This window comes from Drosophila melanogaster, chromosome 3L (assembly GCF_000001215.4).
Source record: "Drosophila melanogaster chromosome 3L".
Lineage (NCBI taxonomy): Eukaryota > Metazoa > Arthropoda > Insecta > Diptera > Drosophilidae > Drosophila > Drosophila melanogaster.
Window position 1 is genome coordinate 5,611,172 of NT_037436.4, and position 277,462 is coordinate 5,888,633.

Sequence of the window (277,462 nt, forward strand, 5' to 3'; positions counted from 1 at the left end):
TTGCAGCTAAAAAGTATAGTTTTATGCACTTAGGAAGAACTCGTTTATAAATAGTCTCGTAATTTATAAAATATTTTCATTCAAGGGAATACCATTTCTCCTCTGTTCGTCTTTGATGTCGTTTACCTCTTTAGCCTTTGAATGATTTTAATAACTTCCTTCAAAATTGTTTAATGGCTACTTGAGATTCTGTTTGTATTTCGCACCTTTTGGATATTGCCCTTGTCAAACTAATATTTTTTTTACCCATCTCTTAGGCTCACCGAACCCTTTTAGCTGTTGACCAACAAATAACGCATAAACGCAAACGTTTCGACGAAAAATAAAATAAAAACCGAAAAATGTGCAATCAAAGTTAGGTAAGAGAACTGACCTTTAACAATGCTGCACAGATCGACGACATCGTCATCGTCTCCAGCATCGTATCCCCTCACTCTCTTTTCTACCCAAAACCAAAAACACATTCACCCAATAACGTCGCCGCTGACAAACAACAAACATTCCTTTTTCAAGAGACAACACTGCAAGGCACACACCAAAAACTTTTTCAAGCTGCGCACCAATGGCAAATACAACAATGCCAACAAAACCGAAACGAAAGCCCAGCTCAGTAAAAAGAGCAAATCAGTCTAGCGACAGTCAAGACCACAAGTATATAATTTAATTGTGGCTACAAAAAGTTAAAAAAAAGTTGAAGTTCAATTTAGTGACAATAATTGAAATCTTACATACAAATTAAAATATCATAAAAGAAATTAAAGTGTAGTAATTAACCTATAAAATGCTCAACAGAAATAATCAAAGTTATAACTCCTATTATCTTGACCGCAACTGTGCGTTGGCCTCCAAGAGGCTGAGAATCAGTTAACAGAGAGCCAGACGGCTAAGAGAGAGTGGGCGGGGGAGAAAGAGAAAGAGACGGGGCGAATGGAGTGCACGAGGCGAATGAACTTTCGTGGCGCTCCGTTTTAATGCTGCCTGCGCGTTGGCATGAAAGTTATGCAACGCAACACACACACACACTCGCAAACAGAGCCACACAGAGTCTGAGCTCGGCTCTCGGCTTTTCACACGAAGCTGGACGAAGTAAGCTAACTGTTTTGCGGACAGAGGAAGCAGCAAGTGATGAAGGAGGCGACAGAGGAGGAGAGATAGAGAGACGAAAGCAGCGACGACGAGTCGTTGACTTTGCATAAGTGTGCCAATTTATAAAACAGTTCAAGATTAACGTGGCCTTCAACACCCGTTCAGAAGACAAACGCAACAACTGGCCATAATAAATACAACGAGCGAGTGAAATACATACATATATAGTGCAATATATTAGCGAACCTATAACTTTCTTATTAACTAAATAAATAGGATTAATGATTCCAAGTACCCATAAGAAAACGTTAAAAGATGTTTTTACTTTTAATAAATTCAGCAACAGTCATATCGAGCAGTTATCCTCTTTGATTATACTTAGTAAAGCATGTAAAGATTACTTTTTTTACGAAATCTATAATGCTAATGATTAGAAAAGTAGGTATGATTAAGACACCATGCAAATATTTTATTTTAAGAAATAAAGAACGATATTAAATGTTTTGAGCATCTCAAAATATAATGGATTGTTAGTATAAAATAATACCTTTCATGTTCAAACTTATTTTTGGTCATTGCGATTATCTTCTTGGGAGAATATTTTCCCCTGCGGCCCTAAATCATTTCCTTCTGTGGCCCTGTACCTTTTGGCTTTTTCCCTAGCCGCATTTGGCCCTGACAGAACATCACGAATTTGCCACGTTTTGTTGCTGTTCTTTGCTTGCAGCATTGCAATTGAGCATGCAGCAAACATTACTGTACATTCACCCACTTTTCAAAGTTCAAACACAGACACTCGAACACACACAAACACACACATTAGCGGAGAAAGAGAAGCGAAACAGAAAATTGCATTCTAACAGAGTTGCGCATGCGCAGCGTAAAATCCGATGGTCTATTGGTATTGGTGGCGCAGTTGCAGTTGCAGTCGTTGCAGAAAGAAAGAAGCGAAAAAAACTGCTTTCTCTTGCAGTCCAAAATCAAATTCGCTAAACTTTATGGCAAACTTCTAACGCAAAGAGCAAGCAAAAGAAGTTGCTGCTAGAAATTCAGGAGAATGTTTTCTATATTTCCAACATTTTCGCTATTTTGAAAACACCAATACATAGCTCATAATATATTCATATTTAAAAATAAAAATTTACACTTGTGTACCACGTTTTTACTCAATTTTTTTTAAACCTCAGCTTAAGAAATTTATTCATTATTATAAACCAAAGGTTCGAGAACCAGCACCTCGAATTTCCTAGACTCCTTTATTATCAACACAAAAACCGTTTTTAAATAGTATAGTAGTATTAGTATAATAGTAATATAAAGAATTAAAAATTATTTTAAGCGAGATACATTAGCGTCATTATTATATTGCTTAATCTAACCCTTGAATATTTTTATGAATATTTTAAAGTTAAAGCCATTTAAATTGAATTTCGAATTTTAAAAATTGAATCACCACCAAAACTACACTTAGTTTTCGTGTCGCAGCTCAAGGCAAATAGAATCCGTATTCCAGCCGCGTTAAGAGAAAAAAGTGGAAAATTGCATTACTCCCATGCAAGTGGGTATGTGTGTGCGTGTGTGTTTGTGTCTGTGTGCAAAATGTACGGTTATAATGCACTTCGCTGCAGCATTTCACTTAGCGATCGGTTCTCTGGCTTTTCCAGCCGTTCGTTCTGGCTTTTCTCGTTGTTGCAGCTTGCTTTCGTGGCTGCCTTTGCTTTGTGGCAATTGAAGTTGCACACTCTCTGGCGAAAATAAAGAAAAGCCCCGTTAGGCGAGTGTTTATTACGCTCCTGTTACAGCATACAAAGTGGGCAACAATTGACAGACGACAGTGAGGTTTTCAAAATCGAGGGGAAACCCAAAAGGAAGTTAGGGAGGAAGGGGAGAAAGGAAAAAAGGTTCGCATAGAAAAAGATGACTGAAATCTAAACCGTGCAAATTGTTCGCAACGGTAAACATCCTTTATTAAAAATAAACAACAAAAAAATGGAAAAGACGTGTAGTATCTGTTTTTATATATCATAGTAAAAATTCATTTTTGGGCAAAGCGTTTGTTATTTTGTGACAGATTGAAAATAAGTATACTATTTCTATGAGATTTCTATGGTACCAAATCAAAATTCATGCTAAAATTCAGATTTCCGCACATGACAACAATTCACATGACCATATCGAACTAATAATGTTTCCTTTTCCCATTGTGTAGTAAAAGGTAATTTTCCATATCTGGCCGCTGGCAAAGAAAATTTGCTGACATGGAAACTCAAACTCGAACAATTTCACGTTCTGCGGAAATTTTAGCATTGCCCAAAAGAGCCAATGGCCAAAACGTTCTTCGGAAACTTGGCCTCTTCCCGCCGATTCGATCGGTTCCTGTACTCTATAATTTTATTGCTGGCTGGCGTAAAAGTCGAAGTAGAAAAGTAGAATTGGCAGAGGCAGAGTGGGCATAATTTCAGTTATTTGCAAGCTGCAAGTTCCTCGGCCTCTCATGCGCATGGGCAAAGAACTTCCGGGCCGAGAACAAAAAAAAAAAAAACGAAAAATAGAAAAAATGGCAAACAGCTATGAGAGGCAATGGCCAACTAACGCCAACAGCGCCGACAACAACAACAACAACAACAAGTACAATGGCAACCGATAGCTACAACAACTGCATCTGAGTGCAAAATTAGGTCACTGGGAATTCTTTTTGTGCAACATTTTGCTGCCGTTGTTTTTGTGGTTAGAATGTTTTCTTCCTAACGTTTTTCCTCTTTTATTTTTCCCTTGCTGCTGTTGCTGTTTTGGGAAGCGTTCCCAGCTGCATTCTGTACTGAGTGTGATTATGGCCAAGAAATATCTTTTGCTTGCCAATTTTCAATTAGTTGCAATTTTTTTGTTGTCGTTTTTCTTTTCCTGCGGTTAACAAAATGCATTTTTGACATCAATTGCGGTCGTTGGAAGGTTATTTTTGGTGAGGATGAAGATGAGCGATTCTCGGAAGATAGTAGTGATATGTGGGTTGTGGTTGGGGTTTGATAAATCTAGGAGAGTTTGATTGAGACTCTTAAATTAAGGTTATTGTTGCAAGCTGATGAGAGGTAGTCAAATGTATACCACGAATAAAGCATATGTTATAGCAGATACAAAAATATTTCCAGACTTAATGAAATAATTATAGATTTTGGGGCAATATTGAGTCAGTGTGTGTTTTTCTGTTTTCAGCACATAAAAACTCTTTGTTAGGTAATTTTTTTAAATCTTGCCATTTACTTTTCGTAACACAATGTCCAGAAAACTTTTAAGACCGTCACTTTACGTTCTCTCCGACAATCTCACCTAATTTGGCAAGCTCAAAACATAATCTAAAGTATAAATAGCCCATTAGGTGTAATGTATTTCATAATTGCATTTCGGAGATTGCTTTCATCAGAGCGCCTAGGTGAATGCTTCCCCAAGAACTTTTGGTGCTGGAAAACTTTTCCGATGTTTGCCTAAAACTGGCGTTTTTTTCGCTCTGCGCCTTTCCCTCGATAATTTTCTTGGAAAATGCTTCTTGGCGACCGGTTTGCATCTTTGGGCAGCAAAAAGAATCGCGAAGCTACCGCGGAGTACTGTTATATTCTGCTGCATCTGTCTCTCTGCCTCTCTTTCTGCCACCGCCTTTCTCCCTCTTTCTTTAAAGTGCATCTGTATGCAAGTCTCCTTTCGCTGTGCTTTTTGCACACATTTTTCAAATGTAAGTTACTTGCGGTCATTGGCTTTAACTGCTTCTGCTTCTTCTTCCTCTGCTGACTTGGACTTCAGCTTCTTTTTCTTCGAGTACAACTGCATTCGCGGCCGACTGCTTCAACTTTTTTATGCTGCATTTCCCACTGCCGCGTCTTGGGCTTGCATTTTCGCAAATTTCTTTCTATTCTGAGCTGGTTTGTTGTTTGGTCAAAATTTACGTTAAAACTTCTGTACTGCTATACTACTTACTACTGCTATAATAAAACAATAGTTATTTACTTTCAATTGTAATCAAATGACTTAGGCGACGAACTTGACAAATTCTGCAGCTAACTTAAAAAATTATTTAATAATCAATTAATCTTCTATGTTTTCTATAAGTGAAAATATAAAGCTAAAAGTTGAGCGTAATATATTTTTGGAATACTTGACTTCAATTTAAATAACCCTAAATGGTAACATACATATTTACTTTGATTTTGTTTGCTATCGATTACCTTTAATTTTCCGCTCGAATCGCAGGCAAAATCGAAAGACTTAGGCAACGAACTTGGCCGAACTGGCGGCAGAGGAAGACAGGAAGAAGAAGAGCCGCAGACGCGAACTCGCCGAGCGAAGGCGCACGAAGCCAGAAGAGTCAGCAGCAGCCAGTTCAACGAACCTGCGCTCGAATCTAGGCTAAACATTCTCGGCTCTGCTGCTGCTGCTTCTTCTTCCACTGCCTCTGCGCTTCTTCCTCTTCTTCTGCTGCTGACGTGCAATGAAAACGAAAAGTACCGTAAGCTAACCGCTACGCATGAAGACGAGGCTTCCAGAACATTGAACGAGGCATTTGATTAGTGAGCACGGCCAGCTTGGGAGCTTGGCTACAAATATCATCGAAGGGGGTGGATCTTGACTTGGCTCGAACAGAACGTGACGTTCTATTTGTCTGCTAATCAAATGAAGGCAAAGCGCAACTCAAACGGAAGTTGCAAGCGCCTTTATTAGTTTTTAATGGGAAAGTTATCAAAGCCAAAGAACCAGTGGGGTGGGTGTGTATATAAATGAAATAAATAGAAATGTGAGACCACTAAGAAAAAAGTTGTAATAAACACAAAAATATTTCATTTAAACAATACAAAAAAAATATTATTTTGCATGTTATATCTTAATTATACAAAATAATCATTTATTGATAATACATTTTTGCCGTGCACAGACCTATGTGCCTATGTACATATCTATAATCCATGTAGAACTCTTTGGTGGGAGATGCCTTTCGCATTGGCCGACTGACAACTTGGCTCATTGACTTGGCCTGTCAATTGTTTGTCGTCGAAGTCTTTCGTTTGCTGTCGTCGTTGTCGACGTCTCCAGAACTGCGAAAGCAAAACAAATTGGTGAAAGTTGTTGGCCATCGTCGCCCGCTTTGTTTTGCGATATATTCGCGTTCTTATTCGCAACAACAGCAAACGGCAAACGTTGGAAAGAAAGAAGGTTCTCTGCGAACCATTCTTTTCGTTCGTGTTACAAAAACGGTCGTTGAACCTGCTGATGGAGACTTGAAAACTCCAACTCTCGAGCGGTGCCGTAGCTGCGGTTCTTCGCCTTTTGTTCATCTGTAATAATTTGGCGTGTAAACAGCCAAACGGAGGCCTCATGAAGTCAACGACTTCTGTGCTGATCAGCAACTTCATCATCGCCTTTTGCGATAACACAGCGACTGACTCATTTTGAGAGTTTCTTTTCATTGGAATCGGAATCGGGGAATATCGCGCATATGGAATTGGGCTAACGGCTTGACTCAGACTTGCAGCCAACTAACCGAAAGTGTACTGGCCAAAAAAAATAAGTCACAAACAAACCGGCAAACAAGAAACCCCCTTCTTCTTCGCTCGACATGTTAATTCTGACCATGGCACTAACAACTGTAACCACCATAACAACATCCATGTAAACAAGATCTCTGACTCATTTGTTTTGTTCCGTTTTGATTAGGGCCAAAAGTGAGTGAACTGCAGGCCGTCCAGAAGAAAACTTGATAGATTTCGTAAACATTCTGGGGAATTCTTTCGATGAGTGGGGGAATTTCCCCAGTTAAGTGGGCCACAACTATTCTATTATGGCTATTTTATGCCGTTTTGGAGTACGTTAGTATATTTAATGACTTCGAGGATGTTTGTTGTTAAAGTGTGACTTGAAGATACACATAAAAATCAATTAATATCTTGTGTCTGTGAGATATGTTTAGTACTATATTTAAAGATATTATTATGGATAAAACATAAAAGACAACCGCCTGAGATCCCTCCGAAGAAGAAACAATTATAATGGCTCCCCAAGACCCACAATTGTCCCAACTTGTGGCATTCGCTTAATATTCCTACTTTCCTTTGGATTTCATAGATTATCTCACTATAGTTCCAGCACAGTTTTGTTCTACTTCAAAACAATCATTCGAAGAATGTGCAAACCACGAAGAATGCTTGCCAGCTCTTATCCTCTAAGACATCAAGTTCAACCTGCCGTCGCTGTAGAAAGACTGCGGGAAAGGGACGGGGAGAGGAACCACATAGAGAGGCACACGAAACGCATTAGAATTCCCAGCGCGTGGTGCATTATCCACAATCATCATCGGATGCATCGGTTGCAATCGTAATAGCATTTTGATGATCTTACCGCCTTATCATTTAGCCGAAATCTTTAATGAAACCTGCTGGAGAGGAGCATTCTGCCATTTAATTATTTGTCATCTCTTTTGCTACTCCACTTCTGTGTCCGTGTGTAAGTGAATGGGTATGTGTGTGTGTGTGAAGAACCCAAGTTCAACGCACTCGGTTGAACTGCAGAGAAGAGTGAGATGGAGAGATGTAGTGGATAGAGAGGGAACATTTCCGCAAAAATCTAAGTAGAAGAATTTTTTCTGCCCAGATACTTTCATTGCCAATCTCCGTGTCTCTCCAGCCATCTCTCTTTTGCTCTCTCCTTCTCTGTCTTTCGCAGCAGCCAACCAGTTTTTCCATTGCAAAAAGAAAGGCTTTCTTTCTGTCTTTCTTCTTTGCATTTTTTTTTCTTTCTGCTGACTGCAAGCAGCGATTGCAGTTTTTTTCCCGGTCTTTATTGCAATTTGAAAGTATGACCGACTGAGTCGGGTTCTCTGTCTCCTTTTAACACTGCTGCCATCTCGCTTCCCGCTTCTAAGCAGTTGGGTAATTTTGGCTGGATTCTAGCTCCCAACTTCATCTTGAAACCTGGCTTTTGTGTTAAAGTTCATTTGGTTAGATTGCCATTCTTGGTTAGGGGCTGGCTTTGTCTATGGTCTTGTCTTGTCTTTCTTTTGTCTGCTGGTCAATGAACTGCCCAAATAAAAACAGAACTATATACATATACAACTCGAAAGCAAATCAAAAGTTCAGTCCCAGCAAACTTTGTTACGTTCCCGCTTAAATAAAGGAAAAGGCACGAAAGAAAAACACAGAAACAAATTTTTGAACGCACTTTTGCGGTGGGCCGAGGGGGCGGGGAAAGTTCTTTGGGGTCTTTGAAAACTCAGCGGCGTATTAATTTTTCTAATTTGTCTAACCGTGAGGCGAATGAACTTTTGTCGCTCTCTATGGGGTTTTAGTTCTTTTAGTCTTTAGTTTTTTCTGTTTTTTTTTTTTTTTTTTGGAAGTTTGCTTTTATGTCATGATGATGTTATTTCGTTTTCGTTTCCTCAGCTCAGCTCAAAGCCCTAGCTTAGCTTTTTGAACCTATGAAGACATAATCGTTATAGTCGCAGCCAAAGTTCAAAGAACTCTCTGACTTCGTGTGCGAGTCTATTGTGAGAATTCGTGCATAAATTTGGATAACACGCGTATCCAACTTAGAGCTGGAATAATGGTTTTGGGGTTTGGGAATCGGTCATTAGATATGGACGTTTTGATTTATGGTAATTTTAAGGCATAGAACGTATCATAAAAATCCTAGGAAATTAGCAAAGATCATATCATTAATCACATAACGTTTCGGCAACTTGCGCTGTATTTAATTTGCATTTTTTATCGTTCGGCGGGAAATGATCTTTGATTGCTCTGCGAGCAATTTCGATTTTCATCAAATCGCTAGTTTCGCATAAAATTAAGTTAGCAATTCCAGTTTTAGTGTCAATGACTATAAATTTTATTCCTCGCATAAAATGATTTGCACTTTTGATAAATGTATTTAAGTTTGCTTTATTCATTAATGAAGCAATTAAGTATTTACAGTTTTATTCTAAAATATGGGTTAAGGATAACTGGGAGTAAAGACTGAATAGAATAGTAGTTTCAAAGCCAGTGAATGAAATGCAAAGATTCTGAATTTGAATGGAAATTATGTACACAGATAATTTGTTATGGAAAATTTCCAAAACATTCCTTTTTGTGGAATATTCCTTTAAATTTAAGTTACCCTTTATAATAGCATTTTACAGTTAACTTTTTATCCTTAAGGGTAACATCATTGCTTATCAAACAGATGTCCTGGCATTTACATAGCTCCAACATAACAAATTACGCGTACACAGGATGGAGGTATCCATCCTTCCTGTTGCTCAACAAAGCTGAATAACAACCCTCTCGGATTCCATGATTACCAAAATAAAATCTAAGACGGAACCTAACGGTGCCTCCAAATGAATCCATTTCGCGTCAGCTGCTCCAACTACTCGTTTCCCGATCCTTGCAGCTCGGCGATATTCCATTCAACATGCTGTCATAATTGATATCCGGCGGAATCGGTTGCCCAACTTGTCATCCTCTTAGACAACTGTTAACCCACTCGCTTTGCATTTACAGTTATGCAATGGCAGCCGCGACAATGCATCCTTTTTTGACATAATGCCCACGTTCGAGACCCAGAAACGAGTTTCCTGTCTCTGTGAAATTTAAATAATGAACAGCGACGGTGGGAGAAAAGAGAGAAAAAAGTAAGAAAAACCCGCTATGTGGCTGAGGAGGCTGCTCCTTTCCATTTCTCGCAATTCTCACTTGTGAAATGAAACGAAATGAAGCAATCCAAGGAGCGACGTTCGGTTCCGCCTCTGACGCCTACAAACCAAAAGATATTCCGCATGGAATTCTCCTACTCCAAAACACCACGACTCTCCCCGTGTGTATTCTATGCTCCTGGGGAACAATAGAACAATAAACAGGCGCAGAATGGTTTGGAAAACAACATTTTTACCGTAATCCTTTCGTTTTGAGCCGCTTGAGAAGCAAACACACACATGCGCACATCCCCGAGCTACAATATTTTCATTCGGTCGAAAACGAGATTGAGGAAGGATTAAGGAATGTTGCGCTACCTGGTTCAGGACATGAGTCTGCTTTATTTGAATATCATCAGCGGAACACAGGGTACAGGTACCGCTAAAAACCCGCCAAGGGGAAAAAGGTTTAGCGGCGTCAGGTGCTGCTGTTTTCATCTTTCCATCAACTAATGAAAAGGTATGGGATATAGGATTGCGTGGATCCTCAATCAATTTGATTGCGTGAAATGGAGAAAAATGATATTTTACCCCCGAAAAGATAGCGGGCAAAGAAAGGATATAGAAATTGAGTGTTTATACAAACCCCAGACAATCGATTGTAACGCACATGTTGCGCACACAGGATGTGGAAGGATAACTCACTCTACTCCGTCTTTCTCAGCGGAAATAGCAGCAGTTCGGCTACTGTCCGAAAACAATTCCCTAATTATGGCAAGGACACGGCCATAAAGCCATAAAATCATCCGTCAAAGGGTTCGTTTCGATTCTTGGCCATTAACTGGCTTTCTCCTTTCAAGGAATTCCCTTCAACCCATTCTCGTCCTTGCACGGTAGGCAAATCAGTTTAGTTTCCTGCGAAATATTGAGGCCATCGGCGTGACGCGCCCACTTTCCGAAGTTCGTCGCTTAAGTCTTTCGTTTTGAAACGAAGATGCATACGAAAAACCATGAAAAACAAAAATAAAATGCTCAAAAAAAGATTGCTCAACTGCCGAAAAAAAAATATAAACGCCGCCGGAGTTCAACGAACGCACAAAATATATAATGAAAATAACAACAATGCATGCTCTGTTACCAACAGTCAGTCAGTCAGTGGTCTTCTTTCCCCCACCACCCCCAGTCCATTTTTAACGTGGCTCTCAGTTTGTTGACCTTCTCGATTTTATACGTTATTGTATCTTTTTTGTTGTTGTTGCTGGTTGGTTAAATACATTTTGGGCCAGAGCCGAAAATGAAATGGAAAAGAGCGAGCTGGCCCAAAATCCACCGAATTTTACACGAAACACTCTCGCCCCGAACACGCGCTTTTTTATGCCCCTCTGTCAAGATTTTCGGCTGCGAGAGAGTAAATATGTATACAACTCTTTTTCTGCCGTTCTTGAATCGGTTTTTGGGCATTTTGTTTTTGTTAAAAAGTGAAGTGAATCACTTCAATTCCCCAATTCTGCATGCACAGTAGCTGAAATGATGTGAAACGATGGGACCTTACAAGATTGGGATATAAGAAAGAGATTTTTAGCAAGCGAGATGAAATTTAGGGGGGTAAAAGAAATTGATTGCATAGAGAATGTATGGAAAAACAATTGCTTGTATAATATCAATATATAAACTAACGTAAATTTGAACCTAACTCATTAAATTTTTAGGGAGGCAGTCATCGATAGCGAAAAGAATTTCGGGAAGAAGAAAAGCGAAACGAGAAACCGAGCCAAACATTGATTAACAACCGACGATCGTCAGCAAAAACCCGCAGCAATGAGGCTACAAATTGTTTATTTTCGCATTCGTTAAATTATGTCGAACGAGTTGGGCAAACAGAGCTGGTGGTTCGAACAAAGCCCACATATTTTTCCAACCCGCGCCACTGCCACTGCCACTGCCCACCTGCGATTTTTGGGGGCCGAGAAGGTGTGTTCAAACGGGTATGAAATTCAAAGGTATTTTGTGTCCGAAGTTCTGAACTGCGTATTGCTCCCGGTGTTGCTTTCTTTTGTGCTTCAATTGGATTTAAAATCGTTTTTTTTTTTTAAATTTTCAATACGCAAGCGGAACTCGGGATAAAATGAGGGAGTGGGATTTGCTTTCTGACAACTTACTAAAATTGCGATTCCCAAGATGAGTAAGCCATGAACGTCACGAAAAATGGTTATTCATCATTTTTAAAATACATGATGAAAACTACCAGATGCCAGAAAGCCGCACACAATTAGCCATTATAATCTTGTTTATTTTTGAAGATTACATACGCATATTTTCGGTAAATTTGAGACCATTTTCCTCACAATGGAGACCCTTAAATGTTGGCTAATATTTTGAGCTGTTCGCCGAGTTTGTTACCTGAGATTGGCGAAAATTATGACCGCAACCTTCTTAAAAAAAAAGAAAACAGCGAAGAGGGAGAAAGTAATGGCAAGTCAAAGTCCTTGAACTGTGTTCTTTATGCGTTGTTTATTCCTGTCAAATTTGCGCGTGTCTGTCTCGCTCCTTTTGGACAATGGGTCAGAGTTTTTGTGTTTTTGGGACTGGTCAGGATTGTGTTACCTGAGACGGCGTGACGAGATGTTGCATCATTTGTGGCAAACTGCGATCCGTGGAAATTGTCCCTTCGCAGCTAAGTTAGACATCCATCAAATTTATGAGGCCAGCATAAAAAGTGTGTTCCTTATCGGGAATTCTTCGTTTTTGACAGGACAATAAAAAGATTTTCCGCACTCAAGGAAGTGAGCAAATAAAATGCAATAAAGCTAAAGGAAATTTTTAAGGATATGTGTTGTGCCCATTTTGTCGAGAAGTGGATCAGTAGTTCCGTTTCCCAACTAACTGGGTCAGCACATCCTTTTCCTTGTCCTGCGCTTTTCCAGGTCATCGTTTCCGTTCAAATGGCAATCGAAGTGATCTCTCAATGAAATGAGCACACACATCCAGGACTGACACTTCCTTATGCGCCTTTCGTATTTTCCTCTATTATCCCGAATCTAAAATTACATAATTATTGGGTACTGGAACACAAGCACATCAAAGGGAGGAACCCTTAAAAAAACGAAGACAGGGAAACTCATAAAAAACTCGAGAATTTTCGCGCGGAATGGGAAATTTTCCCATTCGACTATTGTTCCCAACCCCAGAAAGCGGTGAAAAAACACATCGAAATGAAAAACCTCGACAGATGCTGGGACTGATTCACTGATTATCATCATGGGATCTCGTCCTTATAACTGTGAACGCTTTTGATTTCGTCAGGTGTGATCCCGATGATCCCCCACCGAGGATGCCACTGCTGTTGCCGGTGGTAGGAATAAAGGAAATCCTTTTGTTGCATGTTTACAGTTACTGCACGCTGATGCCGTGGCAATTACGTTTAGGATCGGGAGTCCTGGATCAGGAGTCTTGGATCGTGAGTCCTGTATCGTGGGAGCGCTCCTTTTACAGGATACAGCCGCGCTATTAAGCACCGATCTAACGGTTCATAATTATGCAAGTACCTTGTCACGCCAAATCCAAAAAGACATATGCTTTTCCATCCAGTATATCCGATTTCGCATGTGTTCGATCATCAATCAGCATTAGTCCACAAACCGAAAACAAGAGCGACAACAGCTTAAGAGTTCATTGTTACAATTTATAAACTTTTTCGATGCCATCGCCGGCAGCAGAACGGAATTGGCCAGTAAACAACTTTGCGGAGATAGAAAGATACAAAGACGACAGACAATGGCCAGACAATGCAGAGCAAATTATACCCTACAACAATGGCCAACAATGCGATAGGTAAACAGATGAGGATCCTCTGTCAATGGGATATGAATAATTTTCAAACGTTTTGTGGGTCAGCTATGTGTGGACGCATTTGAAAGAGCAAACAGGATATTGGCCAATTTGGGAATTAACTTGATTTTCCGCAGGACAAAGACTGTTATCTTGATTTTCTTCAACTATTTTTCACAATATTAGAAGTATCTTTGCTTTGGGTTTTGGTACTATTCCAAAATATTGTATTTCTTTGCTAAATAAATGTCCCAAACACTCTTACCACGCATTATCGTTTACCGTTGGCCTGCCAAATCGCATTTAATTGGTATTAAGTAAAATGTAGAACATTTCCAGAATTGCCGTGCGGTTTTTCCAGATTTTTTTTTCCTGCAGCTTCGAGTGTTGGTGGGGTAATCATAAGCATAAAGTGCCGCTGCGGCAGAGGCGTTGGCAGCGGCGTAGGCAGCTGAGATTGACACAAACACTTGAAGTCGATTCGATGGGGCCAAAGGAGTGTGGTGGGGTGGTTTTTGGCCAATTCACGATTCTTACCACCTCTTTCTTCCCCAATCTTCAGTCTCTTTCACCTCGTCGCGATTTGCGAATATGCCGTACACACGTATTCGTGTTAACAGTTAGCTCTGCCTTTGTGTGCGCTCTGCTTGCACCGTTGTTGTTGTTGCTGCTGCTGCTGGCTCGGTTGTTTGTTGGCTCGATTGTTGCTGTTGCTGTTGTTGTTGCTGCTGTCGTACCGCTTCTGTCGGTCATTGGCTTAGCACACATTTTTCATTTCGTTGCGGAAAAAAGAGTGAATTCCTGCAGCGAGTTGGGATCGGCAGATCGCTTATTGATTCTCACAGTCTTCGGATGGCAAAGCGCACCTTGAGATGCTTTTTTTTGGTTTTTTATTTTTAGCAGGCGCTCGTAATTGTTGATTTGATTTAATCATTCATGGCGTTAATGAACAGGATTTTTTCATCATCCTTAATTAGCACTGCCTAAATATCATACTTCCAATTCCAGAAACCAATCCATTAAGTTTAAAAAGTTTTTATTTACTTTGGGTAACTACATATATCGTTCGATAATGTATCATTACACAATTTTGAAATAATATGTTTTTACTAAAAAATATTGAACATTGTGACCTGCTTAAATGCTTGGGTTAAATATGTCAAGCAATTCGAGATGTCTAAACTCTTCGAATCGATGTCTTATGATCACTTTAGTTTCTCATTTACCGCCAATTTGCTGTTGAACTTTAAATGGGTCTGTATGAAATGGCAGCTTCGGCTAAGTTCAAATAGTATTCACCTCCACTTCATCTGGAGCAGCCTTTCAATCCTGGGCACAGGCATTCACCGGCCGACCAATCAAAGTCCAGTCGAGTCCGTTCAGCGGAATGGTTCTTAGACAGCCGACCAATTTGACCTGTACAGGTGTCTATTACTAAGACAAACAGACGGACAGGCGAACGCAGACTGACAGGCAAACAGAGAAAAGCATTCACTTTGTCTCCCCGTCTTTCTCCGCCCGATTCTACAGGTCCTCCTCCGCCTCCAGTCTTCGGTCGCGATTCTGTTGCCATTCCAGCCTCTGACGAATGGCAAGTTCATTGCTCCTAACCTAATTTTTCAAACATAATCATGAAGTAAATCAGGTTTGGCACATAGATAACAACAACTGTTCAAGAACGAAGACTGGAGACTGAAGACTTGAGCTGAGACTCCGCCAAGTGGCGGGCTATCAATGAGTCTACGTCTCTCCATCTCTAATTCTATCTCCATTTCCATCTGTGTGTGTGGTGAGAGCTTTTACCGCAAAATTCGCGCGTGTGTTTAACACCTTTCCCGAAGCCAAGAACTGCACCGTAAAATTTGGATCACACATTGTATTTTAAAGGCAGAATGTTACAAAATTAAGAAGTATCGCAATAACATTATCTTTAAATTGTAGTATAGAATAAGAAATAGAATGGGCTCTACAGAATTGGTTGCAAATTCTTGATTTTAAGATTGCTTTCTCTCAGTGCACTTGTTGGCCACCATTCGGCTGCTGTGGAGACTGAGGAACAGTTAAGAAGGCGAGCTTTAGTTGGCGTATTCTGGTGTTCTATTGGCGTGGGCCCAGAGTCAAGTTCTCACATCAGCAACAGCAATAGCAGTTGAAATAGCAACAGAAGCAGCTGCAACATTACCAGCAGCAGTTGAACTACTTACCCACTGGGAAGGCCAAAAAAAGTGTTTTTTTTTTTTTTTTTTGCCAACAGAGCGGTAATTAATGGCAAGATCTGAGATTGTTGTTGTTAGTAGCAGCTGACAACAAGTGGCAAGCTGAGGCGAACTCCTTAATTTGTTGAGTGACCAAGCAAACAAAACGACCAAAAGACCGTACAAACAAACAATCGGAGGTCTTTATGAGATTTGGGTTAAGATTGATTGGGGACTTGAGTCCTTCTGGGACTCCTGATTGATTGTTGCATTTTTTGATTAAAGTTTCAAAAAAGTTAACTAAAGAGAATGCTGATATGATTCAAAAAACGGACTTATACTGATTCTTCTCTTAACAACTGTGTTTAATTCTTAGTATGCATTATCACATTAAGCGTTAAAAATAAATGACAGCCAATGACCTTCATTATTTCTACCCTGACTAAAGCATAATTACCAACAATTAGGAGGAATTAATTGCCAACAAAAATGCAAATCGAATTGAGTTGCGCAACCGCAGCTCAGTGTCCAATTATTCTTAACTACCTTAGCCTTTTTTCCACGATTTCTGCACCGCCATTGCGTGAAGATTGAATACAATAAATTAACTAGTTTTTGATGTTGTGTCATGCAAAATAATTTTCGAATTATTATGCCTTAATCCCGGTAATCAATCACAGCGCCCGAAAAAACAAAAGACTCAGGCGACAAACTCGAAACGGGCCGATGAGAAATATGCAAAACAAAATTCGGGAAAGGAGGCAAGTGGAAGAATTTCTTTTTCTTGCCAAAAAATAAAGCAAAACCGATAACCAATGTAATAAATAATGAATACATATATTTATGTACTTATGTATGTATGTATGTTGCTACCACTGGTAACTTTCCTGGGCCTTTTCATTTCAGCCATCATTTAGTTGTTGAAGTGCGGCCAGCACCTTCTTTGGCTTGGATGGTGCTGAAACTGATGGCCAATGAACTCCAGCAATGAAAACGAAATGTATAAAAAACGAAAACAACAAGAACACAATGCGGCCACGAAGAAGAACCAAAGAACGCGACAGAGTCCGAAACAGAAACCGAAAGATACAAAAATTGTTGTTCCTTTTCCCCCTTTTATTTTTTGGTAAGAAGTCAATGAACCTGGCCAACTGCGTGCGTGTGCGTGAGCTTGAAATAAACTTGGCTAACCAAAAAACGAAATGAAATGTAAAGAAAGAAATGATTGTTGCGCCCAAAAACTGAGAGGGAAGGGCGGGAACGGCCAGAAAGAGCCATCAAAAGCGGGCAAAACGATGATGAGTTGGCCAAGAAGCCGGGCCAACAAGCCAGCTGTAGATGCCGGCTTTTTGGGCCTACGCATATACCCGTATGTCTCTCACATTAACTTTGTGAGGGTAAACCCCGTACGTATTCGTGTTTTTTTTTTTCTTCTTTTGGGTGTTAAATAATACAACCGCCTAAAAGGCACTTGTTGTTGGCCAGAGGCTTTTGCTTTTAGCCCCAAACGAATTCATATTTATTTAAAAGAGAATGCTTCCTCTTCCATTTCTCAACTTTCAATTATGGGATACGCGGAATTTGTTGTCGATCGGGATTCCATTCCCTAAGACGCAATAGTTTTATGCTAACAATTTTCGAGAATCACTTTTGTTTATTCGTTTAGTTGAAAGTTCTTTCCTTTTCTGGACGTCTAAAAATTAATGATGCACGATTAAAAAGAAGAAGCTATTCCCATTAATAAATTGATATTCAAATTAGCTGAATGTGTTGAACTTGAAAGCGCGTTCCTTTCCCCAACTAAGCGTAGATTACACATTTAATTACCGCACCTATATATATATTCGTATTTATTTACACTTTCAGCCTAATGCCATGATGATGATGATTTATTATATATTTAAGCCGTCTGCCTAGAACACTTTTATTTTTTCGAGCGCTTAAAAAACTGTTTTCCTCCACGGCCAAATGAGTGATGATGTATTAACTATTAAAATTATGTTCATGCTCGTGTGGTGTTTAAGAATTTATTGACCCCATCGCGTCGGGTTTTTGCTTTCAGCCAAAAGAGTTCTAATGGCTAAACAAAAAAGGTTCTAATCCCAGTTGCCGCACAGAGTCTTTCGCTTTTTTCCAAGCCAACTTTGAATGCTTCAATTGTTATTTATAGAGAATGATGGCAGCGGCAGTCGAGTGTGGCAGAAACTAATGAGTTAGGCCTTTATTCCCGGCCACAAAACGGATGCGGATTTACCTTTTGATTCGCATCCTATCCTCCGTCTTTTGTCTTTTCATCGGGCGTTAAGTTCAAGGTTGGCTTGGCCAGCTAAAATATTGATTACACCACGTGGTCAATTACACTTAAATTATGTAAATGCTCGTTTTTCAATTTGTCTTGGCAGACTTTAATAGAATGGCAATACCCATTTACGGAATGTTAAGTGTTTTTTCCCACTAATTATATATTTATTAACCATCCAGGTTTTTGACGATATGCTCACCCATTTTTACGACTGCGGCTAGAGGCTTGATGGAGAGGAAGTTGGTATCTACTCAAAATGTGGTCTCTGAGTAAGTGATTTACACTTTATTTATAGCGCAATTTTATAGAGTTCGATTAGATCATTAATGGTTCAGAGATTGAGTCATGGAATGACTGGCGTTTATGCACAGATGTCCATTGATCTAAAGGAGCTTTCAAAGTTATACTTTTACTTTTAACTAAACTCATTTTTTGAATAATATTACGAATTGGGAAATACATGTAAAGAAATCTGTATGAAATCGAAGTTGTTTCACCATTCACTGGAGAGCTGCTTAGAAGTATTGCATAAAGTTAAGAACCGAAATTAAGTAATCCATCACAATGATAAATTACCTTGTAAAGTGATGCAAAAAAGCTCTCACTTCCCATTTTGCGAGCGCGACATTTGTTTGCCAATTGTTTGCATGCAATTATGGCATCATGAAATTTGATACCCAAAAAAAAAAAAACAGGAACAGAAATAAAACTGAAACAGAAACAAATCATGAACAAACCAATTACATGCCGTGCCAAACTTCTGGCCAAGAGAGAGAGAGCCCCCACCAAACGGGTTAAGAGCATTGAGAACAAGTGGCCCACGGACGGCATTTTGTTGCGCTTGGCTTGCGCCGATTCTAAACTTGTTAGAAGAGTGGTGTTGTAATTTTACGCTCGCATGCTCAATTTACGCTCGCTGGCCAGACTGCGGGTACACTGAAAATAAAATCATCGCAGTCTCTTATAAAAAGCTCAGCTCGACTTAAAGAAGTACGGATTAGGCTGGAAATATTTGTAATGGTTTCTTATTTTACTTAAAATTACAAGTAGGCGTATACTTCATTCATTCATTTCTTTTCAAAACAAGGTTAAACATTTTTACAACTTACATATCCGAAAATTAAAAAGCTTGAATACGAACTTTAGTTTCAAAAGTACGGTCTCTAATCCCGTCATTTAATTTAAATTCTAGTACTTTTTATAATATTGCTGCTTTTAAGATTACTATATGATCATCGATATTGCTTTAAAAATATTGTATAATTTTTTTATTTTTGTGTGTTAGAAGAGTTTAGAACTACATATTTTGTGCGAAAAAGAGTGGCGGTATTTGCCAGGGTATTGGTGCTGCCAAAGAGATACCTGCGCCCGCGCGCTCACCTTGAATGAAAGTTCTGGCCTGTTGCGCTCAGTGCGCGCGAGTGAAAGAGACGGATAGGGTGAAAGAGAAAGAGAGGGGCAGAGAGCTGAGAGAGCGCCGAGATGTGGTTGTGATCAGTGTAAATGGCACTGCGATCAAGAACCTGAGACACCTGAGCTGCGCCCTACCTGTGTGTTGGTGTGTGCTGCTATACGCTGGTGTGTTTGAAGAGAAAGAAGAGAGTGCTGGGCGTGCGAGTGTGTGCGTAAGGCCGTGTAATGAAATGCTGAAAAGTCTATCTGTCTGCGCAGTCGACGCGCTGCCGCTGCTCTGCCTTCAGAAGCCTCTAACGACATCGACATTGAAGTCGCACCGCGACTCATCCGTAGTTTCAGTTTCCCGTAAGCAACAAAACGATCGAGACATGATTTCGTAAGACGCACGCGTTACGCTTCTACTTGCTTCAAGACAGCAAAAAGACCACTGATCCACCAGACTTTGCAACATACACCCACCCACAAAAAGTTCTGAAACTAAGTGTATCTAGAAGCTACAATTCCCAATTCAAAGTGATTTGTGTCTATCAGCTAAACTGACAAAAAGTGACATACACATAAGACTGCCCCTAGTTATGCAAATGAAATTCCACTAGACCTAAGCCAATTAGTTCAATTCCCCAACCAGTGCACTTGTGTATCAAAAATATAGTTTGCTCAACTATATTCGAAAAGTTTAAGAATAACAAAGTGTCTATTATGATCGAAACTTAAATAGCCAGCAAGCACTTTTCGGCTTCGGATTGGATTTATTGCGTAATGGATTTAAATTTACCCGCAACATTAGCAGCAACCTCAACAACACGGAACGGATATGCATTTAAACACTGAACATGGTAAGTATTTCTAAATGATTTACCTTATATAAACTTCGTAACTTTTCCTAGCTGCCTTTTTATTGCTCCAAGTCAATTATATAGCTGACAAGCTAACGATTGAGCTTGCTAATAGAATTCGATGAAGGGTTTTTATGGGTCTAAGTTTACAGATTGAAATTGTCTAGTTTGAAGCAGTTCCCGAAAGTTCTGTAAAGAAAGCTTTCTTCAGAAGACTGTCTTCGTTGGAGAAGCTTCAGGAAATTTTAGAGCGGGTTTTTTTTTTGGAAGGCGGTCATAACAGAATGAGAATGAATACAAATTGTTCTTTTCCCATAAATTGCATAATAAATCATACTGGCCACTGGTAATTAAATCTTTTCTTTCAAATCAGTTCTTAGGTAATTTCTAATTTCCAGTTAGAACTTTTTTCAAAACTTCTCTTTTAATTTATTCTTAGATAATTTTTCTTTATTTCAACTTTTTTATTGACATCTTAATTGCTTGGGTTCTATTCCTGATTTTCAACTTTTTCTTCACTAAATCTCACATTAAAGCCATCATAATTTATGACTAGCGTTTAAAATTAACCATGATGTTACACAGCAGCAGCCAGCAACATCTTATTATTCTTAACACCACGACGAAGACTTTCACATACAATTTATGCTAATCATAAGTTTTCGATAGAAAGGTTATATAATAGTACGTCGCACTGGGCGAGAACAAGTTTTCAGCAAAATGCCCAAAAAAGCGGATAAAAAATGGTATGATGATTAATTACAGGCAGGATAGAAAAATGGCATAAGCAGCTAAAATTTCTTAGCCGCAAATGGGAGATGGCAGAATGATGGGGACTGACATTTCATTAGAAAAATCATGTATAAAGCTACGCCAATCTCCTGTCCCTATATAAACAAAAAAAATATATATATATATATATATAAAATATATATTTTAATAATCACATCAGCAAAAACAACAATATAGCACTCACAACACAAATAATTAGACAAAACCAGTTTGGGCTTAAACAAATCGCACAAACAACAAAATGGGGGTAAATATACGCCGACGGAGGGACAGAGAGCAAATTATAGGCTGGATAGCAGATGGAGCGAGATGGCGACAGATAATTGGCGACGTAAGGCAGAAAAACCTTGACTTTGACTTTAAATGACTCGACAACTGATCGCACGCTAACACGCTCCAACAGACGGCGATAAAAGCAACAACGCCAGCAGCAGTGGCAATAAAATATTGTATAAACAAATAAATTGAAATCGAAATCGAAATGAGAAGAGATGAATGAACAACACAACGACAAGCCGATCGAATGAAATCAAAACTTATTGCGAATTTGTAATGCGATTCAAAATCACACGATGATCATTTCAATATCAAGGTCATTAGCAGCTGCAGCTGTCCAAGTTCTGTCGTTGGCCACCTGCTCCCACAGAGCTGTCAGTCTTCCCTCCTGACTTGATTCCAAATGGCATTCGAAATGAGTTATATCTCTATCCGCCCATATATTGCTTATATAGCTTGGAAACAGCTTGCTTCATTTTGCAATTTAAATGAGCTCGCCGTCTAAGTTTGTGTATGAAAGCAATTCTTTTGATTCCTCTATGGCTTTTCCCTCTTCTTCATTTGTTGTTGTTGCTGTTTCTTTTTTTGGCACGCATGCCGAGAGTTCATTGACTGTCAGCCGCAAACATACACACATTCTATGCCCCCACCCCACATAACAAATGACTTAGGCAACAAACTTGCCTTCGTTCGGTTTTCGTTTTCATTTCGAGCAACAGAAGATGCTGTGCGCGTAAGCGAGACAGAGCGTTAGGGAGAGGCCAAGGACCTAGGCCAAGAATTAGAGAATCCCCTCCGCAAATCCCCCCCTCGAAAAGTGAATCTGCCGCTTCAGCTAGCAGCAGCAGCAGCCGCAGCAGCAGAAGAAGAAGCCAATGACCAGGAGGGGAAACAAGTTCAGATCGGCTCATCCTTGGGCCAGGGGCACGGTTTGAGTTTGGGGCAGGTTGCAACAGCCAGCTCCTCTATCTCAGCCACCTCCTCCTGATTCCCGGATCCCCGGATCACCCCCAATGGTACAGGCATCGCACATTGGGAATCATTTGCCGTGAAAAGGGCGTTCAACTGGCAAATGCTCATGGGCACATGGCGTGCTCAACTGAAGCAAGCCAAAGGTTCTTGCACTCAGCAAGTTCTTCTGCTTCTGCACTGGAAACAAGAGCTTAACAAGTGCTCCATTTAAAATAAATGAAGTTAAAAAATCAAATAGCATCGGAAATGGAGTTAGGATTCTTAAAAGCATATTCAGCTAAAAAAAATTCAATTATGGCTAGATTTCTAGTATATAACAAATCAAATATCAGTTATAAGTTTTTTCTCCGGTGTTCTTATGTCCGGTTCTCTGCCACTTCTAAGGCCTGATGAAAAGGGAATCAAATCACTCTTACTCTTGGCCAGCTTTTTTTATTTGCTTGAGCCAGGGTTATTGACTCGCTCGTGGTCTTACCTTGGGCGGTTCTTCCTGCCTTTTGCTTTCTGCTGGAGCTGCATCTTCGTTTGAAATTGTTGCTGCCTTGGCCACTTGCCACGCACAAGAGGATGAGGCTGAGGAAGAGGTGGAGCTGCCAAGTCATCCGCGGCAGCTTCCCAGGTAACATACAAAACTAATAAGAGGCTTAAGAGAGGCGGCAAAGAGAACGCCGACGCACAGGTGGGATATACAGGTAGAAAGAAAGAGCGAACCAGGAAGAAAGTGTGGCCAAGCAAAAGAATGGAGCGAAAGAAGTGGTAGCGCAGCAGCAGATGAAAAGAAAACAAGTTCAATGACCGACCTACTCAAGCGCGTTATAACCAAAGCGCGCACACACACACACACATGCATACACATACGCACTGCGGAGAGAGGAGAGAGCACATGCGCATGCGCACAGCTCGAAGCCGAAGCCGATGTCAAGCCGAAGTTGAATGCCGAAGCCGAGTTACGAACCTCACTTGACGTTGAACTTTGATGCGACAGGTTCTGTGTCAATGTTGTTGTTTTGTTGCCTTTGTCGCCTTTGTTGTTGCTGCCTTGACACTATCGTGTTTAGCTGTAAATGCCCACATTGTTGTTATTGTCTGCAGTGCATAGAGTGTGACATTGAGCACTCTGCGAAAAAGTATCAGCCAACTCTAAATTGATAATATTAGATAATATATACACACAGTAGTTCTCTGAATGTAACATAAGCATTAAATATCTGTTATTTACACAAATACGTTAAGAACCAATTTCTGTCAGTGCATTGATGATCATTGATCGAAAGATAAAAGAGTTGGCTGTTACAATAGGAAAGGGGGTGTTGGAGCTGTCAAACTATTTGTTTAGGCCCCTCTCTTTAGAACTGGAAATCAAATTATGCTCATTTACGCGCCATGAATACGTAATCCCCCAATTTGCCGGCCACTCGTAATTTGACTATGACAAAATGGCTTTTTATTAACCTAACGGTACATTCACCGGCTGTACTCCACCTATTACTTTTCGGTTTTACAGTTGTATGTCGCTGGCCATTAAAAAACGTGCTTGGCGTTCTTTATGACTATTTCGTTGGCGGTTAGATTCACAAAGACAACGCCGAAATGAACTCTGAAGAGGTCTAGCTCATTCGAATAGTTTTGCATAATGTCCCTGGCACCGAGACTTCCGGCTGCAGCTCTAGTTCATTGTCAACGGTCAATTTGCAATCGAATGGCAGCACAACCCCCACAAACAGAGCATGCGTTGCAAAAGAGAAGAGAGCAAAATTTGGGTTAAAAGAGAGACTGCAGCGAGAAATGCAGCGAGAGCTTTGCAACGTCTGCAATGCACTTTAAAAAACGGGAGCTGAGCTTATGAAAAATAACATGCAATCATGCTAAAAAAGATCAATCATGTTGATAAGCCTAATTACCCTAACAAGTGAATTTCTATGATTCAAGAAATAGAAGCATTAAAGAGATCTGATTCAAAATGCTAACTACCCTGAAAATCCTAATCAAATGCTGTCCTAGACCAATAAAGCCTTCGCCTGACCTAACCCAATATGTTTTGTGTTCCAAAATAAACCCTGGCTGTGCGATTTTCTCGGCCCAGAGCAGAACGAGCTGCCAGAGATCCACCCTCAATAGGTTTAGACTCCCGAACTTAAAAAAAAGCACGATGTTGGCCGAATCCGCAAAACGAAGCTCTGCTAAAAAAGGGCCGCCCTTGCTGCGCTGCTGCCGCTGCCGTGCTGGCCCTGTTGTTGTTATTGTTTCGCACTGGGCGAGTTCAGTTGATGCCAAGTGCAAGTGCCAATAGCATTGGCCTCCACCCCGCCGCCACGCACCGAACAGCCCTACCAGCCCTCTTAGCCCCCTGAGAGCCACCCAGAACCACCTTGTTTACTGTCTGCAGTCGGCGGGCAGAGAAGCCGGCGTTGCAGCCAACTTCGCTGCCGCATTTGGCTGAAATCGAAGGGAGCTGGCAGCTTTTGCAGCTGCTCGTTATTTCAGTCCTGACTCGGGATGTTAACGCGTTGGGCAGGTCATGTCTCATGGCACAGCCGCGTTGCGTGGACCAAAGAACGGCAAAGAAAACCAGCAGGACATCCCGTGCACTGAGTTCAATACATAAATAGTTATATATATATATATATATTAGCTACAAGCTAAGGCCGCCGCCACAAATGTGTTCAATTAGCAAACGAGAAGCGTTTAAAATAGCGTACATCGAGTGCTCCAGTGCTGTAGTGCGTTAGTTAAGTGTTAAGCTCGCCATAAGTCAATGTATCTAATCAAGTATCCCGAGATACCACCAATTGGTGCAATGTGTTCACACGTCGATCAGCGCAGACCATTATACTTCGATCGCATCTACTTTCGCGACACCTTCGCCAACATCAGCTTCTTCAAGTCGCGCTTAAAGAGCCATCAAAAACTGGCCAACACCTGAAACAGAGCCATTAAGACTGAGGCCGCAAAACAGTGAGACTGAGTTTGAATTGTGCAACAACCGAAATCAAAGAGGTAACTAATAGTCTAGAATGGTATAGAATGGGATTGTGCAATAGCCTCTGAGAAGTAAGCACCGGTTGGGGTAAGGGTTTTTGTTTTTTAGCATAAAATCTACTTTTGCTTTTGTGCTGACCATGTCCTAGCGCACTGACTCCCCCCGCTCCGTCTTTCGTTGTGAAAGTTCGCCGCTGCCGACGCAGTTCAACAACCTTTCTCTCTACACACAGTTCAGTTCAGTTCAGTTCAGTTCAGTCCAGCTCAGCTCGGCTTGGTTCGGTTCAGTTCAGTTCAGTAATGCACTCCGTTCCGAGGAGCAACCCAGCCCAGCCCAGCCCGAAAGCAACCGAAAGCCAACCCAGAAGCAACCCAGAAACAGCCCACAGCGAACCCAAACCATATATCCTTATATCCCAGACACAAACACCAGTCGTTGTCTCTTTCGCTCGCATGGCCTTGGTCGTGCGGCGCTTTTGCTGAATGGGTGGAAAAAATTAAAAGTGAAACTTAGCTGCGCCTGCCTGGGCAGACGATGACGTCGGCGCAGAAGCTCGGCTCAATTGCAGTCTGCAGTCTGGAGGTCCTTGCCCTCAGCAGCAGCGGCGCTGGCACGACCCACGGAGTTTTCCACGCCGGCAGAGGCAGAGACAGAAACAGAGGCAGAGCGGAGTTTTCCACGCTGCACACTGTCAAGTCCACGTTCACGAGAGGAGCGCAAAAAGGACACAGAAGGAGCTGCGAACCCAACCCAAAGTTTCGCAGGACCTTCGCGTCTGTCTGCTGCCTGCGCCGCTGCCACTGACGGCGTCGACTGCTCTGCATCCTTCGACGTCGTCGTCAACGTCATCGCATCGCCATCGCCATCGTCCTGTGTGTGTTTCGCTTTCCGTATTGGGTGTGTATCCGATTGCCCGGGTACGACGACCGTACGTGCCCGGCGGAGTTCATTGAACGCCAGCCGCAGCTCCAGCGATTTATGTATGGAAAGCGAAAAGGATAATGAGCCGAAGTCGACTGAGCTCGATGCCTGGGCCCTGCCCCAACATAACGGACTGCACTGTTAAAAAAAAAAATATTGGTCTATGATTTCTTAAGCATCATAAGAGTTGGAATGTGCCAGCAAAGGTTAGATAAATAGATAAGGTGTTATCAATCATATGAAATTTGATATCCCACAAGAGATTTAATCGATTACTTTGTATAAAACTACTTCGTTAGTCTGTTAGTTCTTTACATGAACCATACACAATGACATCGCAAAGGACATTTTCTTGCAGTGTACTCACATCCACACTGATGGCGTCGTCTGGCGTCTGAAAATGCCTGAAAAGGGTCGTTCGCCTTTTCTGTTGTCTGGCCCTTATTTTTGTTGTACTTGTTGTTGTTGTTGTTTTTTTTCACTTTGCCCTGTGCGAATATACGAGTATGTGTGCTTTTTTACATTGACTTTTTTGTTGTTGTCATGGTCTGGCAACGAATCTCTCTTTTGGCCCCGCCCCCTTTTCGCCAATGGGAGGCAGACAGTGGCTGCTCCTTTGTCGAATTTATGCGCATTTTCAATCGCTTTGTCGTAGGTCGTGTTTGTTGTTTGTTGTCGTTCCGTTTCGTTCCGTTCGAAATTGTCGTCAAGGTAATATGTCGCCCACAGGATTATGGATTTAAGCCGCTTCCTTGCGAAGTGTCCTGATCCGCCTGTCGGCGCAAAGGACACCAGTGAAGAGTTCTCAAAGAGCTAAATCGGTTGGGGTTTCTACTTAATAGTTCTGCACTTTTAATTGTTGCTCATTGATTTTCGCCATTTTCCATTTCATATTTTCTGGTAGCCATGACATCATCAGCCAAATCACTTGGCTGCAGTTGGATTTGCATTGCCTCATCGTTGCTGCGCCTCTGCCGGCGTCGACGTTCACGTCTACGTCTATGTCTGAGTCTGGGTAAAAAGCATTTGACCTTTGGGTTCGTTAACCCTTTTGTACGCTAGATGATGTAAGCCTGAAGGACCTGCAGCAGAAGCTCAGAATAAATATTTGCTTGACAGTGGGTAAACTGTATCCCATGAAGCACTTAAAGATAGAAACGCCCTTGCTCCATTGGCAATCTAAATTTCCAAGTATAATCATTACTAATTAAACGGCAAACAAATACATATAAGAACAGCAACAACAATACCATGCAAATGGAAAACTTTCACTGCGCAGTAGGGCGAAAATTTGCCAACTGATAAGAAAGCAAAATGCAAACGAAAAGCTTAGCAAAGCAACTCGAAATAAACACTTGAAGCGTAAACTGCATTGATAAGGAAAATGCTGGGCAAAAAAAGGGGGAAAAGGGTCGAAAAGGGGCCGGTGCCCCTTCGAAAATAGCACTTAATTTATGGTTATTTGACCTACGTCAAAGCTAAGTGGAGAATACATGCAATCAGCAAATGCTCAAGGGCAATGCCTAGGCACTCAGAAATAATAGGGAAACAATAAAAAAATCCTATTGATTTATTGCCATTAAAAGCAACAGCTGCTAAAGTTGGAAAAACAATTAGTCAAACGCCAAAAGATAATTCAGCAGAGCAGCAACTGACCAAGTTATACAACAACAATTCCCATTCGCTTTTTATTGTTCTTAACAAAATGCATGAGAAGGAATTTCAAAAAGTGTGTTATTTTAATTTGATTATCTGCGAATGTCATGTGTACTTAATTATGCAAATTTTAAAACGTATCAAAAACAAACACATTGCACATTTATTTCAATTACCTGCTTCAGCAATAAAATGAATGAACTTAATTCTTGGGAATTGTTTAATTGAATACTTTCGTTTTTGTTTTTAGAGAATTTGCATTGAATGTGGTACAAAAAATGTACGAATGTTTAAAAATTGCTTTTGAAATTTGCGTACTTAATCTACTTTCGCTTTTAGCTGTGTTGCTTTCTTTGTGTTCGAATTGAATTTTTAATTGATTTATAATTTACGATTATTAACTGACAAAATCCCCAACGACTTGACTGTACAGTGGGCATCGCCTAAGTGCTTTGCAGGAGTGTGAGCAGTTCAATCGCCTTTCCTCACTCTCGTTTGTGGGGTGGAGATTGCATTCATTGTGCACATGCGCATTTCGAAGTAATAGCAAAAGCAACAAAAACAAAAGAATGCACAACATTTTCAAGGTTAAAGTGCAACGAAACCGCAACACAATACCTAACCAACCTAAAGGGGGTGGATTATGGGTGGGTGGTGAATTGTGGGTGATGGTGGGTACTATGTATACAGAATCATCAGCATAAAAATAACTGGCATACCTTTTGTTCAGTGTCCTTGAAATGCTGATATTAATTTCACGACACTCTGATTAGATAATCACTTACACACACCCACTGTGCGGCCTGCATCCCCCCTCCACCCCCACCAACCCCTTCCTTATTGTTTTTTATCTTTTTTTGCAATGCGGATGAGTGAGACGAATGCGGCAATTTTTGTTGTTTTCGCATTCAATTCGCATGCACATTCTCGACTTGTGACTCAAGGTTATGATGATGATGATGATGCTCTAGCTGAACGCCCCACCCGCCCACGGCGCCCTCCTCGCCACCCCCTCCCCCCACTAGTACCCTTAACGCTGAAAAGCTCACACAAATTATTATTACACAGGCAGAGAGAGAGAGAGAGAGCGAGAGAATAAACAAATAGCTCGCAATTTTATTTTATCAGCTGCCCCACCTCACCAGCCCGCTCGTTTCGTTTTTCGCTTTTCGTTTCGTTTTGCATGCACATAAAACTAAATGCAAACTCCCCGCCATTCCCTCACCATTTTCCACCCCTTAACATTTTTACATTTCCGGGTTGTGCCCCCTCTCCATCGCACACACACACACACACACACCCTGTATTTGGGCACTGACTGACTGCAAATCATCTCGGCCGACAATGAAAAATATGGATTAACTGCGAGTAATATCGTGTGCTGCATCTGTAAGTGCGAAGCAAGTGCCAGGCTAAAATCACTGTATCCGACTCGAAAGTGTAGCGAATTCGATGTCATAATAGATCAGGCCTTGGGCAAAAAGACCTAAGAATGTGTAAACAAAAATTTGCAATTCCTGGTTCCGCCTTTGATAGGTATTATGGCTTAGATTATTTAAAATACATAGACACATTGACAAGAAATTCATTCTTCATTAGAGTAATCAAAAAAATACACACTTAATAAATTGACTATTTGATTAAAATTAAAAAAAAATGATTCGGAGATGTAGTAATGCTAATGAAATACGACAATCTCTACGAAAATTAATATGTAAACTTACTCAACAATCTTTTGAAATTGAGTTATTAGTTATACAATCCTTTTGCCAATACAGAAGCCTCTACTTTTGAAGCACTTCCATGGCTTGCATATGGCTAAATAATAAATATTTACATTACACTTGAAAAAACATCGTTAAATTTGTTTATTCATTGAAAGTACTTAGCTTCGCCGATTTCCTACTTAGATAGAGCGAGATGGCGAAAAATTTATGACTGCGGCGCTTTGGCAGAGTGCAGTTATCAGCTGAACGTGCGCACACACACATACAAAGTACCATATAGAAGTGCATACATTACATTCATACATATACATATATGTACATATATATTGGTATAGCGCTAATGCGGTTAGTACAGTTCACTTTGTCCTTGAGCGAGCGATTCCAAGCGGCATGAGACCCCATTTGGGGCTCTGTTCTGTTTGGCTCGGCTACAATCGCTTCCCGCAGTGCAATTTGATAAAGATCGATGCATGGCGAGAGCATAGGAGCTTCGCGGAAGTTTTTGTTCACTGGCGGCGGCATACGCGGCATACATGGCGTATGCGCAATGTGCTCTTATCACGGGTCGTCAGCGTTCAAGTTGAATGTTGAATGCCTCTGATCAATTGCCTCTTGCTATGTTCTGTTTATACCTTTTTTTTTGTTTTTTTTTTTTTTGTTTTTGTGTTGCTTTTTATGAGTTTGTCTTGGTCTGTGTACTTTATTTATTTTTAATTTCGCTCGCGTCGAGTGTGTGTCCTTCAAATGCAATTGTGCGATGATTAGAAACGCAAAGCGCCAAGCGATTTTTACTTTTTGTTTCTAATGTCTGTATGTGCAGCTGTTTATTTTCATTTTCGCAGCGATAGCGAAAAGCTTTTTTTGGCGCGCTATCTGCAGTTTCACGCTCACGAATGCAGTTTGTTGATTTAACTAGAATATTGTTGATATTTGTGCAGCAAGGCATACATGACTTCCTTGTGTGTCGAACGCATCTGTAAATTGCGCAAAGGGTTGCCGCCACCCCCCCTGAAAAACGAAAGTATCTCGTGAAACCCACCAGCTCGATTCTTCCTCATTTCGTCTGCATATTTTTGGCTGACGGCGCCAGCTGGCAAGAACCCACACACAAAAGTGGAAAGACATAGACAAGGGATGGGAAAATCACGAGCAGCCAGAAATCACTTTCTGCAGATCGTTTTCGCACATTTCCGCACTCGCTGAACAGAATCAAAATGCAATTCGCAAGTGCAAGTGCAAGTGCATTAGGCATCATTCAGCGCACACAAGCCGACATACCGACATTCAGATAGATTCACATAGTCGGTAGTGTTGCAATTTTGCATCCGTGTCGCATTTGATCGCCGGGGCTCGGGAAAATCGTATTTTGTACTTCGCATTCGCATTTTGCATTCTACGTGCGTGCAGTTCGACAAGCGGACGGAATCGGGATTCGAGCCATTTTGTAGCTCCTTTTGGCCACTTGAATGGTTTACCGGGGTAGTTGAATATAGAAGCGTATTTATTGTTCATATATCTGTATCGATTGGGTGAGTCCACAACCACAACCATTCCTCCCCACGAACGGCCTCCAAAGTGAACTTCCTGGTTATGGGATTGCACTCAACATGATTGGGGGGGCGCGATATCATTTTGTATTAATAGTTGAGATTGGGGTGGCGATAAGAAGAGTTCCTGGTATTTCCTGCTGCAAATAGACCAGGTTTCTAGTGAAGGAAATCCCTAGTTAAACTAATCTGCTTGCGGATGTTTGCAGCTAAATACGTTTTATTTATTCAAGTTGGGGTTTAATCATTTCCATAACCATGAATACCCACAAGAACTCTCCCTTAATTTATGTAATCAAAGTGAAGTGATCATGCAATTATATGTTTCCCAGCAAATTGTCCAAGGGACCCTCAAGGCGAAACCAATGCAACTTCCCCATTTCTAGGAAGGAACTGAATGGCCAGCCTTGCACAATAAATTCTTGATTGCGCAGCTGAAAATGTCTGAAAAGAGAGAAAAAAAACAGGGAAACTATCATTTTAAATAATCGACAAGCAACCACCAATAAACCACTGCTTCAACCACTAGCCGCACCACCGAGCCACCGAACGAGAAGCTTTTCGCCAGCGGAAAGCGCTTTCACAACCCTCTCTAGCGCAGAACTTTCCGAGCGAGAATTTGAGAATCTTTAACGGGATGCGTTCGTATGGCAGTGCAATGGGTATTGGTGCAATGCCGGTTGTTGTGTGTGTATGTGTATGCGACTTTCTATGTATGGGAAATTGCAATTTTGAGCTTTTTTGGGGTCTACGCCGGTTGGATGTGGGTCAGTAGTAGGAACTCTCGGTTGGCGGCGTCAACGTTTCCCTAGCTCTTCTTCACAAAAATACACATTGCAACCGAACGAAAAAAGTATAATAAATATTTCTACTTCAATCTTTGTTCGTATTTTCGTTGTCGTTTGCCGCAGATGCGTCTTAATTTTATTTCCGCCTGGCGAATTTCGACGGAAATCTTAAATGTCGCAGTGCAAATATTAGAATGCTGACTGAGCAGCAGGAGCTCTGTAGTCGTAGTTTGTCAAGCCAAGCTGGACGGCCACAGCCGGAAAATTATTCCGGGGCGGGCGGCAGGCCACACGGCGTATGCGTAACGAGTGAACGAAACGGAAAGTGATGCGTAATTTGCGGGCCCAACCAACAAAAATTCAAATAAAAGGAAAAATATCAGAATCAGTGCAAGGCGAAATACAAAACCCGCAATCAATTATCAGCTTCATACTAATTAAAAGCCCAGCAAAAAGTAAACGGGTATTATTTTAATAAAAAAATTGAAAGCAATGTGAGGGAAAAACCAGTGCAAATGCAAAACGAGAGTACAAAGCGCACCAAAACGGCAGCCAAATGAAGAAGAATAATTCAAGTGAGTTGTCTTCGAGGAATTTTCATTTCATTTTCTCAACCGGTGATGCGGTGGGTGGGCATTGGGTGGCCATGCCCCTGAACGTGAACGTGTAACCTCCACTAAGGCCGTAATCTTGAACTGCACCACCAACACCAGAGCCGCACCCCCTACTTTTGGCTGACCCCCTGCACTCGCTACTCGTTGCCGTTTTGCAGTTAGCTTTTAGCAGTGGCGATAACACGAATGCAACACTGTGAAAATTCTGAGGAGCTTTTCCAGGGCGAGGGAGTGCAGGGGTTCAGGTGTAGAGGATGATAGGCGCCTCTATTTATAGCGCCAAATTATGACTATTTTTAAAACGCATTTTCCCATCCTTTGTGCCATTCCAGATCAAGTAAAACTTCAACCACAAACAACTAGCAGAATAAGCAGCAACCACTGAACCCCCTATATATATATAAAATCAGCACATATATACACAGTGTTAGCTGAGCAACAATCTAGCTATAGTCGCCATGCATGGACATCACAACCACAACCATCTGCCGCAGCAGCAGCCACAAAATCCGCAGGAGCAGCAGTCGGGTGCCATCATGAAGGCAGCCAACCAGCCCCACCATCCCGCCCACAGCCATCCGCTCAATCACCCACATCCGCACCAGCATGCCCAGCCACATCCGCATCCACATCCCCATCCGCATCACAAGCTGTCGGCGAGAAGGGCGCGCAGTCGCAGTCGAAGTCGCAGTCCGACGCCGGATGGCAATCAGGACTACGATGTGACCAGGATGCGGGAGGAGGACTTCGAGCGGCTGGCCGTCTACCTGGTGCCGGATGTCCAGGCGGAGCGGGGACTGCCCAATCGGGCGGACAAGACGCTGCCGCGCAGCCTGACGCTCAAGTCATCCATGGTCTACTCAACGCCAAATGTTAAGGTAAGAAAGGATCTATACAAATGAAAAGCCCTAAGAGCTTAAAAGATTATACAGGAGAATGTGAAGCTAATCCTAGCATTTTGATTTTTTCCTAACTTGCAGACTGAAGGAGTTTGGAGCAGCGGGGTCATCCCACGTGGCACTCGCTTTGGCCCATTCGAAGGCATTCCAACCTCTAATTATCCCAATGATAAGAATAAGGCGCGCTATTTCTGGCGGGTAAGCATCCTCATCTCTTTTTAAACATTTAACGAAGGGTTAAGCATCTGTTGTGGGCTTTCAATTCATTTGCATATTTTTTATTTGCCTTTGTTTTTGGTCACAGCTCCTTCGCAAAAAAAAAAACGAAGGTTTTAGTGTTGCCTTAAATGAGTCATTATAAAAATCACCTAAAAACATGCTTCCCCCATCCAATCATCCAGCCGAAAAGAAAATCGAAATATGCAACTAACCAACTCGTTTCTCTTTAATTTTTATTTCATGTGATCTAATCTTAAACCATCCCACAATTACCCAACCAAAATGAACACAAATATGTATAAAACCAAAAAAAAAAAACAAAAAACCGATCATAAATTCAAAATTATACTTTTGCATTTTGGAACGAATTCGATTTGATTGTGGTTAAATCAGGTGCAGGGAACACGCCACATAACCTACGGGAATATTAAGGTACCACTCACGATTTATGCTTTCTTTGATTTCTATTTGTTGTCTTTGAATCCCAAAACTATACACCTGCTTTCCCAGCTAATCCCCGATCAGCACAAAGCCTCTTTCTAACTAACCTTGCACTGCTCTATCAATCTATATGTGTTGTGTATTTTAAAAAAATTTAGGAATATTAAAGAGTATTTAAAAAAAAATACTTTTAAATTATGCAAATTTTTCTAAAAACACATCCTTCAATCAATTTTCCTTGTAGAATGAGCTATGTTTTTTCTTCTTTGTTGTGCGTCTTGTGTCGTTATGCTTTCTTTCGTTTTTCTCCAGAATTTTTCTAAATCTCCCCATTTCCCCCCGCTCTTTTCTCTTTCTGTAGATCTTCAAGGACGATGACTACTATTACTTGGATGGTTCCGATCGCTCGCAGTCCAATTGGATGCGCTATGTGGCCTCCGCTTATAGTTTATCCGTAATGAACCTGGTGGCGTGCCAGCACCAGGAGAACATCTATTTCTACACCACCCGCGACATTCTGCCCAACGAGGAGCTAATGGTTTGGTACTGCAAGGACTTCGCCAGTCGCCTGGGCTACGATGTGGATCCTGAGACGACGATCTTCGGCGCATGCAAGCAGGCTGTGGAAGCGGAGGAGGAGGCGGACGAGGAGGAGGAAGAGGCGGAGGGAGAGGACGGAAAGCCGCGATACTCGATGCCAGCTCCGGAAATTCCACCCGATGTGGCCGTGAGTCACATAACCTACGTCATGGGTCTCCATCTGCCTGTGGGAGCGGGAAATGGTCCGGCGAATGGTTCGGTTGCGGGTTCCGTTTCCGGTGCCACACCTCCACCACCGACTGCCACGCCATGCTGCCGCCGCTCCAGTCCACCCGCCCACGTCAGCACCACCACCTCCACTTGCAACGCCCACCACCCGCACATCCAGCATGGTCGACATGCCTCCGTAATCATCGGCCAGGATCGATCGCCTATGGCCAGCAGTGACAAGGATACGGCGGGATCTCCCCTTTCCGGTCTGGACCATCAGATGACCCCGCAGGATGGCAGCGTGAGGTCTGTGAGATCGGACGAGGGCTACCACAGCAACGAGTGCCACGAGGATGGACTCACACCACCCGAGGATTCCAGCGACAGCGAGAGTGAACATAACTACGTGCTGGACTGCTCGAAGAAGGCAATTGCTCCCAAAGAGACAGTGATTGCCCAGGCCCAAAAGCCCAGCAGTTCTCCACCGGCAGTGGTAATGGCCAACACGACTACCAACTCGATGATTAGCCACAGTTCACCCACTGCGACGCCCATTTGCGAAACGGACAAGAATGAGTATAGAAAGTTCAAGGTGAAAATGCCGCTGAAGTACGAGTTCAAGAACAAGACCTGCGTAAAACAGGAGCCAAGCCTTAAGGAAGTGGACCAGGAGATGTCCTTGCCGCAGGAGGAGGAGGAGGATCAGGTGATGCATCCGGAACCCGATTCAATTTGCCCATCGACCACCACCCATCTGGGCGATGAGCACATGCTGATGATGGAGCGGGAACGGGAAAGGGAGCGCGAAAGGATCCAGGAGAGGGAACCATCCAACCAGCAGCCCGCCTCCTCCACGGTCATCGTACTGGAACACAACTCTGGCGGTCAAGCCCGCACCATTGTCCCACTGAGTAAACCCTACTACGAACCAGATCCTCCCGGCGAACGCTATATGCGATTTGGCCAGCCCTCTTCCAGCATCCTGGAGACTATCCTCACCAGCCAACATCGCTTGGAGGCGGCAGCTGCTGCGGCAAATGCCTGCCGACAGGCCAATGCCGCCACACCACCGCCCACATCGCCCACGGAGATGGCCTACAGCTACAAGAAATCCCAGCGGTACGGTAATGCCGTGAGTCCGGATAGTAGTTCCAATCTGGGACAGAATCCCGAGCAGCTTTCCTCGTCGGCAGTGGTGGTCGGCGAACAGGAAATGACCAGAGCCACCATGATCAAGGGAGAGTGCTCACCACCACCGCCTAGCCACCATCATCACAATGTCATCTTCTCGCCCTCGAGACATGCTGCTTATCTGGGAGCCGGCGAAGCGGGTGGCCACTCACCGAGTCCGGGTTATCCTGGCTATCCCCACTATGGAGCTGCAGCCACCTCGACCTTCCACTCACCACCACATAGTTCCCATTCCCCGTTCGATCGCCAGTCGAATGCATCCAGTGGTGCGGGTTCGGCCACAAATCTGCATTTATTGCAAACCAGCACCCAAATGCTGAACCATCCGCTGATGCAGCCCCTCACACCCCTGCAGCGTTTGTCCCCGCTGAGGATATCCCCACCCAGCAGCCTCAGTCCTGATGGCAACTCGTGTCCCCGCAGCGGCAGCCCCTTGAGTCCCAATTCCTTGGCCTCCAGAGGCTACCGATCGTTGCCTTATCCGCTCAAGAAGAAGGATGGCAAGATGCACTACGAGTGCAATGTGTGCTGCAAGACTTTTGGCCAATTGAGCAACCTCAAGGTGCACCTGAGAACCCATTCCGGCGAAAGGCCCTTCAAGTGCAATGTGTGCACGAAGAGCTTCACCCAGTTGGCGCACCTCCAGAAGCATCATCTGGTGCATACGGGCGAGAAACCGCATCAGTGCGACATCTGCAAGAAGCGTTTCTCGAGCACCTCCAACCTGAAGACCCATTTGAGGCTGCACAGTGGTCAGAAACCATATGCCTGTGATCTCTGCCCGCAGAAGTTCACACAGTTTGTGCATCTGAAGTTGCACAAGAGACTGCACACGAACGACAGGCCCTATGTGTGCCAGGGTTGCGACAAGAAGTACATCAGTGCATCCGGCTTGAGGACCCACTGGAAGACCACCAGCTGCAAGCCCAACAATCTGGAGGAGGAGCTGGCCATGGCAGCAGCGGCAACATCGGAGTGTTTGGGTAGGTTTCAATGGCTTACTGCTCTGGGTTAAACTTAACTAACATTAAATTTTTTAAACATTCAGATAAAGACCATCCCGAACCGGACTCCCGAGAAGCCTACGAGCAACTGACGCAGCACATGCATCCTGCTGTGCATCCGGGATTGAGGCACCTCTCGAGTGGGGGTCAATCGCCACCGCGCCTGATACCCCTGGGCAATCACATGGCGCCACAACAGCAGTCGCATCAGCAGCAGCAACAGCAGCATCAGCAGCAGGGAGTGCCACCGCCCCACTTACTGATGACCCAGCATTCGGTGGGTCCGGCACCCATGCTGCTGACCACCGCCAGCCAGTTGCCACCACCGCCGCCACATCATCAGCAGAACTCGCCCAGCCGTCTGCTGCAACATGGCCACGCACATCCGTTGCAGATGCAACAGCAACAGCAGCAGCAACAGCAGCACTCGCCCAAGGGACTCAAATCCCTGCCGGAATCGGGGGTGTATCTGCATGGACAGCATGTGCAGGCCCAGGAGAGCAGACCATCGGTCATTGAGTCCTCCAACCAGCCCATGATCATCGAATGCACGTAGAAGGTACATGGTACATGGTATATGGAGCAGCTGCAGACCAGACCAGGAAGTGATGTAATCCAAGTGCAATAAAGTTAAATAGAGTTAAGCGACAGACAGGCAGACAGACAGACGATACCCCTTAAAACAAAAAAAAAATCGAAAAGGATAACAAAAATGCAGCACAAGTAAACGTAACGGTATTATTATATAGTTGTATATAGTTAGAGATTCCCCTCGTAAATTTTTGGATCCTCCTCAAACCCTGAAATTGAAATTGAAAACTCATTTTCGCGCTATGAAAACTAGATCTCACCAATTGGCAATCCCATGAATTCTTCTTCTCATCATTATCAGCATGGCAGGAGAGCACTAAAGGCATATTATTTTTGATAAATATTTTATATATATACACCGAACATATATATCGGAAGTGAACAAAATTGGTTAACAGCAAGCGATTGTTAATGGGAAAATAAATGGAGCCGGGAGCAGATGAGAATTTTGCAAAAAACTGAGAACGAGAGAAAGAAAATGCATTTACACTTGACTTTCGATGATTTTCCAGTTTTGATTTGTTCTCTCACCCTCGCTGTTTGTTTGTTTGTTTGTTGAGGCGCGCACCTTTAGATGTAGATTACGTAGTAAAGAGTTAAAGGATAAATAAGGATACATTTACACATACAATACATAGATTCAAGTTGCCTTATTTGAATTTCGTTAGCACTGAGATCCGCGAAAAGAACATTTCGATCATCTCTGTTCAGTAAGAACAGAACTGCAAAGCTTATATACGTATTTTATATATGAATATATCATTATTATACATACGAATATATATATATATTTATATGTATTTTATTATATATACACAACCGGAAATGCAGCAACAAACAAATGATAGCAAAACTGTACATAGAAGGAAATCTTATTTCGGCATCTGTTGAACTAGTATCGCCTAGCTATATATAATTACGTAGACCTCTAGGGATTACCATTACCATTATCATTATTATGATTACTATGATTATTACGGAAAAAATGATATAAAAACTAAGCAACAAACAAAAGAAAAAAACGTAAAGAAAACTTAGCTGAAAAATCGGTGCTTTTGACTGTTTCCATTTGTCCACGTTTACATTTACGATTGTATTTGTATTTCGAAACATATGAATTATATTGTAAACCACACTAAATATATATAAAATATATACACGTTAGTATAACTCTCTAGGATATTTCCCCACAAACTACTTTGCGCCTTAATCATTCAACCTTTGTCCAGCTCCTTTAACTCCTTTCACCACAAACAAAAACAAAAAAAAGAAGAACGGAATCCAAAAAATTTGCTCGTATTGTACTTTACCAAAATTATGCTCTCAATTAGTCTTCGTTTTCGTCTGAATATTATATATATATATATAAAATCTTTAGCTAAACATAAGCTTATAATCTTAATGAGGCTGACTAGCTTTAAGTATCCACGTAAATCTATTAAGAGCATATTAATTAAATTAGACACTAAGGTCTGTATATTAAAGGCTGAGTCCAGCACTCGGCTTCGATCTGTAAGACACAACACCAATTCGTAATGATTAAGTATTTGTCTTGTAAAGTACGAGATACGGGGGTGGGGAGTTCGGGAAAAATTGTGTAGAATCCCGATAATTGAGACTAAGACTATGCAAAAGTTTTTGTATTTTTGTATTTGATACAAAGCCAGCAGGAGTTAGGAAACGAGTGACGATGAGATGTTTTAGCCACGTAAAGTCTAGTTTAAGCTAGCCCTAAGATTTCTAAGCATATGCAATATTTATACGCATAATATTTCTAAAAAGAAAAGCAAAACGCAGAAAAGATGAGACAAGCCTACATACATGGAAAATATAAAAGAAGATAATCAAAATTATACAAAAAAAAAAAAAACAAACACAAAATTGATTTTTTATTTCTCGTTTGGTTTTAAACTCACATTTGTTGGTTGTGCAATCATCTAATTATTATTTTTTTTTTTTTGTTTTTTGTGCAATAGTTCGCGAATTTATGTTTTTGTTTCTCTTCGCCATCATTTGATCGACTTGAAACTCTTTAGGAATCTACTAAAATAAGCGACACACATAATACTTTCCTATTTGTGAGACTGAATGAATTACTATATATACAATACTCGTACTCGTAACTCATAGAAAACAAATCCAAGCTCCATCAGCAGCCCCATCTTATAGAGGGTCTGCTGTGGACTCCACAGAAACCCAGACATTTCGATATATATTTTACCGAACCTTTTGTTTGAGCAAGCATTGTAATATATTACGATACGAATATGAATACTTCTAGGCATATAGATATATATTTATACAAAGCACACTTACATAAATACGTAGTCGTAGAGAGCTATAGCTATAGCTATTTATACATACGAACAACCAATGGCCTATGGTTAAAGCGCCCAACTTTGTACAGAAATTGAAATCTGTTTCAGGATTCAAGGAACGTGACGACACAACGTAAATTTAAATGGAGAATAAATGACTGCTTCTTAGTGTTATAAGTGACTCTGATTTAGGTCGAACATACATGCACACATTTACACTCGCTCACACACACACACAAACACACAGACACACACACACACAAATGATTCAAGGATCAATTCTAGAAATCAAATCCAAATATATATTCCATTATATATTCAATAAGTCTATCGTATACCTTTATTGCAATCAATATTTCAAATGTATGAATCTATATAATTACAATTATCTATAATTCAGCCCTATATAGATCATGTAGAGCCTTTGTTATATGTACGTATATGTATGTCCTATGAAATTGTTTCCCCACTCTCTCTCTCATATACACAAAATGTACAAAATTGGTTCTCATAAATAATTAAAAATTAGAAAAAGAAACAACAAAAACGCAGCGAATTTCATTTGCAATCAAAGCGAAGCCCAATTAATTAAAAAAAAATGCAATTAAATGTAATCATTTTAATATTCGAGATGGAGATTGAGTTTCTGTTTGAACCCTCTTGAACAAAATAAATGTTGATTTATACGAGCCTCAAGGTATATACACGCTTATATATCACTCACCTCTTATACCACAATAAACGAAATAATTGACTATATGCATATTTATACGCCAATTACATGCGAGACATCTTAAGAGAAAGCAAAACAAGAATTATCTAATTATTTGAATGCAACTTAAATTCCTATTAATTATATATGAAATATCTCTATAAAATATCTCTAAAGAATCACAATTAATAACAGTACGAAAAGAATGAATAAATACAAAAATATTTCATACTAAAATCATTTGATGCTTGAGTTAAACACAAAAAACGTGGCATACTTTTGGGGGAGTTTGCTCTTATCATATTTTTTAACGTGAACAGCTTAATTATAGATCGAACGATAACTATTTTAGGTGTAGTGTATTCCCACTCTTATTTAGTTTATACTGTAATTAATGCAACTACATTGCATACAATTTGATTAAATTCAATTGCTCCGTGCGAAGGCAGCTTATCGCGACTAAGAGCTCTTTGACGGTCTGTCACTGCAAATGGAAACATCAATCACATGTCAATCTACAATGAAAGTAGGGCACTTCAATGCTTGCGCTTACATGTTAACCCCCCTGGACATGCAAATTGTGTGCGTTTACGCATAAAAAGATGACAACAAAAAACGTATCCTGATTATCGACGAGAAAACCCCGAAGGGAGACGAGGTGCCATATCGGGTCAAACGCGTGCTGTGCGGAAATGCCACATGGATGGCTAAATGGAGCGAATGCCTGCATCCCATCGCCGTTTTTCTACACCCCAACGTGCCTCGAACCACCCCACGCGCTCTTTCATTTGCGATTTTGCATAGAATTTCGGTCTGGAATTTTCCTCATTTTCATGTCAGCCTTGATTTTATGTTTGGCAACGTTTTATAGTTAAAGCCGATTATTTTCATGGCCATTGTGTCTGCGCCCCCGTTCACAATGGCCCGTCTGGATGTGCCTCGAACCAAACTGAACCGATCCTCGGACCCTCGGACAATGCCCGGCTGCACTTCCCCAAACTTCAATTGCATTGCCTGTGTGAATGGCAGGACGCCTTGTTAATCCTGTTCCAATTACGCACATGTGAGTGCCTGCCATCCGTTGCATCCCTAATGGGCACTTTCGCTCTCGCCGCGTCCTTTGTCCCTTTGGCCGGCTTTGTCCATCGACCACTGGCCAGCGGATTGAGATTGGGAGCGGCTTAGGGCAGCCAAAATATTGATTACAGACTGTGCGACGGCTGGCTCACGATGCATTGTTTTGGGTTTTTTAGCATTTATTTACTATTGATAAAACATCAAACTGACCCTCAGTGACCCCTCAGGCATTAACAGCGCTCGCCCTTCGGAAATTTCTGATGATTTTCATCTTGTTTGGGCCTCGATTGGTTCATATTACCTTTTTATTTGCGTTACCAATTTTTTACATTGATACCAAAACAAGCTGTGAAACATAAAATATTACTTATAACAATCCTAGTTTTTAAAAACAAATCCTTTTCATAACAAGTCTTCCGTTTATCTAAATGTTGTCAGTAGCAGAAGTTGTTCATTAGATAAACTAAATATTCGAAAACATTTCTGCGACATAGTTATTTATAAATTAGGTCGAACAACTAATTTTAATTTGCCCTACTAATTTCTGGTAATTTTACAAAAATATTCTTCCAAATTTATCCTTCGAAAACATTTTTACTGCAAATCGATCCTGGTCTTGCCAAATTTACGAACCACAAAATGTTCATCTGATGCCTCCCCTGTGCATTTGATCCTCGATACAGTTTCCGCCCTCGGATCGACTGTCATCAATGGCATTGGTCATCGATTTGGCACGCCAGCGTGGCACGTGCCGAAATTAATTGCTACAATCCGGAGTCGCAGGACGAAAAGGGAGGAAGAGGCAGGACGAGCGTTCGCAAATATGTTGCACAATGCAGCTCGGGGGTGCATATTTCATATCAGCCGGCGAGGGGTTGAAATGCATCGAGAATTCACAGCTGCCCGGCACGCGACTTAAGCGAGGGTTGCAGAACGCCAGTTGTGGTGCAGTTTTTTAGTGCAATTTTTTTGGCAGTCACCAATGGGAATAGTTCGCTTTTTAGCGGCATCTTTTTTTTAGGGAAGTGATCAGCCTATCAGGATAAAGCAGGATTCGGGGTGATTAAGTATTTCATTTTATAAATTATTTCTATTTGCACTTTGAGTGAAAAATGGAGGTACAAAGATTTGTTCCTAGATTGGCTATAGTTTTAATAATTTCTCGAATGGTCATTTTAAAGATAGTTACAATTTGAATTTAAACATTTTGGAATTTAAACTATAAGTGCTTACCTATGAGGCTAACAATATAATTGTATAATTGCTAATATAGTCATAAAAAAGTTAATTAAAACCTATTCAGTCTAGTTTGTATAACAGTTTAGTTTCTCAAGTATCCTGAAGTGCGCTAGTCTCACGCACTTTTTTAGTGCCATACAGATGCAGATACATCCCAATCCGAATCCGAAAGTGTGCTCGGCATTTAGGTTCTGAGGTCTTTTTAGTCGACATAGATAAATTTGGCTCTCACTCTAGCGCTCTCTCTCTGCACGTTTTTCGGTGTTTCTCCCCGCGATCGTCATGTAGAGTATCTGTCAGATACATTTACGCGCTCAACTCAAATCGAAACCGAAACGGTGCGAATTCACTCAACTTTCGGCTCGGCGTTTTCCACGCTCACTCACCGACACACCAAGCACACACACACAAGCGCAGAGTCGAATATTGTTTTCAAGATACTGAGCTAAATATTTTTCGGGCCTGCTGCGACCTTCCTAGAAATAGTCAAACGCAACGCGGAGTCAGTGTGACGAAGTGCGTCGTGCGCAGCGGCAGCGTTTTCCTAATTTCCCCTTCGCTGAACCCAAAAATTCGAGAAAGTGCTGTAGCTGTGTTAGTGCGGGCAGTGAAAGATACAGATACAAATACAGATACGGATCTTTGGCCACATGTCTGTTCGTTGGCAGGAAAAACATGCATTTGCAGTGAAGTTTTAAGCAACATTGAATTTTGGAGCGAGTAATCAAACAATTGAAGTGGATTTTAAACTAAGAAAAATAAACTAAAAACCCAAGAAGTCAGCATGGAGAACGTACAGCTGGAAAATGGCTTGGAAAGGAGGACCACCAGCCAGAGTTCCACTTCATCAGGTTTGTTTAGAATATGGAGTAGAGTGAAACTAATTTCCAGCTAATGCATGAACGTCACACGAACGAACGTCTACATTCCCCGCTGCCCACAACAAACGTGTTTTGTGTTCCAAAAAAAGCGACAACAAATTCAATAGGAAATCTTATCAAACTGATTGCTGATTGGCTGTGCGATCGCCCTAATATTTGGTTTCTGTTTTTGTCTGGTTTTTTTTTTTTTTATACTGCGCAGTTCTTTTTTTGCTGGCGTATGTTTTTCTTGGTTTCTGTTGTGTTTTTGCCATTCGCTGATTTGATTTTTTATTGGTAAATTGGGGGGTTTCTATATACAGAGGTGTCATCAACCCCCGAACATTGACCGACTTACCATCACACTTCGATCAAGGACACAGGCAGTCCAGTTGAGGATTATCCTCGCCTCAATGCATTTGAGGCATTAGATCTGCGCAGACTTACAAACCTAATTGAACGGGGAAACCAGTTTGCGGCTTACCTATAAGAAAAGGAAAAGGACACCCAACCATCCCAAAAGGATAATCATGTAATGGTGGTGGTTTGAGTAAAGAATGAAAGATTTTCATTCAATTAGGTTTCTTATCAGACGCAAAAGAATTTCCAAGATCTTAAAAGTCCATTCACGTTCTCGCTGGAAATGAGTAAGAAAATGCTTGAGCAGCACAACGACCTAGAAATGCCAGCGCAACCCCCGAAAATGAAAATTTTAATTCCAGATAAGCCAGAGCACAGGCATGAGAATGCATTCCGAGTATCTGGGCATCTGGGCAATACTACGAGTACACTCAAGTACTAGGGCCCACTTCGACAAATATATAGATAAGCTGGCAGCGAAATGGGAGCGAGCGAAGTGAAAACAATTTATGAATGAATGAATGAATGAATGAATGAGCCAGCCCAAATGGATATGGGCTGGTGCGAGTGTGTGAGTGAGATGAGCCCCTGCTTAGATAATGGAATGAATCCACTCCGCCGCGCCGCTCGTTCAGTTATTTCCGAATATTTCTTATAATAACAACGAAACCTGTTTTCTGCCCTCAATGGGCGTTGAGTTGGGATGGGGACGTGGAGGGCTAGAGAAGAACCTAACCCAAGTTGAACTTGCCTCGCGGCAAATGGGGCAAGGACACGATGAATGTTGTTCAGCTGCCTATTTGCCGCTTGGTCATTTGAATAACAAAACCTTGAACAGAGGGATTCCCAGACAGGATATCGAATTGGGCACCGAACTCAAGTTTCATTTTCTATTCCCTCCAGCGAATCCGGCAAATCTTGCGAGTCCCACCGAGGAATGCGGTTGTGTGCGACTGGGCAAATGCAAATGGTTCAACGTGGCCAAGGGATGGGGCTTCCTTACACCCAACGACGGCGGCCAGGAGGTGTTCGTCCATCAGGTGGGTACTCTCTTTCTTGGATGAAACTGAGGTCTTTCCTTAATGCAAGGCCTTATGTACTATCCGATAGAATATGGAAAATCGGTATAATAATTTAATATTTAATGCATTAATTCAATATAATTCTCATTATAAACGTATGCATATAGAGCGTCATCCAGATGTCAGGTTTCCGATCACTGGGCGAGCAGGAGGAGGTGGAATTCGAGTGCCAGCGCACGTCGCGCGGATTGGAGGCCACCAGGGTGTCCAGCAGGCATGGCGGTAGCTGCCAAGGCAGCACCTACAGGCCGCGAATGTGAGCTCATACCCAATCGTTTAACTAATTTTCCCCATTTTCACCACCTACCCACCAACCACCCAACAGAAATCGCCGGACTCGCCGCATGCGCTGCTACAACTGCGGCGAATTCGCCAATCACATTGCCTCCGAATGCGCTTTGGGTCCTCAGCCGAAGCGCTGTCATCGCTGCCGTGGAGAAGACCATCTCCATGCCGACTGCCCGCACAAGAATGTGGTAAGTGCTCCTCTACGATTCCACAGCCCCATTTCGAGGACTAAGCCCACATCGTTTCGCAGACCCAAAGCCACAGTAATAGCAAAAGCATAAGCAACAATAGCAGCAGCAGTGCAGCCCAAGAGAAGAGCGAGGAGGCCACCTAGGAAGTCCTTGGATCTTGGACTGGTAGTTGGAAGTTAGAAACTTCCTTGACAAGTACAAAATGGAAATCTAAGAAAAAACACGCATCAAATCAAAGAAACCCACGTACAACAAAACTAGCTACTACACTTAGATATTAGCGGGAAGAGACGCGCCCCGAAAACCATCCTATCCTAAGTTTATTTTCTATTTTAACATTATTTTCTAGGAACCATAGTTGCTAAGGTTTTTCACTAGATCCCAAGTAAACGAATTAAGCTAGAGAGCATCCCTTGGTCTGTTTTTTGAAATCGGAGCTTTTGCACCCTGGGGCCGAACTAAAAGCTCTGTGCTGATAAGAAAGTCCTGGTCGCGAGTCACGTGGCCACTGACAACAATGGAGCTTTCCTTGGGGCAACAACAAACAGCTACAAATGGAATCACCATGAAAACGCAGAATCACTGTGTAAGCTTGGAAACCTGAAACCCGCCGCTCCCGGCGCTAAAGTCAGCACCCACCACCCCCTGAAAGTGAAACATAGTGAGCAGCAGCAACAACAAACGGATTGGGCGAGGACATGGCCAGGAGGAGCAGGGAAAGGGAAAGTCCTGCCTTTTTTTGGTCGCTCTCTTTTTCTCTCTCTCTTTTTCTCCAGCTGCCTCTCTGCCTCTTGGCTCTTGGCCCTTTTGGCTGTTTTTGTTGTGGTTTAGTTTGCAACATTTTGTTCGGGCTCGCTCTCTCGCGATTTTTGTCCTTCGCCAAGGAAGCAGGAGCAGGATACCCAAAAGGATGCAACTAAGGCCAGCGTCGAGCTCAGTCTCAGTTGATCTCTGCCAGAGAATTGTTGTGTGCAACGCGGCGGAATTTACATTTACACCATATTAACACAGAAAAATATGAAGACCCAAAAATAAAGGACCCTCAAGTCCAATTATCAAACTTAACCAAAAACAATAACTTAGACAACTAAAAGAATTTCAACAAAGTTAACAAAGCGTTTCAGCAACAAATTTTCAAAAACCCACAAACCCCAAAACCAAAAAAAAAACCATTAAAAAAATTAAAATTACACAAAGTAAACGGAAAAAGTTTGTACAATTTTTTTTTTTTGGCATAAAATGAAAACAGTTTTTCAACGCATAAGTTATACAAATATGGAAAGGAAAAATGCTGGCGAAAACTAAGAGTTCAAGGTTAAAAGAAAATGAGAAAATTACCTTTTTAACTGGGCAAACAATAATAAAGCATCAGCATCCACTGATAGAAAACAATAACAATAACAATAGCAACGTCAACGTCATCGCATATTCATTTGGGCCAAACCACAACCACTCGTACCCACACACAAGCACACACAAGAGCACAACAACACCAACACACCCAGAGGCACACAAACACACACACACACACACACTGGGAATTTACAACCAGATTTACATGGGGAGCGCCTGTTATGTAATATCCTCCTTCTGACGCTGTCTCCTGTCATGTTCCAAGTCCTTGTTCCTTGTTCCCTGTCCCCATTTCTCGATTTCGCGATTCTCGCGTACGTGTGAGTGTGTGTCTGTTTGCGTGTGTGTGTGTTTTGGGGGTGTGGCATGGCATGCACCTCGGATTTGCTGCCCCTACGGGTGCTAATTTGATTTAACTCGCTGCATGGGCACGGCATTGAGACACCACGACGAAGGACGAAGGACACTGGCCGCCCATCCCAGCTATTGGTAAATCATAAAAATAGGGACGCGCCAAGGTGTGTCTGCCTTTTTTTATGGCATGCAAATCGAGGCCGTAACACAAAAAAAGAAAAACACACGCATATTACGCATACGCCGCGCGCTCGGCGATTAGATGGCTGGGAAGAAAAGAAGTTATTGGGTTGGGCCTAATTAACGAATGTGTGTCATAATGCGACAGGCGTTAGTAGGTCAAGTAGATGCGATGCTGGGCGATTGGAGGTCGCCGCAGGTTCGGTGGGGGAAAAGCTCTGGCCAAAAGGGCAACCCGAGGACGAGGATGGGAACGAGGTGAGATGAGTCGCGTTTTTGGAGAGCAAACTGGGCGACAAGCCCGAGTACGAGTGCGAGTAAATAAATATATGGGCGTTTCTGGGCATTCAGGCATTATTGCACATTCGCCCCGTGGACGAGGGTTTAGCCTAATCCCCACTCGCATTTCAATTATATTGCATTTTTATAAATTCTCAATGTTTCCTTCACTCAATATCTTTCTCTCTGACTGTCGTTTGCACCACACTTTCACTTTTTTACTTTACCTCACCCACATTGCGATTTGTACTCGAATTAATGTTTTTCACTCCCTACTCTTGCACAGGCAAATGTAAGAATGAATCTGTACTCTGTATCTGGCATGATTCCAACTAAGGAAAACGAAAACTCTAACCTAAATCAATTAATCTAAATAGTTCTCAAACGGTTTAAAGTTCCAACAACACAATGTACAAAGTCTAAACATGTTTAAAACTTCTACTTAAAACTAAAAACTTAACCGAAATCAAGGACACTTCAGTTAAAGTGCTAAATCCATAAGGAAACATCACTCAATCTTCCAAATAAACTAAGAAAAGGTAAGTGCCTTGGAATTTCTTCCTAATATATAAATGTTTAGTTTATTTTTACTATTCTGAGTGTTACATTTAGCGTTTAATGCAAACTTTGAGCACCACTTTCCACTTGAATGAAGTAGTTCAATTAAATTAAATTATTGTACACAGTTCCATACGCAAAACTTTGCTTAGGGAGATCGACTCCACGACGAAATGAGCTATAAAGGCAGCTTTTCCACGGCCAAATTCCATGCGGGAAGTCCGCGGCACACGTAAATGCAGCAGTTGTAGATATTCGGCTCCACTTTTCCTTGCTGTACGAGAGATAGGATAGAGCACAGGCTGCCCAGATGGTAGTTGGGTTGATCGTTCATGGTGGGCGTGGTTTCATCTTTTCCTAAATTTAAAAGAATTCCTTAAATATGTAACTTAATAATATAAATAAGACATTACCTTTTATAATGCCATTTTTGAGCCAAGGCACCCGATCAATATGTGTCCACGGAATCACTTTGTTATCCCCCGGGGCCAACCAACGACTCAATATTGTCACCGAAACAGTATCCATATTACCATCCAAGGCGGGCATGAGAGTACCAACTATCGAAGGACACAGAGCTCCATGGTAATAATCATGGGCTCCATACAATGCGCTGTACAGGCCCGTGCCCAACATGCGTGTAGAATCGCAGCCGAATAGAAAAACAACGCTGCGTACCCGAGCCCGGCAAATTATGCGACCATTGACGTACTGCAGCCCAGAACCGTGACCTGCGTATCTAAAATTTAAGGCAAAAGTATTAGAATGCCATTGTTCGCTTGCAATCATATCTTACACAAAGCAATCCGCCTGTAGCGCCTGTTTCACCATCACCTCCTCATTGGGCACGGTTTCAAAAAGATGCTGCCACTGGGAGAGCCAGTACTCAAAAAAGCTACGCAGCCTGCGGCCGGAGTTGACCAAATCCGCATCTGGGTTTATTACACACATGCCACGTTTAATATTTGTTGTGTAGTAGCCATGCTTTATGTTTGATTTGTGATTCTGGAACAAGCGCCATAGGCAATGCAGTGATTTGACGCGGGAGAATTCCTGCACGGTGACTAGTTGTTCCCAATGGAGGTGGTCTAGACGCTACATAAATAATATAGTAGTATGTATTATAGTATAGAAATTCAGATGAACTACCTCATCGACTACCAGGATGATGGGAAATCTTCTGCTCGCCAGGGGCTGACGCTCCTCCACTTCCGCCCAGTCGCTGGCCAAACCCTTAAGCAATTCGTATGCCGACTGGATCTCATTTTCGTTGCTCGACAGCTCATAGCAGATGAGTTTGAGATCTGCGATTTCCAGTCGATTGGCATGCGAGGCCGCTTGGGAAAGTAAAACACGTTGGTGGGTACCCCATTGATTAAGCAGACAGAAATCGTCAACACGAGTATAGGTGGCTTTGATTTGTTTTTGAACAACAGTGCAGTCATATCTTTTGCCAAAGAACAGAAAGGAATATGGAGATATTATGTCCCGAAAGTCGGCAAGTAGTTTCTAGAAGAGGTAAAGTAATGCTAATAAGATACATTGATATTAATGTGTAGTACTTACTTGCTGAAAAGTGTCAAAACCATTCAGCTCCTCCCAATACTTCTGCTTAGCCTCTTTACCTTTCATGTTGAGTGGATCCACGGTTACCACTCGCCTAAATCTTTCCACCAGAGTGCTATACTCTCGAAAGAGATTTGCCGTATTTTCGTTGGAAATTTTCAGGCAAATCGGTCCCAGTTGGGAACTTCTACAGTGTCGGAGCAGAGTGAGATATATTGCTCCATCGCTGGCAATGATCTCATTGAAAACGGAGTAGGTGGTGGCGGGATTAAAGCTCTTGCAGAGCTGGAGGACACACCATTCTTGGGGCAGACTATTGCATTTCTCTGAAATGCGAGTTAGACCCTCTGTAGGATCCTGGACATCATCCAGGAAGTCTAGATACTCTGGTATTTCGTTGATTGGCTTCTTTGGCTGTTTCTCCTGCTCCATTTGCTGGAGGTACTTGATGATGTTCTGCAGAAATTTTTTGCTAAGAATAATGTTGGTAATGTTTGTTTGAGTTTTAAAAGAGTTTAGTTAGTTTATATATCACCTTTTGTAGTCCTTTTTCTCCAGTTTAGTGGCTGATTTGATCAGCTCCTCTGCGGTGGGACGCTGATTTTCCAGTTCCGCCGATTCGGTAAGGTAACGCAGATCGGTGGACTGGAACTGGGCTTTAACCTGGTAGTAAATTGAGTGCTCCACATTGCCATTGCGGTATTCCTCATCGGCGCGCAGTAAATTATATTCTGCAGAAGAAACATGAACATTAACATATTATTGCGAAGATGCAGTGGGAATTTCGAAGTTTCTGGGTCTGCTTATATAGTTACCCTTCGCCTCGGGGCCAACATCTGAACTGGTGAAACCGGCCAGCATCTCAGCCTCGTCACCGGTTTCCAGCATTTCCTATTATTTATTATTTACTTAATTGCTTATTTTCAAACTCGAGTCCGCAAATTGCTTCCTCCTCTTCGGACGATATCGATAGATGCCTTGTAGCCTTTACCAACACTGAGCTATCGATGGGCGATGTGCGATAGGAAACTAGCTCATTTTGTGGTATTTTCTAGTACTTTTTTTGAATTTCGCGGTTATTATTGTGAAAAGCATTGTACTTAATATTAGTCAAATTCGTAAGCTTTAACAAAAATGAAACTTAATTAAAAATATGAATATTAATATTTACTTTTCTGCAAGCAATTCGGGTACGCCATATTACTGTATTAATTACAGATAACTTGTAATTTTTACGATCATAGTTATGTAGTTTTAAAGTAATTAAGAATTTTATAACATCCTATGCCCAATAAACTATAATCGTACGATTTAAGGCATTATAGCTTTTAGTACACCCGTTTTTGTTGTTTTGCTGTCAGCAAAAAGCTTTCCCTCTTGTTGATGTTTGCGGCCGTTCATTCATAAAAACATGAATCGAGATGAAAAGGTGCAAGAGATTGCAGGTTGGCCGGAAAACAGATGTTAGGGTTGCCACGCCACCTAAATAAGGATGAGCAGCGGAAGCTGCGCAGCAACCACACCCTCTCAAAATGGAGCCTTAACATCAATTAAATATTTGTTCAAGTGTTTTAGTGTCTGATTAAAATATATTAGCGCTATTTTCCCATCAAATGCAGTTCATATTCATTTCCGAGGGTCAACCCTTAGCCTTTAAAGCCTTTTAGTTTTTGGCAACCCTAAACCACACCCTCTAGTTGCCCTAAAAACCTTACGCAACAACAAAAGCCAAGTACACACATATGTACATACCGTACATATAGGCGGCCAATTAATGCATATGCGAGCCGAGATACAATATTTTATTTTTTGACTTTTGGTTAACTTTTAAGCTGGCTTTTTTGTTGATTTTTAAATATGTACTTTTTCCAAGACTTTGTGACGTGCGTCTGGAGCTCTGCTGCCGCCTCTGCCGACGTCAGCTGCAAACTGCAGTTTTCTAATGACGTCTTTTGGAGGCAGCAAGAGATAACGGTATTTAACCGATGCGAGTGGGCGGCTCGAGCTTTGATGCCACGCCTATTTCTGAAATACAATTTTCAAGTATTTCTTGCTAATTAAAACGAGTTGTTAACAATATTCAAAATATGCAAAAACATTTGTTAAACCTTTAAAAACTTTGAAGTGCAAGCGGCTAGAGCGAATAATTACCGTTAGAGAAGCTGCAGCTGGTCGCTGTTTTAACTCAACGAAAGCTTCGATAAATATTGAATTGGCGCAGGGGTATAAGGACCTTTGCTCTCTTTGGTTTTGCCTCTGCCGCTACTGCGGCCGCTGCCACTGCCGACAGCGACAGCGACGCGAGCGTCAGCATCCTTTCTACTTATTAATTTTGATGTTGCTTTTCACTTTTACTTTGTCGGGAAACGTGCTGTTCAAGAACTTTTGCCTGGTGGGCCAGTGTTGGAAAAGAGAGGCTTGATCCTTTAATCGGAAATTTTTTAGCTTGATTGTCATGATGGAAAAGAAAAGACACCACCCCCTCACACCACTAAGCCAGCCCTATCACCAAGCCCCCCTTTAAATTCACTGGCCTTTATCCTTTATGTTTTTTGGCTGCATTATTAATGTCGCTAACTCGGCACGTTCGTTGTCCTTTCCGCCTAGCAAATTATAACATTAATATTACATTAACACACACGTACGCCAAATCACACACACATACACATATGCATTGGGGAGACATTAAAACTTTCGCACACAGCAGCACATGTAACGAAAGGCCAAAAACAACAAGAGCTAAGCCACCCCAAAAACAAAAAAAATACCGAGAGTATGTGTGTGTGTGTGTGGCACACATTCCAACAGTTGCAGCGATGTCGCGGTCGACTGCGCAGTCGGCGTCGCAGCATCCCTCTGCATTTGAGCGACTCAAAACGAATTTCGAAGTCGACGTCGACGGTTGTGTTTTGTCGCTTTTTCTTGCTTCCAAAAAATACTAATATAAACAAAATAAAGCTTTTAACTAGCTTCACAAAAAATAGAAAATAACTAAGTATAAAAACCAGCTGAAATAATAAGAAAAATCCTAAGAAAAGCCATTTGAAAAAGCGGAAAGAGCGTAGCATACTTTTCAGCCCCAGTGGATAAAACGCCCACGAGGCAGACGAAAATGAATTAATCAAGTAAAATTCAAGCAACAAACATTCCGCAACAAGAAAAGACATTTAAGTAAATTAAGGTGTGGTGATTTATGCAACTTTTTTGAGGCACACACGCAGCGAAAAGAGAGGGGTGAAGGGGGCGTTGAAGCCACTGCACATACCTCTAAGCTAAGCCAACACACACACACACACACACACACACACTCGCAGGGAGAGAAGCAGGAGCAGAGGCAGAAGAAGAAGCAGAGGCTGAGGGCATACAAAATAAAGGATAACGACGGAAAACCAAGAAAGAAATCGAAATTAAAATATAAGCCTGTGGGAGAAGAAAGAGGAGTGTCGGAGAGGGGGAGGGGCAGCAATTTTCGGCTGTCGCTGTAATTCGACGCTCATCTCCTGCTCTACTTTGCTCTCTTTCTACGCTCTTGCCCGCTTTCTCTTCTCGCCACCGCTTTGCTCTCCCGTTTCGTCAAGTGAAAACATTTCGTTTGGGCTTCGTCAAGTTTTGTAGGTATTTTGGCTACACGAAAATACACAGCGCCTTCATCCTTCTCGGTTTCGTGTCGAAAAACGGAATATCTCGTTATTTCCAGTCGAAAATCGAACTCAGACACACCGAAAATTCCTAAAAATAAAGTGAAAAGTGATCAGTTAATAATTAACGAAATTAGTTTCGAAAACATACGAAAAAAGCAGGCCAAAAACGAACATTTTTTCGGTGGGCCGCGAAAGGCGTTGCCAAATCAAAGGCCACAGGATAAAACAACAGATCCGTAACAAAATTTCAAATTATATCCTAATCGCAGGCACTAAAGCAAGAGGAAAATCCCTAACTACAAAAGATAAAATCAACTAAGCTATACAAAAGTTAATCATACGCACCGTTAATAAGCACCAAGTGAAAAACTGACTACAGGAAAACGCAGAGCAAAAATAAAGGACAAACAAAGGAGTAAAACTCTCTAGAGAAGCAGAAGAAAACAGCAGTATCAGCAAAGAACATTCTGCTGCATAAATAATACACTCGACATACGTATACGCCATATAGGCCAGGACATACCAGCAGGATATATCACACACACACACGCACGCACTCACACATACGGACGGGCAGGACGTGCTCCTGTTCTATTATTTAACTGCTTTCAACGTCAGCACCACGTTCAACCCGACGAAAGTCGATTGAAAGCCGCCTTCAACGGCCACAGCATCCCTCTCTCTCTCTCTCTCTCAGCAAACACAAAAAACAAAAAGGAAAACGAGAGAGCGAGTCCTTTGCTTGCGCCAGTGTGTGTGTGCGCGCGTGTGTTCGCGACAGCAGGAGCGACGTCAACGTCAATCCGCTCAATATTTATACATTGAACCGAGTCTCCAGGCCCACGAGTTTTGCGGCCCTCACAACGCAGACGCTCCTGGTCCTCCGCTGGGGCCCAAAATAAATAACATCTGACAGCTGCCCAGAGTCCTGAATTCGGAGTCCTGAAAGAGCACTCAGCGGTTAGGGGCTAACAAAAGAAGCATAGCCAAAGCGTGTGGCGATACAATTTCCCTGGGAAAACATCAACCAAACTGAACGCGATCCTAAAACGAAAACAAAACAATGGGCGCCAAGGAAAGTGTCGAGGCAGCCGCCAAAATGAACGCCGATGGTTGGGGCCATGTGGAGGTGTGTATTATTTATAAAAAGCAAAGCAAACAAACTAATATCACAGCCATAAATTCCCAAAGCACAAAACTCACAAGCAGTAGTAGTAGGGTTTTTTATGAGTAAAAGGTTTTATCTAAGTTGTCGTAGTATCTCAAACATATGGCTCTATATGGTTGAGGGGTTCTATACTTAAAAAATATGGATAATTTCTATTCTGTATCTTTTGTTGACTATCAACTTAATCTATCTATGAAGTTTGGTTTGATTTAAATTACCCAAACAAAGATCAAGAAAGATGTATATATTTTATCAAGAGTCTCTAGAGATCATCAACCCGAAACTACCAAAAGAAAAGCCCCTAAGATTGTCAACAACTTGGTGATCCCTTTCGATATGTCGATCATCGCCCCAAAGTGTGTCAGACCGACGATCCCGATTGCAACTTTAATGAGGGTGCCGAGTGGTGAGAGTAGATTGATTTAAAAATAAATTAGACAACAACACGTGCAGCAAGCACGCGAACTGCTCTCAGTCCGAGCAGACAGTTCCATTTTCCCATTTTCCTCTTTTCATTTTCATTTTCATTCCCATAACCACTCTGGATTCCCATTCATGTTCCCATGCCCATTGTCGTATGCTGGTCCATTTGATGATCGCATGTGCACATGTTGCTCGATCATATCTCTTCAAAGATCTGATCTCTCGAGCGGCCGGAGAGCTTGGAAGCAAACTTACATATATATGTGGGCGGTATGGGGCGCTCTCGAGACGCCAAGAGATTGGGAAAAAGAGTCTAAAAATCAGCAGAGATGAAAATTCGTTTGCATTTCGATTTTCAGTCAGTTGAGTTTGCGGCGTGCATTTGTGATGTTGTTTTGGCTTTTTCAAGATCTCGTCAGCCCCGATCCGTAAACCGCAATTCGAATCGCTTGGAAGCCGGCAACTGAATGGCCAAAACCGATTCATAAGAAACAACAAACAGGTGTCCGTGTGTGTCGCCCTCTGGGTCAACTGATGTAAACAAAAGTAGCTATATATAAAATCACCTAAATATATACATATATCGCTATCATGGTGATCGAAATGTGCTTCTGTGCCAGTGAACAGTGAATAACATGTCTGGCCGACATATGGGCCAGTCTGGGAATATTTATAAAAATTTAATCTACATAAAAATAAATTCTGCTCCAACTCACCTCGGATTTTGCATCCGCTGGGGAGTGCAATTTATCTGCGGCAGAGGTGGTCAGGAAAATCAAACGTGAAAACTTCAAAGCACATTTTCCGCTTTTCATCGTTCGGCTTGAGTTATGCATCGCTTTTGTTTTTGACACCTACACAACTTTTGTGGCAACGAAGGGGGAAATATTGCTGCACCAGCGTTCGCACCTCTTTGGCTGTCTTGATGATAATAAACTGTGGCGTGGGTTGCTTCAACGGTTTAATCTCACAGATACGCGCACCCAAAGACCTGAAACTTGCTGTGCGGCCCGCGTTGCAGATATGTTGAGTCTTTCTCAAGTTTATTGCAGCTTAAAGATGGTATTTGCCACACTTTTTTAACGTCCCACGAGGTTTATATCGATCGCCTAGGGGTAATATGCAATTCAAGAAAATCTAGAGCATTAAATTGTTGTTGAGATACTTTCTTTGTTTAGCTATATGGTTCGTAGAGTATATAGATTGCATTAATAGTGTACGTATTGAATGACCCTATGAGCACTGTTTAAATGGAGAAATTAATATATAATGTATCTGAAGATAGTTACCTAAAAACGAATAACCTCTTTCCATCTTTTGCAGCGATCGAGTCGCTACCACAACCATCGGCACAACCAGCGGTCACAGTCGCTGAATCGCGGACAGGCGCTCTCGCAGGCGGACGTGAGCGGCATGTGGTGACATCGGGGTGCCTCTGGTAAAGGTGAGCTCATGTTCCGTGCCCGAACCCGGACAGAAACTAATAACAAACTAATACATCCTGCAGGATCTGCGGCAAGCTGCGCCAACTGCGCCATGGGTAACAAACTGAGCTGCTCCTGTGCCCCGCTGATGCGCAAGGCCTATCGCTATGAGGATTCGCCCTGGCAAAGTTCCCGTCGTCGCGATGGCCATCTATTGAGGTGGGTTATGGTCCTAACTTTCGGAACAGAACCACTACTTTATGTTAACTGCTGACTGCCGAAAACGAGGGCTCCAACCACCAACGCCACTACCAACAACTGAACCACAATTGAATTCGCTCTTTCGATAGCTTGTTTCAAACCAACTAATTGTTTCTTCTTCTGGTTTTTCTTTCTTTCACAAAAAAAAAAAAAAAACAAAACAATTTACCAACTTACGACCAAATCAAAACAAATATACACCTGAAACCACAAAAAAAAAACACAAACTGATGCGGCCAAACCTCCAAACCACCACAACAACTACAAATGTATCCTGCTTCAACTTTTCCTTCCTACCTCCGACTGCAACTACAACTACAACAACTATAACAACAAAATGTGTTCCTTTGTTTGTTTTTACCAATATTCTCCCCTCCAACCCGAAAACTAAAATGTAACAATTGTGCACCAAATCCAAATCCAAATTCGTATCGGAATCGAATCTCGAAACGACCCAACTAAAAACCAACTACCATCCATTGCTGTAACTTAATTAACCAACAATAGTTCGTTCAGGTTGTGGGCAGAGGTCTTCCATGTATCAGCGAGCGGAGCCGGCACCGTCAAATGGCAACAAGTGTCCGAGGATTTGGTTCCTGTTAACATCACCTGCATTCAGGACTCGCCCGAGTGCATCTTTCACATCACCGCGTACAACAGTCAGGTGGACAAGATACTCGACGTGAGACTTGTGCAGCCAGGTGAGTGCACATTGATTGGGCGCCAATTCCGTGATTAACTTATTCGATCATCCCCAACCGAATACCACCCCTTTTCTAGGCACACGCATTGGCCAGGCATCGGAGTGTTTCGTTTACTGGAAGGATCCCATGACCAACGACACCTGGGGCCTCAACTTCACCTCGCCCATCGATGCCAAGCAATTCCGCGAGTGCTGTGTAAGTATTCTCTTACGGTCTGGCAAAGCAAACATTTTCGCATAGCGACGACAACAACAACCATGCCAAAACCCAAAAAAAAAATATATATTTGAAAAACAAAAAACAGCCAAAAGAAAAAAGAAAAAAAATATATATAAATATATACCTTTATATGAAAATTAATTCAAAACCAACCTCAACTGATACCGATACCGAAAAAATGAACCTCAGCCACCCCCACAACTAATACAGCAAACACACTAACAGAGTTCGGGCGGCGAGCTATAATCATGCCCGCCAGCTGGAGCACTTCAGCTGAGCCACCCACCCCGAACCACTGCCAAAGCCAGAACCACCAGAACCACCAGAACCACCAGTACCACCAGAACCACCAGTACCACCAGAACCACCGACCCAACCACCCACAAAACACTCATGACACTCACTCACACACACACAGAGACTAAGACTAGAAAACACTGAGAGAACCGAGGTGGTGACCAAGATGGTGACGATTAAAATGATAACGATTATGATTATGATGTTGCTGCTGCCGCTGACGACGATAATAATGATAATGATAATGATAATAATAATGATTATGATGGTTACGAGCCAGTTGATGTTTGCTTTGCATATAAAACCCATCTATCTAGCTGCTATGTACTCCAAATATTCATCACCAATCTCAAGGTTCAGTGCCGCAAACACTCGAACAATCTGAAGATGATATCATAATTAAGCTCTTCATTCGCTCACTATCACCGCCGAGTCACGGTCACTGTCATAGTCACAGTCACGAACTACATTTATGCCAATCACGAATTAAATATTTCGCAAATTTCAAATTGACCATGGCAGGTCAATAACATCCCAATGATTAGAAAGTGTTAGCAAAATAAGATTCAAATGCCTTTTACTTAAAAACCCTTTAAATTTGAATGATCTATGTTGAAAGAGAATTTTTAAAATATTCATTAAGTCTATCGACTTGTATATGAAAATCGGAAAATAAGTGTTTAATATTACGCAAACAACAAACAACATTAGTGATATCGGCTTTGCATAAACACAGTTACCATCGTCATCACACTGAATACCCCTGCATATCCAAAACTCTCGAAAACACTCACCGTTACATAACTCGTCGTCCTTGTACTCGTTAATTAGTTGAAAGCCCAGACGATTTGAAAAAATTGATTCACTGCAAATTTAAGACAAGTTTTGTGTTCCATTTCCAAATTTGTATTGAGTTGTATGTGAAAGTTTTGCGTTTTTCGTTTTCTAGTTTATGCCCATTGAGAAATTTGGCCAAGTAAAGTATAAACGTAGTATTTATATAGACACACTCACACACATAAAAACACAACACGCATACAGTGACATGTACCTGAAAAGAACATTGAAAATGTAGTCAGAAATTGAGAAAGAAAGCTAAAGAAATTAAAAAGCTCGTCCGTTACCAAAGCACCCGATCCAATAATGTATATAACCTATCATTCCTTATGGATTTATAAATTTCGTAGAATAACACAATGAAAAACTGATAATAAGCTATATTTTACCCTTCTGTGGTACTTAATTTCTGACCTACTCACTCATAAAGCTATCATCTGACAAATACATTTCAAACTGAAACTAAATAGAACCCATCGATGAACACACTTATCATACGCCTATTAATATATAGATTCTAGTATAATGTAGTCAGACATTAACTATCTGGACTAGCCAAGTCTAATAATTGTTTCGTTTTCTTTTCTTACTTTGCGCATCATTTGTTGCAGGTGTCTTACATTGTAAAAAAATACGTTAGTATCGCTTCATATTATTTCTTTTCCACTGTGTACAGTGTACATCCTAATACACAGCCAAACACCACTGAATAATTCTTGTTTCACCTAAGTGTCGTTTGATCGCCGAAAAAAGATAATAACTATAATAATGTTTAAAGTTTACATACCCTTTAAACGAATATCTCTGTTCAATCCGCAATGTCGGGCATGTATAAGATCCTTTCATAAGTGTTTCACACCACAACAACCACATACTGAGTGTCGTAATTGTTGTAAACTTTTCTGCTCTATGTGTCCACCCACCACAAAGACCACCCAACCAACGCCACCACCACCCACCAGCCCCAGTTTTCCACCCACTCTCGTTATCACTAACAGTGTTCAGAATTCTCACCTGAAGTTCCCGGTCACAGGACTCATTTGTAAATGTGATTCATCCAAGTGCGAAGATGAACAACGAAAACTATCCGATAACACTGAACGCAGACAGACACACGCCACATCCAAATACACCCACACACACACACACACTAAAATTTGTTAAATGTATTTATATTATATATTCTTTCATTTCTTTTTCTCTCTTCTAATCATTTTTCGAAATCATTGTCGAAACACGCCAAACCTCAAAAACTATAAATCCTTCGAAATATTTCATTTTAAATGCATTTCATTTCGTACTTCAATTCGAAACATTTTCAAAAACTAACGATACCAAAATGAAAAAAAAAACAAAACCGACGGATGTTTCTTTCGAAATTTATGAATGATAAACACTCAACTCCAACAAACAACAAACAAAACTCAACAACAACTCAACTACAATAACCAAACCCAAAAAAATGCCCCGAATAAAAACATTCTGAATGTACACCTCGATTCTATATGAAATCTATTCTATATATGAACCCCTCGTTTTTCCCCTACTTCGAAATGCTTTAATTATCTAACAATAATTTTATTTAACTACTCTCTAAATATATAATTATGTATGAATATATTTTCAAATCGATTCGTTTGCATTTTACGTGTGCCACAATACCAAAAAACTGAAAACCCAAACTAATTTTCCGATAATAACTGAATGAAAATGCCTGAAAAATGTCTGTAAATTCAAAAATTTCAATTCGACCGCAATGATGATCGATAAACAATGTATATAACTGTGGAATCGTACAAATGAAAATGCAAAAGAAAAACGCAAAACGCTTTAAAACAATCGCACGTATCCTCTACTACAATACCGTTACCTATCCCCTACAATCCGTTTCCGACGAGCCCTAATCCGATCCCCCCATCCCGAGAATCCTGATCCATCCTCCCCCAATCCAAGATCCCATGCAAGTGGGCGGTTTACGAATCGAAGCAATTTTCAAAAATCCAAATCAGCTTCACTCCAGTGAGAGTTAGATTTGATAGTTAGGATCAGCAATAGTTGAAGATATAGCGCATATATATATATATTCTTGGAGCATCATTTATCGCCTCGAAGGCGGCTTCCATGGAGGTTTCTGAAACCAAATCGAATCCATACGAATCGAAAATAGTTATATTCAAGCAAACGCACATGCTTACAATAAATTGTTCAAGTTAACCCCAATCAAAGTTGTATAATCAAAAGAAATGTTAACGTTAGGCTAAGTAAATGTTCAGCTTAAGACAAGCTATATCGCTTAACATAACTATCAAGTTATTAGTTACCAAACTGCGCTAAGCGCCCAAAAGGGATTGAGAGAAGATACCCAATGGCAAAACTGCTCTAAACTTCAAGAACCAATCAAAAGCTCGTTTGTGTCCCGCACACTCTACTACTACTACTTCCATAAACTGCTTTCACTATCTAGATATACTGTTGTACGCAAGTAGATCAAGGCTTTTAGCATCCAAAGTCAAGCTTCAAACTCTTCTATCTGCACCCTCTACTATTGCTACTCGTAGAAGTAGTTCTCTAAGATATTTCAGAACACTATCCTTTCGTTACTAAGCAAACAACACAGACACGCCTACTTCGCCGAGTTCTGGACTCGTGCCACAGATCTCCAAGGAGAATTAACCCCAGGTGATATATATACATACTGGGTGTTAAGCGAATAGTTAGACAGTGAGAGAGAGGAGACAGAGATTAGATTGAGAGTGAGGAGAAACCGCACACACAGAACCTTGTAATCCCAATCAACTAACCTAATGATAGTGCGACGTTTTACAGTCGCCTTCTTTCAAATTTTCACGAAAGGCCTCGTCGTCGTACTCGCTGAAATTGGATCCCCCCGGCAAGGGCAAGGTGAAGGCCAAGCGAAAGCCGCTCAGCACTCCGGCGTCGCCGTCGCGCGTCCGCCAGGAGCCCCAGTGCACCTGCATGTCCGCCGAGCAGTATGCGCGCCTGCGAACCGATCCCCGTGTTAGAGGTGAGATTACTACTCCATAAGACCCCGTGAAAAAAACACACACACTAAGATAAAGACAAAGAATGCAAGAGAGAGAGAGAGAGAGAGAGAGAGAGCCCCGATGAAAGTGCTCGCCAGCAGCGAGTTAGCCCGATTCTTGATTTGATTCCATTTTGAGTTTCCGACACCCAAGCCAATCCTCAGTTTGTAACTCGAACATTTGCGAACTCAGTGCTTAGCGACTAGGCGACAAGATCCACCGCATCCCCACCCATCAAAACTCACCGCCATCCTCATTGCAGGTTCATCCACTTTGCCGCGTAACGTTGGTTCGCACCGAATCACCGACGTCGACGGCCAGCAGCAGGTTGGCTCCGGAAAAGTGGTCAGTGCGGTGAGCAGCACCTCGCTGTACGACAACGTGGCCAGCGGTGGTCCCGGTACCAACCAGGGAGCAGGTGAGTCCACTCCCGTCATCTACATATGTTCGAAAACCCATCTAATTTGAATATTCATCCAATCATTAGATACCCTGCCGCGTCAGATGAAGGGCGGTCAGCAGGATAGACAGGATGTGGCCAATAGTGGAGTCAATACCAACACTCCTGGCGTAATTGTCACCGGCGTTGGCAACGTCGGCTCCGATATGTGCGGCCAAAATCACGTGGGCTCACAGGTGGGCAACGATGACCCGGCCGCGTGCCAAATGGACATGGATCTCTCGAAGAGCGAGGGCACACAGGCCGGCGGCGGACTGCATCAGAGCGTGGGCACATGCACCTCCTCCTCCAAGGGCACCGGCACCCGCAACAAGGACTTTGGCGATGATATGGTAAGTTTGTTGTTGCATACGAAACACGGAAGAAAAATAGGAGTCTAGAAAGTTAGAGGATACATAAATAAAAATTAAAAGCATCTTCGGAAAGCCATGAAATCTTTTTCCGGCGTGGCAAAAAACCATATAATCAAATTACATAATTCCAAAAAATATCACAGATAGTTTAGGACTGAATAGGGACCAATTTCTGCGGCACCAGCATCTGCTTTTAGGTCATATTTTCGCTGTGTGCAGCAAACAAGCTCTGCCACCCACTAACTAACCACCTGCCACACCCACTTTCCGCCAACAGACACGCGACGCGCACTCGCACGACATGCACCAGCATAATGTAATCAACAACAACACCCGGCGGAAGACCAAGAGCACCGAGGACATGAACGTGGACACCAGCACGCTGAAGCGCATGCTGAAACCGATGCCCAGCACCGAGTCGCCGGTGACCTCGCCGGAGATGGGGCGTCGTCGCTATAACTACTACAACGCGAATGCGGCCCAGACATTGGGCCACCCGCCGCACATGCACCAGCATGGAATGGCGATGGGAATGGGCGGTGGCGGAGGCGGCGGCCACCACATCATGAACAACAACACGATGGGCCGTGCCAGCAGTCAGTCGTCGCGATTCTCCGGCTCGAGGTCGGTGTAATTGTTTGTTTGTTTGGATTTCGCTTGCTTAACGTAGTTTGTTATTTCTGCCCATGCAGATCCTCGCATGAAATCGGACGCGGCTATCCGCCACGTAATCTGTACTTGGAACTGGAGCGGGAACGTAGCTGCATCGAGGGTTCGCCGCCCTCGGACAATGTTATGTTCGACAACCAGTGCTATGCGACCACGCCGAGCTCCAGCAATGGCAACTCGGATCAGGATCAATCCTACGGACAGCAGCAATCATCGGGTCAGCATCCCCAGCAGCAGCAGGGACCGCCGCAGCGATCCTCGCGACATCAGCACCATCATCAGCAGGCTCCCAATGTGACACCCACTCCGGGCTCACCCACTTCGCGGCTGCTACTCGAGTACGAGATGCATCTGAGGAACACTCTGGCCAAGGGCATGGATGCCGAATCCTACAGTCTGCACACTTTCGAAGCCCTGCTCTCGCAGAGCATGGAGAATTTGGGTGAGCCAACTCGAAAGTCACGAGACTTGACCACGTTTTCGTTACCATTTATTTTTGGTTAGCTCTTTATTCACCTATGTTCTCGTTGTTGTGGTAGCTGAGCATTTTGTTATTCCGTTTCTTTTGCTTCGCTTAATTGAATTTCTTTCTTAATTAGCTTTTGGGTAGCGAAATTCACTAGGAGACACAACAACCTGTCAGTTGGCCAATCGAACCCATGTCAGCGGTCTTTTAAAGTCAGGTTCTTTGTTTGGGGTTGGGTGAATTGCCGCGGGAATGGCTTGATAATCTGATTAAATGGCGGAGATGGAATGTTCACTGTTGTAATTGAGAAGGATTGGCAGAGGCTTGAAAAGGGAACAAAGAATTTCAAATGAGTAAAAGCGGCATCTGGTTCATTGTTTAAATCATAAAATCAATTCATTGAACTACTTAATTAAAGTATTGTCTAAAGTCTTTGAACTTCCAAAATGGGATCAGGAGGATTTTTTATCAGAATTAATATACTAATAAACTAGTGACCGATATATCTAGCTTATCTATTACATTTTACTTCAAACTTTTTTTCGTTTTCCTAAAATGTACGTAATTTTGTCTATATTTATTATCCCGTTCTTTAACAATATACCATAATTGCTATCCATGTCACTTCATGAAATGCTCATTCATTACCTCTCCTCGCATTGCCTAACGACACATGAACATCAACAACCAACAACACCACGAACAACTACAACTACAACTACAACTAACAACCACAACAACCCAACAACAATTCAACAAATCAACAATCATCAGAATTCGCTGAAAGCCTACCCGGATCGAACCAGCGCAGCCCATATCCACTACGTAGGCGTAAGTAGTCCATCCATTCCGGATCCGCACGATATCTTCCAGATTTAATGCTCTAGCTTGTACTCATACGATCTCAGTTCGATGCGAATTGAAGCCATAAGTCGATTGCATTTGCCTGACATAGATTTTGGAATGCTTTCAATTAGGATTGAATTTGGATTTGAAAATCGAACTGAACTAATTCCATTCCATGCAATGTATCTTTATCCACAGCCAATGCGAAATCTTCCACGCTGCCATTGCCGCCACATCGACCATTGTCTACCATTCGCGATAAGGAGAGGGATCGCGATCGTGATGGTTACTACAGTGATCGCAATGAGTTGATCAGGGAGCGGGAACGCGAACGCGATCGTGGCTATCTATCGGATCACAATTCCAGGTTAGTAAAATAGCAAAAACTAAGATAATGAGATTGCTAAACTAATTTCGGTTTTTATCTTGCAGTTTCTCCAACTCGCGATGCGCCTCTTGCATTGGCGAATCGGCTCGTGCCCAGTGGTTCCGTCACTCGGATGGCTGGCGTTCCGGAAGTTCCACTATTGGATCCGGATCGGGTCATGGCATGATGACCCAGCAGATTCCTGGCTCCGGTCACAAACGTTCGCCCTGGGATTCGCTGCCTTCATTGCGACAGGATAGCAGTCTCAACGATTCGGGTTACAAGAGTGCTCGTGCCGATTCCCTAGAACAACGGTAAGTGTTAACATATCTTTTTATACAATATCATAAATTATAATAATCATACATTACAGTGCCGAGTTTATACGTCAGGATAGTTTGCGATCAGAGTATTTGAGCGATCGCGAGTCACGCTACGGAATTGTTCAACAGGCTTCCATTGAGAGCACCGATTCAAGGATGTGCTATCTAACATCATCAGAGGTGAGTACTCTTCTTTGCTAACTCAAATAATGAAGTCATAAGTTGTGTGAATGTTAAGAAATCCTTTTAAGTCAGAATATAAAGAAAGCAGTCTTATATGAATCCGTAAACATTGGGGCTCTGAGAACATAGAAGTAATACATTTTCCGCTGAATTTCAATATGCAAAGGTCTCAAAGAAAAGTCAGAGAATTGAAAGGAAAATAATAACATCGTTATAGACTTCATAGCTTTCACAAGCATAGCTTTCACTAGCATCGTACATTATTAAATTTAACTCTGAATTTTACCTAGAGATTAAGAAAAAGTATCTCTACGAACCTGCTTCCTTGACCTCACCTACATAAATATTAGATTATTCACCTCAAGTAAAAGTCGCCAGCAAAGTCACTCCTCAATATTGCATTACCCACTCTCGATGGACTGCCTCGAAATGTAATTTCCCATTCCCAGAGAATGCAGTTTCCTAAGCGCTCCGCATTCGTCATAAGCCAGCATCCGACATCAATTGCTCAAATTCAAATTCTCGTTGGCGGCGGAGCCATGAACTCCCCGCCTTCCATCCCGTTACGCCCTTTGACCCCACGACCCGCCCCTTTGTGGGCTGTGCTATTTATAGAGAGCCAACTGGGTCAACAGTAGCAACAGAAGCTGTAACGCTAACAGCACCGACTCCTCTACCTTTCGAATGTTAAATCCGGCAGAGCTCAAGCCTCTGTTATATCCGTCATATATGATATATATATATATATAATATATATATATATTTGTATGTATAAATATGGCATAGGTATATATTTTATGTGTATTTGCTTATTCAAAGCCGAAAAACGTCGCGGCAAATGAGCGGGGGAAAGTCAAATGCAGCATAAATGATATTTTTAGTTGCAGCCCCAAAGCTGACCCAGTTAACGTTGATTAAAAACAAACTGCCATACTCACACACACACACACACACACTCTAACATACACAAAGTCGAACACCTAGAGAGCAGGACGACAGGCGCAGGACTCCCCAACCAACAACAGGATGTAAAGCCCCGAAATACTTTCTCTTGGTCTTCTGATTCCTTTTTTGCCCAACTTCCTGCGATGATAGATGGGTCTGTGTTGATGGTGATGATAATGATGATGACGATGATGAGTATATATATATATATATATATATAGGGGGATATATCCCCTTTCCGCCTACGCCCTCGTCTAGTGGGCGTGGCGCTTGCATATTAATTGGCCACTCAAGGCATTTGTCTAGTTAGTGCCAAATTTATATGTCGCCTTGACACTAATGAGGCCTGCAACTCTACTTGCATCTTGGTGGAGCACGGAGCAGCAGGGCCATTCCATTGTTACACTGACACACAAAACGGAGAACTCGATGTTCCTATTGCTTCTCTACAAGTTTTTCCCCCTTCGATTTCCCCCACAGACTTTTCCAGCCTTCCTGCTGCGGCGCATGCGCATTGGCCGTGCTCTCGTCGGCTCGGCTTTCTGGTCGTTTCGTTTTGGTTTTCCAGGCTTTTCAGTTTTCCAGCTGCGAAAGAGAAGCTTTCGGCTGCTTCTGCTGCTCTGCCGATTTTCCCGCTGCTGCGATTTTCCCAGTGCCGTTCGCGCTCCGCTCCGCTTGCCGCTGTCATTGCTGCTCTGCTGTTTTGCTGTTTTGCTGGCGATACGCTAACTTTTGCTCTGTCGTTTTATAATCAACCGAAATTCCGGGAAGCGTGTGTGGGTGTGTGCCTGCCTGCCTGCCTGCGTACGTATACGTACCGTACGTGTGTGTGCGTGCGCGTGCCAGATTTGCAACTTACGAAAATATTGCAATAAATAAAGTTTCCGGGTTAGCCAGAGCCACAGACTAAGCTGCGAAAAGAGTTTTTCTTCATCGAGCCACCGCCACACAATGGAAAATTGTGTATAAAAAATTGTTTTAAAATTCATCCATCGAGCGGCAGTAACTGCAATTTTCTCTCATGTACATGCATACAGCATGTGTGTGCTTGTGTGTGTGTGTGTGTGTGTGAGTGAGCGGCGCTCCAAAGTATGCAACGTGTGGAAAAATTCACTTTATTGCAATTTTGTTGAACGTGAACGATAGACAGCGAAATAGCAAGCAGCAGAAAGCAGAAATCAGCAACCAGCAGAAATCAACAGCAACAACAATCAAGCAGCCTCAGCTCAACCAGAACTCAACACGACAATAATAATAACAATAAAAGGAGAGCTACAAGCACGTTAAGCAAGTAAATGTCAATAAAAAAGGGCGAAAGCGGCCCAATAATGTCAGTCAGTGAGTGAGTGAGTGTTTTATGTGTTTTTGTGTGTCAAGCTGCGATTAAACGCTTGGTTAATCTCCCCCTTAAGACCCGCACAAGTTGCTCAGTTACTACCCAGTTATGCAGTTACTCAGTTACTCGGATACTCAGTTGCCCGAAAAGAAAACAGAAAGGGATGCCCCATTCACATGATAATAAAAGTAAAACTGCCACACAACACACAGTGCGTATGCGTAATGTTGATAGGAGTGGGGAAAGGGGGACATCGTGGCGTATGCGTGATGCGAGCACAAATCTCGGACTAATGCAGCTCAGGCCAGCTTTCAATTAGTTCCCGGCCGCAATCGACAAACTGCAAAAGTAAGCCCCAAGAAAAGGTTCTGTGCAAAATAGAGCAAAAACTTGGCCAAATGCGATTAGGAAGAAACCACGTTTTCCTCCATCACGTGTGTTTGTATGTGTGTAAGTGTGTGTACGAGTGTTTAAGAGTGTGTTTGTATGCGTAGATGTTGTGTTTTGATAAGACAGCCAAGTTTTCTTTCGCAAATGTGTTTGTGGCCGCCGGCGATGTGATGTCCCTTTCTATGGCTGCCCGAAAAACGGCAACCATTGATAAATAAGTATGGTGATAATGATAATGATGAAGCCATTAGATAAATTGAATGGAAATGAAGAGGACGAAAGACGATCTGAAAGGTTTACTATTCCCAATTGATTCGCAGGCTAAGCCTGGCCATTAGTGACTATAGCTCCCAGGCACGTTTCCGCCGTGTGCCTTCCTTGCTAGCTAATGACCACTGTACTCGTGAGCTGAGCAAACGCAAACACACAGCTGAAAGTGCTGGGCAATGTTTGAATAATGTAAATCGCCTGCTGCCAGACTTAACATGCCGCTGAAAGCTTCGTGAAAGCTTTTCTGTTAAGTAAGCAAGCGAATGTAACAGGAAAATGCGGGCTAGAAGGACCAAAAACAGGGGGGCCGCTGTCCTTTGAGGGAGATTTAAAAGCTTTGCGCTGTCCACAGGATGTGGCAATATGGAGAGCAGGGCATGGGTGTGGGGGAAAGTTGGTCCAAAGGATATGCCAAACCGGGCTGCTGTTAAGCTCCTTATGAGCCCCTGTAATGGGAGAGTCCTGTCCACTGGTGTGGGCAAGTGTTCCTGCCTTTTGATGAATTTTCAAGAGACGTTCTCCCTTTTAATTGTCAATTTTCGATACAATTCTCTTCGTGTGCCTGCCGCCCACTTCATCAGTTCTACGAACATCATTAGTAGCATTGTATGGTCGGCCGTTGTTGACATATTTTTGCCTGGCTGAAAATAGTTTTTGGTGCCCGAAAATTTCTGCTGATAATATAATTTGACTAAACTGTCAGGTCATTGTGTGCATTCAACATTTTTTCTCGCCAACAGCGCACGAAAGTTTTCATGACACTTTGGCAGGCCAAACTTTATTTCCTCAATTTTTTATAATTTTTTTACTATCCATTTTTTTATTTTTTTCGTACGGAAAATTGAATGATAAAGTTTTGCAAACCACTCGCTGCGTATTGATTACAACTTTTGCATTTGGCATTCAGCTCGATTGGCTTAATGAGCTTGCATAATTTAAAGTACTTAAATATTTACAATATTGACATTCGCTTTATTTGCATTCGCTCAGCCCACAGTAAAGAGATAAAAAAAAAGACCAAAAAGGACGAGTCCCCGGGCAGTTTGCGGCCATCGGAATGATCAATCAAATTGATTAATTACCCCCCATGAAGCAACATCGCAAACAACACCAAATTGAACACATTTTAAATGCGTGGCAAGACATTAATTTATGCGACTTTGTGGTTTTCCTGAGTGACACCAGAAAGGAGCTGCCCCAAAATAAAGAGGACGAAGAGGCAGAATCCTGGGAGGGAGGATGACATTCATTAGGCCAAGAGCAACGGCTATAGAGAAAAGGACCTGAAGGCGATTTTGAAAGAAGAAAAACCGTGTAAACGCATAAGCCACTTTGGACCAGTTTTAGGGATTCTTGTGGCATGGCCATGCTCATTAGCTTTATGTCCTTATCGGGGGAATTCCCTTTTTTTTTAATTTTGTTTAATTTTCATTTTCGCACCTTTTTTTCTGAGTCACTTCCCCGCTGCCGACGTTTCCACTCGCTGATATCATTAGAGCAAATTGATGAGCGCGCTGCCAAACAGCTGAGGCCACGCAAAAAACAAAAGCTGAAAACTTTGTAGCAGGTGTGTGTGTGTGTGTGGGCCAAATGGGGGGAATCCCCGTGCAACGCTAAATCATTTGGCACAGAGCATTTCAAGCAAATTGACGTAGAGCAGGCAGCACAAAAAAGAGGGAAAACCAAGGGAAAAAGCAAGGAATATATCTGCTCGGCGGATAAAAAGGGCACAGCTAAGAAAAAGAAATGTTCAGACGTGGAAATTACAATTTGGCTAGAGACGTTGCCCCTTTAACCACCCCACCACCGCCAACATCCCCCGCACGCTTGACATTCCATTGACATTTCAATAAGTGAAGAAACTAATTTTTGTATTACAAGCTTCTCGGGGAAAAAGTTTCTCATCTTCAAACTATTGCCAAGGCAGACGGAGGATGGCTAAGAAAAAAGTGCAATATTAATTTGCAGCGAGTGCATTAAGGCGGACGGGCAAGTGGGCGGGGCACCGGGCGGGTAGGGGTTATGTGGGTGAAAGGGGGAGAAAGTCTTCTGCTGCTGTCAGCGAAAGTTGGACGTGGACAGTTGGCCAAACTATTTGACACAAAAATAACAGTTTTCTTATTTGCCGCTGACCAACGAACTGAGTTTTTTGCCATTTATTTTTTCTAGTTTGATTCTTTTTTATATCAGTTTTTGCCACGTATTTCTGGCTCAAACTTTGGAACTAAGTTCCATCCTCCTTTATTTTTTTTGTTTTTGTATTCTTTCTTGCCATCGGTTAGTTAGACAGCAGCTTTGATACTCAGGCCAACGGCAAAAGAGAGCTGTCAGCAGAAGTTTGCGACACCCACACATGCATTGGTAACATATGGGGAATACCATATAGTCATCTAAATATATGTGCATCTCTAGAGAATTGGCTGTGAAACGAGGTAGGACCATTATCACCTTTTGCGGTTTAAAAACAGAATCAGTTTTAAAAATAGTTATATCTTGAGATTCTTGTCAATGCATATTAGTTAGCTTTTAAACCATTTCTTCGCCTTAAAGAACCATTTTGCACAAATGCATTGGGGATCCTTAGCTGGCCGTTATATGCCATATCTGTCATGAAGTGTGGAAATAAACTGCAGTCAGCTTGTGTTCAATTCCATTCCGTATTTTTTTGTCCTTTTGCAACCGCTGCTGCTGCTGCTGCTGCTGCTGCCATCTTCTTGCCAAATGACATTATGAAATGCTAAAAGCCTTGAGCCAAAAGTTGTCCAAGTACCAAAGCCGCTGCAGTGGATTCGTTCGGTTTAGCGCATAAAGCCCGAGTTCCAAAGGAGTGGGAGATGCCTGGAATTCATTTTCATTTCTCGATAATTCTTTTGGCTGCTGGCCGCATGTGGTATAAGTCCACTAGAGTGTGTGTGAGTGGGTGTATGTGTGAGTAGCACATGGCCAAGTGCCGTGGGAGTGGCCCCTTTTATTTGCCCCTTTGCGGTGGTCAAAAAAGCAGAAGCAGCTCTGGTATTTGGATGCCGCCATGTGGCTTATGAAATTTAAGCGCATTTGCCGGCCAACCAAAATAATTAAACGAATCGGTTCAAGTTGATGAACTCGGAAAACGGGTAGAGTGGCGGTAGTGGGAGTATCTCATTAATTGCCCCGGGTTACGAACAAACGAATAAGTGATATACGAGTTACGAGTTTACCTGAATGTCCTTGGCTACTTTGGCATAATTTAGGGGTCTTTCAACAACTCAATGAGATGCACTCGACGCTCGGGCGCCCCCTGAAAAGGGATTTAAAAACACTTACACAACTTTTCACTCACAGTCCTCGCCTTAAGTACGCCCGAGAAGTTTCAAGCCGGGCCGAATGAAAGAAAAAAAAAAAGTGGCCCGAGTGCAGAAAAAGAGTAAACTTTGCACATGCTTCACAATGAGAGTTGGAGTACAACTTTCCCTGCGCTTTCTCCATTCAGCGTGTCCATTTTGCAAATTTCACAGAAATATAACGCCGAGTAAAATATCGAAGGCTTGACTTGCAATGAAAGGCAAATGAAGGGCGGGCGGAGCGATGAAATCGAGAAGATTTTCATTTCAGCACTTTAACCGAGGAGTATAAAGTAAAAACTGGGAGGCAGTGAGCTGCAAACCACGTAAGATGATATCATACAGAAGAAGTTAAAAAGAAACATCAATGAACAATTGAGTGGGGTGGTGGCAGAGTTGGTTGCCAGGAGGAGCTCCTGAAATTGGGCTGAAGGAAATGGCACTTTAACACACGCACACACACGCGCTTTCGAGTGCAAATCAAGTTAACCGAATAAAAAGCCGCTTCCTGCCTGCCATTTGGCTTGTTTCGGGCTGGCTCCTTCCTCCAGTCGCCTCTTGATTTCTTCCTTCCTGTTGGGGAACAGGTCCTGAAATGGCAAACGATGTCGTTCCGTTCCGTTTCGTTTTCGTTTCGTTTGCCGTTGCCATACCGGCACTGCCGTCGTTGCTATTGCTATTGCCTTTACCTCCATGTCAAAAGATTATACTCGTGCAGTCATAAAAAATAATAAAATGTGCAAAAAACACACAACTACACGGCGGAGTGCAGGGGTATGGCTTGTGGGGTGTAAACTTGCCAAGGTTCACATGAGCGCACACATGGGTCCCTCCAGCTTCCCAACACCCAACCGCCACATACGCATTTCTTTGTGTGTAACATGTAAATGTCGTTTCGGCATTCGCGCATTTTAAGCTGCCATCCCACAACTGCTCAGCACCTTACAATTCACACACACACACGCACACCCACCCACCTGGGCAGGTGCAAAAAGAAGGGGTAAATACAAGGAGGATGGGCGGGGTTTTGGGAACACGACCTTCTTCACCTCGACAGTTTCTCAGGCCTCATTTTGGCACCTCGACAGTTTTGCTCCTTTTTTTTTGGCCGCCTGGCTGGCTGTTGCCCCGCGTAATTGGCATGTGTTCAGAGTTTCAGCATTTCAGCATTTTGTACATTTTTCGCACAGTTCGCAGAAATGCCACGCCCTCGGCCACGTCCCGCTCAGATTACCTGGTCGGCAATGGTGCTAAAGATATGAATATAATTAAATGTTACAACTACATATTTGCATCTCTTATAAAGCGATGTTTTCTCAAGTGAAACTCACTCACCAGCGGGGCACAAAATGTCCTTTGAGGTGTTTCTGTTTGTGCTGGGTAGGAGCAAAGACAGGATAAAGCCATCAACTAAATTGGTCGGGTCCCCTGCTAAAAATATATATAGTCGTACATAAAAAAGGTAGCAGAAAGACAGCGATGCCTAAAACTTGAATTCCATTTAGCTTGGCTCTTATTGTTGTTGGTCAACAATTAAGGACAATGACAGCGGCAGATTTGGTCCTTAAGTTAAGAAATTAAGTTGAAATTGAAATGCCCGAGATTGAGTTACCCCAAAAACTTTTAAATGACACAAGCGCGCGAAAAGCGGCAGATTGCAAGGGCCAATTAACGAAAACTCGAATGAAAACTTAGGAAAATGGTAAACGAGTGTCCTTATTAATTGCTAAATTGTGTAAAAACTAAAGAAAAAATATGACAAGTAAAAAGTTTTATATCTCTAACTATCAATGAATTTCTATAAAATACTCTTTATAATCTGTAACATTCTTTATAAACTATTACAAATAATATTAAAATATCACATCTATTGGTTTACAAAGAAATTTGTCACATGTGAAATTGATTTGATATGCGGACTACAGATTTTTTACTGACATTTCTGATTCATTGTAATTAAATCCATTATATTCCGCTGTCAGCGTCAGTAAATGCAATTTGATATCGCTATAAAGATCTGTCAATGATATATGCAAATTCGATTGACTACTTTTCTAGGGCAATTAATATTTTTCCCTCGTTGGCCGCTCTGTAAACAAGCTCTGAAAAATCCAATTTGCATAACTTTTTGGCCCACATCAAATGCCAATTTATCTGCACATGAGATTGTAAACTTTATGTGTATGTATGTGTGTCGGCTTTTACCTTTTCCTGTATGTATGTGTGTGTTTTGTGTATGTTTGTTTGACTGTGACACTTTAACTAAAATATTGATATCAGTAACCATTCTCAATTTCTTCTTTTGATTTTGCCATTGCAGGTAAGCTAAGCTAATATTCAGCATTTTTGCCTTGCGTGGCGGTGGTAAGTAAACGATAAATTTATAGAGCGAAGCTGGTATAAAAGAAAATTGCATACATTTTATGAGCGAACATGAAAATGTTGCTAATTTATAGTTGGCAATCACAGCAGCAGGAGGCAGGGTAAAAGCCAAGGGAAAACTCTGCCCGACACCTCAATGGGAGCCAATAACAAAGTTATATAAATGTGCCAGCTATATGTGTGCGTGTGCATGTGTCTGCCTATCTGTATTCTGCATTTGTATCTGTGTGTCCTGCGACTGACTGTGTGTTTGTGAGAGAAGCGGATATCCGCATGCAAGCCATAACTCAATAAACCATTGTCCACAGCCAAAGAGGAAGACGCAAAAAAAAAAAGAATATAAAACAAAGGCAAAACTAAAACCAAAGCTAGCTAAAATGGGCGTAGATCGTCGAGGGGCGGGTGGGGTTCTTTCTCGATGGGGGGTTTAGCAGTCAAAGATACAATCGAAATGCAGTAACTAGCAGTCAGTCAGTGGTGGAGAGGGGTTGCTTTAAGGGGGGTACTTCAACAGCCACTGGGCGGCGGGAGATTAGAAATGTAAACAAAGCCAAGGAGAACCGTCGACAATTCTCCACTTCAGTTAAGGGGGCTTCTCCCCCCCCGAAGCAGAGGGAGCAGAGAAAGGGGGGGGTCTTGGTTTTCCAAGGAGGCCAGTCTGCGGGGTGGCAAAAGAAATAAACATTAACTGTAATTTAGTGGGGCATTGTGCTTAAGCGTCCAGTCTCGGATTCAGATTCCAATTCGGTTTCGCATTCGGTTTGCTGCCCTGGCTCCCTTTCGCTGCCTCTCGCTCCACTCGCCAGCTGTCTCGCTCTGAAATTATGGCCCCATTGTGCAGTGGCCAGCAGTCACGCCTCTGTCTGCCCCCCTTTTCTACACACCCGACGCCCCTGCCCCTGCCCCTGCCCCTGCCCCTGCCCATCCCCCTGTCGCCATGCCAGTTTAGTTTCAAGTTGCACGAGGCATTTCGTGCTGGTCAAAACGCGCCAGGGAATCAGCCATGGGTGGGCCATCAGAAAAGTGGCGGGTAGCTGCGAAGTGGGGAGGTGGTGGTGGACGGTAAGGAAGGAAGGACGAATCCTGGCCAGAAGGCCTGTCAGTGGAGCAATTGTTATTTGCCTGCCAAGGGGCAGTGGAGCAAAAGGCGGGGAAGTAACAGCTTCCAGCTTTAGTTTCATAGACAAGTTCTCAGTTTTCGCATTGCCAACAATTAGGTGGCAGCAGTTGGAGAGCCGTAGGCCAACACTGAGAGAAATAGCCCATAGAATACAGCTGATTTGATTGCCTGGAGAGTGGAGTGATTAGATCCCTTTCAGCTTTTTGCCGCGTGTAAAATCCTTTTGTGGAGCTGGCCAGTAAAGAAGTGGAAAACTAACAGAGTCCTGGCATAGTTCAAATACGAAATACGCCCCAATCATAACAACAACTACAGCAGCAACAAAAGCATAGACAATGCTGGGCAAACTCAACAATAATCGACAACAATAAAAAGTGGAAAAATTGTTGGCCATGCCAGGGGGAAATGGAAATGGAAATGGAAACGGGATGCCAAGCTGGCCAGTTGAGCCCACCAAGAATTTATCGAAATGAAATTGCGACCTTTTTATGAATATTGCATGCGAAATGAAGAGCCAGCGCATGGCCCGCATTAAAAAGGTTAATCAAAAACGAGAAAAAGAGAGTAGGAAAAAAAAAGGAACTTTTAACCAAATTGTTGCCAGTCATATTTTGTGATTTCTGCTTTTGCACCATCATTAAGGCAATTTCTAGGCAATTAGCTTGGGTTTTGCCATGCCCAAAAGGCTAGAAAATCTGAGCCAACCGCTCGGCGCGACTGTTAAAACCGCCTTTGGCCATAACATGGCTTTATTTGGCTTACAAAATTGTTAGCAGTCCCGGGGTTCCCAGGCTCGTGAACTTTGCTCATAATTCAACACCTCCAGCAGACCGGGCCAAACAAAATTAATAAAAATAAAGAGGGGCAATGCGGTGGGCTTGGCGGGGGGAAAATAAAAAAAACAAAAGTACAACGAAAACGAGAAAACCTTTTTCAAATTAAACTTTTGCCAGCCCTCGTTCGAGTTTTCTCTCCGTTTCTCTCTCTCTTTCACTCGTGACCACTTGATGATGCCGCCCTCCGGTTGAGCCGGAAAAATACAAACTCGGCGGCACACTGATAGCCACCGCTTTTGCCAGCTTTTCCTCCGATTTTCCCCCGCACCTTACTAACTAAACTTCACCTCACCGCCCTTCTTCACAGTCAAAACCAGCTAGCGGACATAGCTTTATTGCAGCTAAACAATTTTCATAGGCTATCAGCGCGGTGTTGGCAACTTTTCCTCGAGTGCAGCAACAAATTAAATTTGCGCTGGTAATTGGATTTGAAAACACTTCGCCCTGTCCAGACTTCAGAATCTCTGTGTGTCGGCTGTATTTAATGCCGCCAACAGTCGCAAGGAAGCTTTTTTTTTTTTTGTGTCCAGCAGGAGGCTGGCGGCCTGGCAGGATATTCGGCAGAGCTTTGGCCTAGAAACAGAGAGTCCGAGAGTTTGAAAACAAAAAAAAAAAAAAAAAAAACAAGGCGAGGCGAGGCAAGGGCGGCGCTGCAAGTAAACAAAATGAACTGACATAAAACCAAATTGAAGCGGCAAGTCAACAGTTTGATAAATACGAAAGGTGTGGGAAATTGTAGACGAAAAAATCGGCAAGCATTTGTTTTGTGTATGTTCTAGGTGACGGAAATTAAGCAACAAACGCCAAGAACCCAAGACCGGAAATTATAAAAACGCTCAAATGCAGATTTCCGGGTCGCAGAAGGCAGCAAGTTCGATTGGCAGGCAAAGTTGCTTTCAATTTAATGGAAATTTATTTAGCTGGGTTATCATTTTCCAAATCGTTTGAGCTGCCGCCGCAAAACAAATTTCAATATTTTTTTGTTTTACCAGCCGTCAGACTTCAATTACATTTACAAGCGCTCGGTTTTCGTGAAATTCAATGCCAAATGCTTTGGATAAAATGGCAAAATCCATTAAATAATCTCACCTAAAGCGAGGGAAAACCAGAGAAAGAAAATTCATTTTTCAAATCCCAATCACAGTTATTAAATCTTTGCTATATGGTTATGGTTATTGTTGTGATTTGATTTTATGGTAATAGATGAAATGCGAGAGACAGACAGGATGGCAGAGAGCAAGGACGACGAACGAAGCTTTCAATGCCTGCGATTCTCTTTGAAACCTAAGAGAAGGACCTTCGTTCGCTCTGTTATTGTATGATGCTATCGCTGCTGTTGCTGTTGTTCTTGCCTGCCTGCCATTTGCGCGCGCTCTGAAACACAAGGAAAACCCGAAAAAGGATGAGCGGGGACAGAACGGAAAATCGTGAGGGGGAGGGGGGTTCTGCCACAAGCGGATGAACGAAAGAAAAACGGCCTAAAATGGTTTACTGACGTCATAAAAGTGACTTTTCTTATCTGGCAGCGTATCTGCTAGCGAAATGGAACAAGCAGGATGCAGTGGTCTAAATTTAAATGTCGCTGCCAGGGCGGCAATCCTTCACTCGCATAAAAGGAAAATAATTATATTTAAAGGCAATTTGGGTGGCACAGCCTCCACATCCGGACGCAGCCTCATCTGCATCTGCATCTACATCTACATCCACATCCACATCCACATCCTCATCGCCTCGAAGCCTCGAAATCCGTTTCAGCGCTTCAGCATCAGCTGCAGTGTCCTTGACCGAGTTTATGTAGATTTGCAAGGCTTTACACTGCGTGTGTTTGTGGGTTTCTTTCGCCCTGCATACCCTGTTCACTCCTCACCCCTCCCCACATCCATGCCAACTGGCACTATATATTTATATACATATATTTGAGTACACATATATGCAAGTATTTGTATAATATTTAGCAGTCAGCGCCCGCTCACATCTCATTATTAACATATTTCGAGCTATTTTCTTATGGCTACCATGGGACCGGGACTGGGCCAACGCTGCGTATGCGTTATATTTTACGATTCCTTCGTGTCTATGGCTGTTTCGGTGTTTGCGTGTGCGTGTACGTCTGTGCGAGTGTTTGTGTGTGGGCGTGGCCCACCATGTGACTTATTTGAGCGTGTTTAAGCATTTGTGCTGTTGTTGTGATTGCCTATGTTGTAAAGTAGGGGGAACTTTTACTGTTGTATATGTGTTTGCGTTTGTGTGTGTGTGTGTGTGTTTCTGGCTGCCTGGCGACATTTCAGTTTTGAGGTGTTGACTTTATGGGGCCATTTGAGGCGCAGATTTAACGCCTGTCTGGATTTATGACTCAAGCAACAGAGTTTCGCCCCCATGGACAAAAATGAGCAGGCAGTGGCAACTAGATCGCTTTATTGCACCCACAAGCCACATAATTATGTTTGTCGTATAATCAACATAATTAAGTTTGCACACGTAATAATCAAATATTTATATCCATTCAATCAAATGCGAAATGCACACACACACACAATCTCAGCCGCACATTCTCTCCGGATGTCGAGATGACAACGGAAAGCTGTTACAAATTAATCCAAAAACTTGCCTCTCTCTGCGGCCATTCCATTATCCATTATCCCCCAAACAAAATGTCTCCTTCTTGCCGCCGCGATGAGCCAAGTTGTAGCAAAATAAATTATGCTCACGATTTGTAAAAGCTTTAATACGCCCTAGAGCCAAATCCTGAGTGCACACAGCAGGAGCAACTATCCAGCCAGCTGGAGCGGCATCAGAAGCAAATGCACTCGGAAAAATAAGACAGTACTTGCTGACATATATGCAGAGTACGGACGAAGCAAGCAAGTCTTTCAATTAAATAGGATTTTTAAAACTTTTAAGCTCGATTACTTCTATAATCCACATAATACCCCAATTATCTAATTGTAATTACTGGCAGCTATAATGCTTATGAAGAAATGACATCAAGTGGCCACATTTTCTCGCTCTGTAGAGCATCTGCTGTGGTTTGACTTGCGTTTGCTTGGCTCCAAAGACAACAATGAATAAATTTAATTTTAGCTGCGGCCGACCTACCGCACATAACTCCAAGTTGTTGCCGTTGTCGTTGTTGCTGTCGTTGTTCATGTTGACTAAACACCTTTGAGTTGGTGCCTCGCCCTCTGGCAGCTGTCACACGGGTTGTATACGTTATATTTCCCCCAGCTCTACGACACTCGCTCTCTTTCTCTCTCTCTCCTCGCTTGCTCCGTCTCTCTCGCACCGAGTGCATTATAACTGCATTTTGGTTTTGATGACGTCGTCACCATCGTCGTCTGATTTGTAAATTATGCTTGGTTCACAGGGATTTCGCTGGGGATCTCTTAGCTTTCATTGTGCATATAACTCTTCGGGATATTCGAAGAGCGCAAGCTTTAGTCGTAGCTTTTCACCTTGCCCAACCATGTGACTGGCGAGAGAGCCGAAGAGAGCAAGGATGCTGGTCGGGAAGCTTTGCTGATTTTCGCTGATTACGTAAATAAAGGCGAAGCCTGGCAGCCGAGAGCGAAAAACACAACCACCAACGGAATGTGTGCGGCCAGAACTGTTATAAACAATTTCACTGGAACACCCGAAGGCTCACTCGTCGTCAGCCGATGGAGCCGAGCCGAAGCTTTTCGCGACCCGAATCCTAGTGTTTCGTTCGTGTGCGTGTGCCCGTGTGTGTCTACACGAAATGGGGCGAGCAGAGCAGTCGCTGCGCTGCTGGAAGCTCTCCAAAAGAGAGAGAGAGAGAGAGCGGGTGAGAGCGGGAGTACGGCAGAGTCCTGCTGCTCCGGCTGCCTGGCATATCCACATCCTTTGTGGTGAAAAGTCAGTCAGAACGGGAACGTCGTCGCGAGCTGTGCTTGGTAGCGCTCTCTGGCAGCTGTGTGTAACGCCATTTTGTAACGCGAACGCAATAGACCAGTCTATGGACTTGTGTCCTGTGTCGGTCCACAAGTCCTATCGTCCTTCGCCAAACGTCGTCGTCGCTAAACGCTAAAATAAATCATAAATTCCAGCGTGTGTGTGCCGCCGCCAATCGTATCGTATCGTATCGGTATTGAATCGAATCGCATCGCATCGAATCGCATAAAATCAAATCAAAACGGGTCAGGAAAGCTGGGAAAAGTCCGAGAAAAGTGCGTCAGCAGCCGTTGAAGCAGGCACATCGCATCATCAGCGCTGAAAGTAGAGGCAGTGAAACTGAAACTGAAGCTCAAGCTCAAGCTGAAGCTATATTCCTGATGCCTCAGCGGGAGGCGGGCGGCAAAAAAGAAATCAAATTACAAAACAGCAACACACACACATACACAAGGCACACACGTCGAATCAAGAGCACATAGATACACTAACACTTGTGTCGACAGAAGGACTAACACACGCAGCGCTGAAATTGACGCAAACCATAGACCATATAATTTAGCACACAAGTTAAACGCAATAACAAAATAAAAGGAAAAGCAAATACTCGTAATACAAAAAAATATACGGCAAATGAAAATAGGGAGCACTGTATTGGTGTGTGTGAGAGAGTGTGCTTGTGAGCGGGGGAAAATCAAACGAAAATTTCGATTGTCAGGCCAGGCATTAAAAGCAAATTAACAAGTTGCAAAACCTGGCGCACCAAATGAAAATCCCGCCCAACAACAATAACAGAAAAAAGTGTTGAAAAATGCCAGAGCAGCTGTGAAGGATTCGAGGGGCATGGGGGCGTTGTAGGGGCTACAAGGGTACAGGCAAATACCAACGCACTTAACACATATTTACCAACACAGCGGCAGCACCCAAACACACACCCACACACACACACGCACGCAGTCATTTGGGGGCACAACAAAAACAAGGCAGAAAAGGAAAAACTCGCTAAAAAAAAAAAGTATAAAAAAAAGTGGAAAACTTGAAACGCGCCAGAGATCCGAGTCGTGTCGAGATTCCATGTTATATTGCGGACTTGTTTTGCTTCTCTCTCGCCTTTGTCCCTTTGCATATATATGTAGATATATATGTACATTGCCCAGATATTTTTAGCACGCGGGCGAAAATTTAAATCGCCATCGAACGGCAAAAGAATAAAAACACAAATGCTGAGGCAAAAAAGAAAAACTTTTTTCCCAAACAGCTAGGAATTCTGTGCGTGTATGTGTGCTTTGTTTTTTGCGTGCTGTTTTGGCCCACAAAAGTCGGGCTAATAAAATATCAACAAGATGCCCACAAATACGAATGCAAAAATAAAAAAAAAAATAAACGAACAACAAGAATAATAATCGTGCTGGTGGCATATTGAAAAGGCTGCGCCTTCTGTTGCAAGGATAACCGAGAGCAAGAAGAAGCAGCAGCAGTAGCAACGTCATACATGTGCAAGGATATTATCAACGTCATGCCTGTCGAAGTTCACGCAAACAGACACACACACACGAATACAAGTGCAGTCTCAGATAAAAAGAGCAAGACAGAGACAGATAGCGCAAAGAGAGTGAGATAGGTAGCTGCTGCATTTGGTGTGTCACATTTTGTTGTTGCTTGTCCTTACCAACCATTAAACGTATTTATATTTATGGATACAGGACCCTCGTCCCTCGTGGGTGTCTCCTTGTGCTAAACGCATTTAAGCCTCAGTCGATGCGGATAAATCTATTAAAAATAATTTCAACTAAAAGTAAATTATTCTCCAAGAGAATGAGATCGAGATAGATTGATCCTGGGTAGAAAGGCCTGTGGCTGGCCAGGCATTAGGGGGAAATCTAATTTATCTGAGCTACATCCTGCCATAAAGTCCTCGAGTGGATTTGCTGCCACATTTTCTCATTCCTCATAAGCCCTAAGAGCAAGAGTAACTTTTTTAGCTAAAGACTTCAGCCGTTTAAGTTGAGAAAAGGAGCTTTGCTACCTGTTTGGATGGCCAAACTACTATCTCACTGATCCCATCTTAAGTTATTCAGGACTCCCTCGCGTGCTAGGGAAATTTTTGAGTTGGGACCTCGCTACTTGGCAATTTGGAAAAGTTTTTGGCCAAGGAACAACAATCGAAACGATATAAAAATGTCATTTAACACGCCAAACGAGTCGGAGAGTGTAGCGAAAAGTTTTCCTCTTTTGGGGTGGAAGGAAATTAACTTTATTGGCCGAATCAAGCGAAAATCGCTAAACAAATGCGCCCAAGCACCTTTTCAAGTGGTGGCTTAAGCCGAGACTTGGGCCAAAGCCCTGGCCATCCTTATTTTCTCATTTCCCAAGTTGCCAACTAGTTGAGCCTTGCCTTGCCCCCCCCCCCCCTCCATCCACACTCCATCGCACACTCACTCATGCAGTGTGGCATCTCCAGCACGCACACACTGTTGGCAACTAAACACATGGCAAATGTGGCAAACTTGAAACTTATCGACGGCTCTAATCTAAACGGGACAAGCTGGCCAAAAACTTTTGCCCCCGCCTGCCGAAGACACTAATTCGCAACTGGGAAGCCCCTATAGACCCCTCTTTTACCCCCATGGCTGTTTTTCGCATTGTTCATGCGGCCCAGAAAAGTAGGCTATAAAAACTATCAACACAACTCAAGTTTTGTGGCAAGTTGTTGTGTATGGGATTTCTTCTTAGGTGCAGCACAGCTCAAAACATAAAAATAGGAAAAGTTTTGTTGTTCTATTCGGCTGTGTATTTTTAAGTTTTTTTCTTTCTGCCCCTCGTGCCACTGGATCATATAATCCTTTCACTTAACAAGCAAACTTTTTGGCAGCAGCCAAAACGAAACGAAACGAGAGGAAAAAACTTTGGCAAACTCCTTTGCATAAACACAAACATGACCGTAGAGAGCGGAGCAGCAGTTGCCGAGTCATATCTCCGTGTAGATGTAGACATGAAATTTATGCATTTGCTGCCAGCCCGAAAAGTATTTATGTATGCGCTTATAAATATATATGTATGTATGTATGCCCCCCACTTCCACAGCGTGTCTGTGCAGATAGCCAACAAATTTATGCTAGCAATATAACAAACAAAATATTTGCGCACGAGTTGCAAAAACTTTCTCGCAGAGCAACTTTAAAATAACACCGAAGAAAAGCTCCGAGAATTTGGCCTAAAGTAAAAAAGCGGGCCGCATGCAACATTGTTTTTTTTTTAGCCTTTATATATGCTAATTAAAGCGCCTACGCCTAGGAAATACATACATATATGTGTATTGTATGTGTATGGGTGTATTTGTCGGGAATTATTTTCGTATGCAGCACGTTTTTGTAAAGTATGAGAAAGTCTAAAAAAAGATCTCACTCTCCCTGGGTAATCCTGTTAAATATACGGTATCTGTCAGGCAACTTAAATACGAAGGCTTTAGAATTGTTTTCGAATTCAGTAAATCCTTTTTGCATTTTCGACATAAATTAATTTTTGGTGTATTATTGGCGCTCCCTCTGTCCACTTTAAACTTTGCAGTAATGCTTAATTAATAATCAATTCAAAAGCTATTTCAATTGCATTGAAATTCAACAGATTAGTTTTGCTAATGGTGAGACAGCCATTTTAAATAAATAGCAGCACAAACTTTAAAGATTTTGCTGTAGTCGACTGTAGACTATAAATAAAACCACAACACTTTAAGCTAAATACAAATTAAATTCGGTCACTGCAGAATAATAAAACTCATTCACAAAACCCCGAACGAACAACAAAAACTTCGGGTACTTTGTGATTTATAGAGCAAAACAAATATAATTAAATAAATCCTTGAATAAATATGTACATGAACAGCACATACACACACTGACACAAGCCAAGTGATTTCTTTTTTGCCACTCGCTTTGCTGGCAACAAGTAAAAATAATTAATTATAGATAAATGTGTGCGACGCGTGTGAGATAAATTGGCAAAGCAACAGAGCCAACAACAGCAAAACCGAAAACGAAAACGAAAAACAACCCCTGCTGCCGATGTAATAAATGACTGTGCCGCAAAATGAGATTTTAGTTTAATTAATCAAATGAATAATAATCAGCACTAAATAGTTGAGGCCAGTGGAAAGTGAAAAAGTGGCAAGTGCAAAAGTGCACACACACACAAATGGCGGACTAGCGCCGGATGTACGGGATACTGAGGACAGGACATCGGCATCGTCAAGGACGAAAAGGACCTCGCCCCCGTTGCTGCCGCTGTGATTCAGATTCATTCTGGCCGCCCAACAAGGCAACAACAACAGCGAGCGCGGCGATCACAGCGGCGATCACAGCGGCAATAGTGGTGCGATCGGTGGTGCACCGCCATCTCTTAGTGGTGGTGTTAGTGTTGGTGTTGCGGCTGCAGGCGATCCAGCGGGTCCGGGAGGCGGCGGAGGAGGTGGCGGCGGTGGTGGTGGAGGTGGCGGTGCTGCAGGAGGAACCGGAAACGGAACCGGAGGCGGAAGCGGAAGCGGAAACGGAAGTGCTGGCGGGGCGGACTGCAGCAGCGACGGCGATCCCAAGAAGACCTTCTCGCTGCACTGCTGTTGCGTGATCGTCGACATCACACCAGTGGCGCATCCAGGAGGACGCCTGACATCGGCAACAACGGCCTCGGGAAGGGATGCGGGTGGAGCCGCCGCTGGCGGAGGTGGTGGTTCCGGTGGTGGCGGTGGCTTGGGCCTCGGCCTCGGCGAGAATGTCTCCCAGTTGGCCAGCCAACTCTTTCGCTTTGGCAGCAAAAAGCGTCCAGGCGTTTGCATCTGCAATGCCCAGTGCCGGCTGCAATCGCTGGGTGAGACCAAAGGCAGCCTGGGAGCCACCACACTTAAGACCCATCATGGCAGCCTGGACAGATTGCTGCAAAAGGGAGACGGAATTGGTACAGCAACCAGTGGTGAGCGCTCGATAAGCTGGGTGGTGGATGGTGGTGGGGCGGGCTCTGGTGCCCTGCTCAATGCCTCCTCCGACGAAAGTGATGACAAGAAGAAGAAACTGGACGAGGGCAACCAGCTGCCGCCACCGCCACGCCCACCCTCGCGGTCACATGCCAAGCCCACGGCGAAGGAGGAATTCGATCGGGGTGTCGAAGTGGAGAAGTTCTATCACCAGATCAACGGCGACATCTTCGAAATCACTCGACGGGTGAGAGCTCGCGATGAGGAGACAATGGAACAGAAATGCATCAGGCGGAAGGGATCGGTGAGGCTAACGGAACCCACGGGTCACGCACACGTGCGAATTGAGCAGAGACCTCAGTTGCCACCGAGACGGCAGAAAAGTGCCGAGGAAGTGGCCACCATGCCAAAGAGTGCCCTGCGCCAACCGCCCGAGCAACTGGAGTGGTTCGATCGCCGGGCTCAACAGCGTCACTCCGCCCGATCCGCTGAAGGTGGCCAGGTGCGGGAGGAGACTATGGAGTGGCTGAAGCTCCAAAAAACTGCCAGTCCCATCCAGCCAGTGCGCACCTCCTCGGGTCCCAGTGAGATCACAGTCCTAAAGGACGAACTGCCCGACTGGCTGCTCGATCATCTGCCGCGTAAGAAGGAGCGAGAACGCGATCGATTGCCTTCGGATGCGGACAAGGCTGTGGGTTCTGCGTATGCCAAGGCCTTGGCGGATCTTCTCAAGAAACCGCTGTCCCGACAAGGTTCCGGACCCTGTGAGTTCTCGCTGCTGAAAACTGATATTGTGGAGTGGCTCACCAAGATGCAGAGCAGCAGTGGAACGGATAGGGGCAAGTCCCGTCGGTCGCATCATCGCCGGAATGGCAGTGGTGGCGATGCCCAGCCCCGTTCCAATTCCCAGGAAGATGCCCAAGATCAGTCGAAGACCAGCCATCGGAAGAGACACTCCCTGGGACACAGTGGAGCAGTCAGCGAAGAGGAACAGCAACAGCTCACTGCCGATTGGATAGCCTATCCTCTCCACAAGCTGCAATCCCTCGGAAAGCAACCTCCTCCAGCTCAACCACCGGAGAGAATGAGCATTCCCAGTGGCTATGCGGTGCCCAGTGCCCTTTCACACACTCCCCTATGCCAGCGGAGGGAGGAGCGTTCACGGGAGAGAAGACTGCGGCACTCGGCCAGCGAAGTGGTGGGGAGTGGTGGGGCAGGAGCGGCATCCACATCAAACACCGCCCATCTGGAACGACTGTATGCCAAGCCGCACAAAGAACGCTATCAATATGTACCGAAAACCAAGGAGTCTAGTGGTCGGAAGGAGCGTTCCCGTCGCCATCAGACCCAAAGGTCCGCCACGGTCTCCGATATGTCCGCCCAGCGTTCCGGTGGCCACAAGCGTAAGTCTTCGAGTGCGGAGAGGGCTCCTCGTTCACCATCCCCGGGACCCTGTACGGATCCCGATTGTCCACTACTGCCCATCTGTACGGATCCGCACTGCCGGTACCAGGAGTGCCAGGCGAGGCAGTGCATCACGTCGTCGGTGAGTTCGGTAAATCTGGCCAGGCATCAGCAACTGGCGCAGGTGCAACTGCATGCAGTTCCAGCTCATCTGGTTGGAGCCATGGGCTCCGATGTGCCGACGACACCATCCACAACGGCAACGCCTCCGCCGCCAACAGGAGGTGGAACTATGGGAGTGGGAGCAACCGGAGCAGGAGCTGGAGCGACGAGCGAACGCCGTCTGGTCATCTGCCACGATTGTCGATCCTGTGCCCCGCTGCTCAGCTGCCGGAATCGCAAATGCCTCAATGCCGCCAAGTGCAACTCACTGCCTCGCTGTGCCGCCGACTTCAATCGCCTGCGCACCCAGCTGTCCCAGCCGCCCACCACATTGGATGACATTGAGCCGGCGCCACTGGACGACCTGGAGATGCAGCCACTGCCCTCGCCACCGCATCCACATCCGCACCATCACTATCGCAGCAATTCACAACCAAACACCCTCCAGAGAGGAGACTCCGCCAGTTCCGCAGGAATGGGTGCAGGAGTCGGAGGTGCTGGACATGGTGGATTAGGAGGACCGGGATCGGGCCTCGCTTGGCTGGAGCCAACAACCACGCTAGTGCAACCACTGCCCGCCTATGTGCACCACTCCAATGGCAAGCTGATGAAATCCGCCTCGGCTGCCTCACTGAATTCCCGTCGACGGCGTCACAAAACCGTGCACTTTGGCGAGAATCTTCTGCGGGAGGTGTGCCAAAACCGGAAGCTCATCAAGACGGAGGCCCAAGTGCCCTCCGGTTCGGCGCCCATGAAGGCCAACATCCAGATGCTGTACAACTTCGTGGAGGGCGTGTTGAGCGCCTGGGTGGACGACGACGAGGATCAGGTGCGCTCTGGTGCGGAATCGGAGCCGGAGCACGGTGTGGTGCCCATGCAGCCGATCCACAGATGCAACCGCCTGCGTTACCAGTGCATCCGGCGCGTTGTTGAGGAGGCTGCCGATCTCCAGGGCACCCTGAAACTGGGCAACTCCCGCTATCGCCATCGCCATTGGCGCAGCACCGCCAAGCAGTGCAACGAAATGTTCCTTCGCAAGGTAGGAGGAGCTGATCCTCTAGAGGATTCATTTTATTTTTTTAAGGATTTCTAATCTTTTAATGAATGATCTAGGGGTTACAGATCTTTACTTATTAGTTCATATTTAATTATGCTAAATGAAATGACAACATGTCCTCTAATCCAGGATACTCATTTTGAAAGTCTTACTTCTAAACTTCGCAACGCCTTATGCCAATCGCTTTCGTTGGATACATTTGTGAGACCTGCTTTGAACTTTTGCTCCCGTGGAAATGAATGAAAATCGCGTGAGAAAATGTCGCCTTGACAGAAAGAGCAGGGACCAATTTAGCCACGAACTCATACTAGTACTCACGCTCATCCCACCGCGAATTCCTTCAGTTAAGTGTATTGTCTGGTCTGGTACAAATTCATTTTGGGCTGCCTAACAAAACGTTGATCAAAGCCAAAGCATCCTTTTCACGCTCGAGCTGCTACTGGGCTCCTTTTCTGGCTCCACAAAGGAGCAATAAATTAGAGCATTAGCCACCCAACCACCACCCCCCCCCCCCCCTCGAGACAACAGCATTTGAGAAAAGCTCTTAACACACGAACAAATAGCATTCGTTTTTGGGGGGGCGGAGCGGTAGCGGGAGGTGTAAATGGGAATTGTGGGGTGGGAAAAACTGGTACTTGTATTTAGTTTTTCGGTAATGAATGGCATTGATTGCAATACGCATGAATCAAACGGCTTCAAAGTGATAAAAGGCCATTTGTCCGAAAAAGCTGATGGAAAATTGAGAGGGAGATAAAACTACGGTGTGAGTGGGCGTGGCACCGGATGGGAAATGGGAATATGCAGGAAAGTATCTAAAAATAGGTAGATAAAGAATGCCGTGCAGTGATAGTATAGTATAGATTCTAAATGTGAGTAACAACTTCAGAATTTATTGGAAACACGCACGCATGTTCACTGTGTGTGTGTGTGTGTGTTCACTTTGCATCCTTGTAGCAACGTTTGGTTAACTTAACAAGCAAATAGATACATTGGTCAAGGGTTTCACGTGCAATGCTTGAATCTGCACAAAGATACCGAGAATACACATATTCAAATGAGTGAGCTTCAATGGAGGGGCTTCAGTTGGCTTATCCACTGAATGGGTCTGCATATTAATTAATGGCCAGAGCTTCGCTGAAAGAGATTGTCCCGAATCAGAGGAGGGCATGGCGCGAATTGGATTTACCGGATTAAAGGTGGCATATCCGTGAGTTGCACCGTTTCCATGCCCCGTTGCTCTAATTAACGCTTGTTACCTGTCCACATGATCTGAATACCTAAATGTTTCATGTCCTGTGATTACTGCACACATACACACAACGACGAATCCCCTCCATCCCATTCCAATTCCAAGGTTGCCCAAGTCGCTTGTTAATTTTGATTGATTCAATGCTAAACAGTTTCACCTTCAGCCAATTAGGTGGCTCAGCTCAGCGCTGGCTGGAATATTTAATCAAATCGGAATGACACTGCAGGTTTACCACCTGCCTGACTGCCACCAACTCACCAGCCCAACAAGAGGAAACCCCCAAACGAAATGAGCTGTGGGATAATTCCAAATTGATTTTCGCATTGCAATGCAGCAATTTGACTGAGCGATGGAAAAAAAAATAGACAACGAAACTTTACAAGTCAGCAGCGAAGGGAGCGCTGATGGATCTTGTCTGTATCTTTCGATTTTGGCCCAAACCACCTACCATCTATATCTCACCCTTGCAGATTTCTTCGTGTTTGAATCAATTTCGTTTGGCTAACAACATTTGCGCCGGCAACGAAAACTTCTTTAATGCCTCACTTAATCGCAGCAATGCCAGAAACGTGCCACAGCCACCGAATAACTTTTTCCCAGCAGGGACGCCAGGGTAGCAGGATGGATACCAGGTTAACCTTGCCACATGCCCCCCCACCACAATACGATATATGTACATATATATATATGGCTATATGGGTTCCTGCGAGGTCGCAGCCCCTGCATAAACACTCTATCAAATATTGTAATTTTTGACAGCGACATATGAAAAGATTTTTGCCCCATCAAAACGAAGATGAAGTCTGGTGGTCTGGGAGTGTGGAAGTCTGGAAGTCTGGGAGTCTAGTGGTCTGGGGGTCTGGGAGAGGTGACAATGGCAATGGTAATGACATGGCATCCCCAGCTCATCTCGTCCACATTTGACATTCAAAAGTCATTGATAATTATGGCTGAAACGTGAACGACAGCCGCATCGAGGGATCACAATCAATTCTTGATTAGAAATCGTAACGAAAGCACCTGGCTCACCTTTGCGAATAAGTTTGGTGGGGGCATTTGTGGTGGTGGGATGTTTGGATGCTCGGATGGACTAAATGGAGGGATATATAGGGAAACCATCAGTGAGCCTAAGTGGGCGGGTTCGTCTGTGCGTAAATTGAATTTTGATTTTGCACCGATGCTGAGATATGGCGTATTAGGCCCCAAAGTAATCAGATGGCCAAAGTGATGGGGATGTGAATGGGGAGGGGTGAAGAATGGGTGGAACAAGGATACCTGGGGAATGCCCCGGACTGGCTGGCATTTAATCTTTTGTGTGATTGCTGCTTGGCCGTGTTCGCATTCGTGTTCGTGTTTTGGGTTGCCCATTTAGGCTTACCCATGTGAGTGTTTTTGGGCCAAATCGGAAAGTAGGAGCAGCAGGGGACTGTCCATAGGTAGGAACCATTGTCAGATTCAGGGATTCTGCTCGCCTGATGAAATTCAACGAACAAACCGGCCACCTGGCTGGCTAGCTGATGATGTACTACAACCTGCTGCCACTTTTGGGCCAATTAAAAATTCATGAATCATTTGACAAACTCCTTGGACTCGGGCCAATCCCTTCTGGGATGACCAGCCGGAATGCCAAATGCGTGGTAATCTGCTGTAAAAGGGTACCCAAAGTCCGGGCCACTTTAATTCGCCTAATTTGATTAAAGGAAAGGTGACCCGACCGAAGTATATTTATACTAGTGCTTCAACTAAGATGTATCCAAAGAATGCTTCCATAATATTCATATATTTTTCACTGGGTCACTCTTTAAGTTCAAGTGGCATATACATACTATAATAGATGTTCCACAACCCCACCCACATTTCAATTTCCCTGACCCATCCTGCAACAGTTCCACTCGACAGTTTCCGCTCAGCTTGATGATTTCATGGAAAACTTCATTGAGCAAGCGGAAACTATTTCGTTTTGGCGCGGAGTGCAGGTGCGGGAGTGTTTTTGAAGTTTCCTTTAAAATTTTCGCCCAACTCTTCGAGCCACTTAAAGAGTGACACGCACAGATATCGATTGGGTAGACATGCCCATTCCCTTCCGTTTCCCATTTCTCCCAGCTCCTCGCAGCAGCTTGTAACCGCTTTGATCTGAGTGGGAGGGAGTCCTTCGCTTCCTGGCCATCGTCAACATCATCGACAACCCCTCAGTCGCTAAGCAAGCCACGTCTCAGGTTGGGCTCCTTTGGTTATTTGCATGCCTTTGCACTGCTCTTCGATTAATATAAAATTTGATTAAACTTGGTCGCTCCGACCGATGCTGCTGTGGGTTAAGTACACATGACCCCGGCTGGCAAAAGACGGTGACTCTGCGCCACGGGTGGGACTTCCCAGCCCGTAAGCAAACATCAATCCCCCAACCCCAATTGAATCCAGCAAAAGTGGAGGCAGTCAAATAAATAACTTGTAAAACATGCATATGAGCAAAAATGTTTGAAAATTGCCAAAACGTAAGCATGGGTGGGTGGGCTGACAGGCTGGAGTATCGTAACCAGGAAACCGGGAAGGAAGAGTATGAGTAGGAGGAGGAGAAGGAGTACTCCAAGACCTGGTCGAAGGAACCCGGTCACAGGAAGCAGAGACGAAACGAATAAACACATTGTAAATTGATTTCCTTGGGAACTGAAATAAAAATGGCATGAAAAGCAAGTGAGCGACAGTTCGGGCGATGGGCGAAAATGGGCGTGGCCCCGGTCGCAACGCCCACCTCGATTGAAACGAATGAATGGGCAAACCAATTTTTATTGCCACGCGGGACACGTAGCCCGAGCGCACAGAGCCATCGACTTTGGTCTTGGCTTGAATTCCCACATGGACCGAAAGACTCCAGCTCGTCCTCATCCCTTTTTCGCCTCCTCCCATCGCCACGCAGAGAAGGCAAAAATGGCTGAGTGGCGAACGGAAGGAAGCTGGGAGATGGTAGATGGTAGATGGCCAGCCGGGCCAAAGGCAAACAGAATTCAGTCAGTCAGTCAGTCAGTCAGTGAGTCAGTAAGTGAGTCAGTTAGTGAGCCAGTCGGACGACCCGGCTTTTGATGAAATAACATTGCCAAGTAACAGTTTGCCTTTCGCCATTTATTTCCCTTCTCTGCCAACGATTCTCGCAGCCATTTTGTCAATTGTTGTCTGGGCCTGCCCTATCTCTATCTGTCGAGGTCCTTTTGCCCCGCCCTCTAGCCTCATCCTTTTCGTCCACTAAAAATGCAGGCGAGAAGAGAAGACAAATTGCTTTATCGACGACATACGTAACAAATGTTGCTGTCGGCACTGACAACAGCAACAGCAACATAGCAGCAACATCACAGCACGGCAGCAGCAAACCTGGCCATTATTGGTTTCAAATGGCTTCGTCCTGCTAGGCTTACCAGTGTATGCCATCCTGCCAAGCCGCTGCTGCTGCCAGCTAATTATGACTTAATTATTTCAATTATTTTCCCTTCGATTTATTGAATTTTATCGCCGGCAACCGAAACCTCGTACGTGTTGCTGTTGCCCAGGCGCCTTAATTAAATTGTCTGTCCACATTCTTGATTCACGATTCTTTATTCTTGATTGAGACTGAGGCCATCCCTTATTTCTTTTTTTTTGCAGATTTCGGACGATGATCGAATGAGCCTAACTACCGCCGTTTCGGATGAAGATGATGGGGAAAGTGTCATGGCGTCACCATATAAAGCAAAGGCAACTGGCACCGCTGCATCCTCCTTCAATTGCACGGGAGCTGTTCGCAAAGCCGGGTAAGAAATCTGCTCCTGGGAATCGGGGAATTTATGCCCCCGGTAGATGTAATCTGGCAGCTGGAGATATATATATATAGAGAATGGGGGAGGGGGGCTTGTGATGGGGTGTTCCTGGGCTGTGGCCAAACCTGCTCACGTCCAACAAGTCATCATAAATAACATATATGGTATAGGGTCCATGGGGAGGCTCCTTCGGGGAGCATAATTTCACAGTGATTAAGGGTTTGGTCAGAGGTGGAGAAAGCAGTGGCTGGGGATTAACGTTATTATGTCCGTATAGAGGGTATCAGAGTTGCGAAGGAACCTGCACTGGTGGTAAACACTGAAGCTAGATTAGGGTAAAAGCCCATAACTTTTATTTAATCATGATTCGTATTAGCAGCCAGCTCTGTATAACATTGTATCTTCGAACGTGACCGTCCTTTAGATAGCTTTTTCGATTTATTAATGGATCCCCAACCTTTCTATTGGTAAGAGAACAAATATATTAGCTGAAAGGATTAAAACGGATAATATTTTAGTTTCCATATTTTATAAAAAATATATTATTGATTGTATATTTTTCGGTAATTATTGTAACAGCAATACTTAGAATGATATAAAAAGAAATGTTAAGCCAGGGTATGCCCAAAGTCGACCCTTTTCTTATATACCTTCACCTAGGCTCTTATGATAAACTGCTTGAAGACTTATGTACGCAGGACATGCCCCCTCCCATATCGCCGTATCTTGATTAACTTGGAAGGTTAATGGGTTGATGGCGAAGCTGTTGAAGTTCTCCCAGGGATTACGAGTGGCAGTCTCCTGCCTGCTCCTTCTGCCCCACCAAACCACCCACTTGTAGCCCCCACTAACCAACGTGAACCACATCGAAATGTTTGCTTGCAGCTTCCTATCGGTAAAGAAATGGTTACTACGCAAGAAGCACCAGATCGAGCTGGCAAGAAAGCGGGGCTGGAAGGGCTACTGGGTGTGCCTGAAGGGCACCACGCTGCTCTTCTATCCGTGCGATTCCCGGGAGGGCCGGAGTGTGGAGGCGGCGCCCAAGCACTTGATTATCGTGGATGGTGCAATTATGCAACCGATACCGGAGCATCCCAAGCGCGACTACATCTTCTGTCTGAGTACGGCGTTCGGCGATGCCTATCTCTTCCAGGCGCCCTGTCAGGTGAGTATCTTTATTGCAATGCGAATGGGTGTGGGTGATGAATTGGGTCTGGGTTTGGGTTGAGTTGCGTTGTGTTGGGTGGATGCGATTGCCGCAGGATATGCTCGCTCTCATTTCGAGCAGTCAATATCCAAGGGAAGTCCTTCAAGGAAGCTTTGAAAGACTGGCCTTGCCGCGTCCGAAGTCGGAGCATAGAAAGATGGCAGCGCAAATTTGTTTGCACAAGGATATGCGAGAAGGCGGACGTAGGCGAGCTCAGGCCTCGCGGGTCCGAGTCGTCCTGCTCCCTCATAATCGCCAGCCTGACTGAAATGTATGCCATAAAGAAACCGCAAATGGAGATGCACTCTGAAAAATATATAGGCCTTTTGGACTTATTATTATGTTCCGATTATTATGGTTTGTTCACAAATAATATATATATATGATCTTATATGATCTTCCTAGATAAGCCTTCCATAATCTTGGGTTTCAAATTTTAACGTCGATAGCTCGTGGGATATTAAGGCAGGCATTTTTCATTAAAGTCATAACTGGGGCACCATTTACAGAAACGAGTCCAATGCATATTTCTGCGAGTGTGCATAGATGGAGATGCAGATACAGTACGAGGACGAGGACATGGACATGTACGAGGACGCTGGCAAGGCGCTGACTGACGCAACCCGCAAAAGTCTCTTAGAGAGAGAAAGAGTGAGAAATATACCAAGCGAAAGAGAGGGCAAGAGATAGAAGGGCCCGGGGCGGCTTAAAGTGTGAGCCATGATTGAGGTGGCGTTGACTGACTGCCAACTGGCAGATTGCCTTGAACAGCTGCAGTGGCAGCAGAAGCAGCATCCTTGTGGCAGCCCTAAACTGTTACATGTCTCAAAGGCATACGTTCGGCATGGCCCTCCTCCTCGTCCTTTTCGTCCTGCTGGGGTGCTGCCAACTCTCGCTACCATGGCCCAACGTGATTTGTCATTAAATTTGCATAACTGATAGCCAGCGATGAGCGGGGATGAAATGGGTTTTGCAAATGGGTGGCTCCAAATGGCTGGGATAGCTTGGATGGCTTAGATAGCCTGAATGCCATTCGGTTTGGGGGACAAGTTCGACGTTTGGCGCTGGGGAGCCATGTCAAATTGCTTGCGTTGCATTTGGTCTGCAATTTGTTACAATGTTTCCTCTTTAACATCCGCATTCTGTATCCATCCGCAGGTTGAGCTGGAGAACTGGGTGAATAGCATACACAGCGCCTGTGCCGCCGCCTTTGCCAGGCATCGCGGAAAAACTGGAACGCTACACCTGCTCCAGGAGGAGATCTTCCGGCTGGAGAAGGCCATTGAGTCGGTAAGTAAATATAAATATGTTGCCATCAGGTGCGGAATATATCATCTATATACGCACATACACATACACAAAGGCCGCAAAACCAATATACATTTCCCCACATACACATTCAATGTGGGCTTGCGAGCGTGCAAAAGTATTCGTTGCGGTTTTTCGGTGCACCGAGCACCACCTGGAGAATGCCAGGATGAAATCCAAGGAGCACAGGCTTGGATTGCGGTTGCATTTCGCATTTCACATTTTGCATTTTGCGTTTTGCATTTCGATGATGCAGACTCTGCTGCCGCTTTGTTGGCCCAGGAAATTGTTGCTGCTCGAGAGTTAAGTCAATTTTGCCAAGTGGCTGCAATGCAAAATGAATGGGCCCACACAGCCATTCGCATACAGAGGCATACAGTTATGTCAAAACGGATAACGCTGCGTTTCGTCGCCGTAAGGCCGACTAAGCCCCACTGAATGGCATATGCAACAAATAACCCATCAATTGGTATCGCTTACGAACGCATCATCAAGCATGGCATTTGTGCAAATAGCAAATGGGATTTGAACTATTATGAATCGCACTGTACGGAATGCAACACGCCATTGAATGGCAGATGAAAAGCGAATTAAATTAGGAAGCCCATCGAATGGGGATTAACTGCACATCAGTGCCAGCAATGTGCTTGCATTTTCTTCCCAGCAGGGAAAACATGTTGTTGCGCCTGGTAAATGTTGTGAATATTGATGAGTCCGTGACTTGACCCACAAAATTGAAGAGCTTCTTATCAATTTACTAGCCAAGTGGCTAACAATCGTCGACCTATATTTAAGGTTTAAGATTGCTCTGTCTAGCCAAATACATACTCTAATTCAATTTTAAGAAAGTTAAGAGTGAGGAAACTTGGTATACAGCTCCATAACTCTTTCGATACTCCATTACCTGACGCACTGACTAATGTAATCGACTTGGAAAAACAAATTCCCACAAATATATCCTCGGCAGGACAACAATTTCTCAATATCGCGGTGTCAACTCAGAAGTCAACTCGGCACAAAAGGCGACGGAACACAACAATCGCATTTTCCGCCCGCATTTTCAGCATTCCCAACCAATTCCTCAGTCTCAGGCGAATCCCCAAAGATTTATGCTATTGTCGAAACGAAAAGTGCGGGTTGGATGAGGGGGGGATGGTGGTCTGGGGGGTCTGGGGAAAGTGCTTCTACTTGCAACTATTTATGTATTTGCTTTCAAATCAATTCCCCATCAATTTCGCGGCAAACAGCGTAAAATTCCTTGCACTGCAATTTATTTTCCTCTCCAGCGAAAACTTTTGTAAAAAGGAAAGCGGAAAAGGGAAGGGAGCGGATTGGGTGGGTGGCTGGTTGAGTAGGTCTGCTGGAAAAACCAAATCAAAGTGAGGAAAATTTTTGCGCGGCGCAAGTCGCAAGACAAAGCGAAAGGAGGCAAAGATGGAAAAACGAATCGCAAGAACAAACAGAATTGAACTCGAGCTGAAACTACAAGAAATTGCACTTGGCCCACGATAAATGCTCTGGATAAACCAGGCAACTGGAAATCGAGGCAGAAAGATATGGAACCCATCCAGTGGCCCCGCCAAAGAAAGTAAACTTTATTTGTTTATTTATTTTTCATCATGTCATTTTCAGTTGCCCCCACTTCCCTACCAACACCGCCACCACCACCCACATTTCCGTTGTTGTTTTTCTTCGCTTTTGTTGTTTGTTAGTTAGAAGGACTCCGAAAGACAATTATGTTGTCTGTCCTATCCTCAACAACTTGATTCATTCGTCTCTGTCGCCGGCATAGCTGCTGTTTTTTCTATTTCCACTGCCTGCCTCAGTTGCTACAGTGTTTGCCGGAAAATTACAACTTCCGGTTATGGGAAATCCAACAAAAAGAAAGTTTCTCAAATTACTATAAGAAGTGACTCGCAGAAGTTTGCTCAGCGCTCATAATTAATAGCCGGCAAATAACTTTGAAGGATTTTCAAACTATTTCAGCGTATGTATATTTAAATTTATAACATATAAAACATAAAACAATTGTATCGATTCTAATACATTATAATTTGAAGATTCTTTGTGATATATTGTTATTCATTTTGTATATCCCTTATTTTTTCGGTGTGCCCCAGTTACTGCGATACTTTTTCTTGGCGCCCTTTTTTAATTTAGTTTTTTCCTCCGCAAACTTGTAGTTTGATGTAGTTTGATGACCAGGTCGAGAGAAGGCCTGCGTTTGCCGTGCTCCTTCATCCATCTTGCACTATCTGTCCCTTTGGATAAACCATAATTACTTCCTTGAACTGCAGCCTTTTTGCCCCGTTTTCCTATCTCTCTCGGCCTGTTTGTGTTTACTTCGTTTTTTTTTTTCGGAAAAGTAGGCAGCACCAGTGAAACAGCAGTGAAACAGCAGGGAAAGAAGAAAACAAAAACCGTTGGGCGGAAGTCCGAGATTGGCATAAGAGTGCTCCTGGGTCCTATTGCTTCCGCTTTTCCTCATTTCCCCATTTTCCAGCCACGGCACTTGGCCAAAAACCAAACTTGTTGGATGAATATTAATTAAATGAGCCTTAAGGACTGCCCGCCCATAAATGCATTTGCCGTTTGCTTTGCATTTAGCATTTAGTACTTAGCATTACTGCGCTCTTGCATTTGTTGTTAATTAATTTTCTAGAAAAATACCAGAAGGGTCGCAGGGCTGAATGAAATTATGAGAAAGATGATACACTAGGCAGTAACGCAAAAGGAAAAGGTGTCACACCAACGCATCATTCCAGGTGCTCCTTTTGTGAGCGGGTGTGTGTGTGAGTGCGAGTGTTTGCGTGTGGATGGGTCACCAAACGCCCACCGCCTCTTTTCTGTGAAAAGAGCAACAGTGTTGTCACTTTTTTTCTGCGCCTCTTTGTTGTTGTTGTTGCTGCTGTGGCGCCTTCTTCTACTTTTGTGTGACGCCTACGCTTCTAACTGCCAGCTGGTTGTTGTTGTTGCTGTTTTTTATAGGTGTCACCTTTCGGAAATAATCATATATGTGTCAGCGGGGAGGGGTTGGGTTGCTGTAAAGGGGGCGTGGCCGTGTGGGGCCGAGTGGGCGGTTTTGGCAGCACTTCGCTTCGTTTACTTTAGCTTTTCTAGTTTTTTGCCTTACACCTATATATGTATGCACATTTGGTATCCTCCAGCTGCTCCTTCTTTTTCTAGCTATCTATTTTTTTTCTCGCATAAAGCACTCACACGCACACACAGACACACACACACAGATACACAATGCAGGACCGTAAAAAAATAGTAGTAGCTGCCCGAGCGCGTTTGGTTTTTCGTACGCTCTGGTTTTTACGCTCTAATTACGACTCCTACGACAGCAGCCCCCCTCCACCTCCTTTACACCTGTAATCCACCCCTCCCCTCCACCTTTTTGCACCTGATGTGCAATTGCCATGGCGGTGCTGTCTAAACAAGGCTCACTTGCTACTCCTGCCTTTCAACCCACCGCCTCCCCTCGATGCTTTCAATTTGCAATGGCTGCTGTCATTTCAGCTCAATAGCAGCTCTCTGCAGTCCTCCCAAACCAGCCATGCCACGCCCACCAATCCCGGCCCCATTGCCCAGGTTTTAAATTGTTGTTTGCTGTTGCATTTTTTGAAAACATTTTTATGCCACAAAAAAACGCTCGTAACGAACGAACAATTGCTCAAAGGCTCAAAAATATATATCACCCTAAATCGCACAATCAAAAATAGTTGTTTTCACAAGCGGAGAATATGAAATAATTCCGAGGTATTCATATTCGGCACGTATGCACAAAAACATTACAAAGTCTCCTCAAATGCAAGGGATTTTTAAATGCAAAAGTGATTTATAAAAAAATTATTTAAAGTCCTTAAAACGTTTCAACTCTTTAATTACAACCACAAGCGCGTTGAATGGCCTTTTCTAATTGAAGTTAATTGAATCACCTGTAAATCTTTAGCATCATATCGTTTCAACCTCTTTGACACACATCAGTAATGAATGGCTTTATGCCTTTAAACTCACTTTTCACACAGTTATTCAGTTATCTCGTACATTTTTTAAATACCTTAACCGCAGTTTTTATTGCGGCCAAATGATTTTGTTGCGGCCGCCATCGATTTTAAATAATTGCACTAATTAAATGATGCAACAGTCGTGAATGGCGAGCGTAATGCGTTTTCTCTGCACTCGCGAGGTATGGCAGTAAAATATTTTAATTGCGCTTTATGAAAACATTTAGTAAATGGAAATTGTTTTTCTTGACCGCTCAGCCGGAAAGTCGGCAATCATTTCAGATGTTCCGCCAGCATTGAAGATTTAAATTCCTTTTGCGAAAATTACTCCGCCAGTTCGACAAGCAACCAAACACATTAAGATACAGATACAGATACACACTCGAGGGCAGCCCCAAAGTGTGCAATTAATTTTACAATAATTAAATTGAAACTCAACCGCACATCCAGGCATCTCGTATGTATATGTATAATTCCTTATATATACATATATCTTTTACTTGACTTTTTGCTGGCCAGCATGGTGTGGCATGTCCATAAACCGAAAATTTGTAAATCAAAATTATAATAAAATGCATATTTAGTTAATTTCAACTTACACCGAAAACTTTACTTAATTAGACCAACTTAAAGCCGCACAAAATGTGAAGAAACTTCGATGGGCAGCGGGTTGGAAAGGGGTAAACAATGTGGTCCCCCCCCTTTTTTTTCCGGCAGAAACCCCCATTTTCCACTCGTATTGTGATTATTTTTGGTGTTTTTTTTTACATTTTCCGGCTCTGTTCTCTCTTCAATATTTTTTAATGAAACCATAAAGTTTATAATTACCATAAAATTTACTTGTTCGGTTCGTTTTTGTCCTGAGGTGTGGACACACATGTGTGTGTGTGTGTATGCGAGTGTGTGTGTGTGGGTGGCGAGAGGGGTCATACGGTGCAGCTTTGTTTTTGGCCAAACGTGCGAATATTTTTGCAACTTTTGGTCCAAAGTTGCACAGGAAATGGGTCTGGCATATGGTTGCCACCGTGGCCAGAAGGACACGTGGACATTGGGACAGTGGAATAGGAGTGCCGGCCCTTAATCCCAGGACCCTATGCCCTCTCTCCCTCTCCCTCTTTTTGCCACAACTAACCCTGTGCAGAATGCGTTTGCCTTGGTTTTTGATTTGTTTTTGTTGTTGGTGGAGGAGCAGGAGCAGGAGAACAGAGGCGTCTGTTCGAACGAGCCTGCTGCATGCAGATGCGAAAATATGCTTTATGTAGGCGCTGACACAGTGGGCGTGGCTGTGGTCAGGGGCGGAAAATTCAATTCAATTGTCAACAGCAACAGCAGTACCGAACACCGAATAGCGAACACCAAGCACCGAGCATCCAACAGCTCCCAATCACCCAACACCCAGGCCAGCTCATCCTGTGGCCACAGAGCTAGGCGCCAGTTTAGAGGTTTGAGTTTGGATGCATTGCGGGCTTAGCATCATTTTTGTTGGGATCCTGGCCAGCAGAACGGTAACAGGCCAGTTCAGGCCAGGCTCACCGCTCAACTGCAGCACTCACACGTTATATAATGTGGCATCATTTTGTGGTCAGCATTTATGCAGACCATATACAATTTTTCAGGCCTTTTGTTGACATGGCCGTGTCCGTGGCCTGCACCCAACCGTTGCGGTTTATGTAGAATGAACCACTGCACTGACTTTTGACTGCAATGGAGCAGCCATTTAATGCACAAGCCATGTCAAAAGTCATCTGAGCAGGTGGCTCAAAGGGTAGCGCCGTGCCATTGAACAACTCAATATCCTTTTGGACGCAGGCCATGCACTTCCACCTCAGCCACCACCCACTTTAATTGATTGTTATCATGGTAGCAAAGTGACGGGATGTGCAGAGTAATGGAGTACGGTGCAGTGGAGTGGACAGGGACAGGGGCCATTAGCAGTGGCAAACAAAATAAACTGATACCCGGGTCACGAGTCCTTTTGCCTCACTGCCGCCACATGATTATTATTTCAGTCCATTGTTTTTGGTTATTGTTGTTTTGCTAGTGGTTTTGCCATTTCAAGCATCTTTGGCTTGTCATGCGAGATACGTAGAATACGTTGAGTACTGAATACTGAATGCTGAAGCCTGAATGCTCAACGCTGACAACGGGGACATAACAACAATGGTAAAATGTATATTTTAATTGTACTCCCGAGTAAAAACATATATCAAACCAAAGCACGGCTACAGCAAAAGCAAAAACAATGCCAGAACCATGAACTCTCCAAACTCTCGACTCTCAAGCGGAAATGGCAGACCAGAGACCAACAACAAGACTAGCAATAATAATAACAAGTACATCTAGCAATGGCAATGGCAGCTCCCGACCAGCTTCAGATTCAGTTGACACACTGGGAGAAAAGTGAGCTTTTAAATTAGAAAACAGAGATCGGAACAATCTAATGATTTCTATTGAAACGAAATGTCATCTTTACCAAGAAATATTTTTTTTAATAGTATTAGTCCCACGCCAATTGCTTGATACATCAATTTATATACATATATCTCCCAGTAGTAAAAAAAAAAATAAAAATATCACAAATTCCCTATTAGCCTTGACAGAATGATATTTATAAATGGAAGCAAATTTCAATGCGTCAAAAATAATTATTTCCCTGGAGTACTTTAAATTTGAACGATGAGCTAGAAATAAAAATGTCAATCAGATTAATGTCATGATGACATTTGCAGATACTTTGATTTATTTTCCCCCAGTGTAGCTGCCTCACAAATGTGAGCTCTGGGGCGCAGAGGCATCATCTGGGGGCAGAGGCAACCTCAAGTGGCGCTTAATGAAAGCGCAACAGACAACGGCAGGACCACAGGAACACGACCACACGACAACTGAGCGGGACAGGATCTGGGGTAACAGTGGGCAGGGGCAGCAGCATGGACGTGGGCAGGCAGGAACACGGACACGGACGACAAGTGTAAGAGCAGTAGATACAGGACAACTAAATAGGCGAACCGCAAAAACTCATCGTCAAGGAGCGACAGATACGGCCAGGGAAAAGTGGGAAAATAGATGGGGAATCCAACTATGCAGCCATAATAAAATTCACGGGAATTGAGATGAAAGCAGTGAGCACAGTCGTCGGTAGGACCTCAAGCCGATGCTGGATCCGGATCCGGAGGAGGAGGAGGAGCCGCTCGAACTGCGGCTGGGGCTGTCACTTAGCGCGTGACATGTGTCAAAACAAGCGGCAACCGCAGCGAGACCGTGACCAGAGCCTCCTAGCCTGCTGCACAAGTGCATCCACGGCATCGTGGGAGTGGGAGTGCTGTTAATATCCTTCCACAGCAGCGGTGAAATGGATTTGGGCGGGTGGCAGACTGAAAATGTGGGCGTGGTGGCACTCAGTGTGCAAGTTGCCGAAGCGGAAGCAGCCTAAAACCAAAAGGAGATTGACTTTAAATTGAGAACACAAACCGCTGCAAAGCTAAAGGACTTTTACAACAAAAACGCTGAATTTACTCAGCTAAATGTTGTTATAAGAACACCTTAAAGTTAAAACTTATAAAAATATATTGCTGACCGCGTTTTCTTTACTAGCAGTTTCTTTTCCATGATATGCCATGATACATGATATATTATGCTTGGAATTCCTATTTGTAATAACATTAAAAGCTAAAATAGCTGCGCGGAACTCATAGCCTTCCGTGTTTGTCAAATATTTCCATTGCATGTTGCAAGCATTTCACTCTCTTGAATCGGACACCCCAAAGGAGTTCAAACACCCTGGAGCGAATCGCAGTTCAAGGATCGCTGGCGGGGAGCTATCGTTTGCGTGATTTACACTCCCAATTGCATGGCAATTACATGTCCATTAACATTGCCATTAACCCTTGGAGTGCCTCCTCCAACGAGAGCAGCCACTGAGATGGAGTGCAGCACAATGGCTACAATGGCCAGACCGATTAATGGTCAAGCAGGCGAGAGCTATTTATGGCCCAGGAAGAGCCCATATTACTTTGACAAGGACAAACTGTTGCCTACCCCAGCAAAGTGTCGTGCCAACCACTCCCCTCACCCGCCTCCACAGTTTTGTGTTGTAAATAATCACAAAACTCTCTCGGTCCCCGAGATAGTGTCGCACTGCGAGCCGCCCAGGCTCCTTCCGGTTTGTGTTTGTCAAATAAGCAGCTTTCCTCAAGTGCCAAGTGCCATTGACAGCAAGCCGGCGAACCGCTCCTTCTAGAAGGATGGTATCTCAACCCAAATATCCTGCTACAGATGTATATGTGTGTGTGTGCGGTCGCAGTGCATAATGGGATTTTGGTTTATTAATTAACCAACTTTATGTCTACTGAATAGAGAGCGGAGCACACGACCAAGATGGCTCACACCACAACTAGGAATCATTGGCCATCCTTAGTGGAATTGAATTAAGTTACACACACTCATATCGATTGCAGCCACAACATCGAGCATACGTATGCGAAATGTGCAAATAAAATGCACAAAACTTTGATTTATTTCCACGTAAAACAAACATTGAAAAGGCTCAACGTCGCACTGTTCAAATACACACAGATGTGGGGCTGTAGGTATGTAATCCCAGGTAGGACCTCTCCCCCGCTTAACATCTCCATCCAGCGATCCTTTCGTCCTTTTGGTCGCTGCCTGTTTATGTGTACACATTCATTAAAATGTCGAACATCGAAAGTGCCTATTCAGGTTGTTGCCACGCCCACGGCACACGCACACACACACACACACACACACACTTGTATTTGCATTGGCAACCTGCAACTGCAACAGCAAAAGCAGCAGCAACAACACGCAACTGCATCTGCATCTGCATCTGCAAATAATTGTCAGCTTACTGACTCGCATTCAATGCAGCAACAACGGCAACCAAAATGAAACAATCACGTGCTCCGTGAGATCTATGCAAGCGTGCTATAAATGCACGTGAAAGTGGGATCCAAAGTGGGGATTTCAAATGCTGAATTCTGGTTGCAGCACCGAAAAAAGGGGGGCGGCAGCTGCGGCGGAAGTCAAACGGTATTTGTAATGAAAACAGGGGCATGTATATGCAACTCCCCGTTCGCTTCCCATCCAAAAGGGAGCTTTTTTTCCTTGCAGTTTTGGTGCATTGCCAACGCACTTCAGTATCAGGGACAGGAGGCCAGGGCAGGCGAGAGATATTTGAATTGCGCTGGTTGAGGGGCGGGTAGCGATGGGGAAAGCTGGAAAATTTTAGCTGCACATGACGCGTGATTTATGTATTTTCGTCAAATGGCAGCCACCGCAGCGGCAGCAGCAGTGGGACAAAGCTGCCATGAAATGCTAATGATGCCATGACTCGGATGCTTTCATAACCCACCAACGAGTGTTGCACACAACCGAACACACACACGGCTTACATTCCCTATACATATAGCCCAGTGTGCCCTGTCTCCATATATGCATATGCCAGCACTAACCCGGTTTTATGTCCTTTCGCCCCGCAGGATCACAAGCTGAAGCACATGGCCGAACTGCAGCAATCAGTTGTCACCGATCAGGAGACGCGTCATCAGATCCAGACGCAGATACTGCAGTGGGAGGAGAATCTGGAGCGGCTCCACTGCGAGCAGTTCCGGCTGCGCTGCTACATGGCCTCGCTGCAAAGTGGCGAGCTGCCCAATCCGAAGGTGAGTTATGGCCACAAAAAGCGACCACTGCCGTCGACCAGTGCCCCCAAATTCAACCTGTCAGAGAGATAAGGCAAATGCAATTAATGGCGGAAGCACTGCCGGCTGGCGGCTTTATAATTCATCCAGAACGAGCACACTAGTTCAGGCACAAAGTATTGCCTACATTTTGCGGCTGTTATAGAGTGAGCCCCGCGTTGGGCGCCATTTATTGAAAGTCATAGACGCCAATTATAGTGTGTTATAGCCTATTTTTCTGTTAACAGTAATATAAGCCAGACTATAATTTACATTTATATTTTGAAGCATTTGCAAGCTTATTACGAAAAACAATGGGAATTATTTATAAGTTCCAGCTATTTTTAAATATCACTTCCTTGTATTGAAAAAAAAAAACTGAGAATACAATAAACATGATGAACAACTAATCACTGTTCAATGGCTGTACAATTCCGCCCCAAAAGCCACCACAAGGCTTAAATTAACCACGCTTCAGAGAAACATCAAAAGCAGATTCACAACCTGGTCGAGAGCTTAAAACCGGGACAATAGCATCGGCCCAAATCCCTCTAACAACAATTTACCCCGAAACCCGTTTACAATTCCGTTTTAAACCCTTTACGGGTTCGAGTAGTCTATAATTACCTCTACCTATTTTCACAATGGATAGGGCAAAGCCAATTCACTGGTACGCTTTTGGAAAATCAAAACCCAAACATGCACAATTAATCTCCATAACAAAAGTTTAAGCGTCTTAAATAGGCTTAGGGGTAACCTTCGCTGGCGCCAACTGTTGGCAACCTTAGAAGGATTTGCCAGCACCGACTGACTGACTGACTGACTGACTGACTGACTGAATGAGTGACTGAAAGGGTTGAAAGTTGATTGCGCTTTTAATGGCAGGCTGAAACTGGGGTGAAAGCTGGGGTATCCAAGCGGGTGCTGGGTGGTAAGTGCAGTTGTGTGCCTGAAAAGCAACATTATTTATTATTAATAACCACAAAATGCAAACAACTTCAGCACCTGTGAAGAGAACAACTTCGGTCGACTGCAGAATGCCAAAGGCTTATTTGCATAGGTGTACGAGTGTACGAGTGTGTGTAGATGCTCTGCCTGCTATTTAATGCTCTTTGAAAGGATCGTAAATTTAACGAAATTAGTTGAGGGGCACTGGCGTCGAAACTATGTGTATATGCCAAATATAACTTGTATTCACATTTCATTTTCAAACTTCTCGCATTTGTCACTTATTCAACAGTCGCTGCTGACACACGTTTCGCGGCCCACGAAGAACACGCTGAACAAGCTGGGCGTGTTCACGGTCTCCTCCTTCCACGCCTTCATCTGCGCCCGCTCGCCCTCGCTGCTCAACAACCTGCTCGCCGGACGCGGGGCCACCAAGCGGCGACCGCCGATGCTGTCGCGGTCCAACAGCGGTTCCAGCCGTCGCTCCATGCAGGTGAGTCCAATCTACAGGTAGACACACTGGCAAAAAAGTAGCCTAGCAACTGGAAAAGTGGTCGTTTAAGTCTTAAATGTTGCATTGCTATTACTAAAGCATCTTAAATTCTTGAAATTCTTAACAACAAATCATTCACTTTGGTAACAAATATTCCCTAATTTATGGCGGCTTGCCTTAAATTTCTACAAAGTAACATTTAACGAAACTTTCCTCAGTTTAGGCTTACTTTTTGATAAGTGTATGTACATAAACATTTATGTGTGTTCACGTTTGGTCGCCGCATCAATGTGTGTGCATTTATGTGTGGCCACGGGGCGTATGGGTAATAAAATTATTTCAATTTTAAACGCATTTACGGCGCAGCTCGTGACTGTTTGTGAGTTTATGGCTTGTTCTCTCTTAATGTGCGTCCGTTTGTGTGTTCTTGTATGTGTGCGTGTGTGTGTGTGCGAGTAATTGAATTTTTATTTAAGGCAACGGAAACGGCATTAAAAGCTAAATTGAGCGCTAATGCTTAAATGGATGGCCACCAAAAAATATGTCGTCCGGCCACGCCCCTGTCCATTAGACTGAGCTGTTTTTGTGTATTTTGGCTTTTATAATTTGCATTTAATGGCCATCAAAAATTACAAAAAGAATAATGAAATTTATGAAGGGTCTGCCTGGTCTCTCACTCTTTCTCTATTTTTTTTGGTGCTCCCGAGAGTCCAAAGAAAAGCCGCGGAAAAGAGAAAAAAAGAACGCGAAGCCAAGTTGACTTGGCAAAGAAAATATTTGCATATTTTAAGTGAATAATGCAGGAGTCCATTTCAAATGGTGATCAGATGCCGCCCCCCACCCCTGCTAATGACCTCAACACAATCAAATCTAAATCAAGTCGAGAAGTGGTCCGTTCGCAGGACAAGTGAAAGGAGCTGTTTAAATTCCAGCAAATAGCTCGCAGGCATTATGCTATATTATATAATAAACCCGAATGTCGACAGTCGATTAGCTGGAGCAGAACTCACTTGTGCCGTTTGTTAAGCCTCAATTAGTATAACCAATTTGTGCATATCTCGTGTTTGTAATGAAATTCATTTCATAAATTCAATTTATTTCGATTACCGACAAAATAATCTTGTGCACAACTCGGATTTCGTGGCGCTCACTCTCGGCTTCGCTCTGCCCGGCATACACTTCATTTCCAATTAAATTTGCCAACGCTGCACAATTGCCTCTCATCCCCCCCCTGTATTTCACCTTCTATCAGCAGTCACGCTGCCACTCGGATATGAAAACAAAAAAAAAAAAAAAAAAAAAAAAGGAAGCTGGGAGGAAAATGCATTCACATTCGGCATGGCCAGGGAAAAACAAATGAAATGAAATAACATAAATGAGAGAACCAGTGTGCTGTTGCGTTGTAAATGCACTGCAAATTCAATGAATTTGAAAAATGTGCATTTGATTTGGTTCATATATATTTTCGGCCCAATCGCCCAAACTCTATCTCTACTGTCGTGTAACTGCATTTCACATGGCCATTTACCGAACATGTCAACTGCAATGCAGCTGAAATTGCAACTGCAATTCAGAAATGGCAAATAAAATTAAAGCTTTCCAAAGCAAATTATCAACGCCACTACGAGGCGGCCAGTTATAGCCAACTCGCAAAAGTTGCAAATACCCTGGCTAAAATTTAATTAAGCTGTCCATCGACAGCTCGGCCAGAAGGCTGAAATTTTCCTGGCCTTAAGGGGGCTCAGTCGGGTACAATCAAAAGTTAATTAGTCAGGAGAGTTAAGTGTGCGAGAGGCGTTCGTGCAGAATTAATCAGTCTTTCAGGGCTCCAAGCTCCAAGCGGCAACAGTGCAAATCTGATGACAATTGCTGCTCGAAATCAAGAACAGATAGATTAACAATTTGCCATGTTCACAATGGAAGTCATAAAATTGATTCTTAAGCACATACTCAATTTATCCACTTGCTGCTGCCGTTGTCGGTCTTCAATCGGTTTACCCAATAGTAAACAATGTTGGCATCTAAGCCATACAATTTTTAAGCTAACATTCCATTTCGTAGCTTCACTTTTGAGAAATGAAAGCTGAATTTTACATATGTATTTTTCCATGAATATAAAGTTGATGTATAATATTTGCCAGGGCAATAATGATCCCGTAATCGATATGCAAAACTGTTACGCAATGCAAATGCAAATGGAGGTTCCTCGTCACTTCTTGTAGCTTGTAGCTGGTATCCAAGTCAGAAGCTGCCTTTTCCAACTGCCAAACTAATTCAATTGTCCTGCGTGTATGAGGGGGTGTATTACCTGGACCAGGACCAGGACCAGGACCTCGTGCCATGAACTGAACTGCTGCTGCCAACTTGAGCGAACCCATTGCCAATGGCTGCCAATACAAATGCAATTTCCAGTAGCCGACAACTGGCAGCTGGGCCACCTGATTCGTTTACAGTTGCAGTTGGTTGGCAGCAGGACGAAAAGGAAGCAGAGGAGCAGGAGCACTAGCAGCAGCAGGAGCAGGAGCAGCAGGAAGGCCCAACATGGAGTTAACATTGGATGACGATGACGTTGTGGAAACGGTTAAGCATTTTAACTGAGTTTTCTTCAAACTCAACTCGATGCGGCAGCAGATCCCGCCTGCAGTTTCAGATCCGCGACTGCTTCTGCACGTACACTGAGAGAAAACGTTTATCAACTTTATGTTTATGCCAAGTGGCTTGCCTTATACAGCAAAGATTTCCTCTCAATTATTTTGAACACTTTTTCTCTCAGTGCTTTCTTTACCGGTGCCTCAGCTACTGCCAGCGACATTTTTCATTACATTTCAGAGGGTCGCGGGGCTACGACTGCGGGTACCAATGTGTGTGTTTGCTATTTTTCAATTTTCACTTCCGTGTGGCCATATTCAAGAATGCGCACGACTATGGATGGATTGAGTGTATGGTGGCTATATAGTATAGCTGTATCTGTATCTGTAACCGTAAATGTATCTGTGTGCGGGCCTCGCAAATGTCTGGGCCTGACTGCTTAATGACATTGTACGTGGCTATGTATGCGAGCGCTTGTGTATGAGTGTGTGTGTGCGTGTGTACGAGTATATGTCTGTTTATCCAATCGAATTTTCTGCCTTTTTCCAGATGAATTCACGTGACGAACCGGAAAAAACTTTCAAAGTTGCAATGCCCGACAATGCTTACTCGACAGTTTATCTACGTGATGCCATGTCTGTGGAGGAATTCCTCGCCAGCGCCTGCGCCCGTCGCAACCTCAATCCCATGGAGCACTTTGTGCGCGTCAAGAAGCGACGTGACATGGAGGATCACAATTACTTTGTGCCGCATCGCAACGATCTGATTGAAAATTATGTAAGTACATAATCAAAGCCAGAATGTGAATATGCCAACCCGCCTCCAGCTGCGAACTTAATTCCATGGAGTTTCCTCTTGGTCCTGATGGCGCGCCAACTTCAAGTTCAATTCAACTTATCGAATTTAACTTGGAAATTGCATGTGGAGCCGTGCAAATGGAATTTGGAAACGTGTCTTGGGTGGAATATTCAAGGAGATGACTCGGAATCACTGCTTTCGATTGCACTTTAATACAGATATCAGCTCTAATTGTATTGCTCTTTATTGTTTGTATATAATATGATTATATTCATATTAATAATGCAATTCAAAGTGAGCTTTTGTTATTTTTGGAAAACGATGCTCAGTGCATTTCCCTCTTCTTTAATACACATCATGAAAATTTAAAGAGGCTTAACTCGGAATGTGATACCTTTAAATTAATTTTAGGTATAATAAAGCTATTCCTTCTGGGCATCTTTAAGCTGGCTTTGCAAATAGGATTAAAAAAGACTAAGTTTAAATTGAAAGTAGACAGGAGCTGTGTGCATTTTCTGTGCGCCCTGTCTAGTTTTTACTTAAAAGAGAAAGACTCTTTCAAAGTACTCTCAACAAATTTTCACACCGAATGTGTTGGTAGTTTGGGTTGTTGGATAAATCCCTTCTTTCCTGCTAAAAGCTACTGGCAACAGAGTACCCAATTTCACAATTAGCTCATCTCCACACCCACTACGCCCATTTCTCTTCGATTTCCAAAAACATAATGCCATAAATTATGAACTTTCCCGTTGGCCATTTCCCTTTTCCTCTTCACTTGGCACACGATTAGTCTAGGTGAGACTTTAGCCAGCTGCCAAGTCAGCCGCTAGCTGAAAACTTTCGACCCGCTCCGCTCTGCTCCACCGAAGACCCCCTAACAATTCGAAATCTGAACTTCGACCTCAACAACAAGCTAGTAAATATTGGCCCAGCCAGGCCAATTGGCAAATGGCAAAAATGTGCAACTGCAACTTCAAATGGAGTTGGAATTTTAGTGGGTGGGGATGGCAGCCTTGGTGGGCTTGATAAAAAGTTCCATTCGCCGTTGGCAGTTCAATAAATTTCGACAACAACTTGAGCAACTCGCAGTAACTCCACTCAATCAATTTCTGCCCCTGCCCCAAAATGATTGCCTGCGAAACTCGGCTAATTTGGCACTTAACTTGAGCACTCAAATTCACTTTCCTTTCTATAAGGATAGTAGATATATAAAATATTCACATATATCATATATATCTTCTATATCTTTCCCGCAGCTACATAATCACGAGTTCGTGGAGGTCTGCATGAAGATCCTGTACCAGGTGGAGCTGCAGCGCACGACTCTGGAGCAGATGTGGGGCTTCTCCGTGGAGGCTGAGCTGATCGAGAATGCGGAACGGCAGGACGAACTGTGCTGCTACGTGAGTCGCGTGGAGGACAAGAGTGTGGCCATGCACAATGGTGAGTACAAAAGAAAAGGACGAGTTCTTTGCCTTTGAGTTCATCATCCAGGCGACATGACAGGACGAAAATGGGTTTTGACACAAATCGCATTCAGGCGATGAAATCGTGCATTTAATTTATGCTATTGAGGTGACGCAGCGGTACGCAAGGAAATGAAATAGAGTCTTTGTCTTCGTCTCCAAGGATTGGTAGCTCCATCTTCATTCTCCTACTCCACCAGTCACCAGCCTCCAGCATCCAGTCCACTTTACTCTACTACTCAACTGGCGCCCCGAGCGAAACAATGTGGCCCAATGTTGCCGAGCTAAATTATAAAGTGCCCAGGTAGTCGGCCCCCTGCCTGTGCCGCCTGCTCTTTTCTGTACATCCATGCTGCTGCTTTTATATTTAAATGCTTTTCACTTTTATGTCATAAAAAAAAAAACGCAAAAAAGTGAAGAGCACAAGACGAAACTTGAGCAAACTCACTTTGGTCTACAAGGGAGACCGAGTCGAGTCAAGTGGAGTTTGAGCCCGAAAAGAAAGAGGAGGAGGAGCAGGAGGAGGTGGAGCTGAGGGATCCGGAGGAGCAGGAGCAGCAGGAGCAGCGAGAGGAGCTCCTCGGGGCGTGCAATGCGAAAAGTCAACTGTCAGCGCTTGTTCCACCTGGCGAATGGGTGGATGGGTGGGCAGGTGGTTTGACGACGATGATGGTGATGAGCAGCGCACTCGAAATGTTTGCCAGGTGTGGGTGACGATTTACTTCTGCTGCGGCAACGGCGGCTTCCAGGTCCTTAAAGGGGTTTTCCTCGAGTGTAAGCCGTCTCAGCATCCGAGATCCCCACTCCCCCCACTAAGTCCTGTTGTTTTTCTATCACTTAAAATCAACTTAAGTTGGCATTTGCATTTGCCGGGTACGTCGACGACGATGACGACGACAACGCCATGGAGTCAAGTGGATGTAGTCGAAATGCCACTAGAACAGCGCCTTAAATTATGGAACTGACAGGCAGAGCCACCGTTTCCCGAACCCTTTTCCCAACCCCAATCCCTCTTCACCCTCTTCGCAACCGCCAGGTGGGAAAACTGCAGTGCTGCACTTGGCAAAGTGATGAACCGAAAGAACATTTCATGCTGCAGTAACAGCAGAAAACTCATTAAGCACGTCGAGTGCGAGTGGCGCTCATTTGGTTGGTTTTTGAAGGCGACAACGAATCAAAAAATCCATGAAACAATGCGCATGAAATTCCCCGGAAGGAGTGCCTCCGTACTAAAAAAAAAAATAACAAAAAGAAAAGAAAACCAACCACAGGGGGTGAAAAGTTGGACTGCAAGCCAAAACAGAAGAAAAACGGGAAGAGTAAAACAAAAAAGTGGGGAAGAAGTTGTGCTAATGAGTTTTACGATTGAGCAAATGTTGCATTCGCTGGCAGGGAAATGCAGGAAGCCATAGCTTAATTAAATTACGGCGAATTGGCACTGAAGTAGTTATAACATTGATCTTATTGCATTAGCCAGAGTTAATGGGTCAATTAGGTAACTGCCTTTTTAAAAATAATTACCTGCGAATATTACGTATACGACGGGTTGGGCATGCGTTGCGCATATGATAGATGATATACTGATTTTAAGGTAGTAATCTGCTAATATCAAATTTCAATTCCCGTATACAAACTTAGTTTAGTTCAATGCATTTTCAGCCGGAATTCATTGGATAAAGCTTTTATTGGTTTCTGACTCTCCCTCAATATCAATACCGTATATAGCAATCTATGCTGATTGCCTGGCTTTGCCAGCATTTGGCCACAAATATTGCGTATACAATGTGTTGAGCTTTAAGTGCGGCTTTAAGCCCTCTACCGTCAGCGTTATCTGGCCGGCTCTCTGCGAGAATATCCCCCACTCATTGTAGTGGCGTGTGTATGCATAAATTAAGGACTCCAGGACTCGCATTTACATTTGCAAAACGCAAAACGCAATAGAAAACTTTTTGCCCCCAGCCTCCTGCTTCTGCGCCCCTTTTTTCGCCACTAAACGGAGATGATTGAAGGACGGGGAGCGTGAGCGGGAAAAGCGGGGCGCAATTGAATTTAATGGCTATTAGCATGTCGAAAGACGCAACTCTTAAGCAGCAACCGCAAAACAAAGCTCGGACAGGCTGGAGGACAGCATTTACGACCGAATTGCACAAAAGTTCGCAATTTCCCACCCCAATGATGGGGAGCGTGCCAAACAAAAACAAATCCTGACCGCAGCTTTCAAATGCAAATGTGGCTGGGGAGCGGAAAATTCTGGCCACTTTTCCTGGGCTAATTGTAAAATCGTAACGAACTGCGAGGAAATGCGGTGGCCTGATGAAGATGCCAGCTTCGGGGGAAAACGCCGGCAGTAATCTAGGACTCGTTCTCTTTAAGCGCAGATCTTAAATTTCTTAGTTTTGGCTATCCATCCACAGCCAGTTTGTAACTGCATCTTATTGCAGTCTTCATCTTGGGTGCACAAAGTTCGGCACTTTTGGAGTGGCGCAACTTTAGCGGCGAAACAAGCGGCGCAAAGCATTTGGCAAACATGGAATAACAATTTGCTCAGCCTTCGGCTTCTTTTGGGCCAGGCCAACTGGAAAACAGCAAGCGAACGTGTTGACAACGTACATATATGCCAGGCCTGGCCAAATCGGGCAAAAAGGGTATATATAGGATATATATATGGGGGTTAAGGCAGCCCAGCAACCGCAATATAAATAAAATTTGTCTTTCTCCTAGAGCCAGAAATAATCCCCCGGATAAAGTACAGAACGACACTTGCATATAGAAGTATGTGCATTTTATATGGTAAATCGCATGTGTCATGCCTTGCCAGCCAGCATTAAGATGTAAAAATCCGTTTAAATTGTAACAAATGCATAGGGGACAAACCCCCCTCCCCTCCGCCCGAAAAAAAAATACAAACCTAGGTGAAGTAAGGAACCCAGACGATGGTGTAACATAGGTGAAATATTGCCACAAGGCGGGCTCCGAACACACATACATACATCATCTATCTATCGAACTTTTGCCTTAAGAAAATGTTGCTCCTGCTGCACCAACAATGATAAGCGACACTGGTAGCTTGCAACTGCAGGCAACTGAATGCATGTCGTCAACAGGAAGAAAGGAGTGGCAACAAAAGGGGGCAAGACAGGTCGAGGCAGGCAACAAGGAATAACCAACATCATGGCAAGAATAAATGCTGGAGAAAACACACATGATAGACGAGTCATGCAGACAAAGTAGAAAATGCTAACGAACGCAGCGCAGATATAGAGAGATACACGGAAAGAAAAAACGAATCGATATCATATCGTAGATCTTTACATCTTATATGATAAGATCGCTTATTCATAGTTTGTTGTTATATGTACAAGAGTTTCAATCTAAAAAATAACAACATTTTGTGAATTTATCCAGAGGTTTCTTTGCTCAGTGCACCGATGGCGCTGCGATAACGTGGCGTATGAACAATGCAAGAAACCACAATGCTCTTGTTGTTATTGTTTTACGAACATTCAGGCTGCACTGGCAGCAGCAGTAGCAGTTGCAGTTGCAGATGCAGCAGAAGCAGCGCCACCAGCTGAAGACATTCCGCTTATCGTTTGTTACATAAAAGATGTCAGTGGTCCACAGGAGCCGCACAATTGTCAGACATTGATTCCACACCCATAGAACATCCTTGATTGCTAGGCAGCATTAGAAACGCCCCACACCCCAAATAGAATATAACCCATTGTCTAAGCTGGAGGGGAATGGAATGGAGCTTCGACTAGGAGTGGGACTGAAAAATAACAATGACCGTGGCAAAAACTCAACCTACATAGACATGTGCAACAATATGTGTATATATAGTATATATGTGTATAATATCCAGAACTAACGCTGTTCCACCAATTGCAGGCATTATCAAAGGAGACGAAATAATGGTCATCAATGGCGCAATTGTGTCCGATCTAGATATGATGTACTTGGAGAGCGTCCTGCAGGAGGAACAATCGCTCAGCATGATGATGCGGTAAGTTATGACAGGCTCTCTCTCCCTCTCTCCCTCTCTCTCTCTCTCTCTCTCTGTGCGGCATCATTGTTCTTGTTTATGCTCGGCTTAACATCTGTTTCGATGTTTCGTTCGGACCTGAATGGCACGGCGATAAAGTATACGCCGTGTTGCCGTCCACTCGCCATGTGGGCGCACACGATGGCCATTGTTTAAATTTCAGTTACACAGATTAATTAACTATTTTAGTCATCCGACCAGGCCAGACTGTCAATTAGCTTTAGGGCGCCCTGTGACAGCGTAATGCAATATCTTGGCCATTGTTCTACCATTGTTTGGACATTTTGTGTTCATTTCCCCGTTTATATGGCTCATAAAGTTGAAGGCATACCGCCTGACTGACACATTTTACCTAATTTCATTGCAATATTCCGGGCAGTAACGAAATCTTTCATTAATGTCCAATGCCAGCTTGAAAATAAAATTTGTATAAAAACCGAAACCTGCAGCTGCTGATGGTTGTTAATTAAAAACATTTTCGTGCAGAGCTTTCTAACTCTGACATCACTCAACCAACTGGCCACAAGCCACATCAAATTCACACAGCCCAGAATGTCAACAATCGACAAGCTTTGCCAATTTTTGATGATGTTACACCATAAGAAGTTTTCCAGCCAAAAGAGCAGAATACAACAAAAAAAAAAAGTGGGCAACTAAACCAATGGCAGAAATTGTTTCGCAACAAATCGGAAAAAATGTAAAAAGAAAGTGGAGGGGAGTAGAAAAAAAGAAAGCTAGATGTTTGAACCGAAAAATGTTCCATGTACATACATTCACGAACCGTTTTTGGTTTATAGTTTTTCAGCAAAGTCAACAACAAGTTCAAGCCGCAGCTGGTAAATGTGGTGTTTAGGGAGGGGTGGGGGGTACGAGAGGTGCAGGGTGAAAGAAAAACGTTTGGAAAACGGGTAAAATTGGGGAGACAAGCCGTAACCCAAACACGTTGCCACTTCACGTTCTCTCGCATGCCATGCATTTAGAACGTGGTCGTTTGGCTTCCCTGGTTCCGTTTCGTTGACCAGTCACCCAGCGCCACCACCCAATTTTCCGAAACCAACCCCCACCCACCCCAATCTAGGAAAACACAGCGCCATCCACACTGCATCACCTTTCGGGCGAGCCGAACGGCATTTTGATAGCCTAATTAGCTTCTCTTTATGGCAAACGAAAACAGAAAAGCTTTTGTGCTAAGCGTTTGTAGAGCCAAATGCGCCCGTTCCTGCCTGTACCGTGACCCCTGACCCCTGACCCACGACTCCCGACACCCAGTCAGTCGGTCGTCCATTCAAATTATTCACGTTGGAGCCATTTTCCGCATCTTTTGCTAATTTCGCGCACTGACACAGAAAAAGGTCACGGCAGTCCGCAGTCCACAGTCCGTAGTCGGTAGTCCGAAATCCATTCCAGGTGTCGCTACACGTTCATTTGTTTGGATTTGTCAGGTGGGTCACAAACGGAAATTATGCAAATACTACACTTTGCAAAATGGGCGACTTAAATGCTGCGTAATGCATTTACCAGGAAGATATGTATAACTATGTAAGGTATATACCATTCCTTGGATTCAAATGTCTAGCAATTAAATCCAATATCAAATTTGCACTTTACGAGTAAAACAGAAAATATTATGCAGCGTGTTGTAGATGAAATCGCATTTTTAAAATATATTTTTTCTTCTCATCTAATTTACATCTTAATTAATACGCATGTCATGGGAATGCGCACATGTGTGTGTGTGGGGTTAAGCATTAACATTTTTTCCCTTATCAAGTGGGTTAGCAATGAAAATTATGCAAATACCTAGTTCACCCGACGATAATCTGCTCTTTTTCTAACCATTACCTTCTCATTCCGCAGGTCCTCGCGCACGGAGCCACCAGATCTAGTGGGGATCATGAGGGTTACGGACGATATGATTGACTCGCTGGTTTGTCCGCCGCCGCCCACAGATCCGCCGGTGATGAGCGAGGAGATGATAACTGGACTGATTGTTCCGGCCCCCGGTTGGAGTAAGTACCACCCCACAATGCCCAAATTCCAATTCCCAATTCCCGATTCGCAAAAGCCCAGTGGCCAATGCATCGAAAGAATTCTACCCCGGGTAACCTCGAAATTGTTGTGTGCGAATTCGGCCGTTTTTAAACATTTAAACTGGAAAACTGAAGGGGGCGGGGGGTGTGGATAAAGTGGGGATCAAACCACAGGCAGCATTCATCAGCCCCGCTCGTACAACAAAAGCATACTAATCACGGCTATGGTTGCAGTTCCGTGTCCGTATCCGTATGTACGGCTTGGGGTCCGGTTTTACGAGCCTTGACGTTGAGGTGCGTCGTCCCTGTATTTCTGGCTCTCTTTATCCTTTATCCCTGAATCCATGCACGTGTATGCATGTGTGCGTTTGTGTAGGTGTGTGTGTGGCAGGAAACGAAAAAGCGCATTTCCGGGCATGCATGCGAATTTGTAAAGTTCATTAAAGTAATTTATATTTCATTTTTTTTTTTTGAGTTGAGTCGCATTAAATGCTGGCTCTAGACAACGGCTAGTGAAAGAGATGGCAATAGAGTGCGCGAAAGAGAGAGAGCCATTGAATGTGGGTGTACAACATGTACAACAACAATTACATCAATAAGTAAAGAGGGAACGAGAGGCGCTTGCATGTGTGGGTGTGTGTCGTTTCGCAACAACCAACTACATAATTACAGGATTACAAACTGCAGCATACATTCGAGGGCTCACACACACACACACACACACACACACACGCTGCGCTGCACTCAAAAAGCCGAAGTGGCTAAGAACACAAAACAATTAAAGCCAACAAACGCAGCAGCAGCAGCAGCAACAACCACAACAACAGCGGCACACAAAATGAAACTTTTTTGTTGCGGCAAACAATTAAAAGGCACAGAACGAACACTAAAAAAAGAATTAAAATAAAATATATACGAACAAAACAAAAATTGTAGCAGAAATTAAACGACTCTCTTTATACGAACGCATATGTGTGTGTGCGCGTATTAATATTTATTTCTGCATTTCTCTTCTTTTTTTTTTTTTTGTTTTTGTTGACACACATCCTGGTGGCTAAAAAAGTTTGCCAAAGAAGAGAAGGGTATTTAAAGGGAAAACAAAAGCGCACAAAAGCGGAGTAACTGATTACAGGGAGTATTCCCACTTTTTGCCAAAGCCACCAATTTTCAATTAAGTTTGTTCTCCATAAAGAAAAAACGAATTCATTGATACCTTGGCTGCCATCAAGCCAATTAGTTGTATTAAATTGCGAAAAGTTAAGCCAGCCAAGTTAACGCAGCGAAAAAAAGTAGTCGGATTTCCTTGAGAAACTTCGCAAACATTCAAGGGATCATTAACCCCCAGGAAACTATGCAGGACCTGTGCCAAGTTGTTTAGTATCCTGGCACAAAAAAAAACCGAACAGGAAGAAAAACAAAAAACTGGCCCAACTTAAGAGCTTCTCGAGCGTATCTTCCTGCCATAAACAACGGCAAGTCTTACTTTATTTAAAGCCACTAAAACTGGCCAAGTTATTTGCCATCGACAAATTCGGCTTGGCACGTCCACGAGTTATTAGCTCAGGCTTTTGCCAGGACCCTAGAACAACCCAACAACAACCAGGACACGTGCAGCTTGCAAAAGGAGACCGCAAACTGAAATTTATAAGACGGCAATTTCCAATAACTACTCGCACGCAGGGTGTGTGTGTGTGTGTGTGGTGTCAAATTTTAGGGAAAATGTTCATAAAATTTGTTGCCAGCAAATTTGCATGCAGAAGGGCCAAGACAACAGAATGGTCGACACCAGGACACCAAGGCGGTCTTCAAGGACATGATACTTAAACGCTTCCCGGGTGCCGGCAAAACTACTTCTACTACACAAGAAAAATATACCAAAGTACACTGCAATTGAACGGCCAAACATAAAATGAATCTAAAAGAAATGTTTTATTTTCAAAAACAATGCAGGTTTCTAAACTGGAATATGATCGCTGAATGCACTTTTAAACATGTAAAGTTTTGAACTCAAATGTTCATTTAAGGATCCAAACTTTTGAACTCTTGAGATTGCGAACTTTGTTTATGCATTTAAAAAGTTTATGCAACTTTTTGGCTGCTCAAAACAATATATATAGTATTTGCGGTCTAGCTGGATCTTTGCTAGTTTTTGGCCCAGAAAAAAAAGCAGCCTTGAAGAAATTGCCGCTTCTATGTTGTAAGATTAAAAATTCCGAAAATAGTTGCGGTTTCTTTTTTGGGAAGTGCAAGTGAGTTTCTCTGTGAGTGGGTCTCATATGTATGGGCCATAAATTTTTTTCGGTTAAGAGCGTGGTTCGCTCTGTCCCTTTCCCGCCGCCTGTGTCCTTCTCTTTCTGCCGTTAGCGTGTGAACGCTGTGGCAAACACATTGCAGCAATAATCATTACAGCTTGTTGTTGCTGCTGGCTGTTTTTTGTCGTTATTACTTTCGGCTTTGAGGCAGGGTAAAAAAAGCGATGGGGCAGGGAGCTGAAGGCGTGCCATTTTCGCCAGTATTAAAATTCCTTCGTTCGCCGTTTTTACTGCACAAACATGGAATTTAAAATTAACAAGCAACAAATAACCGAAAAAACGAGCATTTAATCGATATTCTCCAGGCGCCATTTAAACACACACCCCCTCACATATATATATATATATACAAATATATACAAACGGCACACTCAACTAATTACGAGGCAGGGCAAAACTAATAATAATAAAAGTAGTAATAATACTTAATCACAACATTCGCTTATCTCCCCTGCAATTTTCAGATGGCACTAGCAAGGATTTGTACTCGCCGGAGGCTGAAAGCTCGCCGGCCACCTCCTTTGTGGATCCTGCCGCAATGGCCGCCCAGCTGGCGGTGGGCGGCGTGGGAGGCGTGGTCGTGGGCGGACTGGGCGTGGCCAAGCCAACGTCGCGTACGAGCAGCTTTGAGATTGAGAATCTGCTAAAGACCGCGGAGCAAGTAAGTGCAGTGCCCGAAAATCGTTGGTATGATCACGAGGAGGAAGGTGGAGGGAGGTTGGTGTCAGGAGGATGACCTCCTGAAGCTGGAAAACTTGGAATGGGGACAACCAAACGCAAACACAACTCCCACCTCTCCCCTCTCGCTCCCTCGCTCGTTTGTTCGACCCCCCATGACCCCCGGCACGGCCCCAAAATCCCACCCCTTTTAGTATGTACTTACCCCCCCAGCCTTGTCCCACAGGAACCTGCCACTTGGAAGGCAAATCAAATTGCTTTGAACTCGCAAAGCGGAAACGGAAACTATTAAAACGAGCGCCAAACACGACATTCAGTGGGTGGGTGGGTGTGGTTGGTTGTGTTGGGTGTGGATGAGAATAAGTATGAGGATGGGGCTGGACTATATGAATGGGTTGTATACAGTAGTTGATGTGGCGTGGCTTTCGGAAGGCCGACTTCCTCCATTCCCCAATGAGCACTTGTGATTGAAATGTGCACAAATTGAAATTTGCACAAAAAGATGTGGCAAGAAACACTCGTAGCAGGAAGCGAGATCTCCGAGAGCTCTATGCCCCAGGGCGTGTCTCGACACATCTCAAGATGTCATGGCAAATTTGGCCTATTGGGTCGCCAGTGCCGCCAAGAGGACGAGATCCTCTGACGCGGCGACGCTTCTTTCTCCTCCAGGCAGCAAACAATAAACGTCATGGATAGCAATGTGCCAGGCATAAAAATATCAAGAGATATGCCTACAGAGAAAGAAAAGTATTCAAGATGGAATGTTAAAAGTAATATGGAAGAATAATGTGCCACTTCATTTTAATGCACAAGTTCATATGGCATGCATATCTGATGCCGAGTTAAGCACATTGAGCATTATCTTAATATGTTCCCTATCATAATGAGTACTAATTTTTTTTCAGTGGGTGGCGGCCAGACGATGGGATTGAGACAGGGGGCGCGACGGGACAGATAGAACAACAAGCAAAGATGCCACAGAATGCACTTTGTTTTCTGGATATGCTTTCCCCAAGTGTGCTCGAAACTGGCAGAAACCCACTTCATTTAATGATACTTGAACACTGTGACACACAAACACACTGAGGGGAGCCAAAAGAGATTGAGGGCGAAGGACTTTTGTGCGGGGTAGGTGTTGTGTTGTGTTATATAAGGAATCCTTTTAATTCAAGTTGACATTTCGCACAGGACGAAACGAAGAGGCTGGGCGCAAAATTCAAGACATTTTCAAATTTTTCATCTTTGGGCCAGGCCAGCGGCAACAATGTGGGCACTCAGCGCCAGAAGCTGCCGCAGATGTTGCCACTGTTGTTGCACCTGTTTCACCGTGCCGCAAGGCACCCAGCCCCAACCACCCACTTCATGTTTTTTTTTTTCTGCCCCCTGTCTGCCGTTTTGGCTTTTGGGTCGGCTTATGCAAATCAGAAGCGCAGCTCAGCTCAGCCCCAGAATGCAGAACAATAAAACAGTTAAAAGTAGACAAGAACAAGCTGCAACAGCCAAGGGAACCATGGCAGAAAGAGAGGGGCATAGTGCCGAGGAAAGAGAGGGCACTAACAATACATAAAGTGCAACTGCATAAAAGTGAAACGTCTCCACAATGCCGGGCAACAAGAGCGCCAAACAATGACAACTGCAATTGCAGCAGGTCAGAAAGAGAGGGAAATGTGGGGAAGGGAAAGAGACGGCACTAAGACCTAGTGATGACAACGTGACACATGGATATTGCGGCAAGATTTAGGATTCCGAGTTTTTATTAATCAATCAAATTATAGTTTCTGTTATATACTTCTTCGTACATCGTTTTATGCGATGTAACTACCACGTTTTTTAATCCTTAGTTTTAACATGTTCTGCAAGTTTCAAGGTCTTGAGCTCGGAGCTCTGTTTGTTTAGGTATTTACAATGCAAATTCATTTGCCGCTCCTTTTGCTAAGTCAATTTATCAGGAATGCTTCATTTAACACTTTTTTTCTCGTACTGTTACAAAGACACAAGTAGGTGAGGCAGAAGAGCTAAGCAAATAGGAGAAAAGCCAAGAGAAAGGGCCACGAAGAAAGTCTCTGCCGCCACTAAGTCTTAATGCAAAAGTAGGGTGCTTTATGGGGGGCACAGCATATGGGATGGGCCAACGACATGTCCGTATGTATTTTGTGTATGTCAACCGTCAACTGTCAGTGCCAAATGTGCTTGTAACCGCAAACACACAGAGAAAGGGCGAAGGTTGTGGGTGGCATGGCCAACAGATCTCGTTGCTATCTCGGTATAGGGGGATGGTGGGACTTGAGATTGAGACCCACCCACAAACACTTTAGCCGCAACACCAACAACGCGAACACCCTTGGAGGACAAAGAACAAAACACCAACAACTCGGACAAGGACGTGACAGTCATTTAGAACCGCAGATGTCTCCGTGTCTCCTTAAAGTGGCCGCGGGCTTTGTTGCCACGCCCAAAACCCAGTGCAAACCCCTTTTGAATAACCCACCCATTTGGCACCACCCACTAGATCCAACCCCCTTGGTGTTATAAACTATCACTGTTCTTGTCTATCTCTGTCATGGCTAACTTCATTTTTGTTTATTGTCATTTATTTTGTGTCTCCTTTTCACGCGCTCGCATCTCTTTTCGTTCTGTTCGTCCTTTGGGTTTGTTCCTCCTCATCATGCAACAATCAACACAACACCAATATAACAACTCAACAACTCAACAACTACAACAACAACCACACAACACCACTGTTACAACAACTACAACTTGAACCTGACCTGTGAACCGTGTTAAGGTTACCGGATTTTGTCGTTCACCCCAGGAAACGCGGAAATCGAGCCCAACCGGCTCGGTCACCTCATCGGTGTCGACCACGGCATTAACACCATCACGGCAGCTGACCGATGCGGAGAAGCTGCGCAAAGTCGTCATGGAGCTGGTGGACACGGAACGCACCTATGTGAAGGTAAGTCTACACAGCGAAAAAATACATATATGATATCTGTAGAATAGAACCCTGAAAGTTTCTAAAAGTATGCTGTAGAAATTAATGTCGGCCATTGTGGCACATCTTTGTAGATGGTTATTTTATCAAAATCGTATTTGTAACAAAAATTGGAATACAACGTTTTATTTTAAAGCAAAACATTTTTATATATCTCTCAAAGCTTAAGAAAGTTCAAAAGATTTGTATTTCCACATTAATACGAACTGTTTATCTCGATTTTAATTTGGTTTTCATAATTGCTTCTTAGCATAATGAAATATTTCTGATCCTATCTTGAAAGTACTTCTGTTTCTTCAGTGTGCCCAGTTCCAACTTAAATGCAAATCCCAGAATCGACCACACCGACCTGTGTTCATTAGAGTGGGGCGGCAAAAAGTTCGCCTGCAATTAAAAATGCAAATTTTAATCCTTTAACTGTGTCGCTCGGCTTCTGTTTGGGTTTCTCTGTTTCTGTTTCTGCTTCTGTTTCTACTTCTGTTTCCCAATCCCAATCTCCTTGCCACTGTTTGCTTTAAGCCAGCTTCAAGTCTGGTTTTCGTTGGTCTGGGCTAGGAAGTATACAAATAATTATTATAATTTAGAAATTATGTAAAGCGCCGCTGCGGCAACGACGAAGTCTCCGGGTCTTATCTGTGGCGAGCGACCAGACTGCTGCCGGCCCGCCCATAGCCCGCTCCGCCATACCGCCTACCGCCCTACCGCCCGCCGCCCACCGCACCCCCGATGCCCGGAAGTATTGTTCCAAATGAAAGCGCGCGCCTGTGGCTATGCTACAGTATTTCTCCACTCTTTTTTGTTTCATGTTTTGCGCCAGTTGGCAAAACTAAAAAGTTTCCTCCAACCAAGCATAACTGCTGGCCAACTCCGCCGGGAATTGTTGTGGCCAAAAAGGGCGGTGTGGTAGCAATGTGGCAAAGGCGCAGAGTCGTCGTCGTCGGTCGTTGATTTTTTAATTTAATTTATGCATTTTCGCTTTTGTCCCTAGAAAGCGAAAAAAATGGAAGTACTTCGCCTTAATTTCTGTATTATCATTTGGGCTTTATTGAACCGTCCGCCTCTCGTTTCACCTTGCAGCACCTAAACAACCTGCTGGAGCACTATCTGGAGCCAATGAAACGCGAGACATTCCTGTCCAATGCCGAGATCAACGCTCTGTTCGGCAACATACACGAGATCGTCACATTCCAGCGCCAATTCCTGCAGAATCTGGAGGAGTCCTTGGACCTGGAGCCGGATTTCAACAAGTTCGAGCACTGCGGCCAGTTCAGAGTGCGTTTCGCAAATGGTAATTTAAGTGTTGCATTATAGTAATGGCATTTCATTGCGATTCGCAGAATGTGCTCTTTGCGATTGGCTCGGCCTTCCTGTACTACGTCAATCACTTCAAGCTCTACTCCTCGTTCTGTGCCAGTCACAGCAAGGCGCAGAAAGTCCTGCATCCGAGTGAGTATTTCCCCCATATCATTCAGCATTACCCGCAATACCAATCCCAATCCCAATCCCCCGGACAAATCATCAAATTCATTTACATACATCAGCAGGGCGACAGTCGAGGGCGAAATATAAATGCAAAAGAAAGCAGTCACAAGATGCAGGGAAATGTTGAGAAAATTAAATTACAACTTTTATTAGCCAAATCGAAAGATGTGTATTTGCATATTACAAGATTGAAAGTGAAAGTCTCTGAAAAAAATCAAATTAACATGTATCCTTGACCAGAAGTAACAATGTTAGTGACCAGGGAATATATATTTGCATCTTTCAATTGAAACACTTGAGTATTTTTACTTTAGAGTCCGAAAGTTTTGCTTTATCAAATTTGCAAGTGCGTTACCCTCATGAAACGCACTGTACATGTGTGTTTAGCCTTTTTCGAGCACACATACCACGAACTATTGCAATCAGCGTCAAGCGTCAAAGTCTATTTGAGTTTCAGTTGAGCAAGAAACTTGTAAAAGTCAAATAACCGAAGCGAACCCATCCGAACCCACAGAGCGAACAATTGGCAAACTATTCGCTTCAATTGTGCCACGCCCCGCGCCCCACGCCCCACGCCCACACGCCCACTTTAAAATGATTTGCAAGTTAAATGAATAATTACAACCGCAAATGCCGACGACGACGGAGATGGCGACACCCCCAAAGTGGAAACCGCAAACTAAAGGCAAACTCCCGGGCCCAAAAAGGGTGTGATGTGGTGGTGGCAGCAGCATATTCATATTCATGCCAAGGCAGCCAGTAGCAGCAGCAGTGGCAACAGTGGCAGCAGCGGCAACTGTCAAGTATCTTTTGTTAATTAAACTTGTAGAATTATGACACGCTTACAAATGGCGACCCAAAACTATGCCAGGGCTCCAGAACTTCTGTCCTTTGGGTTGCGAAGAGTTGGAGGTGGTGGAACTTGGGTGCTTCACTACCACCACTACCACCACTTTCAACGCTTTCACTAAGCCCGCCTTGCAGTGAGCCGGATAAAAGGCTACTGTGGCGCGACAACATGTCATAATTAAATTAGACTTAGTCTAAGCTTAAAAACACTCGAGCAAACAGATGGCTAGATGGCCAGATGGAAGTTGGGAGCAGCCAGCAGCACATTGATTTGTGCCACGATGATGGGTTGGGATTTGCAGCTAATCAAAAGCGTTGGAGGTAAAAAAAAAATGTATTCGCAATATTTACAATCAATGAGGGAAGGTGTAGTCATGGTAACCAGGGCAGGAGGAGGGTGTAGAAGTCCTGCAAGCATCATCCACTCGAAGGGGGCGGGCGGTGGGTGATGCCACTGCGCCCGGCTGTTGCATGAAATTTTATGCAAAAAGTTGAAAGGATAATTAATTATAGCAAGAAGTGCACTTAAGTGCCTTCGTTACGTGCAAGAGCAGGAGAATCCTGTTGCGGATTGGAGGGCTGGATGGATGGCTGAATGACGGCCAGGCAGGCAGGCAGGCAGAAGGACAAGCAGCCAACGACAGACGCTATTAGACGTAAATCTGCTCCGGCTGAAGCTCCATCTCCATCCAGCTGCCTTTCCTGCTGCAGACAGGCTTTGACTTTGCCTTTATCAAAAGCTGCTCGGCTGACAATAAGAACAAGTTAATGACATTTTCTTGTCGACGTTGTGACGCTGTCATAGCCGCTGTAACTGCATATCCTTGTGCGCCATGCAACGGAACAATACCCCCCTGAATGTCTAGCATTGACTCTAATGGGCCAACGTTGCAATTAATTACACCGACTCGAACGAGCGTCCATTGAAATCGAATCATTTGGCAAATGTCTCAATTTGCATTTAAATTTTTACCCATCTCCATCTCTGTCCGCCATTCAAACAGACGAGGGCAATCACGCCCTGCAGGAGTTCCTCGCAGCCAGGAATCCCAAGCAGCAGCATAGCAGCACCCTGGAATCGTATCTGATCAAGCCCATTCAGCGCATCCTCAAGTATCCACTGCTCCTGCAGCAGATGCGCAACCTCACAGACACCCGGGCCGATGAGCATGTGCATCTTTGTGGTATGTATCTGGCAAATGCATCCATTGTGTATATGTGTACTCATGGATTCCAACTCGAACAGAGGCACTCAAGGGCATGGAAAAGGTCGCCGAGCACATCAACGAGATGCAACGCATCCACGAGGAGTACGGTGCCATATTCGATCACCTGTTCCGGCAGCACCAGAAGTCTTGCAAACAACCCATTGATCTAAGTCCAGGTAAATAAATAGTTCACAATTATTGTGAATTTCTACTTACTTAAATCTTTAGGGGATCTGCTCTACTATGGCGGAGTGGAATGGCTCAACATCTCGGACTTTCTGGGCAAGATCAAGAAGGGACTGGAACTGCATGCCATGTGCTTTGTGTTTAAGTCGGCAGTGGTGTTCCTGTGCAAGGAGCGACTGCGTCAAAAGAAGAAGTTGATGGTAATACAGCAACCTACTAAATTATTCACAAATATTAAGCTAATCTATATATACGCATATCACAGGGCGTTTCCAGCAAGAATGCCACCAATGAGGTCGAGATCATTCGCTACCAGGTGCTCATACCCGTGACCGAGGTGCAAGTCCGCGCCAGTTCGGCCAAGGACATGGACTCCCACTTCCTGTGGGAGCTCATCCATCTGCGTTCCCAATTGCAACGCCGCTCCGAGAAGGTCTATGTGCTGTCCAACAGCACTGCCGACTTCCGCAACGCCTTCCTGAAGACCATTCGCCAGATTATCCGCGAAAGCGTCCGGAACATGTCAATTCCGATGAAGAACTTTGGCGGCAGCTCCGGCTCCGTCTCCGGCCATTCCTCGCAGGGCATGGGCAGCATGGGCTATCCGGGCAACTCTCAGACGCTTGAACGTCCCAAGCAGCAGGTAAACAATACTTACACATAATCATTGTATATATGTTTATATATATAAAATATAAATATTAAACATTACTATGCCATCTTGCTCCTCAGATCACCATCGTTCATGGCTCGCACACTCTGGGCAAACCGAAGAAGAAGTCCGGCTCGCAGCGCCACTCGGCTGGCAACATTGACTACGACAATTTGTCGGGCAGCCAGGAGGCGGACGACCTGCCACCCAGTGTGGGCGTGGTCCACTACGCCTCCGGCCACACCCACGGCCAGCAGATGCAGCCAGCTGGATTCCGCGGTCGCAGCAAGACGGTGGGCGATGTTACAGGTGAGTTGATGTCTATTCCAGATGATTTTGCTTTTGTCGAGAAGATTGCTAACAATGCATCATTGTTATCATCATTGACATCATTGACATCGCACGCCGTACCATAAAGAAATCACCTGCTCTTCCCCAGAACCTCATCAGCAGCAGCAGCAGCAGCAACAGCAACAGCAACAGCTGATGCAGCAGGGACACGCCCATGCCCACCCACATCCCCATCCGCATCCAAGGGAGCCACCGCCGCCTCCGATCAGGCAGCCACATCTGCACCATCACAGCTCGGACATCGAAAGGATCGATCCTGGAACGAAATCGGAGGGCGAGGAGGACTCGCAGCAGGGCACAATCAGGCCCAAGGCCACACTGGGTCGAACGCCCAATCACCTGACGTTGAGGTGAGTCCGGCTAATCCTCCCACTGATAACCCCTGCTAACTGGTATTCTGCTGACTAACTGGATTTAGCCAATGCAACTAATAATCGCTACTGCTATATAAAATATAAGCATTTACTGGTTTATTTCATTTCTAAACAGTTCCATGAATTTTAAAATTAACAATTCTTTTTAATATTCAGAGTTTTTATCGTTTGGCATTGAAAAGGGGATATAAATTCTTATTCATAACTTGCGTTTAATCCAGTCAGTCTGAGAATATCCAGCCAAAGTTATAGTTCCTCGAAGTATGCTCGACTATTGCTTGACCCTGTGAACTTATCCCTTTCTCTTAATGCTCGACCCGCATCTCTGACACACGAAATGTGCAATCCTGCAGCACCACATCGACGCTCTCGGTGGGCAGCACCGGCAGCCAGGCGCGCCTCATTCAATCGTCGCATCCACCGGCCAGTTACCAGCCGGTGCTGATGAAGGACCTAGGTAAGCCCAGCCCGGATGAATCGGAGCTCGAGTCGGAGTCGGAGGTGCATGCCGCCCAGGTGGCGGCCTCCTTTAACTTAAGTCTAGGTAGTAGTGGTAGCTTATTCGCCTCTGATGCCAGAGATAATCAGACACAGTCCCGCACCCAATCCCAAATCCACTCCCTGCATCCCTCACCTCGTCAGTCGCCGCGTCAATCGCCGCGACAGTCGCCCAAGCAGGATATCGAGGTGATTGAGATCTTCGAGAGCGAGGCGGAACGACTGGCCGCCTCCCAGCAGGTGGCCGTCGTCCACCAGCATCCGTCGGACCAGGCCAGGGAATCTGGGCATAAACAGCGACGTGACCGTGACCGTAACCCAACTGAGACGGACGCCACAGCCCGGTTTATGGACAAGCATTTGAGTGACCTCGAGCAGGAGAACTTGACCGATGGCACATGTGACATTGTGGCCTACATGGAGAGCCTGCGCGAGAAGGCCTTCGATCCGCAGGATCTGGCCGAAGATACTGGCGATCACCAGCAGAATGACTCTAGCCTCTCGCCGGAGCCACAGACCATAGTGGAGAATACACAACAGACAGTGGTGGTGGATATTGAGTCGCCCTCCCGGCCAGCCACTGAATCAGATAGCACTGGCAACACAACTGGGCCCTCGGAAAGATCGGGCGATGAAACGGAGGAGGAGGCCACTACCAGTTCGTTGGCCTCGCATATCGTGGTGATTGACAAAAAGGTGGACAAGATATTCAAGGCCAAGTCACCAGAGCGTCCAGCTTCCACCAAAGTTAAAGGTGGTAGAAGGCAGATATATATATCGCCAGATCGGTGCAAGTCCCAGGGTAGCTCGCCTGTAAGGATTATCAAGATTAAGTCACCTCGCACCAGTTTAAGTGACCAGGGCAAGCGATTGAGTGTGTGCTCCTCCAGGGACAATTCACAGGATCGCCTGTCGGCCGGCCGACGGACACCGAGTCCTCGCCGCTCCTCCGAAGGCGGTGGCATATTGAAGCACACCACAGGACCGGATCCTGGTATCCTAAAGCCACCATCCAGTCCAGCCAAGTCGAAGAGTCCAGATCGGAGCTGTCTCAAAAAGGGCGGACCATCGCATGTTTGCAGCGTGGAGACTCTATCGCCAAGGGTTTCACCCAGAGGCAGTATGGATCACCTGTCGCCCGATCGCGGTATGACCAGCAGTTCCTGTCTGCGCCACTCCCCTCGCAGCAGCTTCGATAGCCACGGCGAGTCGGATCACAACTTGGATGTACCACATGGCAGTCGTAAGAGGAGTATGTCTGCCCACGGCAGCTTTGAGACGGGCACACGGCCTAGGGCCCAGGAAACCTATCAGTATTATCCAGTGTATGACAACCAGACCTGCAGTGATCACTATGTGGCTGCCGCACCAACTGGACGATATGGCGGTGGCACTAGTAGCAGGAGCAGGCTAAGCAAATCCCTGGAGCGCTCCACTTCCAGGGATAGCACCACCACCAGCAGCTCTTACGGACACAGGGCATATGGGGTTTCCCCTGACCGTAACTACGTGGTCTTCAGTTCTGGGCCACTGCGATCGCAGTCCGCTGAGAATACCTTCTCTTCGCAGCCCATATACGATCCCTTGCCCCGTCATCCACCACAACCACTGCATCAGCCGCCGATGCACCACCAACAGCAACAGCAGCAGCAGCAGCAACAGCAATATATGAGCTATGCCCCGGAGATGGGAGGATACACTGGCTGCCAGCATGATCCGCAGGGCGGCTACCAACTCAGCTCGTCGGCACCGGAGTACACTACATGCATCGACTGTCTGTACCAGAAGAGACCCTCCTAGCATAAGTCCCGCGTGCGGCAGAGTCGCACGCGGAAGAAGACGCCACGTGGAATGGTGGTGGTCAGTGCTCAGCCGACGGCCACCGGGGGAATAGGATTCGTGCCCGAGATGGGCTCCTCCGAGGCACCCGGCGGTTGTGTAGACTGTCACGACTACTTCGAGATCCATGTGTAAGGGAACTCTTCGCCACTCAAGGACCTCCACTAAAAGACCTCCACTATTTTGAAACCAAAGATAACAGACGAACAACCCGAAATGCCTCAAACAAACTAATTTTAACCGAACTCAGCTCACATATACGTAAACTCACAATGCAAACTATAAACGAAAGTAATCAAAAACCGAACACGAACTTCCAACACAAGGGATTGAAATCAAAATAAAGACCTAGCCTACAGGCTATATACAATCTATTTACTAGAAAACCACGAGCATAGGTAATAGAAGAAAGGCACTCTTGAAACTAGATGAAAATAGCTCCAACGTCAACATAACCAATCGAAGTCCCCATTCCTTGTACTTGTTGTGTAAGTGTTAGCCATAAGTCACCGAACCTGAGCGTAGCTAGCTCTTTTAGCGCAGCATATGTAGTTTATACCGAAAACTAATCAAAGGTTAAAACGGTGGGTAACTAATCCCGGTTGGCGAAAGGTTGCATAATGGGTGTGTGCCACCGTTTTGCAGTTAATTATTTAAGTTGCAGCCGAGTTGGGCGCGAACATTTTGCCGTGATTTACACATTCGCCCACATTCTCACTCACACACCCAACCAACCACCAACACACGCATTAACGAACAAAATGGCGGAAGTTCCGCTCGCCTCGGGTGGCAAGTAGAAATATTACGTATACGCCGCGTTGCACACACAATACTCAAGTGCCGTAATTACGAGGGCAAACAACAGAAAAGAGCAGTAGTAGCTAGGGCTGAAGCAGCAGCAGCAGCAGCAGCAACTAAAAACTAAAGTTGAAATTCATACTCGCACTCAAGTAAACTATGTACTAAGAGACAGGCAGACAAACAAATGGCAAACTCAACTTGAAACACATATAGATGGGGAAATAAGACAGCCAAGAGCAGAAACAAAACGAAAAGACAGCGAGCACAGCTAAAAAGTTCGGCAAAAAGTTCGCCAGCTAACTAACTATTAGCTATGTGGGATGGAAAGGCGGAAAGACGGGGTGGAAACTGTGTCACTTCCGTAAATGAAATCAAAATTTTTTTAATTACCCATCTGGCGACATGAATCTGCTACTGAGCTGGGCTTTGGGTCGAATCGAAGGCCAACATTCCAGGGGTTAACATTAAATATACCTAACAAGAGTTTACCTATCGATATGGGGATTATTTACATAAAGGACAAAAAGGACAACTAGCCGAAAACAAAATCAAACATTAGTTAGTTAGAAAATTTTGCCAATTTGCACGTGTTGTGCTATATCGGGCATCGGTGTGTGTACCAATAATGTTGTGACAAATAATTTGCATATATGCATATGGTTTTTATATGATTTTTATAGGTTTTTTATAGATATAAACAAATATACATGCATATACAAACTCGACGGGCAAATCGAATAAAGCATTTTCCGCATGGGTTTTCCACCATTTCCGTTTCACATTCCAATTAAATCAGCATATTTAAAGCATACAATAAAATGGATACAAATCAAAATGGGAATGTATTCAGAGAATGATAATCGTAAGTCGTACCTCAATGTTCAGTAATGGGTAATCATATTATATATATATATATGTACACTTAGGTAGCTCTGGAAATACGCGTATATATATACATACATATATATATCCTCCCTTTTCGAGGCGCTGGTCGGAAAATCCTATTCGATTTTCCAATCCAAGCCGCCAACACTCTCGACTAAATATATAGAAAACGGTTAAGATCAAACAAATTTCAGGTTGTTGTAACGAGAATTCAAAGCAGTATAGAAAAAAACAAACGAAATAAGAGCATAGTCAGAATAAATAAGTTTAAGCTTCAAGAACATTTACAGTTTACAGTTTACACTGGGCTTCACAGCAGCAAAATCAAAACAAGAAATGATAACAAATATTCACAAAAATCAAAATATACATCGTAAATGTGGCATATACATACATATATATATATACAGCAGCATATACGGACAGCATAAATGTTAAACGAAACTAAAAACTGGAGCTCTCGAAATCCATAAAAAATACGCGAAAATAAATGCAAACTAAATAAAGATAAGCGAGCATTGAAGAGGAGCAGTAAAAAACTACTGTGTGCACAACCCATACACACGGCCGCAAAACACACTGAAATCCACTAAACAAATAATCGAAAAATCAACACACTAAATGCAAACTTCAAAATCAAATTCGTAAAAACCAAACTAAAGTACATAACTAATAATGGGAACTCCGAACGTAACGCAACTAACTAACTAACTAACTAAAACTAAGCTAACTAAACCAATCGAAACGCAATTAACGAAAGTAAAGTAAATACATAAAGTACGCAAAAGTAAATAAATATTAAAGGACAGCGACAGATAGAGGACACCAATGCATATATGTGTGTAGTCTATGCACCGATTTCCTGGCCCATCCAAAGAAAATCCTCTCTCGATTCAAGAAAACATACCCTCGATTAGTTATGCATTTAAGTTTGTTTAGTAGTTGCTTAGCAGGTAAGTGCGATATTAATTTGTAATTAGGCAAACGAACGATGAGTACTTGAATTGAATTAGTAATTAAACAATTTAACGGGTGATATTTCATTTTGTCTACACACAATTATCTCAAAGATAACTAAAATCCCAAAAACACATGGAAAATTGACTCGAATAATGTTGAACTCAGTTAGACATACCATACATACACTTAGTCGTAACTCTTAAGTCGGAGATGAAGTTGGAGATATAAGTATTAGGCATGTTAAGTTAATAGGTATTATTACCCGCCCATTCGATGCATTTGTGTGTATCTCTTTATAGCGTATCTGTGTATCTGTTGTGTCTGTTACAAACACTTGATATTATTAGTTGGCATCGCTTGATTAATAAAAAAAAAAACTCAACAATCGAAATTCGAATCGAAATCAATGAACTTTGCAACTTTCCCCACTTCAATTTGAACGTTTTGCATTTTCTCTATCAATATCACAATTAAATGACAGAGTGTGCCGAAGATCTAATGCCAAATCTTGTACTGCTGAATGCCATGCCAACCGAAAGAGAGCAATGCTAATGCCAAGTCCATTATAATCGATCTATATATATACATATATATATATATATATATTTATCTAACTATATATGTCTTATGGTTACACACACCAGCCCCACCAACTCAATTCAACTCCTCACCACCCCCCCAACAAATCCAGAATCCAGTATTCAGAATTTATTCGGCATTTTTTCACACATTGAAACGCAATTATTTTCCAGAAATTTAATTTTCTGTTTTCCGTACAACTTTTTCTATGCCAAAGCTAAACAAAATGAAATTGAATTGAATTTTATGAAACTCTCATCTATGCACAACTTTATCCATCATTTTTGAATCACGCTCTTGACTTTTGCATCTGGAAAACTAATTTCCAAATTAGCAAGTGGGTTAACTGAAATTCGAAACAATTTCAATTTCACCACTTACACTACCATAATTTTCTAAATTATAAACACCCCATTTTCCATCCGCATAAATATGTACATCAAATTCTCGCTATCATTTTGCAAATAAAATTGGAGTCCTTTAATGAAGACACACGCGTGAAACAGAAGAGGCAGAACGGAAAATGTTGGCATAAAATGCAAAACTTTTGATCGAAAATTGGAAAAATTGCATAGTCTTAACTGAAGCTCTTTACAAAAAAAAAATAAAAAAATAAAAGCTAAACTATCTGCAAACGAGAAAATGAACCAAGCGATGTCAACATTTTAGCCAACACAACTCCCTCTCTATTCAATGAACCCCCAATCGCAAATATTAGTTATTAGTTGAATTAGCTGTTAATCACTCCCACTACCCAGCCCCCGTCCGCCAAAAACTATATCAAGTAGAGAAACCAGACGCTTGAAGTAGTGCTCATTACATTATACAATAATTAGTTTTGCTTATATTTTTTAAACGACAAATTTTGCTTGCATGCTTTTTAACCAAAACGAATACGAATTGGCCACCATTTACTTATTCAAATCTGTTCGACACAATTGTATATAACCAAATGGAGGTGCTACCCTCCGCCCACTTGCTCTTTCTAACTCTTTTGATCTCTAAATCTATATTTTCTATCTGACAAAAAAAAAAAGAAGAAAAAATAAAAACCAAATCTACAAATTAAGTTGTGCAAAACCGAAAAGAAAATATTTCATAATTTTTCATATATGGTTTCCATTGTATCTTTTCTTTTCTTTCATTTAATTGTAGGGTCCCCGGTGTGGAAACCACGAGACATGATAAATTTAGGCACAGATCCACAGTCAACAACCCGCAAAGACGATGTGAAAAATTAAATCAGAAAAAGCAAAGCAAAACGTTTAGTATCAAGCTAAGCAAGCATAAGAACTCTTAATCCACAACTTCAAATCCTCTGTTCGATTTCTCAATTTTACCTAATCAAGTGTAAGGCAACGGCAACAGAAACAGCTAAAAGCAAAGCAAAGCAAAAGCAGAAAGCAGAAAGCAAAAGCAGAATGCAAACAGCAGAAGCAAGCAGTTCAAAGTTCAAAGCAGGCGAACCCAAAAGCATTTTTCAAGCTCAATTCTGCGATATGAAGATGCATTGAATCACCGGCCATCATCGGTGTTTGGTGAATGGATGTGGTTGTTTTTTGAAGAATGCTTGGCTTCGGTTTGCTTTCGCTCTTTTTTAATGGATAAAACATCGAAGAGTTTTTGTCATTTTTTACGTTTGCGTTTTTAAACGGGAGAAGCACCACGAAAGGGATGTCACAGATCCTTTTTAGAAAGAGAGAACAAACAAAAAAAAAACGGAACAAAACCTAAAGCATAAATGAAAACCAAAAGAGAAGACTTTCATTTATATTGATTGTATTTAAAGTGCAAAACATATAATAAAAGCATAATTAAAGCGAAGGATTTTGAGCAAATTTAATATGAACTAAGTGAACAGATTTAACAAAATTAAGAAATACGAGAACAAATTCAAATGCATTTGTCGCTGAAAAGACTTGAAAGTAAATTTCGATTTAAATACATACATTTATTGAGGACAAGACGAAGAAGCAGCTGTCAAAGCGACGAGGAGGGAAACCCGTAAACAAATTGCAACCATAGTATTTAGGCTTAGAGAATTTAAATTATAAAAAAGAAAACAAACGAAGACCCCAGAGATTTGCAAAAAAAAATATAAGAAAAAAGAATGAAACAAAAGTCAAATGCAAAGTAAGCAAAACCAAAGGGTTGAATGAAAAACATTTTAGCCAATTAAGCCACACACACACACACACAAACTGAAGCAAATCAACACACTCATAAGCGTAATGAGAAAATTTAAATGAAAACAGCAATGAAAATGTTTAGTTCGTAGGAAGTACACTGAAAAAATACATAAAGATACCATACAAAATCCACACATACACATAAACGAAAAATAGCAAAAATTTAGTCAAAATGTTAAATGGTAAACTAAATGAAACCGAAATAATAATAACGAAGCAAATGATTCCATGCAATTAAATTGGGCTAACAGCCTCCACAAAGAATCCAATCAGCAAATACAAGCAAACAAAAATTAACTCAAAGCAAACTCAACACGTTAAAGCGGGCGAACATTAAATTAAACTATAAAACTATGCAAAGAAAACCAAATAAATGAAAGTACATAAGCATAAAAAAGCAAAAGAAACCCAAATAAAAAAAAAGACAACACCTTCTAGCAGAATTACAATAATAATTAAGAACTTCACTTTGAACACTTTGAAACAAACACACGCGAATCGATATAGTTAAACAAAGGAAGCCTATTCCCAGCCCAACAAAAAAAAAAAAATCCCATAGACAAAGGCACAGTTTTCGAGAACTCGATTAAAGGATACTTTTGATTTTCCTACGTCTCAATACCCTATGGTTTTCAATTTTTGTAGGACGAATTTTTAGCCAGACGATGCAAATATATAATCGAATACAATGAAAAAATTCTACCAGATGAGAAATAATAATTAATTGGTTGTGAATGCAGCTTGGATGTTAATTCGATTCAGGAACAATGAAATCCCCAATTGCTGAACGTTTGTTTATTTTACTGGCCGCACACACAGCAGTGTGCGTGTGAGTGGCAATTGTCTTTTTTTTTTCAGTGTACTTGCAGTTGCATTGCTCACACTCATTCATTTTGTACGCCACCCCCCCCCCTCCACCCACTCTCAGAAAAACGTCATAAACTCATTGAACCATATAGCAACAAATCGAAACATAATCAAAACATTTTTTAGGTTTCCAATCAAATTGAATTAAATATACAAAAAATAAACTCGAATTAAACAATGAGAAAAACTAAGAAAAACGTAATAATTGAAACTACAGACCATAGACAGCTATATGATGTGGAGAGTAAATAGAAATTCTAAATGTATACAACAGTCTAATGATAGATCTTCATCATCGCATCAACGATGAGGATGATTATGAAGATGAAAGCTAATCAAACACGGGACAAAACAAGGAGAAATTTACCAAATACCAAATCACAACATTTTAACATAATTTTTACAGTTTGTATAAGTTCGACAGAGGCAACGTACATAAATAATAATTATAATGATTAACAATAAAAACCAACAGTCAGTTGGAAGACTTTAGCGAAATGAAATAGTTAAATTATGAAACTCATTTGATGGCGAATGAACGTGGCGTGAAACTTTTTGTACGCATTTGACTATTTTTAAAGCATTTTTATTAAATATATATACATACATAGTCACTATTATACGAATGTTTGAGAACCAAACGAATGTACTCATTTAATTAAGTTCACGTGCACACAATGCACTGGAATCTCTTTTAACAAATTGTTATCGGATATTTGATTTGTTTAAGCGTATTGTTAGTTATATGTACATGTATCTCTTATCACACTTTCCTTTCGACAAGCGAACGAGGCAGCAGGAAAAACGAGGGTAACAATTGCATATTAAATACAATTTATAAGTCAGCCACACAACACACACACACACACACACACACACACACGAAAACCAAATTCGAAACAGAAATCAATAGCAAAATGCAGCAGGATTGGAAACAAATGTTGCCATTTTCGAATGGACAACAGCAGACAGCAACATTGAAATTCAATTTTTATTGTAAACCTAATTAGCAGCTGCAAACAAGAAGAACAAAAATATATTACAACAAAAACGAACATGAAATGGATGTTAATACTTTTTGAAAAAGAGAATAAAAAAAAAAAACAAATATGCAACAGTAAAGAAAGTAAAAAGAAATACACAATGATTATACAATTGCAAATGCAACTTAACACTCAACATAAGGATAGTGAAAATGTGTGACAAATGATTAAATTACGAAATCCTTTTGAAGAGAAAACAAATGAAAATAAAATGTGAAATTTAAAATAAAATTAACATGGAATTTCTTTTTATTGATTCTCTTTTTGGCTTTCGGGGATTTCAGGTTTTGGAAAAAGGATTTTAAACAACGATTTTATTTTAAATTTCATCTTTTCCACTCGACGTTTTAAACAAACGTTGCCAGTGATGCCAGATGGTTTTTGAAATGTAACACACGATCTATACACGCCAGGTGGCGTGTTGCCCTCTGGAAGTTTCCACATGTGGAGACTTTTGAATTGTTTGGCGCGCTAGTTATATATATTTAAAAATAGAAGAAATTGCCAGCAATACATGTTGTTTTGGTTTTAGCCACCACATTTTGATTGCCACCACGTGAAATCTAGCAATTTCTATAATGCTTGCAACCCACTGACCCAGAAACGACACTTGATGTGTGTATAAGTAATTTTATTGTTTATAACATAATAGAATTGGTACTAAAACGTACTATGTCCTTACGGCGTATAAATCTATAAGTGTTCTACTAACTGATGTAACCTCCCCGTGTTGGAATGCCGAAAATGTGCTTTGCTTGAAAAATGGTTAGTTACTTTAAATTTATAATACCTCATTTATTTAATATTTTGTTTTGGGATTATTATGTATAAGATGTTGAGGCACCGATTCATGTGGCGGTAAACAAAACAACTTATGGAATTTGTGTAATGCTAAATAGCTAATAATCGATCAGTCTCCAACACGAAACGGGCTACACGGGCTGCTTTATGTGTGTGTGTGTGTGTGTGTTGTTCTCTTTCCTAATCCTATCCAGCGCTTGCATCCTCGGCCAATATCTACAGCTCTTCGCTTGGCACACTCACTAGCTTAGGGCTACAATTGGTTAGGCTAAGTTGTCTTACGAGTACGTACGGTAAATTAAATATAGGCCTTAACTAAAGTGATAACAATTATATGCGTGTGTGTGTGTGTGTGTGTGGCTGGCACAGCTCTAGCCTAGTTGGGCAGCAGCTCGGACAGCTGATTCTGCAGACTGGGTGCCAGTGTGTCGGGAAACTTAATGTCGAAGGAGACGATCAGATCGCCGCGCCTCGATGGCTCCTTGGGCACCGGCAGACCCAGTCCGTTGATCCGGCGCGTTGTGGTGGGCTTGATGATCTCGTGGTTCGGATTCACCTGTATCCTGCTGCCCTGCAGCGTGGGCACACTAACCAGTGCTCCGCACAAGGCCTGCTTCAGACTGATCTGGGCTGTATACTTTAGATCGATTCCCTCGCGTTTGAACAGCGAATGCGGTTTGTCGCGAATGATGAAGACGATGTCAGCTGGCGTCTTGTTTGGCGCCGAATCACCCTCTTGGGGGAAGGTAATCTTGGTACCGGCCTTCCAGCCCGGCTTCACTGTGATCCTCAGCACCTTCTCCTCCTTGTACGGCCCATTGCTTCCGGTGGCCATGCGTGAGATTTTCATCTTCTTGATGCATCCCTTGTCCACTTCCTCCAGCGACACGAACAGATCATGCTCGATGGGCGGATCCTGCTGGCGCTTGCGACTGGGTGCCTGGGCATTAAAGGCAAACATATCGTCGCCGCCAATGTTCCAGAAGATCTCGTTGGTATTGCCGCCCTGACCGCCACTAAACATGTTATCGCCGCCGGTAAAGAACGCGCCAAACGGATCCGACGATCCAAAGAACTGGGCAAATGTGGCCCTCGGATCGCCGTGGAACTGGTAAGTGTACGCTCCCGGCTGACCGCCGCCATCTGGTCCCGGCTGTCCGCCCTTCAATCCATCCTCACCGTAATTGTCGAAGATGTCGCGCTTCTTTTTGTCCGACAGCACCTCGTACGCCTCGGCGATCTCCTTGAAGCGCTCCTCCGCCTGTGGGCTCTTGTTCTTGTCGGGATGGTATTTGAGTGCCAGTTTGCGGTAGGCCTTCTTGATCTCATCGTCGCTGGCCTTGCGCTCGAGGCCCAGAATCTTGTAGAAGTCTTTGCCCATCTCTCAGCTGAAAATATAGGGGAAACACAAACGAACGAACGCTATAGATTAGAATGAATACTGATTGCCAGCTTGCTGGGTTGGGGCGATGGAAAGTGCTAGAAGCACAGAACAGCACAGTTGTGCAACTGCCGTGTTGTCACGCGAGTGACGTATGTAGTCACCATCAACGAGAGCTCCGCTCCCGATGTGCTTCTTTCAGCAGATCAAATCGATGCGCCCACATGTGGCAATATGTCCAACGAAGCTTACCTTAAATGTAAGCGATTGTCTGGGAATCCGTAAAAGTTCAAAAATCCAAGTGGAAAAGTGCAAAATGCAATGGCAAAGTGCAATTGTTGGTATTGTTCACTGTGTATTCACACTATTTATATTTTCACGGGGCAATGTTCTTTAAATATTTATGAGTTTTGTCTCTTTCTCGCAATTGATTCAATTCAATTGTTCTTCTTCGCTTTTTTCTTTATCCACCAAATGTGGCTTGCGCACTAAAAACACACCCTACTTCAGAGTTTCTTTCTCTTCAAAATTTTGTTTAATAATGAGCGGGATTCGTGCGTCAACCTCATTTTATAGGTTCGCCCTCGTCTACGTCGAAATTTCTGGATGCTTCTCGGATTTTAGGGTTGTATCTCGAAAACGTTTGACTGCGAATGTCAATATCGATATGCTAACCGATAGCTGTCGATGTTTTAAACACAGTGCACTGTTTTTAAATCGCTCCCCATTTATATATATTTGTGCATGCTTTTGGCGGTGACTCTTCTTTATATGCTTCTTATGCTTTTACGATTATTATTAGCGCTTATTTGATTGCAAATGCCAAGGAAAGCGTGACTGTGATGGCGAAATGCGGAAAGTACTCCTTAAATCTCATATATCGCATAAAACTATCGGTTCTGGAATGTTTCGTGTAAGTCTGCGAAGATAGAGATCGATCTATTTTGAGGATACATTTGTTAATATTATAAGGGATTCTTCTACAGGGGTCAGATTGCTTAAAAACACACAGAAAAATAAACAAAATATTTCTTTGAAATATTGAAATATTTGAAATAGAAAAAACGTATTGACGAGGTAAGCATATTGTAAAAAGATAGGAAGGTGATGGAGAAAGTTGCACTTATATTGTTCAACCAAAGAGCTTATAATCAAAAGATCAATAGATATAAATATCTTTATATGATATAAAATATAATACATATAATATATTATAATATACAATGTATAAATTGCAAGTGTCAAATTGAATTCTTAGTGTAATATTCAAGCCAACGAAAAGTAACTGAAAGTTGAAATAAATAAATTTTTAAACTTTGCCAGTGTGACCGTAAGACCAAGACTTGGGCATTGCCACAGCTGCAATGCGTTTAGTATTTTACAGTCAGCGGCGGGCAGTCACACCGGAACGAGCACGTCTGGTAAAACAGCCGAACGGAACAACAAAAAACAATTGTAAAAATGACCCGTCGAGGCTCGTTTTAAGCGAATTTCTAGCGCAGTCAGGACGCAGGAGCAGCCGAGCAGGCCGGGATTAGGACCGGAGGAGCAGGATCATCGGGAGAGTAGAGCCGAAACCCACACTCACACACAAACGCAGCCGTATACCGCAGTATTTTCATACACACACACACACTTGAGGTGAGTGAGACGGAGGTACACACACATGCACACATACAGAGAGAAGAAAACAAGGCGCCCCACGAATTTTTGCAAAATATGGACGCGCCTTGCTAGGGACTAATTGCCAGCGCGAAGGACAACCATTGGGGCCACTTTTTGGGCCAAACTCCGGCCGACATATGCGTGTCACGTTCCACAGTCGAAGCCTTGACCGATCGCCCCGCCCACCGTTCACCGCCCCATCGCTGGAAGTATTGCGCAAACGAATGTGACCCTTAACCCTTGCCCCCCCCCCCCCTTCCACAAAGAATATCCTTTGGCATGGCGCCTGTTCAAAGGATGTCCCACTGCAGCAATGCAGCATTGTAGCAGCGACGGCAGACCCATAAAAATAGTCATTCATTCCCGCAAATAGAGAGCTGGCACATCGAAGAGAGCATACGGTCGACATTAATAGCACTTTCGCTGTAAACCCAAACATATCGCCTATATTCATTGAGTAATCCGTCTGGGTTCTAGGGACCCAAAAGTTCCCCCCAGTGAAATACCCACCCACTGCATTGTGCGGCGATAATCGTTATCAGTTGCAACTCGTGAGTGGTCATTGATATTCGCAAAAGGCAACTGGACAATGTTTGATTGTTATCAGACCCCTGATTGTAACCCAGTCAATAGCTTACATTACTCCCCATTATCCTGTTATTTGTTTAAAACAAGTGGCTTGGGTACTGTTGCAATCCGTGTATCTGTATTCATGTTCTTATCGCACCCCGAAGTTATAGAAGCTATATAAAAGTATTGTTTTCCTATTGAAGTGTAAGCCAGATAAGTAAACTGTTTCTCATTGTTATAGTACATCACGCCGAGAACTTAACACGTAGCTCGCTTCGCCAAAGATCGGGCGCCAGATCGGGTGGTGTATCTTCGGATCGCAATCGGAATCGGCATCGGCATCCTAAGCGGCCAGTACACGCGTGAACTATGCCGTGCGTTGACGGTGCGGTCTTCTAGTTCGGAAAGATTTCGGCACACTCAGTTCCGACACAGACGGTAAAACTCACCAAAATCCGTTGCATATATAGACCACGGATATATACACACTTATTCACACAACATTGGAAGCTCCAATTAAAGTTGTGCGACGCCTAAGAATAGAAAGCATTTCGTAATGGAGATTTTCTGTTCGAGAATGCATTATATGATCGGGAATCGAGAATCCTACAATTTCCGGCACTCAGCAGTCATATCTCAGACATCTCATGGTTTTTGTAGATCACATAGATTTCGCAGTACCGAAATAGTTCAAAAATAGCACAAATATATGCGAGCATGACTGTTGCCCCTCCCGCCGTCCCCCCATTGGATCGTGTATATGGCATAGATAACTCGCGATATCGGTTTCTGTAATACCCGACCAACACAAACATTGACCAAAAGATCATCGTCATCATGTAAATATTGAGTGGGATGGATGGGGCCAATGTGTTGAAAGTGCCTGACCATTCTGATGTATAGGATAGACGTATTCGAACAGTCTGTGCGCTTCTCTGAATTTCTCAAAAACCTTCGCATTCACAAATAGCCAGATATACGCGTATTCAAGACGCTCCCAAAGCTGTCTTATATCTTGCTCCTCCACTCGCCTGTGTGCTTTTTCCGACCGCTCCGATGTGTCGTTGTGTCGCCGCCGCCAGTTTTTATTTTTAGCAGCATGGGTTTCTTATTTTGATTTTGTGCTGGCCGACGTGTATTAGCATTTTTGGATCCCCATCTCACTCGCTCCCTTGCCGGGCAATGCGGTTTGTGTTTGGACCATCCAACATGTGTTTGAACGCCCAATTGCAGCGCATTCACATCGCACATCGTGGATGTGCATCCTCCATTCGGAGGAGACCCAAAATATCTTGGCTGACTGGCTGTCTTTTTTGTGGTTATTTCGGTGCAGAGAATTGGAAAAACATTGCAAATACCCCGGCCCCAATTGCTTGCGACACTCAATTAAATGCTGAGCAGTACGAATCACTAAAGATTATTGCCAAAATAGACATTCGAAAAGTATAATTTTAGATACAATTAATTGACAGGCGAATCGATGATATTTTTGACTGCATATTATAGAGTAGTTCAATCGCTTTTCGCCTAATATTCAGCATCTGCTTTCCTTAAATCTTTCGAATTCTACAAATGTTTCTAGAATAATTCGCAGTGTTCACGCTGATGTCCGATAAGTATTAATTTGTACATATGGATATGTCCACCGTCCACTTGCAATATGCGCACTGCCGAATTGAAGGCGCCAGATATTCGTTCGTATAATAGCCACCACTTCCGTTACAGAGTCTTGCGGGGAGCCACAAAGGAAGCCAGCTGAAACATGGAGCGACATTTGCACTGAAATTTATGCATTCGGTACGCCCGATGGTGATAGCTATGGTCATGATGATGATGATGACGTTGGTAGTCCATTGGAGGCAAATAATAATTCCCGTAGCATCCTCCGGAGGCAACTCTGATGGCCGGTTGTTTACGAAATTCCCCTGCGCGTTAGTCACGACGTCGATTTCGGGGGGCAGTCGATGCTCGATTGGGTGTACGTGCTATATGTGTATATCTATCTATATATATATATATATATGTATACGGCAACTGGTGCTGGCCCGTACAAATAAGGCGCGAAAAGCAAACCCGGAGCACGTCAATATCTGCGGCTGCGGGAGGTGGGACGGAATCTTCTTGGTTTCTGCCGCTTTATTCGCGAATGGGGTCGAAAACAAGAAGATTTCGCAGTAATTTGGGGCTGGGCATCTCTTCCTTATTTACTATGGGCCAAGAAGCATCGTCATGTCCAGGAACTTGGCCCCGCCGAAAACGTCAAAGGTGTCGTGTCACCTTTTTAATTCTAAAATAAAGAAATAAAAAAAAATAAAAAGAAAACTCCAGACAAAATTCATAAGTAAAGCCAACGTTTCGCCTACAATCTTTTTGCAGGGTTTTCTCCACCATCACTTGATTATTCCGCGGGCTGGACATGACGGACAAGGAGAGCGAGCAGTGCACCGTCTCGGTCTTTGACCAGACACCCGGCTCGGAGCAAAAGAAGATCAACGTAGTGGTCCGCTCCCACTTCACGGTGAAACGCGTGATTGACCTTATTGGCACGCAGTTCTCGTACGAAAAGTTCGAGCTGTTGCTGCAGCCACACGATAACAAGGATCTGGTAAAAATATCTGCACATCTTGAGGTTCTAATAAACCGCTAATTGAATTCCCCTTTACTTTAGGTCAATCTGAATGCCCTGGAATCTCAGCTGATGTACGAAGTGGCTGGTTTTGAGCCCCAGCTGAAGAATCACTTGATCCTGCTGCCCTCCGGCAGTTGGGATGGTGACGTGACCAAACGCTTTGAGTTACCCATTAAAAGAGTGGTAGTCAAAAAGGTTATGAAGTCGGACGGCGAGAAGGCCAAGAGTCCTGCCACCGGCGAGAAGAAGAAACGCGTAGTTGGTGAGAAAACGAAAAAGAAGCCAGCTTCGGGATCTTCCTCTCCAAGCAAGGCCAAGACGACGAGTGAGGACTCTTTGGCTAAGACCAGCATCAGTTCGGAATCAAGTCCCGAAAAGACTTCCAAGATCAAGACGACTGCAGCAAAGATCTCCAAGCCCGGTTCGGAAAAAGCTCCCAGGGCTAGCCCTGAAGAATGTCCCGAGCTGTCTACAGAGATAAACTCTAAAAACACTTCTTCGGAGAGTCCTGTGGCCAAGAAAACGGCCAAGGTCACTTCTAAGCCGACTTTAGAGTTGCTGAGTCCAATCAAGCCGTCATCACCCATCAAAGAGTTGGACTGCGAACCAGTAGACACCCTGAGCAAGCAACAGCTCTCTGAGCAACTGCAGCTGTATCCACAAGGTAGAAACCTAATCTCACCGGTGGACGATGCTCCTTCAGATCTTTTCATCTCAGATGCTGAACAATTGTCGGATGACGACCTGGCACTCGGAGCATCTGCTAGTCCGACAATGCTGGGACCTGGATACGATTACGGAGCTCCGACCGGTGACTCGGACGTCGAGGGTGTGACCGGAGTGACAGACCCATCCACAATTGGAACAGACGATGGTACGTACCCGGCTCTGTCAAACTTCTATCGTCGCAAGTATGGAGGCGATGAGTTGCGAGCATGGCAGAGAGTCAACACAACGGGTGCGGACTTCGTGTCCTCGGCCACCACAGAAACTGAGGCAGAGGCAAGGCAGGCGAGCTTGGGTCCCAGGGGATATGTTGGTTTGGTCAACCAAGCCATGACCTGCTATCTAAACAGCTTGCTGCAGGCACTCTTTATGACACCCGAGTTCAGAAATGCTCTGTACCGCTGGGAGTTCGACAATGACAACGAGGCCAAGAACATACCATACCAACTGCAAAAGCTCTTCCTCAACTTGCAGACCTCGCCCAAAGCGGCGGTAGAAACCACAGACCTGACTCGCAGCTTTGGGTGGGACTCGACGGAGGCATGGCAGCAGCACGATATCCAGGAACTGTGCCGAGTTATGTTCGACGCTCTGGAGCACAAATTCAAGAACACTAAGCAGGCAAATCTCATCTCTAATCTGTACGAGGGCAAGATGAATGATTATGTCAAGTGTTTGGAGTGCAATACCGAGAAGACGCGCGAGGACACCTTTCTAGATATCCCGCTCCCTGTGAGGCCCTTTGGAAGCAGCTCCGCATACGGCAGCATCGAGGAAGCTCTGCGTGCCTTCGTTCAGCCCGAAACACTCGATGGCAATAACCAGTATCTGTGCGAGAAGTGCAAGAAAAAATGCGACGCCCACAAGGGACTGCACTTTAAGTCCTTTCCCTACATCCTCACGCTGCACCTTAAACGCTTTGACTTTGACTACCAGACCATGCACCGCATCAAATTAAACGACAGGTTAGTCTCTTTGCCATAATCCATAAGCATTTAATTCCATGCTCGCCCTCTATTTCAGAGTGACCTTCCCTCAGACGCTCAACCTGAACACGTTCATTAACCGAAGTGGAAACAGCGGTGAGCAAAACTCTCAGCTCAACGGCACCGTGGACGATTGCAGCACGGCGGATAGTGGATCCGCCATGGAGGACGATAATTTGAGCAGCGGCGTGGTGACCACAGCGAGCTCTAGTCAGCACGAAAACGATCTGAACGACGAGGATGAAGGCATCGACATGAGCAGCAGCACCAGCAAGAGCGCCAAGCAAGGATCCGGTCCGTATCTCTACGAACTGTTCGCCATCATGATTCATTCAGGCAGCGCTTCGGGCGGACACTACTATGCTTATATTAAGGACTTCGACAACAACGAGTGGTTCTGTTTTAACGATCAGAACGTGACTAGTGTAGGTTTTCGCAACACATTCATAACTTGAGAAAATATTGAACGACTATCTATCCATAGATCACCCAAGAGGACATCCAACGTTCGTTTGGCGGACCCAACGGGAGCTACTACTCCAGTGCCTACACCTCCAGCACCAATGCATACATGTTGATGTACCGGCAGGTGGATGCCAAAAGAAACGAGCTAGTCGCCAAGGTGGCCGACTTTCCTGAGCACATCAAAACGCTGCTACCAAAGCTGCACTCGGAGGAGGAGACGCGCGTGTCCCGCCTGGGCAGGCATATCACGGTTACGGACTTGGCTCTTCCGGATTTGTACAAGCCGCGCGTCTACTTCTATAATCCCTCCCTGAAGAAGATGAAGATTACCAGAGTGTACGTATCGCAGAGTTTCAACATCAACTTGGTCCTCATGTCGGCCTATGAGATGTTGAATGTGGAACAATTCGCGCCGCTTTCCCGCTGTCGTTTGGTGGCTTACAACTCCTCGATGGACACGATTATTCAGTCCCTGGAGAGTTGCACAGACCCAGCTTTGACCGAACTGCGCGCGGCGCAGAACTACAGTCTCGACTTCCTGCTGGAGTACCGGGCCGAGGACCAAGAGTTTGAGGTCTATCCGCCGAACGGCATTACTTGGTATGTGTTTAAGGTAGATCTATCGACCATGGCGATGGACGGTCCCTTCCTGGTTTACTCAGCAGCGCGGGAGCGGGAAGCCAGCGACGTCCTTCGCCGCTCGATCGCCCTCCGTTTGCACATTAGCGAGCAGCAGTTCCTACTCGCCACGGTGCGCGCCACGGTGCCGAAGGCTTTCGTGTCCTACGATCCGCATCCGACGCCGGAGGCCCTGCAACATCTCCAGAACATGGCCAACACCCAGTTTAAGTCCATAACATACTTCTACTTGAACGTACCCAACACGGATGCCGCGACCCTTGAGATGCTCGGTGTGCCCACCGTTGAGTCAGTCGAGGTAGGTTATACAGCTGTTGGGTTTATAACTAAGGTTAATTTTTGGCTGTCCTTTCAGTGCGCCAGCGGGGGTGATGTTGTGGATGCTGCAATGATGAATGGCGTGGCACCTGGTCACATGTCATCCAGCAACGACTACGATTGGAGGCGCTACAAGCGAGATCTAGTGGAACCCATGTCACAACCCAGTCCCAGCCACGGCCACGAGTCCAACTCGGAGGACAGTAGTCTGAGCGACGGAGACCGAACTCTGGTGGAGACGGACAACATGGCACATCGCGGTGGAGGCGACAGCCAAGTCAGTTCCACCAGTCACTCGCCGCAGCTGTCTAGTCCGGAGGACGAAGCAGCCTCACACGATGCCATGATGCGCGTTCATGCCTACTGCAATGGAAACGGCAGTTATGCGGCGGCCGATGTGGTGGATCCGCTGCTCCTGCCCACCAGCACCAACCACTTCTTCTACGCCACAAAGGTCGAGTGCGTGGATGTGGTTGGCACCGGTTCCAGTTCTGGTCACCAGTCCGACGAAGAGGCTCAGCTGCGTAAGCCCACGCGTGCCTATAAGCTGCTGGTGGGCACACACATGCGAATGGGGGCCTTTAAGAAACACATCGAGCAGCTGATCCAAGTGCCCGCCGCCCACTTTAAACTGCAGCGGAAACACGATAATAATCTGTCGAACAACCAGAACAACTCGTTGGTACATCTCATAGAAGGCGAAACACTGACGGTGGAGTTGGGTAAGACGCTGGAGCCGGACGAGTTCAAGGCCAAGATTCACTTCCTGCGACTGGCGGACATTGATAACGAGACGTCCAAACTGCCTTGCGTATGCGAGTGGGTCTACAATGCCAACACCACGGCGGAGCAGGCCAAGAAGGAACTGGTGGCCAAGCTGCATCGCATAGACGCCAAGTACGCCACACTGTCTGTGCAAAACTGTCGCATCTGGCTGAAGGGCGGACGTATTCCCATCAAAATTCTGTCCGACGATGAAACGCTCTACTGCGACATGCGCTCCAGCATCGCAGCGGAGGTGGGTTCCCCTGTCTCTGTGATGAGAAAAAAACTTAACTTGGATTTTATATCACACCATTTCAGTTCATTGTGCAAGAGTGCGAGGAGGAAGTGGACCCGCAGCCCAAGGACGATTCTCTGACTTTATTTGTAAGACGGTGGTGTCCGGCTAAACTGGAGTTTGGAAAGTTCCAAGAAATCACTTTGGACCGTAAGTTAAATCTGTATATTGCCCTGTAAGCAGTAAATCGAACTCGTATCTTCTGCAGAGGACAGCGAAATCAGACTTTCATTATCACAGATCAGCGACATCCCAATAGACAAACTGAGCTATATGAAGGTTCGTAAAATTGCGTTCTACTGTGTATATTGATCTAATTGGTCTTCTCTGCAGTTGAACAGCAACTTCCCCTGCACAAGCATATCAGCGTTAAGTGTTAACGAGTCCAGCAGTTGGTACTCCGTGCCCACCACCCTGGACAAATATCCGCTTAATAGCACACAGACAGGAAACATCTACCTGTACAAGTAAGCGTGGAGCAAGTGGCAGTTCAGTTCCTAGACTAACCAATGAATTCAACAGAGATAGGACGGTACCTGCGCGAGAGCTGACGCTGGAGGAGCGACGCCTGATGAACGCCAGGGAGAAGGCACGACTGGATCGGGTGGGCTGCGTGTCCACCACGCGGTATGCGCAGCGCCGGGAACGTGCCTTGAAGATTTACCTGGACTCTCCGGAGAAGTCGAGCAACGTGACCGCCTCCGCACCGATGGACGTGCATGTCAATAATTAGTCTGGCGAGTAGAAAACAGTCGCGGCGATCATAACAAAAAAAAAAAAAGTACACCAAACCATGTATGTAAGCGACGGCAGACCATTAAATCCCAGATCCTCTTTTGATCACCGGCCACATATCTTTGTCGTCTGCAAGTGCTGCTCGTGTTTTCTATACTTCATCCGCAGCAATTGCGTTTTTTGTTGTTCTTTATTTTGTTTGACGCAAGGGAAGAGGTCAGCGAGTTGGGCAAAGTCGCCGTATACGGCATCGAATTGGTCTGGTCTTGTTGGGATTGGATCTGGGATGGACAACTGGGGTGGCCAAGTGAGCACAGCACTAAGTGACGTTTAACATAACGAAGTTATTCTTGCAACTTTCGTAATACAAGAGTTCAAAGATGAGACTGTAAAATTTAAAATAACAAAAGGCAAGAAATCTAAATTACAAATTGTATAATGTGAATGTGAACATCAAAACTAAATTAAACGTATAAAATAAACACAACTCGCAAGTGCATTTATTAGAATGAGAAGCGTATCGAAATCGAATTAAAATTGGGCGCCAGCGGAAAGTAAATAAATGAAAAATCGTTTGGCATTTATCGGCTGTTTTATAGAAAATGTTAATTTTATTTAATACCTACTACGCAGCGTTAATAACGTTTCACTTGAATTATATTTTAAGATCATTTAGCGTTAAAATTGTTACAATTTGATGACAGTTCTTGCTTTGCTTTTTCGTTGCGATGATGTTGAACAGACCGATAAACGAAGGCAGCTTATAGTAAAGGAAATAAAGAGGTAAAGTTGGCGCGGGACCGACCGACCGCCCGCCTTGTTGATGGATGGAGGATTTCTGGGGAAATGTATCCTCAAATTGTTGCCGTCTTCTCTTCTGTCCTGTTCTGTTGTCAAAAGGGTCCTCTAATACGCAACGAATTCGATAGTAAAAATCTGTGGAGCGCAGCGTTGGGCAGCGCAATTGTTCACATTGTGTTTCCGTTGATGGCTTGGCGGTGCGGATCATCATCAGCGGGCTGGTCTATGCCTTGGTCTCCACGGCCGGCGCCGTTTCCACCTTTGTCGCCGCCCCAGCTGTTGCCTTCTTGCCCTTACCCTTGCCCTTCACAGGACCCAAAGGCTGCGCGAGCAGAGTCTGCAAAAAGTTGAGATTTCATTGAGTACGCATCGTGAATACAAGGAAATTGTTGCAGCTTACCTTGAGCTCCTCCTGCGCAACACTGTACTCGCTCACATAGTTCTCCGCCTCGAATGGGATGCCGGTGACCAAGTTGACGCCGTTAGGCATGAGCAGAACCGTGTGCTTAAACTGCGCCACAATCTCGGCTGTAATGCAAGATAAGGAAAAGGATTGTTTAACTTTGCTATTACTTCCGGCTAAAATTCGAACTTTATAAAGGTTGCTCAAACTAGTTTAGTCTCTAAATTAACTTTAATAAGTATAAGAAAACAGGTTAATAGATTGGATACGATTGTGACAGTGCCATGTTCAGACAGAGGCCACACTGAGGCAACTGCTGAAGACGACAATGCCTGGAATTTGTTCTGGCAAAATGTCTGGCCGCACTTAGCACCCGAAGGTGTACCAGGTCCGGAATTAAGTTCTGCCAACTCGCATAATAGGGAATAGGATTAATAATAATATGCATCACACTTACATGGCTTCTCGTACAGCACTTGGAAGGGCTCAATCATCTTGTGGCCGACGCACTCAACAACTCCCATGCGGGCCTTGGTCTCCTCCTCGAAGCTGCGGATGTTGAATGGCATGTTTCCGTACTTGGTTTTCACCTCTGCCAGCAGAGCACGGGACGCCTTCATCTTGAGCATGTAGTTCTCCTCAGACTTCTTGTAAATTGAGACCTTGGTGTCCTTTTCGCGTCCCTGCAACGAATACGAATAATGTTAGCAATAATGCTCTGGCTGCGATGATCCAGGATCCAGCTTAAATTTGGCGTTCTCAGATCTCATAATCTTGCAATCTTCGGACAACAGCCAGCCGGAACTTGGTGTCTGCACGTGCCGCATTTTAGTATAAAAAAACGCCGAGCAAACAAGTCACTCTCGCAACAAACACCGCATTCCAGCAAAGTCAGCCTCAAGCGCGTGTTTTTAATCATCGAACAAATTAGTGGAGATGTAGTGTCTATTGATGGATTACTAACCACTCCTTCGCCGGTACTGACGATAACATCGATGGCATACACCTCGTACGTTTCGAAGGTGCACTTCTCATGCTCCTTGCGCTGCGCCTCGCTGGGGTTCTGTATGATCGTCTTCTCGCCGTCAATTTTGAACTGCTTCAGCTCGTGACTGAGCATGCCCTCAATGGGCTTGCACTTATACGACTCGCTGATTTGTTGCACTGCATCGGTGAGGGAGTAGTTCTGTAAGGATACAGAATTGAAACATAAATATTAAGTATGAAATAAAATGGAAATAGTTCAAAGCAGAGATAAAGAAAACATTCCAATTCCCTTTGACTAATCTTAATCAAATATCATAGTATACTATAGATAACGCAAAATAACAATAACTGATCGGCATTATCATTGCGATTGTGGACAACTTTAAAGACCGAACATTTCAAGTATCTAAACTTGTTCAGTTCACGAAATCGACACTGTTGATCTCTGCAGACGTTGAGCTGTGCTGAGCCACGAGTTAAGGCAGCAGACAATCCGTTGCCTGCAGATTACAATTCCGACATATCTATAAACTGGAGATGTGGACAAATTTAAAGACCGAACACTTCTATGGAATGAACTTGTTCAGTTCACGAAATTGACACAGTTTCTATCCGCAGGTGTTGAGCTGATCTGTGTCAGAGTTTGAGCGCAGTCAATCCGTTGCCTGCAGAAGAAATAACCTTGTGGACAACTGACAAGAAGCCTCCAGTCCTGAATAATAGGCCAGGGCAATTACCAGCTGCCACAGCTGATCTTTGCAAGTGTTGAGATGTTCAGTCGCTGGAGAATCGCGGCAGACAATCCGTTTCTTGCAGGGATTAACGGAGGATTACCTAGAAGTAAGGGAGGACTCACATTGGCGCCGGACTTGAGCAGACGTAAGGCAGCCTGGACAGCCCAGTAGGCGGCGAGGATGACATCGGCCTGGCGACCACTGATCTTCTGATCCGCAGCAGCGCCTACCACAATTGTGTGAGCGGCCACGGCAATGAAACCATCAATGTGGGCACCCAGATCGCTGTAGAAAAGAAATGTTACGTATTTAGTGGCGGTATATGTGGAATAGGAGGTTCAACTTACATTTTGACCACATCACCGGCCTTTAACGTGTAGTCAGCATCGTTTTTGGCTGGCGAGAAGTGGCAGACACAGTTGTTGACGGACAGACAGGTGGGAAAGGCAATGCCCTTCTTCAGGTCTTTCTCCTTTTTGTATACCTGTTTGTGAAAGATCGATAAAAGCATTAGATTGCTTGTTCGTTGTACTATATATCAATGATAGTGCGCGGTGTGTCCTCAGATCTCATAATCTGTAAATCCTCGGGACCTTTTGGAGAGCACACAAGCCGGGCACGTGGAGCATTGGAGTCCCCGCGTGCGCCTGGCGACCACGAGGTGATCCCCAGCCCGCACAGCACATGGCTCGCCATCGGGAAACCCTCAAAGGTGTAAGTCTTAATCATTGGACATGAAATTGGCGCGAATGACCGCCAGGTGGCCACCACTTACTTTGCCGGTCTCCTCGGTGAGCTGATTGTCGCCCTGGGTGCAGATCTCCCGGACGGAGGCATCAACCACGCAGAGTCCAATTACCGCCTTGAGGGTTTCTAAAATTAAACGAGCAGACAGAGTCCAGAAATAGGCAGATTAACCAACGCGTGGCGCACAAGGGAAAGCGGCATTCGGTGCATTGTGTAAGCGCCACGTAGCAGCGACTCCAGGAATCGGCCAGCGTTCGCTGTTTCCGGCCAAGGAATACTCACTGTTGACGATTTCGCCGGCCAACTTATACTTGGTCACCACCAAATCCTCGGCGATGGTCTTCTCGGGCTCCTTTTCCACATCTGCCATTGTACTTGACTCTAATAATTTTAAAATGGCGACTTAATGAAAATGCGACCGACTGAAACACCACGAGGTAATGAACGTGTGGCCAGGCGCAGCGCAGGTATCGAAAGTTCCAGTGGCGTGTATGGTGGGACCGCTCATTCGCCTTGACAACCCTGGCAAATGGGCGGTAAGCTTAAGATGAGCGTGAAAGCGTAGATTGCTAGTCGTAAACACTGAATGAATTTTAAATAACACTTTGAGCTATATCAAATGAGAATATTTCATAGTTTTACATATTGTAATCCACTAATATTTCAATAAAAGTTTAAATATTAAGTTTCGGTTTTTTTCTATTACACATAAATGGTCCCTCTAAAAATAGGAAGTCAAAGAGCTCGAAATATCGATACCATCACAGTGTGACCGCTTGTGGAATACCGCATTCGGTATTTTTCTTAGCACGAATTTGGACTAAATGCATATTACAAGTCATCTTTAACAAAAAAAATTTGCATTGAACGTTAATAATAACATTTACTTGCTTAAATCCAATTCGGCTGCCGAAACAAAAGCTCAATTAATAGAAACCTAATCCTATCACCATGTCCGTGCGCGTGATCAACGACGAGTCCCACTTCCAGGCGGAGTTGGCCCAAGCGGGCATTCAATTGGTTGTGGTGGACTTCACAGCTTCGTGGTGTGGTCCCTGCAAGCGGATTGCGCCCATCTTCGAGACGTTTCCAACAAAGTACCCAAAGGCCATCTTCCTGAAAGTGGATGTGGACAAGTGCCAGGACACGGCTGCTGGACAGGGCGTTTCGGCCATGCCAACATTCATCTTCTACAGGAACAGGACCAAGATCGATCGCGTCCAGGGTGCGGACGTCAATGGGCTCGAGGCCAAGATCCAGGAGCACATCGGTACATCCGGTGGCGAGGAGGGGGGCGAGGATTACGGGCAGGGATTGGTAATATAGTGCAGTATTTGGAAATGTTCCAAAAATAATCCCTAATCCTTCTTACAGATGGAACTGAATACATTTATTTCGAAGCAGGAGTGCGAGTGCCTCAACGAAGCTGATGACCACAACTTAAAGCACGCCCTGGCCTCCGCCGGTGGCTACCTGCAGTCCGATTGCGATGAGCAGCTCATCCTGTCCATCACCTTTAATCAGGCTGTGAAGATCCACTCTTTGAAGTTCAAGGCACCTTCGCACCTGGGTCCCAAGGATGTGAAGCTGTTCATTAACCAGCCCCGCACGATTGACTTTGACATGGCCGAGTCCATGAACAGTGTGCAGGATCTAAGGTAGCTATTGCCTTCTCTATGGCTGCTTAGCTCTTCTCACTGTTCAATCCATTTTGCAGCCTGGCTCAGAAGGAGCTGGAGAGTGGAGTGCCCGTGAATCTGCGCTACGTCAAGTTCCAGAATGTGCAAAACATCCAAATCTTCGTGAAGAACAATCAGTCAGGTGGCGATGTGACGCAGATTGATTATATCGGCTTCATCGGTTCCCCCATCATGACCACCAAGATGAACGACTTCAAGCGAGTGGCTGGCAAGAAGGGCGAGAGCCACTAAGGTTCCATTGAAATTTTCAGCGTTTTTCCCCAATGACGTCCCAGCATTTCTTTTCAACTTTGGACTTACAACTAAACAATATACAACAAATGCATAAAAAATCATACAAAATAAGGATCAACAAGATAATCTAAATATCCATCGGGTTAAAGGCTGCTCTGGTAAGAGTCCAGTTCCTTGGTAAGCATTTTCCACGCACGCTCCGCCTGTTTCTGGGTGAATTCGTGATCCCATTGCGAACTGAATATCACATGCGACTTGGCCACGATCTCAGAATTGGGCACCTGACTGGCCAGTCGCTTTTGGGCCTCCACTTCGCTCAACTTGTTGCGCTCAATAATCCGCCGCACAGCCTCATCCGGTGGCACAATCATGGACCACACCTCATGGCAATTGGTCTCCCAGCCCGCTCGCAGCAGCACCGCTGCCTCCAGGACCACCACACGCGGCACGTCCGCCTGGGAACGCAGTGCATCCAGCCGCCTGTTAACCTCCGCAATAAGTTCCGGCCAGACAATGCCGTTGAGTGCTTGCAACTGCTTGGGATCGGCAAACACCAAGGGTCCCAGCTTGGACCGATCGATGCGACCATCGTCTGAAACAATACCCTGTCCGAAGTGCTGCACAATTCGGGTGTAGCACAACTGACCAGGTTCGTAAACATCGTGCGCCACCTTATCGCAGTCGATCACGTGGGCGCCCATGTTGGCCAATCTCTCGCCCATCTTGCTCTTGCCAGATGCGATGCCGCCAGTGAGTCCAATAATGTAAGGGCGCGGCGGGAGCTGTGGTCGTGGCTCCGGCCTTCTCCAGCGGGTTCCCAGCAGATCGATGCGTGTGTTACTCGAGCTGACCTTGGTCTCGTGGATGCCATCATGCACGTTGCTTTCAACAATGTCAATCACAAAGATCTCCAGCTCGCGCAGTTGCTTAGCGGAGCGTACCTCGTTGACCTTCTGCCCTCCTCGCAACGTCTCCGCACTGACCACAATCATGTCCAGGTCAGGATCCACTTGCGTGGGACCAAAGGGATCATCGATGGGCACAATTTCGTACTGCAGCGTATCATCTATGTCCACCAGGAACTCCCTTAGCCGGGCGATGCGCTCTTCCACGGGCAAAATCAAGTCCGGCAGCGTCTTTCCTGCAGACAGCGATAAGAATGGTCGTTAAGATAAGCGTTTTATTTTGCCAATTCATGCCCGTCTTACCCTTCGTCATGGCGGAGGTGGTTACGCCCACAACCAAACGCTTGCAGGTGCGCAGTACAGCCTGGGTGAGGAATATCTTGTGTCCCAGATGGATGCGATCGAATGTTCCGCCCAGGACAACCGAGGGATACACCTTAGGCGGCTGGGTGTCATCCTGCTGGGCACTTAAATCCGAGATGACCGAGTCATCCAGGAAGATTGTTGGCTTGCTGATGTTAAGATCCGCGCGAAGCCTGTCGCACAGCTCCGGATGATGTGCATCCGAGAAGATTAGGTCGACGGGCTGGCGCAACTTCAGGGATCCATTGGCACCTGGTCGTAGGGGAGAGACAAGGACGCGAAGGTCCAACTGCTTGCCCACATAGCTGCTGCTGTTGGCGTACAGCTGCGAGATTAGACGACCCCAAACCGGAGGCGGTGGAACTGGTGACGTCGTGGACGTTGACCCCGCCACATTTAGGTGGATGTACAGTGAATTCACGTACTTCTCGATGGCTCGCAGGGATTTGCCAAGGTGCTTGATGTTGGACACCACCAGGAGACCTGTGGATGAAGCCATTCTGCTCGATTGATTGCGACTAATTATGAAGGCTAGCTCAACAATTGCATCAACATTGTGCCGATGGGTTGTCGTTCCCAATCACACTTATCGATATGTGCTGATAAGGTGTAAAAATACCGTTATAAAAATTAAATTTATAACTTGAATAGTAGGCATAAATAAAAAATGTCGCTGCAAGCCTTTCAATAAGATATTGCTTACATATTCAAGGTAACAAATGTCTTATTAAATTTAAACCAATTTTTTATTGTTAAGAAAACATCGAAATACATTTTTGTAAATATCGTGAAATGCTTTAGGACATTTCGAGAGGCCTATCGCGTCACTTGGCCACTCGCGAGTTGGCATCCCCAAATGACGAAAATGAAGCGAAAAGAGAATCCGCAGTCGGAAGAAACACGAGGGAAGGAATTGCCATTATTTTCGAAAGCAGACTTTTCGTTCTAAAATGCCTGGCCGCGCACGAAATTGAAACAGATCAATTTGTGAGCGAACGTTTCTTAATCGTAATGCTCAGTAGGCCAACAGATCGAGATCGCAGCGCGAAAAAGCCAGAAAAAGAAGAGTGCTCCCGAGTGCGTTAGTGTGCGTGTGTCGGTGTCGCAGTCGGTGTGTGAAACAAGAAGTGTTCGAGAGAGGGGCGAGGAGAAAAGTGAGCGTAGAGCAGTAGGAGAGTTTTGAAGGACGTGTGGGCTGTGCAGAAGGATCTCTAGTATCTGCTTTGGATCGCACGCCCATGTGCATTAGCTAACTGGGTGGCGAAAACCACCAACACACGCCACACCACGCCCCTCACACCCGTTCAAAATTCCACCGCAAATCCCCAGCCGGAGCATCGCCATGCCCGTTTCGATGGCCGTATGCGAAACGGCGAATGTCGTCAACGCAGCGCTGCGCGAATCCCTTGGCGGCAACTCCTCCGCCGGCTCGTCGACTGACCAGGCCAAGAGCGGCGAGGACACCAACGGCAGCCTGCAAAATCACATCGTGGCCAATGCCAAACGCATCCTGATGGCCAAAATCGAATACGAGGAGGTGCCCAACTACCACGAATCGGTGCTGGAGAACCTCAAGTCCAAATATATTGTCATCAAGCCGGGAAATCCAGGCGCCATCAATGGCTTTAGTGGCAAAAACAATACAGGCAAACTTGTGGGCGCAAATGGACATGGTGAGTACACTGTGTAAAGATACAACAAAATGTAAAATCCAAAAGTTGCTTGCAAAAGTGGCTTTTTCCGTCTGCGCCTTCGTCTGTGTTTCTTCTTTGTGTGGCAATTTTTGCGCAATTTTCCATGTGCTATATCTTCATATTATATATATAAGATGTATATATACTTAAATGTATTTATGTATCGTCCCGTTTGTTTTTGCCAAATCTTTTGGGAATATCCCTCCACAAATCACGTGTGATGTTTTTCCGCAAACATATTTTTTTTATTGCTCCGCCTGCATTTTGTCGGCAGTGCAGTCGACGTCGGCAGCGCAGCATACCTGTACTTTTTAGGCGCTTCTGTATGTGAGTGCGTGCGTGTGTGTCCGTGTGTGACGGCGTTTTTGGGTGGTGTACGTGTAAACAGAATGCAAAGGAATACGCGGAAAAAGCAAAACAAGTACAACGCCGTAAAGAGTAAGCTGGAAAAGTGACAGCAGCAGCAGCAACAACAGAGCCGCCTCTTCCAAACTTCTGATTCACAGAAGTTGTGGCGGAAAAAAACGTGCTGTATTTCCAGCGGCAAATGAAAGAAGGAAAAAAAGACAAAAAGCACGAGGGCTCCCCTCCGTAGTTCCGTCTCTTTCCCCCGCACATGGCCAGCCCCAGCGGTGCTTTTATTGGCTTTGCTTTATTTTTTTAGATGCGGTAAATGCGCCGCAATCTGCTTTTGCGTGATAAAAAGAGCACAAACAAAGGCCAGACTCGCAGAAGTGATTCACACAGAGCAGGAAGTGGACACAAAGCTCAGCACCAGGAGCTGTTACACGATGTTTCGACTTTTCTTTTCTTTTCTTTTTTTTGGCCTGGTCAATGCCTCGAACACAGTTACAAAGACAATAAAAGGGGGGAGCATTGGGCCTACAACAACCACTGTTAGGTCGCGCCAAAAATTCAGTTGGCAACACTGCCGCCCCAACCCCCTACGCCAGAACGAGACCACTGTATTCGTCGGCAGCAGACACTTGGACTGCTTCACCACTCGCCATCCCTCTCATTCGCTTGCTGTTATCAGTTTAAATTTCTTCTTCTGCCAGTCGCCATCCCGCTCACACGCTAGCTGTTATCAAAGATACAATAGTGCTGGGTAATATCTGAGATATGTGTACCAGGATAAGTACCTCGATTGGTACACTTTCCCAAACAAAACTGCAAGATACATATTCAGGGTACATATGAAATTACGATGCTGTGAAAATATTTTCAGATAAAATCTGGTGATATCACATTCTGTAACGATGTTCAAAGAATTGTATTTCAAAATCTAGTACTGGAAATTTTTTTCGGCGTATACTTTGTGTTCAAGTTTCTTTGTTCAATAGAATAGCTATCTTAATGCTGCACAGTCCGGTGCCTAGGTACAACAAATGTGTACCCTTTCCAACACTGCGAACAGGTGATGGAAGCGCGATTGTGTGTCAGCAGTTTCCACAGCGAGCACTGCTCGTTTTATTTATATTTCATAGCAGCGCGGATCAAGTGACTTAATCTGCAGAAGGGAATTCTTCCAATAAATGCATTATGACTGTGATAATGGTGGACGGGTTCGCCCTGTGGCTGCTCTACAAGCTGTTCCTGTCTCCCTGCTGCCTTCTCCTGTGGCACGTGCTTAAACTGTCTACCGTCCTCTTTACCTTTGCAGACAATAACGGCGCCCGCAAGCAAGCGGAGCACCCGAACAATCAGTCGCACCACATCAACCACCACAATCATCAGCATCCGACAAGCAATCCCAATGAGCTGCCCAAGCCGAAGAGGGTCCTCTATCCGCGGGAGAACATACGCATTGGCTGGAAGCAGTCGGAGCGCAAATGGCAGGTGGGCACGGGCATGATCAATGTGGGCAACACCTGCTACCTCAACTCAACGCTTCAGGCGCTCCTGCACATACCCGCCCTGGCCAATTGGCTCGTTTCGGAGCAGGCGCATCTGGCTGACTGCAATGTGGCCGAACCTGGCAGCGGTTGCATCATTTGCGCCATGACCAAAACACTTTTGGCCACCCAAAGCAATCAGTCGGCCGTCAGACCCTTCCTCATCTACTCGAAGCTAAAGCAGATCTGCAAACACATGGTCGTTGGTCGCCAAGAGGATGCGCACGAGTTCCTGCGCTTCCTGGTCGAGGCCATGGAGCGGGCGTATTTGATGCGGTTTCGTAACTACAAAGAGCTGGATCAGTTGGTTAAGGAGACCACGCCGCTGGGACAGATCTTTGGCGGCTATCTGCGCAGCGAGGTGCGCTGTCTGAGCTGCAACCATGTGTCCATTACGTTTCAGCACTTCCAGGATCTGTTGCTCGACATCCGCAAGGCAGACTCCTTGGAGGATGCTTTCGAGGGACACTTTTCTCGCGAACGGCTAGAGGATATGGGCTACAAGTGCGAGGGATGCAAGAAGAAGGTAGGTCTTTGTGACCTTTGTTCTGTAGTTCATTTTATTTAAACGTATCGCTTGCAGGTATCTGCCACAAAGCAATTCTCTTTGGAGCGTGCCCCAATCACGCTTTGTATACAGCTGAAGCGATTCTCCATGATCGGCAACAAACTGACCAAGCAGATTTCCTTCAAGTCACGCATAGATTTGAGCAAATACGCAGCCCGTTCACAAGCAGCTCAGGCTCAACCGCTCACCTATCGCCTGGTGTCGATGGTCACTCACTTGGGGGCGTCCCAGCACTGCGGTCACTACACGGCCATTGGCTCCACGGATACGGGCAGCTTTTACAACTTCGACGACAGCTACGTGCGGCCAATCGCAATGCACAGTGTGTGCAACACAAATGCCTATATAATGTTTTTCGAACTGGACCTCTCACAGGCTGCCAGTCCGGCGGCCAACAGGCCCAATGGAGTGCGTTTGACCAACGGACACAGCACAACGCCAGTGCCGGCGGCGACTGTGTCTTCGCCTTCACCAACGCGTTTCATTGGTCCTCAACTGCCGGCGGGTGGAGCAAACGGTTACACTAATGGAAATGCCCAGAAAACCGCCATCCAGTTCAAGCAACAAAACCAGCAAAGTCCACAGAACGGACTCCAGCTGGGTACCGGAAAGTTTCAGGACACTGCGAAGCCTCCACTGGTTGGCGCTCACGCTAAAGGCGAAGCTACTTCAGCTCCCACTGCAAATGGTAACAAAAGTTCCTCCCCAAGCAGCAACAGCAGCAGCAACCATAAATCAATAAACCAGCAACAATATCTGCCAATTTCCTCGGATGATGAAGACATCGAGGATGAGATGAAGCCCAGACCAACGACAGCCCAGCTACCGAGCATGCCCAATATGACGGAGAATCATACGGAGCCTAAGGCAAAGTCTCCTGTAAAGATTCAAGTAAAGACTCCCGTCAAAACGCCACTGAAAAGTCTTGTGCCCTACGAATCAGCATCTGAGGAGGAGGAGGCGCCTCTACCGAATCCCCGCAAGCGTCCAAGTGGGGAGGATTCTAGCGAGTCGGACCAAGAGTCTGGCCAGACCAATGGTCACAGTAAGACCAATGGCAGCCACACCAACGGCTCAGCCTCGTCATCGGTTCACGTTAACAACAGCAAACAAAAGACTGATGCCATAGACGAGATATTCAAGAGCCTAAAAAAGTCCGCAGACAGTGATGAGGACGACGATGAGGAGGAGCCCAGCATTCAGCTAACGAATGGCTGGCACCCACAGAAGCAATCACAGTCTCAAAGCAAAGCACCACCATCGCCAAAGACGCCACCCTCGCCAGCGGTCATCAAATCGAAAACGGGTATCTGGAAAGTTACGCGTAACGATGAGGTCGATGCCATCGAAGATGATGTTGACGTCGTGGTGGTGGAGGGATCGCCGGTGAAAATTCCGACGCCGAACAAGAACCATCGCAATCCCTTCTCGAGTAGCAAGCCCTCCACGGACTCGCCCGCAACGCCAGGCGCCAAGCGCCAAAAGTTGCTCAACGGCAGTGCGCTCAAGTCGCACCAGCAGCCAAGGGTGGGCAATGGCTACCAGAGCAATGCCACCTCGAATGGGAGCACCATCAATGAGCTGCTGAAGCAATCGTATCGTGGATACGGCTCCCCCGTGCTCAGTTGGAATGGCAAGCCCGCGGAGCTCGAAAAGGAGGTGAGTTTAGAGAGGCATTCACCTTGAAGCGCTTATCTATCCCTTGTGACCATGTCACTAACGTAGATACTAAATCTATGCATGGTTAACACTTTCTTTGGGTCTGTGCTTCAAAAATAACAAGTTGCGGGCTTAATACGATGAAAATGTACATAAATTGGTTCTCTTTTTGCGGGTTTAACTAATTCTTTATTATTTAACTGGCTCTTTGGTCTTCTTTTTTGTTTTCTATGTCGTTCGCTTAGCTGTTGCATAAAATGCAATTCGATTGAGTTGATTTACTAAACGAACTTGTTTGTAATTTGCATTTGTTTCCACATTATCCCCATTCATTTAGACTTTTGAGTTGGTTTGTGCGAAACGGATAGCTGGTCACGGCAGTGTGGAAGGCAGCGATATCGTCGAGGGCTCGGTTGCAGTCGACGCGGCAGTGACTAGTGGCAGTGACAGTAAAGATGTGGTCGTAATTGCAGTGGCGGTAACAGACACGACCGCTGACGCACCCGATCCGGATCGTCTCACGGACGGCCGGTAGGAGGTAGAAGCGTCGGCGGCAGAGGCGACGCTTCTTCTTTTTCCCCACTAAGCACATACCACACAAAACAAATACAAATAATACGATTACCCCGAATAGTCTGTGATGGCTGCGTTGCTGGTATCCGTTCCCAACCGGGCGGTCACCACAACGCGTCCTCCGTTCAGCGAGCGTGAAAAGTGTAGAGAGAGTTGCAAAAGTCATTGCGGGAGAGAGTGACTGCACCGGAGCCTAGGTAATTCACCCGATGACTCCGCATCCGTTTTCCCGTGCAATGAAGCTTATGATTTGACTGCTGGCCGGCACGTTGTTTCTTTCATTTCAACCGCCTGATACGCCATAAATTCAACCGTTGTGCCGTTACCGTTTTGCCTGATAACCTGTTACAGTGAACCGTGAACCGTAAGCCACTCACCCATTTCGAATACAATGTGCATATTCCCAGTGCTTGTTCGCGAGCGACCGTACTCATCTGCATAAGCTCCATTAACTAGCGCATGCGTCAGCCAGCCAGCCAAGCCTCCCCATTCACAAGGTCCGAACTCTAGCCTAATGCTTGATATTCTGTTTTCCGTAGCTACTGGTGGATGCGCGTGAGCAGCGGCAGCGGGACATCGACGACGACGAAGAGAACGAGATGGATCGTGGACGTCAGCGGAAGGTGAAGTCCGGTTCGGCTAAGGGAAACAATGCCAGCAACAGCACGCCCGGGTACAATCCATTCCAGGAGTACGAGGGCCAGAAGCGCTGGAACAAGAACGGCGGAGGTGGAGGATTTCCGCGATTCTACAATCAGAACTATCGCCAGAACTTCCAGCAGCGCAACAAGTTCAAGTTCAACCGCTTCGGAGGACCAGGCAGCGCCAAGTTCCAGCAGCAGCGAGCCCTGCAACGACATCTGTCCGCCGGCGGTGGCTTCAGTCGGCGACAACCGTCGGCGCAGCAGCAGCAGCAAACCTAACTGGATGCGGATAGGCGAGGGTCAGGAGAAAGAGATGACGCCGATGCGACTGCGGCGTGTGCATTTGTTATTGGATTTCAATTTCGCATGAGTTTTGTAAACGTTTTTTAACTGCTGATGATGAACATATTAGAAATAGGAGTAGGCGTAGGACTGTAAGCTATAAGCTAGAACATAATTGTTGCCTCCCAAAATCATCCCCAACCTTCACCGAAGCACACAGTCCCATTAGAAACTAAGGCTATCATTAAGTACGATAAAAAAAAAGAAATGAAAGATTGTGTTTGGCTGAATTCGTTTTTATTTCATTGAATCGGTATCCTTGCATCAATCGCGTGCTGGCGATACCGCTTTAATGACGCCAATAATCAGACAACAAGGTTACCGCTCTAATGTTTCATTTTTAAAAAATGTTAACCCCGTAAAGGCAAACACTAAACAGGCTGCACAACTGCGCAGAATGGAAATAAAGCAACCCAATAATACGTTAAGAACCTATGCCTAACCAGCATGCAAGCAAACTTTGTACATAGATTTCGAGACTAGATTTAGGACCCATGAAAATTTTATTATAATTTTAGCGGCGCCCCCCTTTTATTTATAGAGCATAACCGAACGGCGGCGAGCAGCGATATTGCCAATGTTAATAACCCAAAAAAAATAAAGTATGTTGGATGTAATATGTACCATGATGAATACGACGGAGAGCGGTAAAAAAAAAGATCGAACGCATCGGCGTGTTAGCAAAATTATTGTACAAGCCAGGAATTATACAGTTTATTTGATTAACTAGAGTAATAGTAAATAAACCGTAAAACAAACTATGCTAAAAGCTAAATTTAGTCGGCATTCCGTTTGCGCCGCAGCTCCTTTTTGTTGACCATCCGACCCTTTCGGTATTTGGTCTGGTTGGCCTTTCCGTACTTGAGCTGCTTGCGCTGATGCTTGGGAACGCTCTTGATGGTGTTGTTGCGGTCCCGCTTGGCCTTCTTCTGGTTGTTCTTCTTGTCCAGGCGCTCCTTCTGCTTGAACAGTTTGCTCTGGTGCATTTTCTTCAGCGTTTTGGTCTTCATCAGGCGGTCGAGATCCTTTTTGCTCTTGATGTCCGGCAGCGTGGAGTTGTTGGACTTTGTGGCCTTCGGCTCCTCTTCGTCCTCCGGCTTGGGTTTACGTTTGCGGGCGTTGGGATCGAAATCCATGCCGGGTATCCTATTGGCCTGGTCGGCTTCGTCCTCCTCGCTCTGGTCAGCCTGCTCCTCCGGTTCGCTTTCCTCTGCCGTGTTGGCACCCAACATATTGCGCTTGGCGGCCAGATCGTTGGTGGTCAGCTCCACGATCTTCACCTGCACTTCATCATCTTCGTAGGTCTCCTCCTGCTGCTGCTCCGCCTCCTCGGCCTTGTCCTCCTCGGTGAGCTCGCGCAGCGGTTCGAAGGATTTCTTCAGGTGGTTAAAGCCATCCTTTACCTCCTGCCGTATGCGCTTGCGCTCGTTCTTAAGGTTTCTTTCCAGATCCGCCTTTGCACGCGATCGTCGCTCATTCTTTCTTTTCCGGAAGCCACTGAGAAACTCTCTGCGGGATTGGGATGTGGGCATTAGTATCCTCCGGGGATTCTGTGTCTCCTTACTTACATGCGTTTCTTGTTGTCGAATACAACCTCTGTTTTTTTCTTAGGAGCCTTTTTCCTGGTCATTTTCAAAAATTGTGCTACTCGTTTTTGTTTACGTTTTCAACATGTGCGAGCGGCCAGTGTTACCAGATGGGCAAAATACTTTTCCCCGAAACGAAAGGTACGTTAGAATTCAAAAATGTTTTAAAAAAAATTTTTATAGTTATACGTTTCTTGGTTTTTACCTTTAATTTGTTGTTATCATATGTCATAGATGGCATTCAGTGCAGGTTTCAATTTCAATAAGTTTTTTATTTTTAAACTTTTCAAATCGCTTTTCGTATATATATCACATGATTATATGTTCAAGTTCAACAAGTTCTTCTAAAGAAGCATTAACATTACACAATCGTAAGACTATATCTAGGGAACTTCGTACAACACTACGGTCTAGAACTAATCAAAATACAATTAACGATATATTCTGTTGCCATATGTATCTGGTATTCGTTTCGTAACTGATATATATTGGGTTTATCATAAATTCATTCGGTTTACGTTGCTCGCTGGCACCGTACTCACTCACTCGTCGTCATATTCCAGGACGAAGAGCTTTTTGCGTCGGAACGATGAGGTGTCCAGGACCTTGGCGGAAGATAGGGCGGAACACGGACTCTCGAAATCGTGTACATGAACGTACCTGCCCATTGAATCAACACTGAAAGCGGATGGGTTATGTGCGCTAGTCCATGAGCTAATCGATTAAGGGTACTTACTTATTCTTTAGCAAATCCAGACGGGATTTGCCTTGGTTTGTGTTCAATGGCGTGGAATTTATTACGTTGGGGCTACCCTGATTGGAGAGGTCCAGCGGGTCCTCGCCGGAAAGGAAGTCGGAGGCATAGCAGTCACGATTGGCAATGGGTGTGGATCCTACCAGCTGGAACTCCACCTGAGGCACCAGAGGCACTCCCTTTGACGAAGGCGAGGAGGGCACTATGTTAATATTGGGCTGTGAGGCCGTTATGGGCTTGCATAGATGCAGGACCTCCAGGAAGTATAGAAGGTAACGAAAGGCGGCTGTTTTCCAATTGCACATTCTTCCCCAAACGGCGCGGCGAGATCGCCTAAAACTACGCGACTGCAAGTTGTCAAGGGTTAAGATTGATTCTCAAAGATGTGCTTGGGAATGCTTACCAGCATGCTGAAGTTCATCAGCGACTTGCGCTTCTTTTGCAGGTACTGCAGCTTGGGATGTGAGAGTAGCTGCTCGGCCGTCGGCCTCTGCGCAGGATCGGGCTTCATCATGGACTTAATTACCGACTGCAGCTCCAGTGATATTTCTGTGCGAAGAGAAAGGCTTTAGCAACCTGCCATTTAAGTAGGCAGCTAGTTCGCAACTCACTGTTTATGAACTCCTCGGGCAGAATGCCGTGCCTCAGTTCGTGCCACAGTGGGCCGTTGGAAGGAAGATCCATGTAGCATGCCAGCTCTAGCATGGCAATGCCCAGACTGAAGATGTCCGCAGCCTTGGAGAAGTGACCCTGCAGGATCTCTGGAGCCATATACCTCGAATCTCCCTCCGTGGCGTGATGGCTGTTGGCCCTGTCCACATCGATGACCAGTCCAAAGTCTGCCAGCTTGCACGTCTCGTCGTCCTCGCCGATCAGAACGTTGTCCAGTTTAATGTCCAGATGGATGAGATTCCGGTCGTGCAGCGACTTGAGACCCCGCAGCAGATCCAGCAGGATGTGCCAGATGCGCTCCTCCGGTATCCTTTGGCAGCGCAGCAAGTACTGCTCCAGACTTTCGCGGCACAGCTCCATTTGCATGTACAGTCGGTCGTACTGCTCCCAGGCGCGGATGAACCGGATGCAGTTCTCATGGCCGGAGAACTCCTCGTAGCGCCGCACCTCTTCCAGCCGCTCTGCGCGGTACTGTTCGCCGCGGAACAGTTGCTTGGAGATCTTGACGGCATATAACTGGCCGTCGGAGCGATCGCGCACCTGGAATACCTCGCCGAAGGATCCTTCGCCCAGTTTGGCCAGCCTTTCGAAGCACTGCTCGAAGTGTGACAGGGAGAGGGTGCTCAGCTCGGCCTGGACTGGTGACGAGGGCAGCGTACTGGAATCCGAACATCCGGCGTCCCGGAAGGAGATCGCGTGCGCGATCTGGGAACTGTTGGTGCTACAGGAGCCCAGCGATTGGCTTCGGTTCAGATTGTTGTTGTCCACGGCGACGTAGCCACGCGTCTTGTACTTGGGCGGCCGGAAGCGATTGCTGTTCTCCCCATTGCACTGTTTGTGTCTGTGTTTGTCGTCGTGCAATTCCGGGAGGGGCAGGCGATGATGCTTTTCCATTTTCAATTTTGGGTGTCTTTTCTTATGAGTGGGCGAGTGTGACCATATCGGACAGCCGGCGAAATCCTGGCTTCTTCGCTTGGGACAATAAGAGCCGGCTAATTCATTTAACACATGTATCTTATATTTTTGATCTTTATTGGGAGTATAATTATTGATTTCAATTAAGTTAAGCTCCTATAATCGTATACAGATTTTACATGATTTGCCTCTTAAATGCCTCAATTATCGTAAATAGAGATGGGAGAGTTGAGTAGTTGGAAGAACAATAGAAATACTGAAATATTTTTAAAAACTTTAATCTAATCTAATTGTCTTTATGAATATAGGTAAATAAGCAAATAAATTGCTAAATAGTGGAATTAAGCCTTTATATATAGGCCGCTCTTTAAAGGAGAATGGTATTTGCGAATACGATATAATTCAAAAGTGCCGCCCAACTGCGGTATTTTTTTGGAAGATTGCTATTTGCAGTATTATGCCCTTAGGTACCTGGTATATTTTAACGGTCCAGCTGCGGCCGCACTGAGTTTATGAACAACATAGAAAACAACAAATTTATTAGCAAAATGGTTAGCAGAAATATAGAAAGGTAAATACGGCGCCTAGTTACGTGAATGCAGTGGGATTACGCAACACATTCCACCTGGGTGCAGCCAAATCCCAGTTCCCAAGTGCACCTGCCCTGGTTATGCAATTTACTAGGCGGCTTCTTCATTTATCTCGTCTGCACAATGGCTTCTCTGCTTCGGTTGTTCTGAGCGCTTGATCTTGACCTTAACCTTGAGTTCCACATCAAGATAACCATGATTGATTCGTGTATTGTTGTTCTAATTGTGCAGCACGAGTAAGGTGCCCACTTTCCATGTCATCCGCGAGGTCTACGACAGCTCCAATGCCCATGAAAGATTCGAGGCTGAGCTGGACAAGGCGCTGGAAGCCAAGTTGGACTTCATCGTTATAGAGCCGCCTCGGCTGGGCGACGAAACTGGTAAGCACTTGGAAGTGCTTCCTTTTAAAGCACAGTATTAATTTCATATCTCCACAGGTCGTTGGATTTGGGTGGGCAATTGCCTGCACAAGACGGCGGTGGCCACTGGAGTGGTTTCCCTGGTGGCCAGCTTGCTGTGGCGGGATCGCCCCATCATTGCAGCTCCCGCTTGTGCACTCTCGATTTTTTGCACAGGACTGTACACGGTTTCCTGGAACTACGATCCATGTTGTCAATATCAGGTATGAAAGGAAAAGTTCTAGATATCCAAGATTGAGAAGCTCACTTTGGTTGTGTTTTTCAGGTGGAAAATAATGACACCGTGTTGGAGAAACTGCCACTGACAGATGTCTCCTCGCCTGTGATTTTGGGCTACTCGCCCAACTCAAAAACCAAATACTTGCACCGTAGCGTATCCTTGCTCTCGGCTGCCCTGTGCGCCTGGCAGATTTGGAGGTCCTACAAGTAAGGGATTTGCAGGAGCTCTGAAATGTCCAGGTGCTGGATTAGGCCTGTCCCCTGTCTCGCGGACGCGTAATACCTAATAAGTTAAGTTTAGGCACATAGGCGAATGCATTTCTTTTAGATTTTCGAACGATTTTAACACAATGTATTGTCTTTCGTGAAACTTTTAAATGTTCCCATAAACCAGTGTCCATGTCCAGTGTTCCCGTGGCTGCCACTTGCACTGGCTAGCATGCTCATAACTTATTACGGTCCCCAAGCCCAAGTTAGTCTTAAGGGAGGAGCAGCCTCTGCACTGTAAATTAAGCAAAGCCAACCTCTGTGTATAAAGCGAAACCCATTTATGATTGTTATTAGAGTCTAGTTGAAGATATCAGCAAACGAAAGTCAAGTAAACGCGATGCGAATGTTACTCCCGGCTTTAAAGTTACTCCATAGCTAAGAGAGTCTAAGAGTGAGTGCGATAAGAGACCCCTTCGAAATTCGTAGCTGATGATTTAATGGAAATGTTGTGCTTCATGCGGGCTGGTTCTCTCCCTTGTTCTCGTCTCAGTCGTTTTGTGCATTCTGCTGGCAGTGGTTGACAGCGGCGACTCCGATCGATCGAGTGGTGTGTTCCAGTGCGATCCGGTAAGGAGCTGACCCACTCACAGCACCACCTTGATGCCGAGGCTGCAGCCAGAGCGGTCTAGCCATGGACTCCAGCCACATAGCCGTGCGAGTGGGTAAGTCCGACGATAGATAAGCCCTTGTCTTGATAAGATATAGTTAAATGGGTGAGATATACGAATGCGTGCATCTCGGCTGGATATCCCAGCTCAGTTAGTGGCAAGATGCCGATCTTTGTGAGCGCCTACAGTCTGCGTGCCATCAGCAAATACTATGCCCACCAAGATCAGAGTGGCCTGGACAAACTGTGCCACTTGACTAATCATCTGGTCGCCTTTATCTTGGCTAAACTCCATAATTTGTTGTTTGCTCTATATTTCGCTACGATAGCACGTCGTAGTCCCTCGCCGGCCGCCGTCTCTCAGTCGTCGTACGGCAGCCTGGGTTCCAGCCAAGATATACACATTCGAGTGGACAAGGAAGGCGTTGCAAGCGAATCCACTCCCTTGCTGGCAGCTGCTCAGCGGTCCATCAAGACGTCCTCATCCCTCACAGCCTCAGTCTCAGCCTCCTCCACGACGCCTTCGAATTGCCGAAGGAACCCGACGCTCCACGAAGACTGCTTCAATTGGCGCTCGGTGGGACTGCTGGTCATGTGTGCATCCGCCTTGGCACTGGCCGCCTATTTGCTCTGGAGACAAAGTGAGTTTGCCCGCTGATGGTGGACGTGCACGAGTACGTGCTCAAATCGTTATTGTTACATATATGCATAATAAATAAATCTCAATTAGCTGTGAGTTATGATAAGCTGCTCATGTGCGTTTTGATGGGCAGGCGAAAGTATTCAAAGAAAAATCGATCTATACTCATAATATAATGTATCTGGCATTAAATTTGTATAGTAAAACATTTTAAAGCCATCCCTCATTTTTTTTTTTTGTTTAACTTAAGATTCGTTTTATTTTTCGTATGCATGCATATGACTCATTGTTAAATTTTTCTAAATTCGCCTTTATAGGTGGACAAAGCCACTTAATGACTGAATCACTTTGCACTGCTTGCAGCCCAAACGCCGGACTTTGGCTATCGACTCAGTATCGTGGGTCATGGCATATGGTCGGATATGGAACTTCAGGGTCGGGGAACTCTTTTCGATCCGATCGGTGTCGGCACAGTGATTTTTACCCACACTGGAAGCAATGAATGCCACGATGATTGCCCGGATGTATTGCATAAGCTGGAAGTGAGTTAATCGGACATAAGTATGTGTAGTACATTGTAATCAAAGCTAAATTCATTCATCTCCTTAGAGGTCGCATGTGGGGGAGCTGCCCTACAACTTTCTGGTCGCCGGTGATTGTCAGGTTTTCGAGGCACAAGGATGGCACTATCGGAGCCAGTATCCAAGGGATCTAAATGGAATAGACTCGTTGGTGATGGCCTTTGTGGGTAACTTCAGCGGCAGACCACCCATCGATTGCCAGTTGATGGCCGCCCAGGCTCTGATCCTTGAGTCTTTAAAGCGTCGGATTCTGCAGCCAATTTACCAACTCTTCGTGTTGGGCAGCTATACGGACGCACTGCAGCGGGAACTGAGGCACTGGCCGCACTACGCGAGCCACCAAACGTCCAAGTGAAGCAACAAAGAGATGATTCCAAATTATTCCTCTCGTTTATTGTACGCCAAACACAAACACAGTATACAAAGAAGCGCAGGATGAGTAAAGCGGTTGCCACCGATAAGCGAATCAGGGATCCCCAGGATCGGGCGCTGGCCAGGATCGGGGGACCGGCGAAGCGTTGCGCATTGGGTTAATTGATTGGATGTTGCCTAAGACTAAGGACTATAAACTTAAACTACAACTGGCGATCGGTTAGTCGAACTCCAGTTTCCGAAAGCTACCCTCGATGGACTCGATTTGTGAAACGAAGTTGGGTCCGCCGGTGGAGGCCTTTCCGGCATTGAAGCTGCTGCGCCGCTGGATGCCGCGATCGGAGCGCAGTATGCTCTTGTCCAGACCGAGAATCAGGTCGCGCTTGGTCGCCAGCTCCTGCTTCCACAGCTCGATCATCTCGCGCATGGGCACCTTGCCACCCATTTCCAGCGGCAGACAGCCCTGGTCCACGCTCTTCATCAGCTCCTTCTCGCTGCCGTAGATGATCAGGCGGTTCTTCATCTTGGAACTGACGCGGTTCTTCACGAAATCAATAAGCCACTTGAGTGTGGATGGTACATTGATCAGGTGGATCTCCTTGTGACGCATGGGCAGCGATTGCTCACCCCACTTGAAGATGCGGGCAAACTCCGTGGGATTCCAGTTGGTCACATGCGCCGTGGTCACGCCGGCGAAGTCGCCCACATGCGTTAGCCCAGTGATCTGTGTTTCCTGATCCTCCATCAAGCACTCGTAGGTGAGGAAGTGCGCCTTGGCCTGGTCGCAGCTTGTGTGGATCTTCGGATTTAGCCCCTTGGCATTGATGACCACCACGCGGCGACCGTGCTTGTCACGCTGTGGCACCGCAAATATGTATCCCTGATCGATGAGGTCGCCGAGACGCGGCTCCAGATAGTCCAGCTGGGTGCTCATGTGCGGGAACGTCCTCCTGATGTTCAGGTACTTGAGCAGCGTCTGCTCGGCCATCGGCACACTGAACTTCTTGGCGCGCAGGAAGCGCAGCAGGAAGGTATCGTCGCATCGCACATTCTGCAGATCCTCGTTCTTGGCCACCCAGTTGCGCAGCTGCTCCAGCGACTGCTCCCGCGTGCATCGATCCTCGCGCAGCTCCCGCTTGGCGATCTTCAGCAGCGCCTCTGGCAGGCCTGTCGTCTCCCCCTGATCCTGCACCATATTCTGCTTTCCTTCTTCGCTGGAAGATCTGCGATTCGTTGGTTCTGCTCTGTGGTCACGCGATTGGCATGGACTGCGGTCACTACAAAGAATGATAAGAAGTCCACGGATTAGTCGGGTTTTTTCTCAAATCCACATTGTATGATTAATATTTATACTATATATATGTATATGTTCTTAAAGAGATTGAATTTACTTACTTACATACTTGTAAAATATATAATTAAATTAAATAAGAACAACTTTTCATCTTGACTTACATAGAAAGCTTCAATATACTGAATCTACAACCAAGTTAGGCTCCAACTTCTTTATAAAAAGTGACGAATATCAAGTTTGAAGCCTTTGCTTTAATCAAAACAAAAAAACTCACTAGGCAAACGACGAAACTTATTGTTTAATAATTCTGCATATATGTATTTATCAATGAGATTTATTAGTGGTCTTCCCATTGAAATTGGTTCAAGGTCCCAGTGATCTCAAGGCGAACGCCACCGGATCACGGATCGTTGTAATTTGCAAATATTTGCTAATTAAAACTCGCGTATGAGACGCGTTTTTGTTAAAACAGAGCTGCGAAAGCGACGAAATAAAAAAAAAAACTTATAATTTATTCACTTCTTTGTTGTTAGGGGAACCATAAAGCGACCACCAAATGCCATTATGGTCGCATATAAAACATGTATGGATGGCAAAAAGACTGAAAAAGAAACCAGGCGAATTGGTTCAAGTTCAAAACTGTTTACTGAAAGCGGGTCAAAAAGAAATATATGTATGTATGTATGTCTGTATGTTCGTAATTAGCCAGTACCAGAAAGAGTTTCACTGTTTGAGCATCCGAGCATCATTCATTGCATAACAATAAAGAGCGTGGAAAGCAAAGAAAAGTATGTGGAAAGCGACCGAAACAATGCCACTGTTTGACTTTTGCAGATAAACAAAGTGCAAACATGGATTTATATCAATATTTGCACACAATTTGTGATCCGAGCTGCGGATGGATTTGATTGTTTTATGGCCCTTTGTCTGCGCACTTTGAATCCCCCAGCCAGATAATCGAGATCGAAATCCGTTTTCCCATGACTTCGACCCATTTGCATATGTACATACATATGTACATATATACATACATATCTCTTGGGTTCGAATGTTGCGAACTCTGTGCCATTTAATTGATTCGATTTTGGTCCAAAATTTGCATTCGATTTTGCTTATTTTTTGTTTAGCTTTTTTTTTCCTTTTGTCGGCTTTTCAATTTTCGTTTTGTCGGTTTTCCCCCCGCTCCCCCCGGAAATGCGATTTCAAAATGTCATTGGGCAATGCGCCCGTTGGATCCCGCTTGCCATCTCTTTCGTCCGCCAGCTACCCCTGTCTCTCTCTCTCTCACTCTCCCGCTCTTCCACAAGTTTCAACATGTTTATTAGGAGCTCGTTGTGGCTTGCGTGGCTTTTGTGTGGCCAACTGAACAGGCCAATAATGCAACAGGCGGTGCAATCGTGGCTTATTTGGTAATTGTTATTCCACAGGCTCCTTTATTCTCCGCGTTGATTGATTTTCGAAAAGGTTTCAGGCTAATCATGTTTGGTTTTTCAAAGCCAGCACACAATTGCAAATCCATTTTTGATCAAAAGGGTTAATTGGATTTTGATACATTTTGATACATTTTGATTGCTTTTTGATTGAATTGCGCATGAAAAGCTTAAAATTAAAAAAAAAAAACAAACTTTGCGAATGGAGGAGGGCGGTTCGTTTGGTTATTAGTCCAGATTATTATCCTATAACATGTGGTTATAATCTTTTCTTTTTTTTCCATATTGTTTTGCTATGAAAATGATTGAAAATGTTGAATGAAATGCTGTAAGTAATTTGATTAATCCTTGTATGCTATCCTGTTCATATATCCTTTTCGTTTCAGTTTTGGCTACATCCTTTCAGTTGCTCTCGAAATTATCACAAACACACACACACACATTGGCACTTACACTCCTTTTTTTTCGATTCCTTTGATCGTTGTTTTCAAGCACGTCACACGCTGCGTATGAGCAATGCCAAACGCCCGTTTCGCAATCCTTGATACGGGTTCTCTGGCCTCTACTTGTATATGAGCACCTCGTTGGGATTTAGCTAGGCCAAACGATCTTCGTGAGACGACGCGCCGATCGAAATGTATGTACGTCCGAACAACGCGAGGTCCAAACAACGAATGACGCTGGCTGGAGAGGCCTCGTCTAGAAAAACAACGAAAAAGCCCGAGGAGAAACAAAAATTGTTAAAGAAATTAACTGGATTATATAATGGCCATGCCACCACTACAGCCGAACATTATGTATAGCCCACTGAGCCGAGTGTCGAATGCAATCTGATCGGTTTGTTCGCTGGGTAAATGCTGCTGCTGCGGCTGCATGGAGATTGAGTTGAAGCTGGAGATGGAGATGGAGATGGAGGGAACAAGTTTTTGGCCAGCCGAAACTGAAAGTACGAAGTACACGAACCTTTTGGCCACATGTTTTTTTTTTTTGTGGGATAGAGCCTGATCCCAGCCATCAAAGGCAGCCATAAAGTATTAAAGAGCTGCTTGTTGTTAGGCAATGTCAGTTGGGCAGTTAGTCACTTGCTCACTTGGACGCTTGGCCACCACCAGTGGCTGTGGATCAGGTTCGCTAGCTGTTCATTTTTAACTTTACTTCACAGTTAAACCTTTGTGAATCCATAGCTGTACTCCCTGCCCATTTGCACGCCCATCATTTCATTCATTAGGTTTGTTCAGAAACGTTTGCATTTTCAAAATTTGCATTTTCATGGCTCGACTTGAGGTGGCAGTGAAGCGAGAATGGTGGCCAACCTTGAAATGGCAATACCCCATTCGTAATGATGCTGTCGCCATTGCTAATGGTCCAAACACCTAATGACCACCCGGCGTATACGTCATCTGGCGATCGGATGATATGGCGATGTTTATCCAGCTCTCCAGCTCTCAAGTTCCAGTTTCAGTTTCAGTGCCAGTTGGAATTGCGACTGCAGTTTACGACTGGGGAAATGCGTTGGCCCTTTCGGCTATTTCGGACTCTTTGTGGACCCACGGCCATGACGTGGGCTTGGACCAGTGAACATTTGGACATTTGGACATTCGAACATTGGGACATCTGAGTAGCGTTGGCATTTCGGCATTTCCCAACCCGAAGGGCGTAGGTCCACAAATGCATGGGGGGATTCATTGAGCTGCGATCATCAGCATGCTAATATAATGATTAGTTTCCGTTCGCCCGTGGGCGAGTTGATTGGATGAATCGATGGATGGGATGGCACGCCCTGAGTGCTAAACAATCATTAGACTGCAGTGTGAAAATGCCTTTGTTCGATGATAATTAATGTTGATCTTGTTATGAGCCTTGATTCAATGACAATTTCGTTTCGTTGATAGCAGAGAGAAGGCCGCTTGAGAAAGATTTCCCTTCGCAACCTTGGTGGTTAAGTGAAAAACTCCATTTCATTAGCATTTGGCTATGTGGATTAAGAGCTTATGGCCATTGGGTTTAGTGTAAAGGTGACCCACGCATGAAGTTTTGTATCTAGGATTATAATATTCAATGCTAACTAAAATCTGTATAAATCTCATCTGCAAGTTTTAATGTAGTTACTCATGAACTGAAGCTGTGGTTTAATGACTTGAGCTCATTGACTTTTAAGTTATTGTATATTAAATTTGAATATAATTAACCTTCTTCCAAGTATTCTAAACAAATAAATAAATCTCTTAATACAAACAATTGTAGTAACCCAAAGTGGTTACATTCTTTGGTATACTTCCGTGTGCTAATCTCCTGTAGTCTTGCGACTCGGTTATTCCCCGCTTCCAGTGATAACCTTCGCCATTGTCCCTGACCAGCACGGATTGACCTACTCCAGCGCTCCACCGGCACAGGCCGATCTTAAACGGATTCGTTATGTTGGTAATAAACGCACTCGCTTTGCCAAGTGCTCGGTGTAATGTTGCTCACTCATCGCTGGCACGATTTTGATTTCTCACTCTTTTTACATTTATTTTTTCGCTTTCGTTTCATTTTGCCTCATTTATTTAACATTTTTGTTTTTTTTTTGTAGCCTGGCTTGCCGCATAACGAGTTTACGGCGCAGATGCCCCAACAACCCGTCCAATTGCTCCACATCAGCTGGTAGCTGGCAGGTAGTCCGCTCATAAAGATGCCGCCACCTCTCGATGCGAACAATAATAATAATAATTTTTAATAAACACATTACATGGCGCAAAGCGGACGAAACAATTTGCAATTTCTGTGAATCGAGGGGGGAGGTACATCTGGAACTGCTGGATGGGGTAAATTTTTTGAAACCTTTTTTTTCGAAATATTCGGCCGTGCAAACAAACAAGTCTCACTGCCCACAAGATTTTACGGTGCTTTTGTGATTTTGGTCTTAGCCATAATTAACAGCGAAGAAAATCAGCGGCAGGGCTTTATTATGGTTTCGAAAATGAATCAAGCTCCAGCATACACGCACATTATCTATCCTATCCATACATTCTCTTTCTGGCTGCTGGCTATTTTCGGGTCTTGAAATCTTCAAGTCTTTCTTGATCCGCCGAAAATGGCAGACGTTTGATTTCGTACAAAAATTTGCATATCATTTTTGGTGATTTACAGAACAATAATTTATCATCAAAGTCTTTTTAGGGCATCGATGAGGGGGCTTATTTGGCCAATACGCAATACACACTTTGTTGATACTGGCGCAGTTACCACGAGCCCACTTGACCACTTGCCAAAGGTAAATAAATTCTTGGCTCACTTTTGGTCGCCGAATTGCGTCAGCTGTTAATTATAATTGCACAAGACAATGTCGTTGCTCTTGAGCCATTGTAATAAATACTAGGTAGCATAATTACTGGGGAATGGCCTGGCCAACTGGGCTGTTCTGGCCAATTGGAACCTAACACGGCTAACTTAAACTAGATTTGCCTGCAAAAGTGTGATGCAAATTAAAATTAAGACAATTGCTCAAAAGACTTTGGTCCAGTTGGACGCAATTAAATATTTATAAATAGAAAATATGCAATGATAATTACCAATTTATACCAGTTGAGTTAAATTAACCATTCGTTTTATGTTCTTGTGCCATAAAATAGAAATTTAGAATATGATCAAACTGTTTATACATAAAATTATAGTTATGGCCACTTTCCTACTTTCTGTAGAGAACAAAATACCAGCATAGCGTTTTAAACCCCGATAACCTGTTGCGCGCCAATGGTTACAGGTTTCAGATAAGCATCGATGTTATTAACATGAGTGCGTGGGTGCTAACAGCTCTAACAGGTGGATTTCATGTAGAGAGATAACATTGATTGAAAGTCACGATTTCTGATCATTAGTTTCTTTATTCGTTAAACAGTACACATAAAGAACGAACACATTTACACACAAACAAAAAAGCAATCAAAACTCGTTTTGTTCAGCTGAACAACAATTTTCGATCATACATTATTACAATTACTTATCAATTATAACCAAGTTAGCAGCCCTTCAAAGCAAAGCGCGACTTTTAAACGGATTCTCCGCCAAGTTTATACATTTGATATCTATGCTACGTTTGATCATTACAATAGGAGTATTTAACTTAAGATTAGAATACGCTTAATATAATGCTAACTGAATGCAAGACAAAGAACCTACACTTATGTATATATGGGGTATCTAAATAACTCGGGGCATGCTAAACAATAGGTTTTAGCCATTTATTAGTGTTCGTACATTTAGTTTTCAAATGAAATCATTTAAAAATAGTTTGATTTACAAAAACTAGAAGCTACATAAAAACCGCGTCACGATCTCGCGGCACTCATAATGAGATGCTTTTGCTTGGCGCCAGAATGAACGAATTCAAATAATTGCCATGGGAAATCTGGTGGGGGAAAGTTATTCGGAGACTACTTAACCAAATATTAGTACGTAGGTAATATATGCATAATGAATAATAATCCGGCATGAATGCTGGGTGTGCGGTAGTGGTGTGTGGCGTGGGTGGATTTGTGTATGAATAGGACATGACCGGAACGTATCTAAATTATCGCTTATCTACTGCAGATATAGCCTATGATAATCGTTGGCGCCGAAGGCGCAGTTGCATTTGGGACACTTCCGCTGCCGCGTTTCATATCTAGTGCGCAGGCAGTCGTAGCAGAAGACGTGGAAACACTTTGACAGGACAGCATCCTTCCGCTTCACCTTGCACGAGGGACACGTGAGCGTTTCTTTGTATTCGCGGATCTCCTCAATCATCACCTCGTCGATGGTGGTGCCCGACATTTCCATCTTCTTCATGCGCTCCGCCTTGCGTTTAAACTGCGCCAGCTCCTCCTGCAGCCGCTTGGTCTTGTAGGCCTCCGCCTCCAGCGAACTGGTCTTCTCCGCCACCACTTGCTGCGCCTCCTTCATTTGCGCGTGATACTTTTCCAGATGCAGCTTGAGGTCCGCTGCCGATTGCGCCGATTCAATCGCCTTGCGTTTGTGCATCTCCATTGCTTGCTGCCGCAGCATCAACTCTTTCTCAATCGACGCGACGGTGGCCTGCAGGCTGCGTTCCTTCTCCTCCAGCTTTCGCAGCACAATGTGCATGGCTTCGATTTGCGTGGTCGCCGTTGCCATCTGATCCTCCAGCACCGTCTTTTCCTCTCTCAGAAGTTTGTGCAGCTGGTTGGCCTTGATGCGCTCCGACATTAGCTTAAAGTTCGCATCGTCCTTCTCACGCAGCTGTTGTATGAGCCGGGAGTTCTGCTCCTGCATGTCCTCGAACGCCTGGCCGGTAACCTCCATCTCGTTCAGCAGTGCCTCCTCTTCGTGGGAACCAACAAACGGTCGCGTGTAGTTCGCTGTGCCGGGGGCTCCACTGCCCCAAGAATTATCCGTTGGCTTGTGGTTGGCCATCTGTTTTTGCAGCTCGTACTTCTGCTCCTCCAATTGCTTAATCTTACGTAACGCCTCCTCGTCGGCCAGCTTCTTGCGTTCCTCGCGCTTGCTTTCCTGCAGCTTCTTCAGCTGCTGGCGGAGCTCCTCGATCTCGGAGCGCAGTTTCTTTTCGGTGGCCATCAACTGGACCTTGTCGCGCTGATCCTTCGATACGCCTTTGTACATATCCAGCAGGAGTTTCATTTCTTTCTGGTCGTTCAGTGCTTTTCTGTAAATCAAACAATGTTAAATAGATAATCGTAATTGCTGAACAAACTTACTTTAGTTGCGCCTTCAGATCGCGCACCGTTTCACTTTCCACTGCCTTCACATCCTTGCCCTTGACACCATCCTTGGAATCCTTTTCGTTTTTGACGGGAACAGAATTGGTCGCAGAACTTGTTGAGTTTCCGGGTCCAGGGGAATCCTTCTTCTCAGCTGCCGCCGCGTCTCCAGAACTGAGCTTCTCCTGCTTGATGCCGTCTTTTACGTCCTTACCACTGGCCTCGTCATCAGCTTCATCTTCAGCCGAGATATGGTTCTCCTCCTTGATGGCTACGTTGGTATCGTTGCCGGAATTTGTTTGGTTTGTTTGTCCACTGGCGGAAACGTTGTTGGAGTTCTCCTCCTTCACACCTGTTGAGTTCTCCTGCTTGATTTCTTCGCCAGCCGCACCAGTCGCCGCCTGCAACTTGTTGCCTTCGAGTGTAGCTAGTGCATCGGCCAGCTCCTGACGCAGCTTCAAGTTGTCCGTGGACGTGTCCTTGTACTTTCGCTTGTAGCGCTGCACCTCACCCTTCAGTTGGCCATTGTGGTTTTGTAGAGAGGTGATCAGGTGGCGCATCTCGCGATTGATGGGTGCCGTCTGCTCGTTGGCTGCCATGTTCTGCTCGAACTCAATGCGTAGCGTTTCGTACTCCTTTCGGATGAGGGCTAAAACGTCCTCCATCTGGATCATCTCGCTGCGCACCTTCTTCTGGGCAATAAGTTCCTCGCTCTCCATCACTTCGATTTGTCGCAGATGCTGGTTCTTGCTCGTTTGAAGCTGGTTTCGGGTCTCGTCCAGCATGGTCTTTATCTGCATGGACTCGTTGTAGAGCACGGAAAACTGGCTCTGCAGGCACTTGTACTCCGTGGTTTCCACAATTACCGATTCCGGCAACTGTCGTATCTGGAATGGATTTTAAGGATGAATCAGTATAATACAAAGAAAATATAAACGAAATGACTAACTATAATTAGCAATGCTCCAGATAAGCTAATACATTATTCATTCAAAACTTACATCCATTTTAAGCTTCTCCACCTCCTTCAGGGTTTCGCGATGCGTGGCGTGAAGCTTATCCAGCTCCTGCAGTCGGTTGTTGGCCAGTTCGCGGTACTCCTCCAGCTCCTTTTGCAGCTCCTCCAATAGCTGGCTATTAACGCTGGTGGTGGCGCCGCCGCTGCCTGTGGTAGTTGGTGTCTTGGCACTATTAGTGCTCTTATTGGGATCACCGTAAATCTGGTGGTAGGCCTTCAGCTTTTCAATAGCCTCGGCCAAGTGGTTCTCCAGCTTATCATTCCGGCAATGGATCTTCTCTAGGTCATATTGCAGTTCGTCTATCTGGTTCTTCAGTTCGGCGTTCTCCGTCTCCTTGGCGGTATGAGCGTCCTGGTACTCCTTCATCTTCAGCGACATGGTGTGGAACTTCTCGTGCAGCGAGGTATTCAGATTCTGCAGCTTGTGATTTTCGCTCATGATCTCGATGTGCGTTTGCTTCAGGGTTTCCTCTAGCGCATGGACACCGGCCGATGACGTTGTGGTCTCCGCATCGCCGCTGGCCTGCTGCTGCTCCTCCTCGCCGCCAGCTCCCGCTCCTGAACCGGAGCCAGCTGAAGCCAGACTATCACCTTTCAAGACATGAGTTATCTTTTCATTGCGTTGCATTAACCTATCAATAACCTGTACGATCTTGGCGACCGCCCTTTTGGACACTTGGACGCGGTTGGCCAGCTTCTCGTCCAGCTCCTCCTTGTCCCAGGTGGACAGTTGGGCGAGAAACGAGGTGGTCACCTCGTTCTCATTCCGGTTCTCCAGTTCGTCGGCCGTCTCGGCATCGAAGCGCTGCAGCAGGACTCGTATGTCCTCGTTCAGCTGATTCCAATACCGATTGACCACGTTTAGAACGGCGTCGTCCTGCGTTTGCCGCTTTTCCAGCTGCTCGATTCGATGTCGCAGCTCCGCCTCCGTTCGCATCCGCTGTTCGATGCGCTGTGCTAGCTTCTTGTTCTGGAATTCCAGCACCTTGATGTCCATCTCCTCCAGCGTGGACACCGGCCCAATCAGATGGGGCTCGAAGTGCACCTTCTTGATGGGCGGCTGGCCGGCGGCTGCGGCGGCCACCAAGCAGCTGCTGCCGGTGGCGTCGTCGGCGCTCCGTTTCGACATCCTTGCACTGCGGAAAACAAGATTAGGACTGATTTCAGTTGTAAAAACAATTGGAGTGTTGAAAATTATTGATTTGCCCATTCGTGGCTGTACTCCATTTTTTATCGTGTGCGGCGGAGGCGGTGGCGGTAGAGGCGTAACGCTCCCGCCACTGCCAACATCGCCATGCCTTCGGTGTACTCAAAATCTAGATGGTGGTGGGCCACTTACCTTAATCTCGGGTTTATACACTTTTAACTTAACATTAATTAAGGTTTTCTTTTGCTTTTCTACGTTTTGCCTGGCTTCATCAATATCGAATGCGGGCTGCGGTCACACCTGGGAATTTTCACAGCAGCACGGTAACACTATTTGCAATACTCCCTCGCATTTGCGTTCACGTTATCGATAACTATATGTCTGTGCTTAGCGGTAAATATCGAATAGAGGCAGGTAAAACTAAAAATACTAGATTCAAAGCGGGAAATTTAAATTCACGAAAATTAAGCAAAAGAAATATATGATTAACTATTTCGAATAAAATGAACAATTTAAAAATGCATTAAAAAGCCATAGTTTTGGTAACTGGAAATCGAAAGTGAATTTCAATTTATTAAGTAATTTGGGATCGAACACGAAATGCACATGCATCTAATAATTAGATTTTAATTTGATTATTGGTGGCTGGGCTGTGTGGCGACTACTGGACTGGTGCTGTACTGGATGTAGTGCTGCCCGACTAAAATGTTTGGTACTTCAGGGCCTGTCGCAGGGTCATGCAGTCGACCTCGTCGATCTTGCAGGTGTTCGCCTTGATGTTGATCTCCTCCTCCTGCATCACCTGGACGTGCATCAGGTAGCGCATGGATGCCTTGTTCTCGTTCAGCTTCTGATTGAGCTTGCATACGGATGCCTTCAGCGCCTGCAGTTCGTTGTAAAGCGCATCCTGGACCATGTCGCAGGTCAGCTCCAGGCCAGGACGATGGGCGCGATTGCTGAGCCGCGTCTGGCACAGTGTAATGGCCCGCTGCTTGTCCATCATCTCCTTCTCCAGCTCGGTCATGTTGCGCTGCACCTGATGGATGTGATCCATGGTGTCCTTGTGCTTGTTCTCCAAACACTGTTTCACGTGCTTCGTCTCCGAGATCCTTCGCTCAAAGGCCTCGTTGGTCCTGTCCGTCTGGTTCTGCATATCCTCGCACACCTGCTTCAGCAGCAAATCGATGTAGGCCCGCAGCTGCCCGGCGGACACCAGCGCCTTGGCGTTGGCCTCCAGATTCTCGTACGTCTGCGCCTGCCACTCGGTCAGCGAAAATTGGCTGGGTAAGGAAGAGAAGGGGGTAAAGGCATGGTGGAGTCATGGCAACTATCAGGTCGATTTGAGTGGTTGTAAATAAATCACTTAATTCCAATGCACTAAAATAGACTCAGGACAACTCTATCCCATATCACCAAGGAAACTGCGGTTTCATTGTTAGGTTTGACCTTCCTCAATTCCATTCCTAACTGAAAAGGGGAACAACTACTTGACTTTGTAATGGAATTTGTGGATAAGACTCTAGTAAAATGTTTATCCTTTTAAACTCCTTGTACTGATGAACACCGAAATGACTTACGCATAAAAGTGAAAGAAAAAAGATTAATAATCAATCCACTTCATCATTCCTTAAAAAGGAAACCCCAACATGTGTGATTGACATGCAACCTAGTTTTCAAAAACCTACCAATGCTGTTTGGACAAATCCTGTCCCTTAGCCAGGTCGTGCTGGAACTCCTTGAGCTTCAGGTTCTTCTCGTCGATGGCCAGTGACTTATCCTTGGCGGCCAGATCCTGATCGAGCAAATAGATGGCGGCGCGCAGCTTGCGGATCTGCTCCTCGGCTTCCTTGAGGGCGGCATCGGCCAATCCCTGACAGCCCTTGATCACCTTGAGCTCACGGCGCAGCGAGCGATCCACCTCGTCGTCGCACAAATCCACACCGATCCGACCTTCGCGTAGGATCAGGCACTGCTTGCAAATGGCCAGCGACTTGTCCTTCAGGAACTCGATGCAGTTCAGCACGCGATTGCGATAGGTGTTCAAGGCCTCATCCTCCAGGGCGGCGGTCTTCTTCTGGCGATTCAACTCGTCCACCAGGAATCGGATTTCGCTCGTCCGTTCGCGCATATGGTGCTCCACCTCCCGTTGCCAGTTCTTTGTGGTGTCCTTCGTTTCGTCCACCACGCGACGCGACTCCCTGCATAGAATAGGGTCACCAACTTGAATCCGCTCCCAATGAATCCGCCACCCGCCCGATATACTCACTCCACGATCCGCTCCGCCAGCTTCTCCTGGTCGCAGGTGATTCGAAACTTGATCTTGTTGTTATAGTCCCAGTCCTCCTCGGAATATCTGGGCGGGCACTTGGCCACCGGACCCAGGTGCTTCCCGGCCAGCTGCAGGCCGCTGATGCGGCGCGACTTCAGGTTGGGCAACATGTTTCTCGCTGGGATTGGGTGCGATTAAGATTGCATAAGAAGTATGTATATAAGAAATGTATGCAAGGAGCGCTGGGTAAAAAGTGGAACTGTCACTGCAAATCTCTACACTCGATTATACCCACCTGGCACACTTCTCTGGAGACCGGGCAGGAAATCGTATGTACCTGGCTGGCTGGCTGCCTGGCTCGGAATCTCGGCCGGAGTTGGACGGAGGAGCTTCGCTGGCGAACTGAGTGGCCTGCCCTCCGCTCCCGCGGTCATGTTAAATCGATTCATGCTAGGGAATTTACGGTTGCCTAGCGGTATTTATTGTTATGTTGCTGACTAGCCCCAGTCATACCTCCCCCCCCCCCTTCCCTTTAGCATACACTGCACCAAAGTAGGGTGTTTAACCTAATACTATGATGCATCTTAGCATGATAAACATGGGAGTAGTAATATAAATTCATTATTGAGAACGCACATAATGTTCCTCTTTTCCAAATTGTAGAATGATATGCTATTATCCTAAATATTTCCAATTCCTCGGCTCCCTTTCTCTCAGTGTACCAATGCCATACGACCGTGTGCATGTGCTCGTCCAATGCGCTTGTGCCGTGTGTCACCTGACAGTCAATCCAATTGGGCACACAGCGCTCAAATCCGGCGAAGGAGCCGCCGGCTGCTCCTGCACCTTGCGGTCCCGTCTTACGGCACCTCGGTGGGATTCCCCCTTTCGGCCGGCGGCTGCTCCTCCTTGATCGATTTATGCTAACATACTTTCGCTTTTGCGCCTCCGTCATTTGACTTGGCTCGGGGCCCTTCTTCGAACTTTTTACTTTATTGCAAAGTTTTTGCCATTAATTATGCTAATCAATTGCCATTTGCGTGCCCAGGTGGGAAATGGCTAAAAATAAAGAAACGTCGATGATTGGCATTTGAAAGAGCAGCGTAAAAAGGGCACTAGCATAAATAGAAACCACTGAATAAAGAAAAAAAACTAATCAAATAAATAATAGTTACATTTCACTTTCATTTAGAAACTATTAAAATTGTGTAAACTTAAAAGGCATGTGCTAATAAAAGGAAATTTATTAATTAGTTACCGCCTTCATAGGCTCTCAAACTTCCTCGGCACAGTTTGAGAGCCGCTGACGAGCCCCCATTTCGGTTGACGGCGCTTAAAAGCTCCCAAAGCTTCGCATCGAGAAAACACCCCCCCCCCCCCGCCAACCAAACAAACATTTCGTTTAATTTTTTTTTTGTAAAATTAAGTTTTAATATATTACGATACACATTTGCCATATACATTCTTTTTATATCCACATAGTCGCATATACGCACTGCGCTTACAGCTAAACGATAGAAATGTACAATTTAATTAACTAGGATCTCTGGCTGTCGACATTGCAATGCTCGCTTTGTATCTTTCGGATTCTCGAGTTTCGTACTTCGTTTGGCTTCAACGATCTTATGGCTTGTGGCAGCTCTCATCCAGAACTTCTTATCGACTGGGCTATTTTGGTGTGTGTGCAATTAGAGCCGCTTAAGTGGGCTGTCAACAGATCTGGCCACGCCCCCCTCGGACAGTATTTCCGCCTACGAAATTGAAAATAACTATAATTAAGCCTGTGTGGCTTTCTGTTTTTCATGGCTTATGAACAGTGAACTTTGGAAATTTTCGAATTCTATTCTGTACCATCATCTCGGTGATGAGTTCACTGGGGATTTTTTTGTAGGTAATTAATAGGTTCACCACCTAGTTGGACTGTACACTTTTTGGGGCACTTGACCTGAACCGGAAGTCGGTTCTTGGAGGAGCTGCACCCTGGCAATATGAGCCCTGAACGGCAGATGGTCTGTGCTGGAGGATCTGTTTCAATTGGTTAACTTGGCTATCTACGAAATTGTGTAACGCTCTGCACTTAGTGTTTCTGCTGTTTTGGTTTCGCCCATGATCTTGGGTCTGATTTAAATTCATTTACTTGCGATTTGTTTGTTTATTGTAGTTGGTAGTATAATTTGTTGCTAGTTTCTCGTTTCGTTACTTCTTGCTTCCTCTTGTGTGTAGGCAGTGTTTCTTTCATAATGGGTTATTTGTTCGTTAGATATTCTCTTCCGGTTCCGGTTTCCTTTTTTTTGTTTCTTTGTTGTTTTGTTTTAGATTTTTGGTTTTTACATATTTCTTGGCTTTAGCACATGGCTCTGTTATGTCTACTAACAATGAAAATAAGACATTTCCGTCCACAAATGAAAACAGTTTCATTTTTGGTTTTTGTTAGGGTTTTTTGTTTTTTCGTTTCTTATATATAGGAAATGATTGTTCAATTAAATACAAAATACATTTAGCAGTAAACAAGACCAAACACAAAGACAAATAAGTGTACAATGAAAAAAATATATGTAGTTATATATTCTGTTACCTAATTTCTCGATTTATTTTTTAATAGTTTCTTCTTTCTGTACTTTAGTTGGTAGTTTATCGTTTTATTAAGTTCTTTATTTGCATCGCACACTTTTTTTTTTTTTAGCTGCTTGTAACAAAAATAATTGCTTCTGAGGTATTTATTTTTTGTTTATATAAATATTCTTTATACACATAACCGTTTTTAGTTTTAGGTTTTAGTCGCTTTCGTTTTTCATAGTTTCTCATGCTTCCTATTCCGTTTTATTTTTTTTTGTTTCCGTTTTTAATCTGTAGTTGTCTTGTCTTTTTAAACAATTCAAAGCACCTTTTGATTATATTTGACATCTTAATTTTTTATTTCTGTAGAGATTTAACATTCTCTCATTCCTTAGGCAAATACAAAAAATACGATTCAGATTGCAAACTGAAACGGAATATAATCAAAGTTCGTTAATCGATTGTATACATTTCTCACATCTACCCATTTTGTTTTGGGTTTTATTTCTGTTTTTATTTATTTATTTCATTTTTTTTGTGGTGGCAGCGTTTAGCTTCTCAGTACGCGGTATTAACTTGTTCCATTCTATTAGCTTGTATCCAGAAATGCAACTGAAATCGAATCGAATTAGACCAATTGCATGGAGCTGACTAAAAACAGAGGCGGATTTCCTCGGGGGGTTAGGTCATTGAATACAAATTGGCTATGCGAGCAAGTTTGGAGTTTGGCCCAAAGGTGTTTTGGGCCACTCTTTATAATCGAGCTTGGGAAACCTTTACTTTACGTTATGTACTTTATTTTATATATATTATAGTTTACTCTGTAATGCTCTAGTTTAGTTTATAATTTACAATTCATTTAAGTTGTGTGTTGTTGGCTACGTTGCAGTTGTCCCTAAAAACTAACGTCACTTTATGCCTAACGTAGGTGTTTGAAATTACAAAAACAATTGGAAAACTCTTCGACAACAATTAAAAAAAAAAAATGGGCTGTGAAGAACGCAACACAGATTTCAATTCAGAGCTATCTCGCAAGAACATAACTTTTTCGTGATATTAATGGTGTGCTGTTGTCTGTTTCGATTGGCGTTAAATAAGTGTAAAATGAAAATAAAGTGCTGCGTGTACATTTGAACTAAGTTGTGTTAACCTTTTTGCCTATATAAAACATAAGTGTAAGTATAATCTTTATACATAAACACGGATAGGTTTTTGGGGCTGTTGGGTTCCGGGTCGGGTACCATCTCTCCAGGTGTATGTATATAGTAATTGCTATAGCATATGCTTATGTGGATGTATCTAACTGTAGTATCTAGGTGTATCCAAAAACGAACGCTTTCCTTCTCGTAGCACAATCATCTTCTCCGTCTGCCTCATAAACATAATCATATTCATAATCATTCTCATAATCATAAACATCGAAAAGCGCGATCCGAGCGCGCTTCTCTTTAACAAAAACAATTTCGCGCACTGAGGTCATGTGCTCCTCGTGCTGCTCAGCCTCCTCCTCCTCCTCTGCCACCTCCTGATGATCGTCCTGCTCATTCCGTATCCTTAACCAAGTCCACACTCCACATACGTCATAATAGTAACTGTCAATTTCTGTAATCTTTTGCTGTTTTTTTTTTTTTTTTTTTTTTTTGGGGGGTAGGGAGAGGAAGCTTATGATGCAGTTGCTGGGTTGCGACGGAACGGACGGGATGGGATGGGTTGGTTGGTTGGGAAGCAATCGCTCCAGCCTTTAGACCATCGGCAGACCCTGCACGTCCATCATCTCGTCCTGCGCCGGCGATGGACGCGGCGCAAATGTCTGCATGTGATGCGGCGGCGTGGCCCGTGCAAACATCCCGGATCGCTGCGAATGACCGTGCATGGCCAGCGGCGCATTGGCGCCCACATTGGCCGATGGGAACTGCAGGCGGAAGCTGCTGTCCGGCAGCTGGCGGGGAGTGCGTCGTGGGGAGCGTGCTGGCATCCGGTTGGCCCGATGCATGTCCTCCAGTATCGAGGGTGCAACGTAGGTGAAACCCTGCGAATAAGGAGAAAGAAAGAAAAAAAAAAAAAAAACACAATGAGCACCTTGAGTTGCTTGCCATTTAGAGTGTGACTCGATGATAGCTCCCCAAATCCCTGACCCACTTGCTCCACCGCCGTGTGTCTGTGTGTGTTCGCAATTGAATTTGGATCGGGCAACTACTGCCGCTCGCGCTAGTCCAGCTCGATTCGATCCGAATCCCGTCTTGAATACTAATAATGCCCTCGCCCCACTGGCTGTCGGAGCAGGGATTATGCAAGCCGCCCGCCAAAGCCACAGCCAGAGCCAGAGCTGTGCTCCATCGATGTAACACACATTTTACATAATTTTCCAGACCCGCCGAGGAGCGAGAGACATTCATTAAATATATATGCCTTGACGAAATCCACCGGCAAATGCAATAAAATAATTAAAAGCCGCCGGCTGCCGTGCGTTCATCTGTGTAAATTCCACCGGCACGGAGGCTGGACACAAATGCGTGACGCCGCATCGAGAGGAGGAGAAGCTGAGCTTCGCGACACTGGAGCTGCACCTGTCACCGCCAGGTGAAATGTACGTGAGAGCAGAGTCGCGTTAATTGGAACCGCGACCGACTGCTGACCCACTAAGGCGTTATAATAATTCGAGGTGTGCCGCGCAAGCCAGCGAAGCGATGAGAAAGTTTTCCATTAGCCGCAATATGTTCTAATAGAATCCCAATTGCGGCCTGAATCAGGTGCGAAATAAATCCATGCGCTTCCCAGTACGGTTTTATCGCCTTGAGCTTGATCTCTCACACGATGATTGGCCAGGCATCATTCAGCAATTATCCAATTTGAGATGTGATAACCAGAAAGGCAGTTCTTGTCAAACTAATGGCAACAGTCAGCTTCTTGATAACCAGTTTCGTTTTGTAGCGAAATCTAAGAAAGTGGTTTTCTTTAATCTTCTTAACATATATATATATTATAGTTAGTTGTAAAATCAGCCGCTGTTATGACATGACAAAACATTTATTTGTTTAACTCTTTAGCACCTAATTACATTGCCATTTTGCGCTTCCCAGAAAGCTTCTGACTTTATTTACACCTCTTTTCCAACTTGTTCATAACAAACTACGTTTCCGGCTGTCCAAAGACTCGAAAACCTTAATTAGGCAATATTTAACCACACATTTAGCATACAAATCCCGTAAGGCCATAAGCAAAATACACTTTACACAGCTTAGTGAGCCCCAAAACGGTGAACGAAAGCAGCTCAAGGGTCGTTCGACTCGCCTGGTCTGGGCCAACTTAGATGTTTGTAAACAAATAAAACAAAAACGCGGCTAAGAGAGGCGGTGGGGATAAAGACCACTTGCTGCTCGGTGCGCAATTGGCTTGAAATGCAGCACGGCAAAGAGAGCGAACAAACCAAAACATTGAGCCGAATCGCCAATCCACCGACTTGGCCACATGTGGCTGCACTCATCGCCAGTCTCACAGAAGCGCTCAAAGCGTTCGGTCAGCCCAGCCAAGCGGAGTCCCAGCCGATCCAGCCAGGGAAAGAAACAAACAAAATAAGAAAGAAAACACGCCGAAGAAAAAAGGCAACTTGGAGTGACTTTCGTGCTGGAGAAAGGCCTAGTAGATCGACGGCACATAAGCATATCTGATTTTTTTTGCAAGCCAGGCACACAGCCCAAAACGGCCACATTTCACCAGCGATCATTATTCATTATGCGGTGACATTGATTCTTGGGGCCAACGTGCATTGTCATCGCTGGTTCAGGGCTATCGGGATTACCAGTTGGTGGACCCAAAAACCAGTTGAAGGGCAACGAGACCAGCAGCTGAACGGCGAGAGAAACTCGGCGCGCATGCGTCCACGTGCATAAGTCACTCAAATCCATTGAGTCTTCTCTTTGAGCCTTTTCGTTGGCCAACTAAAGAAACTGGGTCGAGAACGAGACTTGGCCACATGCTGCTCAAACTGTGGGTGCGCGGAAGTGTTAAGTTGGTTAAAATAAATGACAATTGCATCACATAACCTGTCACCACATAAAAGGCAACATAAATGCGCTAACTAGCCACAATAAACGAAAAATGTGTAAGAAACCCATGGGTAAAATTGGCAAACGTTCGAGTTGTGTGAAAATAATAACAACGCGGTCCAGCCGATAACACAAAAGCCACGCTTTGTTCGCGAATCGTGGGTAAAAACCGAAAATCAAACAACACAGCTAGCCAATAAATAAGCACTAGCCACGACGTGCTGTTACAACAAAAACCAATAATACAAGAAGCAAAACTAATATATAAAAGAAAATCGTAGTGGGCAACATTCGCGAAATGTCCAAGCAGTTGAAAACAAATTCACTTTCGTTGCTGCATTGCCAGGCAGCGCTGCTGCTGCTGCTGTTTTGTGTGGCAGCGCTGCAGGCACAACAGGCGCAGCAAATGGTGCAGCAGCAGCAACAGCAACTGCCAGCTGGTGTTGCAGCGACGACAGCAGCCGCAACATCGCCTGCCAGCAGCAACATGAGACTCTTGAACGCAACTTCAGCTGGTGTCGCCGCCACTTTCATCGACAACACCAGCAGCAATGCCAGCAGAAATGACCACATGGTCCAAAACAATGAAAATCCCGCCTCCTTTGAGCAGCAGACACTGCAGCTGCAGCAGCAACAGCAACAAGCTACTGTGCAATATGCACATATATCGCCATTAGATAAAGAAGTAGGTATGCATCAACCGAAACAACAATGGATGTGACCACCAATCGCTATGTGTCCAAGTGGTTCCCATGCATGGATTACATATTTGGGTAGTCATATTTTTGCCAAACAACGAATAGTATTCCTTGGGTTACAGATAAGACTTGAAATGTTAAGAATCAAAGGGAACGAAAAGCTAATATTTTGAGATCTAATGTGCTCATCAAGCTCTGTTTGAATTTGAATTTCTTGGCTTATTTATCCACCTTGAAATTACTCCACATAATAAATACGATTAAGTTATCATTTAGGGCTTCGTAATGCCACTTTCATTCACCCGTTTACCCATCCCACTAATTTGTTTTCTTTGTGTGACCAAGAGAAATTTCCGTCACGATTTAGTTGGACGACTTCATCGTTTGGCAGTCGCCCCATCAGGCGGCTCAGCAAGTGCGTATTTATATGGAACAGCGGTAGCCGGACGAATAATGGTCGGCCCACCTCGGGTGCCATTAAATGTTGCGAATTAGCCATAACAAACATTACCGCCCATCTTGCTTTCGGGCTGGCAGTAAGGGCAGTGGAGCGATTTGTGGAGGAGCAGCACCTAACCAAGCCAACTTAATGGCCGAACTTCGAGTGTGAAAGTGAAATTTATTACACTTGAATTTGAGAAACGAAAATCAGAGCTAGTACAGAGTGGCGGAAAGGGGGCGATGGCCGAACGTGTTGGCTAATTCCATGCGGTTCGAGGGGCGCTAATTAAAAGCCAAGCTAGCCGTGCTAACCGTGCCTATCTGGGGCCTTTCCATCTCATTGCAGTCGAGCGCCTGATCAAACAGTGGGCACCGATCGTCTGGCTGGCGCCGGAGGAGAAATTCATGCCGCTGGGCGTGGAGGAGTTTCTGCAGTATGTTCATCCCATGGACAAGGATAGCAGCTTCCGGCCAGGAGTTCCGTTTCGCGAGTATTCAACGAAATCCCATCTGGTCACGAACAATGAAGTTCAGGAGCTGCTGGGCAACGACAAATCCTTTCTGTACGGACGAAATCCTAATGAGAAAGCTGTGCCCATCTATGGAGTGGTCAACTTGTGTCCTTCGACGAGGGCACCGGCAATGCCGGTTGTGCCCACAACGCCACCAACTACCACACGAGGTGTCTACATTCCCGTGTCCATTGATCCGCTGGAGGAACGGAATGACACCATTCGAAGATCGTCCAGGCTGTTCCCACTCTTTCAGCGAGTTAAACGGGAGTCACCAACCGTGCCCCAGTACAATCAACTCAACGAGTACGAAGAACTGGTAATGGAAGCCACCCAAAAGCCCAGCGTACAGCAGGATTCCGAGCCAGAGCCGGAAAACGGAGTACCAGTGAACAATTTTATTGCCAACCTGGCGGACAATGTAAAGTTCAGCGGCGGCACATATCCCGATGACAATCTGGAGGAGAACAGCATTGGCCAAGCGCCCGAAAAGGAGGAGGGCCCAGGAAAGGGCAAGCTGCCGGGTTTTCATGTGACATACTGGATGTTTTATCCCTACAGTCAGGGTAAGACCATGTGCACCGTGAGCTTGGGTCCTCTGGGAAGGATTCCCTTTCCTGCTGTGTATGGATATTGTCTGGGCAATCGTAAGGATATCGGCAGCCACGTGGGCGATTGGGAGCACATGAGCCTCTATTTCAACGGCGATGCCGAGCCACAGGCCATGTATGTATCCGCCCACGATGCGGGAGCCTATTACAGCTATAATCGGTTGACGGGATCCTTCGAGTTCCGACGCCAGGAAACGCGCAAGGGTATCTTGCAGCGCCCCAACTTCCCCAAAACGGTGACAACCTTCAAGAACCATCCAGTTCTGTTTGCCGCCAAGGGGTCACATGGTCTATGGACCGCGCCAGGAAAGCATCGCTTTGTTAAAGTGGCACGCCTGTATGATATTAATGGATTCGGAACGCCATGGAACACTTGGAAGGCCGTGGACATAAGCTACGAGAACCTGAGATCCTATGGTAGGAAAATCTTTATACTTATTCCCCTCTTTGCTAAGCATTTCTATCTTTTCCAAAAGGTCGGTCGCTGGTGCCGGATTGGCTAACATATCGCGGCAAATGGGGTAATCCCAAGAGCAATTGCCATCCCTTCCGGCGGATCGGTTTGAATTTCTGTGAGTTTACGGATGGACCCACGGGTATTCCACTCAAGGAACCCCACTTTCAATGCGGTGCTGATTATCGCTAGCGACGCAGTCGGAAAATAGGTCCCTTGCCTAGGCTTAGTCTAGAGTTTAAAAAAGTATTTATTACCCAAAAAAGATCCCTTAAAGATTAAAAATTAATAGAAAATATAATATCTTCGACTTCTATCTTGATATTTTAGCCCTGGCTTACTTCCTTTTCTTTACCCCAACTAATTTGTCTACTCACTTGGAAAATTAAATTGGCACTTTCGCTTAGCGTTGTATCATCAGGTGAATCCACTGGAATTTGTCTTGTGAATCTTGTATCGAACTGTGAGACATCATCCTCGCTTCTCTGTTGCGTTGAAGATTAACCAGAATTAATATTTGAGACTTTTTATCCCATTTAGTTTGAATGTCACTTACCAAGAGCGGTTTTATAGGCGGCTCGAGGCGTCTGGCGAGCACATCGTCCCAGTTGACGTGTTTGAAGAATGGGTGTATTTGAACAGCCGCCGCATCCTCGGGTCCGCTGCCAAGGCGCTGAGGTTCCTGCCGCTTCATCAGGCGACGCACCAGATCCCTGGCTTCCGGTGTGAGGTAGGCTGGCAGATTGAGCTTGGCTTTCAGAATGGTCTCGATGGTCTTCTTGCGATTCTCGGCGGTGAAGGGTGGCTAATCGAATTAAGCATTAAACATAAGGATTATCAAACACTCGTCGGTTTTTCACTTACGACTCCTGTGAGCATGTCAAACATGAGAGCGCCCAGTGACCACCAGTCGACTGCTTTGCCATGGCCACTTCTGGTCAAAATTTCAGGTGCCCTGCAAGCGAATCAATCATACATTAAATTTAAAATTCGTTTGCTCCTTAGGGAGTTAAAGTAAAAGAGGCCTTGCGGGCGCACGCACATGTACTCAATTGTGCCGCAGAAGGTGTGGGTGACAATACCCTCTTGTATGTGCTCCTTGCACAGTCCGAAGTCCGTGAGCTTCACGTGTCCCTGTGCATCGAGCAGTATGTTCTCGGGCTTCAGATCGCGGTAGATGATGCCCAGTTTGTGTAGATGGCCCAAGGCCAAAATGATTTCGCTTAAATAGAAGCTGCCAAAGAGTGGGAGCATGTTAGTATTTGTCTGCATAGTCGTTATTCAATTAATAGCTACCATGTGGTATCCTCTAAGAAGATGCCCTCACGCTCCAAATGCATGAACAGCTCTCCACCGCTGAGATATTCAAGTATAAGGTATAGTTTTCCGTCTGTCTGGAAGGCATAAACTAGCTCCACTATGAAGGGATGCTAAGGAAGGTAGAGAAATGATGTTTAAAGGAATGGGAAGACAACAATCCGTGACCGATCGCACCTTGACTGCCTCGAGTATATTGCGCTCGGCGCGGGTGTGCGCTGTGTCCTTTTGATTGGTCACAATGGATGCCTTTTTGAGCACCTTCATGGCAAAATATTTGTTAGCATCTCGTCCAGCGGTCTTGCGCACCTGAAATAAACCAGAATATTAGTGATCCGTAACCCGGATTAGTGAATATTTACTTACCTGAAATACTTTGCCATAACCACCTTTGCCAAGGACCTTCTTGAGCTCAAAGTCCTTGGGTCCCAGCTTGATTTTACCTGGATTAACATTCTCCTCGCAGAGCTGTATGGTCTCCTGGCCCTCAGTGCTATTAATTGGGAATAGGAAATTGGGTATTGGGGTTAGGGGACTGATTTAATTGTTGTCTTCTGTTCTGTTCGATGGTGTTTGCGTTTGTTTCGTCTAGCGTGGGAAAGGAGCAGCCCACGTGCTATAAATAAATCCCATGGCGTGCACGCGCCAATTGTCACCTCCATTCCGGTCCGTGCAGCTCCTCCCTCCCCCATCCACTGGCACTGGTACTTCCACTCTCAACCAGCTTTCGCATTATTGCCGTCGAGTGTTTGCCGTGAGTCTTGTTTACACACCGAACTAGCTGGCTCATTGAAGAGGCGGCGGCCAGGGGCCGAGTGACAGCTAGTTGGTAGTCAATAGCTGTTGTAAACACTTCTGGGTCCGTCCGTTAGTTCGATAGTCCGTCGACTATTGGTCCCTTATCATCTGGATTTGTCCAGAGTCGACCAGGCTAAGTTGCGTCTGGCCGGGATAAGGCTCTAAGCCAAATCAATCATATCATATGCTATCACTGCCATCGTTTGCAGTGTGTAAACAAGTCTGAGCTGATAATTGGCAATTTGGCTGTTCATTTAACTGCTGCTCAGCTGGCTGGAGAGGAAGTCCGATCGTATCTGGGTCCCTATCTACCCCGCATTCTCAGAAAGTCACGTCACAGTCACGTCCTCCGATGTGGCGGCATAGCACTGGCATTACTCACTCTTGGTGCAGATTAATACACAATTCCGGTTCTAGGTCAACCTGCAAATGCGAAAGAGAGACGGAGAGGCGTGTGAGTGAGATGGCGTCTACTTGCGAGCATAACTGCCAGCGGTATACATGCGAAAAAATCAACAATTAATCATAGTTATTGCGAACTTGGGAGCAAACAGCAGAAGGGAAAGTTACACAGCACCGGGCATCGACGAAGACAAGAGGCCCTAAATCTTACAGATACTTCAAAATCAGCCTATACCAGCAGTAATATATATGTGGGTTGCTTAAAGCTAGTAGCCCACAATTTTAATATGCTTTTTTAGTAATAAAAATAGCTCAAGAATCAGTTCTAAAATGGGAAATCGTATATCGTTATATTTTATTTTTCTTGTTGCATGCTTAATCCCCATTCGGTGCTGCCCCACTTTTCAGTTTCGTTTTAAGCAGCGGGAGATTCCGATGAATGGAGAGATCGCATCGGAGTAGTAGTAGGGGCTCGCTCTGGGATCTCGGATGGCATCCGTCTTTGGAGTATGTGAAGCCAGTGAGTTTCTCCACCACCCTTCGATTTGTCCACTACTCCACACGGAGCTTATTCGGTATTTACACAGAGAGAAAGAGCGTGGCATCCACACAGATGTACATTCGTACACTTTCCGCACACGCACACACACCTTTCGCTTAATGACAAACTAAATTTAGAACTCGGAACAATGCCAAATAATCTGCCGGCGATGCTGGCGCTGTTCCTCGTCCCCTCCGGGTCCATTTGCCGCCCCCTCGGACGCGGCTGCTCCAATCGGAGGAAGGCCACAGTTAGGGGCGGCAGATTCAGAAGAATCAGCAGCAGCCGCAGCCGCCGTCGTCGTTCTCGTCATGCCTAAAATTTGTATAGAACATTTTTGACTAAAGTTCAATTGAATGGCGGCATCGGAATAGGAATCCGCATCTCGACATCTCGTCGCGCAGCACATTAAAAACTGGTTCACCTCGTCAGCGTTGGCGGTGAATTTCAATTAACAAATCCATCATAATTTATAGCGTTCATACAAAGTCAGTGGATGGGCGGAGGGAGGGGGTGTGCGCGCTTGCGTAAATCAAGTAAATCGACAGGTCTTGGAAAAGGTGTGCGATATGGTAGTGATAGGTTCTTATCAACACCGAAAAGGTTTCTCCAGCTATGTAATTCCCCCGGGCAGACAAAACCAATAATACACAAAGAAAAATGATAATTACCCAAGAGCTATTCTCTCCCTTTTTAGTAGATTATTTTCGTACTTTTAAGCCATTACTTTACACAATTTGTCTAAAAATAAATCAATTGACATCATAAGATGACGGCATATGTACACACATTGTTGCTAAATTACATATATTTCAGGCCAATTTAGAACTTTTAATATTCGAATTAAGAGTTTTAGCAACTTGCTTTAGCCAAAATGCATTTATTGCGACTAGTATTGAATACGGGAAGTAATTTAAGCGTTTAAATACAAACTTATCAATTTAAGAACCGCTCATTAGCACAATTAGTAATCAGTAATTCGGTACTTAATGACTACATACTATGGAAACTAATATTCTTTTCCAGTGTACTGTGGTGCAGTTACAACTGGTTCCGTATAGCACCACCACCCCAAACACGACGGTTTGGCTCGACGATCGCTCGATTTCGATCTCAATCGCCTGCCTGCCTGCCTGCCCTTTTTCCTTCCATTTTGTTGTGCTCCCTTATCGGCGCGTGGAGGTTTTTCTCATTTTCTAATTTTATATGGCACGCTGATAAGGAATTTCGTTTTCTAAGTGGAAGCTAAGACACTTGCGAGAGTGCGAGCGAGTCGGCGTTCATTTTGGGCCTCCCTCTCCTTCGCACACCACCTTTGCAGTTGTTGCATTATCAGCTGAGACAGGGGCGGTGGCAAGCAGGGGGCTGCCATGGAGTGTGGCGGGCAATTGGGGCTGATTAGTTTGAAGGACACCACCACTGGCTTCGATTGGCCCATATCAATCGAAGGTGGTTTCGTAAGGAGGTTTTCTCTGATCGAGTCGAACTTATGGTACAATGAGTGAGCGCATGTACATGCGCTGAATAATCGGCGACTGGACTGAAACCGAATGACGCCAGACATTTGCGCAGCAGATAAGCCCAGTTTGCAGGGTGTGCGGCTGGTGGATATGCTGGTTCGGGGGTGTGGAATCGGGATGCCCAGACGAGCGAAAGGAAAACTGGCAGACAAAGCGCAGAAAAGGTAAACAAAGAGGGAAATTGTTGCTGCGCAGTTTGCATCGGGGGATGGTGCGGCACGCATTGGCACGGGATGGCATGGAATGGGGGCTATATCTTACATCGTCCAGCTCGATCCTGTCGTCGTCGGAGTCCCTGGCCTTGTCGTCCTGCAGTTCCAGGTCGTGCAGCTCCAGGTCGAACAGTTCGCTGGGATCGCTCACGTCCGCCATTGCGTGCGTGTGTGTGTTTGGGCGAGTGCGATTCTGTTTGGATATGGATATGGGAAGTGGATCGCCGCTGGTCCGCTCCTGAACTGGGCGCTCCTCTCGCGGGGGGGCGGAAGCGCGTTGGCGATTTATTTTAGTCTCTGGCTATGAGTCTCCTTGTTCAGCTGGTTGGTTCAGATGGAACAGTACAGAACAGAACAGCAGCGGTGCCGATTTCGTGGCTTTCGTCGTGGCCCGAAGGTTATTGTTTATTAGTTAATGGCAATACAAATACACACACACATGGGGGCACACGCACCAACACTGCGACGCACGCACAACGCACCCACACTCACGCACACAGACACTGTGCTCAATGCCTTGCCCACGCGCGCCCTTTGAGTCCGCTGATGTGCAAGAAAACGTTGTTGTTCGCGAACGCCTAATCGCAATGCAGTAATCAGTAATTAAAATGCACTTTTTTCTTTGTTTGCGAGTGAAACACGAGGTGATTTGCTGAGTGTGGCCAGTCGTGCGCTAACTGCCAATTGCTAGAAATTACCGAGGCGCAACGAACGGCAATGCCGCGACAAAGTGTGGCCGTAGCAAGCCAAGCACGCGCTAGGAGGACAAAGTGCTACGTACAATTCTTTTAATTTATTTATTTTATGTAGCCAGTGATAGCAACCAAATAGCCGAGTCATGCGCACCGGCTCGCCCAGCAGCAGCGGCTCCCAGTCGGAGGAGGGCAGCAGTTCCTCAGATCACCAGCAGCCGCAGCAGGAAGCCCAGGAGCAGGAGCAACAGCTGCACACTCCCACGCATGCACATGCCGCGGTGCCAGCTGCCACATCGGAGGAGATCCTGGCGGAGTACGGCAGCAACCTGAAGCTACTCGAGTGCAATTCCCAGGTGGCCGAACTGCTGACCATATTGCGCGACAAGTAGGTGACGTTGGGGAGGAGGAGTCAGCAGCGTAGTAGCAGTACAACAAAATTCTACCCCCCAGGAACACCACGCGCAGTGACTTCAAGTTCTATGCCGACCGTCTCATCCGGCTGGTCATCGAGGAGTCGCTCAACCAACTGCCCTACACCCATTGCGATGTGGAGACGCCCACCGGTGCGATTTACGAGGGACTGAAGTATCGCTCCGGCAACTGCGGCGTGTCCATCATCCGATCGGGAGAGGCCATGGAGCAGGGACTGCGTGACTGCTGTCGCTCCATTCGCATTGGAAAGATCCTGGTCGAGTCCGATGCCAATACGCATGAGGCCCGCGTGGTTTATGCCCGCTTTCCCGATGACATCGGCAGCAGGCAGGTGCTACTCATGTACCCCATCATGTCCACGGGCAACACTGTGCTGCAGGCGGTGAATGTGCTGCGGGAACACGGCGTACCCGAGAGCTGCATCATCCTGTCCAATCTCTTCTGCACACCCATTGCCGCTCGGACCGTAGTGAATGCCTTCCCCAAGCTGAAGATCCTCACCTCCGAGCTGCATCCCGTGGCACCTAATCACTTTGGCCAGAAATACTTCGGTACAGACTAGATACTTGGGTCTATCTCGCAGACTTGACGACTAAGCGCTGCTTAGGATAGGTAGCTGTCGCCCAGACAAACGCCCTTTCCTGCGTTGCGCTCCACTAACAAATGCTACCCTCTCTCACTCTGTTTCGTCCTCCAGATTGCATTTGAGACACACAGACAAATAGACGACCCCTGCGGCCAACCAAACTACTACTTAGCAACTGTTAGCTTTTCACAACTGGCTTTTAATGCAACTCTCAAATACGTTACGTTCGTTACGCACTATTGTAAATATAGAAACGAAATAAATATTTAAACATTAGGATGAGGCGGTACTGCCTTTTAAGTGCTCATCTTGTAGTTGACCACGGTGTCCACCTTGTGCAGTCCTGTAGAAAAGGAGCGCAGCTGGACGGCCTGCGGATTCTGTATGACAATGGCACCCGTTTCGTCCCATTTGGCCGGTAATTCGGTGTTCTGCAGCGTGTGAATCATTATGTCGAAGGTGCAGATGCAATCGAGCAGTGGCAAATAGCTCACGGTGGCCGAGATCTGCCGCATAACGTCGCGAATCTCGTTCTGTATGCGACTCAGCTCCTTGGTGGTTGTTGCCTTGGTGGGATCACTGATATCGCCATCGCCCAACTCGGCCTGCATATTAAAGTCCCAGCACTCGAGCACCTCCTTGGTGTGGGCGTTCGTAATGACCATCGAGATCTTGTTGATCATGTTCTTCGAGAGCCATTCTATAGGTGAATACAAATAATGGTCACCATAAACTTGAATTTTTTCCAAAAGACCACTAACCTTCAGTTTGGCTGAGCACGTTCTGCAGAAAGGTCTTGATCTTGGGATCCTTGGACATTAGAATGGTTAGCCCATACTGCTGCGTGTTGTTAAAGTCTTCGGCTGGGTAAATTCCGCGTTGGAAGAGGATCGAATTGATGCCGTACTCTATTTAGGAAAAAAAAAGAACCAGAGACGCCATTGCAGGCGAACTTACAGACGCTTTCGTGACGTAGCTTGCTACTCACTCAGGTATTCCACAATAATCTGAGCGGAGCCCTTGAGTGTGATGCAGTTTTTGGTCGCCTGGGCAGTTGACATGTTGATTTAAGTCGATTTAAGTGGGAGAGAAATTAACAATTTGCTAAATTGCCGCTATTTTTGAAAGGTGTTGACTAGCAGAGATGACAGAAGCTCGATATACATTCGATACGTTTGTCTGCAATATATCGATAAATATCGGTGAATGTACTCGCTAAATTCAGTATATTTCTATATTTGGTGTGTGTATTGGCTATGCGACCAGGGATGGTGGAACCAGGGATGGCTAACTCCGACCAGTGCTGCCAAGCAATTCCCAAAGGGCGGCATATTTAAATTCATCAATTTATTTGCGCAATAAAATCAAAACACAATTATTGATTGCAACAAATTCAGAATTTTATTGGCCATCCTTGTGTAAACTAAATCTAAGCATGAGATCCATTTCTGAGCGCAAAAGTAATTCCGCGTGGTTCGGCCTAATGGGTTCCATCCGGTTCATCGTATTCCTGCCAAGAGACTAAAATAAGACAAGACTTTGATATAGCCAGAACAATAGAGGACCCAGTTAATCTATGCTATCCAAAACCTAGCTCGGTTCGTCAGAGCCTTGATTACTCTGCCCTCTGATTTGACAGAAAAGATCAGCAAAAGCAGAGCAGCAAATCATAAACGAAGTACAAGAAGCCACAGTGAACAAGAACAGAATATCAGACCAAATCAAAAAGCAATCGATGTTTGTAAAATGTGAATTATTTGCAAATTTTTAATTAAGTTTTTTCTTACGCATCGTTTTGTTTGTTTTTGTTGTTTTTTTTTCGTTTTTGTTTGTTTAATGTTTTGTTTTAAATTAAAATTAAACTTTACATGGTATTTTTGGTATAAATCTTTCAATAATTAAATATATAAAAAATTTGCCACTTAAAATAACTAAAAATAATCTCTACGCACTTTCTTGCTTTACGCCTAGCCATACAAACTGATGTCAACATACACATTGTGAAGAAATAAAAACTAATTTGCCATTTTACATATTTTGGTGTTGAAATTGCGCAAATCCAAAAAAAACGAGGACAAATAAAATAGTATTTCGAAATTAAGTAGCTCCATGGTGTCTGTGTGGGGTGTTCGTGTGTGTGTGTGTGTGTGTGTGTGAGCTTATAGCTATAATTACGTTTAATTTAGGTGTAATTAAATACAATAAATTACGGTTAAAGAAGGGCTTGCATTACCTTAGTTGAAATGTACACAAAACTTATCGTTAGTTAAAACGAGAGCTATTTACAGGATTTATTACAAAGTTCTCGGCTACGTCAACCTTTGTTATCATTTTAAAATTATTGTCTATGATACAACAACAAAAGCGCAACAATGTCAAAGTCAGGGTCGAATCGGTAATGCTTTGCTCTCGAACTTTGAACCGCAAACTTCGATCTTAGATGTTATATGTATGTGATATATTTCGTAAAATAAATAATTTAAAATTCTGCTCAGCTTTCATACATCCGATTTATACATTTAAGATATTCTGTCACCGTGCACAAGAACAAACGTAGCTAAAGTCAGTCTGGATCTGGAACTTTTCGCTCGGGAAGAAGGAACTCTAGGCGAGGGGAATTGTACGAATTTTGAAATGTTTTCTGTTTTCTGTTTTCGGATATGTATTCTTTGTAGTTGCAAACTTTGAGAACGGTGATGGGTTTTTGGGCATGGTCAGCTGGTGCAACAAATTCTCTAATTTTTTAATAAACGTAAAAAATTACAATTGTCCACGTTTTTGGAGTGCAGGGAGTTCGATTTTTTTTTTGTTTTTCGTTTTGTTTATAAAATCATAAAAATAATGAAACAAAATTCTATGCATTAATAGTCGTTATTTAAGGTATGTATTTGGCCGTAGATTGCAACAAAATATCTGTGAAGAGATTAAATTATAAATAAAATTAAAAATTAATCTTTCAGTTCTTCATTTACTGCTAACTAAAAGCTGGCTAACACCATTTCCACAATTAGGGGCAACTACAAGCATAAAATTGCGCTCTCAAATGAAAAAATCCATGCAGAAGGATATTGAAGAGAAGGTCTTTAGCAAGAACTACTTGAAAATTAGTGATTTGATATATGTATGTATATATTTTTATTTTGGGTTCATTCGAGCTCAAGATTTCACTTTGCCGTGGAGTTTACACTTAAGGAGGAAACGAGCACAAACTAAGGAAGTAATAGTGAACAGAGTTACCCAAATCGGAAACGCAGGAGATTAGTTAAAAGAAAAAATACAAAAAAAAAAAAAAACAATCACCAAATAAAAGAAAACGAGGAGCAGAATGAAATTGTTGGTTTGTTTGATTTGATTTGAATTGGGTTCTTTTCGGTGTATTTTTTTTTTGGTTTGTCAAAATCTACAGCCAAGTGTTAATGTCTAATAACGAGTAATAACTTAAATTAATTGAAAATCATAAATTCTAATGGGTTATCGAATGTGGTTTGTTTTTAATATTTGCAAACTACAAATAATAACACTGAAAACAAAACAAAATTCAGTTCCCGTTTCAAATGTTTAGTCAGTTCGATGCCTTTGTGGGTGAGTGCTGTTTTTTTTTGTAACTAACTTGCCAGCGTTTATGCGTGTTGATATTCGTGTATCTAACTAAGAGAGCCTCTGTTGATTTTTATCGTAAATCTGGATATTCATATTGAGTGTGAGTGGGTGAGTAAGTGTGGGCTGAGCCAAAGGATTCGACAAGTTTCTCAGTACTTTGTGGGGGAAATGTCCCTTTTTAGTCAAATTTTCCTGTTGTCCGGTGTCCGTCCGCTTGTCCGTCCGTATGTCCGAGTTGCTTGATTATTTTGTTTTGTTTTGCTGTTTTTTGTTTTTTTGTTTTACATTTACTTGTGGTTTTGGTTGGTGTGGTTCGTGTGATGAGTGAATTGAAATTAAATTAAGTTCCTATGTAAACACTATTTAAAATAAACCTTCTATAGCACCCTTTGTTTTTATTCGTATTTATTTGCATTCTTCTCGTTTTTATTGATTGCTCTTAATATGTTTTTTAGTTTATAAAATTATATATATTATGAACAACTTGGTTAGTTATTTATTTCGTTTACTCTTTGTTTTCATTACTAAGACTTTACTTTGTTTCTTTTTGGAATGTGTTCTCTAATAAAACTTTTAGTTCGTCGTTTTACAAAGTGACTGTTGATAGTTGGGGGTCTGTGTGTGTGGAGTGTCTGTGATTGGGTGGGTGTCTGGAGTTTAGATTTTGGTCCGATTCTGCATACTGTTTTTGTACTTTCTGTCTGTATGATTGTGTGTGGCTGTGTTTGTGGCTTTATCAACTATATTTGGTTTATTTCACTTTCTCTGTTCTCGGATGCTTTGCAGAAAGTTTCAATGTGATAGGATTGCTGTGAACTGTGCAATGGGAATTTCGTTGGATTTTCCATTCCATTCCATTTTAGGTTGTAGTACGTTATCGTATTTCATTTTATAATAGTTTATGTTATTCGTTATTTTGGTATGGGCACTGAGTTCGGTTTGATTGATTTGATTTAATTTGATTGGATTCGGTTTAGGTATTGTGTATAACTCGCGTTTGACTCGACTCGCAAAACAATCGATGCTATAGAAGTGCCTATTTTAGCAGTAATAACCTCCCTGATAATTTTTGCATGATTCGGGAGAGCTGTACCTACTGTCGGGCCATTTGTTCTCGCAACGATTGCCGAAGTATTCGGTTGGGCACCTGAAAAGACAGACAAGATTGGTTGCACAGATTTAGTATAGATCGCATTTTGTTTTCGAAACATAATTATATTTAAGGAATACACAAGTGGGAAAAATCGAAATGGCCATGAACTGCGGTGCAGTATTTGCTTGACCACTCAAAGATCCGGTCAAATATAAACAAAAGAGCAAACAAATTAAGTGTGTGGCATACAGCGAATTTCAGCAAAAAACGGAAAGTGCGGAAGGAGTGGGATCAAAATGGAAATTCATTTCCCTCCTCACTCCTGCAACGTCTCCTCAAAAACTGAGAAAAAAAAAATACCCATTCGAGATAGCGAGTGAAATGCGCTTTTTTGGGATCCGATTGGATCGAATCGATTCATCGCTTTGCGTGTGCACACTCGCACTGCCAGATAAAACGAGGCGCTGAAAGACATTATTCACATTGCATACACACACGCCGGCAAGTGAGCCTTTGTGGAGTTCTCCACTCCGGCCACGAAATTTGTGGCCTTTTAATTGCCCCCGGATTGCTCGGTTGCCGAGCGTGTAATGTGATGCCAAAATATTACAAGACACACATGCATATATACATGCAGTCTTATCAGCTGTCACATGAGCGAGGTTTATCAAGCGAACCACTTGAGTTTCGGGATCAGTTTCGAGGAGTCTAGCTCGACTGTGCGGCAGGATGCATCGAGTGCACAGGGAGAAAATATTCAAAACACTAAGTTGGTCTCATTGTTAGACAACATATAAACTAATATTAAACTAATGAAATATTTAGTTGACCGATGTGTTTATGTATTTTAAGTTTCTATGTAGAGTTAGATAGCAGGGCAGTACTAACCTACAATAGACCTCGTTGATGTCCGGGATCATCCTACAGGTGCCATTATGGAAGCAGTAGTCGAAATTGCAGGGTATGCCCGAGGCTGACCGGTCCGTGGGAAAGTGAACTGAAATAGAGGCGAGATTTGATTATTTGATTTACAAGGATTTGGCGTAGGTATTCTAATATAAATTTAGCTGAATCAAAGATGTGAAACATAACATATGTGGCCATAAATAACAAGTGAATTGGAGCATACCGAATTGGCCGCAACATAACATCGACATATCTACAGATATACATTGATGCTTGTTGCAACACCCACGCATCACTCGCAATGAACAGACCATCTAACATACATAACATATGTATTAGACTCACCTGGTGAGGCCTTGATCATGATGCGGCGCTTGGCGATCGCCTTGCTGGCTTTATTCTTGGCCCGGCACTCGTACCTGCCCGCATCGGAGGAACTATTGAAGGAGCGCACTATTAGCTCGGAACGTCTTCTGCAAGGGGAGAAGTGGGTGAACCCATGGAAGGAGATGTTAGATATGCGCACTTCGATCACGGACACTCACTTAATACTCACTTGTGATGCTTGAATTGGTAAATGTTGCGCTTGCGATTGATGGACTTTTCGTCCTTGAACCAGGTGACCTTCGGCGGCGGCTGACCCGACACCTCGCAGACGATACGCAGCTTCTTTCCATGCTTGATGATGGCTTTGCTCGGCTTCGAGAAGATCTTCGTGACCTCTGCGTTCTGTGCTGTAAGAAAGACCAGACAAACCATTAGGCCATGCATTTCGCTTTCTGATTTCGCTGATTTCCCCCATTTCGGTGATGTCTAGCATCAAACGTTTGCGAAAAACAACAAATACGGCTGAGTGAATAGATAATTGCGGAATTTTCCACCTGCCCAAAAACAATGAAATTGAAATTATTCTCGTAGACAGCCGTAAACAAAATAGCAAATTAGAAATTACTCGCATTCTTCGCGAATTTTTCCTTGTGTTTTCATGATCGTCGCGTCTGTTTGGTCTTTTTTATTCTTAAGTTGCCTGGAGATCGTTAAGTTGAAAGTTGTCTGGCACTTTTCAGAGGTGGAAAAATTTATGTTGGACTATTTGTTTGCAGCACAGATGACAAGAAAAATGCGAGCTTTATATCTTATAGGATCGTAATCAATTCAGTTATCTGAAGGCTTCTTTTTGAACAATTGCAACCTCGAAACACGTGTCTCTACGTTTACGCTTTTTATTACAAATAAATAGATTTGGCCCCAGATGCGGTTTAAATATATTCATTTGTAAGTTACCCAATTACATATTAAAAGAGTCACAACAGACTGACTCATCAATGCCGACAAATTGGCAATGAAACTTGTGTCTTTTCTTGCGCATCGCGATTTGCCACTCCCCCGCCGCCGGTGAATGCTTAAATTAGCCGGCATATCACGTGTCTGGTGGGCGGGGGCGGGCATTTTGGGGCTGGGGGGCGGGGCTGGGCTGTGCTGTCTAAGTGCTCGTCACATGCTAATTGAGACCTGCGTGCGCTGTCCAAGTGATTCACCAGCGGCGGTGATCATGGTGATCATTCATCGATCGGTGGATCTATTTTCGTTTTTGGTGGGTGGCGGGACGAAAGTGCACATCCATCGAATGAAACACACCGATCGTTATGCAATTGGCAGGGCAAACGAAATACATATTCGCACTCTATCTAATACTACAATATATCTAATTCCAAGCAGTCTGCAAAGTCTGCGCTGATTTAATGCCCGGCAAATGTTAATTTATGCGATGAGGATCGCGTGGCCAGACGAAGCTGTCCATATGGATATACGTACGTATATTGTACATATAATGTGATTTTAAATTCGAAAACGTACACTGTGAGAAAGCGACACGCAAGCATGGACAAAGAAATACTTCATTTACCAAAGGTAAATTCCGTTCAAGTGTTTGAACAAATCAAACATTCAAAGCTTAATTTTGCAGTTTTCGGCATTTATGATTGCTAAAGGAGTCCCATATTTTTGCAACACTTTTCTTGCCAGTGTAATTATTCGAAAGGTGTATTTATTCTATAACATTTTGAGTATATTAAAAGATAAATTATTGTTTATAATTTATGTTTGGCCCAGCGTCGGGCCATAAAGCAGCATTTTAATTGTGCGCGCCACTTTCTCACGCTCCCAAATTGTGAGGCTGCATATGTGTTCGTGCCTATCTGTGTGTGCGCATGGGCCTGTGTGTGTGTGTGTGCGCGAGTGTATTGGTGTGCCAGCGCTCCGAAACGTCAACTCACAAATGTCCACGGCACACAAGGCGATTAAGTATTGAAGGCACCCAACACACCGGCACACGCAAAACAAGTTGACAATTGTCATGAACAGCTCCTACTTCAGATCGCTTCGTACCCCTCCCCACCCAACTTCTACCATATATAGTATACATATATGAATGCCCCTCAGCGGTTCGCGCTTTGATTTAACCAGAAATCCCAGCCAGAATAATAAGATGAACATTTTTATTTGCCTTCTGCGTGTGTTTGGTTCGGCCAAAAATTGGCATATCATATTGCCTCAACCCCGCCGCCCCCGCCAATCTTATTATGACTTAATTATGCGCTTAAAAATATGTGCTCTCTGTTCGGGCCATTGGTCTTTTCTGGCTACACTCAGCGAAAAAAGTATACAGTTGTATTTGGAATGCCAATGAAATACGTATCTCCTATAATGAGTTGTATTAACCGCGTAATTGCCAAATAAAATAGCTTAAAAGCTAAGATTTGATAATTCAACAATCTGGTTGAAAATAACATCTTATCGGTTTTTGTTTTCCGTGCAGAAGTGGTCATCGCACATTTGATTTGTCAATGTCAATTGATAAAGGATAAAGGAATCGAACTGAAATCCGATATCCTGCAGGCGTTCCGGGCGCATTGGCCTCTCGGGTGGCCCTGTTTTTGTGCGTTTGCCGAGTGCGTCAACAACTTTGGGCCAGTGCCTACGTCAAAAAGGCTGGTGTGTCGCGACGCGCTTCCGGAAAAGTCTGGCAAAAGTACAAGTGCCACTATGGAAAAGGAAGCGCTGCCAAAGAAAACGGAGGAAAACTGTCGGCGCTGTCGCCTCGCTGCCTGCTCCCCAATTTAGCACACAGACAGCACAGCGACAGGGAGCATTAAAATAACTTTTCATATTTCAAATAATATTTTTGTTTTTTTTTTGCATTTCATTTCGGGGCCGACGCGCTTTTCCTCTCGAGCGCAACGCCGCCGCCAATGATTCATGCAAATCCATCAAGAAAAGCGGTTAACATTAGGGGAGAAAAAACGGGCAACTTGACGATGGGGCGCCAACATGTGGTTACCTCAGCTCAGCTCAGATTGTCGAGCGAAAATTAAATTAAGTCGCTTTGCATTGAATTAATCAGCGGAATTGCATGCGACACGCCGACTGGCGCCATCTACCGGGTCAAATTGGCTGCTGTATATATAGACTTTCATATATATTCATGCAATATTCACTTCATTCATTCAAGCGATTGCAATTTACATAGTCATTACCACGGCGATCATTGTTCCCTTTGGGTTTATCCCAATTGTGCAATGTGAACTGCACTTTTCGCTTATTATTTTTCTCTCAAAAGTCAAGTCGCCGATATATATGTACATACAGATGTATATGGATATATATTATTTTGTTTAATCTACCAATACTGGCTGCGAGTGGCTGGCTGGCTGAACGAAAGAGGCGATTTATTTTGGCAGCCCGGCGAGTGACCCACATTTGGTAGAAGAAGATGCCGAGATGCTGCTGCCGCTGTCAGCGGAAGTTTTTCCAAAAAATAAAATTCATATAAATTTCCCTCCTTAACCGACGCGCTTATTTATGATTCCTCCGAATGCGTTCGAGTGTTATTTATTTGATTATTTTTGATTCATTTTTATTGGCTCGCGACATTGTGTCACTGCTGGATTCTCTTGCGTAGACTCGTCCCCGACGTCAGTGATTTATCGGGCCATAAACAAATACTACGAGTGCGCTGGCACATATGTATATATATGTATGTATCACTATCTTATTTGTCTGGGTAAAACTTAACAATTGTAGCACGCGTCTTCTTCTGGGGCGCGGAGTGACACTTCAATTTACTTCACTGAAGGCTCTGATAATATTTGCATGATTACGCTTCCAGGCAGATAAGTGCGAACCACTGAAGTGTCAATAGTGACGACTAATATTGCGCATACGCCGTGTTGTCCTAGGCACTGGCTAAGAATTGTCATTGGGGTGTAATGCAACTTGCTCTTATCAGTGGGATAATTATTCGACAATGGGGTGGTAGTTATTTACTTGTAGATAGCGTTGAGTGCTAAATAATTAAACGTATTTTAATGTTCATACATTGCATCCCACTTCCAGGAAAGACGATAGTATAGTTTCAAAAGCGCGAACTTCCTTACGACTTGAACTCTAGCCCTAGCATATAGTTTGCCTTATCACGCGTCAATTTACCCAGCATTTAAAAGCATTTTTAAAGACATTCCAATAGGAAATACGATATGCTGGCAGATATGTTTAAGTTAACCACAATATTCAATACCCAAGCAAACATGGGAAACATATTTCGATTCAGCAACAAACAGGCGAATGATGTCTTTGGCTTTCGCCAGACACAAGACAGGCAAATCAAAGAATATGTAGGCAGTGCGAAAAAGATTTTCGCGACCTGTGAGCTCGGCAAAGGCAGATGGATGGTAATGGGAATGGGGAAATCTGAATCTGAATAGGTCTTCTAAATGGGAGATGGGTGAATGCTTGGATGGCTGGCACGTGTGGTTAAAATGCTGGCCAAACTAATAAAACTGTGGAAATAGCAGCTACGTTGTCGCCATTTGGTCGATGTCGATTTTTCCATGTTTGTTTGCGATTTTTGTCTCGTCTTGTTTATTTGCACATTGCGTATACGCAATGTGATTTCCTTTGAAGCGTCGACTTTCCACGTTTTTGTCGCTGGCGCTGACAACTCAAGCAAATAGAGAGACAGCGGCAATAACAAGAAGCATTTCGTGTGTTCTAGTGTGAAAGGAAAGGGGAGCCACATCCAAAGCTTCAACGGCAACAAACAGATGAATCTGAATCCGCTGGGATCCAGTAAGAAGCGCAATATTCATGAAGCAGGATGAGCAGTGTAATCTCTAGTCTAGATAAGCGATAAGCACTTGCCCTCGCAGATCTGCGCTATATATCCCACACGCCCCTTTCGCGGTCGATTTGAACTTCCCCTTTTACATGTATTTTTACCCGCTGTCTGAAGCGTTTAATTAAGTCAAGTGAGCGAAGATCGCTGGCCCCGTGCATCGCCATCGGCATCAATTGTCTTTCGCCTCGGTTTCAGCCGCTAAATGCCAACAAATTCGCTTTGCTCTATTCTGTCTACCTCTTTTATAGCGCATTTGTTTTGTTTATTTGGCTGCGTTTCATTGTTTGCCGCTGCTCTATTTTCTTTACCCATCTTTTTTGCCAGACTCGTTTCGGTTTCTGTGCGCCCAGCTGTTGGACAAAACCAGATCAGCGATCTCCAACCTATGAGACGCTACTGCTACGGCTCCATATCTTCCCATATCTTTCTTATCACTTTCTCACGTTCCTCTGACTAATGCCCCCCGAAGTCTTATCACTGAGTCAGCTGTTGCCAGCGCTTCTTTTTTGGCTAATGCAGGTGGTGTTGACTTTGCTAATGCTGCAGCTGTTTTTGCAGATAGCAGGATGCTTCGGATTATTAGGTAGATAGATGCTTTAATTGTCTGAGGTTTATATGGCTGCCTAAGTAAATTATTGTCTAAATGATTGCCACAAAATGGGGCCTAACTATATTTATTCGTTATGGTTATAATAAAACACCAATAATTGCCGCATACTCGTGCGCTTAGCGAATTTACAAAAATATGTATCTTCTGTTCACACACAGATTTCCCAAAATAAATAGTCTAGACATCTTTGAGCGTTTCGAAAATTTGCTTGATTCTAAACAGATTTATTTTATGGCGAATTTATTTTATTACCTACATATAAAGTCTGTGCAATCTACAAATCTTTTTATTCGACAACCTTTCTTTACAGTTGGACTATTTCATTGAAATGGAAACATTTAGCATTATTCGTAAAAGTCAATTTTCCGGACTGAGCTTATAATTATTACATCTTTAGAAAATTTTGAATAACTGTACCTAAAATCAGCTGAAAATGCACCATCTATACACACAGCAAATACTGTACGATCTCTCAAGGGTAACCGTATCAACCTCATTCAATCTTCATATTATCTATCGATTTACAATCCGCTGGCATTCCTGATAAATGCTCCATTACGATAATAACGGAACAAACTTTCCACGATGCACGTGATGAAGATGCGTCAACAGAGGATGGATGACAGATGACGTAGCCGGGGGCTGTTGACACTACGTTCTACTACTGTTACCTACCGCTTTTCCCGCTTCTGTTAATGCCATTGCTGTTACTCTCGGTATTGTTATTGTTGTTGCTGTGGCCATTGTTGGTGTTATTGTTTGAGACCACCTCTTGGCATGTTTTTCACGAAACTGTCAAAATGTTATGCAAATATTTGTGCAGCGATTCTATGTAAATTTGTCCGGTATCTTCCACAGTCATTTAACGCTCTCACCAAATATTTCTCGCTGTGCATAATTCAGCTTGTTGTTTCGTTTGCTTGTTTGTTTGTTTGTTTGTGCTGCCTGTGTTGTTTGTGTTGTTTTCCCCCTTTTTGTTGGGGGCGTGTGAATCCAAACAATGCGGCAGTGATAAAACCGATAAGACCGAAAGGGGGCGGTTTAAGGAAAACTGCGGTGTTTGTTCTCGGATTTCACGGTTGGACATACCAGTTATGCTGGGCTCCTCAACTTAAACTAATAGTGCGTTCTTGGCCAGTGAGTCACTTCATTTATCAATGGCATCACACTAAGTACTATTACCTAAACGTGATATCAGCTCGAAGATTGCATTGTCACATGATATCTTTGACAATCTGAGAGATGACTAACATCTTGGAAATGCAAGTCGAACAGAAGCGCCAGTGATTAGGTAGTTATGGAATTTATAACTCAGCAAAACTGGTCGATTAAAGAGATAGAGATGCATAGTACTGCCAATTGGTCATACAGAAGTGTTGATTATCAAAGATAAAATATATTAATAATTTAACAAAATTATACCATAATGAATTTTTTTTGCATATTCTAAGATACACTCTGAGGAATTCTTTTCAGTGCTGATAAACAAACGGCTTGGCTGGATTTTCTGCCCATGGTGACAGCGTGTGATATTTTCCGAATGCAATCCAGTGGGTATCTACATGCGCCCAAGGTTAAGATAGTTTGCTTTGTTCCCCCTGACTCTTTGTCACGCTCACTGTCATCAAAATCCCATTCTTATCTGCTATCGTCTGCAGCGGGTATTTTTGTTCGTATTATTTTTACGACTTTGTTTGATTAATGCAAATCGAGAAAAATTGCAACTTGCAGAAGTTCACCTCAAAACGATTCAGCCGTGCTGCCGGAGGCTTCTGCTGCTTCTGCTCGCTCATCAGGCAATTCGATTGGATTGGGAATCGTTGGCGCACAAAGCGCCTGATTGCTGATAGCCATCAGGGCAGACCCCAGAGCAGAAAGACCCAATGCCCGGAGACATGCAGACATGGACGACAACGGGCCAGGTCGAAGCCATCGGGCCAAGAGCGCGACGACTGACTGCAATTGTTTGGCAATGACAAAGCGCACGTCCCAGCCGGGCCAAGATTGCCAGACGGCGGGACTAAAAAAGGGGGACGGGGGGCAGCTGCAGAATAAACAAACCATAATTAAGTTGCACTCGCCACAGATGCAGATGCAGATGGAGCTGGCGGCTTAGTCGTTCACTAAGTCAGTGAGTCAGGATGAGGACGCAAAAAGTGGCCGATGATCTTAATTCTTTTTAAATCGATCAATTTCCCCCGACGACATTATTTTTTATGCCTGCTAGCCCATCCCCACACTGGACAAAAAACAGTTTTGGTTGTAAAAGTTTAGGCAAGTCCTAAACTATATTGCAGCAGAATACTAAGTTTAGTATTCAAGCTGAAGAACTAGCTTTCTGTCCAAAGAACCCCATACTTTTCAAATCCCTTAAACTTGTAGGAATGTACCAATTAGAATGGTGACTATTAAAAACGATCTGATTATTTCTCCCAGTGCACTCCGAGGTTGCATTCGTGGCCTCGTCTGGATTTTGAGTTACGTGGGTGAGCTTGGCCAACAAGTGGAATGACTAAGCGTTCTCTGGCCCTCTCTGTCTGTCCGTCTGTCTGCATGTCCGATTGTCTCCGTCTTTCAGCTTATCGCGATGGTGACGCGCCCTGGAGGCTCTAAAAATAGCCAGGGAATTACTCAAACTATGCAATGGCTAACTCAATAATAAGCCACCATCAGCCGGCATCATCCTGGTTATGATAGCCAAACGAATCTAGAGCAAAATCTTGACCGAACCGAAGTTAACCCAATTTCAGGTGAATTGCCGTAAAAGGAAAATGAGCACATTACCACAAGACAGAGAAAGGTAGCCAGAGTGGTGGAGTGTCGAGTGGAGGAAAAGTTGCCACTGCAGTTGGCTGGCGATTCCTCATCCTCATCCGCATCCTCATCCTCATGACGAGCTTATCTTGGACACGTACTGGGATTTGAGCCTGACTGACATTTGTCAGCGCTGTGAATCCTTCAGCTTGGAGCTGCTGATCTGCTGAGCCGACAACTTCAAAGTTTTCCACAGCCTTCTTTTTCTTTGCTTTATCAGCGTGAGAAAATCTGTGCCAGAATCGTTTTTTATTTCGCATTGTTTTGCTGGCGTGAGGGGCGGCGGGTGGAAACGGGAGAGAGTGGGTCTGCAGCTGGCCCAAGAAATCGACGGCCTTCAGTGAGCGGGCCTAACGGTTCACACCCACTACCCACCCAGTCAGCTGGGCAAAAAGCCGGGGCAATCCAGCACCTGGCAGTTAAATTTGGTGCATGTTCGCTGATTGAACACAAATGATACGGAAGTTGCTGCTGGCCGGGCCAACTTGGTATGTGTAAAGTTCTCACGCTTTGGCCACTTGGATTACCCGCCAGATTACATGAAAAGCGCCTACACTCGCGTAGCGGGCGCATAAATCAGCTGAGCAGGAAAAACAAAAACAGCAACTGCAGCAGCAACTGCAACTGCTGCAGACCAGAGTTGGCAGCTTTTGAAGTTGTACGCACGCCAAAAGCGGCTTAAATGTCCAAAAGTGGGCAACAACTGCGGCAAGCAACAACAGCACTCGGCGAGTGGAAAATGTGAAAAAGCCTGGAGAAAAGCAAGGCAAGAGCAGCCAAAAGTGAACTTCAGCTATTTGTGGGAACTTCTCGACTGCAGTTGCACTTTTCCAGTAGTAGTTGGCAAGAAAAAAAAAAAAAACAAAAATAAAAACCAAAAAACCACAGTTGCAGTTGGTAAAGAGACCGCGAACCGAAATTAATCATACGCACCATTGAACAGCGATGACGCAACGAGCCGGCGGCTTTCTGTTGGCCAAGATTCGCTGGCTCTTCTAGCTAAAATATCAGCACTCATCAACGGGCGGCAGCGGCAACAGCCACGCCCACAATTCTTGGAAAACCATTCGGCAGACGGCAACAATCTGTGCAAATATCTATACTTATCCCACATATATATGTACACTCGAAATACATATACATATGTTTAAATGGGTGAAAAATCAGCGAATTTATATGTATTGGTATGTCCTATTATTGCAATGCCGGAAAATGCGATTCACATTCGTGGTGCTGCATTTTCCATTTACTTTATTTACTTATCGAGCTCTTAATAAATTCATCTTTCGAAACACTTTCTGTTTACCGAGTCGGCTTGGCTCTGTTTTGGCTGTCGAAATATTTATGGCACTGACAGCCTTGTGTTCCTCTGCATTCTGTCTTGTCTTTTGGTTATATTTTCCGCGAAATCCCATTTGCAGTTCATTTAACTGCAGGCGATAAATAGGCGGCAAGGCCATTTGTTATCTCAGCTCATAAGATTAGATTCGCATTAATCTAATTTGATTTTTGGGGGCGTTTAGTCGGAGGAAATAGTTTATAATTATTGTCCGGGGAACCCCTGGAAAATTGTACTTATCTTAAAATATAGAAACGTATATTTCTATTTGCTAATAAAATACTTGAAATGCCTTCGCAGAATTGTTGTGGCTGCCAAATCTCATGATAAATTCTTTGAAATTGAAAAATATCTTTCTTTCATACATTTCCATGACCAAAGCTAACGATGTGTTGAAAAGTGGATAACCAAAACAAGCTTTTCAATTGAATCAAATTTACACTGACGTAGAACCCGCTCGAAATAGTAACGCCTCAATAGGTTCAATACCGAAAAGGTTCCACACCCAGTCGAAACACCAAAGTCAATATCCAAATTCGAAATGGAATCAACATTGTTGCTCGATTTCACTGATGGAAGCGTCCGAATCCGAATCCAAATCCAAATTGCACAACTAGCCAAGAGAATCAACGAAATTTGTTTCAACAACTTTGCTAGATCGCTGTCCGTCAATCATTTGAGTGTGTAAAGTTTGTTGTTGCGAAAAGAAATCGCCTGGCATCGATGAAAAGATATCTCAGAAATCAGAATGTTTGCCGCCAATCGTTGGCTTTCCGGCCATAAAATGGAAAATAAATAAATAAAGTGCCAAACTATTACAACATTTGTGATGTTTATTAATACGAAATTAAGTAGCTGCCGTTAACAAGCGGCACAGTCGGTGGGTCAGCCCCCGACAAGGGATCCCGCCGCTCCACCGAACCACCGATCCGTCGGTCCACCGATCGATCCACCAAGGTGTTGTTTTCGATGGATGCTTCGGATGGGTGGGTGGGCCCACATGGACGGACGCTGGCCCACAAACAGCGCTTTCATCTTTTCGTAATTAGGCGAGCGCTGAGACTGATAGATAAAAAGATAGATGGACCGATGGATGGAATGGATACAGATACAGCTACAGCTACAGCTACAGCTGCAGATACAGATACGGATCCGACTTGATGGTGCTTTGTGTATGGGGCAGAGCGCTAGACAGATGAAAATTAAAACACCAGCCGAGAAAATGTTTACACATACGCTTCCACATAGCCAATCCATTGACTTGTATGTCTTAATTTCAGAGAGTTTTGGTAGAATTGATTTCTAGATTTCAACTATATGATGACAAAAATGGGACAATGTATAGTAATTAAATATAACAAATAGCTGAATATTAAAATACTCCCAAACTCATCTTTCACTTAAGTTTTCAAAAGAGTAACCTGTTAAGGCTTAATTAGTTGTAAGCAATGCTTTAAACTGTTTTGTTTATGGGTGCAAGCTTTAAATATTGGTAAGAACATTCAGGCTTCGTCTAGCTGACCTGTTTGAACCAAATTCAAACGCCAGACGTGGTGGCCACCAGCTGTCGATACACACACACACATACACACTCGGTGGCAAGCACACAGACGAACTTTCAGCAAGCCAATTGGACTCTTTTTTTTTTGCCCCCAGTTTTTTATTTTGGAAATTCTAAGGCTTTTGTGAGCTGGACGAGAGTGTGTATGTTGTTGGTGCAGAGAAGCCGAAGGGGGCGTTTATAATTAATTGTAATTGTCGTTGAAAGATTAATTTGGTTGCGCTTCAATGGCGCTTCATTGTCGGCCCGATCGGCCATTGTGCGGGTGGGGAAATCAATTTTATATAGTTTTCTAGTCTCGCTACAAATGAATAAGTGAGTGAGTGTGCGGCTCTGTGGCACTGTGTGTCTGCTTGTTTTTGTTTTGTTTCTCCGATTGCAGACGCACATAAATGTATATTTTATGCTGCGAAAAGTGCAATCAAGTGGTTAGAGGGCTAGGGGGTAGCACCAGCACACAATCTTCAAAGGGGCGACGACGGCCTGCTCAGCCGATCCCCTGCCCATTCTCCACAGCCGCCTCCTCCGCAGGCCCATTGAAATGGAGCATAAAAATTGTGGCTATAAATAAGAAAAGACCCTGCTGCTGCTACTTACTGCTGCTTGTTTTTGGTTTTTTCTCCTCTTTAATTTTTGTTTTTTTTTCTTTTATTTATTTTTTGGATGGAGGTGCGGCTGCATTTTCAAATCAAATTCAAAGTTGTTGCTGCCGAACATTTCCGCAGATCAAAGTCACAGCTTGACAAATTCTGTGGAAAAAAGCCAGCTGGTTGCCAAGTCGCTGCTGCTAATTGCTTTCATATCAGTTCCCCAGACTCCGCTGAATCCCCCGGACGCTCCAGACTCTCTAGACTCCTTAGACTCTTCAGACTTTCCAACCCCCCAAGAGAGAGTCTTGCCGAGAGATTCTTCTTTCTGATAACGACACCCCCGAGAGATGGTTGCTTGTTCTCAACACCTGTAATTATCGCTGGCCAAAAATCTGACTCACTGATGGAAGTTTTTCGGTGGCGAAGCGGGAAAATCCAGGTGTGTGGGTGGGCGGCTGGTAAATTGCCCTTTGATTTCATTAACTCCATTTTCTGCCACCCTTCGGTCGTTCGGCTTGTTTTGCTTTTTCGCAATCGAGGCCGACAGGGCGCCAATGAAAATTGCGGCCCTTTGATCTCTTCGCTCCCCGCATCTCATGCTCATCCATATGCCGCGCTCTCCTTTTTCTAGTGCCTAACCAACAAACGTGGCGCCACGGAAAGATCTTCCTCTGGTTGTTGCAGCTCTAATTAGGCACACTTTTGTGTCTAGAGGGAAATTTTTGGGGGCCAGAAGTAGAGTGGGAGATGAGTGCCATCAGGGTCTTTCTCCCCTTTTCGGCTTGTCAGACGTTGTCGTCGCGCCGTCGACGGTTGTTGTTTAAAAATAAATTGCACATAAATTTATGAAACATGAAAGATTTCAAATAAATATTTCGTCATGTGAGAACTTTCCTCTCATCAGATAGTTTTCCACCGCGCACCTCTACAAATCATCGAACCAACGCAATTTCTATGGAAATATTAAATTCCGAAAATTGCCAAAAATTAGCAAAATGTTTATACGGATTTTCTCCTTACCAGAAAGCTAAACAGTATGAGCTCTGTTGCCGTAAACAATAAATGCACTAACTAATTGTCAGCGACATACAAACAAAAGCTGGCAACATTTGCAGCCCCACATTTTGCTGCGAGGCAGCAACAAGTTGTCGATTGTTGCTGCTGCTATATTGCTGTTATTGTTGTTGCCAGTGGCAAGTGCAACTCCGCTTCGCTCCTCTTCTTTTGCCGGCCAATCATCATCATTAGCCATGGCCATTTTTGGGTAAATAGTGCAACCCTCTTTGCATAATAATGTGGATCGGCGAGCGCATTTGGTGAAAAGCGCGAAACATGCAACATTTTTGTGTCTAAATAAAGATGCGTTGAGTCTGGCAACATCAACAGCAGCAGCAGCAGCTGCAACTGCAGCAAGATCAACTGCATCAGCAACCCGGTAGTTGCTGCCTGCCTGGGTAATCGCCGCTCGAAAGTGGCCACTTCACATCGGGTAATCGTTCCGCGATCGAGTGCAGATCGTCGTGGGGAAAAGTAAGTTATTTTCTGATGGGGATAAGCAGAAGGCACCTTTGGGTTATCATCAAAAATTACGATCCTTATGCGACATTCGCTGTCACTGGATAATAAGGCTAGTTAGCTAGTACTAGCTTAACAGAGTTATAATTGCAATTTTATTACATTTTGATACTATCTCAAATATACTTGCTTGCATTTTTTGCTATATTTCTCTAGTTCCTATTCATCTTATCTCCTCCTAATCTTTTCAAACAAGTTCGTTGTGCCACTTCTGGTATATTAATTTATGATATTAAATCACCTTATTGTTCTCAATTTGTTTATCTTCCGCACTTGATAACTGCACGTTTCTATTTATAACATTGCCAATAGGGGAACTACTTTTGCCGCAAAAAGTACGAATGTCTAGTCGGCATTACTCAGTGGGTTTTTGTATCGGAAGAGCATCCGAAACATAACTACGTCATGGGCGTAAAGTTCGCACATTTCTTGGAAATATGCGTGTGATAGTCCCGATAAGATATCGATCTAACTATCTTTTTTCCGTCAGCACCCACATATCGCTGGGCTCTCACTTTCGGGCCACGGCTAAGACATATGTATATACTGGTTATCTGATTCCGATTTTGTCTTCCACATTCGGATCCGCTCATTTGCAATCACATCAGGCGTCAGCCGGTCGAGCAATGGCCCCCAGAAACCACATTTTGGTGTGATTTTGTGAGTTTATTTCTTGTGTCAACCAAAAACGAGAAAAAGCCTAAGAAAAATGATACAGAAACCGAGGCAAGTAAGGCGAAACAAAAACAAAAACAACAACAAAACTGTCATAGGCTGGCTAGCAGATTTATAATGGGGCGCTCGACAACAAGTAAATGACTCGGCAGCGAATCGCGGCTGCTTCAAAGTTTCGCCCAGTGCGCGGTGGCATCATTAAAATGTAAAGAGTTGTGCGCACAATTTCAGCTGGGGAATTTATTTCATACGCAGCGTGGGAATTGCCCCTCAATTGTTTAGCAGGCGCCAATAGTAGCAGCGCACAAATTCTCTGGTCATTGTTGCTTTTCGGCCGCCGTGTTTCCTTTGCGCATTATAAACGCATTAACTAATGTCGAAATAAATAAACAAACAAAAAATGTTTTGGAAAATCTTGGCTTGGTCGAACGATCAATGAGCGAGTATAAAATAAACGCCCAAAAGGAACAACCTAACAAGTTAGAAGGCTTGTTGTAAAGATAAATGTTCACTTTAAGCTATGTATTTCCATCCTTTCTTGACTATGAATGTGTATAAGTTGTAAAAGGATGTCTAATTATTTTTAACCACAATCGGTTCCGAAAATCCACCTGCTGCATTGCTCATACGCACTGTTGCCCGGCGCCGTTTGACGGTTTCGTTGGGTGAGAGCGTGTCGAGCCAACTTTATGGTCTATGAAACGATCAAAAGTTTCTATGCCATCCGGCTTAATTGCAAACGCAAAAGCGTGAAACAGTTATCAAATGCCGTTAACTGCTCACTGCCGCACTATTTTCCCAACCCAAAACGATACCCACGTGTCCGCTGGACTGCAACTAAATTGGCTGGTACTTAAGAACACCGCCTCACTGCATCTGCCATCCAATTTCGAATCGATGGCGATGGCTTATCAGGATCAGCAGTGGCGAACTTGGATGATCAGCGAGCTCGAGGGCATGGCATGCAAATTGAATTGATGCTGCTGCAGCATCTCAGTTTCTCTCGTCGGCTGCATGCCAGAAATTATAGCATAAATACCAAAGAGATTCGGGCTCGAACTCGGCTGAAACAGGTGCCCAAGTCAGTTGGCACACACGTGCCCAGGGCGATGCTGCATCTGGCACTTCAGCTCCTCCTGCTGCTGCAGCTCGATGTGGCTAAATAATTACGTAATAAGTGGTTGGCAGGAGGCAGCCGCTCCATGGACAGTGGCCAAGGCAGGAGCACTCGGATGGCCGACAATTGCCCGGCTGTCAGCCAAAGTATGCCAAGAATTTCAAATGGGAAGCGAGCGGAGTGCGGTGGTGCTGCATGGCCAGGTGAAAATGAACTGAGATGAGCGTGCAACCTGCTTCTGAGCCGCCTCAAAGTTAATCTAATAATTGAAAGCTGGTTGCGGTAACAATGAGGTGGGGCAAAGGAACTTGGTGATCTGGCGATCTGAAGAGATAAACCACTAGGTGAGTAACTCGCTGATGGAAATTGCCAGAGCAATTATCTAATAACTTAAGTCAATCTAAAAGTTGACGGATTCTACTTAACTCAAAACTATCTCATCCATAGAACAAATTCGAATTAAATTATTTTATTAAAGCATATTCGTCATTGACACCATTCTATATATGACATAAGCCAAGCAAATCAAATAGAACATGCTTAATATAGTAATTTGAATTGAAGGTTAAAGAGAGAGAACCGAGGACATGGTCTTTTCATAGATAAAGCCACATGCTGCCTCTGAAAGTTATAACCAAATTGTATGCGAGCAGCGCTATGTTGCTGCTGCGCCGGCAACATGTTGCTGCAGCTGCAATGTTGCTGCCACAACAGCCAGGCCATGAACACACAATCAATAATCGCATCGATAAAGATCGTTAAACGAAATGTTTTTATTTCTGGCCCCGACGGCCACGACAATTGCCGGCGACCAGGCCACATATATGAGTTATGGCAACGTCCTCGTCCAGCTGCTCCGCCTGCTCCACCTTCTCCCGCCGCCACACATGCGCAATGGCAATGGCTCACCTGACTGAAAGGCAACACAGCCCCTCCAACCTGGCCACCTGACCCCTTTCCCCTTTACCGCATCCCCACTTCATCACCTCTTCGACCCCCCTCCCCCCTGCCATTCCAGATGCAGTGCGTCTGGCGCGTTGTGCGGTAAATACGCTTTATGGGCTCCCGACAACGGCAACAACAACGACTGCTCTATGCTAATTACGTCATGGGGACGACGCTTCGTACCTAATTTTGCATTGTGGGAACCGAAAACTGGAAATCCAAGATACCCCCGATTGCGTCCGCCTTGCATTTTCCAACTGCGGCAATAAAAAAAATGGGCACTGCTGTTGTTGTTGCTGCTGCCGCTGTTGCGCCGCAGCACCCAAACAAGCAACAAACAGCGGCAGCAACTGTTGCTGTTGCTATTTAAGCAAATGTGTCGCAGCCAAAGCCAAAGTCGCCGTTTGCTGCCAGCTGCACAGAGAGAAAACTTGCAGCTGGCAAAACTAAAGTGCAAAATTATATTGATGAAAAAACATCTGAAACAATATGAATCTGCAGTTACATTACATTGCAGTTCAAGATTCTTGGACGCATTTCTCTCAGTGTGCTGCTGGCGTCGCTGCCAATATCGACGACTTGGTTGTCGCATATAATGACTTTTTCGACTTGCAACTTCTTGTGGCTTTGCGCTTTTTTATGCTTTATGCGCTCGCTTTGGTCTCGTCGGCTGGTCAAGCATGTGGCGATGCTGATGTTGCAGTTGCAGTTGCTATTGCTATTGCTGCTGGTGGCCATTGGATAGTTTCTAGTTGCCTTCTTTGTTGCAGGAGGCAGCAGCAGCAGCAGCAGCAATTGCAGCAGCAACAGCAGCAGCAAAAACAGTTGCTGTTTGTTTGCTGTGTGTGGCATGCAGCGACTACCTGGCCACTTGTTGCCGCTGTTAGCTGTTATTATGGTTGCTGGTGGCAAGTTGAAATCATTTTCGTGTGTGTGAAAATATTTTGCGGCAGAATAGCAACATTTTGAATGCTGGCTGCACATGCAACAACATGAGCTATAACAAATAATTACTCATTTGGGATAGTTCTCTAATCTAAAACCTAAATTAACTAAAACAAACAGCAAGGGTATATTGCTTTCGGTTTATCGTAGGCTGAGTTTTCCAAAAGGCTATTTAATTAACCCCCTAGATTCCATCGTTTGCAGCCAAGCCGCCTGTCAACTGAATTCTTGCAACGCGTTTGACCATCAACAATGCAAAAAAAGTGAACAAAAACCGCCTCAATTATGACGCATTATGTCAGGCACTCGATGCTGTTTTCATTTTTAATGAAATATACTCATAAATGTCGTTAAGTGCTTTGCCAAATACTCGTCGAACAAAAAATGCGAATTAAATGCGCAAAAAATTACTTTTAGACACATTTAAATACCATTTAAATAGCTTTTGGGGCACAAGGTGAAGCCGAGAGGCTGGAATTGGTGGCCAACCGGTGGCAGTGGCGACTCGAGAGTCGAGATCCGAGATGCGAGAAGCCTGCCACAGCAGCCACAAATTTGTAGCCAGCGGCGACGAATAAAATGCCGCAGAAAAACAAAAATGCTGCTAAAAATGCAACTCCAACTTGTCCGAAATGGCTTTTGTGTGTGCCTGTGTGTGTGTGAGTGTGTGTGTGAGTGAGTGTAAGAGCACACATGCATATACGCGGACAGAGTAGAGTGTCTGTCTGTGTGGGCCAAACAAAGCTTGGGAACCAAAAAGGCCAACACGCGCTGAAACGTGGTTAAAGTGGCCATTGGGCAGGCGCGCGCGTTGACCGGCGGCAATTTCGATATAAAAATTTTGTTTTAGCACACGGTCACCTTGCCGGCCGGCGGAAATTCACAGGGGAGCGGTGGGGGTTTTGAGCACTTCAAACTGCAGATTGGGTGCAATTTGGCGGATGCTTCCGCCAATAAAACACTGCTGCTTCTGCTTCTGCTTCATCGTAGCAGAGCATATAACAATTTTGAGGGCCAGTGGGCCGGAGGTGTTTTGGAATTTCCGCTGGCTAAGCGGTGGGAAATCCAGGTGTGCTCACGCCAAGTGACGAATTCGTCATAAGGACACGGGGTCAGGGGTCAACGGGGAATTTCCGGCCAGACATGTGGCCCGTTACCTGTCCTTTACCGCTCTAAAAACAAAAACTGACTCCTCGGGGCGGTCGCAGATTAGTCGATTTTCCCACGCAGGTAAGTGAAATGCCCGCTAACTTCGGCACTTTCAATAAAATGCGTAAAAAGAGTTGTTAGGGAATTATTGAGTCAACACAGGCGCATCGATCTGGCGGATTAAGCCATTCGGTGGAGGCAAACAACTTCATGCGATTATGAGCGGGAAATGGACTAAATCGTCAGCTAAAAAGAAAATATGGCTCCACAGCGACGGGGTGCAAAACGCGAAGGCAGGGTGATTCGGAAGATCCAGAACTGGCTGCATATTTGCACACAGAAAAATTACACAAATTCAGTAAAATATTTACAACCAAGAAAGTGTTTTTGTAATATCGGAAGCTTTTAAAAATAAGAATCCTGCAGATGATATTGTGAATAATTCGGAATATTTTCAACTTTCCACCTAATATTTTTTCGCTGTGCACACATGTGGTCGATATCAAAGGCAAATTTCTCAACTTGCCATCGCGAATTCAGAAGGCAGACAGAGAACAGAGCGATCCGGCGATGGCGATCCAACGATCCAAAGATCCGACTCAACGACGACGACGACGACCAGGATGGCTTGCAATTTGATGCAGGGCGCTGCAGATGGGCAGGGGGTGACAGACAGTTTAATATACAGATACAGAGGAGGTGCCCGCCTTGATACCCGATCCCCAACCTGATCCCCATCCTGATCCACAGATCGAGGAGGTGTTGCTGCCACTGAAGTAGATAGATGAGCAGCCGCTCGCTCGGCTGGCATGTGGAATTATTAATGTTTGATGTAATTAATGCGTAATTAAGATAGCCAGTCGCGGAAAGGACAAGGGATACGCGGTCAGAGCGGTCAGCGATCTTGAACTCCGCTTGTTTTAGTCACTAGCCTAGTTTTCAAAAACTAGTGGTAAACGATTTTGGCCAACTCCTCCCACCGTTTTAGGATTTTTTTTTTCCTCTCGAGTTCAAAGCGCCAGAGCCGCCAACGCAAATTGAATTGACTTGGCAGCCGAAAAATAGAAAAAAAAAACATATTTGGAATGCGACTTGCTGGGAAGCTCGTGCTCCCAAGCCAACCATTAGCTGTGAAAATGATCCATGGGAAACTAATAATGAGTCCAAGCCGTACGAACCGAAATGATTTTTCAAATATCAATCAATTTCAATATCTATCTGTGCGTCGGTCGACTTGGCCGGTCGATCGGTTGGTCGCCGACTTTTTGGCCATTAATCTTGGCCGCGTGCGCAACTGTTGAAGCGCTTTTTTGTTTTTGTGGAGCAGAAGGTGGCCGAGGGCAGTGCGATTATGCGGGCAGAAATTAACAGCCAACCAAAACAATTAGTCCGTCCGAACACATCTCTTATCATTTATCTTTTTACGAATGGCGTTTCGTTTTGTTTTTTTTTTTTTTTTTGTTTTGGTATTAGGGAATGTGCCGCAAGTGCCGCGCAAATTAACGCAAATGCTGAATGGCTAATTGAGGTGAAGTTTGCCAAACGGGGGGTATACTATACTATACTATACTATATATAGATACTTATAAATAGAAACCGAACTTCGAAGAGTCATGCTGTGACAATTTATCATATATCTTGTCATTATTTTTGGTAGGGCATTTCATATTCGCCCTGATCGAATTATGTAGATCAGCCGCTTGAGGAAGCGCCACCTGAGGGGGCCTTTGATATCGCGCCGACACAGATCTGGATGGACCCATTGATGGGTCCAATGAGAGACCTTATGAATGCCATTCGGTTTATCCATTTCGGCGGTACGTTGCATATGCAATGCAACCGGCAATCAGATTATGTCACATCCGCTGCTCGAGTGCTCGAGTGGATGTGGATGGATCGGAACAACAGAGGGGCTCATTGATCGACCAGTTTCCGTTTTTTTTTTTTTTTCGATTTTCCTATCTGGCCAAGATTGCTCCATTAGCGCCATTTGGGAGGATGGACCAGAAAAACCCGGCTGCCGGTGCAACTGAAATGCAAATTGCAGGCAGGGCTAACAAGCAGGCAGATTTTCTAGTTGCTTGATTTTTCGAATTTACTTTTTTTTCGGTTGCCGGGAAGGGGGACTGGGACGTTTTGTTTTTTTGGCAAGCCTATGGCGACCAAGATGTCTTCCTACTCTCGAATGGCTTTCAGCTGCGTGATGTTGCTGCTGCTGATGTTGCTGTTGCTGCTCTGCTGTCGGCGCGGCCAGAAATAGCATAAAACTCATAAACGAGGCAAGCGAGTCGAGTCGCGAGGCAAGGCAAGGAAACATGGCATGCCATTTGAAAATTTCATTTCGTTATAATTTTCTATTTCCCGCATGCCAAACGGCCCGCCAGCCAAGTCCCAAGGGGCCCCTACACTCGCAGAAAATATCCACAAGTGGCCCTAAGAATTTGGGTGCCTGTGGCACTTATTGCCCTCATGTTCTAGATGAGATACTTAGGAAAATCAGAGCTTGAAATCTCAGTTTGGAATGAAAAAATTGGTTAAGCAAAACTTCTTAGTTAAATATGGAAACATATCAAATAGATCTTCTTTCTACATAGACAAGTCTTCTAGATTGATCAAATTTATTTGGAAAACGATTTTTTCGAGTGCCAGACACTACTGAGTAGTCGAAAAAGGGGCGGGCTGGGCTGGTCTGGTCAGGGAGCTGAGTCAACCCCTTTACACTTACTACCTAAACGAACCAAGGTTCGTCATCTAGCGCCGCCATTCATACTTAATTACCAAAAAAAAAAAAAATGAAATAAAAAAAGAAAAACAAAATCAACTAGAGCCATCGCAGACGAGACAAGAAGACTAACGAAAACTTGTCTCTTCTCTGGCGTGACGCTAAATGAGCAAACCGCCCCCCACCCATCGACGTGGAAAATCTTATGACCAGGTAGACCAGACACCCAAAAAAAAAAAAAAAGATGAGATGAGGAGATGAGCTGAGAAATGATGAATTGTGGGTGCCGTTGGGTAAGTTTGTCGCTTCCACTCGTAGGCGTTGACCTAAATATGCGAACTGCGCTGTGTCGCTATGCTGCTGAAAAGCATTTTCCGCTCTGGCGTTTTCTTTCTGTTTTCCGTTTTGTAATCGCTTGCCAAACACCACACAACACAACACAACACATTTCCCATTTTCTAGCAAGTGCAACCGGAGTGGAGAACCCAGAAGAGAAACCGAAACCAGAGTCGCAGGTTGTCCATGTCGACTCAAGTAATGGAATCCCAGCAGTCAAGGTTCTCTGCGGTGTTTCTTGCTTTTTCTCAGTTTCAAAACTGTAGAACGAACACACACCAGGTATTGCTTTTCTCAATGAAAAATCTTTTCGAGATTATTGGTGGTGCTTTGGCAAGGTGACAAACTAGAGACCGCAATGAGAAAATGAATATTCAATGCTGCGTGCAGCCGCCCAAGTGACAAATATGTATATTATTATATAATGCAGCGGCAAACATTTAAATATACATATCCATATATACTGTTAGTACTGCCAATACTGCCAGTTTGTCTCCGCTTTCGGATGACCAAGCAAACCAGTAAGCAAATAAACCAAACCAAACCAGCAAACAACAAACATCGGGAGCGAAGCCGATGATTCTGCTTTGCGACTCCAACTTCTGCCAGATCAAATCATGTTTTATGAGCAGCTAATTTACTTAACACCTCGACAACAACAATGGCCAGCACAGGCGAAGAACAAACCGTAGTAGCCCCGCAGCTAAATACAAAAGATGTGACTTTATTTACTTTTCACATGGCCCCTTCTTTGTGTTTTCCCTGCTACTAATATATATTTTTTTTTCGCATATTCAAGTCACACTCTTGCTGGCGGCAACTGACGTTCACGGCGTGGGTGTAAATTGGGCATAAAATGCGACCAGTTAATTCATGATACTACCGATTCAGTCAGGTTCGAAGGCATTTTAATTGGTTTCAAGCAGACCGTAAGCTGCGTCGTCACACGGGGCGTATGCATAATAATAAATCCCTGCCTTCGCATCGCCTCGCGCTAATTTCAACTTTGAGCCACCGAAAATAGTTCAGGCTATAAAATAACCGATCCGAGTCAGATTTTGATTGATCTGAACGATTTGATTCCATTTCTCGGCTTTGATTGGACTATAGATTTTAACGATCCGGCTGACGATTTTCAGGCTTTATGGCCTCATATGCAAATTGGCTAGCTCTTGGCCAGCGAGGAAATTGGCAAAGTGAAAGGAGTTGGCAAAATTTGGTCTGCTGCTGTGTGGGTGGATTGATTAGTATGCATTTCGATGAGTAATCGATTTTTAATATACATTTGCTTGTAGAACGGCCAGCTACCAGTTGCGAATCGATTCCCAAGCATTTGCTGCGTTCGCAGTCAAAATAAATCAGTCGGGGCCAAAAGTAAATATCCTGTTAATGCTATATGTTCATTGATGAGGTCTGTGAAGTCGGCGAAGAGAGAGAGAGAGAGAGAGAGGGAGGGTGAAACAAAAAGAGAGAGAAGGAAGCAAAGGCCAGAAAGTAAATAAACACCAGATAAAAAACCCAAAAAGACAAAGCGCGAGAGAACAGCTGATTGCAGCTGATTTCGATGCGGGGGGAGCTCCGAAAAGGGTTGGGTCTTACATATGCATGTATGTACGTGTCCGTATATGTGACCATGTATCTGGGGATCTTGGGTATACCGGAGGGGGGTTTCTTTTTCTCCCACTCCGTGTGCGGGAGCCATGACGGAAGAGCCAGAAGCTGAAACAGCAGCTAAGGAGCGATGTGGAGAGAGAAAATGAATTAAAAATCTAATTGCGCCCGCGATGAAACAAAGCACACAATCCGAGAGGGAGAAGACAATAAAGACAACAGCAACAAACATAAATAAATAAAAGGAAAGGAAGTTAGCTCAAGGTAGTCGAAGTTTATATGCCCTGCCAAGGGTTCAAGAACAATGATATAGTAATTCAAAATTTCTATATAATGTGAAATTATATCGACATTGAAGGTCTCTCATATACATATGTATATATAATACCTAAAAAGATTCGAAAAACATATTTCTACCTTTGTTGCTAGCCAAAATTGAAATACCCCCTTCGAGGGTGTGAAGGGAAAGGCAAGGCAAAGGCGGGGGAGGCGGCGAGGGGCGGGGCCGGGTGATCGCACTTAGTCGCATTACAGACGCAAAACTCCATGAACCGCGACGCAAGAATAATTACAACAACAGCAGTGGGAGAAGAACGTAGGGTTGGGTTGGGTCTGCCAACCGCAAAGGTCGAATGCAGACAACAACAACAACAGCAAGAACAAGAACAACAAACCACCACAATGACGATGACGTTGTGAGTTGCACATTGGAGCTAAAAAGACGGGCGGACAGAAATGAGTTTTCAAAGTTTTTCCCACTTTTCAGGAGGCAGGAAGGGAGTAAGGGAGTAAGGGGGATAGGGAGAAGAAGCCGGGAGCAGCGAGCAAAGTTAATGCGAATTTAATTAAAATGTGCAACTAGCAACAGCCGAGGCAGCGGCAATAATAAATTCTAGATGTGAGCATTTTTGTTGCACAGCAACCAAATTGAGTCGGGCACAAAGAAAAGAATCCAGTAGAAGAATCCGAAGAAGACCAGAGCCTAGACTTGCAAAAAAAAAAAAAAAAACAACAACAACAAAAACTGCAATCGCACAGGCGCATGCGCAACGTTTCCCTGCATGTGTGTGTGTGTGTGTGTGTAGCAGTGGTGTGAGTGTATTGCATAAAATTATTTCGGTCTGGTGAATATTAGCAGAGCGTGAAGTTGGCAAATAAGAAATTCAGCTGCAAAAAGCAGCTAAATTTCATTAAACAACAACCAGCAACGTGGAGAGTAGAAAGAGGCAGCTGCCATGGCGCAAAAGAGACGGCAAGAAAGAAATGTAATGGGAGGAAGCCGAAAGAAAGGTGGCGAGAGAAAGGGAGCAATTTTCGGGAGATTTCCATGTCATGTCTTTTAGTTGAAGGCAATATTTCCAAGATTTGCTACTCTACTCGTTGGGGGTTCAATGATCGGTGGCTAACTTTTCTTATCAAACCAAAAACTTGCTTTTGAAAAACTTATTCTAGGCCCACCCACTTTAGGTTTAAAATCGAAATCCACTCACTATAATTTTCGCTCACAGCCGTTTCGACCGCTTCCACCACTAAATGTGTGACCCTCATGGGCTGGCCGAGGATGGTGAAGTTGCCTGGATTCGTCTGCTGCACGAACATCATGTAGGATATATCCGACGCCTGCTGCAGATCGTTCCCGGAGCGGAGCATGCCCCGCGGCATCAGTCGCTCCCTGTAGATGTCGCACTCGCCGCTGGAGTTGCTCAGCGCGAACTGCAATCGCACCAGCGTGGGCAGTTGAAGATCGTGCTGCTGCTTGTACACCTTCTCCACCTTCATGGTGGCCGAGAAGTTCACCCGCCGATCGGCGGACATCGACTTGAAGACACCCTGGAAAACGGTGGGTGCCGCAAAGGCCAACTGGGCGGGATCTCGGGCGGAGCAATAGCGGTTGTATCGCTGGTGCTTCCGCTGGTGCTTCCTGCGCTGCTGCTGCTGCTGCTGGTGCTTGTTGCCGCTCTTGTGCTGACGCTGCTGCTGCTGCTGGCGCTGCTCCTTCTGCTGATCCTGCCGCTGGCGGCGGTGATCGCGCTTGTCCTGCTGCAACTGTTGCCGGTGGCCGGTGCGCTGTTGCTGCCGGCTGCCGTTGGTGTTGCTGCCATCCCGACGACTTCGCGCCGCCTGCTCCGGACTGCGATCCTCTAACATGCTCTCTGGCATCTCGTAGGACTCGATTAGATAGCTCCGCACCGCCGGCCGACTGCTGTAGTTGCTCGGTAATTGCGCTCTGCTCTCTGGCTGATGTGGCAGCTGTGATGGTTGAATGTGGCGACGCATTTTGCTGCTCGCCGCCTCGCTGGGCATGCCATTGTATAATAAATTATATATTTGACTATTGATTAACGTATTTGGAACTTTTTGCATTGACTGCTGCTGCTGCTGTTGCTGCTGCTGCTGCTCTGGCACGGCAGCCACATGTTGCTCCTGCTGAGCGGGTGTACTGCTGCCGGCGTCGAATACTGTTGCTGGCTTTAACTTAACATTGCTACGGCTACTAAGACTATTGCTGTTGAGGCTGAGCAGCCTACTTAAGATATTGTTGTCGATGTTGTTGCTGCTGCTTCTACTGCTGCTGCTACCGCTCTCGGCGGAGCTTTCACTGCTCCCGCTGCCATTATCCGAACTCAGTGGTATATAGTAGCTGCTTTCTTCGGCACTGCCTTCCCATAATCTTGGAAGATGCTGCTGCTGCTGCTGCTGTTGTTGTTGCTGCTGCGTCGTCGCCGACGACGACAACACACATGTGTTTAGTAGCAACATGTAGCTGATAATTAGCAATATCAATGGCATTAGTTGCTTTTTTGTTTTTAGACTCCATTTGCGCAAATGTTGCGCATACATGGCGTCCTCCAAAGTTGTTGCTGCTATTGCCCCGACTTTATGTACAAAATCTCGATAGCGAGTGTTGCTGCTGCGCTTTGCTGCTGCTGCTGCGTATTGCTGCGTGATGCTGCTGCTGCTGCTGCTGCTGCTGCTGCTGCTGCTGCTGGGGGGTTGGTGTGTCCTTTGTCCTTGCAATTTGCCTAAACGTGACAAATGTAAAATTCGCTGCCTCGTCGTTGTGGCTTGTCGTATTTCCGTTTATCCTGCAAATACTTTCGATAGTTTCGTAGCATTTTGAGCGACAGCAGGGGCAAGAGAGAGACGGACTGTTCGAGAGCGAGAGAGAGGGGGATAGTGTATTTCGGACTGGTCTAACACACTGTATGCCTAGCATTAATTTATGAACACTTTGCCGCACTCGATTGTTGCTGTTGCTTTTGATGTTGCTGCTGCTGCTGTTGCTGTTGCTGCTTATTTTGGTGACTCATTTTTGTTATCTGAACAGAATTTCGCCGCGTTTCACTTGAGCGATCGCTAGGAGTCGACGCACGGCCACGCCCCGCTGCACGCCCCCCCCCAAAATTGGACGGGCCTAAGGTCGCGTGGCGTTTGATTTTTCCCCCACTTTTTTCGTAGCGCTTTTCTTCACGAGGCTTTTCACGCGCGCGATCGTTTCGTATCGCCTCGATTCGGGTTCGGATTCGTATTTGTATTCGTATTCGTTTGTGGGGCTCGGATATTCGTACTCGTATTCGTACTCGTATTCGGCTTTAACTTCGGCTGCCGCTCCTGCTGCTGCTGTTGCGTTTGCTGCTCTTGTAATTGTAATCCTCGGCGCCAGATATACGATAATGTTTGTCTGGCCGTATACGCGATCTCTCGCCTATATAGCCGTAGTCGCACCCGTAGTCGTAGCCGTAGTCTGATTCACGAGTCGTCTTTTCTGGCACACACACCGCTGCAGATCTCTGATCTCTGATGACGACGACGACGATGATGATGGGGATGGCGATGATGATGATGATGATGGTGGATATTGGACGGCGGATGGTGTACGGCGATGATGATGTGCGATATAGCAGACGCGGACACTCTCGCGTATCTCACGGATACGGATACACGGACGGGGCACACACAACACACACGTCTTCTAATTTTAGACAAAAGTAATTATAAAAGAAAAAACAGAGCAGAGTGCGCCGCGTTCAGCTTATACGCATATATATCTTCTACTTTGGCTTTGGCTAGATATATGTGCAATACATATATACCCGCATCTGCTGATGTATTTGTGCACCTTTTCGATGTCTGCGTGCTCACTAGCCGATTATATAGAAAAGTCGTCGCAACAGTCGGCTCTAGATAAATATATATATTTTTTGTGCATATATATATGCAACATGGGAACGCACACAATCACACGCGCTGGCACGAGAAGCGATCGTTTTTGTTTTATATATCTGTGCGTATATATATGTCTATGTGATAAGTACATATACCAAGTGCAGGCAGAAGTTGTTGCTTCAGGAGAGCCAAAATCTATGAAGATGCCCCGGCTGTTGTTGCACTGTTGTTGTTTTTATTATTATAGTTGCCACTGCTGTTTTTTTTTTATTTCATTCATTCCGCAAAAAGTCCGCTTTGCCGGGGAAAATCAGCAATTGCACACGCTTAATGAAACCGAAAGTCCTTTTACACGTTCGATCGATTTGTGTTGTTCGATTTGCTTGGTGGGTCACTTCGGTTACTCCAGCTGATGAAATTCGCTGGGAACTTTTATTCTTGAATATTAATAAATCAACGATTTTTCACACAGAATTTCACTGATTTCAAAACACTCCACTCGGATCTGCAGTTGTCTGGCTGATCTTTTATCAACGCCCTCAGTGAGTATCTGAACAATAATAATATTTGGCTATCTTACGGATTGCCGACAATCGCGCGCCCGTTCCGTTGCCGTCGAATGGTTTCTGCGGACTGTCGGTGGAAACTAACTGATTGTGTATGTTGGTTTAAAATTATTCTTTTCTCTGCTCCTAACACAGGCGGAATTTCGTATAATTCTTTTTTTATTTGGACGAACTCGCTCTACGGAGCGGCACAGGTCTGCTCGATTTGACGCCGCGAAAACGACTCAAACGTATCTCACCGATGCAGAGCAGAGTTGTAGCATTCACAACGTATCTCACGGATACAACTCAAACGTATCTCACGACTCAAACGTATCTCACTGGTCGGAATTTGTTCGACTGCGTTCGGCCGTGTTCGAATATCTTCGGCACGCTCATTTCGCTCAAACGTTGAGTGTTTTCTCCAACGTTTTCTTCTCACAGCAACGCCAGCATTTTCTCAACCCTGCAGTTTTCTCTCAACAATTTCGGGTGATCCAATTCATTACTTTATATCAATTACTTAAAGGCGATTTGTGGTTAACAATTGGGATATTTAATATGGAACATCAAGGAGGGCACGAGACCTTTACTTATTCGTCTCTAAAAGTATGCTTCACAATATGCTAATTTCTTTAGAGATTGCTCTAAAATTCTTTAAGTCTATAATGTCCTTTTTTTTTCAAATTTAGGGTATTAAAATATATTTTGTAAATCCGATTTACTCTCTCGCTCTCTCGAAAAATCCCTCTATTCCTCTGCTGCAAGGATAATTTCTTACCGTAATAAGTCGATACGATATATGCTAGAAAAACAACGTATTAAAAAAATATCGTCGTTACTCGTTAAAATGAAAACCGAACTAGGAGGGAAATCGAACCCGTTGACGATTAAATAGGTGTCTAACGACAATATTATCAATCCAATAGATAAAAATAGATAAGAGGACAGTTGTCATTGGCTTTTGCTCCGATTTCCAATAAGTTACTCATAATCGTCGAGCTTCTGATAGGCTGCTATAAATGAGTTCCAGTCTGAGGGTCTTTAAAAATTATTGCTCATACGCAAAAAGTTCAAGTCCTAGCTCAATGAGTCATTCCAAGTAATTGAATGAATGATGTGCGCTTATGCTGCATTTGAATAAGTTAAATGTACTGTCGGCGATCTTATCTAGTTCAAGAAAGTTTGGATTCATAACTAATCTTAGTTATCATTACAGAGCTGTAACTTTTTAACAATTTGCCTAAAAGCAATGAGCAATTTGTTAACAAAATTGTGAGCAAGAGACATAATTTTTTCTATTTATTGCTAATCGATCGATCACAATATGAGACCCTTACATAACTCGTCAATCTTAATTTAGTTTTGCTTTCATCCAACAGCTCTTAACTCAACGCTTTCGTTTGTTTTGACTACGGTTCCGGATTTCCTCCCGTTTTTGATATTTTCTTATGATGACTGCGGCGGCGAGTTGTCGTTCTTCTGGGGGCTCAGCTTTTTTCCCATGATTATTTGCTTTATTGTCAAATGTCAAGCCCACAACAGCGACTACAGAAAAAACAAAATGCGGCAGGTGATTCCGTCCAGCGCTTGGAAGTCGTGTAAACTTAACGTTTTTTTTTTTTTTTTTGTTTCTTACTTGCCCCAGCTGCTGATGTTTCACTCGCTGTTGTTGTTATTGTCAAACAAAGCTTCCACTTGTTCTACGCACTGCGCATAACAATAAAAGAAGCTGACAGAAGAAAAAAAAAATAAAAGAGAAAAAGCATAAAAGGGGAGCTTAGGTGGGGCGGCAGTGGTGTGGTGACAAGTGCGACAATTGTAAGAAAAGCCAGAAGCAAAGAAGGGTTCAAAGTCGGCCACTTGTGACGGAGCTGGGCCAACTTGGTCTACGTCATTGCCAGTTTCTGAATGAGCAAAACAGGTACTTACCCTACTTATCGAAACAAACCAGCTGATAAGAGCGCAAAAAAAAAACGCTACCAAATGATAGTGTTCTTATCGATTGGGCCAACTATTGCAGTTCATACGCGAAAAGCGCCCGGAAGCGGAAATAAAGCTCGACACCTGTCGCCGCTGCTCAGCGATCAGCGTTCAGAGTTCAGAGTTCGAGCAGGTAGATTGTCTTGAGTTTGCTAAGCATATATTTGAAAAGCTGCAAAAGTGAGAGAGAGAGACTCCATTGTCTAGTACGGAAGGAAGTGCTGGAAGCAAACGTTGGACAAGCTGCAGAATCCAGGGATCCAGATCCCCTCACTCCCTTTTAGAACCTGGCTGACGACAGACAACAGCTGCCAAGCGCAGCGTCATTGTATCATCAAAACACAAACACATATATATATATACAAACAATGGCAACAAGAACAACAAGGGCAGCGAGCCAAGCCCACAACAATAACAAACATGAAAACATGAAAATTTTCCAAAAGCAATTTCGAAATGCGCGCAGGCGCAAACATTCAATTCCTATTTGTCGTCACAGGGGAGGCCGGTAATGTAAGATGGAGCCGAGTTGGGAAAACAAACTAAAGAAAAACAATTCTAATTTAATTCCCACTAAGTGACTTAATGAACAAAAGATTTAGAAGGGTAAATGACTTACAATAATAGAATGCCCAATACCACTACTGAACATTTAAGAGTTCATATAATCATTATCTTATCACATTTAAATTCACCTTCCGCATTTAGCCATCATTAAATGATTTGCCAATTTCCATTCCAATAACGACTCCATTTCCGATTCGACAAGAGGTTTACTGTTGGTTGTGATTATAAAGCTAGCAAATAGAGCTGTTATATTTGTAGAGCTTTATGGCCAAGAGAAGGCACCTTGCAGTTGGGCAATCTATATGATTATGACATAAACTGACCGATAAGGATTGCTTGGTTTTTTGCTTATCTAGGTTTGATTCAAATGAAAGTAATTGAGTAAGTAAATGAGATTCTAATGCGTTGGCCGTGCACTTGTTGCACAGAGCTATCCGCTGGTGTTGAATGTTCGAGCAACAGGGTCTGTGCAACCGTAGACAAAGCCGTTATAGCATTCTGATCCGATCTACTCGCCCTCGCCAGCACAGCCCATACATATATCTATGTATGTATGGATATATCCCTTAGCCGACTGAGACGCCGCTAAATTGTGTTAAAAACCCAACAGCCAAAGTACAGAACGTAGAAACCTCAAGATCCGAGCGGCCAGATAAACAACATGAGACAGAACGGAACGGAACCTAAAGGTAAGGAAAGGAAAGGAAAGTAAGGAGCAAACTGAACTTGGTGCAATCTTCCGCATTATGAGTAGCTGGCTGGCTGGCTGGCTGGCTGAGAAAACGGCGAGGAAATGGAAATGAAAATGCACTTGGCTTACAGCAGATCGGGGCAGGTTGTTAGTGGTAGCGACATGTGGCCAGGGGCATGCAGTACGAGACTATCTGAAACTGGGCTCTAATTTCAATTGGGTTTCGTGGTTGTGGAAATTATTCAACAGCGCTAAGTACGCCCAGAGACTTGGAACTGGAACTGTCCATCCGTCCGTCCGACCGCCTGGCTGTCCATCCGTGTGTCTTTTATTTTATATAGTCTGTTTTTCTGTTTCTCTGTGTTTTTTTTTTTTCCTTTCTGTGTGGGGGGCACCCACGCGTGACGTGACTCTTTGGTTTGGCTCTTCTATACCTGAGCCGCTTCCGTAAAAAGTTGCCGCCGTTGCCGTTCCCATTCCTGCTCCCCTTTCCCTTTCCGATTCCCATGGAAGGGCCATGGGCCATGGGTATATGGTATATGGCCATATTCCCTAACCTTACCCCCGTCCATCTGCTCTGCGGTTGATTCTCTTCAAGTGCATTGAAGCAAGTTGAAGGCTATTTTTCAACTTCAAATGTTTGCTAAATGACTTTTGATGATTTGTGGTGAGCCGTTGAGCCGCCGAGCAAGCAGACTTTAACTCCGAGTTGAGGGTTGTGAGCAGGGGCACGATAAATTAATGATTATATTTATTTAATTTCACTTCGTACCGAGTGTTGACTGGCCGTCTAATTAGCCCCGAGACCAACCAGTGTCACTGAGCTGTTCCGGCTTGTCTTAGCATTGACCATTGGCCCGATAACTTTCCCCCAATTCGACTATACATATCCTCAAACGATTTAAAAACCGATGAGCTGGCACTTCCATGCTGCAGAGCGTTCAAGTGGCACAAACACCATAAAATCTAAGCAAATATTGGATGTTTGGCTTATCTATGGCTATGACTCCAGTCCCCCAAATCTTGGAAGCGATCAACAATGGGTATTCAAATGGGAAAAGCCCAGGTGGTGACTCATATGCTTAATAAAGGGCAGTGCTTTGATCACCGGAGGACAATGAACGGTGCTGAGGCGAATAACTTACTCGCGTGTCCATTTCGCCTAGGGGGAGGTGACAGCTCATCGTGGCGATCTGATAATAAACCGTCTGACGTTTGACATTTTTTGGCAAACTTTTTGTTTGGCAAACTCAAGCAGAAGACAACGACCAGACAGAAACAGAACAGAATCGAGTCGAGTCGAGTTGAGTTGAGAGGTACGGAGACAGCGACACGTGAATTGCAGATAATCAGCGTCGTGTCTGGGCCTAAAAATATGCTCCATGTAATTAGCTGAACCAAATGGGAATGGAGTGCGAAAACAGTCCTTCAAATACACTTATTCTTATGTAGATTATAAATTTTTTAAATTAATATCAACATGTTTTTATTATAATATAACATTTTTCAAATTATAGCAATTATAATTATATAAAAACGTGCAAAAAAATAAATTAGTATACCTTCTGGAACCATTGAGACGTGCTGTTAACTAGCGTCATATTTCTACACTTGAAGGGTATTTCATATTCGTTAGTTCGCTCTGCGCTTTCCCTTTCCCATTTCCAGTGACTGCTCCAGACAACAGCAATGTGGCAAAAATAACCAAAAACGTCTCGAGCTCCACACGAGTCACAATGAGGCGATGGATGGGCTATAAATAAAGAGTGGCAGACTCCTGAACTCCCGGCCGTAAGTGGAAGTCACAGCAGCTCCATAGATCGCAGATCATATCCATCTTCGTGCCGAAAACTCTAACTCGAGCACATGCCCCACATGCATGACTCAGACTGGTGAAATCCTCGGCTAATATTTCAATTAGGCGACAAATAAAAAAATGAAAAGAGGGGGCCAGCAACGAGGTGAGTCTGCGAAGTTGATGACATGCCCAAACTTAATAAAAACCGGCAGAAATGTGCCCTCGGACTTCGGGCTAAATAAATTCCATGGGACCCTAGGTGGTCGAATATTTTAACACTACCGGGCACAGGCCGCCGGAAGGCAGAAGTAGGAGCTGTCTGACCACTGGCATCGCTATAAGATGGAGCTGGGGATCGGAATCGGGATCGGGATCGGTGGCAAATCTGTGGCGCTGGCGTCTGCCTTTTAATGTAGAAAACTAGTCGAGGCGAATAATTTACGATGGCCAGGATTGCACAGCCAGCAGGATGAGCTGGTGGGGGGATGCGAGGGAAAACGGCGTTGACTTGACTTATCAATTTCACGGGAATCCAATCGATTTTTATATGAGAGCGAGCAGATAAACCGCAAAAATCAAGCAATAAAATCGCTTTGCCCCAGCCGCAACAACAAAAGCGAAATAAAAGCAACAACAGTGCAAAATGAAGAGCAGAGACACAGGGCCAGAGGGGCTTTCGGGGATTCGTGGGAGCACAAGGGTTGGGTGGGGGAGGGGGGTGTTCGGAGGGACAGAGGCGATGGGACTGCGAAAATACCAAAACGGCAATAAATGGTGTTGATATCCCGCCAAGCGTGTGAAGACGCTAACGATGCCGCCAAAACTTGTTAACCACAAAAATTATTGCATGAGATGAAATAAATTAAGGTGGCGGCATCGGCATCGCTCCGGCTGCACCACCATCACCACCACCACCACCACCATCAACCGCCGCCAGCGGCACCACCGAACCACCGAACTATCCGCTCTGCTTCCTATTCCTCGCATCCTTGCGGCGGCGACGATGGCGACGGTTCGTTCAGGCCGCCAGTGGCGACGACTCCCCCTGCTCCTTGTGCCCCCCTTCGTAACCCGTGCTCAACCGCCTCTGACCCCCCTCCGTCTCCACCCATGTGGCCATCGCCTGCTGGCCTTTGTTGTTGCTGCTGGCGGTACATACGTGTACGTGTGTGTGTGTACTTTCGGTGAAATGAAATGACAGACGCGGCGCAAGATGCAAATTTACCTATGGAATGTTGACCAGGCCAAGCTGAGCTTGCTAATACCCTACAAGGAATCGCAATCAATTGGGAAATTAAGAAAAGAATATAACAATCTGTTACTTACTATATGGGTATTTGAAAGAACGCAGTTCGTGTTAATAAAGAAAAGGAAAGTTAAAATAAAGATAGTTTTCCATATATTACATATATTAAAAAACAAATATTTTACATTATTCGATTTATAAGGCTGATACCTCATATATCTTAAAGTAGAGCACTGCACAAGCTCATGCAACCTGAGCATCTGGCCAGTGCAACAGACCCATTGCCAATGAGTTCAGTTCTGGCCAGCACTCTCATTTCGTCCCCCTCTTGGTCGCCACCTGATCCTCGGTTGCCCCTCCCACAACAACAACAGCAACAACAAGAGCAGGCAATATCACAGGTCTCAGTTCGATCCCCACACACCACCACCATCATTCCCATGCCCATTCCGTACCCAAACGATCCGATCCAATCCGTTCCGTCTCCATCTCCATCTCCGTCCGCCAAGTCCGTGTCCGTCTGTCCGGCGGTGGACTCTACGGCGCTGCCGTTTTAGCAACATTGCAATCATCTGAAAATTCCATTCCAATCAAATTAAAAACTGGCGTCTACCTTTTTATCATTTTCTTATCAGATCTCAAGATCTGCCGCAGCGATGCCTTCTGCTGTGCGCCTTTTATGCGAATACCATGTGGTATGGTATGGGTATAAGGATGGGGCACCATGGATGTGAATGTGGCTGTGGCTGTTGGGGATGTGTGGATGGGTCTGCTTTGGTCCCTGCTTTCTGGTGCCGGGGCTTTTGGACTTGGACTCACTGAAACTCTGACTCGGTTTCTCGCTGATTTGTTGTTGTTTTTCGTTAACTTTTTTTTGTGTTTGTTGCATTTTTTTTTTTTTGATCTTTTTTTATATAATAAGCAGATCTTTGTCCCAAAGAAACCGTGGCCATAATATATCAATATAAACGCGGCGGAGGAGCTGCCAAAGGAGGGGGTGGGGGATTTTAGCGGCAGCGGAGGCCAAAAAGGCGTCCATGAGCGCCTGGGAAGCAAAGCACATTCATGGCCTGGTCTTGTTTGCCAGTTTTCAGCCAGGACTGGACGTTGACTTCGTTACTTTGGTGGGGAACGGGGTTGGAGATGGTGGGGGGCTATTGGGGGGCAGGCAAATGCGACCGAATGGCGACGACGAAATCCATTAGTTTTGCACCTTCGCAACATGTTGCAGCGACGTTGTTGTCATCGCCAAAGATTCGTCTTTTTTGTGGTTTCTTTCCTTTTTTTTTTTTTTTTGGTAATTTTTTCCTTTTTTTGGCCATTGCTGGCACCGCAAATTGGTAAAAATTAACACGCTGCTTTGCTCTTGACCAAAAACAGGCACACGAAACCCATTTTGCTTTTAGGCATCTGTCGCCAAAATTCCTTTCATGCAATCCTCTGCAGACCCCCGCGGCCCAGCATCATACTTCAATTTAATAAATTAATTGGCTTTGTGTCGGCTGAAGCATTTGATCAGTCGGTCGGCCGGTCGGTCGGTCGGAGTAGTTGGTAGTTGGCAGGGACGAGGGGAAACGGAGGCTTGGGAACCGATCCTCAAGTTTGTTTGCAAGTATTACTGCTGCTGCTTTCGTTAATGCCAACCTCCCATGAAAAGATAGAAATCAACTTGGCTTTACAGAGATCCTCTTACAGTCTGCTCCTCTTCCTGCCTTAGCCCTTCGGTACCCCCCACTTCCCCATCTCCCCATCACCCAAAAAAAAATGCAACCACTGGCACAGACACACACACACGCATTCCTGGCGTTCAGTGGCACTCGAAATGCGTTTATCTGGTGCTGGGACTGCGTTTTTATTATCTTAGGTGTTAATGATTTCATTTTTGGCCACCCAATTGAGGCTGTCTGGTCTGCTCTCTGCTCTCTGGTCTGCGGACCCTTTTGCCTGGCTTTCTGTATTATTTCTGCTTACTTTTTTTTTGTTTCCCAGCTCCGTTCACTGTCTGGTCCTCTGATCTGCCTGGGCATCCTCTGTCTCGGCTTATCGCTTTAATCTCTTCTGACAGTGATTATTGCTGTTTGCGGATTGTGCAATTGATGTGCGAACTTCGACACCATCTCTGCCTTCTTTTCGCCTCGTTTTCCCGCGTGGTCTGGCGCAGAGATGGTGGAAAAATCTCGTTTGCCGTCTCTATTTACAGGGACACGGGGCCAATGCGAAGGGCGGCTCGCTTTTAGCACCCAAATATGATGTCATGGATTTGGCGGCCTCCGTCTCTCGGCCTGTAAGTCGAAACCCCAAAAAGGGCAATTTTTGAAATCATACGCCAAACATGGCGCGACATAACTGGGGAGCCTTGGGAGCATCTCAGTTCAGTTCGCTTTCAGTTTAGTCCAGGAGCTGGCGCAGAAGCTGCAGTCGGAGTTGGAATCAGAAATTGGGAGTCGGGAGAATCGGGAGCTGCGAGATGGAAGCTGGAGCATTGTTCTTTGCACTGTCGCTTTCGCACTTCACAAAGGGATAGAGTTCAATTTTTGTGTCTGCATTCGAAACAAAAGACTTAAGCAACGAACTTGGCAATCTTTTTATGCCCGCTCTTCATTCTGGCCATCATCCTTCTCCGGCCACTTTTTGGGCCAGAAAGCTGCTGCGGCGATAGTATTTTGGACCAAAAAGGTGTCGCTGATTGTCTTTTAAGAGAGTTTCTGGTCCGCGGCGCCGTCGCCTGGGCGTTGACAGTTGTTGTGATTGTTTTGTTGTTTGTGCCGCTGCCGCTCCAGCATTGTGGTTGCCACCAGTGGAATGTGGCCGAATGCGCGGCCTCCCTTTTGCCAGTCGGTGCATTCAATCGAATTCAATTGTTTTTGGCAGTCGCGCACCGCAAAAAGCCCAGCCAGAAATTGCAAAGTAGCCGAAGCACAGCCGCATTCCCACAGCTACTGGTCCTGCTCCTGGCTTTTGGCCACAAAAAAAAAATAAGCAAAGCAAATAAAACAAAACAACCTAAATCGGCTGCACAGAAGCAGTGGGCTTGATCGGGAGGCAGTGTAAGGTTGCGCCTGCCATAATCAGGCTCAGAATCTGGCTGCCTTTAACTCTTTTCATGCAGCCAGTCGCATCCTCAAAGCTGGCGCTAAGACTTCAAGCGATAATCGCACATCAATTCGTTTTATAATGATGACGAGCCCCAAAGAAAGGATCATGGGATCGGAAAGGGGCAAGGGGGCGTCCGCGGAGACCACCATCCCAAGCCTGGCACTTCGATGCCTCGATGCTGGTGGCAAGTTTATCTAACGCTCGCGATCTCCACGCTCGGGTCTTCAGCCACCGTCCCCAAGGCCCAGCGCCAAAGTGTGAGCCAATTGGTTGGGTTGCGACTCCGTGGCAGTCCGCTTCCTCCAATTTCCTCGCCTGCCAGACCTTGAACGTCGTAGAATCTCAGTCTCACTCTCTACCTCTCTATTTAGTTGAAACATTTCACTGGCCGGGTACTTGAGATATTGTGGTGAAGATGGCAAAACGTAGTTTTAACGACTTAACTTAACTTAAGGCAGTTACTATTTTAGTTTATCTGACCTCAGTTATTGTGACTGCCAATAAAGATTATATTATTCATTTAAAGGGTATTCCTGGTTCGTGAGTATCTAAATCTGTGCTTCACTCTCCTTGCTGCTTCATTATAGGTTAACCGGCTATCGAGAGCCGGCAACCGGCCACCAAAAACGCGGGGATGTGAGATGCGATGGGAGCCTGGCTTCCACAGTGGCTACCTCGGAGGCAATAGAAATCATTAGCAGCAAACGGCGGCGCTATCTAATCTGCGGTTTCGGGGCGACAGTTGTGCCCTCCCCCCTCAAAAAAAAGAAAAAGAAAAAAGACCGGCGATTTCAACGTGGGTTGCGGCTGAGTGCCTGCCTTGGTTGCCCCTTGATTTCTGTTGATTTAAAGCGCTGATTACTAATTTTATTAATTTTTCAACGATAGCCAGACAACACTCTGTGCTTTTGTTTTTGCAGCGCTGCTTTGGGACAAGAACTTATGACCGTGGAAACCAAGGAGGCCTTAGGTGCTGTTGTCGCTTTTGATTTAGTTGATGTCTTTATGAAACATTTGAAATACGACACTTTTTTATAGCGCTTTTATTGTGTCGCTCTTTTTTGTTGAGAATCTGCGCCAGGGCAACTGAAATTAAAAGTGATTTCATTTAACGGTAAGACGAGGCGCCTTTTGAAGTGGCATCGAATGTTTCTCGAATCTGGACCTTGTGTTTGCCTCCGTTGGAATGCCAAATATAAGGAGCTGCTGCTTCAGGCAGCTGTATATTTTCTTAACCCCTTGATGGCCAGCCGAAGAACGGCGTTAATCAGATCGTTTACACAAACGACACGCACACACACACACACACACACACACATCTGCCGGCATAAGCAGCTGACCGAAGTGAAAGAGGTCCTGTGTGTCCTGTACAAGTGGGAGACCACCGCCACACTTGGACATCCTATGATGTCCTAATAGAACCGAACCGAACCGAGACGATCCGATCGGTACATTCACATCCACTAAATATGAATCAATGTCAGTTGGAAGCGTGTGCTGGACAATAAAGCAGCTTGCCAAGGGTACCGGCACGTCCTGCCAGCCAGGATATCTTCTATCGTCCCAGGGTCTTAGGCTACCGAACGAAGGGAAGACAAATTGAATGCAAACAACAAGTCAACTAATTCCTGGAACAAACACACACTGGCAGGGGAAACAGCCTTAGCCAGCGACGGCCGAGTGTATGAATGAATGAAAAACGAAGCGAAATGCAATGAAAGGAAGCCAACTGAGATGAGATCGTGTACGCAATATCAGCGGATAATTGAGCCTAATAGGATTTTAAGTGCACACGCACACACGCTCGCTCAGACGACTTCCATTGCCAGACGATCTAGGGACTTATGCCAGACTATCAGATCCATGGGCGCATTGTGTGGCTCTGGCTCCCACTGTGCCTTCTATGCCTTCTGTGCCCTACTCCGGAGACGTTCCGGTGGACAGAAGAGGACGGCAGGATAACGGCTGCCGGCTGGGGCGTTCAGGAATCCGTTCCGCTCATTAAACGCACCGCCCAGACTCCAGAGGTCCCATTTCCGAAGGTTTCTCCCAGCCGAGGAGTTTCAGGTCGACGTCAATTTCTACATGAGTCAGCTGACTTTGTTTTTGTTTGTGTTCGCTGGCCGAGGCAAATTGTGCGTGTTGCGGCATAAAAAATACTCATATCACAGGCAGAGGAAGCCAGTCAGCTACACAGCGGGAAAATATGGTTGCTATTTTAGAATATATTTAGGTAGACAAACAGATCATAGGAATGAATTCATCAAAACCCTTTATTACATGAGATTATCTAAACTGAACACACTATGATACACTATGTACATCTCGGTATTCGCATGTTATATCCCTTTGGATGGATTTTTAAACGAGCAATGATGGTTAATTTCTTCCAGTGCAGCTGAGATAAACAGGAAGAATGACCTGCTGCTTAGACAGACACAAAAGAATGAGCGACCGGGACCGGGGCAAGAAGTTGCAGCAGCAACAGCGGCAGCAGCGGCGGCTTATGACGCGCACACAGGCCAGGGACAATTAGCGACACAATGAGATTGAGATGCCGGAGGAGACGGATGAGACGGAGGTCTGTGTCCCAATGCGCCTTCCGGCAACGGAAGCAGACACCACCGGGCACCACACACACAGTTTGACGATGTCCATCAGCTAGATAAAGTTGTCAGCTGATCTGGGGATTGCAGCCAAGCGACAGTAGCATATGAAATGCATTATTAAAAAGGGGCGTGGCTAGCGACTACCGAATGATGCGGCACTTAAGCCACACACGGTATTAATTGAGCGCGGTCTAGGTCCTAAGTCCCGTGGAATTCCACAGTCAGTCCGCCTCGCCAATCAGGGGGTTTCGAAAGAGGGAGAAACAAAGCCCCCAAAGAACCAAAAGTCCAGAGACAATGGGGCAGCCGGGAGATTTATAAGTGGATATCGAGAATATATGGCCAGAGCAGCTCAGAAATTTCAAAAATTTCCGCACCGAACCGAAAGACATTCAATCAACGCTGACTGGGACATGATGAACTGCCGCCAGGCAAACAAAAACACATTTTTCGGCTCGTCCAAAACAAAAGAAATTCCTCGCGAATTTATGCAGATGATTTATGCATTAAGCCGAATTAGAAACAATGGATTACCTCGATTAGGGCGTCTGGCAAAGTGCAGTTTCAGCTCCGATTTGAGTTTAGTTGGCTCGTTAAAATAGAACTGAATTAGCCGCAGCTGCAGCTGCAAACAACTCAATTAGGTGACGCCGTGGCAGAAGCATAAAATTTAATGACAACGCTTAATTATAAAATCAATAAGAGAATGCCGCACACTCTGGCTAAAAAGGGCTAAGAAGGGCTAAAAAGGGTTAAGGCGTTGCCATAAGTTTGTCAATTTATACGGCTGCGAAAGGGCCAAGAAGGCAGCAAAGGCCAAAAACAACAGCAACTCGGATCGGCGGGACAGCCGGCAGAAATCACGTTAAGCGCAATAAAAAGCGCGAAACATTTTAACGCATCCCGGCGATAAAGTATCTGAAAACATTGCCCCAGACAATGTTCCCGGCGATTTCAAGGCGCTAAGCCTCGACGCGAATTATCTTATGTTGCCATATCCCAGCGATTCCGTGTGTATAATACACACTGTACATCCCATACATACAAAAAGATACAAAGATACATATATATATTGTATGTATGTCAGTCTGTGCTGTGTGCCCACCCTGAAAACCGATAAGTGAAAAGCGAGGAGGAGATGATTTGATGAAATGTCTCAATTAGCTCATCATCAACCTCAATCCGGATCTGAATGCAATTGCGTGTGAACGACTCGACTCGAGTGTTTTTTTTTGTTTTTGTTTTAGACTGCGAATCGGATTTTCAATTTCCACCCCGTCGTTAAACTATAGGGAAAATATTATGCGAATTCATTACCTCGGCGCTGTCCAAACAGTATTGAATGAAAATCGATGCAACCCCAAGGGTTTGTTTATTTCCAAAATTTCCATACATAAATCGTAATTAAATTAAAACGCACAAAGCGCTAAGGAGAGCGCAGCCAAACAAAGGACCAAACAATAATAAATAATGACAACTCCTCGCCAAAGTAAATGAAATCAGAAACACGAAAAAATAAGCGAAGAAGGAGCGCAGCACACAAAGCCAGGCAGAATAGGGAAAATATATAGGTGTGTATATATATATATATATTTATATAGGTATATTTAAGAAGCCGGAGCAGCTGCCACAAGGATTCAATAGCCGGGACACACTTCCCGAGTGACCTTTTTTCTTGGTTTTTTTTTTGGTTTCTTTTTGGTTGTTGGTTTTTGGCAGGAGCCAGTGACGTTCGCTTCCCTTTTGCACCGAAGATTTGGGGAAGCGAACGCCACATGCGCCACGTGCTAAGTCGTTGATCCTGGCCAGAGAAAACAGCTGCCACCAAACAAGAGGACACAAAGGAACCGTCTGGCTCGACAAGATCGCTCCCTCTCTTTTCGGCAGGACCTGCCTCATCTCGGGATCTCCTTTTTGCCTTCTCGTTTATTTTTTTTTGGATGGTAGCACCTGCTCGTGTATCTGTATGAGTATTTCTGAATTTTTTGGGGCGTGCTAAGTGAGGTGCTGAGGAATGGTAGTCGCTTGAGCGGAGCTGCTCAATCAGAATGTCACCGCTGTTGGCAACAAATGAGCAACAGGCCAACTTCCCTAATTAATGAAGGTAGCCGCTTCATCGAGGACCACACACAATAAACCCACGGACAGGTCGCTTTTCCACTTGCCAGTTAATAAATAAACGCAACCGCGTTGTTAGTCATGTGGTTAACCCCTGGCTAAATGCTTTGACCACGTGGTTTGGTTTTTTTTCGGCCGCTAAGCTCTACTTTTGGATAACGGCAGCTGCCCGGGAGATGCACCTGCCCATTAGGCCTCAGTCCTCCACCAACTTGTTGTGCATTCGCATTCGAAAAGCCGCTTTATAATTTGAAAGAGCTTCACCTCCTTCTGCCGTACTAACTGCATTAAACAGTTGCACAGCTGGCGGTTTTTGGGTTCAAGTTAAAGGAGTGACATGCAATGGCAGTGCTGACTAATTTGGTTGGTACGTTCGGTTCGGCTGTTAAGGGTGGATCCAATTGCCAAAGGGGCTGGGCTTACCCTAATTTCAATAACTTTGCCAAGACATGGTTTGCGTACAATATCATTTCTAGGTCTTTAAAATAAACTATGCATCTACACTAGTTTTGTTGCATCTTGCTTTCCTGGCCAGGAAAATGCAGCCCAAACATTCCTTAGCTTTCCCCATCTTTCCCTTTCCATTTACCAACTTCTCACCTCGCATTCCTGAGCAGTGACGCTCCTCAGCCGACGACAAATTGTCTAATAGAAATGTCAGAACGAAATCTGTCCCAGAAACGTCGTCGTAGAGCCAGTCATCTTTCTATTTGCCTAGCCCAGGTGCAGGTACGAGTAAGTGGGGTTAAGACGACGTCTGCGACTGTGGGGAACCGTGGCCAATGCCAATAAACAATAATTCCCATGACTGCCACTTCGGCGAGACGAACACAGCGACTTCCCAGACACTGCGTCGACCACGGGCATAACAAAGACGGTGGTCTCCTAGAGCCAGACTCACGGACGCAGCAACATCAGTGGAAGCAGCAATGGCAACATTACCACCACCAGCAGCAACATAAGCAGCAACATCAACAAGCCAGCCAGCTAGCCGGCGATTCGGGCAACAACAGGTGAGAGATCTTGGCTGTTTGCTGCCCCAACGAAGCTGGTTTTTGTTTCTACTTTACTTTACTTTACTTTACGATCGTCATCATCAGCAGCAGCAGCAGCAGCAATAGCAGCAACTGCAACATCGGAAACATTTGCTGCACACTTTCGCGACTCTGCATCCTACTCTCTAGCGTAGCCTTGGGTGTGGGGCTTTGGAGCAAGACCAAGTGTAGTGTAGTGAAGTGAAGTGGAGTGGAGTGAACTGAGCTTGATCTTGTCATTAAACGTGGCCGGCAATGATGGTGCCTTTGGCTGATTGGCCAGCCGGGTCTTCGAGCCACAAGTTGCATGACCGATTGCCACCTGTTCGCAGCGCGAGTTGCTTTATTGAAATTGCAGCTGTTGGCTACTGGTTTTTACCATGCATTTCCTAAATCAAATAGTTCACAATATTTTCCCGTCCTTGAGGAAGGCTGGCAGCCCTGTGTAAGTATGTACACACATAGCTCCCGTGGCCAATTCGATCCAATCAAAGCTCGTCATAGTAAATAACTTGTTATGGTGGAATATTTCAGTACCAGTGCCTGCCTGCCTAGTCAAGCTGACAGGCCTGGAAGCCTTGTCTTGACTTGGCTAAATATCTGTCTGCGGTATTTGTTGATAAGCATTCGCGGCCCAAGGAAGTCTGGAGCTCGGGAGCTTGAAAATGCCAGACAGCCGGCAGCGGAATATGGAACTGGTATGAGGATGGGGTTGGGTATGGGTATGGGTATGGGTATGGGGATGAGTACATCGTGATGCAGTTCGTCGCCTGGCTTTGTTATTACGCTCTAGACTGCACGGCGTCCTCCATTACCAGCCAGCTCTCTTTGGCATCTGGATTCTGGCTGAAGAAATGTCGCCAACCTGGCTTTAGGCTTCAAGATCGTACGGGTTATAAACCGATTCTGATGTTTGTCTTGGAAATTATTTGAATTTGTCGAATGCCAGTGCAATTATTGAGCGATTCGGTAAGTCTAAATTCGAGAATGTATTGACTGAGCAGAAAAACGGAAGATATAAAGTGCGGAATTTGAATAATTGTGTTGCGATTATTCTGATTAGAAAATAGAGAACGTAGCCCATTTAAATGGAAATGTTTTGTAATATGTAATGCAAGCTTCAAATTCGTTTAATGATATCAATCAACGTTATAAAATTCCATATTCAGAATGATAATCTATGCTATTGACTATATGTAAAAGCTCTGAGAAAATCTCGTTAAATCACTCGAAATTCTTCAAGTCATTGTCTTTCTATATACACATTCATATGTGTATTGAAGTAAGAACTCGAGTTTCATTTCTCTTTCCCTCGATCGACCAGGCAAATCAGCCACACAGTCAAGCTGGGAGCCCAATTGCCCACACACGCGCTGACTATTCAGACCCGGTCGCGATGTCCACTGGTTCGGAGCCCCGGATCCCCGGATCCTCGGATTCCCGATGCCTGGATCTCTGGATCCCCTTCGATGGGGAGAGCAGCTCGCAACCAAGATCACATAACAATCTCCAACGTCACGTTAAAGATTTCACTTGAAGCTCGCGAAAAATCACCTGATGACTAAATTAAAGTGGCGCTGGTATGCTCTGGGCCTCCAAGTTAGCCAGCTCCCCGTTCGCCCCCGATCCTCGCCAGCTTGTGAACTAATTTCGTAAATTTTTCGAACTGCTCTCATTCCATGGACAATGTTTTTATTTTATTTTTCGTATTTTTTGTTTTTTCTCGTGCTGTTCTCGGATGCTGCTGGGCCATGGCTTTTAACCGGCTTTTTGGGCAGACGACTCACACACACTGCTGAATTTTTAATGAATTCCAATGAGAGCAGCGGCGGCGGCGGCGGCGTTGGCCAAAATCGCGGTGTGCGGTCGCCTTCTCATGGATGCGCGTTGCGGACCCAATTGCAGCTCCCCAAGCTCCCAGTTTTCAGCTTCTTAGCTTCCAGCGCACAGCCTCCATCCTTTGTGCCCCAAAAAGGGGCAGGCGGGCGGTCACTTCACTTAACTTGCTGCGACTGCGATTTGGTTAGTTAGTTGGACAACGCGGTGCGGTCGACGTCGACGTCGCTGCATTTTGTGCGCCTTGTTAAGAATTTCATTAAAAATGAAGACCTGAGACCCCGAAGAATGTCTCTTGCTTGGTGTGTGCGCGGTGTGTGGTGCTGCCCCAGCAGGCTGAGACCAAAAAATGTAGTTGTTGTCGCTTTTTGTTAGCCTGCCACCGTGTAGGTAGTGCGCCGGCGTTGAGCCACCACCCCTTACCCATCCCTTCCCCACCTCGCATTGCCCTGCCACTCCTCCCGAGCTTGCCTCCTGAACTTGCATATCTGCAAGACAATCAACAGCAGTGGCCACTCCACGTAGAACTCACCCAGTGGCGCTCAGTGGCCACAGAAACAGATACTCCTCTGGCAGTGCCACCAGCGCAGTCCCAGTCACAGTCACAGCAACAGTCGGGCACTGAGAGAAAATCGTGGGCTTTATTATGTAGAAGTGCTCCGGAAACCAATGAAGTACTGAAATTAGCACGACGATATAACATAAGACAACAACTTTCTTGAATTTGTACAACTTGATACAAGGTACTTTCGGAAAAATTATTATATTTCAACGACCAGACTTTCCTTTATATTCAGAAATCCACCCCAAATGGCTGCATTTTTCTCAGTGCATAAGCTTCACCCTGCTGCACCTCCCGCCGCCACCAAAACCCCCAACCAGCGGACCAGCGAATCTTCGTTTTTGGGTGCAACGAAACATTTTTAATTGGTTTTGTTTCATTTTGCGCCGCCACAGTCCCGGACAGACTGCCCCGCCACAGTGGCTAGCGATTTGCTGGGCTTTCGGCCCGGGCATTGTCTCTGCAGTCGGGCTAAAACTCAGATTCAGACTCGGGCTCAGACGGCTGAAATTGACGAACTGCCTTAAATAAGCAACTCAAGGTTGGCTGCCAGTTTTCCCTGAAGACTCCACGCAAACACGGACTGATCGTACTCGTACTCGAACTCCGACTGCCAGTCGATCGGTGGCCACATCAAGTCAACAAAAGATTGAAAACTCAATATAGCACCGACGAATGGGGCAGGCCCAATGATGGGATGGATATGGGTATGGGATGGTCTTGGGTCTTGGGCATGGGTATGGGTATGGCTATGGCTATGGCTATGGGAATGGTAATGGGGGAGAGACGCGCCAGGGACAGACACGCAAAACGTTGGCCAGTTCAAATCCCAAAATTGGCAATTTATCCTTTATGAACTTACAAAATAGCCGCCGTTTATACCAAAACAAGTTAATTCGTCCGGGAGTCGGAGTCGTCGCTTGGAAGTTGCCACTGGGAGCTGCAGCATGGAACTTGGGAGCATTTGCAGAAACAGAAACCGAAACAGTCACAGCCAACGATGCCTTGGGAAGCAGACTACACTGGGAATAAAGTTTGAAACTATATCCCTTGAAATGAAACACCGCATTAAATTGGGATATGCAATATGATATGTACTATGTATAAATGTATTTTTACAAACTAATTTTGTCAAGAATAGTAAGGGTCATCACAGGATCCATTAAAATAAAGTTTAGATTTATAAATGTAGGATATTTCTTCTCAGTGTCCAGACCGGAGCTGCTGACGATGACGAAGGGCCGCCAAGAAAACAATGAAGCCAACACAGACGGACGAATTGCATGGTGCCTGGTGGGCGGGCAGGAGGACGAGGACCAGGAGGATCAGGAGGAGCGGGATGGCCAGGAGCTGTGCAGGCGGCGATGGCGGCGCATTAAAGGCAAAACCGAAAATGAAACGCTCTATGGATGCGATCTCAGTTGGCTGCTGCCGCCGAGCATGGCTTTAAATAGATGTGCCCAAGTTTAGACAATAAAGCCATAATTGTGCATAAGTGCGCTACACGTAGACGTGAGCGAAAAGGACGACTGTCGTCGGGGGAGGAAAACAAAAGGGTTGGCGGTGCTAGCCAAATTTGTTCAGGTTCCCACAGTCGCCAAATAAATGGGAAGAGGCGAGTCTCAAATGCAAATCCATATGTTATGCCAATTTATCTAAAAAGATTATAGCTGAAACTAAAGATCAATTTCTGAAAAGTATGCTACAAAATTGATGCCAACTCTTTTGTTGCATTTTTTGAAAGACTTCAAATCAAGATTAACTTAATCTTAACGATGCATAAACTAAACATTAAATATAAAAAGTATTGTAATAAAAGTTTGTATATTCTTTGCATGGTTTCATTACTATACTGGGCAACTTTAAATTGAAAATTAAGCATTCAGCGAGTACGAGTTAATAAAATTCCAACTCCCCCTGCCTGGAGTTACTCTCCATTTCATGTTGCCCCCGCTCCCGGGATTCCTCTTTTGGGGCGTCAAAATCAGTTGCAAGTTTATGGGCACCGCCTGGCTGAACTATCGGTCCGCCCGATCTTTATTTGCCATTATGCTCGACTGCACTTGGCCGGCATGTCATTTGCCGAGTTCCAAGTCTCCGTTCGCCCCAACTCCGTTTTCCTTCCCCCTCTTGTGTCAGCTCCCTGGGCAGCAGATGTGCTGCTCCCATGGCGACTGCCTGGCTAATTGCACACAAATCTGTTAAGGCAATTGGCAAGGTAGTTGGTAGTTGTACCAGTACTAGTACCACTACCAGTACCACCAGCTGATGATGATCGGTGCTGGCCGGGGCCAATCAGCGGTGGCAGCGACAGGTGCCACACGAATGCGCCAAAAAGGCAGACTAGAACACGACATGGTCGCAGCTAACAGCTAACAGCCACCAGTCGATCCAAGTAGATCCCATCCAGATCTGCAGACTTATAACCAGACTGCAGGCAGACACAACATGAAACAGTCCGCACTGGCGGCAGTCACAGCCAGAGTCGCGGTTTCAGCTATGATAATGTATATTTTATGAGTTAATTTCAAGTGCTGCCTGTTTGCTGGCCAACGTGAAGATCGCGTGTTGCATATACAGTAAAGCCTGGCTGTGATACGGCCCTTCCAGCTGGGATCCCAGATACCACACCAGATCCCAGATCCCATAGCCATGCGCTCATCACGCTTCACAAATTCGCAGCTTGGGCAGACGCTCATAATTCTCAGGGCCTCCTAACAAGATCGGGGAGCAAGGGGTGGTCCGTACCAGGTTTTAGGTCTCAGATCCCAGGTCCCACATTCACATCCACATCCACATCCTCAGACTCGCGGCTGCTTTGTTGCGGTCTGTTTTTGGTTTTTCTGGCCATTTCGCTTCGCTTTCGGCTCAACATCAGCTCCAACTGCGAATGCGACTGTGCAACAACTCGCTGCGATTCCGATTGCGACGACGACGACGACGACGACGACGACGACGACTCCTCCAATTCGCACTTTGGTTAAATTAGTTGCGGTCTGGGAAGTTTGGCCACCATAATTTCCCGTGGCGTTTGCCGACCCGACAAACTCCAACACTCCACTTAACAAGCCGACAGACGCCGCAGTTTCTGCTGATTGAAGCCGCCTGCATCAACATCAACGCCATCTCCATCGCCATCGCCATCTCAGATCTTCATCGGTGTGTAGTTGTGGCTGGTGTTCCATGGTGTGCCAGTGCCAGTGCCTTGGTGCCTTGGTGTTGCTCACGTTTCGCTGGCCCCGAAAATTGCAGCAGCTAAAGGATTAACCTCAAATTTCTGCTGGCGGTGTTTGGCTTTCAACGCTTAATTGGTTGTGAAATCATCATTATCACATGGCCGACCGACGCGTCCGTTGGCGTTGGCGTTGTTGTTAACCAACCACTCATCTTCATCTTCAACTTCAACTTCAACTTGATCCCCCTGCCAATGTTGTTGTTGTTGCTGATGATTGTTTATTAAGCAGCGCCAGCAAAAGCTGCAAGTTGCGATCTGCGTGTCCTGCCATCTGTCCCTCGGTCCCAATATATCCATCGTTCGGACTCCAGATCAGATCGGTCCGCCGTCCAGTCTTGGCCATATAATTTGCGCATGATTCATTTATGATTGAGAGCTGACTTCGACTTGTTTATACAAAACCCGTCAGCGTCGGCATCAGATGCGAATGATGTCTATCCCAGCAGCAGCAGCAGCAGCAGAAGCAGCAACAGCAGCAAATTATAGGCCAAGACCACCAAAGCGTTAACTGAAATATTTAGCGAGTTTGTTTCTTTGATTTCCAGGAAGCCTCTCGGGCCCAGTCAAATGAGCACCGCCGCTCTTTAATTAAGCTCCTCGGCACCGACGTGGCCGCCAGCAGGAAGTGCATTTTATCCATCCCACCCCGGCCTGTTAAAACCAAAAAAAAAAAAAAAATGCTAAGAGAAATACAACTGAAATGGCCGGCGAACTCAGCCAAGCGTTGACATGAGTTCACCTCTGGGTAGCTGCTCCTGCCGCCCACAAATACACTGGAAACTACGTTTACCCAATAACGCCTACCTAAAAAGGGGGAAGCTCCCTATAATTTAAAGGCTATCTTGCACTGAAAAAGTTACTGGTATATTCACTTTACTAAAGAGCCATAGCTTTCGCATTAAAATCGTATTCCAAGAATGATTACTCCTACCAAATTCGATTGTTACAATAAATTTCATATAAACAATATTTTATTGGCCGAAAGGATATTTTTCGCTCCTTTTTTCAAAGTGTTGACTTGCATACAAGTAACTTTCTGGCATGCCAATCGCCCAATCGTAATAAGACACAACAGGAGGGTTGCCCAAAATGGTACGCTCCGATTTTGCCCCAAAAAAGCAATAACAATAACGGCAACAACAACAGCAAGAGCAACATCTTCGACGACAGCGACTGCCCAACATTAATCATAAATTACCAGGTCGTTGAGTTGGCCAAGAAGCCACGAAGTTGTGGGGCAAGCGGGTTAAAGGAGGGCCAACATAGAAGTAGAGACGCCCCAACGTGTGGCGAGGTGTTCGCTGTGCGCGTTTATAAATTTTGCCAAGCGCCAGGCCAACGCTTTTTCGGCCCCAACCAGACAGATATGTACCCCGGCCAAAGAGCCAGTGCCCGAGCCTGAGTCCGAGCAAGAGCAAGAGCAAAAGAAATGATCATCTTCATCATTGCCGACCCGGCCACGTACTAAAAAATGTGAGATATGGCGGCAGCAGGCCAAGGTTATAATTGGCCCAAAGCGGAGCCAAAACGAACGAGAAGGAGCAGCTCATAAAGCAGCGAGAGGAGGCGGTAACGCTCAGGCATCCAAGCAGCCAAGGAGCCAAGATGCCAAGGAACCAAGAAACCGGGCCCCAAACCGAACTGAGATTATGGCCAGGATGCCCGATGCCCAGTGCTCGGTGCCCTATGCCCACAGTGATGCGCACGTGCTTAACCTCTGACTTTGTTTCCGACCATCATCACCATCAGCATCAGCTAAGCCAGCCAGCCATCCGCGGCGGCAGCTTCTTCAAGTTGTAGTAGTCTGGCGATTAGCCGCGGATTGTTGCTTACTGGGAACCGACGCGGAGCAGAGGCCGTGAGAGGTTGTTTATGGCCCGCCCAGGGCACGCCCACTTGATGGGCAGGAGGCTGGGGGCATTGGGCAGGGGGCAGGAGGCGGCATCGCGATGCCTTCACAGATGAAAGGTATATACTCGATATTACTTTTGGACTTTGGTTAAGGGAATACGAGAGCTGGTCAGTGGGGCGGTCATGGGTTCTTTACAAATTTGGACAGGCAGGTTGTTTGTCAAATTGTTTAAGGGGAGTGATTAATCCGAAGATAAAGAATGGAAACTTAGAGAAATTAAGACGTATTTAATATGAACCTTTATAAGTTTAAACTGGTCCTTCTATCATAAAAACCCATTACATCTCCTTTCGCAATTTCACTATTAGCATAGGTCTTTAGTTATCTACTTGATTGCTTTGCAATATATTTCTGCAATACTGAATCATATTTACCTATCTGAGGCCGACGTGTCGCTGCTCATTTTCCAAGTCAGTGAACTCCAAAGACATGTTATACTGGTGAAAAAAAGAGTTGCATGGACCGCACCCACGCAGCACGCAAAAGGACATTTCACTGCATCTATAACTTGGCAGACAATGCAATCTATTCAGTGAGCCGTTGACAGGCTTTTGCAATTCACATTCGAAGAGTGAAGAGCGGCGGTCATGGCGCAGTGACCAGTGGCGAGCAGCCAAAGGACAATTCACAGGACATCGTCGCCTGGCTGGCTATGAGCCAAGTATATTTACTGCATATTTACAGGACAGCTCGTAAAGAAGAGCAGCAAGTAAGCTTTAATTGCGCCACAAAGTGCACTGAAAATTCAATTTAAAAGCGACAAGAACACGACAAGTGACAAAGATACAAGACGACGATGGCAGGGGCACAATTTCAATCTGTTCTTTTCATAAATACGCAAATTTGTCCATCGAGGCAGATGCAAATATTTTGGCAAGACACTTCCATTTAGCCATGCCATCCATTCTTTCCAGCCACATAAAAATGCCAGCATAGCCAAAGTGCAGAGAAAAATCACTGAAACTGTCGCCCGGCGCGGCAAGGATACAACATCATCATCATCATCATCATCATTATCATTATCATCCGCAAGGATAACAGGCGATGCTGCGTTTGTGCGATGGTCTGCGTATTTCTAGCCAACTTACAGGAACCGCGGCGCCAAAAACTACTAAAAATAAAGTTTGCATTTTGTCTATTTGTTTCCTGTCGCCTTGTCCCAGTCCCGTGGCCCATGTCCCCATCCTTTGGCGACATTTTCCCTTCCCGCCAGCAACATAAACACCCAAGTTGCCATAAAGACAGGTTGATATCCATATGTATATGTATATGTATGTTTGTAGTTTCTTGCAGCTGGCGAAAATCCGAAAACAATACTATTCTATATAGAGGGATCAGAAAACTCATGAATATTTTCGGAGATTGTAATTTCTTGTTATTTTTTTTTAAGAGTAGCCAAAAACGTATCTTAGACTTTGGTACATGTATTAGTTTAAGTCCTTTTCAGAGTACATATGTCCATATATGAATTTATATGAATGAAGTATATAAAAAAAACAATATTTTAATTTAAAACAAAAACAAACTAAATGTGCTGACCAAAGTTGGGATTGAACCGCAACCACCAGCTGTCTAGACAGACACTTTAGACAGCTTGACTACAGACTTCCTTGCATATATTTGTTGTACACGTTTCTGACTGACATAGTTTAATAGCTATGAAACTCAGCTCGACCAGCAGATGGCGTTTCGTAGCTGCTGCGACTTCACACAATGTTCGCTAGATGTCGCCGATATAATTTTAGTACAAAGTAGAATAGCGCCATCATCATTACCGGCCAAATATGGAACTTTATAAAACGCAATAGCATACTTTTAGGCTATAAATATAAAAAAAATTACAAATAAATTACATTGGGTAAGAATTTTCTTGCTCCTGAACAGTTACTTAGCTCTTAAAGAGATGAGCAATATTGAAAAGCAGATTTTCGGTAATCCCTTAAGCAACACACTCTGCATCGTACCTTCGATAAGTTTTGGCCAGCGAAACTTGGCAATCCTTTGCGGATGCAATTTGGAATTAATTATGGCCCGCTTGCTTGCCACTTGCCACTTGGCCGGGAACTTTTTGGGGGGCGAGCGGAGAACGGCCGACGCAGCCGCAACTTCGGACCAGCTTGTGCTGAGGTTACAAATTCTCATATGTCGCCACACACACAGGACGAAATGTGATGGACAGAAGGACATTTGGGGGCGAGGAGGTTTGGGTGGATTGGAAGCAGTTGACACAAGAGCATTTAACGCTTCAGCACGTTTTCAATTCAATTTCCACATCTTGAAGGCTGCGCCAAGGAAGCCGAGGCGTTGGAGCGTGCGAAAACTTAAGCAGACGCACCGAGCATGACAAACGAGGCTAAGGACAATGCCGGCAGGATAATGATAATGAAAGCGAATCGTGGGCGCTGCAAGACGACGGGCGTGGCCGGATAAAAAACGGAAGCTAGTGCTGCTTAATGAAGATGCCTGCAGTGGCAGCCTTGCAATAAATCAACAAATTACGCGGCAAGGGCTGACTAGGGGATTGTATCTCGCAGATACCGAGATACTTGGCCATATTTGTGCGCAGAAACAATAAGTGAACCGCTTAAAAATGCATAAATCAAGGCCCAAAACGCAGCCAAGGGAACTGAAACAAAAGCGAAGCGAGAAGCAACTGTCAAAATGATAATCGCCAACAACTGTTGAGGCTGTCTTGGCCTTATGACAAATGTTGTCGTCTCGAAAAGGGGGTGTGTGTGTGTGTGTTTCCTAAAACACCACCCACCACGCACTGGCCGAAATCAATGTTTGAAAAACACATTTTACTTATTAGTTTCGCTATGTTTGCGGAGGACAGGGTCACTCAAAATAGCGCATCATAATGGGACAGAGCAGAACTGAACGATTTCGATTCCGATCCATCCATGTCGGTCATAATCGTAAAAACAAATGCAAAACGCAAAAGCCAAATTCCTGACAGCACATTCCCCCAATTGTCAACCCCTTAATCCACTTGTTTTCCAAAACCCATAATCCTCTCTTTGACGGCTGCCCATTATCATAATCTTATTGTTGGTGGTGGTGGAGATTCCAGTCCAGCCCAGCTGACCATTTGCTGAAACACTTTTCGACATCTTTTTGAGTATTTTACTATGGGATGCAATCTCAAAATCGGATTATCAGCGGTCATGAAAACAGTCTTGGCAATTAATCATTGCTTAAGTAAACATAAATAGTAAATATGATTAGTATGGCAACAGTGACGGAATAATTGATTGGTAGATGAAATAAATTCACTTATGAACAAAACTTTTAGTATCTCTTTCTTAGCTCAAAGAAATATCGATATAATAAGTCAGTTGATAATGGTGAGACCTAACTTGAAGCTTTAAATTCGAGTTCTTGCGTCTATCACTTTCGTTTTTATGGTATTACTATCACAGAAGTTAGAGAGATATATAAATTATAAGCCTTCATTTTAATTCTTAACGTATTATACAAAATGGGTGAATTGCAAGCGGGAAAATCGCCCTTTAAGACAAGAAACACCTTTGATGAAAACTTAAAGATCTGGAGTGGTGGCGAAAAACGCAGTTTATTCTCACCAGATTTGTCCATTGGAGAAATTATCTTTCAACAAATGGAGCGCAATGCTATGCTCACTGCCCAGGTACTTAATAAATTTACAAGAAACAATATTTATATTCATCGAAACAAAACCTTTAGATTTCAGTTACAGAAAACACTGAGCTGACCTGGAAAGACATCCAGACAAACGCGATGAAGGTGGCAAGTTATATGCGTAAACTGGGTCTGGAGCAAGGTGACTTTGTGGGAGTCATTGGCAGGTTGACCACTCACTTGACTGCTCTGGCCTATGCCTGTTTCTTTAATGGAACTCCTTATCATGCCCTACACACCGAATACGAACAATCTGCCATCGAGAGACTGTTCGGAATAACCAAGCCACGCTTAATCTTCTGTGATGGAGATGAGTTTGAGAAAGTTCAAGCAGCCACCAAAGGCCTTCAGGTACAAATAGTAACCATGCGTAATCACCCGGCAGGAATATTGAGAATTCAGGATATTTTAACCACTCCCGTGGAGATGAACTTTCGACCAGTGCGACTGAAAGACGGTACTGATCAACTACTGGCCATTCTTAGCTCTTCGGGAACATCCGGCCTTCCAAAGGCAGTCACCATTAGCAATAGTCACCAGATTATTGGGAGTTTTCTGTAAATATTACCACCTTAATTTTATACACCCATCTAATTTATTATTTTCAGACCCGTGGATAGCTCGATTATTCAGTATAACCCAAACACTTTGGATTGGGCATCAGGCATCACGATGACCATCAATGCAGCCGTGTTTAGCTTGACTAGTATAATTGAAGATTGTGACTTTGATCCTGCCAATTTGTGTGGCCTAATTGAGAAGTATCGAATATCGATGGTGTTCGTAAGTTCCTCGCAATTGGCGATGCTGTCCAATTGCCCGGAATTCTATGCGGCGGACCTATCATCCGTGAAGTATTTCTTTTACGGCGGATCAAACTGCTCACTGGAAGTCCAGAACAAAATTCGCAGCCGTCTAAGCAACGAATGTGTAAATTTCAGTTATACACTAACCGAGTTGAACAGCCCCGGATGCCTAAACTTCAACTTCGATGAGAAACCCAATTCAGTGGGTCGTCCGGTTAGAGGCATTCAAATCAAAATAGTCAACGAGCTGGGTGAAGCACAAGGACCCAATGTCGTGGGCGAGATATGCTTCAATAATGGTCAGAAATGGCCTGGTTACTACAAGAATCCGGAAGAAACGAAGAAGATGCAGGACTCGGAGAACTGGTTTCACACCGGGGACCTGGGCTACATGGACGAGGATGGATATTTGTTCATTATCGATCGCTTGAAGGATATGCTCAAGTATCAGACCATCATGTATTACCCCAGCGAGATTGAAAGTGTCATCGCTGAAATGCCAAATGTTGTGGAAGCTTGTGTCTTTGGCATTTGGGATCCCGTTTATGGAGATAAGGCAGCCGCTTCAGTGGTCAAGAAACAAGGAACCCAACTAGAGGCCCAGGATGTTGTGGAGTATGTGAGGAAACGTATACCTGCCAAATTTAAGCAGTTGAATGGAGGAGCTTTGATTGTGGATCACATTATTCAGAGTGGCAATAGAAAAGCAAACAGAGCGGCCACAAAAGCTGAGTTTTTACGAATTATGGAGAAGAATTAGTTTTGCATATTTAATTATTGTAATGTTTATGTTGTATTTGTATTTTTATTGTATTTGTATTTGTATTTGTTGTATTTATCGTAAGCTTTTTAAGAGGTTCGCCATCTTAGGCATTTTTTCATATTCGCCGAGTAAAATAATACCGAAACACATATCGATTACAAAATCGTTAATACAGCTGATCTTTCGTAATTATGTACATTATTGCTGTGAAATAGCATTGCTGATACGAGGGGTTATAATAGCATAATTTACTTAAAAACTAATAATCGACTCAGCATTTTCTTATAATGGCTGAAATGGAAGTAAAACAAAAACTATTGAACGCGATGTGCACTTATGATGATAAACTCAAGATCTGGAGTGGTCGTGAAGCACCAAGTTTATTTTCGCCAAACTTATCAATCGGAGAGATAATCTTTGGGGATATGGTAAACAATCCGAAACTCATTGCCCAGGTGAGTTTCTTTTCTCTCGAAATCAGAGAAATGTATAGATTTGCATTGAACCACCAGATCTCGATCACGGAGGACATCGTACTCACCCGCGAAGATCTTCATATGAATGCGATGCGAGTGGCTAGTTATATGAGGAATATGGGCTTGGGGCAAACTGATATAGTGGGGGTCATGGGCAGACACACGACTCACCAATCAGCTGTGGCATATGCATGCTTCTTCAACGGAACCCCCTTACACGCCCTTCACAATGCCTACGAAGAGGCATGCATCGCCAAACTTTTTGGAATCACAAAGCCCCGCTTGATCTTCTGCGATGGTGATGAGTATGAAAAGGTTAAATCGGCCACCAAGGACCTCCAGGTAACGATAGTCACCATGCGGAATCATCCGAGGGGATCAGTGAGGATCCAGGATGTTCTGACCACTCCAGTGATGCAGAATTTCCAACCACTTCGTCTCAAAGATGGCATCGATCACACTCTGGCCATTCTCAGTTCTTCCGGCACCTCGGGATTTCCAAAGGCAGTTACCATCAGCAATAGTCACAAGATCATTGTGGACTACATGTAAATATAGTTAAAGACTTTTATTTCATTTTCTTAAACAACTACATTTCAGGGCAATTAATAACTCCAATATTCAGTATACGTCGAGCACCCTGGACTGGTGCTCGGGTCTTTCGATGGCCATAACCTCTGGCGTGTTCAGTACCACTAGTATTATAGCGGACTGTGACTTTGATCCTGGGCTATTTTGTCGCGCCATTGGAAAGTATAGGATCTCGATGGTGCTTCTAAGTAGCTCCTACCTAGCCATATTTGCCAACTGCCCAGAGTTCGAATCGGCTGACCTGTCTTCATTAAATTACGTGATTTTTGGAGGATCAAGCTGTTCTCTGGAAGTTCAGCGTAAAGTTCGCAGCCGTCTTAGCCACGATTGCCTAAATTTTTGCTACGGCCTAACTGAGCTCAACAGTGCGGGCAGCGTTAACTTAAATTTCGATGAGAAACCCAATTCAGTGGGTCGTGCGATTAGGGGTATAAAAATCAAGGTAATCGACGAGCAGGGTGAAGCTCAGGAACCCAATGTCGTGGGAGAGATATGCTTCCACAATAGCCAAAAATGGGCTGGTTACTACAAAAATCCCGATGAAACCAGGCAAATTCAAGACTCTGAGAACTGGATTCACACAGGGGACTTGGGCTATGTGGATAAGGATGGTTATCTATTTGTTATCGATCGCCTAAAGGATATGCTGAAGTATCAGAACATAATGTATTATCCCAGTGAGATTGAGAATGTCATCGCCGAAATGCCAAATGTGCTCGAGGCTTGTGTGTTCGGCATTTGGGATCCAGTAAATGGAGATGAGGCAGCAGCATCGTTGGTCAAGAAGCCGGGTACCCAACTGGAAGCGCAGGATGTGGTGGAGTACGTAAGGAAGCGCATAACTGCCAAGTTTAAGCAGCTAAATGGAGGAGCATTAATTGTAGATCAAATCGTTCGAAGTGGTAACAGAAAAACCAACAGATCGGCTGTCAAAGAGCACTTTTTAAAAAATTATAACAATAACTAGTGGTAGCAACAACTTTAGGCAATATATTTCTGAAAATAGGAATGCGATGTAAGCATACACAATAAAATCTAAACTAGTACCTCTTCTACTAATTTGTTCATTAGATCTACACCAGAAATTGAACTCTAGTCTTGCCCTTACTCTTACCCCTACTTTCTTGCAAACAACCCCATGTGGGAATAACTGTGGTCTATTAAAATATGCGCATATGTAATCAGTTACCACTAAGCAGACAGCAATGGTCGGCTACCAAAAACGAATCAACCACTTAGCACCCAATTGAAAATTGAAAAGTGTGACCCAGTTTAAAAGGACTTTTAAAAGAAGATTTGGCGAAACGCTTAACGTAATTGCCAATGCCCATTTGCAGCGACAACATTTCGACATATGAGGAATGTTCGAATGCTTTTATAGGACCCAAGCACATATGGGAGAATCCTTCGTAATGGATGCCATAATTCCGCGCTAATGTTGCAAAAATCTGCAAAGCTGGATGAGTTGCAACAACGACAACAACAACAGCATCGGCTCGAACAGCGACAACAATGGGAACTAAGCTCATAAATTACCATGACAATGGAATTATGCTCTAATCCACCCCGAAAAGTTATTGAACTCTCCGACTGAAACTGAAGCCACAAGCGTAAATCTTGCCTGCCTGTCATAAATTTCGCTGTTTTCGCATTCGATTTTGGTTTTTCGATGCGATTGGAATTGGAATAGAAATATTATTTATACGCATGAAGCAATCGCTGAAAATGAAATCGCAATTTTAATTCAATTAGCCACAGGAGAAATTTTGAGAATGGATACCATTCTTATTCCTCTTACTTCATTCCACAATTACTTCTCGTTTAAGGCAGACTTCTAGAGTAAATGTAGAGTAAATTTATTCCGCATGATTAATTCAAGATTCGATTTTGAAAATCAACAGCAAATTGAAGGTAGGTGTATTTGGTTGGGTACGGGCCAAATACAATAAAAAAAAAAAAAGCTGAGCAAAGTAAAATATTTGTTCAAAGTGTTTGAACTCGAAGCGCAGGCAAACGAAATCAAAGAAACGAAGTCATTACATATGATAATGGAGTCGAATTGGCGGCAGGGAAAACTAATGTTATGAAAATTCGATGAGCACAAAAATTATAGATGGAAAAGAAGAAAAGCATTGAAGAGGCCTACAAAAATTCAGTCAGTATCTTGGAAAAATTGGAAAAACCATATACTATGGCCTAGACCTAACATCTATTGTTAATAAGTTAAAACCAGTTTCCTAGCTTGCAGAATGAATTATAAATATTTTATTCTAAGTTGATATGATAAGTTTTACAACTTAAAGATAGTTCTGTTTTATAGACTCAGTCATAAAATACCTTAAAAAATTCTTTTGAACTATATTAATCCACTTAACCTCTATATATTTTTAAGGGCCCAGGCTAGCTGATCTAAATGAAGATCTTTCAAAGATTCCTATCATATTAATGGCATTCAAGCCCGTCTTAGATTCAAGTCCATGGCATAGATCAATCTAAAGCAAAGTCAATTGGGAATTTAGGGGCAACCGCAACTGATCGAAGCACGGCTGGATGGGTAACTATGCCCAAAGGGACCAGCATATGCTGATGCCACATTAGATCGACAACTCACTTGTCAGTCTGTCGAGCTGTGCGGCACCAGCAGCCGGTGGCGATGGTTATCGCCCAACTATGGACCAGTTCCAATCAGAGAGTCAAAGAGCGAAGGACACTCGGGGGAACTGGAAACCAGGAAACCTCGTAAATCGCAACTTGGGAACTCGAGAATCCCGCGGCGCAACGCATTTCTTCGCGCATATGTCAGCATTTTTATCAAATTGGAAACGAAAAATGCTGCACTAACAGCATTTTGTGGTTTTCAGCATAATTAAAGGCAGACGGAGAACCCCCCGTACAAACGCCCCGGACAGATCGTAAACGTCGAAAAACGTAAGGTGTCGTCCGGACGGGGTTGCGAATGTGCGGGCTTTTGGGTTTCGAGAGGGAGGAGTGGTTGCGATTGGGAGTGCACTGTTCGGCGAGTTAACAAAGCCATCAATGGACCATAAACTAAACACTTTTTAAACGCCGAACGGGGGCTGGGACTTCGAAGGACCTCGGAGAGTCCTTGTTACCATTGTCGAAATCGCACAGATGTTTGCTAAGCGCGAGTGTGATTTCGTTGCTGCCCAGCGCACAACTAGCGACCCTTCAATTAAAGGGTAGTTTTCATCGTTTTCGAACCGCTCACAGTGGTTCTTCCGGCAATTGGAACTGTGCCGCACCAGAACCACCGAGCACTCTGCATTCCAAGCTGATTAGATCTGATTTGGCAACCCGATTCCGCCCTGTCACTTGGACAGACAGCCAGAGAAACAGGTTCATGTTGCTGGGCAGGGTCACAATTTATGGCACCAGAAAACGTATTGAGCAACTTTAAATGCGGGTCATCCCAGTTGTATGTGGTATGTGGATGAGGGATACTCCGTACTACGTACTGCGTGCTCCATACTCCGGGATGGTGGCAACTGGTGGTAATGACGGTGTTCGCCGGTGGTGACTTGGTGGTCGCTTCATTTGTGCAACTTCGCTGAGCATACGCTGCACATCCGACCCAAACCGTAGAATCTGCCAAATGTTGCATGTTTTTCTTATGAATATGTTATACAAATGATACTGGAATTTTAAGAACCGAAGCTGATATTCCCCTTAAGAGTTATTAAAAGGAATGGGAACAAAATATGGAACAATACAATATTTACATAAATATTTTAAAAATGCAAATTAAAATAAAAATATTTATTTTCTTACTTGGCAATCTTAGCTTACTTAAGCTTCTAAATATTTTCAAAAAATTGTTTCACAAAAAGCAATTGAATCAAAAAATATATTAAAATATAATTACATTATAGTTCCATAAAGTTCTTGAATATACCCTGTAAAGTTCAAGAGTCTAAAGTGGGTGTTCCTGTTCCGGCTTGCTGCCGACTCTTCTGGCCCACTTGAAGAGCTCTTGACATTATGGCTATCCAGCAACCACGTGCAACACTTGGCAACTGTTGCGAGTTCCGTTTGTGTTCTACGAGTTCGAATTGTGTGTTTTAGCTGCGGAAAATATTGCCACATCGGGGCACATAAATATTTATGCCGCATTCGATTGAAAGCTTCTCAAGCGTAAGCATTTTAGATAAAGTCCCAGCCACCCATAATCCACCCACTCAGGTGCATTTGTGGCATCGTTGGCGTTTTGCATATGACAGCAGAAAATGTTTTTGTGGCTTGATTTGATTGCAGGCGAATGTGCGTCTCGAACTGATTGGACCAACACGACGCACAGTAAACAGGGCTGGAACCGAATAGAAATCTGAATTGGAATCAGAATCGGAATAGACATCGTCATCAGCCGATTTGTTAACCAAAACAAGGGCTCTAATCCGACTAAGACTAAACTGGGAAGCAACCACAAGATCTACCACCATCACCACTGACCCTCGGGCCTTGTTAGAACGAAGAGTGCGACCCTCGTTCGCGCATTTTTAATCCGTTTAAATGAATGACAGTCTAATTGGAGGATTTGGCAAACTGGAGGACGAACCAGGACCAGAAGGCACCTTAATAGTGACAAAGTCCTTGCCATATGCTTCGAAAAAACCACATGTTATTCACGGTATTTAAACAAACAGAAACAGGGGCTGTCGAAACCGACAACTACCCTCCAAAATACTCCAGTTCCAGTTCGAGATTCGGATTTAGATGCAGCCCTCCAAGGAACAAAGTCCTCCAACCCTCATACAATTAGGTTCTCGTCCTGCTCACATGAAATCCAATTCGAATTTTTATTTAATGCGCGAAAAGCACTTGATTGGATCCGGAACAGGACTCGAGTTTTAGTTTACTCCGTACTCTAGGGACATTGCGAGTCCTGAGGGTTGGCAAGTGCAGTATGCAATATAGTAAAACTCGATGGAAACTTCCACTGCGCCAGCTCAACATAATCCACTGAACAAAAAGCTTTAAAGATTGTGATAAAACTTATCGCATATCAAATATTAAAACCCGTTTATGTGATACCCGATGCTATCTGTTTAACCTTATGAAATATGTGAATACCATTTGAAAATGTTATAAAACACAATTAAAGGTATTAATAATATTATGTATATCTTTTTGTTTGAACTTGAAATTTAACATGCAGAAGTTCGACAATTTTACTTTTCTGTGCACTTAGTTCGCTTAGATCTCCAGGCAGCAAGAAGCTGTTTCCTCCAGGATTTCCACACAAAACACAAAGATTACGGGAGACAGGCAGCACATTAACATCAACCGAGGCCACAATCTCCACGGAAAAGGTGTCTGCTGTCTCCGGAATAAACGTAGCCAGCTCTACGCTAAACTTGAAGCAATTAGCATTTACATTTTGCTATCTTACCAAGGATAATTGAAACCCGGCGAGGATGCTATGCCCGGGCATAAGGAGCACGTAGCTGTGTCTAAACTTGAGTCGAGAGATTGCCATCTTAGTTTTTAATTTGCTTCCTGGGACATTTCCTCGCTTTTGCTCGCATTTCCTTCGGTCTCGACTTAATCACACAAAGGCAATTTCACGCCTTTTTGCGCTTTGTCTCGGCCTGACAACGGGGCAATCACTTTGTCACTTGGCAGTTTGATGTATCGACAGGCGCTAAACCAAACAACCAACCCACCTAAAGTTCCATCCCCTGGCTCAGTGACAAGACAAAATCATCTAGTTAGCAATAGAGCGAGATCAGCAGGGGTAGATAAGCCTTTGGGTTTAGTGGAAATTTTGTGCTCGATTTGTATATCGGAGATTTTCATTAGTTTGCGCTGAAAATATTTACTGCAATGAACTGAGAATGTGTTCGGGATTTTCACTTGACTTCAATTGTGCACACGTGTCACATATGTGAGAGTCCAATTGAAATGGGGGTAATTTCTGGTGAGATGTGACAATAAGTAATATATTGAGGAAATTGGTCCGATGTAAGATAAGATAACTGATCAGATATAGTTTAACTTACTCAGACTCCAGCATTTAATAGGCTTGGGTAACCCAATTAATTCTTATATATTTTAAAATGATTTTCCATAAGCTTTAAGCATCAACTGCACCAAACATTTGAATATCCCATTTTATTTATCAATTTAAAATCACATCAGCCCATGGGTTGAGCTTGCATTGTTCGATCGGCAATTAATTAAATACAAGCTAAACAATATTTTTAATGAAATGGCCATGTTGGAAGGCAATCATGTGTTTAATATTAATTTCGTCGACAGCCAACATGGCGACCATGCGAATTATAGGCTCCAGCACACAGATACTCAAATGCACCCATACACACACACACGCACACTCGCACACTCGGCTGTTGGCTATAAATATTAATTAAAAATGCAACTCATATGGCAAGTGGAACAATTAGCACCTGAAAATATGCAAACATTAAATTGCCGCTGCTGCAGCCACATGGCTGCAAGCAAAAAGTGCAACAAAAGAGTCGAAAATTTAAATAAAATATACATACACCCCATAGCTGCAAACCCTGTTCACGACTGACCATAACAGACACATATTTTGTCCTGGCAATGGCCACATCCTTGCATCCGGTCTGCCAGGATCTAGGGTCTAGCCGGAAAAAAGGGAAATAAACGGGGGATCAGAACGAGACGGAAAACGAACGGAAGGCATTGCACAATTTGCTATTGTTGCATGTGCATATTTACTGGGCACTTGCCACTTTTTCCACATAGCGCTAACTTAACTGACAAATAAATATTTCGGTATGTTGAAAGATTTCGACGCTCAACAGTCGCCTACAAAACGGGGGAACCCCAATTCCAGAGCGTGTGTGTGTGTGTGTGTGTGTGTAGTTGGCAATATGTAAAAGCTACGCGCAGCATATACTCAAAATCCAAGCCAGCAGCAACAAACGCAACAAATACACCAGCACAAAACATGGCCACATATTCACACAATCTCGCTGGAACTGCTAAAAAATCGACAAAAACAACCTGTTCGGAAACACTTGCAACAAGGACATCACCACCGACAGAGACGGGCATAGAGCCAGACAGAGAGGGCAGGTCCTGCCATATTTTCGGGGTGGGTGTGAGAGGCAAATCGAGAGAGAGAGCAAGCGAGAGAGCGGCCAGGATCAAGCACCGCCTCCTTGCGAAAAGAGATGAGTGCACAGTGGGCGGAACAGGGAAAATAATTTAGTAAAATATAATGTTTTGGTAAAAATCTAAATGGAAACCATGCGAAAAAGTTTTATTTATTGTAAAATATTTGAAAACATTTACCTAATGAAGTTTAAGCGCAACTACTTCAAGATATTCAACTCTTTTGAATGAATAAGAGTAACTTCTCATATAGATGACCCTAGTTTCAAATCCTTCTAAGTTTAATCAATTAAGTTTTTTAAATAATATCACACAACTTTAACAACAACATTGCCCATTGTACCAATGCATCACATACAGCACAACAAGGTTTTCGAACAAGCCAACCTGTCCGTGAATGCTAGCCAACCAGGAGTCGTCCTGGCTAGGACTCGCACAATAAAACCACAGAATATGTTCGCCAACTGGCAAAGCAGATGGAACGCTGGAGAGACGGAGAGTGGGCCAAAGAAAGAGAGAGAAGACCGCTGGAGAAAGAGAGGACAAGCGGGAGTGAAAGAGCAAGAGCAGGAACATAAGGGTGGTGCTCTCTGCAGGACCTGAATCTGAACAGACTCCGAGCAGAATCAGGACAGATGGGCCAAGTGCCGCGAGTGCGGAGAGTTGCTTTTTCCCAATTGAATGGGACAATATGAGAATACGAGAATTCCAACTGGACGCGGTGGTTGTGGCAGCGGGTACTTAAAGAGGAACAGATTGCGGGCGGCCAGCAGTCGAAACTGGAATTTCGAATCGCAAGGAACTGTATAGAACCAAAGACCCAAAGTCCCTACCAGAGCCAAGTGAAAGTCGAAAAGTGTATTGAAGTGAAAATGAATCTGCTCATGGATAGCATGCCGTCGCACGCGAATCCTGGCCAGCGTCGCCCAACGCCGCCTCAGCACGCCGAGCTTAGGATCTCCACATCACCGCAACAGTCACCGCAGCAAAATCAAACCACTAATCACAATAACAACAATGAGACACCCACATCGCCACCGGGTGGAAAGACCACTCTTAAACGCGCCTTCGATGTGGCCTTCCTCATGATGCCCGATGAACGGATTAAGCAAAAGCAGGCCGAGAAGCAGGCTCGCCTTCAAGAGGCACTGCACCATCATCACCACCAACAGCAGCAGCAGCAGATGAGCCACTATCCCACAGATTTGTCTCCTCGAGGAACCTCCTCGCAACCACCTTCGCCGGCGGCACTGGAGTACATTAGTCTGTTGGAGGCACGCCAGCGGTATCCACAGATCAGCATCCGTTCGCCGCGGGTTTATGATGATCCCAGTGTGGTCATACCCCTGGTGGATTCTCCAGAGGCACCATCAACTTCTTCACCACCACCGCCCATGCGCAGCGCTTTTACCAAAGTAGCCTCCTCGTCGCTGTCCACTTCATCATCCTCACCATCGACCACTTCACGTTTGGAATCACCCGTGGATGCGGGAGCTCCGCCCTTGAGTCCCGATCAGCTAAGCTGTCACTCGATAAGTCCACCATTGGTGACACCTCCACCAAGAACCAATAGCGGTGGCCAGAATCCAAATCCCCTGCCAGCAAATCCCATAGTCTACCACAACTTCCGACCGGAGTATCAGTTCAACGGAGCCTTCCAGGCGGTGAATCCCATGCAGGCTCTGCAGGCACAGCAGCGCCTTAAGCAGCAGTTGTTGTACACCCGTCCACCAGGACCTGGAAATCCCAATGGAGGAGGACCTACTATGCAGGCAAACTCACCACCGGGTCCACCGTCGGAGTTCCTGCATGCCTATCCCGGATTTGCTCCGCCACCACATCCATTCGCGGTATCCCAACCTCTCCAGAATCCCGCTGCAGCAGCCATTCTCTCCACGTTGATTCCACCCACATTGGCATCCACTTTTACACTGACCGCTCAGAATGTGTGCGCCAAGTGCAACATAAGTTTCCGGATGACCAGTGATCTGGTGTATCACATGCGATCCCATCACAAAAGCGAAGTGGCCTGCGATCCAAATCGACGGAAGCGGGAGGAGAAACTCCGATGTCCCGTCTGCCAGGAGACTTTCAGGGAGCGACACCATCTAACGCGACACATGACCGCCCACCAGGACAAGGCCAGTGATCACCAGCCGCAGCTGGAGGACTCATCCTCATCTGCCGGTGACAACGAGATCATCAACGTGGTCGGCGGCACACCGCCAGGTCGCCGAATGGGTGGTATGCCCAAATGATCGAAGCATTTCTTCGGATATTTTTAAGTCATCAAGTCAACTAACTCCCCAAAAACAAAACCCGTTGCCCATTTTCGATTGTGATATTAACTTTAGTTTCCCCCACGCTCCGATTTAATTTCCCCTTAGCTTTAAATGTAGTGCAATTTGTATCTTAAATATGTAACTGGATCTCCCTGTATCTCAATTAATTATCTTTCTTATCGAAGGACCCGAAAGGATCTTCAGTTTCATCATTGTAAGATATTATGGCTAAGTTGCAAATTCAATGTGTGGCTGAATGTTTCAATAAAAATCTAATTGTTATGCCAATTCAATAGTAATCACGTTTTATTAATAAAATTTGGGTTAATGGGAAATTTTATCTTGTAGTAGATCTGAAGTATTCTAAAATCATGTTATGAAAATGAGCTTGAGGATTATTGCAATCAAATATTTTTGAAAAGCTTAAACAAAAGCCAATGAGTTGTCTATGCTTTCGAAATAATGTGATTAAGCTTATATAGACGCCACCTTAATAAGAAATCCCAAAAGACAACCGAGCTTAAAATTCAATTAATTTTTGAAAAAAAGAATCCCAAACCAGGGATTCTAGAAGACGAAGATATCTTGATTTGGCAGCATATGGAGTTCTTTGAATTCCTGGCCGGACAACCCATTATTTCGATTGTGAGGTAGACCGAAAACATAGGCTCCCAGGACCAGAAAAAGCACCAGATTTTCGCGGGTACCAAAAGTAACATACGCCATGTTAGTAGAGCGAAGAATATGTTCAACTTATTAGCGCAGTGAGGCAGTGAATTCTGTAGTTGCGATTCAGCAGTATTCATTTTGGCCGCATGCAGCAATTAGATGCGGCCACAAAAACTGCGACGCCGACGCTAATGAGCTGGGAACCGAAATTGTAACAAGATGAAAGGATACTTCGGGGTTGTCCTGCGCCCAAAAAAGGCAGTCATTCGTTTAGACGGCGCGACGAATACGACGAGCTTCCAGGATAACCCATCATCGCGGAGTACTAGTGCAGTTTTTGGCAAAAATGTATTTCGAATTTCAATATTTCCACACTTGCCAACCCTCCGGAATTCAGTTCCCATGAGCCTCGAATTTGTAGCGTAGCAAATTCCTACAAAGCGCAACGAATTCCTTGGGTGGTGGCTGCTCCCCCAGCGATTTCCTTGGCTCGTTGCTGCACTCAAATGAGCCACATCGAATTGCGTTGATTTAGCGTGGCCAAATCCTGTTAGCCCCGTGCCACAGAAGCCAAGCAGCCAGCCAGGATTCTCACAGGACGTCTTCCTGCCTTATCGACTGATGTATCAATTGATGGCATCGCTAAACGGCAAACGCTCTGCTCCGATCCGCTCTGCTCATTGTTCCCATGATGGGATTAGCATTTTATGGCTTTGTGTTCGCTGCTTGCCACTTGATAAAGACATTTTCCAAGCTCCTTTCACATGGCTGGAGTGGGGGGTGGAAAACAATTGCTGGGAAAGTTAATGTAAGCAAATTGGTGTGGAGCATTAAGGTGAAGAGATAAAAGGACTTGGGGTACAAGGTGGTAAGCCTGTAAGGAGCAACACCTAAAATAAAAGCTTATTATCAATAATATTGGAGTAATAACGTGTGCAAATCTATCAACATTTCTAATCTAAGTTCCTAATAATAATGGTAATAATTTTCATGATGCCGCAAGTATTGTCTTGATTTTAACAGACATCTCACTAGCTCAGTTCTTTTTGCCAAAATCCTGGCTGAGGCAAAAAATTTGAAGACAATTCAAGTTTTATTTTACCGCCCATTCCGAGATATCCCGTTTATAGTCACTCGTCTTGATTTATTTCGTGCATTTCCCCAATGAGCAATTCAGGCTTCCTTTAAAAAACAATTACAACTTCCGACGCCCTCGAAAACAAACAAGCGCCACCCATATGAACTTCCATTGCCGTAAAGCGAACACATCGTCAAAATCACATTTCCCCATTTCATTTACCCAAGGAAGCCACCGCATCCAGAATGGCAAGACAGACAGTTCCATGGCAGCCACTCACTCAAAACGACGCCGAGGGCGACCACAGATTCGCCAACACGAAGGCAACTCCATAATAAGCCTCATCATCATCCTGGCTGGGTGCTACATAATAGCAGCCATAATCACATTTCATATTTATCACATTTTTACGCCCACAATGGCAGATCCGGGGGGATCCCATTGCGCAGCGACCTGCGCCGCTTTGTTTGCCTTGCCTAACCTCGCAATTTGACCGTAAATAAATTGCCTGCTCATTTCGGTTACCCCCAAACTAAGCCAACTCATCCAATCCCCTTGACTGAAAATCGTGTTCAAATACGTTTAAACACAATGCAAATACCGTCATAATAGCGGTAGCAAGAAAATCCGACAGCTGGATTGAGCCTGAACCGTGAGCCGTGGGCCTTGGCTCCGCCCCATCGTCAACCCCCCTTTAATGGGCCACCCGTGCGTATGAGTGATTTCTGCTCATCTGCGCTTAAAAGTATGCAAATGCCATTGCTGGAGCAGCCGGGATTGGGAACATCGCCGACGGGGCGCGTGGAGTGGGCGTGTCAGAAGATGACTTTTATTACATTGTTGGTACTGTGACTGGTGGCTGGGCAAAGTGTTTTTTAACTGCAGGCAATTTAATTTCCACTTGCTCCAGGTCGTTTTTAATTTCCACAGCACCCAGTGCAATCGATGGGGTTTGAGTGTTTGCCTTCTGATTAGCCCTGTGGTTTGGGCCACTTAATTCCCTGTCACACGGAGAAAAATAAAAGGCACTTCATTTGTTTGCGTATACTACTGAAAGAAACATCTTCAAGTTGAAGAGAATACGACTAGTTACGATGGAACAAAATTGAATGTTTTAATCGTTGAAAACATAAATACTAATCTTAAGCTTAAGCTTAACATAAATTGCCACACAAATTGATAGAAAACTTGAACTAAACAATCGAAGGAATCATAGCAGAAATTTGGGATATGTTTTCTGTGCACTGAACGCGGCACTATAAGAGCCCCTGAAAAACTGACAGCCAAGCCGCTTAAACTTTGAACTTTGTCATTTCAATTTTCGCCAAACGGATGCGCTTTGTTTCAAGCTACATCCACAGCCAGGGAACGGAGACTCAGACTGAAGAGCTGGAGAGCTTGGGAACAAGAATGAGCACGAGACTGAGGATGAGGATGAGGCTGGAACTCGGTGCGAGGACATCCATGAGCCGGCCGGAAACATTGAGCCTGACAATGCGACTTTCATTTGCCGAAACTGCGGAGGAGCTCAGCCATTGTTTTGGCCACGGACAGGACAGGACTGGCTGAAGGCTGAAGGCCTTTTGGCCAAGCCACAGCGGTTGCAGGAAGTTTTTCATGCGCCATGACACTTTTTGTGCGCTCTGCGGTGGCCATTTTGTGCCGTGGCAGGATACCTTTGTGCCAGGAGGATCCAGCTGGAGCTCCACTGCTCCACCTCCTGGTCCATTGAAATTTTCGAATATTTTTGGATGCATGGAAGCTGTTTGCCATGGCCAAAAGACAGGCGGCGGCTTACCGCACATACATATATATCCAGGAGTTGATGCTGGAGCTGGAGCAGGAGCTGGTGCTGGTGCTGGGCACATCCTTGCAATCCGTAATTTATGATGTGCGCTTCCCTTCGTTCGCTGGCAGTTGGCAGTTTTTAGTTTCGCTACTCGAGTTCTGCGGCTGTTTTCTGCTGTCATAACTTTGGGCCGCATAATTAATAGTTGTAAGCCGCAGCGCCTGACTTTTTAGTTGGACCGCTGCACAACTTTTATGGCAGCGGATCCTGCGAGTCCTGCGATTCCTGCGAGCGTTGTTTGCTCAATTAACTTAGCAGGTAGTTAATTTTCCGAAAAGCCGCAGGGCAACAGGAGATCCCCACTTGGGTTCGGTGGTTGGTGGTTTTGGTTACTAGTTGTGGGTGCTAATTGATTTACGAGTGAATGTTTCTGCGGTCGCCATTTAAGCTGACTTTAAGTTTTGTTCTCCATCACTTGTACTTGGTTGTAACTCATCGGGATTCATTTTTGTGTAGTTTTTTCATTGGTTTACTGAAGCATGAAAGGCATTCGAGATGCAGACAAGTTTAAGTGACTGGAAATACGCATTTGTGATTTCAGCACTTGTTAGTTTCAATGAAATACACATTGGTTGCTTAGGGATGGAAATGATACGTAAACCAACCCTAGATATAGACATTGTTTTAATAAAATAGTATCTTAATGAACACTTACTGAATCCACAGACATTTTGCTTTTTTGTAAATTTATCTATTTAGGTAGCACAACAAATGTCTATATTAGGAGCTGTATAAATATACATATCTATCTTTATATTTCCCATAACTTTCTGCGACACATTGAAATCCTGGCACCATAAATATTCAGCGAACGCCAAAAACCATTTAATTAAGTTAACTTTTATGGCTCGTAAATCAGAGAAACAACGTGGAAAAACACATATTCAACATTCGCGACCATTCCACTCGCCTGCTCCATATTCATCATGGTGAGTTGGATCCCCGAAAAGAAGCAGAAAGGGGAATACCATATACCATTTATTTCCGTGGCAAGGTGGCAAGGTTGGACTAGCAAAAACAAAAATTCTCGCCAAATAAAATAAATGGCATGGCCAACGCACGACGCTGACCATGTTGTTTGCTCCCAGCTCTTAATGCACGATTTTAATTTGGAATATAACCCGGGAAATGGAAATGGAAATGGGTGGGGCTGCATATGGGTGTACACATTATGAAATTATGAGCATTAAAATGAAGAATGGCCACTTATCTAAATTACAC

General features: G+C 44.5%; 27 protein-coding genes and 8 non-coding genes across 82 annotated transcripts; 16 read left to right on the plus strand and 19 right to left on the minus strand.

Moving 5' to 3' along the window:
* Window positions 1-19,811: 19,811 nt before the first annotated feature.
* Window positions 19,812-40,923, plus strand: Blimp-1. 6 transcript variants are annotated; one of them, NM_001274513.1, is made up of 6 exons: window positions 19,812-20,310; window positions 32,916-33,461; window positions 33,564-33,680; window positions 34,095-34,133; window positions 34,504-37,066; window positions 37,132-37,765. In NM_001274513.1, the coding sequence occupies exons 2-6, from the start codon at window positions 33,042-33,044 to the stop codon at window positions 37,641-37,643; spliced, it is 3,651 nt and encodes a 1,216-aa protein (NP_001261442.1). In that variant the 5' UTR covers window positions 19,812-20,310; window positions 32,916-33,041; the 3' UTR covers window positions 37,644-37,765. The 6 variants fall into 6 exon arrangements, with proteins under 6 accessions (NP_001261442.1, NP_001286945.1, NP_647982.1 ...); NM_001274514.1 differs by lacking the exon at window positions 19,812-20,310 and adding an exon at window positions 24,844-25,347; NM_001300016.1 differs by lacking the exon at window positions 34,095-34,133 and having other exon boundaries at window positions 37,132-40,923.
* A 2,586-nt stretch (window positions 40,924-43,509) lies between these two features.
* Window positions 43,510-46,213, plus strand: lin-28. The gene is made up of 5 exons (NM_139726.2): window positions 43,510-43,875; window positions 45,148-45,284; window positions 45,434-45,582; window positions 45,652-45,802; window positions 45,865-46,213. Exons 1-5 carry the CDS (start codon window positions 43,809-43,811, stop codon window positions 45,946-45,948), a joined length of 588 nt encoding a protein of 195 aa, NP_647983.1. The 5' UTR covers window positions 43,510-43,808; the 3' UTR covers window positions 45,949-46,213.
* Window positions 46,214-46,741: 528 nt separating this feature from the next.
* sif (still life) lies at window positions 46,742-138,428 on the plus strand. Of its 14 annotated transcripts, none has more exons than NM_001104048.2 (36): window positions 46,742-47,119; window positions 47,172-47,376; window positions 48,258-48,510; window positions 56,651-56,771; window positions 56,835-56,970; window positions 57,520-57,713; window positions 57,793-57,911; window positions 61,896-62,094; window positions 62,376-62,531; window positions 62,601-62,905; window positions 63,204-63,550; window positions 63,619-64,037; window positions 65,106-65,274; window positions 65,340-65,588; window positions 65,648-65,777; window positions 92,754-92,899; window positions 93,791-94,070; window positions 95,271-95,402; window positions 104,926-105,108; window positions 106,367-106,567; window positions 109,706-109,933; window positions 111,211-111,397; window positions 115,309-115,423; window positions 117,320-117,471; window positions 120,269-120,465; window positions 123,268-123,438; window positions 124,555-124,749; window positions 124,815-124,923; window positions 126,813-126,992; window positions 127,055-127,192; window positions 127,245-127,402; window positions 127,468-127,845; window positions 127,935-128,163; window positions 128,273-128,555; window positions 128,933-129,036; window positions 135,297-138,428. In NM_001104048.2, the coding sequence occupies exons 5-36, from the start codon at window positions 56,864-56,866 to the stop codon at window positions 135,380-135,382; spliced, it is 6,246 nt and encodes a 2,081-aa protein (NP_001097518.2). In that variant the 5' UTR covers window positions 46,742-47,119; window positions 47,172-47,376; window positions 48,258-48,510; window positions 56,651-56,771; window positions 56,835-56,863; the 3' UTR covers window positions 135,383-138,428. The 14 variants fall into 14 exon arrangements, with proteins under 14 accessions (NP_001097518.2, NP_001097519.2, NP_001334674.1 ...); NM_001347763.1 differs by lacking the exons at window positions 46,742-47,119; window positions 47,172-47,376; window positions 48,258-48,510 and adding exons at window positions 52,950-53,220; window positions 54,006-54,865; window positions 64,836-64,892 and having other exon boundaries at window positions 57,529-57,713; window positions 61,923-62,094; NM_001104049.4 differs by lacking the exon at window positions 47,172-47,376 and having other exon boundaries at window positions 123,295-123,438.
* Window positions 48,529-51,076, minus strand: Sse (Separase). The gene is made up of 7 exons (NM_079211.3): window positions 50,911-51,076; window positions 50,631-50,826; window positions 50,096-50,567; window positions 49,679-50,038; window positions 49,326-49,624; window positions 48,943-49,268; window positions 48,529-48,886 (listed from the first exon to the last, which is right to left on the minus strand). The coding sequence occupies exons 1-7, from the start codon at window positions 50,981-50,983 to the stop codon at window positions 48,708-48,710; spliced, it is 1,905 nt and encodes a 634-aa protein (NP_523935.1). The 5' UTR covers window positions 50,984-51,076; the 3' UTR covers window positions 48,529-48,707.
* CG46320 (uncharacterized protein) lies at window positions 52,950-138,428 on the plus strand. 2 transcript variants are annotated; one of them, NM_001347802.1, is made up of 36 exons: window positions 52,950-53,220; window positions 54,006-54,865; window positions 56,651-56,771; window positions 56,835-56,970; window positions 57,529-57,713; window positions 57,793-57,911; window positions 61,923-62,094; window positions 62,376-62,531; window positions 62,601-62,905; window positions 63,204-63,550; window positions 63,619-64,037; window positions 64,836-64,892; window positions 65,106-65,274; window positions 65,340-65,588; window positions 65,648-65,777; window positions 92,754-92,899; window positions 93,791-94,070; window positions 95,271-95,402; window positions 104,926-105,108; window positions 106,367-106,567; window positions 109,706-109,933; window positions 111,211-111,397; window positions 115,309-115,423; window positions 117,320-117,471; window positions 120,269-120,465; window positions 123,268-123,438; window positions 124,555-124,749; window positions 124,815-124,923; window positions 126,813-126,992; window positions 127,055-127,192; window positions 127,245-127,402; window positions 127,468-127,845; window positions 127,935-128,163; window positions 128,273-128,555; window positions 128,933-129,036; window positions 135,297-138,428. In NM_001347802.1, exons 2-3 carry the CDS (start codon window positions 54,800-54,802, stop codon window positions 56,747-56,749), a joined length of 165 nt encoding a protein of 54 aa, NP_001334710.1. In that variant the 5' UTR covers window positions 52,950-53,220; window positions 54,006-54,799; the 3' UTR covers window positions 56,750-56,771; window positions 56,835-56,970; window positions 57,529-57,713; window positions 57,793-57,911; window positions 61,923-62,094; window positions 62,376-62,531; window positions 62,601-62,905; window positions 63,204-63,550; window positions 63,619-64,037; window positions 64,836-64,892; window positions 65,106-65,274; window positions 65,340-65,588; window positions 65,648-65,777; window positions 92,754-92,899; window positions 93,791-94,070; window positions 95,271-95,402; window positions 104,926-105,108; window positions 106,367-106,567; window positions 109,706-109,933; window positions 111,211-111,397; window positions 115,309-115,423; window positions 117,320-117,471; window positions 120,269-120,465; window positions 123,268-123,438; window positions 124,555-124,749; window positions 124,815-124,923; window positions 126,813-126,992; window positions 127,055-127,192; window positions 127,245-127,402; window positions 127,468-127,845; window positions 127,935-128,163; window positions 128,273-128,555; window positions 128,933-129,036; window positions 135,297-138,428. The 2 variants fall into 2 exon arrangements, with proteins under 2 accessions (NP_001334710.1, NP_001334709.1); NM_001347801.1 differs by lacking the exons at window positions 52,950-53,220; window positions 64,836-64,892; window positions 135,297-138,428 and having other exon boundaries at window positions 53,690-54,865; window positions 57,520-57,713; window positions 61,896-62,094; window positions 123,295-123,438; window positions 128,933-135,229.
* CG44521 (uncharacterized protein) lies at window positions 102,160-102,858 on the plus strand. The gene has a single exon (NM_001300019.1). The coding sequence runs from the start codon at window positions 102,261-102,263 to the stop codon at window positions 102,537-102,539; it is 279 nt and encodes a 92-aa protein (NP_001286948.1). The 5' UTR covers window positions 102,160-102,260; the 3' UTR covers window positions 102,540-102,858.
* Window positions 138,429-138,857: 429 nt separating the features above from the next.
* Window positions 138,858-141,018, minus strand: DnaJ-1 (DnaJ-like-1). Of its 2 annotated transcripts, NM_079212.4 has the most exons (2): window positions 140,675-141,018; window positions 138,858-140,429 (listed from the first exon to the last, which is right to left on the minus strand). In NM_079212.4, exon 2 carries the CDS (start codon window positions 140,420-140,422, stop codon window positions 139,418-139,420), a length of 1,005 nt encoding a protein of 334 aa, NP_523936.2. In that variant the 5' UTR covers window positions 140,423-140,429; window positions 140,675-141,018; the 3' UTR covers window positions 138,858-139,417. The 2 variants fall into 2 exon arrangements, with proteins under 2 accessions (NP_523936.2, NP_729086.1); NM_168128.3 differs by having other exon boundaries at window positions 138,858-141,018.
* Window positions 141,019-141,801: 783 nt separating this feature from the next.
* Usp47 (Ubiquitin specific protease 47) lies at window positions 141,802-150,715 on the plus strand. 3 transcript variants are annotated; one of them, NM_206279.4, is made up of 12 exons: window positions 141,802-142,063; window positions 144,383-144,454; window positions 145,034-145,262; window positions 145,326-145,950; window positions 146,005-146,977; window positions 147,036-147,423; window positions 147,483-148,400; window positions 148,458-149,438; window positions 149,504-149,630; window positions 149,689-149,759; window positions 149,814-149,947; window positions 150,003-150,715. In NM_206279.4, the coding sequence occupies exons 3-12, from the start codon at window positions 145,074-145,076 to the stop codon at window positions 150,211-150,213; spliced, it is 4,617 nt and encodes a 1,538-aa protein (NP_996001.2). In that variant the 5' UTR covers window positions 141,802-142,063; window positions 144,383-144,454; window positions 145,034-145,073; the 3' UTR covers window positions 150,214-150,715. The 3 variants fall into 3 exon arrangements, with proteins under 3 accessions (NP_996001.2, NP_729087.1, NP_523937.2); NM_168129.4 differs by lacking the exon at window positions 144,383-144,454 and having other exon boundaries at window positions 145,326-146,977; NM_079213.4 differs by lacking the exons at window positions 141,802-142,063; window positions 144,383-144,454 and adding an exon at window positions 143,007-143,095 and having other exon boundaries at window positions 145,326-146,977; window positions 150,003-150,248.
* Window positions 150,716-150,791: 76 nt separating this feature from the next.
* CG10576 (uncharacterized protein) lies at window positions 150,792-154,531 on the minus strand. 3 transcript variants are annotated; one of them, NM_001300020.1, is made up of 8 exons: window positions 154,170-154,531; window positions 153,916-154,013; window positions 153,488-153,624; window positions 153,263-153,425; window positions 152,384-152,605; window positions 151,877-152,102; window positions 151,417-151,544; window positions 150,792-151,353 (listed from the first exon to the last, which is right to left on the minus strand). In NM_001300020.1, exons 1-8 carry the CDS (start codon window positions 154,255-154,257, stop codon window positions 151,240-151,242), a joined length of 1,176 nt encoding a protein of 391 aa, NP_001286949.1. In that variant the 5' UTR covers window positions 154,258-154,531; the 3' UTR covers window positions 150,792-151,239. The 3 variants fall into 3 exon arrangements, with proteins under 3 accessions (NP_001286949.1, NP_729089.2, NP_647984.1); NM_168130.3 differs by having other exon boundaries at window positions 154,170-154,420; NM_139727.4 differs by having other exon boundaries at window positions 150,856-151,353; window positions 154,170-154,330.
* On the minus strand, window positions 151,689-151,829 carry snoRNA:Psi18S-1397. Its single transcript, NR_003858.1, has one exon. It is a non-coding gene; the product is annotated as a snoRNA:Psi18S-1397 (small nucleolar RNA).
* Window positions 152,174-152,251, minus strand: snoRNA:684. The gene has a single exon (NR_002476.1). It is a non-coding gene; the product is annotated as a snoRNA:684 (small nucleolar RNA).
* Window positions 152,775-152,913, minus strand: snoRNA:Psi28S-1837c. Its single transcript, NR_003859.1, has one exon. It is a non-coding gene; the product is annotated as a snoRNA:Psi28S-1837c (small nucleolar RNA).
* On the minus strand, window positions 152,942-153,078 carry snoRNA:Psi28S-1837b. The gene has a single exon (NR_003860.1). It is a non-coding gene; the product is annotated as a snoRNA:Psi28S-1837b (small nucleolar RNA).
* snoRNA:Psi28S-1837a lies at window positions 153,087-153,223 on the minus strand. The gene has a single exon (NR_002477.2). It is a non-coding gene; the product is annotated as a snoRNA:Psi28S-1837a (small nucleolar RNA).
* On the minus strand, window positions 153,690-153,875 carry sncRNA:CR43603 (small non-coding RNA:CR43603). Its single transcript, NR_048232.1, has one exon. It is a non-coding gene; the product is annotated as a small non-coding RNA:CR43603 (non-coding RNA).
* Window positions 154,532-154,674: 143 nt separating the features above from the next.
* Window positions 154,675-155,913, plus strand: Txl (Thioredoxin-like). Its single transcript, NM_079214.4, has 3 exons — window positions 154,675-155,204; window positions 155,262-155,545; window positions 155,605-155,913. Exons 1-3 carry the CDS (start codon window positions 154,839-154,841, stop codon window positions 155,816-155,818), a joined length of 864 nt encoding a protein of 287 aa, NP_523938.2. The 5' UTR covers window positions 154,675-154,838; the 3' UTR covers window positions 155,819-155,913.
* Window positions 155,846-157,623, minus strand: Ppat-Dpck (Bifunctional Phosphopantetheine adenylyltransferase - Dephospho-CoA kinase). Its single transcript, NM_139728.2, has 2 exons — window positions 157,030-157,623; window positions 155,846-156,962 (listed from the first exon to the last, which is right to left on the minus strand). Exons 1-2 carry the CDS (start codon window positions 157,586-157,588, stop codon window positions 155,965-155,967), a joined length of 1,557 nt encoding a protein of 518 aa, NP_647985.1. The 5' UTR covers window positions 157,589-157,623; the 3' UTR covers window positions 155,846-155,964.
* On the plus strand, window positions 156,150-157,533 carry asRNA:CR45831 (antisense RNA:CR45831). Its single transcript, NR_133174.1, has one exon.
* A 207-nt stretch (window positions 157,624-157,830) lies between the features above and the next one.
* Window positions 157,831-165,100, plus strand: scny (scrawny). 7 transcript variants are annotated; one of them, NM_001259710.2, is made up of 5 exons: window positions 157,952-158,762; window positions 160,447-161,204; window positions 161,262-162,905; window positions 163,243-163,842; window positions 164,018-164,674. In NM_001259710.2, the coding sequence occupies exons 1-4, from the start codon at window positions 158,432-158,434 to the stop codon at window positions 163,438-163,440; spliced, it is 2,931 nt and encodes a 976-aa protein (NP_001246639.1). In that variant the 5' UTR covers window positions 157,952-158,431; the 3' UTR covers window positions 163,441-163,842; window positions 164,018-164,674. The 7 variants fall into 7 exon arrangements, with proteins under 7 accessions (NP_729092.1, NP_001246639.1, NP_001246640.1 ...); NM_001259711.2 differs by having other exon boundaries at window positions 163,243-163,675; NM_168133.2 differs by lacking the exon at window positions 157,952-158,762 and adding an exon at window positions 160,049-160,200 and having other exon boundaries at window positions 163,243-163,675.
* Window positions 165,101-165,152: 52 nt separating this feature from the next.
* On the minus strand, window positions 165,153-166,162 carry vito (viriato). The gene is made up of 2 exons (NM_168136.2): window positions 166,033-166,162; window positions 165,153-165,973 (listed from the first exon to the last, which is right to left on the minus strand). The coding sequence occupies exons 1-2, from the start codon at window positions 166,092-166,094 to the stop codon at window positions 165,241-165,243; spliced, it is 795 nt and encodes a 264-aa protein (NP_729096.1). The 5' UTR covers window positions 166,095-166,162; the 3' UTR covers window positions 165,153-165,240.
* Window positions 166,163-166,304: 142 nt separating this feature from the next.
* On the minus strand, window positions 166,305-168,420 carry Myt1. Its single transcript, NM_139730.3, has 4 exons — window positions 167,416-168,420; window positions 167,208-167,353; window positions 166,787-167,151; window positions 166,305-166,728 (listed from the first exon to the last, which is right to left on the minus strand). Exons 1-4 carry the CDS (start codon window positions 168,368-168,370, stop codon window positions 166,593-166,595), a joined length of 1,602 nt encoding a protein of 533 aa, NP_647987.2. The 5' UTR covers window positions 168,371-168,420; the 3' UTR covers window positions 166,305-166,592.
* A 459-nt stretch (window positions 168,421-168,879) lies between these two features.
* Window positions 168,880-173,514, plus strand: Pmi. 4 transcript variants are annotated; one of them, NM_001031938.3, is made up of 8 exons: window positions 168,880-168,962; window positions 169,213-169,361; window positions 169,419-169,603; window positions 169,666-169,826; window positions 170,380-170,551; window positions 170,826-171,137; window positions 171,500-171,678; window positions 171,746-173,514. In NM_001031938.3, the coding sequence occupies exons 1-5, from the start codon at window positions 168,940-168,942 to the stop codon at window positions 170,408-170,410; spliced, it is 549 nt and encodes a 182-aa protein (NP_001027109.2). In that variant the 5' UTR covers window positions 168,880-168,939; the 3' UTR covers window positions 170,411-170,551; window positions 170,826-171,137; window positions 171,500-171,678; window positions 171,746-173,514. The 4 variants fall into 4 exon arrangements, with proteins under 4 accessions (NP_001027109.2, NP_001027110.2, NP_001334670.1 ...); NM_001031939.3 differs by having other exon boundaries at window positions 169,666-170,551; window positions 171,454-171,678; NM_001347759.1 differs by having other exon boundaries at window positions 169,666-170,551.
* Window positions 168,880-173,514, plus strand: PGRP-LD (Peptidoglycan recognition protein LD). 4 transcript variants are annotated; one of them, NM_001031940.2, is made up of 8 exons: window positions 168,880-168,962; window positions 169,213-169,361; window positions 169,419-169,603; window positions 169,666-169,826; window positions 170,380-170,551; window positions 170,826-171,137; window positions 171,500-171,678; window positions 171,746-173,514. In NM_001031940.2, exons 5-8 carry the CDS (start codon window positions 170,521-170,523, stop codon window positions 172,070-172,072), a joined length of 849 nt encoding a protein of 282 aa, NP_001027111.1. In that variant the 5' UTR covers window positions 168,880-168,962; window positions 169,213-169,361; window positions 169,419-169,603; window positions 169,666-169,826; window positions 170,380-170,520; the 3' UTR covers window positions 172,073-173,514. The 4 variants fall into 4 exon arrangements, with proteins under 4 accessions (NP_001027111.1, NP_001027112.1, NP_001027113.1 ...); NM_001031941.2 differs by having other exon boundaries at window positions 169,666-170,551; NM_001031942.2 differs by lacking the exon at window positions 168,880-168,962 and having other exon boundaries at window positions 169,093-169,361; window positions 169,666-170,551.
* On the minus strand, window positions 168,931-169,692 carry asRNA:CR45026 (antisense RNA:CR45026). 2 transcript variants are annotated; one of them, NR_124801.1, is made up of 3 exons: window positions 169,648-169,692; window positions 169,417-169,578; window positions 168,931-169,358 (listed from the first exon to the last, which is right to left on the minus strand). The 2 variants fall into 2 exon arrangements; NR_124802.1 differs by having other exon boundaries at window positions 169,417-169,692.
* Cralbp (Cellular retinaldehyde binding protein) lies at window positions 172,044-175,547 on the minus strand. The gene is made up of 2 exons (NM_079215.3): window positions 175,267-175,547; window positions 172,044-173,366 (listed from the first exon to the last, which is right to left on the minus strand). Exon 2 carries the CDS (start codon window positions 173,282-173,284, stop codon window positions 172,310-172,312), a length of 975 nt encoding a protein of 324 aa, NP_523939.1. The 5' UTR covers window positions 173,285-173,366; window positions 175,267-175,547; the 3' UTR covers window positions 172,044-172,309.
* A 3,112-nt stretch (window positions 175,548-178,659) lies between these two features.
* Bre1 lies at window positions 178,660-183,021 on the minus strand. Of its 2 annotated transcripts, none has more exons than NM_001300021.1 (4): window positions 182,885-183,021; window positions 181,529-182,681; window positions 180,525-181,414; window positions 178,660-180,472 (listed from the first exon to the last, which is right to left on the minus strand). In NM_001300021.1, exons 2-4 carry the CDS (start codon window positions 182,672-182,674, stop codon window positions 179,374-179,376), a joined length of 3,135 nt encoding a protein of 1,044 aa, NP_001286950.1. In that variant the 5' UTR covers window positions 182,675-182,681; window positions 182,885-183,021; the 3' UTR covers window positions 178,660-179,373. The 2 variants fall into 2 exon arrangements, with proteins under 2 accessions (NP_001286950.1, NP_647989.2); NM_139732.3 differs by having other exon boundaries at window positions 179,021-180,472.
* Window positions 183,022-183,233: 212 nt separating this feature from the next.
* Window positions 183,234-185,372, minus strand: Tektin-C (Tektin C). 3 transcript variants are annotated; one of them, NM_001104050.2, is made up of 4 exons: window positions 185,257-185,372; window positions 184,959-185,139; window positions 184,378-184,890; window positions 183,234-183,972 (listed from the first exon to the last, which is right to left on the minus strand). In NM_001104050.2, exons 2-4 carry the CDS (start codon window positions 185,129-185,131, stop codon window positions 183,393-183,395), a joined length of 1,266 nt encoding a protein of 421 aa, NP_001097520.2. In that variant the 5' UTR covers window positions 185,132-185,139; window positions 185,257-185,372; the 3' UTR covers window positions 183,234-183,392. The 3 variants fall into 3 exon arrangements, with proteins under 3 accessions (NP_001097520.2, NP_001261449.1, NP_523940.2); NM_001274520.1 differs by having other exon boundaries at window positions 184,959-185,203; NM_079216.4 differs by lacking the exon at window positions 185,257-185,372 and having other exon boundaries at window positions 184,959-185,230.
* A 1,005-nt stretch (window positions 185,373-186,377) lies between these two features.
* S6k (Ribosomal protein S6 kinase) lies at window positions 186,378-199,760 on the minus strand. 2 transcript variants are annotated; one of them, NM_001274521.1, is made up of 10 exons: window positions 199,119-199,760; window positions 196,777-196,817; window positions 195,963-196,089; window positions 195,774-195,905; window positions 195,576-195,709; window positions 195,322-195,513; window positions 195,144-195,234; window positions 194,836-195,084; window positions 194,657-194,764; window positions 186,378-189,546 (listed from the first exon to the last, which is right to left on the minus strand). In NM_001274521.1, exons 1-10 carry the CDS (start codon window positions 199,227-199,229, stop codon window positions 189,259-189,261), a joined length of 1,473 nt encoding a protein of 490 aa, NP_001261450.1. In that variant the 5' UTR covers window positions 199,230-199,760; the 3' UTR covers window positions 186,378-189,258. The 2 variants fall into 2 exon arrangements, with proteins under 2 accessions (NP_001261450.1, NP_523941.2); NM_079217.3 differs by having other exon boundaries at window positions 187,777-189,546.
* CG42272 (uncharacterized protein) lies at window positions 191,862-194,578 on the plus strand (the record flags this gene model as incomplete). 2 transcript variants are annotated; one of them, NM_168141.2, is made up of 3 exons in its annotated part: window positions 191,862-192,252; window positions 193,049-194,242; window positions 194,302-194,578. In NM_168141.2, 3 exons carry the CDS (start codon window positions 191,862-191,864, stop codon window positions 194,469-194,471), a joined length of 1,755 nt encoding a protein of 584 aa, NP_729101.2. In that variant the 3' UTR covers window positions 194,472-194,578. The 2 variants fall into 2 exon arrangements, with proteins under 2 accessions (NP_729101.2, NP_729102.2); NM_168142.2 differs by lacking the exon at window positions 191,862-192,252 and having other exon boundaries at window positions 192,493-194,242.
* A 41-nt stretch (window positions 199,761-199,801) lies between the features above and the next one.
* kri (krishah) lies at window positions 199,802-201,057 on the plus strand. Of its 3 annotated transcripts, none has more exons than NM_139733.2 (3): window positions 199,802-200,149; window positions 200,215-200,808; window positions 200,894-201,057. In NM_139733.2, the coding sequence occupies exons 1-2, from the start codon at window positions 199,908-199,910 to the stop codon at window positions 200,756-200,758; spliced, it is 786 nt and encodes a 261-aa protein (NP_647990.1). In that variant the 5' UTR covers window positions 199,802-199,907; the 3' UTR covers window positions 200,759-200,808; window positions 200,894-201,057. The 3 variants fall into 3 exon arrangements, with proteins under 3 accessions (NP_647990.1, NP_001261451.1, NP_001261452.1); NM_001274522.1 differs by having other exon boundaries at window positions 200,215-200,747; NM_001274523.1 differs by having other exon boundaries at window positions 200,215-201,057.
* Window positions 200,964-201,922, minus strand: mad2. Its single transcript, NM_139734.3, has 3 exons — window positions 201,771-201,922; window positions 201,544-201,690; window positions 200,964-201,482 (listed from the first exon to the last, which is right to left on the minus strand). Exons 1-3 carry the CDS (start codon window positions 201,841-201,843, stop codon window positions 201,079-201,081), a joined length of 624 nt encoding a protein of 207 aa, NP_647991.1. The 5' UTR covers window positions 201,844-201,922; the 3' UTR covers window positions 200,964-201,078.
* A 244-nt stretch (window positions 201,923-202,166) lies between these two features.
* Window positions 202,167-234,493, minus strand: vn (vein). 2 transcript variants are annotated; one of them, NM_001014565.2, is made up of 6 exons: window positions 231,037-234,493; window positions 206,938-207,115; window positions 206,727-206,854; window positions 206,364-206,472; window positions 205,480-205,529; window positions 202,167-202,303 (listed from the first exon to the last, which is right to left on the minus strand). In NM_001014565.2, the coding sequence occupies exons 1-6, from the start codon at window positions 232,385-232,387 to the stop codon at window positions 202,263-202,265; spliced, it is 1,857 nt and encodes a 618-aa protein (NP_001014565.2). In that variant the 5' UTR covers window positions 232,388-234,493; the 3' UTR covers window positions 202,167-202,262. The 2 variants fall into 2 exon arrangements, with proteins under 2 accessions (NP_001014565.2, NP_523942.2); NM_079218.3 differs by lacking the exon at window positions 202,167-202,303 and adding an exon at window positions 202,520-203,695 and having other exon boundaries at window positions 205,476-205,529.
* Window positions 234,494-260,329: 25,836 nt separating this feature from the next.
* CG5568 (uncharacterized protein) lies at window positions 260,330-262,347 on the plus strand. Its single transcript, NM_139735.4, has 3 exons — window positions 260,330-260,594; window positions 260,651-261,162; window positions 261,214-262,347. Exons 1-3 carry the CDS (start codon window positions 260,427-260,429, stop codon window positions 262,169-262,171), a joined length of 1,638 nt encoding a protein of 545 aa, NP_647992.1. The 5' UTR covers window positions 260,330-260,426; the 3' UTR covers window positions 262,172-262,347.
* On the plus strand, window positions 262,140-264,295 carry CG18586 (uncharacterized protein). Of its 2 annotated transcripts, none has more exons than NM_001274524.1 (3): window positions 262,140-262,602; window positions 262,687-263,198; window positions 263,251-264,295. In NM_001274524.1, exons 1-3 carry the CDS (start codon window positions 262,462-262,464, stop codon window positions 264,206-264,208), a joined length of 1,611 nt encoding a protein of 536 aa, NP_001261453.1. In that variant the 5' UTR covers window positions 262,140-262,461; the 3' UTR covers window positions 264,209-264,295. The 2 variants fall into 2 exon arrangements, with proteins under 2 accessions (NP_001261453.1, NP_647993.2); NM_139736.2 differs by having other exon boundaries at window positions 262,361-262,629; window positions 263,251-264,286.
* A 6,837-nt stretch (window positions 264,296-271,132) lies between these two features.
* On the plus strand, window positions 271,133-272,919 carry CG13287 (uncharacterized protein). 2 transcript variants are annotated; one of them, NM_139737.2, is made up of 1 exon: window positions 271,133-272,919. In NM_139737.2, the coding sequence occupies exon 1, from the start codon at window positions 271,236-271,238 to the stop codon at window positions 272,619-272,621; it is 1,386 nt and encodes a 461-aa protein (NP_647994.1). In that variant the 5' UTR covers window positions 271,133-271,235; the 3' UTR covers window positions 272,622-272,919. Both variants share the same exon structure in this region, with proteins under 2 accessions (NP_647994.1, NP_001261454.1).
* Window positions 272,920-277,462: the final 4,543 nt, after the last annotated feature.

Excerpts from the sequence above, each read along its gene's own strand:
- DnaJ-1 (NM_079212.4), bottom strand. The coding sequence starts at position 140,422 with ATGGGCAAAGACTTCTACAAGATTCTGGGCCTCGAGCGCAAGGCCAGC.
- Sse (NM_079211.3), bottom strand. The coding sequence starts at position 50,983 with ATGCTGGAAACCGGTGACGAGGCTGAGATGCTGGCCGGTTTCACCAGT. Across the intron at positions 50,827-50,910 it reads TGTTGGCCCCGAGGCGAAGG|AATATAATTTACTGCGCGCC; the intron begins GTAACTATATAA and ends TTTCTTCTGCAG. Across the intron at positions 50,039-50,095 it reads GTTTTGACACTTTTCAGCAA|AAACTACTTGCCGACTTTCG; the intron begins GTAAGTACTACA and ends TACCTCTTCTAG.
- CG46320 (NM_001347802.1), top strand. The coding sequence starts at position 54,800 with ATGGGCGCCAAGGAAAGTGTCGAGGCAGCCGCCAAAATGAACGCCGAT. Across the intron at positions 54,866-56,650 it reads ATGGTTGGGGCCATGTGGAG|CGATCGAGTCGCTACCACAA; the intron begins GTGTGTATTATT and ends CATCTTTTGCAG.
- CG13287 (NM_139737.2), top strand. The coding sequence starts at position 271,236 with ATGAATCTGCTCATGGATAGCATGCCGTCGCACGCGAATCCTGGCCAG.
- CG10576 (NM_001300020.1), bottom strand. The coding sequence starts at position 154,257 with ATGGCAGATGTGGAAAAGGAGCCCGAGAAGACCATCGCCGAGGATTTG. Across the intron at positions 154,014-154,169 it reads GGCCGGCGAAATCGTCAACA|AAACCCTCAAGGCGGTAATT; the intron begins GTGAGTATTCCT and ends GTTTAATTTTAG. Across the intron at positions 151,545-151,876 it reads AGTGCTGTACGAGAAGCCAT|CCGAGATTGTGGCGCAGTTT; the intron begins GTAAGTGTGATG and ends CTTGCATTACAG.
- Tektin-C (NM_001104050.2), bottom strand. The coding sequence starts at position 185,131 with ATGTTGCCCAACCTGAAGTCGCGCCGCATCAGCGGCCTGCAGCTGGCC. Across the intron at positions 184,891-184,958 it reads CTGGCGGAGCGGATCGTGGA|GGAGTCGCGTCGCGTGGTGG; the intron begins GTGAGTATATCG and ends TATTCTATGCAG. Across the intron at positions 183,973-184,377 it reads GATTTGTCCAAACAGCATTG|CCAATTTTCGCTGACCGAGT; the intron begins GTAGGTTTTTGA and ends TTCCTTACCCAG.
- scny (NM_168132.3), top strand. The coding sequence starts at position 158,432 with ATGCCCGTTTCGATGGCCGTATGCGAAACGGCGAATGTCGTCAACGCA. Across the intron at positions 158,763-160,446 it reads TGTGGGCGCAAATGGACATG|ACAATAACGGCGCCCGCAAG; the intron begins GTGAGTACACTG and ends TTACCTTTGCAG. Across the intron at positions 162,906-164,017 it reads CCGCGGAGCTCGAAAAGGAG|CTACTGGTGGATGCGCGTGA; the intron begins GTGAGTTTAGAG and ends TGTTTTCCGTAG.
- CG5568 (NM_139735.4), top strand. The coding sequence starts at position 260,427 with ATGGGTGAATTGCAAGCGGGAAAATCGCCCTTTAAGACAAGAAACACC. Across the intron at positions 260,595-260,650 it reads ATGCTATGCTCACTGCCCAG|ATTTCAGTTACAGAAAACAC; the intron begins GTACTTAATAAA and ends CAAAACCTTTAG. Across the intron at positions 261,163-261,213 it reads CAGATTATTGGGAGTTTTCT|ACCCGTGGATAGCTCGATTA; the intron begins GTAAATATTACC and ends TATTATTTTCAG.
- Blimp-1 (NM_001274513.1), top strand. The coding sequence starts at position 33,042 with ATGCATGGACATCACAACCACAACCATCTGCCGCAGCAGCAGCCACAA. Across the intron at positions 33,462-33,563 it reads ACTCAACGCCAAATGTTAAG|ACTGAAGGAGTTTGGAGCAG; the intron begins GTAAGAAAGGAT and ends CCTAACTTGCAG. Across the intron at positions 33,681-34,094 it reads AGGCGCGCTATTTCTGGCGG|GTGCAGGGAACACGCCACAT; the intron begins GTAAGCATCCTC and ends TGGTTAAATCAG.
- Bre1 (NM_001300021.1), bottom strand. The coding sequence starts at position 182,674 with ATGTCGAAACGGAGCGCCGACGACGCCACCGGCAGCAGCTGCTTGGTG. Across the intron at positions 181,415-181,528 it reads TGGAGAAGCTTAAAATGGAT|ATACGACAGTTGCCGGAATC; the intron begins GTAAGTTTTGAA and ends AATCCATTCCAG. Across the intron at positions 180,473-180,524 it reads GATCTGAAGGCGCAACTAAA|AAAAGCACTGAACGACCAGA; the intron begins GTAAGTTTGTTC and ends TTTGATTTACAG.
- CG44521 (NM_001300019.1), top strand. The coding sequence starts at position 102,261 with ATGAAAGCGCAACAGACAACGGCAGGACCACAGGAACACGACCACACG.
- Usp47 (NM_168129.4), top strand. The coding sequence starts at position 145,074 with ATGACGGACAAGGAGAGCGAGCAGTGCACCGTCTCGGTCTTTGACCAG. Across the intron at positions 145,263-145,325 it reads CACACGATAACAAGGATCTG|GTCAATCTGAATGCCCTGGA; the intron begins GTAAAAATATCT and ends CCTTTACTTTAG. Across the intron at positions 149,948-150,002 it reads GGAAACATCTACCTGTACAA|AGATAGGACGGTACCTGCGC; the intron begins GTAAGCGTGGAG and ends TGAATTCAACAG.
- kri (NM_001274523.1), top strand. The coding sequence starts at position 199,908 with ATGCGCACCGGCTCGCCCAGCAGCAGCGGCTCCCAGTCGGAGGAGGGC. Across the intron at positions 200,150-200,214 it reads CTGACCATATTGCGCGACAA|GAACACCACGCGCAGTGACT; the intron begins GTAGGTGACGTT and ends TCTACCCCCCAG.
- Myt1 (NM_139730.3), bottom strand. The coding sequence starts at position 168,370 with ATGGAAAAGCATCATCGCCTGCCCCTCCCGGAATTGCACGACGACAAA. Across the intron at positions 167,152-167,207 it reads TGATGAACTTCAGCATGCTG|TCGCGTAGTTTTAGGCGATC; the intron begins GTAAGCATTCCC and ends GACAACTTGCAG. Across the intron at positions 166,729-166,786 it reads CTGGATTTGCTAAAGAATAA|TGTTGATTCAATGGGCAGGT; the intron begins GTAAGTACCCTT and ends ATCCGCTTTCAG.
- Txl (NM_079214.4), top strand. The coding sequence starts at position 154,839 with ATGTCCGTGCGCGTGATCAACGACGAGTCCCACTTCCAGGCGGAGTTG. Across the intron at positions 155,205-155,261 it reads AGGATTACGGGCAGGGATTG|ATGGAACTGAATACATTTAT; the intron begins GTAATATAGTGC and ends TCCTTCTTACAG. Across the intron at positions 155,546-155,604 it reads AACAGTGTGCAGGATCTAAG|CCTGGCTCAGAAGGAGCTGG; the intron begins GTAGCTATTGCC and ends TCCATTTTGCAG.
- lin-28 (NM_139726.2), top strand. The coding sequence starts at position 43,809 with ATGGAGAACGTACAGCTGGAAAATGGCTTGGAAAGGAGGACCACCAGC. Across the intron at positions 43,876-45,147 it reads CCAGAGTTCCACTTCATCAG|CGAATCCGGCAAATCTTGCG; the intron begins GTTTGTTTAGAA and ends TATTCCCTCCAG. Across the intron at positions 45,583-45,651 it reads AGCACCTACAGGCCGCGAAT|AAATCGCCGGACTCGCCGCA; the intron begins GTGAGCTCATAC and ends ACCACCCAACAG.
- vn (NM_079218.3), bottom strand. The coding sequence starts at position 232,387 with ATGTATGCGCAACATTTGCGCAAATGGAGTCTAAAAACAAAAAAGCAA. Across the intron at positions 207,116-231,036 it reads GGCTGTGAGCGAAAATTATA|CACAGAACGCAGAGGTCACG; the intron begins GTGAGTGGATTT and ends TCTTTCTTACAG. Across the intron at positions 205,530-206,363 it reads ATCAACGAGGTCTATTGTAG|GTGCCCAACCGAATACTTCG; the intron begins GTTAGTACTGCC and ends CTGTCTTTTCAG.
- mad2 (NM_139734.3), bottom strand. The coding sequence starts at position 201,843 with ATGTCAACTGCCCAGGCGACCAAAAACTGCATCACACTCAAGGGCTCC. Across the intron at positions 201,691-201,770 it reads GATTATTGTGGAATACCTGA|AGTACGGCATCAATTCGATC; the intron begins GTGAGTAGCAAG and ends TTTCCTAAATAG. Across the intron at positions 201,483-201,543 it reads CGTGCTCAGCCAAACTGAAG|AATGGCTCTCGAAGAACATG; the intron begins GTTAGTGGTCTT and ends ATTCACCTATAG.
- S6k (NM_001274521.1), bottom strand. The coding sequence starts at position 199,229 with ATGGCGGACGTGAGCGATCCCAGCGAACTGTTCGACCTGGAGCTGCAC. Across the intron at positions 196,090-196,776 it reads TGTATTAATCTGCACCAAGA|CACTGAGGGCCAGGAGACCA; the intron begins GTGAGTAATGCC and ends CCCAATTAATAG. Across the intron at positions 195,235-195,321 it reads TGCGGCACAATTGAGTACAT|GGCACCTGAAATTTTGACCA; the intron begins GTGCGTGCGCCC and ends ATTCGCTTGCAG.
- CG18586 (NM_139736.2), top strand. The coding sequence starts at position 262,462 with ATGGCTGAAATGGAAGTAAAACAAAAACTATTGAACGCGATGTGCACT. Across the intron at positions 262,630-262,686 it reads ATCCGAAACTCATTGCCCAG|ATCTCGATCACGGAGGACAT; the intron begins GTGAGTTTCTTT and ends TTGAACCACCAG. Across the intron at positions 263,199-263,250 it reads AAGATCATTGTGGACTACAT|GGCAATTAATAACTCCAATA; the intron begins GTAAATATAGTT and ends ACTACATTTCAG.
- Cralbp (NM_079215.3), bottom strand. The coding sequence starts at position 173,284 with ATGGTGCAGGATCAGGGGGAGACGACAGGCCTGCCAGAGGCGCTGCTG.
- Ppat-Dpck (NM_139728.2), bottom strand. The coding sequence starts at position 157,588 with ATGGCTTCATCCACAGGTCTCCTGGTGGTGTCCAACATCAAGCACCTT. Across the intron at positions 156,963-157,029 it reads CACCTCCGCCATGACGAAGG|GAAAGACGCTGCCGGACTTG; the intron begins GTAAGACGGGCA and ends CGCTGTCTGCAG.
- vito (NM_168136.2), bottom strand. The coding sequence starts at position 166,094 with ATGACCAGGAAAAAGGCTCCTAAGAAAAAAACAGAGGTTGTATTCGAC. Across the intron at positions 165,974-166,032 it reads TTCGACAACAAGAAACGCAT|AGAGTTTCTCAGTGGCTTCC; the intron begins GTAAGTAAGGAG and ends CCAATCCCGCAG.